This window comes from Rhinatrema bivittatum, chromosome 8, assembly GCF_901001135.1.
Source record: "Rhinatrema bivittatum chromosome 8, aRhiBiv1.1, whole genome shotgun sequence".
In the NCBI taxonomy this organism is placed as follows: Eukaryota; Metazoa; Chordata; class Amphibia; order Gymnophiona; family Rhinatrematidae; genus Rhinatrema; species Rhinatrema bivittatum.
Genome location: NC_042622.1, coordinates 128,635,205 through 128,923,562, shown reverse-complemented (window position 1 = coordinate 128,923,562; position 288,358 = coordinate 128,635,205). Strand labels below are relative to the sequence as shown.

At 43.0% G+C, this 288,358-nt stretch overlaps 1 protein-coding gene across 2 annotated transcripts; it reads right to left on the bottom strand.

Moving 5' to 3' along the window:
- Positions 1–99,683: 99,683 nt before the first annotated feature.
- Positions 99,684–263,561, bottom strand: TNC (tenascin C). 2 transcript variants are annotated; one of them, XM_029611938.1, is made up of 22 exons: positions 263,300–263,561; positions 220,506–220,802; positions 210,034–210,629; positions 204,783–208,235; positions 194,221–194,484; positions 193,652–193,767; positions 187,132–187,285; positions 174,996–175,244; positions 168,705–168,890; positions 167,322–167,411; positions 165,081–165,344; positions 143,656–143,778; positions 142,547–142,690; positions 139,013–139,132; positions 138,418–138,561; positions 130,725–130,855; positions 127,002–127,134; positions 125,562–125,713; positions 118,430–118,526; positions 116,673–116,834; positions 111,889–112,052; positions 99,684–100,121 (listed from the first exon to the last, which is right to left on the bottom strand). In XM_029611938.1, exons 3-22 carry the CDS (start codon positions 210,494–210,496, stop codon positions 100,011–100,013), a joined length of 6,720 nt encoding a protein of 2,239 aa, XP_029467798.1. In that variant the 5' UTR covers positions 210,497–210,629; positions 220,506–220,802; positions 263,300–263,561; the 3' UTR covers positions 99,684–100,010. The 2 variants fall into 2 exon arrangements, with proteins under 2 accessions (XP_029467798.1, XP_029467796.1); XM_029611936.1 differs by lacking the exon at positions 220,506–220,802.
- Positions 263,562–288,358: the final 24,797 nt, after the last annotated feature.

Genomic DNA, 288,358 nt, shown 5'->3' with positions numbered 1-288,358 from the left:
TTTATTTGTTGTGTTTTCTCAATAGGATATGCATTAGTGGTAAATTATTGTCTTTTCATCAGGAAGACTATTGTACCTAGTAGTAAAGAGAGTTTGTTTTGCTTTTACTGAGATGTCACCAGAACCAGAATATCTTTTTTGTATGGTGAGTAGTATGGGTAATATGACCTAGTTCTGTTCTGACCCATTGTTGGGGGTCAAGGGGTTCCCATGGATGCAGAGTGTATGTTTGCATTTAGCCCTGTGATGGTCACATGTTCAGTGTGTCACGCATGTGAGAACCATCTGTCAGGTGTGTCCCGGCCAAAAAAAGGTTAGGAACCAGTGCTCTAGGTATGCGTTTGTTTCTATAGTAGTTGAGCAGCGTTGAAGCTTGTAAATTACTTCTTACCAAACTCTTACTCAAATTGATGGTTTCTTCCCATTTCTTAAGAAAGACCTCCAAAACCTCATTGTCCTTGAAAAACAGTTCAGATGGAAGCAATTAATTTAGATGCCAATCATTGTAGCTTAAAATATCCTTCCATGGTGAGAAGGACATTTTCCGTTGAAGGGATGGTCCCTTTGGAGTTATGTCTTTGTACGTGTATATGTATGTTAAATTATATTTTACCTTTATATGTTTTTAATTTGATTTTATGCTTTTTTTAAATTGCCTATATTATATGTATTTATCTATGTTAATATATATGTTTTATAATCGTCGTAGCCCCTGAGGCAGTTCATTCAAAAGAGCGAAACTCGGCCAGAGTCGGGCTATCACCTTCACTAGACCACACAATAAACAAATCCTGGTTTTACCTATGGGGACTAAGTCAGGAAAAATTTCTTTATGGTGCCTGTCTTAATCTGAAGACCACATTCCCACAGTTTTTCACAGAATTTGCCAACTCTTGCTGTAGAATCTTGAAAATTGTATTGAAGGAAACCAGGGACTCTGGCTTCAATGAGCAGTTGAAGAGACAATCTCTCTTCTGCTGTTTTTCCCTCTTCTTTAGCCCAGTTCTTGAATGTATCCCTTAACTCCTGGCTTCTCTTTGCCTGAGACTGAACTAGATTAATTAATTAATTTATTTATTTAAAATTTTTATATACCGACGTTCATCCGGGATATCACATCGGTTTACAGTGTAACTGAAACAGGCGCCTGGGATGGCGGTTTACATCGAACAGATATAACGAATTTAACATAAGAACAAATGAGGAGGGGGAAAAGAGGAGGGAAATAATTAAACAAAACTTATGAGCAAAATTTACAAATATATATAGAGTATCACTATGTACAAAGTATTCATAAATACAGCAATGCCATGGAAATACAATTGTGTAGAGTTATACGGGAGGAGGGGGGATGGGGAGGGGGTGGGGGGTGTAGGAGGGGAGGAGGGGTGGATGGGGTAAAAGGAGAAGGCGAGCTGAGAAATCAGGAGAAGGTAAGAGGACTGAACAGGAAGGGGGCGAAGGAGGAATTTAGAGGTGGGAGAGAGGAATGGGGGAGAGGGAAGGAGAGTATGGGTGTGAGTGTGAAAGTGGGGGAATTAGGTGTATGCTTTGGTGAAGAGCCAGGTCTTTAGCTTACGTTTGAATGTTTTTGTGCATTCTTCTTGTCGTAGTTCGACAGGCATTGCGTTCCAAAGGGTGGGCCCGGCGATAGAGAGCGCTCGGGCTCTCGTGGAGGTAAGTTTGTAATGTTTGGGAGAAGGTGTAGGCATGGAGGCGAGGTGTTGGTGTCTGATGGGCCTGTTGGATTGGTGGAGGCGGAAGGATTCGTTGAACCAGTTCATTTCAGGGTTGTATAAAGCCTTGTGGACAAGGGAGAGAGTCTTATATTGGATGCGTGATGCAATTGGGAGCCAGTGTAGGTCTTTTAATACCGGTGTGATATGGTCATTTCTGCGTGAGTTAGTCAGGATCCGGGCTGTTGTGTTTTGTAATATTTGAATGGGTTGAATGGCATTGTTCGGTAGGCCAAGGAGAAGAGCATTACAATAGTCGGTTTTGGCAAAGATGGTGGTTTGAAGAACTGTGCGGAAGTCGGGGGGATGTAGTAGGGGTTTTAGTTTTTTTAGGGAGTGTAGTTTAAAAAAGCCCTCTTTTAGTATATTGCTGATGAATTTCTTAAGCGTGAGATGGTCGTCAAGGATGACACCCAGATCACGGACTTGCTGGGCGAATGGTGTATGAATAGGAGGGGGGTTAGAGCTAGAAGTAAAGAGCTAGAAGTAAGAGCTAGAAGGATCACATTAGCAACTTCTCTTTCTTCTATTACTTTCAAGGTGGGAGGATCCCATTGTGTGTAAAGTTGCCCCATTTCCATTAGTAAATAAATGAGTGGTAGTAGAAGATAAATTGTTTTCTCATCTCTTAGTATATCCTTCCTAACCCTGAAGTACTGTAAGTAGCTTGATATAGTAAGGCCTCACCTCTATCTTCTCCCTGTCAAGTAATTACAAAACTGTGGGGTCAAGCCTAAGTTCTTGGCTCCATGCTAGGGGCAAAGTTAGGGTCTATAATTTGGGAGTTAGCCATGACTAAGAAGTGATATGACAAGGATAGTCAATCTTACGCAAGCTACACTTAGGAGTGTGGCCTGTGTAGTGATGGAGTACTCCTCTGTGACTATACTTCTGAGGGGAGCTGTTCCTGTGAACCAACAAACACACTGAAGTCAAACAACACTGAGGCTGCCATGTTGTGGAGGTCTGCAGAGTTTTCAGAAGCATTATATCATTAGTGTCCTAGCTGCTCCTCTGTGACAGGCACAAAGAGCAAAGTAAGGGGGCACTACATGTCCACAAAGAAGTTTACTGACAAATTACATGTTGAGGAGCAATGGTTACTTATTTACAGTGCACTGTCATAGTGGCCAATTGTTGCAGTTTTCTGAGTCCAACGCTGTTGTGTATAACAGAAAAGTTACAAAAGAAAGATACACTAGAGACATAGTAACATGACAACAGGAATAGCCTGGCCCATCCAGTCTGCCCAGTTATTCTTGTCTATATTGCTAAAGATATAAACCGGTTGCCAGTCACAGAAGCTTGTCTGCTTGCAGTCCTAGTCATGCCACCAGAAGGAGGAGAGTGTTAGTGATCAGGTCTCTTTCTCTGCTACCCATATCCTATTCTCAGTGTAAACCACACAGGACACAGTAGTGCCATGCAATTCAAAACTAAAAGTCAGGCCCCAGGCAGCAGAAGACACAGCTCAATTCATGACTGTGCTTTCCTTCTCCTTCTGTTGGTCTGATCAGCTGCAGTGAGCAGTGATAGGTAACCTCTAGTCCCCGTGGACAAAAATCTGCTTGGATTTTCAGGAAATCCCTAATGGATATGTATAAGATTTGCATATAATTGCAAATATATATATATATGTATATAAATCCAAAAAAAGGCAATATATCTACCTAACTCGTGCTTATTGTATAACACAAGACTACCCCCCAAAAATTGGAGAATGAAAAAAAGCACTTTGGTTTATCTAAACTTTTGATTATATGTTAAAACAATTTATTTATTTCAAATGTATTAAAACAACATTTCTTTCAAAAAAATTTTGTTTTAAAAAACATTTATTACCAATGTCTCCCTATGGTTTGAAAGTTTCTCTATCCAGCATTGAGGTTACCTTCTAAATTACTGTCTAAGCGTGGTTTACGGCTCTATCAAAAAAACTTCCTGTGAAGTTAGAAGTTTCTTATCAGCAATTTGATACAGCTGAAGAGTGGTCGTGTCAGTGAATGCATGGATTCGGGAAATATGAACAGTGTTTACAATAGAAGTAGAAGGATTTTGCCGTGAGGCAACATTGAACCTAGTGACTTTTCTGACTCACTCCTTGTTAACAAGAATCGAGTGGTTGAGGTGATTCACTCACTGTTGATCGTTCCTTATTGAAGTATTCCCCTGAAGAAGCCGGGAAGGTGAAACAAGGGCCTTGTTGGGAAAGAATATAATGTCATCGGGAACACTACAGATGAGAACTGAATTATGAGCTACGTCTTTATTGTCCACGTGCTTCATTATAGATTGTACAATGAGGGTTAAAATGTTAAAAAAGTTTTTTTTGGATGTTAAACGTCAATAACAGTGTTGTCAGGTGGATATGATGATGAGTGTAAAATCTTACTCAGTCTAGTGTCTTTTGTCAACAGTGACCAATATTGTATGTTTAAAATATATCGTACTTAAGGGTGAGATTGAGTTTAGCAACAGTAGAGCAGTAAGGGTTATGAATAATGGTATATGTAGGTTTGCACATGATCTGATGCATGTTTGAGAGTTTCATTTGAGGGAATAAGTGGAATATATCCCCATAGGGAGACATTGGTAATAAATGCTTTTTTTTAAAAAAATGTTTTTGAAAGAAATAAGATGTTTTAATACATTCAAAATAAATACATTGTTTTAACATATAATCAAAAGTTTTGTTGTATGATGTTTGTTTAGATAAACCAAAGTGCTTTTTTCCATATATATCTATCTATCTATATATTCATTAGGAATATCCTGAAAACCTAAACGGATTGATGTCTAGACTGAGGTTGCCTACCTCTAGCAGTGAGAGAGATATTATTGGGCATAAAGCGAGGTGGGTGGAAGATCAGACATGATGGGGACAAGGAGAGAGAGAGAGAAAGTGCATTCACATATTCATCCTAGCTCCTGGTTCCCATGATTCCATGCAACTCCACAGCAAGAGCCAGATTTTGTGGCCCTTCCCATGGCTGCAGAATTGCAGGAGACTAATGGGCCTTCCTTATCTTCTCCAAGGGGTCCCTTACTAACTAAATTGCCTTAGCTTAAGCCCTAGGCTAGGATTCTAGGTAAACGTTTGCAGACCATCCCTTTGCAGGCACCTCCTGTGAGGATGCCTGGATTGGTCAGCAGCTTGCATAATAGCAGGCAGAGCATGAGGAGCAGTGTAGTAATTTTGGTTAGAGCTATGGAGAGAAAGAGAGTCACAGAACTGATTCCCCATCCCAGACACCAGAGCCGGTCCCAGGGAAGAGATATATTCCTAGTACAGTTGCTTAGGGTCTGGCAGGAGGTGGCTCTAAGAGTGGAGGAGAATTTGGGAATGTTTTTGAGCAGAGGTTTCATTTTTGGTGTGGAGCCTGGTCCTGCATTAGGAGGATTTTCACCCATGCCTTGGGAGGTCGAGATAAGGTGCTGTAATTCCCTGCTTCTCAACTAAGGAAGGACAGTAGTGACCTGTCAGAGAAGAAAAGAGACATATTTTTGCAAAATACTTTTGTTCCTGTTGTTTTGGGAGGAATGTTTGTGACCAATTCCTGCCCATGAAAAGGAGGACATTTATGTTTTGCTATTTTTGGGACTCTTTACCCCAGAGGTCCCCAGTAACATCAGAGACAGAGAAAGGAGATCCAAGCCCACACTACGAGCCCTCTTTCCACCATGTGAAGTGCCAGGCCATTTTCCTAGTTCTTGCCATCAGAAAAGGACACTGGTTCAGCAGTGCAGGTCTGAGGCCATCAGAACTTTTTGGATTTGTTTTTGTGAACATTGAAGATCTAGTTGCTGATTGGAATTGAAATCTTTTTGGTTACAGTAAATTTATTTTGGAACCCTCCACCAGAGTGTCCAGTGTCTTCATTCAGAGTTGGAAGTGCCCTAAAACAAGGAATTCACAATACTGAGTACAGAAGAGAGAGAGAGCAGCAAACGAGCAGTTGAAAGACTGTGTGATGGTACCTGCCTCCTGTGAGCCTAGGGCCGCAGAGGCTAAATCCTGCCCTGAACCTTAGAGGGTGAGGGATATAAATCCTTGTTAAATAAATAAATAAAATAAATAAATCCCCCCCCCCCCCCACCAGAAAGAACCCTTGTATCCCGGGGCAATTTGATGGTATTAGTGTTAGAATGGAAAAAGTTGGGAGAAAAATGTTCCCAGGGACAATAGTGTGCCCCTGTATTCTGGGAGGTCCCCAAAGAGAGAGGTGGGGTACACATCTTTCCAAACTCTTCTGGCAACCTGTGGCATATTGGTACCCAGATCCCTGTGCTACCACCAACTCCATCTCCTCTCTCCAACTCCTTTCAGAATTCTGCAAAATCTAAACTTAACTAACAATACCAAAATGGTAACCCACTGAGTGAATATTGTAAATACCTCACAGAAAAAATTAACCTCCAACAGCACTGAGAACACAATATTACAAATTTGTGGTTGTGACCATCATACATTCTGAGATATTAACTTATCTTCCTTTCAATATTCTCTCTACTTGCTTTTCTTCAGACTATCCCTCTCACCCATCCCTTTCTTTGCCTCTACTCCCTACACTTTCCTCATCATTTTCTTCATTTATTTAACCTTACTCTCATCCCTCTAAGATGAATATCTCAATTCCTCTGATTCTTTGATGTGCTTGTTTGTTATGTATAAATAATTTCCAATGATCATATAAGTCAAAGTTCAGACCAGAATGTTTAATCTCTTTTTACTGTTAAAATTGTTGAAACTTGTTTCACTGTATCGCTTTATGGTGAAATTGAAGTTATATATAAACCGGTATGATTTGTATCTCTACAAGAATATCGGTATAGAAAAAAAATATAAATAAATAAATAAATAAATATTGACTGCACTCATTAGTTAGAGTGACTGACATTCAAGCAATATGCGTCTTTTGTATAATCATAGGTTACCCATGATAATTTTTATAATTCTTTTTGTGTTTGCAGAAAAAACACTTATCTTAGTAGAAGAGAATGTCTTACTTTGTAGCCTCTTCACAATTTTGCTCAATTCATTCAAGCTCCTGTCAGCATTCAGGCATAGTTGTGTCATGGTCAATGGGCACCATTTTTAATGAGACAGAGGAGACAAAGGATAGCTAATCTCAAAGTCTCTTGATTGTCCGATAGTGACTGCCAGTACTTGCAATTTTGCAGTTATCTGCAAGCACAAACAAATTAATAAACATTATCATGGGTGACCTTATTGCTTATTGCTTGAATGTCAGTCACTTTGACTAATGAGTGCAGTCTGCATCTCGAAATGTATGATGGTCACAACCACAAATTTTTAATATTGTGTTTTCAGAGCCACTGGAGGTGAATCTTTTCTGACAGATATCTAAACTCACTTCAGCGCTCACTAGGATTTTCTCACAAATACCAGTACTTCCCCCAATTCTAGATAATAACAGTATCAGTCCATTTTCTGTGCTAGTTGATCTTATATTAAGGCAAAAGGGATGCTCATATGCAAGTTAAGAATGAAAGCAGTATAGTCAGCCTCTGATATGCAAATAGGTCCCTTGCATAGATTATAAAGCTGAACCTCAAATACCTCGTGATTCATCAATTAACTTCTAGATAGTACAGAGGGGAAAACAATCATGGCTCAGAGCATGACTCTCTTCAATGGAAATTCAGAGGCATATTTTTTTGTGATTGTAAAGCAGTTGTTTTGGTTCCAAAATGCAGAAGTGAAACCATTTCCTGATCATGAGGCATCTTGCCAGCACTCATCTCCCTCATGACAAACTTAATTTTTGTGGAATGACCCATTGCTATGAACTTCCCTCTGTGCTGGTCTAGTGTTTCTTCTGATGCACCGAACTTTAGGTGGGTAGGTATGGCTGCTTAGACATGGGGCCGCCAGGGGGCAAAAAAATCTCATGGATGTTTTATGGCAGCCCAACTTCATTTTATGCAAATCCATTTTCAAAAAATGAAAAAAGAAATGCAAAAAGGATAGAGCCTATAGTTATAGAAGGAGAAGGTCAATGGTAACTGAATGGCATTTAATCCAGAATAGGATGGGAGTAATTCTTGTATCCCCACCTAGGACTATTACAATTGAACCTTAGCCACTTTCCTTTCCAGTATTGTAGTTAGTTGCTTTGCAGAGTAACTGAATAATGAAATTGATTACATTTTTGCAATAGTAAATATTGTAAATGTGTAAGAAATTACTCTTTTGTACAAAAGTGAATGTTATTTTTAGATGTTTGTAAAGAAATGGACATTTCCTTAGTAAAACAATTTTTTTTTTTTGGGGGGGGGGGGTATCCAGCTAAATTTCTTTTCATGTTGGAGGGCTTTTCATTTTTAATGTGCGGAGAGCTTTTCATTTTTTATTGTGTGTGAAAATCTAAAATTCAGTGGGATATTTTTTATTTTCATTTGTAAATGAAGCTAATTAAAACAATGGTGTTTTGCTGAACTTTTCATTTCATTTGCAAACAAATGCACATCTCTGTTAAATTGTGGTCCTCTTTCTGTTAATGGCAGCAAGCATAATGGCATTCTAATAAGAGAAAATATATATATATATTTTTTACTCAATGCATAATTAAGCTCTGGAATTCATTGCCAGAAGATGTGGTGAAAGTTATTAGTGTAGCTGCATTTAAAAAAGGTTTGGACTAGTTCCTGGAGGAAAAGTCCATTAACCATTATTAAGGTAGAGTTATAGAAATCCACTGCTTACTCCTGGGATAAGCAGCTTGGAATCTGTCTACCCCTTGGGATCCTGCCAGGCACTTGTGACTTGGTTTGGCCACTGTTGGAAACAGGATTCTGGGCTTGATGGAGCCTTGGTGTGACCCAGTATGACATATCTTATGTTCTTATGTACTTTCTTAGCAGGGTATGTTGTTAAAACCTAATTTTTATGATTTCATCTGGGGGCTTGACTATGTAAACTTCAGCAGTGTCTGAACATTTATACACAGAATATTAAAGGGATGTTACAAAAAAAAAAAAAGATATTAGCATACTGGGACAAACCCAAGTTCCATCAAGCCCAGTATCCTTTCTCTGATAGTCGGCAATTCAGGTCACAAGTACCCAACAGGATCCAAGGAATAGTTAAAAAAAAAAGGCTGTAGGAGGGCTAGCCAGTCTGGGCATGGGCTGCATAACTGGGAAGGAGAGGTCAAGCATGAGGGCGGGAAGAGCAGGGAGGGGATTGAGTGGGGGGTGGGGTAAATGGAAGGATCAAGCAGGAAGAAAAAGAAAATTTAAAAAGGAATCAAAGGGGGTGGAGGGACAACAGACCTCCAGTCCCAGAATAGGAGCAGCAAAGTCTCCTAAGGGGAGATTAAAAAGAGGAAGGCAGGGATGGGGGAACACAGTGTCAGCAGCGGGGGCAGAGAATGAGCAAGCAAAGAAGGGTCATCTGCCTGTGAGCCTGCAGTGCACATGCTACCAGCAAAGCAGTGCTGTGAGCGGGAAATCTGTCGTCCTAGGAGCAACAATGCGAAGTACAAGGCAGCGGTACCTGAAGCAGCGAGCTGAAATCCAAGACAGCAGTTCCAGGAGTAGCGATCTGAGGCCCTAAGCAGCAGTTCCTTGGTGAAAGGCAATGAAAAGAGTGGCAAAGATGCAATGTGCTGAACGAATTGTGAGCCGAAGTCCAGGAATCTGGGTCGTCCCCCCCCCTACCTCGCACCTACATCTGTCCTGAGTCCTCTCTGCCTGCCCTGTGTAAGCTATAGTGCTCTCTAACCCTTCTCCTAGATTCATCCTCGAATTTAAAAAAAAACTCTTACCCTCTCCCCATCTGTTCTTTCCTTGCACGATCACGGCAGACTCCCTGCCCTCCGGATGGGGCACAACAGAGGGAACAGCACTGGCAGTGAAGTATGGCTGGGTGAGCCAAAGGGCACTCTAAATGTGTTCGCCATTCTGCACAGAGTAATGGAAAAGCTAAAGGAGTAATGGGTAGCCAGCACAAGCTTTGCCACAGGCCATTACTCAGATTGGTTCGGTAACTGCTGGGGAGGCAGAGCAGAGAACAAGGCAAGTAGGGGCAGGTATGCAAAAGGCACCATCTTCCGACACAAAGGTTTGTCATCTGGTAAAGTTGGATAAGGGGATTGGGCTAAAAGAACAGGAGATTATGGACAGAGGAAGTGGTAAGAGTTAAATCTGTCATGGCTTTGAATGAAATGGAGCATATATACTTGGTTGACTCATTGTCAGTTTTTATCTCCAAGGCACTGAAAGAGAAGATACCTAGGAAGAAATATTTGGACATTTTTACTTGTTAAGGAGGGAAGGGGAGGTGCTGAAAATGAAATGCCATGAAGTATTCAAGTTATCAGAGAAAGATAAACCAATTATAGGGAAGAACAATGCAAATTGGTCTGACACTTTTAGGAATTTTTATCCAGTATTATCGGGAAGAAACATCCCCAAAAATGTTGTGCCATGATAAAATACCAGGATGTTATTTGTAGCACATACCGCTTTTATGGGAGTACAGTGCGGTTTGAATATGATGAGCAGTACAGGTGGAACATGACTGTTAATCCTAATTTATGAACGTGGCTGTCCAAAATAACCCCTTGCAGAGGTAGTACCTTGGTTTTTGTGTAATGCAGGCCAACCTAGTGTCACTAGCACAATGCCCTAGTTAGGATCACCAGGGAGGCCATTGTTTCATTCTCCATGTGAGGTCTTCCCTGTCCCCAAAGACCCAGAGTGTGTGCGTGTGTGTGGGGGGGGAGCAAACAGGCAAGATAAGGGCTTTGTAGGCTATTCAACAATGGGTTCTGTAGAAATGGGGTCAATTGCAAATTCCGACACACCATGCACCACTTGTGGAGTGAGTCACCCACAAAGCAAGTACAGTGCAGGTTCTCAGTGACCAGTAGCAATAGGAACAGCAGCCAGTGAGAAGCGGCCGTGGATAGAACCCCTACTCCTATAAATGTAACCTAATCTAAAGCGATAACTGGAGAATTATCAGCCTGATTTGGCCCACTGGCTCTATTTTAGTTTTCTGGATGGGTTCCACATCCCTAATGATGGGTTAGAGGGCAACACTGAGGCAGATAATCTCAAATCAGTAAGGGACAATGAAGAGGTCATTGTGTATAAGATTAATATAGAATGCACCCTAGGCAGGATTGCGGGTCTGTTTGCTGAGAAACTCCTTCCTAATTTTATTTATTTTTTTTATTTATTTATTTATCAGGTTTTATATGCCATCATTAAGAAACTATTCTATCACAACGGTTACAAAATACTTAAAATTCAAAAAGAATAATAATAAAAGAATAAATAAATACAAAGAATCAATAAATAGTACTACATAAAATTCAGACATATTAGAAATTTGAATTATAAATGAATATAAAATCATAAAAATAATCAAAATACAATAATAAAACAAAAACTAAAGGAAGTAAAACAAAATAAAATAAAATTTATATCAGCTCAACTGTTCTGGTCTTATCTTACTAGATTTGTTCATGTTCATTGTATGCCTTATGAAAGAGCCACGTTTTGAGATCTTTTTTAAATTCTTTCATATTTTGTTGAAGTCTGAGCTGTTCTGGTAACTCATTCCAGATTTTAGGTCCAGCTATTGAAATTGCTCTGTTTCTAACTTGCGTTAAGTGTGCTGTTTGTACTGTGGGAATGGTAAGCACTAAGTAGGCCCTTGTTACTCAATCACAGATTTCTTTGTGGTGTATGTGGTCTAATTGTGGCATTAAGCCATTCAGTTGCTTCTCCATATAAGATTTTGTGAATGATGCGTAGAGTTTTATACTCTATGCGTTGGTTTACAGGTAACCAGTGTAAGTTGATTAATACGGGCGTAATGTGATCGTATTTTCTTGTGTTTGAAAGGACCCTTGCTGCCGCATTCTGAAAAACTTGCAGGGGGCGAATAGTGGTTTGAGGGAGCCTTAAAAGTAAGGCATTGCAATAATCGATATTAAAAAATAATAACGATTGGAGTACTGTTCTGAAATTATATTCGTCTAACAGAGGTTTTAATCACTTTAGTGTGTGCAATTTGTTGTATCTGTCTTTCAGTTTATTAGCAATATGATTCTTCAATGTCAACTCAGAGTCAATGATCACACCTAAATCTCGCATGCTATTATTTACTTGAAGCTTGGTTATGTTATCTTCCAAAATGATATTTAAAGGTTCCATCTGTCCAGTTCTCCTGTCTAGTAGTATAATCTCTGTTTTATCCACGTTTAACATTAATTTCATGTTAGTTAATAGTTTCTTGATCAAAGATAGATACATCACAGTTAATTTGAGTGTTGTTTCGATTGTCGAGTTTATCGGGATTAGAATTTGTATGTCATCAGCTCCTTTAGGAGCTGTTCCTGAAAAAGAAACTGGGGAGTTCTGGATGATCCATCATTGGTCATTCCCTGAGGGTGGATCAATTAATGATCATCTGGACCTTAAACTCTGCTCAGTCTCTTACACATTCTTTGACCAGACCCTAGACATGTGAGGAACTGGGTACAGGGCTTTAGAAGGCAAGAGCTGACATTGAATCAGACTTCTGGCTACTCCTGCTTCACCCAAGCTGCTTTTATTTATTGGGCTTTCAATTCCAAGAGAACTATTTCAATAAATGTGTGCTGATGGGCTGCTTCGTATCTTGCTCTTATTTTGAGAAATTCAACACCTTTGTGCAATGGGCAGTGGAGCAGGACATCGGCAAGAGAAAGATTATCCACTATTTGGATGATTTCCTGTTTACGAGGCTGTGGAGCACTAAAGAATTTAAAAGAACCCTAAAAATGTATCTGTTTCAGCAAACATTCAAATAGCATCTTAACATCTTAACATTCAGAGGTTCTCTTCTACCCAGTTGGTTGTGTTCCACAGCCGTGGACGTCCATAACTGCAACCCCCTACCTTGCCCGTGGTGGCGACCCGCTGCGGCAGCTCCTAGAATAACTTTTGAGCTGGTACCCGTCGCTCCGGCATGGGTCCCCGGTCTGACCGCCGGGTGGGGAGCTGTCCCTGCTCCCCCCCTCGCGGCGCCCTGCAGTCTTTCCTCCGTGGAGGAAATCCAAGATGGCAGCCACCATCTTTAGGTGCAAGGCCATTAGAATTAAAGGGACCTGATCCCTTTAACCATCTACAGCTGTTCCCTATGAGCCAGAGCAGAGGAAATATAAAAGGAGGCTTCCTCTGCTCATTCCTCAACTTGGCAACATCCCACGTAGTCAGGTCTGCTTGCTTCGGTTATACTTCGGATCCTTGTTCCTGTCTCATCTTGGTGTTCCTGGTTCCTGACTTCGGATTGGCTAGCGGAGATTCCTGGTATGTGACTTCGGACTGGCTAGCGGTGATTCCTGGTGTGTGACTTCGGACTGGCAAGCGGTGATTCCGGATGTGTGACTTCGGACTGGCAAGCGGCGATCCCTTGGTATAAGACCTCGGACTGGTAAGCGACGACACTCTGGTACTTGACCTCGGACATCTTCTGGACCACCGTCTCCAAAAGCCCACCTAAGTCCCAGCAGCCCGGGTCCCTACAGGCTCCTCCTGGGGGGACCGCGGGCTTCCAGGGGTGAAGGTCCAGTTAGCCCTTGCACCGAACTCTCGACTCCTTGACCTCTCAAACGTCCACCAGAGTCCCAGCGGTCCGGGTCCCTACGGGCTCCTCCTGGGGGGACCGCGGACTTCCAGTGGCGAAGACTCCATTCTTCTCCTTGACGTCATGACTCTTCGTCTGCTTCCACAGTCGCCTCAGTCTCCAGTGCCGAGGGTCAGCTGGTCGCATCTTCTGTTCTGCCTTGCCATCCGACGGGAGAACCTACGGATCTTCCTCCTAAGGTATACCATCCTCCCGTCGGCTCAAGGGTTCACAAGCCTGAGCATAACACAGTTAATTTAACTGTTCTTGTGCAGAATGACCTAATAATAGCAGTGTTTTCTGTTTTGTATTTGTTTTCCTTTGTGTTCTGTTATTTTAAATATATTCTTCTTATGTATCCTGCCTTGAGCATGGGAGGGTGCAGCAAACATCAACTTTTAAATAAATAAATAAATAAATAAATAGATAATGTATGCTAGCTGGCACTACAGGCATTTATCCAAAAAGCCAAAGAACAAAGCATCCCATTGGCTCACCATAAGACTGAGGGCCCAGTGCAAGTTTTGTGCTTTCTGAGGAAAGAGATTGACACCTTGCAGATGGTGACACGACTGCTGAGCAACAAGCTTGACACGTTACAAATGGCTATTAGCACAACCATGGCAGCTAAGAAAGTCATGCTTAGGCAAATGCAGTCCCTTATAGGCCACCTCAACTTTGCATCAAAATCATGCAATTAGGTCTGCCTTAAATTAGGAAATTATCACAGTCCACAGCCGGGATTCAGAAGAGTCATTATTTTATTAGGATTATTCGTGAATTAAGAAAAGATCTACAGGTATGGCAGATCCTTTTAACCAGCTATAATGGGAAAATGATGTGGAAGGACTCCCTGGTTTCTAGCCTTGAAATGCAGCTTTTCACCGATGCAGCAAGTGGAAACGTATTTGAGGCTTATTTAGCTGGCAAGTAGTACTCACTGGAATAAGTTAGGCACCACAGTGCAACGTCACTTTTCTGGAGTTATTCCCCATAGTTGCAGCCATATACATGTGGAAACCTCAATTTCAGAATATTTATTTATTTATTTAATTTATTAGCTTTTATATATTGACATTCGTGGGTACATCATGCTGGTTTACAATATAACTGAAGGAGGAAAATACAAAAAACCAGGGTGGGGGGAGAGGGAGCAGATAGGAAGAGAGAAGGGCGAGAGAAGAGAGGAAGAGGAGAAAAGGAACAGTACCTGATGAAAACAACAAGAACATAATATGTAGCTTTGCAAATTATACACTCAGTAAGGGACTGTGTATAACCTTATATAAATTATACACTCCAAAAAGTATTATATACAATAATAAGAATAAGAGTGTTAGGATTCTGAGGTATCAGATGGTGTGTGAACCCTGGGCCAAAGTGAGAGGTGTCACCGCCCATGGGGAGGAGCCCCGTGAGCCTCACTGTTGGGAGGCTAGGTCTCAGCCAAGGAAGGCACAGAATGAATGGAGTCTTTTATTAAAGAGATAGAAGCACTACCCATGGAGCGGGAGGTGCCAGAGAGAGAGATGGACACGCAGACCCTGAGACACAGGGTCAGTGGGATAGGTAGTGCCCTAAGGGAATACCTCCATAGCGCTGGTAGTAGTCCGTGAAGTGGGAACACTGGAGAGGTCTCTTGTAGAGATGGTAGTGGCCCGTGAAGTGGGGTACACCGAAGAGGCCTTGATAGAGATGATAGTGGCCCACAGGGTGGGCTACACCAATGATGTCCTCGGTAGAGATGGTAAGGTCTGCAGAGTAGGATATGTAGATGAAGTCCTCAGAAGAGGTGAGAACAACCCACAGAGCAAGGAGCACAGTCGAGGCCCAAGGTGGAAGTGGTAATGGCCCACAGCATGGGGTACACCGGTGAGGGTCCTTGGTCGGTCTAGTAGCGGTCTGCAAGGTGGAAAGCGTCTGTGTGGTCCTTGATAGCGTAGTAGAGCAGGCACTACTGACGGATTTCTCTGTAGCGATGGTAATGGCCCGCAGCGCAGACTTCACCCAATAGGCACTTGGTAAGTAGGACGTGATCCGTAAGGCGGAGTACTCACAAAAGAGCAAGTTGGTTCCAGGAAGCCCCAGGGAATGGAGCTGATGGAGTTCCAGGCATCAGGCCCTCCAAGGAGCGGATAGCCAGGATGAGAGAGAGGCCCCCAAGGAGCGGATACCTGAGATGTCCACGTCGGAACTGGAATCTGGAACGCAAGGTCCTCAGGAAGCGAGGCGGAAATAGCAAGGATGAGACTCTTTGCCAAATTGTCTTTGGAGAGGGCCAGCAGGTTTAAATATTCACAGATCCTGATGTCATCTGGAAGGGACGCCCCCGAGCTTCCCGCCATGATGTGGTTAAGACCAGGCTGTGTGCGCGCGCCTAGAGAGCCTTGATGGCAAGATGGCAGTCGGCGGCATCCGTGCCAACACAGGAGGCCTGAAAGCGATAGGCAGGTCTGCCTATCTACCCCATGAAGTCAGGGAAGTGAAGAAAGAGGTGAGCAGAAGTGGTCGCAGCCGTCTGCGACCGACGGGCGTAACAGAGAGTGGGTTTTTTTTGTAATCCAGGCTATTTACTCACTCACTACACATTCCTCTAGGGCATTGTGACTGTTGTGCGAGTTAGTGTTGATATGCTTGCACATTAACCTTGTCTTCAAAACTCAATATTTACCTGGAACAGAGAATGGCAGTGTATTATCACACTTTCAGTGGTCTTGGTTCAGGTTCCTGAAGCCAGAAGTGGAGAATCAAGCCACATGGATCCTGTCATGGATCTAGTAGTTTGGGGCCCCTGGAGTAGCTACTGAGACCATCACTGGCAGATAGCATTTAGAGAGGTTATTTGAAGGGCTGGACTCAATTCCTTGACTTTTGTCTTTTACGTGTCATCTCACACCCACTGCAAATCATCGAAATGAGAGTAACTGAGTTTTTAATCCATTTGAGGGAGATGGGAGTTGCCAAGTCACAGGTAAGCATGCAATTGTTGGGCATTGTTTTTGTTTTGTTTTATTTTTTTTTTTTGCAAAACTCCGGGGCAATGAGTGCATTTAAAATTCCTTTTTAATTAAAATTGAGTGTTGGCAAAAGCAGGAGCCCATAGTGGAGGACAAAAGAAGACCAGTCATACCTGCCGTATTAAAAAGCTGTAGTCAGATGCTCCCATATTTGCTTTGGGATGACTTTGATGTTACATTCTCTGATGTTTTTTGGTGAGTTAAGAATTTCAAAATTGGTAGCCTGGACTAAGACAACAGGCTATGGATCTGGCCTTGCAGTGGAGGATTTATAAGCAACCCAGACATGGTCCAAATTTTGCTCAGGAGGTTGAAAACTGACTGCTAAGCAAAGGCTAAGCAACTTGCCAACAGAGTTGCTATTTATCCTGTGAGGACAACTAGTGAATATGTAAAAATTAGACCCCTTAAACATCAAGATGGGTCTACATTATCCAGATTCCAGTTCTTGAGTATATTGCACAAGGGGCTTAGCAACTTCAACATTCATTCATTCTGATCAAATCAATAGATAGGTAGCAGTCAAGCAGATATAAATCTTCTGTACATGGTACTCAATGCTAGCCTTTGTTGTGAATTTGTCCTATCTTTTAGGACATGCACATGTGGATCCTGTTCTTTCACCACCGACATGGCCCTTGCTACAGCGAAATTCTTATGGATCATGGGTCATTCTTTTATGTACTGGACATACATTAGAGCTAATGAAAAGAGTCATTGAGAACAGATGGACCTACCATGGGATAAGGCCACTATCCTCTCACTGCAAATAACCACAGAAGCATTATTGAGATAAGTGGGAGGCAGGGACCAAATAAAGCATTATTTGGTAGTACTGGAGGGACCAGGCACCAGTGCAAAGGGGTGCAGGGTCTGGTGGTGCCATTAGTTGGCAGGTAATATTGGGGGAACCAGGTAGCAGTTTGAGGGGGAACCTGGATCTGGTGATGGAGGGCCGAAGTGCCAGTAAAAAGGAGTGCCTAGATCTAATTGTACCAGTGGTTGGCTGGTATCAACAGCCCTTTGAAAAGGTGGGCTAGATACGATCCCAAGACCATGGTATGGGTGGTCTTGGGAGGTCTAAATGAAGCCAGGTCATGCATTTGATGGTTATTCAGGCTCTACACCCTTCAAAATCTCTCCCCTTAGTGGCAGAAACCCCCTGATAAAAGCAAAGTCCTTATATGTGAAGTCCTCATCCATCCCCTCCCCCTGGCACCCCCACCCAACATAAAGTATCAATCCCTGGAGTCTACTGTCTCTCCTCCCACCCCTTTTCCATCCAAATTATAACCTGGTGGTCTGGGGGAGCAATCCAACCTCCACCCCGGACCCTCTCTTTAAAACGCCATTTTCTAAAATGGCACTGACCCAGTCTTTGCCCCTACCACATGGTAGGGATCATCCTCATTTTGGTGTCATTTTGGAAAAGGTTATTGATCAGGCATGGAGCCAGGGGATGCTCCAGGCATCCACTAGCCCATCAGGGATAATTTTTAAGGTACAGGGAGCTAGAGGGTGGGAGTGAGGGTCAGATTGCCACCTCAAACTACCAGGCTATATTTTGGATGGAAGGGGAGGTGGGAAGGTGACCACCAAGGATTAATATTTTCTGTTGGGTGGGAGGAACAGGAAGTTTCACATATGGGGAATTCTTTGCTTATACCAAGGGGATTCTGTTACTAAGGGGATGGTTTTGTGAAAGAGTGGAGCATTTCATATTTGAAACTCTTTTTTTTTTTTTTTTACTGTTTTGAGGCATGAGCCACCTCTACAGGCAGTGGACATCTCTAATGACCCCTGGAGGGGGGGGACATTTTCTCAGGTTTAGGGGAGGATGAGTTTCAGGCCACTTGGCCCTTTAAATTTTACAGCAGGACCATCAGGGACCCATAATAGTGTCCAAAAATAACTACAACTCCCTCAAACATGGTAAAATATTAATAATAGGGCAGTTTTTTCTAAGGCAGCCGCGTTATTTTATTAGCATAGGATTACATAGGTCGAAGTTGTTTTGCAAGGATTTGCAATATTCATGTATGCAAATACTATGCAAAACAGTTCATTATAATAGGGGTGGATTTCAGGCCCAAATATTGCTGGATATCATCGTGATATGGCTGTATCTCACAATATACCGTGTTTATTGTATGTTAAACACTGTTTAACATATATTTTAGCCCTATTGTGGCTCAGCAAATCTAGGCCTGAATGTTAGGCAACAATAGAGGAGCTATGGTAACTATATACAGCAGCCAAGGCAAATAATAAAGACAGTTACCTGCACCACACCAACTTTTCCCTTCTCCTACACTTGTATATGGAGGGCACTAATCTACTGTGACGAGTTCACGTCATCTTCACCCCCTCTCACCCTTGGTTTTACAAAGTAACATAGTAATGAGGGCAGAAAAGGACCAAATAGTCCATCCAGTCTGCCCATCAAGCTTCTCATGGTAGTATCTACTGCAACGTGTAGGTAAACCCAGGTTTCTCTTAAGGATAATCAGTGCAGTTACCCCACAATCCTTATGACGAGGGTATAAATATTTACAATCAAAACCCAAGCAACTGCCAAACCCATTAAAAACCCATAAAATTTGGAAGAGAGACTGGTGGGTTTTCATTGCTTCCATTGCTCTTCTTTTGGCTATATGGACCCTCTTCTTGTCTGCATTGCCTCATCCATGAAGGATGGCGTGCCACACAACATTTTGTGTAATATAGGTGTGCCTTGATCTTGAAAAGGTTGGGAAACATTGGATTACATTATCTCCCTTGTACAAATATTTCATCCACTCATTATCTTATGTGGGATATGTATCTCCCCCAATGACATCAGGAAAACCTGGAAGAGAGGTGGAGGAACACTACCTAGTATGCCATAATATAATTCTGTATCTGTTGGTACATGTCATTTGCAGTAAGTATTTCTGAATAAAAATAATAGTGTACTATTATTTAAAATATCATGCAGTATAGATGATCTTGACAAAGTGGTGGGATCTATTAAATACAAGGTCTTTTCTTATTTTAAAGTTATTAGCTAGCCTAGGCACTTTAGTAAAAAAAAAAATCATCTACCCAACATATTATTAAAGTTTTGGCTCTATAATGGAACATCCCTGAATGTTACAGCATGTGTGTCTTCCTCTCTCTCTCTTTGTCTTTGTCTCTGTACTGAAAGAAAAGATATGAATGTTCATTCATTTGCTTTTCTCCTACCTACTGTATATTGTTATTCTTTCCTTTCTATTAGGAAAAACCTAATTCTTAAATCTACACTTGTATAGCATATCTAAATGTGACTGAAAATGTATCCATGATAGATATCTAAATGTAGGCACTTATTTTCGCTGGATACCTACATTTGGGCATCTGCAATAATGGAGAAGGGTAGGGACAGGTTCAGGTCATGGGAAGTAAGTTAAGCAGTCAGTGCTGATTTTTTGGCACTAGGCATTTGACTTAGGTAGACAAATGAACAGCAGGACTAAACTTAGGTGCCTCAGTTTTGGGCACCCCAAAGTTAGGTGAAATGTTTTCCCAAAACTTAGGGGGCAATATTTGGCTGAAAATGAATTTAACTTTAGGCACCTATAACTGAGATGCTTATGTCAAGCTTTCTTATTCATCAGCTCATAAGTGTCTCATGCTAGCTTCCAGTTCAGATGGTATTAATGAAGTTATACAGCATATATACGGAAGAAGTGTTGCTATTTTAAAGTATGACTTGTCACATAAGGGTTTGACCATAGTTGGTCACTCTGTCTGTCATGCTGAAAATGACCACTTTCCAGGGCAGTTTGGAAGCAGCTATTGATCAATGCAGATTCCTTCAGATGCCATCTCCCTGTTGAAAGAAAGAATGGGAGCATGGGAGTGGATATTATAGGTAGAGATGTGAATCGTGTCCTCGATCGTCTTAACGATCGATTTCGGCTGGGTGGGGGAGGGAATCGTATCGTCGCCGTTTGGGTGTTTAGAGTATCGTGAAAATCGTTAAAATCGTGAACCGGCACACTAAAACCCCTTAAAACCCACCCCCAACCTTTTAAATTAAATCCCCCACCCTCCCGAACCCCCCCCCAAATGCCTTAAATTACCTGGGGGTCCAGCGGCGGTCCGTAGCTAAATCGGGGGAAGGGGGAGGGCAGGAAACCGGCACACTAAAACACCCTAAAACCCACCCCCGACCCTTTAAATTAAATCCCCCACACTCCCGAACCCCCCCAAATGCCTTAAATTACCTGGGGGTCCAGCGGCGGTCCGTAGCTAAATCAGGGGAAGGGGGAGGGCAGGAAAACCGGCACACTAAAACACCCGAAAACCCACTCCCGACCCTTTAAATTAAATCCCCCACCCTCCCGAACCCCCCCCCAAATGCCTTAAATTACCTGGGGGTCCAGCGGCGGTCCGGAACGGTCTCCTGCAATTGAATCGTGTTGTCTTTAGCCGGCGCCATTCTGTGCCGCCATTTTGCAAAATGGCGGCGCAAAATGGCGGCAGCCATAGACCAACACGATTCGACTGCAGGAGGTCGTTTCAGACCCCGGCTGAACGACCTCCTGCAGTCGATCTCCTGCCAGCGCCATTTTCCGTACGGATAACGATTCGCGGCAGGAAATCGCTCCCGGACCCCCGCTGGACCCCCAGGGACTTTTGGCCAGCTTGGGGGGCCTCCTGACCCCCACAAGACTTGCCAAAAGTCCAGCGGGGGTCCGGAACGACCTTCTGCAGTCGAATCGTGTTGGTCTATGGCCGCCGCCATTTTGCGCTGCCATTTTGCAAAATGGCGGCGCAGAATGGCGCCGGCTGAAGACAACACGATTCAATTGCAGAAGGCCGTTCCGGACCGCCGCTGGACCCCCAGGTAATTTAAGGCATTTGGGGGGGGGGGTTCGGGAGGGTGGGGGATTTAATTTAAAGGGTCGGGGTGGGTTTTAGGGGGTTTTAGTGTGCCGGTTTTCCTGCCCTCCCCTTCCCCCGATTTACGATTTTTTGACGATAAATCGGGGGAATTGGTATTGTATCGTGGCCCTAATGATTTTTGACGATTTAAAATATATCGGACGATATTTTAAATCGTCAAAAAACGATTCACATCCCTAATTATAGGAGGAATCAAATTTCAAAGATTTTATGAGGTTACACATTTGCTGAGGGAGTGGGTGGATGACAGTGCACATTCAATGCTGACAGTGCTGATTATTGGCTGATAATACACACTAATAATAACTGATAGCATGCACTAAATGCTGATAACATGCTCTCACAGCTGGACTGCACAGGCTAACAGCTTCTCAAAGCCTGATAGCATACATACAGTACTCACTGATACCATGCTTGCAAGGTAACTAATACACTCCAAATAGCAATGGCACTGAGAGAAAAGGAGACTGAATATGGGGCTAAGCATGTGTGTGTAACCAACCCGGAAAAACAGAAAAGCTCTCCTGCACATGGTGCCTGAGGGAAAATGTTATAGTTGTTAAACTGATAGGCTTTCTAAGCTGTATTTCTCTCTGGCTGCCATGAAGAGAACTCATTTTCCCTATTAGCTTCTGGAGATAAAAGAGGCCTGAAAACCCATCTGATCTAGTTTCTCAGAGGTAGGGAGGGGAAAAAAGAACCAAGTAAATATTGTTAGATATATGGCAATTAGTTATTGTAACACTTCAAAAAAAAACTTCTTTCCTTTTATTTTACGAGAAAGTAATTTTTTATAAAGCAATCTCTAACCTGTTGGCAGAATATACTTTTTAACATGTGATAAGACAGATAACACAATGAATATCAGAGCCCACACAATACAAGTCTTGCATTCCTCTACTGAATTATACTAAGCAATAAATGTGTTGCCAAAAAAACCCCCCTCTTTCTTTTTTTTCTGTTTTTAGTTCAAAACGTTCAAAGAACTCTTTAAACTAAAGGTCCTTGACATAAAAGAGAGAAGTTTCTTGTTTCCTGTCTCATCTTCTTTTAAAGCTTTACATCCTTAGAGACACATCAGTGATATAAGATTGATCCTTAAAGTCTTAACTGTTTCCAGGATTTTTTTTCTTGCAAGAATCTCCTGAAATCTCTCCCAGATAAGTATATGTTTGAAAAAAATGTTTCAGTCTATCTAATCCATGTACCTAGTCTGTATATTTAGACTGTTTATCTCCTCTGGCCAGACCTAAAATAAATAGTGTCAGGTGTGTGCATACTTAGCTCTTTTCTGTTTTCTTTCCGCAGTTTCCTTGCCTCCTTTGGATGCAATGAACTCTTGACTGTAGATTGTTGTACAGTTGAATCTTCAGTCCTCTTCTCTTCTCTTTATTTTATTTTTAAAGTTACAAAGTTAATTACATCATACAGATAACTTGCAATGAGAAAAGATACATTAAATCTAATAAGAAAACCCATGCTGGTCTCTGGGTAGCCCTCTGGTCAATCTGAAAGCACTTTCAGACTGCCGCTCGGAAGCGGTTTGAGCATGAGGACAGACAGAGACACAGGACTCAAAGAATATTCTGGAGATGTGGATAAGATGCTGAAGACTTGAACATGGCTTGAAGACTGAAGCATGGCTTGAAACAGGAACATGGCATGAAGACAGACACAAGGCTTGAGACAGGAACATGGCTGGACAGAACAAGACAAGAGCTTAGGACCAGGAACAGGCAAGTAGCTGGAACAAGAACTCCATAGACCAGGGACAGGACTCAGGAATGTGGAACTCAGAACTTTGACTTGAAACTCAGACTCAGGAACTCGGAACTCAGACTCAAGAACTTGGACAAGGAACTCTGGAATTCAGAACTAAGTTTCAGGAACTTGGACTCAGGAAGAGATTCCAAAGACTTGAACTAGCAGCGAAGACTTGGACAGGACTCCGAAGACTTGGACTGAATACTTGGACACAAGAGACCAGGAAGAAGAAACAGGAGACCTTGAAGGACTGGTAACCACAGGAAATCCTTGCAAAAGCCTGGAGCAACAGGGGAAGTGGCCTTGTAATGGCCCAAAGCAATGACATCATCAGGAGGGGCCATAGGACTTTTCCCGCCGTGGGCCCTTTAAATTGTGAGCAGAGGCAGCGCTCTGTGTGGAAGAATGTCGGTGGCGTTTCAGGCCACACAGGAAAAAGGAGTGGGATTGGTGACATCTCAATGCTGCCTGGAACAGGTGGCATCAGCAGTGACTCCAGATGCAGAGAGTATTAGCACACAGGTGCCATCACAAGGTCGCAAAAGGAGCAGAACCAGCGTCCAGCCGGCAGTGGTGAGTGAGGCCGCTTGCTGGGCCTTCCTGCGAGTGGTATCACAACAGCACACTGCTTGTAACAATCCCCTCCTCAGAGAAAACTCTGTTTACCACTACCCCCTTGTCACCTCTCAATTAGCTAGTTTCTAACCCAGTCAGTCACTCTAGGATCCATACCAAGGGCACACAATTTATTTATAAGTCTTCTGTGTGGAACCATGTCAAAGGCCTTGCTGAAATTCAAGTACACAACATCTACTCTCTCTTGATCTAGCTCTCTGGTCACCTAATCAAAGAACTTAATCAGATTCGTCTGACAAAATTTATCTCTGGTAAAACCGTGCTGCCTCGGATCTTGCAATCCATTGGATTCCAAAATTGAACTACCCTCTATTTTAGTAATTCCATTAGTTTGCTCACAGGAGTGGCTTGCAGGAAAATATAAGCCTGGGGGATTTTTTCAAAAGTGGCCCATGGGGTATCTGATGCCCTCATGCACTTTTCCTGCAGCACATTTAGTTATTTATTTATTTAAGGCTTTTATATACCGACTTTCTTGATACAAATCAAATCAACTCGGTTTACATTGAACTAAACAGACAATATAATTAACCAATCAACAAGAGAAAAAGGAGCATAAAAGTTACATTATAACAAGGATGCCTTAACTTGGAGTAAGAAATAAAGAGGGGGTGAACAAGATAAATAAATAAATACTATATACAAAAGAGGGGGGCAAGGAGCCAACCTCTTTAATAGATACTATACATGAAAAATATGGAAAAATTTGTATACATAAGTGGGTGATGGAACAATTCTTGATCAGGCAATGGGGTTTGTAGTGGGGAAGGCTTGGCTGAACAGCCATGTCTTTAGTTTCTTTTTAAAAGTTGTTAGACAGGTCTCCAGTCTGAGATCCGGAGGCATGGCGTTCCAAATGTCGATTTAAGCCAAAGGGGCTGTCCCCCGATTGGCTGTGTGGCTGAAGCAGACGATTGGTTCCGGCGAGGGAGGAGGCGGAGAAGAGGCACAGTTTCGATCGGGGCAGCCTCGTGGTCGGCGCTGGGGCTGCCGAGGGTAAGCTGGGGCTGCCGAGGGTAAGCACATGCGTCAACAGATCCCAAAAGCATGCCAAGTCAACCCTGGAACCTGGTAGAATTGAGCCAAAATATCTCCAAAATAAATTTCATCTTTCTTAAATAACTAGGAAGTTAAGGTCATTCTAGACCAGGGGTGAGCAGAGCTGCTGCCCCTGTTCCATGCATGCAAATTGGTTGGGCCCTCTACACATCTGCTTATATCTCTTAAAGAGATATATCCTGGATTCCCAGTTTGGATCTTGAACCAGTTGCAAGTAATGACACTGCCAGCCAATGTCAGACACACACACACACACACACACACACACACACACACTCAATCACAAACAGATTTTTAGATTGCAGAAACTTTATTGGCACATACACACTGACACCCAGAAAGACACATACTCTTTCTCAGACACAAAGACACACCCACACACTGAGAGAGAATGTGTGTGTGTGCGTCTATGTCAGAGAGAAAGATACCCCCATACACATTCTCTCTCACAAAGTATGTATGGCTGTGTGTCTCTCTCTGACTTTCTCTGACACACACACACACACACACACACTCTCTCTGACATATGCCCCCAGTCCAGCACTGCTGCATCATGGTATATCATGGTATATCATCACCGTCTTCTCTCCTTCTCACCCCCCAGCCACCCCTTACCCCCCTATTTTCCCCCTCCTACTTCCTCCCCCCACACCCGCCTCCCTCTCCCCCTTCCCCCCCTAACAATTAATCATGCAATTGATCTATTGTAAATGACTACCTTGCCTTAACTTATAATTTTAAAACAGTTACAATTATGTTCCTTTTATTATATTTATCAAGTTGATTGTTCCTCTCTCTCCTTCTGCCCTATCCTTTCTTGCTGCTCTTCCCCTGCCCACCTCTTACCTTTTTCTTGCCTGCTCCCCTTCTCCCCCACCCCTGTTCATTGTATTTTCTACCTGCCTCAGTTATTTGTAAACCGGCATGATATGCCCTATGAATGTCGGTATATTAAAAGTTTCATAAATAAATACATAAATAAATATAAAGTTCTTGCTTACTGCCAGCCCTTCTCCATTCTGCAGCTGCCCCCTCCCTTTCCCAATCCCATTCTCTAGGATACTCTCTGGTTCCACAGAGCTCAGTGCAGTCACCTCAGACAGAAGCCTTCCCAGCACTGCATAGGCTCTTCCTCCTGGCCTCCTTCCTTCCTGTTCCTGTAGCTTGCCTCCACTTTTCCGCAACCCTCCCATCACTCTAGTTCATTCGCGTTGTCTGCATGCTAGACACACAGTCTGCTGCTTTTATGGTTCCCAGGCCTACTCACTCCAGGGAAGGGGGGACTGGAAGAGATCCAAACTGTTTCCTGGGCTTATAAAAAGAGAAAATTAAGCCCTGGCCGAGACTTGCGTGAGCCAAATAGCTCAGCTCCAGATGGAATCCTGCTTTTTCTTGTGGAGCCAGTGCAGCCAGGGCTGGTGCAAGGGTATTAGGTATCAGGCAAACCTTATAGCCTTGGACACACTCCTAACCCCACCCTACCTGGGGGGGGGGGGGGGGTGAGAGAGAGCATGTGGGAGGAAGAGTCAGCATGTGAGAGTATGAGCCTGTGTGTTTGTATGAAAGTGGCAGCCTGCATATGAGAGTGAGAGCCTGTGTGTGTTCGAATGTATTGAAGTAAGATCAGGAGCCTGCATGTGAGAGAGAGCATGTATTTGTGTGGGAATATGAAGCTGTATGTGAGAAAGCATATAAAAGTGAGAGCCTGTGTATGTGTCTGTGAAGAAGAATGGCAAGACAGCATGTGAGAGCTATGTATATGAGCATGTGAGAGTGAGAGCCTGTGTACACGTAGGAGTGGGAGCCTGCATCTGTGAGAGCGCATGTGAGAGCCTGTATGTCTGAATGAGAGTCTGTGTATGTCAGGGGGAAATGGGATTGGGAAACTGCTTGTGTTAGAGGCAGCATGTGTGAAAGAGAGCCTGTGTGTTGTGTTTGTGGTAATAGGAGCATATGTTAGGGGTGTGCATTCGTTTGCAACGTATTGGCAATCCGCAACGTATAGGCCATATTTGTGGTATTCTTGGGGGTCACGAAACGTATGGCGAACCCCCACGAATACAATGTATCACTAATGAATAAACCCCCACCCTCCTGACTCCCCCAAGACTTGCCAAAAGTCCCTGATGGTCCAGCGGGGGTCCTGGAGTGCTCTCCTGCACTCGGGCTGTCGGCTGCCGGTATTCAAAATGGTGTCGATAACCTTTGCCCTTACTATGTCACAGGGGCTACCGATGCCATTGGTCAGCCCCTGTCACATGGTAGGAGCAATGGATGGCTGGTGCCATTTTGTGCTCCTACCATGTGAAAGGGGCTGACCAATGGCACCGGTAGCCCCTGTGACATAGTAAGGGCAAAGGCTATCAGCGCCATTTTGAATACCGGCAGCCGACGGCCCGAGTGCAGGAGATCGCTCCAGGACTCCCGTTGGACCACCAGGGACTTTTGGCAAGTCTTGGGGGGGTCAGGAGGGTGGGGGTTTGTAGTTAATTAAATTGAAAGGGTTGGGATGGGTTTTTTTTGGGAAACAAATACATATGTAACTAATGAACGGATCGGGGTCCCCCGAGAACTGATGCAATGGATTTGGGTCCCGATGAATAAGAATACTGAATGGGATGAATCCGCCCCTGCTGCACATCCCTAGCATATTTGTAAGAGCATGTAAGAATGAGAGCCTGTGTGTGTGTTTCTGGGAGCCTGTGTGTGAAGGAGATCATGTAAGCGTGAGATCCTGTATGTGTGTTTGTAGAAGTGGGAGCGTGTGTGTATGTGAGATAGAGCAAGGAAGAATGGGATCCTGTGTTAGAGAAGCCAGGTGTATGTGAGAGAACATATGAGATACAGTCTGTGTGTGTAAATGAAGGAGGAAGGAAAGAAGACAGGAGGAGAGAGAAGAAACAGATAGAATAAAAGAAAGCCTGAAAAAAGAATAAGGAAAAGACAGGCAATTGAAAAAAAGAGACTGGGACCAACTGATTAGAAAAAATAAGATTTTGACACCGTCAACCACACCATTCTAATAGAACGCCTCAAAGAAATCGGCATATCTGGCATCACACTTTGCTGGTTTCAATCATAACTCAATGACAGACAATACAGAGTAAAAATTGGGAACTGTGAATCTAAACCAACTAACCTTATGGAAGGCGTCCCGCAAGGCTCCTCGCTATCTTCCACCCTATTCAATATCTATCTACTCCCCCTCTGCCATCTCCTTTCTGATCTTGGTCTTCCGCATTTCTTATATGCAGATGACGTACAGATCCTTATTCCAATTAAGGACACTTTATGCGAAGCCCTTAAGACCTGGAACGCTGCCCTCGCAGCAATCAGCACCCTCCTCGCAAACAACTACTTGGCACTCAACACTACCAAAACCGAGCTCTTACATATCTCACCCCACAATACTAACCTTAACCTCCCCCTACCTAACAATCTACCCACTGAAATCTCCATGTCACAACATGTACGCAGCCTTGGCGTCACTCTGGATATCCATCTTACCCTAAAGAAGTTCATTAGTGATGTGCAGAGGGATGCCATACGTTGCATTCAGGATTCGTATTTGTTGGGGGGGGGGCAGATATGTTGCATTCGGCAAGGGGGCCCCCGATATGTTTATACGTCAATTCCTATTCGTTTCCCCGCTAAAATTAAATTAACTACAACCCCCCACCCTCCTGACCTCCTCAAGACTTAGCAAAACTCCCTGGTGGTCCAGCAGGGTATCCAGGAGCCATCCCTGCACTCACACCCTCGGCTGCCGGTTTCAAAATGGCGCTGATAGCCTTTGACCTACTATGTCACAGGGGCTACCGGTGCCATTGGTCAGCCCCTGTCACATGGCCATCGGCACCATCTTGTGCTCCTACCATGTGACAGGGACTGACCAATGGCACCGGTAGCCCCTGTGACATAGTGAGGGCAAAGGCTATCGGCTGCCAGTATTCAAAATGGCGCCGATAGCCTTTGCCCTCACTCGACCATCGGCCCCTGTGATATAGTGAGGGCAAAGGCTATCGGCACCATTTTGAATACTGGCAGCTGATGGACGGAATGCAGGAGGTCGCTCCAGGACCCCCGCTGGACTTTTGGCAAGTCTTGTGGGGGTCAGGAGGGTCCCCCAAGACTTGCCAAAAGTCCCTGGTGGTCCAGCGGGGGTCTGGGAGCAATCTCCTGCACTCGGGCCATCGGCTGCCAGTAATCAAAATGGTGCCGATAGCCTTTGCCCTTACTATCTCACAGGGGCTACCGGTGCCATTGGTCAGCCCCTGTCACATGGTAGGAGCACAAGATGGCGCCGATGGCCAAGTGACAGGGGCTGACCAATGGCACCGGTATTCCCTGTGACATGGTAGGTCAAAGGCTATTGGCGCCATTTTGAAACCGGCAGCTGAGGGTGTGAGTGCAGGGGATGGTTCCCGGACCCCCCGCTGGACCACCAGGGAATTTTGGTAAGTATTGGGGGGGGGGGGGGGAGGGGTCAGGAGGGTAGGGGGTTTGTTTAAATTGGCTCCTTTAGGCAGCCGAATAATTTGGCGAAGATTCGTTGTATTCGTGGGGAATTGCGATATGTTTCGATTCCTCACAAATACAACAAATATGGCCCTATACGTTGCAGATTTCCAATTCATAGGGAATGAATGCACACCCCTAAAGTTCATCAATGCCTCCCTAAAAGACGGCTTCTTCAAGCTCCACACGTTAAAAAAACGTAAACCCCTTTTACATCTCAGTGACTTTCAGACAATAGTCCAATCCTTCATACTGTCAAAAATTGATTACTGCAATGCCATCCTTCTGGCCTACCTAAAAATGCTACCCAACACCTTCAAATGCTCCAAAATGCCGCTGCCCGGATTCTCACCAACACCCACAGAAATGACCATTTTACCCCTGTCCTCAAACATTTACACTGGCTACCAATCACTCCACGGATCTTATACAAGACTCTCACACTCATCCATAAAGCACTTTACAACCAAAACATGAATTGGTTCAATGAGTTCCTCATTTTTCACACCTCGGCCAGACCCACTAGGAACCAATATCTGGCTACTTTGCACACACCTTCACCTAAACTTACCAAACTCACATCCACCAAAAACCATGCTCTCTCCATAGCCGGTCCTTCCCTATGGAACAACTTGCCCTCCACCCTCCGCCAGGAGCCTTGCCCAAAAAAATTCAAACAGAACCTCAAGACCTGGCTTTTCAAGCAGGCTTACACATGAACAATCTCTCCCCCCTCACGCACAGACCCATGTTCCCTCTTTTGGCTCCATCCTCTTGGCCTTTCTACCTTTCCCTCGCTATCCCTCCGTTGCAGTTCCCCCCTGCCTTGCCTCCCCCTGCTGCTACCCTCTTTAACCTGATCCTCCTGCTTTCTTCCTACCCACCTAGCTTCCTCTACTGCCACCCATAATGACCTGATCCTGATCCAGTTGTTTGCAATTTAGATCTTTATATGTAATACTTTTCTATGCAGTCATTTACCCAGCTTGCATTTACCCTGTATGTAAAAATATACTTAGTTTACTTAGTTCTCTTTTTATATAAAATTTCAGTTCTTCTCCATCACAGTGCCCTGTTAGCCCTAAATTTTCCACTTCATGTTCTCTGTTTTTATCACTTCAGTTCATTGTTTTGTGTAAAGCATGTTTGCTGCATTCTGTTTTCATGTAAACCGATGAGATGTTCCCAACGACCGTTGGTATATAAAATATTTAAATAAATAAATAAATAAATAAGATCAGACAACAAAGATAAGAAAAAATATTTTGCCTTTCAGAGATTGGAATATACCATCTTTGGGAATGTGCATTTCTTATATATTTATATTTTGCTTTTTCTTCAGTATTCCAGTGTTCAGAGAGTCTGGTTTCTCAGACTTTCCATTTCAGTTTGTCTGCAGGTTTATTTCTAGTTTGTAGTCCCTTATTCTTTATTAGGTAAGGGTTTGTGTTGCTCATGTGTGACAGAAATGCAGTATTTTGGCTAGCGTGTAGTTTCTCTGTAGGGATTTGTAATAGTCCGGTTTGTTCTGTTGCCTACTAGTATTCTAGGGCCTGGTATAATGTTTACCTTGCTGCCTTTTTGTAGATAAGGTTGCTGCTATTTGAATCCTGAGAGTTACTGCTGTTATGGTATGTTTAGGTTCTAGGTATTAATTTATTTATTTTACAGAGGTTTGTGGTATTTCACAAAGTGTTTGGCAGTGAAGGGAATTTGTTTTGCTGTCACTAAGGTGACACCGGAATTTGAACTTTTCTTTTGCATGTCCTAGTTCTGTTCTGTACCTGTTGAAAATCGTTTTATGATGATTATTATGAAGATTGTTGTTTTAATGTAGTTTTATGCATTTTTTGAAAAGATGATTCATAAAAGAATATATTGATGTTTGTTTTATTGTGATTGGATCTAATGTTTCTGTTAAGTGCTCTTTGTTTACTTTTCACATGATATTGTGCATTTATAAACTGCAATAGTTATCAAATAAATTAATACATATTTACAAGGCATTTGTAATGTTGGTAAGTGCTTGAAATAATAGAATTAAAATATTTTAAAGTATCACACATGATGCATGATGGCTGTTGCAGACTACTCAGAAGTGCACTGTAGGGTGCATGGAAGGCATTATTTATTGATAAGAGTACAACTAATAGGTCCTAGATCTGTACGTCTACTGCCCATCCATGCTAACTTTGGGCTGCTCCAAAACTTCAGTTCTGGCTATGCCACTGCCTGACACCCAAATCCATTGAGGACATGATGATGCAATGACCATTGCTAAAGTGAAATGATTAATAGGGATGTGAATCGTTTTTCAACGATTAAAATTATCGTCCGATAATGTTTATATCGTCTTAAATCGTTATAGAACACGATACAATAGAAATTCTAACGATTTATCGTTAAAAATCGTTAAATTGTGTTAGTGCGCACTAACTCGAGTTAGTGCGCACTAACTCCCCGTTAGTGCGCACTAACTCGATTTAGTGCGCACTAACTGAAAATGATACAAATAAACACTTTCCAGGTCACTGAAGGTCAGTTAGGAATGAATATGTGTTCCTATTGGCTGGCTGCCCTCTTATCTATTGATATTACCAAGGTTACCACTGAGGTGATGGTTGGGGGATGGGAAATGGAACTGGAAACTAACGAACACCAACAGAAAATGAAACAAAGTGTTCACACTTCCCAGGTCAGTAAAGGTCACTTAGGAATGAATATGTATGTATGTATTCCTATTGGCTGGCTGTGCTCTTATCTATTGATGTTACCAATATGGTTGGGGGGATGTGAAATGGAAACAGTTGGAAGCTTGACAAAAAAAGTAATGTAATGATCAGCACTCACGTGACTAGAACTTGTTTGTTTATTATTTTTGTTAGCAGGCACCTGAAATGCTAGTGCATGTTGAATTTGCCAATCACTGTGCATTTTAGAAAGGTGGTCCTGGCTGGAACTGTACACAGTTCAAATATATGTAATTGATTGTTGGTAAGTGTATTTTTTAAGTAGCCACACTGGCACCAGTATGTTTACTTTTCCTCCTACTTAACTCACTAGCTCAGCTTTGTAAGAAGGGCTTCTCTGCTTGTGTGTTGTTTTTGTTTGGTGTGAGGAGAGCAGAAACATCAGATCTTTATTCAATCTACTACAGTCATCTCTTACAGTGCCCTATCCCTATTAATACCAGGAGTGTTGTGATCTTCCTGCACACAGTGCCCTAACCCTGATACCAGTCTGAGACAGCTCCCTCCCTGCATTACTAGTGAGAGGCTGGCTTCACAGACAGGGGGGAGCTGCCTGACCCTCACTCCTGACTTCCCCCATGTCCCAGCTAGTGAATGGTGTGTGGGTGAGGGGGGGGGGAGGATGGTGAAGTCTGAGACAGCTCCCTCCCTGCATTACTAGTGAGAGGCTGGCTTCACAGACAGGGGGGAGCTGCCTGACCCTCACTCCTGACTTCCCCCATGTCCCAGCTAGTGAATGGTGTGTGGGTGAGGGGGGGGGGGGGGAGGATGGTGAAGTCTGAGACAGCTCCCTCCCTGCATTACTAGTGAGAGGCTGGCTTCACAGACAGGGGGGAGCTGCCTGACCCTCACTCCTGACTTCCCCCATGTCCCAGCTAGTGAATGGTGTGTGGGTGAGGGGGGGGGGGGAGGATGGTGAAGTCTGAGACAGCTCCCTCCCTGCATTACTAGTGAGAGGCTGGCTTCACAGACAGGGGGGAGCTGCCTGTCCCTCACTCCTGACTTCCCCCATGTCCCAGCTAGTGAATGGTGTGTGGGTGAGGGGGGGGGGGGTGTGGATGGTGAAGTCTGAGACAGCTCCCTCCCTGCATTACTAGTGAGAGGCTGGCTTCACAGACAGGGGGGAGCTGCCTGACCCTCACTTCTGACTTCCCCCATGTCCCAGCTAGTGAATGGTGTGTGGGTGAGGGGGGGGGGGAGGATGGTGAAGTCTGAGACAGCTCCCTCCCTGCATTACTAGTGAGAGGCTGGCTTCACAGACAGGGGGGAGCTGCCTGTCCCTCACTCCTGACTTCCCCCATGTCCCAGCTAGTGAATGGTGTGTGGGTGAGGGGGGGGGGGGGTGGATGGTGAAGTCTGAGACAGCTCCCTCCCTGCATTACTAGTGAGAGGCTGGCTTCACAGACAGGGGGGAGCTGCCTGACCCTCACTCCTGACTTCCCCCATGTCCCAGCTAGTGAATGGTGTGTGGGTGAAGGGGGGGGGGGGATGGTGAAGTCTGAGACAGCTCCCTCCCTGCATTACTAGTGAGAGGCTGGCTTCACAGACAGGGGGGAGCTGCCTGACCCTCACTCCTGACTTCCCCCATGTCCCAGCTAGTGAATGGTGTGTGGGTAAGGGGGGGGGGGGGGGGAGGATGGTGAAGTCTGAGACAGCTCCCTCCCTGCATTACTAGTGAGAGGCTGGCTTCACAGACAGGGGGGGAGCTGCCTGACCCTCACTCCTCCGGGGTATTGTGATCTTCCTGCACACAGTGCCCTATCCCTGATACCAGGGGTGTTGTGATCTTCCTGCATGCTGTGCCCTATCCCTATTAATACCAGGAGTGTTGTGATCTTCCTGCATGCAGTGCCCTATCCCTATTAATACCAGGAGTGTTGTGATCTTCCTGCATGCAGTGCCCTATCCCTGATATCGGGATGTGTGCAAGAAGATCACAATACCCCCGGTATCAGGAATAGGGCACTGTGTGCAGGAAGATCACAACACCCCCAGTATCAGGAATAGGGCACTGTGTGCAGGAAGATCACAACACCCCTGGTATTAGGGATAGGGCACTGTGTGCAGGAAGATCACAACACTCCTGGTATTAATAGGGATAGGGCACTGTGTGCAGGAAGATCACAATACCCCTGGTATCAGGGTTAGGGCACAAGTTCTAGTCACATTGACTGATCACATTACTTGTTTTGTCAAGCTACCAACTGTTTCCATTTCCCATCCCCCATATACTGTCAGTAGGAAACTTGGTAACATGAATAAATAAGAGGGCAGCCAATAGGAATACATATTCATTCCTAAACTGACCTTAACTGACCTGAAAAGTGTCAAATTGTATCATTTTCAGTTAGTGCGCACTAACTCCCAGTTAGTGCGCACTAACTCGAGTTAGTGCGCACTAATCGGAAAAAACGATTTTTAACGATTTTTTAACTAAAAAATCGTGCCTAAGACGATTTTCTTGCCCTGCCACACGATTTCTATCGTTAAGACGATATGGAAAACGATTCACATCCCTAATGATTAAGTCTTCGGTTTAAAAAAAAAAAAAAAAAAAAGAATTTTCAAGAAATCTGAGATAATGAAAGAACCTAATATGGAAGTGGTATGACAAGCAATTGACTCAGCATAAAAATGTGAACAAATGACACCCCCCTTCCCCCCAAGTTTAGAATTGCATGGGAATGTAAAAGATCAAAGTTTATAACTCCTTAACCTGCATATGTATGTTCTGCTGTTGCGTATTGGTTGTGTATTGGGAGGGGATTCTAGGGCTGGGTTTGAGAGATGATAACGTATGTGTGAGGGAGTGTGCACCTCATGTTTGTGTGTATTGGGTGGAATTGTGTGTTTGGGAGGGGTGAGTGGAAGGGGAAAAGGGTATGAGGGTATGTGGGGATAGTGTGGATGGGTGAGTTGTAGGAGATAATACCCTCTGGATTTGAATTCTAGATTTAATTGCTCACCTTTCCAAAACTGAATTCACAGTGAATTGCATTCAGGTAAAGAAGGAATTTCCCTATGTAGAGGGTGTATGTTTTCCCCATAGTATGTTATTAGGAAAATTCCAGCAGTGGGAGGCTCCCAAGGAGAGATGGTCACTTAGGAGTAAGAGGAGGCTCCATTCCCTCAAGGGTGAGTCAGTGATGAAGAGTATAAATAATGACTCCATGAGTCACGAGTAGAGTTAAGTCAGAGTGAATCAGACAGAAAAAATACGGGAATAACTAGTATACAGTTATCAAAAATATTCATTGTTGAAAAATGTAAGGAATTAATAAAGTAGAGTTAATTTTAATAGCATACAACCTTGGGATTTTCAGATTGTTTCCAGCAGCAAACACAACCATATATAACTAGTTATTTTTTGTAGTTAAATCAGAGTTAGTCTGAAAGAGTGAGAGACATCATGAAGGGACCTAGGACAAGCAATCAATGGACTGGGCTCTTCTCCGGGGGTCTCTTGGTTTGCAGGAGAGAGTGCTCACCTGTATGACTGGTAAAAGGTGAAAAGAGAGGATTCCGACTTGGAAATCAGCGAGCACTGCTTTTGACCAGCCTTCTTCCAGTGAGTAACGAGAGGCACAAAATAAGGGGATTCTGCAATTTTCCTCTTGGGGCTGAAGAGATAAAAGCCTTGTTTTGAAGACCCTGGGATCCTGTTGTTGTTTGAACCTGACTTAAGCAGCATAAGGAGCTGAGTCTGTATATGTGAGTTTCTGGCATTCAATGAATTGTTCTTTCTATTTTTAATGTTGTATTCTAGGCATACCTGCTGAACTTTGCTTTTATTCAGTTAACTTTATTTTTCTTTTTGAAAACAACTCTTGGAGTGTGGACTGTTTATTCTAAGCTTTACAGGGATATTCTATCCCCTTTACAAAATTTGTGTCTCTACCCTGTAATGAGTGGATCAGAGCTCAGCAGGGATTGGAAGCGTGACACCCCCATCCCCATGTAAATGGGGAGGGGCTTTACACCAGTGGTTCTCAACTTTTTTCCCATCGTGACAATTTGACAGACAACGCTCACAAGTGACACACTGCTCATTACAATCCAAAGCGGAAATAAAAAAAAAAGGCCCAGTATTTCTTTATTGTTAAGAATGACACAAGGGAAAGATAATTGCTCTGAACAGAAATTACATAAATAGTAAACCTCCCATACCAGAACAGCACCAACTTCTAGCACTCAAACAGTAACCACTTTATCTAAGAAAAGGCAACACTGAAAATATTAAACTAGGCCTTAAAACACCAATACACCTCCTGTTAGGAAAATGGAACAAGCCAGGCTGCTATAGAGCCTTAGACAGAAACTACATGCAAGCAGAAATACCTCATCTCAGTCACACGTGCCAGACCCTCACCTAACAAAGAATAAAGAGACCATAAAGCATAAATAGAAAAATGCAGACAAAAACTGAACTGCAAACTGCAACAAGCCAGAGACTCTGTATGCAGTGCAACAAAGGAAAAAGAGAAACAGAGAGTGCATCAAGCTAGGGCGACAGTTCATTGTAGAAATCTCATCTTTGTGTATCTTTCCTTATTCCAAATCACATAAAATCTTCCCTGATGTGTACTGTGCTGTTCGTACATCTGACTGTGTATGTAAAATGCCCCCCAAACCCTAGACCACCACCAAAACCTTACCTCAAATTACTAGATGACCCTCCTATAGTGGTATAAATAGTTTATTAATATGAGAGCCTTATAAAGAGTCTCTCTCTCTCTCAACATGGAAATGCTTGTCTAGGTACTTCTCAGCTTGTGAAGTAGAAATATTGTGAGTGTGATATATTTAACATGCATTGCATACATTGCGGTAACTCAAAAATTACCCTAACCACACCTCTTTTTTAATCTCAGTGCTATTCATGTGAAAATTATAGCAAAATGATGAATCTAGGCCTAACTTAGCTGATTTCCAGCTTTATCTGGCTAAATTAGCCAGATAAGTTTAGATCTGCTTCAAAGCAGACCTTCAAGGCAGGTCTAAAGTTATCCGGCCTTGCGTTGCTGGATAACTTGCTACATATCCGGATATGGCCCAATTCCCTCCTTCCCTGCCAAAATTTCACATTTGGCCAACTCCCAACCCCAAATGATCAAATATTGTCCCAAGGCTCGCAGTTTGCCACCTCCTTTCCCCTGTTCTTTTTAAAAAGAAAAACCGGGCAGCCCCCCGACCAAGATGATCCACCTACTCATATTTCAAATGTGCTATGCCACTTCCTCTGACAGATCAGCACTGGAAGCGCTGGTAGTGGAGAGGGTCTGGGGGGTGGTACAGCATATTTGAAATGCGGGTGGGTCATCTGGGTTGGGGCACTGCCCAATTTTGCTTTTTATAGCAGTTTCTTCTTACAACACTATATCCTCCTCTACTTTAGATACTCTTGGCCCTCTCATTACCTGTCCTTTAAGACACACCTGACCAAACCCCAGCCTTGGCTCACCTCTAGAATTCACTTCCTATGTGCCTGTGCCCATACATACATCTCTAGCTAAACTCCTGTGCCCATACATACTTCATATATTTCAAATTCATGCTGATCTCTTCCCAGTCTCTTGCATCCAGTTCTCACTGTCTCTTTGCCACATTCAATTCCCTCCTCAAACTTCCTTCTCCTTTCTCTCTCGACTCTCTGCCCAGACTGTCTGACTTCTTCCATTACAAGATTTACAAAATTAGGCCTGGATTTATCAAAATGCGGTAAGTACTGCATGTGATAGCAAAAGGGGTGTGTTTTATGCTAATATAGCATTTATCACAATTTGTGCTAATTACCTGTGTGAAGAGCTAAGTTAGTGCAAATTGTAATACCATTTTCAGATTCTGTGATGAGTGCCAGACCTGTTGTATTTCCTGCATTCAACCACTGTTAATGGAGAGAGAGAGAGAGACTGGCTGTGATGTCATCTCCCTAGATAGGTATTTGTATCCCTATAGTAGGCCCACCTAGTAACTCAAGGTGGGGTTTAGGTAAGAGTGTAGGGGGTTAGGGGCCACTTTGACATTCTACGTGACACCTACGAACAGAACAGTGGTCTCTTGTGAAGATTTGATGGCCTTCGGAGTGAGGAAACTCACTCCAAGATGAGATTTGGGCAAGGTTCTCTCAACCTAGCTTGATGTTACCCAGGTAGAGAGTCCATCAAGCTAGGTTGAGAGAACCTTGCCCAAATCTCATCTTGGAGTGAGTTTCCTCACTCCAAAGGTCATCAAATCTTCATGAGACCACTGTTCTGTTCATAGGTGTCACGTAGAATGTCAAAGTGGCCCCTAACCCCCTACACTCTTACCTAAACCCCACCTCGAGTTACTAGGGGGGCCTACCATAGGGATACAAATACCTACATATGGGCCATGATACTACGGCCATGTTCTCTCTCTCTCTTTCTCTCTCTTTCTCTCTCCCTCTCTCCCTCTCTCCCCCCCCCCTCTCCCTCTCCCTCCCCCTCAGCACTGGACCCATCAATTCACCTGAAATAGGCCTTACATGGTCACAGCAGCTATCACACAGCCTAACACAATTCAAAGAGATGTAGTTAAAATCAGCTGTGCAATAGCTCTTTGCAGACAGGCTAACCCAGCCCACTCTCTGCCCCTAACTCCTCCTAAGAACATAAGAACATAAGAAAATGCCATACTGGGTCAGACCAAGGGTCCATCAAGCCCAGCATCCTGTTTCCAACAGTGGCCAATCCAGGCCATAAGAACCTGGCAAGTACCCAAAAACTAAGTCTATTCCATGTAACCATTGCTAATGGCAGTGGCTATTCTCTAAGTGAACTTAATAGCAGGTAATGGACTTCTCCTCCAAGAACTTATCCAATCCTTTTTTAAACACAGCTATACTAACTGCACGAACCACATTCTCTGCCAACAAATTCCAGAGTTTAATTGTGCGTTGAGTAAAAAAGAACTTTCTCCGATTAGTTTTAAATGTGCCCCATGCTAACTTCATGGAGTGTCCCCTAGTCCTTCTACTATCCGAAAGAGTAAATAACCGATTCACATCTACCCGTTCTAGACCTCTCATGATTTTAAACACCTCTATCATATCCCCCCTCAGTCGTCTCTTCTCCAAGCTGAAAAGTCCTAACCTCTAGTCTTTCCTCATAGGGGAGTTGTTCCATTCCCCTTATCATTTTGGTAGCCCTTCTCTGTACCTTCTCCATCGCAATTATATCTTTTTTGAGATGCGGCGACCAGAATTGTACACAGTATTCAAGGTGTGGTCTCACCATGGAGCGATACAGAGGCATTATGACATTTTCCGTTTTATTCATCATTCCTTTTCTAATAATTCCCAACATTCTGTTTGCTTTTTTGACTGCCGCAGCACACTGAACCAACGATTTCAATGTGTTATCCACTATGACACCTAGATCTCTTTCTTGGGTTGTAGCACCTAATATGGAACCCAACATCGTGTAATTATAGCATGGGTTATTTTTCCCTATATGCATCACCTTGCACTTATCCACATTAAATTTCATCTGCCATTTGGATGCCCAATTTTCCAGTCTCACAAGGTCTTCCTGCAATTTATCACAATCTGCTTGTGATTTAACTACTCTGCACAATTTTGTGTCATCTGCAAATTTGATTATCTCACTCATCGTATTTCTTTCCAGATCATTTATAAATATATTGAACAGTAAGGGTCCCAATACAGATCCCTGAGGCACTCCACTGTCCACTCCCTTCCACTGAGAAAATTGCCCATTTAATCCTACTCTCTGTTTCCTGTCTTTTAGCCAGTTTGCAATCCATGAAAGGACATCGCCACCTATCCCATGACTTTTTACTTTTCCTAGAAGCCTCTCATGAGGAACTTTGTCAAACGCCTTCTGAAAATCCAAGTATACTCACCTTTATCCACATGTTTATTAACTCCTTCTGAAAATCCAAGTATATTCACCTTTATCCACATGTTTATTAACTCCTTCAAAAAAGTGAAGCAGATTTGTGAGGCAAGACTTGCCCTGGGTAAAGCCATGCTGACTTTGTTCCATTAAACCATGTCTTTCTATATGTTCTGTGATTTTGATGTTTAGAACACTTTCCACTATTTTTCCTGGCACTGAAGTCAGGCTAACCGGTCTGTAGTTTCCCGGATCGCCCCTGGAGCCCTTTTTAAATATTGGGGTTACATTTGCTATCCTCCAGTCTTCAGGTACAATGGATGATTTTAATGATAAGTTACAAATTTTTACTAATAGGTCTGAAATTTCATTTTTTAGTTCCTTCAGAACTCTGGGGTGTATACCATCCGGTCCAGGTGATTTACTACTCTTCAGTTTGTCAATCAGGCCTACCACATCTTCTAGGTTCACCGTGATTTGATTCAGTCCATCTGAATCATTACCCATGAAAACCTTCTCCATTACGGGTACCTCCCCAACATCCTCTTCAGTAAACACCGAAGCAAAGAAATCATTTAATCTTTCCGCGATGGCCTTACCTTCTCTAAGTGCCCCTTTAACCCCTCGATCATCTAACGGTCCAACTGACTCCCTCACAGGCTTTCTGCTTCGCATATATTTAAAAAAGTTTTTACTGTGAGTTTTTGCCTCTACAGCCAACTTCTTTTCAAATTCTCTCGTAGCCTGTCTTATCAATGTCTTACATTTAACTTGCCAATGTTTATGCTTTATCCTATTTTCTTCTGTTGGATCCTTCTTCCAATTTTTGAATGAAGAACTTTTGGCTAAAATAGCTTCTTTCACCTCCCCTTTTAACCATGCCGGTAATCGTTTTGCCTTCTTTCCACCTTTCTTAATGTGTGGAATACATCTGGACTGTGCTTCTAGAATGGTATTTTTTAACAATGACCACGCCTCTTGGACATTTTTTACTTTTGTAGCTGCTCCTTTCAGTTTTTTTCTAACAATTTTTCTCATTTTATCAAAGTTTCCCTTTCGAAAGTTTAGCACGAGAGCCTTGGATTTGCACACTGTTCCTTTTCCAGTCATTAAATCAAATTTGATCATATTATGATCACTATTGCCAAGTGGCCCCACCACCGTTACCTCTCTCACCAAGTCCTGTGCTCCACTGAGAATTAGATCTAAAATTGCTCCCTCTCTTGTCGGTTCCTGAACCAATTGCTCCATAAAGCTATCATTTATTCCATCCAGGAACGTTATCTCTCTAGCGTGACCCGATGATATGCCAATTAAGTCTATGTCATCATTTACTGCTATACATTCTAATTCTCCCATCTTACTTCTTAGACTTCTGGCATTAGCATACAAACATTTCAAAGTTTGTTTTTTGATTGTATTTTTATTCTGCTTTTTAATTGATTTTCTGAATTTGCATCGCACCATACGATATGGTGCTATCGCATGCATTAACGGGGCTTTTCGCATGCGATAAGCCCCGTTAACTCATGAGAAAATGCCTTATCGCATTTTGATAAATGACCCCCTTAGTCTTGAGTTCCCAACCAAGTCACCTCTACCTCCCTCTCCCTCACTTCTTTCTGGCCTTGCCACTCTCACAATGGAGGAAACTGCCCGTCTTCTCTCCTCCTCCTCCAAACTCACTAGTTGTTCCTTTGACCCCCATTCTCACCCAGTTTCTCAGCTCTCTTTCCACTGCGGTCACCACTTCCATCTATTCCATCTTCAATCCATCACTTTCTATTGCTACTGTTTCTACTGCCTTCAAACATACTGTGATCACACCAATCATCAAAAAATCCTCAGTGGATGTTACCTGTTCTGTCAACTATTGTCTCATTCCCCTCCTCCCTTCTGCTTCTGATGTCATGTTGAATTTCTTTCATCTCAAACCATTGTTGATCCATTTTAGTCTGGTTTTTGCCCTCTACATTCCACAGAAATAGCCCCTGCCAAAGTCTCCAATGACCTGTTTATGGCTAAAATCAAAGATCTTTACTCACTCCTTATCCTCCTTGACCTGTCTGCTGCTTTTAACACTGTTGATCACCATCTACTCCTTATTATTCTGACCTCACTTGGATTTTGGGAGTCTGTCCTGTCTTGCTTCTCATTTTTTTTCTAACCCCGCCCCTCCATAATAGTGACCCTCCTGCTGTGGTGGCAAAGGTGTTAATATGATAATGTGGTTTCAGATTTATAAGAGGAGTCAGTTGTTAAGGACAAGAAGAGGGGAGTAGAAAAGGGGAATTGGAAGAATTGGGTCTCCTTAAAATGGACAAGGGGTCTGGAAACCACTCAGTACATCTCCCAAATATAAAGAGGGAAGGCGGAAAACAAAACAAAAATGAATAAAATCAGATGGACTCACAACAGTTAATTGCAACACCTCTAAAACAGGAACATTCATTCTGTTGTAAAGAAAATTTGTATCAAACAAAACAATTGATATGCATAGCAAATTTTATCTCAAAAGAGCTCTTTCTTATCTTTCTAGTTTGAGAAAACAAGCAGAACTGCTTCTTTGTTTTATCAGAGATAGAGGTCAGATAAGTTTTACACCAGTTCTTTTGTTGAAGATAAACAATTAAGTGTGGTGTTAAAACTGGTGGTTGTAAGAATCTGAATCATTGTTTGAATGCTGTTTCAGATGTTATTACCAGAATCAGCTGTTATAATTCTGCTGCAATAATCACCAGTAGCCTCCACTGGTAAGTATATATTATGTTGTGTTTTTACATCTCTTTCATTCTGTCTCCTTTTATCTCTGCTGTTACTATCCGTTTGTTCTTCTTTATCTTTGCTCTCTGTACTGTATTGTCTCCACCTCTGTCTTTTCTGATTGTCTAAGTGTCCTTTCCTCTCTTCTCTTTTTATGCTGTAGATATAGCTGTATGTTAGTCTAGTTAGACTTTTTTTTTATTAGTGTTATGTTCAGTGGAATTTGGGACAAGCAGTTTGAGCACAAAGTACAGATGTTAGGATGCGCTGAATCTTCATCCTCTCACTGCATCTGAGGCTTGACGATAGGAAATGCGGTTTGAGTTTGCAGCTTGAATAGCTGAGAGGTACGCACAGTTCTCCCTGCTATCTTAGGATCTCTTCTTGATAGAATATCTTTTGATTTCGTCTAGGCTGTACTTTAAATAACCAAAAACAGGAAATCTAACTACACTCACACAATCAAGTCTTCCAGTAAGGAAAACTAGAGAGTACCCTAGGTGTTGTCTCGCCATCTTATTATATTGATTTACTAACTAGGGTTCCAGAAAATAAATGATAATTAAAATTGCTGTATTCTTAAGATGACAAGGAGGGATGTTATAAACTAAAGTGTTGATGACTCAGGGGCACACAAACAACTTTCTCTCTCCCCCGTGGTACCGACATTCATGTGGCAAGATACATATCATATCGGTTTACAGTGGAACACAATATTGCAACAAGCATTACATAGAACCGGGGTTACATAGAACTGGGAAAAACAATGCTTAAAACTGGGGGAAGAAATTAGCAGCTGTTAACCAAAGAGACACTTATAGAACGAAGAATCAATTAAGCAAGAAACTATACATCAAAACTAAAGAGATTTAAAATAAATATATGTAGGGGTAAAATAAGTAAAGGTACAATAAAAGCCTGTGAAGGAAGTCATAGTAAAGTTCGTAGTGTTATGTTAATGGTAATGTTCGTCAGGTTAAGGATAAGCTTGTTTGAGTAGTATGGTAATGGTAGTGTTTGTCTGGTTATGGAAAGGCTAGTTTGAATAGCCAGGTTTTGAGTTTCTTTTTGAAAGTCAGTGGGCAAGGTTCTTGCCGGAGTTCTGGAGGAAGAGCATTCCAATGAGAGGGCCCAGCGGTGGATAAGGCGCGCTTCCTTAAGGCATTCTTTACCGGGGGGCATAGAGAGTGCCTTTGTAACAGATCTAATCGGTCTAGAGGATTCATTGAGACGTAGAAGTAAGATGAGATCAAGAGGTGTTAGATTGTGCATGGCTTTATAGATTATCATAAGGACTTTGTAGAGAATTCTAAATTTGATGGGAAGCCAGTGTAAGCTGCAAAGTATGGGCGTGATGTGCTCTCTTCTATTGGAGTTGGACAGGATTCTGGCGGCGGAGTTCTGTACCATCTGGAGGGGTCTGATAGTGTTTGCTGGAAGACCTAGGAGGAGCGAATTACAGTAGTCGATTTTTGAGAAGATTATGGATTGAAGTACCGTGCGGTAGTCATGGAAATGGAGGAGGGGTTTCAACTTTTTCAAAACTTGAAGTTTGAAGAAACAGTCTTTTGTGGTTGTATCGATAAATTTTTTAAGGTTGAACTATTTATCCAGAATATCACCAAGATCTCTGACATGCGGGGAGATGTTAATTTGGGAAGAGGTAATGTAGGTATAATTGTGGGACTCAAGGTATATATTGTATCCTGTCACTTCAGGTATCTTTAAACATTTTTGCTTTTCAGAATATTAATACCCTGAGCACAACAAAGTCTAGGAATACAATACCTTTGATCCTTTGATACTGTCTCTGTAAGTATTATAAGAGTAAACACTATTCCCTTTCTAAATCTCAGAGAGTTCAAGAAGCAATGTCATTACTGCAATATTTAAAATCCTCTCACTAAACCACCTTTGCTGTGTACATTTTCACAAATTACTGAAATTAGTGTAGAACTCTGATTATTGAGTTTACAATTCTAAAAAAAACATTATGGCAAAAAGACTTATTAGTAGAGAAGGCATTCACTTCACCTGTCTACAAAATCATGAAATGACTTTAACAAGTTAATGTAAATCGGTTATTTACTCTCTCAGTTAATAGAAGAACTAGGGGGCACTCCATGAAGTTAGCAAGTAGCTCATTTAAAACAAATCGAAGAAAATTCTTTTTCACTCAGTGCATAGTTAAGCTCTGAAATTTATTCCAGAGGATGTGGTTATTGCAGTTAGTGTAACTGGGTTTAAAAAAAGTCAGGATAAGTTCCTAGAGGAAAAATCCATAAGCTGCTATTAATAAGCAACAGTAGCTTGAGATTTATTTAATGTTTGGGTACTTGTGACTTGGATTGGCCCCTGTTGGAACAGCTTGATGGACCCTTGGTCTGACCCAGTATGGCTTATCTTATGTTCTTACGCTCTTAAATATCACAAATATTATGGAACTTGGAATTTTAATGTGATATGGTTAATATCCCAGAGTATTATCAGTTTCCAATAGAGATGAGATGGTGCTCCAAATCAAAGGATGGTCATTAATTTTTATTTCAGTAAAACTTATACATTAGAGCAAGATTTTTTTCCAAAAGTAACATATCTCACTCTTTCAGGGTTATTTATCCTTTCACACCTTTTTCTAATAAAGGCCAAGAAAACCTTTAGTCTCGTCCAGAATTAATTTTTATCTGATTCTGTCCTGACTTATCTGAATAACCTTGATTAAATATAGGCTGATCAATTTTATTTACCACACACACGCGCCACGTTGAATCACTAGTGTGCCTATAACTTCCCTCAGTGTCGCTATTACAATATTTTTGGCACTTTAACAGCTTTTGTAACAGAACAGCTGTCAGAAGTTTCTGCTCTGAGCTGTGTCAACTGTTGTTCTCCTCAGTGTTGCAAACTGTCTCTGAGGAAAATAGATCCTTCCCCTTGCTGATGTCATACATAAAAATAGTTTGGAGAATAGGTTAACATGGCTTTTAAAGTGAATCATTTACTTCAATTCCAGTTTTTTTTTAATAGAAACTCTTAAAAAGTTACTTTATTGTTTTTAAGTTAATAGAAAGGGTTTTATAAGCTTAAATAAAGGAATTATCCTTTCACTGTATGGTGTTATTACTTCTGCCCTTTCATATGGTTAGGCTGCGTGAGGTGTCTATGTTTTGGTCTAATTAACATACTGTGGCAGTTTGGAACAAGAGCTGTAAACTTGTACACCAAAACTTGTCAGTGATATGGAAATCCTGGATTGGATCCAGAATTTTAACTGGATTGGAATTAAAATTGACACAAAATTTACACTTTAAAGTGATTTTTCCCTCAGTAATTTTAAGAGGGTTTACAAAGTTCTGGAGTTTGTTTTTTTTTACCCATTTTCACCCTCATTTTTAGTGACAAAATGAGTGAATCCCCTTTAATGTGAAAACCATGTTTCTCATGATTTTTCAAGGAAACAAAACCCAGTTTATCCATTTATATGTACTCTTTGTATATTCCCAACCTTTATTTGACAGTTTTTGAGCAGTTAAAATACATTTTAAGCCTGTTTTCCTTCAACTGAAAACATCACCATTTTAATTAAAATTACCCCTTTAAAAATCCTTTTTAATGCCAGATTATATGTTTACAGTGACCCCCCTCACATGATCTCAACATTTATTTTATCTGATTTATTGATATTTTGAATGTTTTAAAACTTTATATTTGTGAAATCACTGAGGTCCACCCAGAGCTCTCAGAATTTGTGGGGACCCCTTTAAGGGTTTTCCCACCTAGAATCAGGCCTTATTTTTATTTAATTTGTCTTTTTTTTTTTTTTTTAATTTTAATTGCTGCCACAGCAGTCCTGTGGGACAGAAGTGATATCAGTGGTGGGACCTGGCAATGCAGCCTTTGCTTCCTGGAGCATCACAGGCTTTCCAAGGGCCTCTGACATTGAAACGTGCATGCCACTTGTAGTGGCAGTGTTGCCCAGGCTGCTGCTGCCTATTGAAAATGACCCATGGCTGTCTTTCTCACTGCCAATGTCCTGCTGTCCCACTTTCAATTGCCCCACCTCTCAGTTTCACTCATGGGAGGAGGCATAACACTCCTGCACCTGTAATTTAGGCTCTCTACAAGCTCACTGCCTGCTGTAGGAGGAGGCCCAATGCTCCCTGCCTGCTCCCTGCTACAGCCTGTCACTGGCTGCCTTTACAGCAGCTCCAGCACAGCCCCAGGCCACTTCCAGATGCTGCCTTCTCTTTTGGAGCATGATAGCCCCTTAGCAAGCCTCCATAGCTCTCCTCCAGCATTCTGAGACCAACAAAGCCTCCTCAGTTTCTCCAGTTGTTGTAGTCAGATAATTTAAATTTGTATTTGTGTTTGTAAAAAAAAAAAAATAAAAAAAAAATAATAATAAAAAAAAAATTATATATATATATATATATATATATATATATATATATATTTATATAAAATAAGGAAGATTTTCAAAGACAAATATAAAAAAAAAAGTTACAACCCCCCCCCTCCATTTTTCTTTATTTTTAAATCCATAGGTTACATTACTTTTTCTGTTGCACTTTTAGTGTTTCCTCTGGCGGATCCTCCTCTGCTGCCATTCCGTTAATCAACTGGTGTGCTTCTGGGTTCTCTTCTAGGCCCTTTTCTCTTCTTTCTTTATACTAATTCCCTTGGTGCTCATGCTTGGATTTTGTCAAATGGCTTTCAAAAAACATCTTTATGCTGGTGATTCCCAAATTCACCTCTCTACACCAGAAATGTAACCAGTAATTCAGTCCCAGATCTCAGCCTGCTTGTCTATCATTGCTGCCTGGATGTCCCAACACCATCTTAAACTCAACATGGCCAAAATGGAGCTCCTCATCTTTCCCCCCAAGCCCACTTCCCCTTATCCTCCTTTCTATATTTCTGTGGATAGCCCTGTAATCCTCCCAGTCTCCTCAGCCCATAACCATGAAATCATCTTTGACTCCTCTTTCTCCTTCTCTACACATATCCAATACACTGCTAAAATGTGCCGTCTCTTTCTCTATAACATCATCAAAATCCATCTCTTCCTTTCTGAGCACACTACCAGAACCCTTATTCACTCTCTCATCACCTCTGCTTAGACTATTACAACCTGTTCCTTATTGAGCCATCTTTCTTTACTACAATCTATCCAAAATTCAGCTGCACGACTTACTTTTCACCAAAGTTGCTACACCCAGATAACCCCTCTTCTCATGTTACTACATTAGCACCCTATCCATTTCCACATGCAGTTCAAGCTCTTTCTACTACTAAAGCCTTCACTCTAGCTTCTCACTGCCTCTCCTGTCTTATTTCTTTCTATTCTCCTCATTCACTCTGCTCATCTGTCTAGTCTTTCCTATCTATGCCTTTCTCCTCTACCACTAATTCCCGACTCTGTGCTTTCTTGCTGGCTGCACCATGTGCTTGCAATAGACTTCCTGAGCTGATGTGTCATGCTCCCTGTCTTGCCTTATTTAAATCCAGTCTAGAAACCCACCTTTTTGAGGCTGCTATTAAATCTTAACCTTGAATGTCCCGCTACGCTACAACCTCATTTAATTTTTAACCATTGTCTTAATCAATGAAATTCTCAAAGTTGCTTTTCCCCTGTATGTTTGTCTTGATTAGACTGTAAGCTATACTGAACAGGGACTGTCTTTTATAGGTTTTTTTATACAGCACTGCATACGTCAAGTAGAAGTGTTAAGTAGTAATAGTACTTGAATATCCTATTCCTCTAGACAGAATTCAGTGGTTGATCCTTTAGAATTGGCAACTATCTCACTGATCCTAAATTTACCAAAAAACCTCAGCAAAAAGGCCATTGCCCATAATTTTAAAAAAATGTTTATTATTGTTTATTTCATAACATCACCCAAAAAAGGCCATCAGAGATACAGTAACAGTAATATTTATTTATTTTTATTTATTTATTTATTTTTATATACCGGTGTTCAATTTTACATATCACATTGGTTTACATTTAAACATTTACATTTAATAGTCTCTGAGGAATCTCCAAGATCTAAAAGGTAAACATAATCATAACATCTCCAAAAGTACCCATAGATCAAGAATGGTACAAGTGGACGCCATGGATTTACTATAGTATATCTATAAAGATATATAAACCTTCACTCATACTATAGACTCACCCTCACAATTATCTTATCTTCCTTACGGTTCAAACAACCCATATTCCATCATCCACTCACTTATTTGACGCCCCCTTCCCCCCTCCCAATCCCATTCCAGTGGGTAATGCCCATATTCAAAACACCATTCAAAACACCATTTTCTCATATAAAAAGATACATATATTACTAAACCCCAAGTATCCCAAATCAACAATCCTTTTACACGCATCATTATCTAATAATCCAAAGAATTTGCCCAGGCATTTTCCGCTTAGCAAATATCTTATCCATTCTTTCAACCTGCATGAGATCTATCATTTTTGTTCCACAAAGCAGTAATTTAACCTTAAATTCATCCCAGATCAATGATGGCAAGCCCCTAAATAACACTGTCAGGATGCTGGGTGTAATTGGTCTCCTGGTGTCAGCCTTAGGTCCTTCCTTCCTCCCCCAACATTAAGCAGCCTTTTTTTTTTTTTTTTATGAAGATGGGCTCCCTAACCCCCTATCTTCTGGTAATTTATTGAAAAAGCTAATGCTTACTACATGGGAACTCGCCAAGGATCCAGAGGCCCATTCCTCATGCATGTGGACTAAAAATTCTGCAACTCTCCTTTGAATGTTCTCGTGCCCAGGTAATATACTGTATGGCAGAATATTTGGAATTCCTCCCAGCCTTTCACATATCCCTTTTAGGTGCTGTTCAACTGCAATTTTCTCAGCAATATTATTGCTTCTGGGACCCAAGAGCCCATAATCATAACAGGATCTTCATGGTCTGCTTCTCTGCTTCAGGAGCCAGTGACCTGAAATGAGACCACTGAAAACGTGACAGTGCATCAGCAATGACATTCCTAGAGCCAGGCACATGCTTCACTTTCAAAGCTATTATTGTGCAAGCAGAATAAAACTAGCTCCCTTAGCAATTTAAGTGCTCTTCTGTTATGTGTAGAGAGTGAGTTTATGGCCTGGAGCACTGCCATATTGTCAGATCAGAAAATCACCTGTTTAAGCAATTCAAAAATATCAATGTGTTTGCCCCATAAAACCTTTATCTTTAGTGCCTCAGAAACATATTCTGCTATAAAGCCCACTGAGAAAATATATTCAGACACTTTCACCCTGTATTCCCCCTTGCTGTGAAATTGCTTATATAGCTACACCAGTATGTGGTTGAGATTCATGTGATTGTTCACTGTTCCCTTGCAGTAGCACCATCTGGACTGCCCCATTGTTGTGATGTCCCTTTTACTGCACTGTCACTCTCATTCCTTATTTATAAAACTATGATGTTCATTTGTGGCTGCAGTCCCTTGTCCCCCCTGACCAGTGTGTCTTCTCTTTAGCCTGTATCATTAGAAGTATAAACTCCAGCAGCAGACCCTGCTCTTCCTTTCGTCCCCAGCTCGGTTTCTGCATTACTGTTCTTGTTTTGATACCTTGGTATGTGCTTGGATTGTTTCTCTGATATACCTTGCTTTTTTATCTCCTAACCGTTACTCCCATCCCCTTGCCACTTTGGGACATTCTTTCAACAAACCTATTGAACGCAGACATTGCCTCCATCCAAAATTTTGCTTGGTTTTGTGAGTGACCTGCTTACATCTCACCTCCCATACCTTCCACTGTAGAAGCTTCTTTCCAGTTAAGCCCCAGTCCTGCCCGTCCCACCTGCAAGCTCATGTTCTGTCCCAATCAAAGTGCTGGACACAGCATGGGTCAGTCTGTTGTCCTCAGAAGAGAAGGCTGTACTCTCCGTTGGTTGGGTGATGGCACATGATGCAACAAAAAAAAAGAAAAAAGGAATCCATAAATAGTTATTATTCAATGACAAGCCACTCACAACTTAAAAATGAGAATGATTTCTTTCTCTTTCTTTTGCCGCATCAGCAAGCCTGACAATGTACCTCATAGATTTTTCAAACTGAGGCCATCCAAACTTTTCAATCATCTGCGGTCTAAGAAATATTATAAATGCCCAAAAAATGTGTATAGATGGTGATATTACTTCTATCTTGCACACAACTATCTTAATTCAGGCTCAAGCATACCTGAGCTCTCCACTCTATCTCGACAATGGCCGGTGTTTCCGGGTCAATGCTTCATCAGGAGCTGTTAATGTTTTTCAACGATGGCTATATCACTGCTTCTTTTTAAACTCTGTTCATATTCCTTTCATCAGGACTGATCGACCGGCCATTGTCGAGATAGAGTGGAGAGCTCAAGTACGCTTGAGCCTGAATTAAGATAGTTGTGTGCAAGATAGAAGTAATATCACCATCTATACACATTTTTTGGGCATTCATAATATTTCTTAGACAGCAGATGTTTCTAATATGGAACCTAACGATGTTAGGTTCCATATTAGAAACTACCACCCAGGAAAAAGATCTAGGCATCATAGTGGATAATACTTTAAAATTGTCGGCTCAGTGTGCTGCAGCAGTCAAAAAAGCAAACAGAATGTTAGGAATTATTAGGAAGGGAATGGGGATTAAAACGGAAAATGTCATAATGCCTTTGTATCGCTCCATGGTGAGACTGCTCCTTGAATACTGTGTACAATTCTGGTCACTGCATCTCAAAAAAGATATAGTTGCAATGGAGAAGGTACAGAGAAGGGTAACCAAAATGATAAAGGGGATGGAACAGCTCCCTTACGAGGAAAGGCTGAAGAGGTTAGGGCTGTTCCACTTGGAGAAGAGACGGCTGAGGGGGCATATGATAGAGGTCTTTAAGATCATGAGAGGTCTTGAACGAGTAGATGTGAATTGGTTATTTACACTTTCAGATAATAGAAGGACTAGGGGGCATTCTATGAAGTTAGCAAGTAGCACATTTAAGACTAATCGGAGAAAATTCTTTTTCACTCAATACACAATTAAGCTCTGGAATTTGTTGCCAGAGGATGTGCTTAGTGCAGTTAGTGTAGCTGGGTTTAAAAAAGGTTTGGAGAAGTTCTTGGAGAAGTCCAATAATTGCTATTAATCAAGTTTACTTAGGGAATAGCTACTGCAATTAATTGCATCAGTAGCATGGGATCTTCTTGGTGTTTGGGTAATTGCCAGGTTCTTGAGATGTGTATCATACCAGTAATCATTTCCGGTTTCATTTTCGTAGAACCGCGGGAAATTTAGTTTCCCGCGGTTCTGACCATTTTTATTTCGGCTGTCCGATCCAAAAACAAACAAACCACCCCGATCCTTCAGATTTAATTATTTACAATACCCCACCCTCCCGACTTCCCCCAAAACTTGCCTAAAGTCTCTGGTGGTCCAGTGGGGGTCCTGGGAGCAATCTCCCACTTTCGGGCCGTCGGCTGCCAGTAAACAAAATGGTGCCGATGGTCCTTTGCCCTTACCATGTGACAGGGGCTATCAGTGCCATTGGCTGGCCCCTGTCACATGGTAGAAGCAATGGACGACCGGCACAATCTTAAAACATGGATTGTTAATCATTAAGATGTGAATAGCTGTAGGACACTCAATACCCCTAGTAGCCCCCACCATGCATGCCTGCCCTCTCCACCCATGCCCCCACCCCCTCTAGCCCCTCCTAATAACCCCTCATACATGGCCTGACCCTCTCTACCCATGCCCATACTCCTTTTAGCCCCTCCTAGTAGCCCCCCATGCATGGTCTGACTCTCTCCTCCCCGATTACTTCCATTCTACTTACCCCATGTGGGCAGGCACTATAGTTGAAAGAAATTCTCAGCACCTGCTAGGCATTTTTATTCTTGCAGAGGTCCCAGTGGGCCCCAGGAACAAAATAGAGACTGGCTTCATTAAACACCACCAGGGATGCCAGCTATTAGACGTCCAGGGTGGTAAAATGTGGCTGTCGTGCAGGTTGCGGCATTTTTTCGGTCCAATGACACTACAGATCTGGAAGTCATGTGTTGTTGAAGTGTGCATCACTTTGCACTTATCCACATTAAATTTCATCTGCCATTTAGAAGCCCAATCTTCCAGTCTCACAATGTCCTCCTGCAATTCATCACAATCCGCTTGAGATTTAACTACTCTGTATAATTTTGTGTCATCCGCAAATTTGATCATCTCACTCATTGTACCCCTTTCCAGATCATTTATAAATATAAAAAGCACAGGTCGAAGTACAGATCTCTGAGGCTCTCCGCTGTTTACCTTTTTCCACTGCGAAAACTGACCATTTAATTTTACTCTGTTTCCTGTCTTTTAATCAACTTGCAATCACAAAAGGACATCGCCTCCTATCCCATGACTTTTTGGTTTTCTTAGAAGCCTTCATGCTGGACTTTGTCAAATGCCTTCTGGAAATACAAATATATCACATCTACCGGTTCACCTTTGTCCATATGTTTATTCACCCCTTCAAAAAAAATGTAGGAGATTTGTGAGGAAAGACTTCCCTTGGGTAAATCCATGTTGGCTGTGTCCCATCAAACCGTGTCTATCTAAATGTTTTGTGATTTTTCCTGGCACTGAAGTTGGGATCACCAGGGCTCACCAGGGGTTACACTGGCCATCTTCCAATCTTCAGGTATATCAAATGATTTGAATGACTGGTCACAAAGTTTTACTAATAGTTCTGAAATTTAATTTTTTAGTTCTTTCAGAACCTGGGGTGTATACCATCTGGTCCAGGTGATTTACTACTCCAGTTTGTCAATCAGGCCTACCACATCTTCCAGGTTCACTGTGATTTGGTTCAGTTGATCAGAATGCTACACCTTGGGTATCATGCTGCCATTCTTCCTTGCTGCTATATCCCATCCTCTACACCTTGGGGTGTTCTTGTCACTATGGGTGGAAGCTTTGCACCTCTCAATGGGCTGGATTTTAAAAGGGTTACGCGCATAAGGTACGCACGTAACCCTTTTAAAACCCCTCTGCGCGCGCCGAGCCTATTTTGCATAGGCTCGGCGACTCAACGGCGTGCGTTAGCCCCAGGACGCGCGTAAGTCCCGGGGCTTGCCTGGGGGGGGGCGTGTCGGAGGCATGTTGGAGGGCGTGTCGGGAGTGACGCTGCGTTTTGGGGCGTGTCCGGGGGCATGTTTCCGGCCCAGGGGCGTTTCAGAGGTGTGGCCAGGGCCTCCGAAACGGCTCCTGGGCTGGGGAATCGCGCACCAGCAGGCTGCTGGCGCGCGCGAGTTACACCTGCCTCTGGCAGGCGTAACTTTTAAAATAAAGGCAGGGAGAGGTTTAGATAGGGCCGGGGGTGGGTTAGGTAGGGGAAGGGAGGGGAAGGTGCGGGGGGGGGGGGTGGTGAATGGAAAGTCACCTCCGAGGTCGCTCCGATTTCGGAGCGGCCTCGGAGGGAATGAGCAGCGTGCGCAGGGCTCGGCGCATGCAAGGTGCACAAATGTGCACCATCTTGCACGCGCCGACCCCGGATTTTATAAGATACGCGCGGCTACGCACGTATCTTATAAAATCCAGCGTACTTTTGTTCTCACCTGGTGCGCGAAGAAAAGTACGTGCGCGCATAGATTTATAAAATCTACCCCAATGCGCTTTGGGGTCTTCATGCCACTCTTTGTGTTGATTTGTCCCTTTGTTAGTTCTTGGGCTTTTTTTTTCTGAAAATTTGCAGATTTTTCCCTTTACATGATGCTTTAGACTTAGAGTGTTCATGCCACTCTTGATGCCACTGTTATAGGTGCCCTCTTTTGAAACTTCTGGGTCCTTCTCTGATGGTATCTTGAAGAACTCCTGCCACTTCTGGTACCCTTTTACTCTTTTACCACTTTTGGTGCCATTTGGCACAGTCTTGGTGCCTTGGAATACTCTTCTGTCTTCTGATGTTGTCTATCTACAAATTTTATTATAATTGATTAGAAAACTCAAATTTTCAAGCTCAAAATAGGCTGCATTGCTTCCTCCTTTGACTGTAATAGTAAACAAATGAAACAAATGACACAAATAAACAATTATTTTCGTTTGAAAATAATGAAACAATTGGAGTTAATCTATGAAATGAATGAATAAAACTAAACAAACATTTTCCCTCTGTACATCCCTAATAAGTATTTAGTCCCAATGTAAATTCCTTACAATTACAAAATATGGAAATAATTTTCCAGCTAATTAAATACCTATCTTCTGAATTTTATAGTAATTTATTGGAACTCAGTTTAAAAATTTCATTTTGTTCAAATTTGTTTGACAATCCATTATTTGCAAAGTTCTCTATTAATGGGAGCATGATATTGTTTTCTGGTAACGCTCTTACATATAAAATAGTGGAGGCCCTAAGTCCCTTAAATTTAGTCTGGATCACCTATTTCCTAGTATTGATTGAATATTGATCTCAAGGTCAATGATAGGCAACTCTGGGCTTAGCCTGCAAACAAGTTTGGATTTCATGATAAACAGATATGCAAATAAACAGTTTGAAAACCAGAACTGTGTATGGTTTGGGGGAAATGGAACTGCCTACCCTTTCTCTAAGTCAACAGTCATCAATCTCCTGACACTCTCTCATGGTCATGTTTTCTTTCATATACTCACTTACACTCCTTCTCATGCACATGCTCTCTCACACAGATGCATGAATACTGTCTCATGCACATTCTCTCTGATCCACATTCTTTCTCTTAATCACACGCATACATACTCTCTCACACCACCTGCTCATACCACATACTCACACATGCTCACACAAACTGATTCTCATGGACAGACCCACATTCTCACACATGTTCTCTCCCTCTTACTCACATGCTTACCATTCTCCCTCTCCTCCACATACAAAGCAGCAGCAACCTTCTCCTTCAGCCTGCATTGCTGGTGGGATGCCTTCTCTTTCTTCTAGTTGTGCAAGCATACTGCTCGTGTCCATTTCTTCTGGGAAGAAAGGGGAGTGTGGGGAAGGTGGGGAAGGTGGGGAGGGCCAGCATTGCTTTTTTTCTGACCTTGCAGGCTACCAATGCTGATCATGTTCCTTCTGGCTGCTCGCATGGCCAAAATTATTTATTTCTTCTGTCCCACTGATGCTGTTGCTGTTCCTTCAACCCAACTGCATTGATTAAACATTTTTTTTAATGGCTGATTTTATGAAACAAAAGTCAACAAAAAAAAAAAAATCCCAGATTTTAGCAGTGTGTGTTTTCGGTTCATTTTCAAATGAAATGAACAGATACATGAGGTTTGATTTCATTTTTCATTTTATTTGAAAAAAAATACATACCCCTAATATTTATTGAGTACAGATTTCCTACCTGCTGTAATCCCTTTTTAATCTATATGAACTAACTTGAAAAAATGTTTAATTCATTTTGTGATCATCTTCATAGTTATGTTGATGTCTAGATTTAGTAGAGAGATGGGTTTGCATGAACTGGTGGATTCTGGACCTTTTTTACGGATCCCATAATCACAGCCATATAATTTTCAAAGAGAAACTACCTGATTAGTTTCTCTTTGAAAATGAGTATAAAGCACATGCACTAAGAGCAGCCATGTACTTTGCACCTGCTTTCTGGTGCAGGAAGTTGAGGACTGTGAAATAGTGTGTATACTTTTGAAAACAAAGTTTTCCTCTCACAAACTGAACATGCTTCCCAAAATACCTTTTTGCAAAGCGCAGTCACTGTGGAAGCCTGTGAGTACTTTTAGATTGGCACAGGAGGGCCATTTTTTTTAGATAGGGCCGAGGCAAATGAATCCATTTTAAAGGGGCTAGATTGCTTTCAGTAATTGTCTTCCACATGAAATATGCCCTTCCCCTGATTTCTCTCTCTTCTCTTGTATTTTTCCTCTTTCCTTTTTTTTTCTCTCCACTTTTTCTTTCTCCATTTTTTAAAAATTGATATAAGCTTTCAATACCTGATGTAATGACTGCAGAATATATTGTGTTACTTTTTCTGTTCAATAAACTTGAAAAGGTAAAAAAATAAGATAAGTGAAGCAGCTTTACCTGCTGGACACAAGATGGTACTACAGGTTTTACATTTGGGCCTGGATTCACCATTCTATTGCAGAATGGTGAATCCAGCGAAAACAGGAGGGGCGGGCCTGCGAAAGCCGGCAGCCTTCGCACCACCGCGGTGTTTTTGCTGCCGGCTTTTGCACCCAATAACGCCACCATGAAAGGTGGCGCTATTGGGCACGCTACTGGCGACGATAACGTTGCTTACCTTATCACCGCCAGTGAAGACACCGCCGAGTCCGCCTCCTTGCCGCCCCGACTCCGCCCCCAGCATGCTATCGCACGCGATAAGTGTTTAAAAATGACCCCCTTGGATGGTACGTTTCCAGAATTTATATATGCATGCATGCTATAAAATGGCTACATCCATTCGTGCGAGCCACCATATGTGCATACATGTATGCCCACACAGCTGTTTCAAAGTTACCATCTTGACCTCTTATGAGATTTATGAGACAAACTATTTCAAACGTAATGATGAAAAATCTATATTCAGTAATGCAATCAGTGGAAAGCTGAGTATGTTCTATTTTTTCTATTAGATGGTGGAGGTTATTTAAGGATGTTAGAATGGATTTTACTTAAGATGGGTAATGTTTTGTTTTATTTATTATAGGCTTTATTGCATTATTATAATTCCCCCTGAAGAAGTCTATCGTAGGTATAAGGAGAGATCCTTTGATGGAGCAGTTTTGTATATATCGTAAGGAATTGTAAGAAAAGCTCTGTTCATTCAGTTGGTAATTATAAGAAAGATTTGGAGAATACCTTACATATTGGAAGAACTATGGGGTAATTCTGTATATATTGGAAGGCATTAGAAGAAAAACTCTGTTCATTCAGGTGGCATCCACAAAAAGGATTTGGAGAAAATCTTACACACCAGAAGAATCATAGAAGAATGTAACTAATAAGTGAAATCCAAATCAGTACATCACATAGGGCCTCATTTTCCATCCGTATCGCATGCAATACCAAAATGGGGGCGGAGTCGGCCCTGGAAGAGGAGGAGTCGGGGCGTCACCGGGGCCGACTCCGCCCCCATCCGAGTTCGCGTCCAATAGCTTCACCTTCTATGGTGGTGCTATTGGGTGCGAAACTGGCAGCGATCGCACCGCGACGGTGCGATCGCTGCTGGCTAGCGCAGGGCCGCCCCCCCATTTTGGCCCCCCGCCCCTCATTCCCTAAAGTATCGCAGGTCTGCGATCCTTTAGAAAATTAGGCCCATAGGCATTAATGAGTGTGATTTTAACGGGTATTAGGAAACCTATGGATTTAGGGATCTTTTAAGTGTATGAATGTGGATATGAGTGAGTGTGTTTATGGAGGGTGTGAGCTGATTTATATGGGCTATATATTTTAATGTGGTTATTTTTAATTATATAATTAAGGAGTATGAAATATATCACCTAAATTCAGCGAATTTGGGACTTATAAATTGTATATGAGTTATAAAATGTTTCTTTGATATTAAAAAGTTAATTGAATGTAATATTGCGTTCTCTCTTTTTTTTAAAAAATTATCTCTTTATTCAAATTTTTAAACCATTACAGACAGCATTTAGCCATCCTAAATTTCCAGGAAGAGCACATATATTATCAATTTCAAAAGAAACATATTAATAAACTATTTTCCTTAAGAAATAAATGTATTCCTAAACATATTTAAGCTTATTTAATTTCTTATAGCTTTAAACCTGAATTAAAATGTAATATGGGAGAACAAAATTACAATAAGAGCAAATTTACTATCAAAGGTTAATTTTTTAAACAAGCAAGAGGGAGGTAGCGGAGTTTCAGTTTTAAATGCTGGTATTGCCAACGGAGTCTTCCCTAAATTCAATTTGTGAATTCAAAAATACTTCCAATTGTTCTGGTTCCATAAAGACATATCTTCTATTTTCTATTTTTAATACACATTTACTAGGAAATCTTATTATCTGAGCTCCTAATTGTCGAGCTCTTGGTCATAAAGACAGAAATTTTTTTCTACGTAATTGCGTAGCTCTTACAATGTCCGGTAAGTATAGCTTATTCCTTTTTCGAAGGAAAATATTTAATACCTTGTCCCTTTCTGCAGGTAACAAAAATTTAACCAGTAGAATACCTCTTCTCTCCACTTGTTCCTCTTGAGATGTTTCTAAGAAAACAGATAAGTCCTCTAGAGGAGATATTGGGCCTCATTTTCTAAAGTATCGCAGGCCTGCAATACTTTAGGGAATGAGGGGCGGGGGGCCAAAACGGGGGGGGGTGGCAGGCCTGCGCTAGCCAGCAGCGATCGCTGCCGGTTTCGCACCCAATAGCACCACCATAGAAGGTGTAGCTATTGGGCGCGAACTCAGACGCGAAAAGGGCCTTACCTTTTCATCATCTGTGGAGTCAGCCCTGGTGACACCCCGACTCCTCCTCTTCCAGGGCCGACTCTGCCCCATTTTGGTATCGCATGCGATAAGGGACATTTCGCATGCGAAACGTCCCTTATCATGTGCTATCCAGATGGAAAATGAGGCCCATTGTCTCTGGAAGTTCTGCTCGATTATCAGTGCTCACATTCACATTACCACCTCTTTGAGTTACTTCTGGGAGAAAGTAGATTTTAAGAATAGTAGGCAATTCATTACTTGGTAGAGACAAAACATCAAGCATATATTTCTTAAATTGTTCCTTGGGAGAAATTAGCTTGCACTTAGGAAAATTCACCACCCTCAGATTGGTGTACCTGAGGTTATTTCCAGGTTTTCTATTCTCTTATCCATCCTAGAGTCACCCTGAATTAGGCCTGTTTGAATCATCTGAATCTGGGTTATTTGAGAATACATTTCTTGAATTTTTGTGGAGTTAGCTAGAACCATCGGATTAACCGCATTAAGTTGCACTTGTGAATCTTTAATCGCAGATGTTAGAGAAATAATAGTGTTTTCAAACAACAAAACTGCATTCCATAGTACTTCTAGAGTCACAACAGGAGGTTTATTTAGTAACTTTTCAACAGGTATATTTACCATTGTATTATACGATAGGTTCTCTATCTCCTGGGTTGAATCCATCTAACTCCTTCCTCGAGTGGTGAGCAATGACAATGCCCCACCAACACCACTCAATACACCAATGTTTGCTTCCTTCAAAGCGGTGAGAACTTCTCCGCCTTGAGTTTGCCCCGTCGCTGTTGCAGATGGGCCTCCCTCACAAGCCTTAACCCCCTCGGATGCCTTCTGTCCTGGGCTGTCAGCTGACCAAAACATGCTGACATGGGCTGGGGGGGGGGGGGGGGGGGAAGGAGTAGCTAGCGCTCTAGGGCTCAGAGATGTCTCGTTGAGAGGCACTGAAGTTTTCTCCTCCTCCAACGCTGTTGCTGACTCTCCTGGAGTTATCCCTGCTGCGGCATAGAATTCTCAAATCGACGTTTGTGACAAGGTAGGCTTAAGGGGGGATCGAGGTTCCCTCCCTTATCTTCCCCTTCCTTTTTGTATGAGGAATAGTGATTCAAAGGAAAATAAGACTCAGAAAAGAAACGGCGAGTTGGGAGCTCTATCTCACCGCGTCTTTCCCTCATGGCACCATTTTGTTCTCTCACGCTGCTTTCTCTTTTTATATTGTATTATAGCATTATGTAATACATTTTCCAAGTCATGTGTTCAATATTTATTTATTTATTTATTTATTTATTGAAGGCTTTTATATACCGACTTTCTTGATACAAATCAAATCAACTCGGTTTACATCGAACTAAGCAATAACTATAAATAACTATACATAACCAATCAACAAGAGACAATTTAGAGAGCATAAAAGTTACATTATAACAAGGAAGCCTTAACTGGGAGTAGGAAATAAAGAGGGTGAACGAAGAAGAATAAGTACTATATACAAGGGAGGGAGGCAAGAGGCCGACCTCTTAATAGCTAGTAAACGTGATTTGATGATTGTTTAAATACATAAATGAGTGAGGAACAGTTCTAAATCAGTCTGTGGAGCTTGTAGTGGGGAAGGCTTGGCAGAACAGCCATGTCTTTAGTTTCTTTTTAAAAGTTAGTAGACAGGTTTCTTGTCTGAGGTCCGGAGGCATGGCGTTCCAGATGGATGGGCCTGCAGTAGAGAACGACCGGTCTCTGTTGTTTGAGTGGTGCACTGCTTTGATAGGAGGGACATGTAAGGATCCTTTATAGGCATCCCTTAATGGTCTGGTCGTCGAGTGTAATTTGAGGGGGTGAAGTAGATCAAGAGGGGTCTGATGGTGGATATTTTTATGGATGATTGTGAGTGATTTATGAAGAATCCTGAAGCTTACTGGGAGCCAGTGAAGGTCTTTTAGAATGGGAGAGATATGCTCTCTCTGATTGGTGTTCGTCAAAATTCTTGCAGCTGCATTTTGGAGCAACTGGAGAGGTTTTATAGTAGAGGCTGGTAGACCTAGCAAAATGGAATTGCAATAGTCGATCTTGGAGAACAGAATGGCTTGGAGGATGGGTCTGAAATCATAATGGAATAGGAGGGGTTTGAGTTTTTTGAGTACTTGTAGCTTATAGAAGCACTCCTTTGTAATGTGTTTTATAAAATGCTTTAGGTTCAAGTGACTGTCAATTAAAACTCCAAGATCTCTGGCGTGGGATATTTGTATGTTAGCTTGCGGTTGGTGAAGGAAGGGACTGCCTTCTGGAGTGATTAGCAAAAGTTCTGTCTTGGAAGTGTTGAGCACCAGATTGAGGCTTGAAAGGTAATGGTTGATCATTTGCAGATGGGAGTTCCATAATCTGAGTGTAGAGTCTAGCGACTTGGATATGGGGAGTAAGATTTGAACATCGTCTGCGTATATATAGAATTTAAGTTTGAGATTTGCGAGTAGGTGGCAGAGAGGGAATATGTAAATGTTAAACAGAGTGGGCGATAAGGATGAGCCCTGGGGGACCCCGAATGGTGCATTTGTGAGAGAGGATTCCTTATTTTTGATTTTTACCTTATAGCCTCTATTGCTGAGGAAGGAGTCGAACCATCTTAGAGCTGAACCTGCAATTCCTATGTCTGAGAGCCGGTTTAGAAGAATTTTATGATTCACAGTATCGAAAGCTGCGGAGATGTCGAGGAGAGCTAAGAGGAAAGATTGTCCTTTATCAAAGCCAATGTGAACTTGATCAAGGAGTGAGGTGAGGAGGGTTTCAGTATTGTGTTCTTTACAGAACCCATGTTGTGATGAGTGTAGAATATTGTGGTGTTCCAGGTAGTTTGAAAGTTGCTTATTTACAATTTTCTCCATGATCTTAGCTACGAAGGGGAGATTTGATATGGGGTGGTAATTGTTAAAGTCATCCGGGTCCAGGTTTGATTTTTTGAGTATAGGTTTGAGGGTGGCCAATTTGAGAGCGTCCGGGAATGTTCCTTGTGAGAGAGAACAATTGATGATATCAGTTAGATATTTGGAAATGTATTCTGGTATGATCCAATATGTTCCAAATGCAGCCCTCTTGTCCCAGAAAAGTATGTCCTCTGAATGTGCATGCAATGAAAGAGATCAGAGTGTTAGGATTTGTTTGTGGGCCCTTTGGCCGAGGTGCGAGGTGGTAACACCCAGGGGAGAAGAGGCACGAATGCAACAGAGGATTCCTCGGTGGAAGATCACGGTAGTGGTCCGCAGAGCGGGGTACACCAGCGAAGGTTCCTCCAGTGATATCACAGCACGGGTCCGCAGAGCAGGGTAGACTCAGAAGTGGCTCCTCTAATGAATCATGGCAATGGTCCGCAGAGTGGGGTACACCAGAAAGGGTTCCCACGTAAATATAACAACAGGGTTCCACAGCGTGGTATTCACAGCAACTGAAGACAAGTAGTAGCTCCGTAGAAAGCCTCGGGAAGCGAGGCAGGCAGGAATCCAGGTGAAAGGCCGTCCAAGGAGCGGATAGCCAAGAGACGAGGGAGGGCCCCCGAGGAGCAGGTACCCAATAGTCTCACACCACGGAAGCAGGAACCGGAACAACGCTGAAGTGAGAGCAGATAGATACAGCAAGTGAACTTGTTGCCAAGTCGCCGGCTGTCTGATGGGGATACCCCTGAGGTTCCTGCCATGTCGTAGTTAAAGCAGGTCGGGGAATGCGCCCGCGCGCCTAGGGAACCCCGAGGGTAAGATGCGGTCGGCAGTGTCCATGCTGCTCAGGTAGGCCCAGGAACGGAGGCCAGAAGGTAGCTGGTAGAGGCTGCGAGTTTGCTCAACAGAGCCAAAGCAGTAAAAAGAGAGGTGAGCCGTCTGTGGCCTCGGAGAGTAACACAGAGGACACTGTATTTAAGACAGAATCTGCATTACACTTCTTGTTGAGCATGTCTGGATTTTGGACAGTATCTAAAAGCAAGAAAACATGGGACAAGCCAAGGGGATCTCTGAGGGAGTAGAATCCATTGTAGACTTGTGCAACTAGTGTGAAGGGCAGACTAGACAGGCTGTATGGTCATTTTTTGCCATTATGTTTCTATGCTTTTCTGTAAGCACATATCATTGATAGATGGCACAATATGTTTTTTGAATCCTCCTGCCCTGCCCCAGTCTTTCATCTCAGACTTCTGGACATGGCCTATATCACTCTTATTTGTTCTTCCCCTGTGATGAGGTGTAACCTATATCTAGTTATTATAAATTCCAAGGTGCTCTGTTTTTCTCAATTGTAAGAAATGTGATCATCAAATAATTTTTTTAATTCCACTTTTCCTTACCACTAGTGCTTAATTTAGATTTAGATTATACCTTTTTATTGGCAGCTCAAGGTGAGTTACATTCAGGTGCTGTAGGTATTTCTCTGGCTCCAGAGGGATTGCGGTCTAGCTAGCAGATTTTAAAAGCCTTACATGTGCCAAAGATGGAAGATACCAGCGTGTCTTGGGCCAGCACTCGCCACATGATTTTAAGAAGTGCTTCTTATGCGCGTATCTCCCGGGAGGCACGCAAATAAAAAGTTCAAAAAAGGGGCGAGGCGTGGGCAAGGTCTGGGCGGGGCATGGGCGAGTCGGGGAAGACCAAGAGATGTGCACATACTTACACGCACAAGAGCATGCCGGGCGTCCCCACCACGTATCTTTACTTCTGCTATTGCTGGTGTGTAAGTCAAAAAACAGAAATATCAGGGCTAGTCAGCGGGGTTTTTAACAAGGGAGAAGGGAGCCTTTAAAACTAAGGGGTTAGGAAGTCCTATCCCTATACTGTGCGAATTGGGAATGAACTGGGAAAAGGGTAAGTAGCCTCAGCGCACACCACTTATAAAACTCTCCCCACTTATGCAGGTAGATGCAGCATTTGCACACACATGCTCGCATCTATGAATAATTGAGCGCACATGTACGCGCATACAGCCAATTTTATAACATACGTGCATATGTGCGTCTATTTGCGCATGCCGGCATATGTGGGAGCACGCGGGTCTTTAAATTTACCTTTAAGGTTGTACCAAAGGCAATAAAGAGTGAAATAACTTGACCAAGGTCACAAGGGGAGTTCAATCCTGGCTTCTTGGTTCTTAACCAAGGAAGCTGATCTACTCCACCACTCCTTTAGAAAAAGGTTAACTCTTGCTGCTCCTGTGTTTTAGAACCTCAAGGTGACCACATATATAGGGGGAACATTTTAATAAGTCATGCAGATTCTCTTTGAAAATTTACACCTAAAATTTGTGTGACTAGGGTTCAGAGAGAGAAACATTAATGCACATAGAACTGAAACTTTCTCCTGTCCCCTTACCTAAATATGCCTACTTTAAACTTGACTAATTTCAGCCACATTATGAAAGAAGATGGCTAGATTTTGCCACTCGTTTATTTATTTATTTATTTAAATCTATTTATTAGAGATGTCTTCGGGTTGCTTTATCGTGTCAGGCTTCGTTTCAGGGCCCCCGTGGGAATTTTGTTTTTCCTGCGGTACGGGTTTTTTTTTTCAGGGCCCCAATTTTTGGGTTAGTGCATGCTAACTCTGCCACTTTAGTGAGCACTATCGGGAGTTAGCACGCACTAACGGGAGTTATTGCACTAACTCCCATTAGTGCGCAATATGATTTTTTTCCAAAATTTCAGAAAAAATTCACTCGTTTCTCGGTTCTCCCAAACCATTCCAAATTCGGCAATTTCATTGAAATTGCCTAATTTGGGAAAAACAATTGTACATCCCTACTATTTATAGATCGCTTAGTCAAAGTTCAAAGTGGTTTACATAAGAGACACTTATAAAATAAGCATTATGATAATTTCAGAAGGGTATAAGAACAGGTGGATCTATCAGAGCAAACATGAAAGTTGGGGGTCATATTCTTAAGTCTAAATAGCCAGATGTAATTTTGTGTCCCAATAAAGAAGGTCAATAGAAGCCAAAAAAAGTGACCAAAGCCCCCATGGCTGCATCTGGGCTAATCAAAGACTGGAATGTAACAATAAATAAAACATAAAAATAACCTTTATTTTTTAAAATAATTCCCATACAGAAATCATTCATGTATATTTTACTGTTTTTTTTATAAAAAAATTCACTTGAGTTTTGGAGTCTCTGGAAGAGCTCAGGAGAGTGGCCATGGAACGCATTGCACCATGCCCAGTCTGTGAGGTCACAGATCTATTTTCTCTCTCATAACCATATCAGAAATTCTCCAGCAGTTCCAGGATCCCCTTCTGCTTGCTCTCCCAGAATTCCTGGCTCTTCCCATCACCAATGTTCTGTGTATATTCCTTTAGGATGTGGCAGACCTAGGGAAACTTTCCAATCCAGGGATCTAGGCACCTAATATCATAGAAAGTGCAAGAACAGTACACATTTCTATTACTCTGGTTACTTGTTTAATAAGAACCCGATTCAACACCAGATCTACCACAATACAATGGAGCCAGGGTTCCATCTGCTGGTAGAAGCAGTGAATGAATCTGCTGGCAAATTTTGAATAGACAAAAAAAGGGATTGAAACCGGTGAGTAGTAGCACCTGTCGTCAGGGAGCTTACTATCTAAAAAATTCTCTCTTTCAATATAACATTTGGAGTAACATTTGGAGAATGGGTATTTTGAAATAATAGAAGAATTTACAGAAAAGTCTTCAAAAAACAAGGTTTCAGTGAAGTACAGCAAGAAAATAATATTGAGAGAAAATAACATTGAAAGGAAGAATTCTTTAGAATAATGAAGATATAGAAAAAAGAATCTTTTAAGAGAATAGTGATTAAATATCGATTAAATACAAAATAAATGTATTAATGATGGTGCAATATTACATGTTTTTAAATGGTGTGAATGGAGTGTGTTTGAGATAGATAGTTTTTAATTGTTTAGATAGGATGTTGGATTTTTTGTTATAAATGTTTTGATATAATAAATGCATGTAAAAATTAATATACAATTGCAGTGTTTCTCTTTATGTGTAATGTAATTTGAGCAGTAGGGAAAATGAAAATAGTACCCTCTGTGTTTTTGATACAGTTTTTTTAAAAGCATTTTATAACTCATCTATGCTAACTGTTGTTTGTTTGTCTGTCCTGATTTATTGTTTTATGTTATTAGCATGCTGATCTAATATAGGCAGAATAAGAATAAATAAAAAACATCTTTTTAGGTGGAAAAAATAGACTAGTGGTAGTAGAATTTACAACTTAAAAAGATTTAATTTAAGTAGCCTCCTATGAAAAAACCCCCAAAAATTATGGGGTATTTTCGTATTTGTGGCATTAAAAATGTTGCGCTCACTGCTCGCATGCCCCAACCATGAGCAGTCTCACTCACCTCCCAACGTGGCCTGGATGCCACTGATGCTGACTCCCGGTGCAGCCTGGGGAGGCCGCTGACACTGTCTTCTGCTTAGCGGCATTGGGCCGCTGACTCCTGCTGCCACAGGGCAGGAGGCCACCACCAGTTCTTCGCAGCTGGACCACCGCCGTCACTGACTCTTCTTTGCGGCTTGAGTTCCGCTTCCACTACTGAGCCGCCGCTGTTTCCATCTTCTTGCCGCCAATGCCTCTGCCTTCTCTGTGTAGCCGGGAGGCTGTCCAATGCTGGCTCCTGCTTAGGCGTGCGTGTGCACCTCTGCATTCAATTTAAAGGGCCCATGGCAGGAAAAGCCCCGTGGCCCTTTCAGATGACATCATCACTTCATCATTCCTGCAGCCCTATATAAAGGTTTTCTGCCAGCTCCTCGGTGCCTTCGCAAAGGATCCTCATGGTCATCCATGGATCTTGACCTTCAAGGTTTTCCATGGTCATCTTCCTGTCTTGATGGTCTTCATGTTCTTAAGAACATAAGAAAACATAAGAAAATGCCATACTGAGTCAGACCAAGTGTCCATCAAGCCCAGCATCCTGTTTCCAACAGTGGCCTATCCAGGCCATAAGAACCTGGCAATTCCTGGCATTCCTGGTTTCCTTGTTCTTCATCTGAGCTCCTTCGTGTTGCCTGTTCCATGTTCCTGGTCTCTTGCCAGTTCCTTGTCGAAGTCTTTACAGTCCTTGCCTCATTCAAGTCTTCTGAATCTTCAGTCAAGTTTCTGATGTCCCTGTCTTCATTATAAGGCCTGACTTCTAGATCCTCTCTCATCCCTCCTCCTGGTGTGCCAGTGATGTGGTCTGCGACCAGCCCATGGGGGGCTGTATATGGTGCTTCCTGGCACAAGGCCCATCTCCAAGGGCATTTTTGCTGGATCAAGTCCTCGGAGTCCATCCTTGTTTTTAGAGTTCCAAATTCCAAATCAAGTTCCAAGTCAAGTTTCGAGTTCCTAGTCATGTTCCTAGTTCCAGGACTCGAGGAGCTTGTCCAGCCAGTGGATCTCCATATTCCTTGTTCCAAGCCATGTTCCTCGTTTCAACATAAGAACATAAGAAATTGCCATGCAGGGTCAGACCTAGTGTCCATCAAGCCCAGCATCCTGTTTTCAACAGAGGCCAAACCAGGCCACAAGAGCCTGGCAAGTACCCAAATACTAAGAAGATCCCCTGCTACTGATGCCAGTAATAGCAGAGGCCATTCCCTAAGTCAGTGATTCTCAACTAGTGTGTTGTGAGGTCACGAAAGGTGTGTCGCAGACCCAGCAGAAGGCTGATCTTTCTTCATCAGTCTGGATAGGAGTTGGCTGATTTCGCGGTAAGTCTCTAGCCACCAAGGAATAGCCTTGGTCAGGCGGAACGACCTAAGACAGGCGATGTGCGACACAGATAGGTGTGAAGGGTTCCTAGGAGAAACCCTTCAAAAGGGGGGAATGTATGAATAGCCAGCACAAAACAAAACCTAGTGGACTGAAGTGACATCAGACCAGAGCAAACGAAACTTAGAACAGACTGATTTCCTGGAAATTACCAGCAGGTGTAAATGGCAGAAAAAGCATTCTAGTAACAAGGCACGTATACATGCTCAAATTTAATAATTGGTCATAAAGTAAGGGGCAGGCAAACGCAGACACCTGTTGATTGGCTGAAGGTAATCCCTTATAATGCTATGCACGCATGGTAGAGCACTGAGTAGGCTTGGGTTTTGCATTCTTTGCTTGTATTACCTGCTGCTCCTAAAGAAAAGACGCCTTTCTTTATAATAAACTCCTCGCTGTATTAACTTTTAAGGCTGGTCTTTATTGGTCTTCATAGCTGGGGGTTTAAACATTAAAATATCATGAGAGGAGGCTGCTCTTCCTTCCTTCTTCTCTTCCTGACCCAGTGGGGTTATTCCCTTCTCTTTCACCCAGATTAGAGCGAGATATCACCAACTCCTCTTCATATGGGCCTGGCAGGACAACAACTTCCTCTGCCTGGCAGTGAGGCTGCTGATGCTCTCTTCTCCCCCATGGGGCCAAGTACATGAAGGCAGGAGCATGAGGAAGGGAGGTGCATGCTGTATAGATCCACTGTTGACTTCTGCTGCTGCTGCCTCATCTTCTTCCTCTCCTCAATGCTTCTTGTCCACATCTGCTGCTGGTAAAGAGGGAGGGAGACTCTGGATTGGACTGAAGGCTTTTATGCTGGCTGGGAGCCAGGAGGAGAAGGAAATGTGTTGGGCAGGAAGGCCTTGGGAGATAGGAAGTCAGGAGTCTGCTGGGTAGGAAGGGGTGGGGGAAAAGGAGGTTGAGGTTGCTGGCTAGGGAGAGGTAGAGAAAGGAGGGGCTGCTGGGCAGGGAGGAGAGATGGACGTGGACCTGCTGGGTTGGGGGAGAAAGGAGGTCAGGGAATGCTGAGCAGGAAGAGGTAGGAAAGAAGTGGTCAGAGGTATGCTGGGTAGGGAAGGGGAGAGGGAAGGCAGGGAGAGTTGAGCATGGGAGAGAGGAGGCAAAGGGAAGAGGATGCAGGGGTGGGAGGTGTCTGAATTGTTGGACAGGGATAGGATCATGTGAAGGGACAATTGAGTAGTTGGAAGAAGTGAGGGGCGATGGGGTATAAGAGCCATAATATGTCCGTTTTGAGAATAGGCATTTCTTCTATCTTTGAAATATGCTTAGTGTAGGAGGAAATATATTTCTGTTTCTAGTTCTCCAATTTTGCACTGCATGCAGGAGGTCTTCTTGGGGTTTCCATTCCAGTTTTTGTTTCTGCACTTGTAATTTGTGGTATTTTATTCTATATTATTAGATGAAGGTATGTCTGTATTCTGTATGTGTGTGACTGAAATGAGGTACTTTATAGCAAGTAGGGATTTGTATCAGTCTTATTTGTGGTGTTTTCTCAATATGATATTGCACTGATAGTGAACTGCTACCTTTTTATTTCTTAGAGTTAGTGTTGCTTCAGTATGGTAGGTTTGATAAACATGAACAGAGTAAGGTTTGCTTTTTTCCAGGTTTTCTAATATTTTACAATGCACCTGGTGGTACAGGGAGTTTGTGAAGTTATTATTGAGATAACACCAGACCCAGAATATATTTTTTGTATGGTGAGTTGTACAGGGAAATGTCTTAATTTTGATCTGCGCTCATTGTTAGGAAGTGGGAGATTCCTTTGGATGCAGAGTATATGTTTTTATTTAGTCCCATGACAGTCATGTGTTCAGTGTGTCACGCATGTGAGTGTCATCTCTCAGGTGTGTCCTAATAGAAAAAGGTTGAGAACCACAACCCTAAGTCAATTTGATTTATAGCAGTTAATGGACTTCTCCTACAAGAACTTATCCAAACCTTTTTTAAACCCAGCTACACTAACTGCACTAACCACATCCTCTGGCAACAAATTCCAGAGCTTAATTGTGCATTGAATGAAAAATAATATCTTCGATTAGTCTTAAATGTGCTACTTGATAACTTCATGGAGGCCCCCTAGTTCTTCTATTATCTGAAAGTGTAAATAACCGATTCACATCTACTCATTCAAGACCTCTCATTATTTTAAAGACCTCTCACATATACCTCCTCAGCCGTCTCTTCTCCAAGCTGACCAGCCCTAACCTCTTCAGCCTTTCCTCATAGGGGAGCTGTTCCATCCTATCATTTTTGTCACCCTTCTCTGTACCTTCTCCATCGCAACTATATCTTTTTTTAGATGCAGTGACCAGAATTATACACAGTATTCAAGGTGCGGTCTCACCATGGAGCGATACAAAGCCATTATGACATTTTCTGTTATGTTAACCATTCCCTTCTTAATAATTCTGTTTGCTTTTTTGACTGCTGCAGCACACTGAGCCAATGATTTCAAAGTATTATCTATTATGATGCCTAGATCTTTTTCTTGGGTGGTAGCTCCTAATATGGAACCTAACATAGTGTAACTACAGCAAGAGTTATTTTTCCCTATACCCAACTTGCACGTGTCCACATTAAATTTCATCTGCCATTTGGATGCCCAATCTTCCAGTCTCGCAAGGCCCTCCTGCAATGTATCACAATCCACTTGTGATTTAATTACTCTGAATAATTTTGTATCATCCGCAAATTTGATAGCCTCACTCATCATATTCCTTTCCAGATCATTTATAAATATATTGAAAAGCACCGGTCCAAGTACAGATCCCTGAGGCACTTCACTGTTTACCCTTTTCCACTGAGAAAATTGACCATTTAATCCTACTCTCTGTTTCCTGTCTTTTAACCGGTTTGTATTCCACGAAAGGATATCGCCTCCTATCCCATGCCTTTTAGTTTTCTTAGAATCCTCTCAGGAGGGACTTTGTCAAACACCTTCTGACAACAACAGATGTCCTGGCTCCCATCCTTGCCAAAGTCTCAGTTCAGAGCCTGTCTCACTCCCAGCATGGTCCGTGACCAACCTGTGGCAGGTTATGTAGGGCACTCAGCAGTACAGCGGCTGTCTTTGACCAGTCCTTGGCAGGCTGTATAGGGCACCTCACTAATCTGAACCTTTGCCTTCATCCATGTTCCTCGCCTCCAGAGTCTTTGCCCAAGTGCCAAGTCTTCATCCAAGTTCCAAGCCTTCAGTGTCTTTGTCCATGCTCCTCTTCATGCCATTACCTGTCCTCACCCTTCGTCTGTCCTGACTCACTCGCTGTTTCAAGAAGCAGGTCTGAAAGGGTTATTGAGTGGCCAGAGGGCTACCCTAGAGACCAGTATTGCATTGTTGGGTCTCACTTTGTGTGTGCAGGTTCAGTGGAGGTCTGAGAGTGATGTTCCAAGTCCAAGCTATGTTCCAAGTCCATCCCATGCCTGGATACGCTCACCTTCCACGGTGACTTTCTTGGAGCCTCGCCCTGAGGTTGTCTCTTGATCCAAGGGCTCACTCTCTCGCTTGCGACTGTACCCCGTGCTTGCAACAAAAAAAAGCAGGCCTCCAGTGTCCCTGGCTGAGCCTTCCTGGCCAAAAAAGTGCCGGGCCCTAGAGCCAGGCCAGGCTCGATGCAAAGTGTAGTTCAGGTGTGAGTCTGGGACCAAGAACTAGGCCTGGACCAGTGCTGAAGCCTAGTCCCAGGCCGGGCCCAGTGCTGCGGCCTAAATTCAAGCTGCGACTGTTGCCGAAGCCTAATCCTGGACTAGGCCCAGTGCTGAGGCTTAAGTCCAGTGCTGAAGCCTAGGCCTGGCCAGCACCGGTATCAAGGCCAAAAGCCTGGCTTGGCTCTAAAACTGAGGCCTAGGCATAGGCTGGGCCCAGCACCAAGGCCTAGGGTGGGACAGGCCATGGTGCTGAGGACCAGTGACTCTTGCCTGGAGTCTGGCATTTTAAAAATGGTGCTCTCCATCTGGAGGATAGTGTAAAAGTGACATCACTTTGGCACCTTCCATCTGTGTTGCTGGTGCTATTTTGATATATGTCCATACTTTTCTACAGTTGTACATCAAAATGACACCAACCATAGAAACATAGCAATGACAGCAGAAGAAGACCAAATGGCCCATCCAGTCTGCCCAGCAAGCTTTCACACTTGTTTTTTTTCTCATACTTATCTGTTACTCTTGGCCCTTAGTAACCTTATGGTTCTATTTCCTTTCCACCCCTGCCATTAATGTAGAGAGCAGTGCTGGAGCTGCATCTAAGTGAAGTATCTAGCTTAATTGGTTTGGGGTAATAACCACCGCAATAAGCAAGCTACTCCCACGCTTTTTTGTTTACCCAGCCTGTGCAATTCAGTCCTTGTTATTTGTTGTCTGAATATAAATCATCTTTTCTTCATTCCCCCTGCTGTTGAAGCAGAGAGCTACGTTGGATATGCATTGAAAGTGAAATATCAGGCTTAATTGATTTGGGGTAGTAACCACCGTAACAAGCAAGCTACACCCATGCTTATTTGTTTACCCAGACTATGTAATTCAGTCCTTGTTGTTGTTGTCTGAATATAAATCATCTTTTCTTCATCCCCCCTGCCATTGAAACAGAGAGCTACGCTGGATATGCATTGAAAGTGAAGTATCAGGCTTATTTGGTTTGGGGTTGTAACTGCCGTAACAAGCAAGCTACTCCCTGCTTTTTTGTGAATGCAAATCCTTTATTCCACCTTTCCTCTTGCCGTTGAAGCATAGAGCAATGTTGGTGTCGCATTTACCGTGTGTATGTTTATTGAATACAGGTATTATCTCCAGGTAGTAGCTGTCATTCCCGCAAGCTACCCTCTCTTCATTCACATCCTCTAAACTTTATGGATCCACAGTGTTTATCCCACACCCCTTTGAAATCCTTCACAGTTTTGGTCTTCACCACTTCCTCTGGAAGGGCGTTCCAGGCATCCACCACCCTCTCCATGAAGAAATACTTCCTGACATTGGTTCTGAGTCTTCCTCTCTGGAGCTTCAAATCGTGACCCCTGGTTCTGCTGATTTTTTTCGAACGGAAAAGTGTTGTCGTTGTCTTTGAATCATTAAATCTTTTCAAGTATCTGAAAGTCTGTATCATATCACCTCTGCTCCTCCTTTCCTCCAGGGTGTACATATTTAGATTCTTCAATCTCTCTTCGTAAGTCATTCGATGAAGACCCTCCACCTTTTTGGTCGCCCTTCTCTGGACTGCCTCTATCCTGTCTCTGTCCCTTCGGAGATACATTCTCCAGAACTGAGCACAGTTATCCAGGTGAGGCCTCACCAAGGACCTGTACAAGGGGATAATCACTTCCCTTTTCTTACTCGATATTCCTGACTGTATGCAGCCCAGCATTCTTCTGGCTTTATCTATCGCCTTGTCTTGATCTTTAGACACTATCACCCCAAGGTCTCTCCCTGCTCCATGCACATCAGCCCTTCACCCCCCTTCGAATACAGTTCTTTCAGATTTCCACACCCCATATGCATGACTCTGCACTTCTTGGCATTGAATCTCAGCTGCCATATCTTCGACCACACTTGCAGCTTCCTTAAATCCCGTCGTATTCTCTCCACTCCTTCCAGCAAGTTCACTCTTAGTGAACTTGCCGGAACTTAGTGTCATCCACAAAAAGACAAACCTTACCTTCTATCTCGTCTGCTATGTCGCTCACATAGATATTGAACAGGACCGGCCCCAACACCGATCCTTGCGGCACTCCTCTTAACACCACTCTCTCTTCAGAGTAAGTTCCATTTACCATCACACATTGTCTTCTGTCCATCAACCAGTTTGCAATCCAGGCCACCACCTCAGCACTCATTCCTAAGCTTCTCATTTTATTCACCAGCCTCCTGTGTGGGACCATATCAAAAGCTTTTCTGAAATCCAAGTAGATGACATTGAGCGCTCTTCCTCGATCCAATTCCCTAGTCACCCAGTCAAAAAAGTCAATAAGATTTTCTGACAGGATCTTCCCCTGGTAAGTCCATGCTTCCTCTGGTCCAGCAATTCTCCCGACTGTAGATAGTTCACTATTCTTTCTTTCAGCAGCGACTCCATTACTTTTCCCACCAGCAAGGTGAGGCTAACCGGTCTGTAGTTACCAGCCTCCTCTTTGCTCCCACTCTTGTGAAGTGGGACCACCACTGCTCTTCTCCAATCACTCAGCACCACTCCCGTTTCCAGGGATTTATTGAACAGGTCACACAACGGACCCGCCAGCACATCTCTGAGCTCTCTCAGTATCCTGGGATGAACCTCATCAGGTCCCATGGATTTTCCACTTTCAGTTTCCCCAGCTCTTCCCATACATTCTCTACTGTAAATGGAGTTATATCTACTCCACTGTCATGCTCTTCCTTTTGATTTGGAGGCCTGTAAACCACTCCAATATAAATGGATGCCCCATCATCTTTTTTTAGGTCGGCCCATAGTGCTACTTCATTGCCCCATCTTCCTTGCAGCTCAGATGCTTGGATATTGTTTCTGACATAAAAAGCCACTCCTCCCCCTTTCCTATCCTCTCTGTCCTTCCTTAACAAGTTATAGCTCGGTATTGCCATATCCCAATCATGAGATTCCATGAACCACGTCTCCGTGACAGCAACAACATCCAAATCTCCCTCCACCATTAGGGTTTGCAGATCTGGGATTTTATTGCCCAAACTACGAGCATTTGTGCTCATAGCTTTCCAGCTTTTCTCGATCAGGTTACTGCTTTTCCTGGACTCCTTTTGTGACTTTAGTTGAGTTTTGTTATCCACTTCACCCTTTCCCTTTGCATTTGTGCAAAGGAAAAGATTTGTGCCTCTGATGACAGAGTCATCCATCACAATGAGCTTTTTCCTTTGGTTACTGATCTGGAATTTCTGTATGCATTGGGTTTCTTCTTTCTTTTCAGATAACACTTTAATCTTTTTCTCAAGAACTTCTTCAGTATTTAATACAGAGAAGGCTTTTTGTACTTGTTGCACTTGATACAGTGTGTGTCTCTGCATCACAGGTCTAATTCTACCAGAGCCCACTGTAATCCTGTTTTTTTAATTCCTTAATGCCCTGTGTGAGTGTGTGTGTGTTTGTGTGTGTGTGTGTGTTTGGGGGAGGGGGGGTAGACTTGTGGGCTGCACAGCTGTCAAGAATGGATGTCTGTGGGTCACAGGTTTTATTCTACCTGAGCCCATTGTAAATCTCTTTTTCCTTTTTTGGTTTTTCTGTGATAATGGGGAATTAAACAGTTAACCCTTGGTCAAGCTAGGTAGAGCAGGACACTTTCTGGAAGTTTATCTTGTCCTTAGCTTTAAATGAACCCACAGCACTTTATGCCCCAATATTAATATCTAAACAGAGATTGTTAGTGACAGCTAAATACAAATAAGAGAGAGATTCTATTCAATTAAAAGCTAGAATGTTTTTTTTTTTTTTTGTGATTTTCTTTTTTCTTGAATTTTAAAGAAACTCAACAGCAAAGAAACCCCAACAATTTAATATACTATATCAATAACTAGAAGAGAAAGATAATGAAATGAAAGCACAGATAGCAATATATTATACACAGAAGCCTTCTACAATAAGGAGAAAGGTGCCAAAATGATGCTACAGATGAACCCTGGCGGGAGTGATTCAGCCTTGTTCCTGCTGTAAGATTGCTGAATTGCAAAAAAGTATGTTATAGGTTAAAATATATGTTAAAGGTCAGCATTAAGTTTCGTTTCTGCCTTCTGGGTTCAGTTTACAAGAAATCATGACTTACAAGAAACCAGTCTAATTAGTATATATGAGATAAAATTATCATGCCAACCAGTTGGAAAATGTTATGCAATCAGACTATCCCATTGTTGTGTAAGTTTAGAGGTAGTGAAATATTTAATTAACTGGAACGGCCAGGATCCTCCCTGCCCCCAATTATCTAGTCTGGGGGCAATCTACAGATGAGGTCTAGGCCCAGGCCCAAGCCAGGATCTTGAGTGGGGCCTAGGCTGAGGTCATGGTGATCTACCATAACTTAAGCATATGCAAAGCCAAGGTTTCAGCTGGGGCCTAGGTATCAGGGCCAGCTGGTCCTGAAGCCTTGGCTTTGCATAAGCCTAGGCCACAGTACATCACTGTGACCTCAGGCTAGGCCTATGCAAGGTCTAGGCTTTAAAGCCTGGACCAGATGCCTGGGCCTCGACCTAAGCCAAGGCCGGGTCTAGAACATATGCTGTGACTCTGCCCAAGGCCCAACACCATGGCCTGTCCCAGAGGCTGGGTCTCAATGCTGGGGCCTCGGTCCAGGGTAAGACCCAGGCCCAGAACCCAGGCCTCATCATTCCTCTTCGGTGTCTTCTTTCTTCATCTCTTCAACTGATGCCGTCCACTGGAGTCACTGCGCCAGAGTGAATTAGCTGCCATTCATTAAAATGGTGCCCTCTGCTGGAGAGGATGTGCTGGAGTTAATTAACTCTGGCACAATGACCCCAATGGATGGCATCAGTTAGTGAAGAAGAGCCAAACAAAGAAGAAGCTGAAGAAGAGCTCTGGGGCCTGATCCTGTGCCAAGGCCCAGGCATTGGGACCCAGCCTCTGGGCTGGACTGTGACTTTGGGCCTGGGTCCGGGACCTGGCCTTGGCTGAGGCCCAAGCATTGGGACCTAGCCTTCAGGCAGTCCTCTAGCGTCAGACCTGGGTCCAGGCTGAGGCCCCAGCGTTGGGACCTGGCCTCTGGGCCAGGCCCCGGCAATGGGTATGGGTCCAGGATTGGGCCCTGGCATCAGGACCCAATCTCCAGTTTTATAAACCAGGAGATAAGAAATGTCTGTAAGTGTAGTTGTTAATTTTCCTTTTGAGTAACTTTTGATGCTCTTTGAAAAATGACTCCAGATTCCAGTCTTTTGTTTTCTTTCTTGCTGACCATCAACTCTGTCAGATCCCTCTCTTCTTTTAATCTACATTGTTGCAATATGTTGATTTATTTTCTGTATTTTCTTCAAATTACAATTGTATTCTAAAAAAGTATCTATTTGGGTACTCAGTGTAAATAGCTACACAGTGTTATGGTTAAGCAGTGTTTGGGTGGATTCTTGGGTACTGTCGCAGATGACCAAGCCCACGGGGAGGAGCCCCGTGGGGCACCACAGTACTGGGCTAAACGAAGGATGCACAAACACAGAGTTAGTTCTTTATTATACAGCTTGAAGTATACCACCAGAGGTGGCAGTAGTGAGGTAGTCTGGATGTAGCCGTCTCAGGACCCTTGGCAGAGGGAACCCTTCTCACCCCATTGGTATAGGGGGATTCCGGTGTAGGTTTCTCAGTAAGGCAGTATTGTGGATGAGAATGACTGAGAGTTAGATCGGTATCGGGTTCGGGTAAAACCGGCGGGAAATCTTCGTTCCTGTGGTTTTTACCCGTTTTAATAGACTGTGTCGTGCCAAAAAACCCCCCACTCCAAACCTTTACATTTAATTCTTTCTAATCCCCCACCCTCCTGACCCCCCCCCCCAAAAAAAATGTTTTAAAGTACCTGGTGGTCCAGTGGGGGTCCCGGAAGCGATCTCCCTCTCTCGGACTGTCGGCTGCCAGTAAACAAAATGGCGCCAATGGCCCTTTGCCCGTAACATGTGATAGGGTATCTGTGCCATTGGCTGGCCCCTGTCACATGGTAGGAGCAATGGCCGGCCGGCACCATCTTTAAAAATGGCGCGGGCCATCCAGTGCTCCTACCATTTGACAGGGGCCAGCCAAATGGCACCAATAGCCCCTGTCATATGGTAAGGGCAAAGGGCCATTGGCGCCATTTTGATTAGTGGCAGCCGATGGCCTGAGAGCGGGAAATTGCTCCCGGGACCCCCGCTGGACCACTAGGTCCAGCGGCGGATTCCCGATGAAGACCGGCCCGGAGATTCGCCGCCCAGGCCGGCCCAGGAGATACCACATGGTCTGCCGAGTGCGGCTCTGTCACGGCTGTGCTCGGCAGACCACATGACTAGTGCGACCGGCCCACCGGGGGATGCCCGATCCCCCGATAGGCCAATCTGCCCCTGACCAGGTACTTTAAAAATTGGGGGGGGGTCGGGAGGGTGGGGGATTAGAAAGAATTAAATTTAAAGGGTCGGGGTGGGTTTGGGATTTATTTTTAAGTGCCCTTTCTTCCCGCTCCCCCCCCTCCCACACAAAATTATAAGCATCTCTTTGGTCTGAGTCCAGAGTTGTTGAATATCTTTGGCAGTTGATTGAGCTGCCAGGGATGACATGGACAGTGTAAATGGCAGTGGTGGCAATGGTAGTCATCTGTAAACCACTTCAAATGGTGTTGATCCAGTGAATGTTGCTGGATGAGAGTTGATGGTGAATACAGCCCAGGGCAACAGTTCTTCCCAATCATTCTGGTGAGTATTCTTGTAGGCACGAATGAACTGCTTGAGTGTCCTGTTCATCCTCTGTGTTTGTCCATTAGATTGAGGATGGTATGCTGAGGTGAAGTCGAGAGAAATGTCAAACTTCTTGCACAATGCCTTCCAGAATTTAGCTGTGAATTGGACTCCGCGATCGGAGACTATGTGCTTAGGCATGCCGTGTAGGCGAAAGATGTGCGTGATGAAGAGCTGGGCAAGCTCCATAACTGTGGGTAAGCCAGGGAGAGCCACAAAGTGAGCCATCTTTGAGAACCAATCTACAGTTACCCAAATCGTGTTGTTTCCTCTTGAGAGTGGTAAGTCCACCACAACGTCTGTACCAATGTGTGTCCATGGCTCGTCTGGTACTGGTAAGGGTTGTAGTAGACCCCAAGGATGACCAGGTGGCATCTTCTGTCTGGCACAATTTGCCCAGGAAGCAACGTAGGAGAATGTGCCTTCCTTCATGGTGGGCCACCAATAAAACTTTTGCAGTTTAGACAGAGTTCTGCATTGACCAGTGTGTCCAGCCAGTTTGGAGTCCTGAGCCCATGCTAACAGCTTTTTTCTGAGGTTCTTGGGTACAATGGTTTTACCTGCAGGTACTGAGTGAGTAGCTGCCAAAATGACTCTTTTCAGGTCGATGATGTGTTGTGGTTCCTCTGGGATATCCTCAGAGAGGAATGAGTGAGATAGGGCATCTGCTCTGATGTTTTTATCTCCAGGGCAGTATTTCAGCACAAAGTCTAATCTGTTGAAAAACAGAGACCATCTCGCTTGCCTATGGTATAGGCGCTGTGCATGGCGGAGGAGCTCCAAATTCTTATACTCTGTAAAGACTGTGACTTGATGTTATGCTCCTTTGAGCCAAGGGTGCCACTCCTCGAATGCCATCTTTATTGCCAAGAGCTCTTTATCTCCTATTCCGTAATTTTTCTCTGCTGGAGAGAAGCGATGAGAGAAGAATGAGCATGGGTGTAAGGCCTTGGAATCACCGGCCTGGCTTAGCACTGCCCCAATGCCAACATATGAGGCATCGCCCTTCACCATGATGGACTTAGTGGGGTTCAGGTGTCGGAGACACGGCTTGCTCGAGAAGACGTCTTTTAGTTTATGGAATGCAGTTATAGCCTCCATGGACCAATTAGCAACATTGGCACTTTTCTACGTCATAGCTGTAAGCGAGGAGTAGTTCTTGATGAAAATCCTGTAATAGTTGGTGAAACCTAAGAAACGTCTGAGAGTCTTCAGACCAGTGGGTTGAGCCCAATTCTTTATGCTCTCCAGCTTCTGTGGATCCATTTGGAAACCTTGGTTGGAAACAATGTAGCCCAAGAAAGGCACTGATTCCTTGTGGAATTCGCACTTAGACAACTTAGCGTATAGATGATTCTCACGGAGTCTTTGCAGCACTCTTTTGACATCCTCCAGATGAATGGTCATGTCCTATGAGACTATCAAGATGTCATCTAAGTAAATCATGACAAATTTGTAGAGGAGATCCCTGAAGATGTTGTTCATTAAATTTTGGAAAACAGCCGGGGCGTTGCACAGGCCAAAGGGCATCACTAAATATTGAAAGTGACTGTCCCGAGTGTTGAAGGCCGTCTTCCATTCATTGCCTGAGCGAATGCGAAGTAAGTTGTAGGCTCCTTTAAGATCAAGCTTGGAGAAGATCTTGGCTCCTTGTAGTCTGTCAAATAGCTCTGAGATGAGAGGTAGCGGGTAAAGATCTTTCACAGTAATCTCGTTGAGACCTCTGTAATCTATACACGGATGTAATGTTCCGTCCTTCTTCCCCACAAAGAAGAAGCCTGTGTCAGCAGGAGACTTGGAGGGTCTTATGAAGCCTTTTGGAAGGTTTTCCTGAATATATTTGGACATGGCTCTGCCATGGAGAGAGGGTACACCCGTCCCTTGGGTGGTTCAGTGTTCGGCTTCAGATTAATAGCGCAGTCATAGGATCTGTGAGGTGGTAGTATGTCTGCAACTTCTTTAGAAAAGACATCTTGGAACGATGCATATTGAGGCAGCAACCCCGGCATCACTGGGGTAGTAGGCATGCAGGATATAGGAGCGACCTCCATCAGGCATTTACCATGACAGTCAGGACCCCATCGGGGAAAGCTCCAGAGTAGCCCAATTGAATTGAGGCATATGCTGCTGCAGCCTCGGTAGCCCCAGTACTATAGGGTGCATGGCCTTCTCTAAAACAAAGAAGGTGATAGTTTCAGAATGGAGAACACCAGTCCGCAGACATACTGGTTTGGTGAGCTGGGTTACTTCGCCCGGCAAGGGCTCTCCATGAATTGAAGATAGGAGTAGTGGAGACTTCATAATGGTAGTGGGAATCCACAAGTGCTCCACTAATCATTGAAGAATGAAATTACCTCCTGCCCCTGAGTCCACAAGGGCAAGAGTCTGATACTCTAAGGGTCCGCAGATCAAGGATACAGGGAGAGAGAGCAGAGGAGAGGGGGCAGTAAGACCTAAGAAGAGTCCTCCCGCAGGACTTAGGTCTGCCAGTTTCCCGGACATATAGGGCATGTCTGAACAGCATGGCCAGCTTGTCCACAGTACATACACAACCCCAGTTTTTTCCATTTTCTTCTCTCTTTAGCTATCAGATGGCTGCGGCCTAATTGCATTGGTTCTTCTTCGCCAGCAACTGGAACCGGGGGAACAGGCCTGGGTGTGGACTTAACTCGAGTTTCACCCTGAAAGGGTCTCCTGGGAGTCTAGGTCTCTTGAACCTTGTCACGAAGTCAGCGATCAATCCTTGTTGCCAATTTCACTAGTTCAGCCAAGGTCTCAGGCATTTCACGAGCAGCGAGCTCGTTCTTCAAACGAGAGTTCAGTCCTTCAAAGGAGAGAGTCCTCAGGCATTTAGGGTCCCAGTGTAATTCAGACGCCAGTGTCTTGAATTCGATAGCGAAGTCAGCTAAAGGTTTATTACCTTGCTTCAGGTGAGCCAAAGAAGATCCTGCAGTGGTATACCGGGCAGGTTCATCAAAAACTGATTTGAACAGCTCAAGGAATCCTTCAATATCATGGAAAATAGGATCCTCACGTTCCCACAGCAAAGAGGCCCAAGTCAACGCTCTTCCGTCCAGATAAGACAAGATATAGGTGGTCTTGGCATAAGCTGTGGGGAAATGGCTAGGTTGCAGGGAAAAGTGCATGCAACACTGATTAATAAAACCTCTGTATCTCCAAACTTCCCCCGAGAAGCGTGTAGGAGTAGATAGAGGTACAATAGTCTTGACCGTCACTTCTGGCGGTGTAGCTTCTTTACCTGTGGTGGTGGGTAAATTCATCTGTGTGTGCAGTAAGTTGAATGCAGTAGTCAAACTCTCCAGCGCACTCTGCTGTTCGGAGATTTGCTGGGCCAGGCCTGGAATGGCCTGCAATGCGGTGAGCTGAGCCAAATCCATGGAGTTAGCAATCTGTTATGGTTAAGCAGTGTTTGGGTGGATTCTCGGGTACTGTGGCAGATGACCACGCCCATGGGGAGGAGCCCCGTGGGGCGCCACAGTATTGGGCTAAATGCAGGACGCACAAACACAGTTAGTTGTTTATTATACAGCTTGAAGTATACCACCAGAGGTTGCAGTAGTGAGGTAGTCTGGATGTAGCAGTCTCAGGACCCTCGGCAGAGGGAACCCTTCTCACCCCGTTGGTAAAGGGGGATTCCGGTGTAGTTTTCCCAGTAAGGCAGTACTGTGGATGAGAATGACTGAGAGTTAGATTACTCACTAGATGGTTTCTGTAGGTATGCGATTCCACCAGGTTGAAGAAGATGGTACAGGTACTGAGGCAGGGAGAGCAGGCCCTCTAGGAGTGAGTACCTGATCCCTGTAAGGCACTTGAAATAAAGCAGAGGGCCCCCGAGGAGCAGGTACCCAGGTTAGCAATTACCCCGAAGGGCAGAGAGAGAGAGAGCTTCCAGCGGCAGCACGGAAGCGGCAGAGTAGCTTAGACCAGCCGAGACCAAGTCCTTGCTAACTCAATGACCTAGCAATATAGTACAGCCTATATACCCGGATGGAGTGATGTCAGTAGAGGGGAACACCCCTGAGGTTCACGCCATGCCTGGAATAAAGACGTGGGTGGCATGCGCGCACGCACCCTAGTAAGCACTTGGGAGAAGCATGGCGGGAGGCAGCACCATAGCCGTTCTGGGGATGTCAGAGAGGTCGACTTGTAGACGCGGCGGCAGCCATTTTCCCTAGGAATGCGGGAGGAGCCGTGAACAAGGTGAGGCAAACGGGGCGAAGCCGTCTAGCATCGACGGACGCAAGACACAACACAGTGCTTTTTATTTCTTTGCCCTTGATCAGCTCTCAGCTCTGCAGTTTTTTTTTTTATAAATGCCTTATCTGTGGATTACCCTAAAATATGCTACCTTTTTTCCTTCTGTGGTAATTCTATTTCATTTAAAAGAGTTCTTCCCTTTTTTCTCTTGTAATGTCTCATGTCACCTCTATTGATTTATACTGAAGCATGTTTTCATTTAGATAAGAGAATAATGAATAATATATTTCCTGTAAATAAGAGAATAATTAAAATGTAATCTGTATAGAAACATATTTGAATATAGTTTATAAATTTCAAGATGGCACTGAAACAAGAATGCTCCACCTTCTACCCAGGAATTTGTTTCATGGACCTTGCAGAAGAGATAAAAAAAGACACTGCTAACTTATCTATCAATTTTTTTACTCATAGAAGTCTTTTGCATTATACTACAGAATGCAAATGTTATGAATAATTACATTTTAAAAAGTTGAATATTAACATCTTTAAATTATTTTAAAATGAAAGAGGGGAAAATAGAACAGGAAATAAAGTAGGAGCACGAATCTCAAACCTCTCAATTCATTGAGAGAAAATCAACTTGCTGGTGGTTGAAGAGGATTTTTAAGTAGAGATGTGAATCGGAACCTGAATTGGTTCGGTTCCGGTTCCGATTCAAATCGTGCATTTTTTTTCATCCGGCCCGATCAGTTTTTTTTTTATCGGCTAGGGATGTGAATCGTGTCCTCGATCGTCTTAACGATCGATTTCGGCTGGGAGGGGGAGGGAATCGTATTGTTGCCGTTTGGGGGGGTAAAATATCGTGAAAAAATCGTGAAAAATCGTTAAAAATCGAAAAATTGAAAAACCGGCACATTAAAACCCCCTAAAACCCACCCCCGACCCTTTAAATTAAATCCCCCACCCTCCCGAACCCCCCAAATAACTTAAATAACCTGCGGGTCCAGCGGCGGTCCGGAACGGCAGCGGTCCGGAACGGGCTCCTGCTCCTGAATCTTGTCGTCTTCAGCCGGCGCCATTTTCCAAAATGGCGCCGAAAAATGGCGGCGGCCATAGACGAAAAAGATTGGACGGCAGGAGGTCCTTCCGGACCCCCGCTGGACTTTTGGCAAGTCTCGTGGGGGTCAGGAGGCCCCCCACAAGCTGGCCAAAAGTTCCTGGAGGTCCAGCGGGGGTCAGGGAGCGATTTCCCGCCGCGAATCGTTTTCGTACGGAAAATGGCGCCGGCCATACGCGTATGGCCGGCGCCATTTTCCGTACGAAAACGATTATTATAACAATTTATTATAACAATAAATCATTAGAATCTGTATTGTATTGTGTTCCATAACGGTTTAAGACGATATTAAAATTATCGGACGATAATTTTAATCGTCCTAAAACGATTCACATCCCTATTATCGGCTGCGCCCGATCCGATAAACAAAAACCCACCCCGACCCTTTAAAACCGCTATCTTTAAAAATGACACCGGCCATCCAGTGCTCCTACCATGTGACAGGGGCCGGCCAATGGCACGGTTACCCTGTCACATGGTAAGGGCAAAGGGCCATCGGCACCATTTTTATTAGTGGCAGCTGACGGCCCGAGAGCGGGAGATCGCTCCTGGGGCCCACTGGACCACCAGGTAATTTTAAAACGATTTTGGGGGAGGGGGGGGGGGTCGGGAGAGTGGTGGAGGCTAAGGGAGCGGTTTTAAAGGGTCGGGTTGGGTTTTTTATTTATCGGCCGACAGCCTGAGTGAGAGAGAATGCTCCCAGGACCCCCGTTGGACCACCAGGTAATTTTAAAATGTTTTGGGGGGGGGGTCGGGAGGGTGGTGGAGGTTAAGGGAGTGGTTTTAAAGGGTTGGGGTGGGTTTTTAGGTTGTGTCCTAACTCCCTTTAGTGTGCACTAACCCGATTAACAATTTTTTCACGATAAATTGGTGGAATTTCTATTGTATCACACTCTTTAATGATTAATGATGATTTAAAAAATATCGGACGATATTTTAAATCGTCAAAAAACGATTCACATCCCTATTTTTAAGTATAGATTTGGGAAATCTTAGGACTTAACAAAGTTTGGAGGGGGTGAAATAGTGGGATATATTCTTTAGAGTTTGTGTGGGTCTGAGATAATAAGCAAGCCAGAGGGTGTTAATCCTAGTGTCTGTTTTTCCTTCCCACCCACCTGAAGCTCATCCCTTGATTTATTGGCAAGAGACACTTTCTTATTAAAAATCAGTCAGGCTCTTATCTAAATCATATATTGCACCAGCCTTTATTAAGAGTTTAATCATACCCTTGTAGGTTACTACTAGATTAATTATTGAATATACCTATAAACTTAAAGGACTCTAGTTCCAATTCCTTAGCAACTTAAACTTAACTAGGAACTAAAAAATATTAAGATGAAGGCAGTAGTCCAACAGCAAGAGGGGGGCTTTTTTTGCATCAAGTGTCATATCCATGATTTTTTTACCTGCCGGTGAGAGAATGAGGCTAGAGTGACAGACCTGGAGGAGCTGAGGCAGACAGAGAGGTACATTGATGAGACCTTCAGGAACATATTAGTCAAGTCCCAAATCCAGTCTGGCAGCCATGGTGCTGACTTAGATCAGAAAGGTCTCCTGGATGGAGAGCATAATCCTGATATAGCAGGAAGTGATCCTGTAGAAAAGACCTGCTCTCCAGGAGATCCCTTGTCCTCTTATACCGAGGACAAGTCTCCCAGGGCTACTGCCCAGGAGGGAGGGGTTAGGTTGGCCGTCATAATTAGTGATTTGATTATTAGAAGTATAGATAGCTGGGTAGCTGGTGGACGTGAGGACCACCTGGTAACTTGCCTGCCTGGTGCAAAGATGGTGGATCTCACGCATCACCTAGATAAGATTTTAGACAGTGCTGGGGAGGAGCCGGCTGTCATGGCACATGTGGGCACCAATGACATAGTAAAATGTGGGAGGGAGATTCTGGAAGCCAAATTTAGGATTTTAGATAGAAAGCTGAAATTCAGAGTCTTCAAAGTGGCATTCTTTGAAATGCTCCCTGTTCCAGAGGTAGGTAGAGCTATGGCGCCTCAATGCATGAATGAGACAATGGTGCAGAGAAGAGGGATTCAGTTTTGTAAGGAACTGGACAACCTTTTGGGGAAGGGGGAGACTTTTCCAAAAGGACAGGCTCCACCTTAATCAGAGTGGAACCAGGCTGCTGGCATTAACTTTTAAAAAGGAGATAGAGCAGCCTTTAAACTAGAACAAGGGGAAAGCCGACAATCACTCAGCGGTGCATAGTTCAGAGGAAGGTATCTTCAAAGGATACTAATAAAATAAGAGAGTTAGGGCATCCCAACAGAGAGGTTCCAATAAAAGCAAAAGTAGTCCATGTGCATATAAGTAAAGAATCACCTGAGCTAAAGGATTCCAAATTATCCCTATCAACTGACAAGCAGGGTGTTAATACAAACAAAATCATACTTTGGAATGGCTGTATGCCAATGCCAGAAGTCTAAGAAGTAAAATGGGAGAGTTAGAGTGTATGGCAGTGAATAATTGGCATCTTAGAGACCTGGTGGAAGGAGGATAACCAATGGGACAGTGCTATATCAGGGTACAACTTATTTAGAAATGATAGGGCGGATCAACTTGGTGAGGGTGTGGCACTTTATGTCCAGGAGGGCATAGAGTCCAACAGGATAAAGATCATAGAAGAGACTAAATGCTCAATAGAATGTATATGGGTAGAAATCCCATGGGCCAGATTTTCGAACCTATGCGCGGGCGTAGATTTGTGCGCGCAACCCTGCGCGCACAAATCTATGCCCAATTTTATTACATGCATGTGCAGCCGTGCGCATGTTATAAAATCCGGGGTTGCGCGCTCAAGGGGGTGCACACTTGTGCACCTTGCGTGCGCCGAGCCCTAGGGGAGCCCCGATAGCTTTCCCTGTTCTCTCTGAGGCCGCTTCGAAATCAGAGCGGCCTCGGAGGGAACTTTCCTTTCACCCCCTGCCTTCCCCGCCTTCCCCTCCCTTCCCCTATCTAACCCGCCCCCAAGCCGTACCTAAATCCCTTCACCTTTATTATTTAAGTTGCGCCTGCCTCTGGGCAGGCGTAGGTTGTGCGCGTTGGCCGAGTGCCTGCTCGTTATCCCCCGGCCTAGCGGACCTTCGGAGACCTCTGGCCACGCTCACGCCCCACCACGGACCGCCCCCGCCCTGCCCCTTTTTTCAAGCACTGGGACGTGCACGCGGCCCGGGACTTGCGAGCGTCACCGAACCTATGCAAAATAGGCTCTGCACACACAGGAGGGGTTTAAAAGGGTTACGCACATATATTACGTACGTAACCCTTTTAAAATCCGCCCCCATGTGTGTTGGGTAAGTGTATAGTGATAAGCAGTTCTGAATAAATATGATGGACCCCTATTGAATTGAAACGTTTATTGAAAATATCATAACATGAGTATCCAGAGATCTTTCTTAGCAGTGCCCAGTGAGTCAACCTGAGGAGCGCTGCGTCTGTTGAGTCAACCCAAAAAGTCCCTGAGGGTAGTGGCTTGCGAAACATTTTCACGTCAAACTCGGACTCTTGACTCTGGAACTTGGTCAGTTCAAGAACAAGGGAAGTACTGTTCTTTGACATTTTATGAAAAAAGTTTAAAACACAAGAAAAATTGCAAACTATATTAGTGGACCGATGATTTAAAAAGACCCATAGAGGTAAAAACACAAGTCTATGCTTGTTAAACCGTGGGTGTCAGGAGGGTCCCAAAATTACATAAAAATTGTGATGAAAATTGTGATGAAATATTACAATAATAAAAATACTAAATGTCTATAGCACCAACATAAAGTATCATGTACAAGGCCATCACCACCATTTACAAAGTCATCCATCACCACGCTCCGCTCAACTTACAAATTCCTTTCAAAAAACATACCTCCTCCAGACCCATTAGAGAGTCTTATAAAGAATCACTTCATGTTCCTCACGCCAAAACTTTTCAACACAAATCCCTCAAAGACAGAGCATTCTCAACAGCAGGACCACCATTATGGAACTCCATCCCATCCGACCTGCGACAGGAACCGTGCCTACCGACGTTCAGGAAAAGGCTGAAAACATGGCTTTTTAAAAAAGCTTATCCAGACCTCAGCTGATCCTTACCTTCCAGCCATTTATTATCAGACATTACAAACTCTTTGTTAACAATCTCCTTCACTACATCAATTCTACATCACTGTAAATAATTTTGCAACATTGTAAATAATTTGCTCTCAGTTAATCTCCTTCTTCTTCTCTCCCTTCAGCTCCCAGTTATGCACTTAGGGAAGATAAGGCCATTGCAGAAAGACTAAATGAATTCTTTGCTTCCGTGTTTACTAGTGAGGATGTTGGGGAGATACCAGTTCCGGAGTTGGTTTTCAGGGGTGATGAGTCAGACGAACTGAACGAAATCACTGTCAACCTGGAAGATGTAGTAGGCCAGATTGACAAACTAAAGAGTAGCAAGTCACCTGGACCGGATGGTATGCATCCCAGGGTACTAAAGGAACTCAAAAATGAAATTTCTGACCTATTAGTTAAAATTTGTAACCTATCATTAAAATCATCCATTGTACCTGAAGACTGGAGGGTGGCCAATGTAACCCCAATATTTAAAAAAGGCTCCAGGGGTGATCCGGGTAACTATAGACCAGTGAGCCTAACTTCAGTGCCGGGAAAAATAGTGGAAACTATCCTCAAGATCAAAATTGTAGAGCATATAGAAAGACATGATTTAATGGGACACAGTCAACATGGATTTACCCAAGGGAAGTCTTGCCTAACAAACCTGCTTCATTTTTTTGAAGGGGTTAATAAACATGTGGATAAAGGTGAACCGGTAGATGTAGTGTATTTGGATTTTCAGAAGGCGTTTGACAAAGTCCCTCATGAGAGGCTTCTACGAAAACTAAAAAGTCATGGATAGGAGGCGATGTCCTTTCGTGGATTACAAACTGGTTAAAAGACAGGAAACAGAGAGTAGGACTAAATGGTCAATTTTCTCAGTGGAAAAGGGTAAACAGTGGAGTGCCTCAGGGATCTGTACTTGGACCGGTGCTTTTCAATATATATATCAATGATCTGGAAAGGAATACAATGAGTGACGTTATCAAATTTGCAGATGATACAAAATTATTCAGAGTAGTTAAATCACAAGCAGACTGTGATACATTACAGGAGGACCTTGCAAGACTGGAAGATTGGGCATCCAAATGGCAGATGAAATTTAATGTGGACAAGTGCAAGGTGTTGCATATAGGGAAAAATAACCCTAGCTGTAGTTACACGATGTTAGGTTCTATATTAGGAGCTACCACCCAAGAAAGAGATCTAGGCGTCATAGTAGATAATACATTGAAATCGTCAGCTCAGTGTGCTGCAGCAGTCAAAAAAGCAAATAAAATGTTAGGAATTATTAGGAAGGGAATGGTTAATAAAACGGAAAGTGTCATAATGCCTCTATATCGCTCCATGGTGAGACCACACCTTGAATACTGTGTACAATTCTGGTCGCCGTATCTCAAAAAAGATATAGTTGCAATGGAGAAGGTACAGAGAAGGGCAACCAAAATGATAAAGGGGATGGAACAGCTCCCCTATGAGGAAAGGCTGAAGAGGTTAGGGCTGTTCAGCTTGGAGAAGAGACGGCTGAGGGGGGATATCATAGAGGTCTTTAAGATCATGAGAGGTCTTGAACGAGTAGATGTGACTCGGTTATTTACACTTTCGAATAATAGAAGGACTAGGGGGCATTCCATGAAGTTAGCAAGTAGCACATTTAAGACTAATCGGAGAAAATTCTTTTTCACTCAACGCACAATAAATCTCTGGAATTTGTTGCCAGAGGATGTGGTTAGTGCAGTTAGTGTAGCTGGGTTCAAAAAAGGTTTGGATAAGTTCTTGGAAGAGAAGTCCATTAACTGCTATTAATCAAGTTTACTTAGGGAATAGTCACTGCTATTAATTGCATCAGTAGCATGGGATCTTCTAGGTGTTTGGGTAATTGCCAGGTTCTTGTGGCCTGGTTTGGCCTCTGTTGGAAACAGGATGCTGGGCTTGATGGACCCTTGGTCTGACCCAGCATGGCAATTTCTTATGTTCTTATGTTCTTATGTTCTTATTGTAACTGCAATTTTTCTAACCATGCACCTGTTATAATTTTTAGTTCTCTGTATATTTCACACCCTGTTAAATGTAAACCGGCATGATGTGATACCTGTCATGAATGCCGGTATAATAAAAATACTAAATAAATAAATAAATAAATTTTTGTGATACAACGTGATTTCTATTAGTTAACTCTAATCATTGTTCATTGATAAAAAGACATATCAGATTTTGAGATTTCAATTACCCCAATATTGACTGGGTAAATATAACATCAGGTCACGCTAGAGACAAAGTTCCTAGATGGAATAAATGACTGTTTCAGGGAGCAATTGGTTCAGGAACCAACAAGAGAGGAAGCTATTTTAGATCTAATTCTTTGTGGAATATAGGATTTGGTGAGAGAGGTAATGGTGGTGAGGCCAATTGGCAATAGTGATCATTAGGGATGTGAATCGTTTTTTGACGATTTAAAAAATCATTCAATATTTTTTAAATCGTCAAAAATCGTTAGAGTGTGCGATACAATAGAAATTCCCCCGATTTATCGTGAAAAATCATAAATCGGGGATTTGGGGGGAGGGCAGGAAAACCGGCACACCAAAACAACCCCTAAACTCACCCCGACCCTTTAAAACTAAACCCTTACCTTCCCCCACCCTCCCGAACCCACCCAAAATATTTTACGAGTACCTGGTGGTCCAGTGGAAGCCCTGGGACCGATCTCCCGCTCTCGGACCATCAGCGCCATTTTGATGCCACTAATAAAAATGGCGCCAATGGCCCGATAAAAAAAACCCCACCGACCCTATAAAAATCAACCCCCTTAGCTCCCGCCACCCTCCTGACCCCCCCAAAAATGTTTTAAAATTACCTAGTAGTCCAGTGGGGGCATGGGGAGCGATCTCCCGCTCTCAGGCCATTGACTGCCACTAATAAAAATGGCGCCGATGGCCCTTTGCCCTTACCATGTGACAGGGTATCCGTGCCATTGGCCGGCCCCTGTCACATGGTAGGAGCACTGGATGGCCGGCCATGGCCCGCGCCATTTTTAAAGATGGCGCCGGCCATCCAGTGCTCCTACCATGTGACAGGGGCTGGTCAATGGCACAGATTCCCTGTCACATGGTAAGGGCAAAGGGCCATCGGCGCCATTTTTATTAGAGCAGTCGATGGCCTGAGAGTGGGAGATCGATCCCCGTGCCCCCACTGGACCACCAGGTAATTTTAAAACATTTTTGGGGGGGTCGGGAGGGTGGGGGAAGCTAATGGGTCGGTTTTTAAGGGTCGGGGTGGGTTTTTTGTTTATCGGATCGAGCGCAGCCGATAAACAAAAACCCAATTGGGCCGGATGATAAAAATTTTAAGATTTGAATCGGAACAGGAACCGATCAGATTCCGGTTCCGATTCACATCTCTAGTGAAATTTGAACTAATGACTGGAAGGGGTACGATATATAAATCTACAGCTCAAACATTACATTTTTAAAAGAAAAACTTTGATAAAATGAGGAAAATAGAAAAAAACTGAAAGGTGCAGCTGCAAAGGTTAAAAGTGTGCAACAAGCATGCACATTGTTTAAAAATACATGCTTAGAAGCTCAGTACTGATCTATTCCACGCAATAAGAAAGATGGAAGGAAGGCAAAACAATTACTGGCATAGTTAAAAGGTGACGTGAAAGAGGCTAATTTAGCCAAAAAAACATTCTTCAAAAATTGGAAGAAGGATCCATCTGAAGAAAATAAGAAAAAGCATAAGCATTGTCAAGTTAAGTGTAAACATTGATAAGACAGGCTAAGAGAGGATTTAAAATGAAGTTGGCTGTAGAAGCAAAAACTCATAATAAAAACTTTTTTAAATATATCCAAAGCAGGAAACCTGTGAGGGAGTTAGTTGCACCGTTAGATGACCGAGGGGTTAAAGGGGCTCTTAAAGAAGAAAAGGCCATTGCAGAAAGACCAAGGGGTGGATTTTAAAAGGATTACGCGCATAACCCCAAAAACCCGCTCCTGCGCGTGCCGAATCTATTTTGCATGGGTCCGGCAATGTGCGCAAGCCCCGGGACGTGCGTATGAACCGGGGCTTGAAAAAAGGGGCGGGGAGTGGGCAAGGCAGGGCGGTCCAGGGGTGGGGTGGGGGCGGGACTGAGGCCTCCGGCACAGTGGCCATGCCAGGGGATCGCGCAATCTACGCCTGCCCAGAGGCAGGCACAACTTATTTCACAAAGGTAAGGGGGGGTTTAGATAGGGCTGGGGGGCGGGTTAGTTAGGGGAAGGAAGGGGAAGGTGGGGGGGGCGGAAGGAAAGTTCCCTCTGAGGCCGCTCTGATTTCGGAGCGGCCTCGGAGGGAATGGGGAAAGCCATCGGTGCTCCCCTAGGGCTCGGCGCACGCAAGGTGCACAAGTGTGCACCCCTTGTGCGCATCAACCCCGGATTTTATAACATGCGCGCCTGCACGCGCATGTTATAAAATCGGGCATAGATTTGTGCGTGCTGGGTTGCGTGCACAAATCTACACCCGCGGGTAGCTACTAAAATCTGGCCCTTTATGAATTCTTTGCTTCTGTGTTTACTAATGAGTATGTTAGGGAGAATCTGGTTCCAGAGATGGTTTTCAAGGGTGATGAGTCAGATGAATTGAACCAAATCACTGTGAACCCAGAAGATGTAGAAGGCCAGATTGACAAGCTAAAGAGTAGCAAATCACCTGGACTGGATGGCATGCACACCAGGGTTATGAATGAACTAAAAAATGAGATTTCAGATCTATTAATTAAAATTTGTAACCTGTCATTAAAATCATCCATTGTACCTGAAGACTGGAGGAGGCCAATCTAACCCCAATATTTAAAAAGGGCTCCAGGGGTCATCCAGGAAACTATAGACCAGTGAGCCTGACTTCAGTACCAAGAAAAATAATGGAAACTATTCTAAAGTTCAAAATCACAGAGTATATAGAAAGACATGGTTTAATGGAACACATTCAGCATGGCTTGCATCACAAAACTGCTTCACTTTTTTGAAGGGGTTAATAAGCATGTAGATAAAGGAAAACTGGTAGATGTAGTGTATTTGTATTTTCAGAAGGCATTTGACAAAGTTCCTCATGAGAAGCTTCTAGAAAAAGTAAAAAGACATAGGATAGGTGGCAATGTCTTTTCGTAGATTACAAACTGGTTAAAAGACAGGAACAGAGAGTAGGATTAAATGGACAATTTTCTTGGTGTAGGGGGGTGGGCAGTGGAGTGCCTCAGGGATCTGTACTGGGACCCGTGCTTTTAAATATATTTATAAATGGTCTGGAAAGGAATACAACGAGTGAGGTAATCAAATTTGCAGATGATACAAAATTATTCAGAGTAGTTAAGTCACAAGCGGATTGTGATAAATTGCAGGAGGATCTTATGAGACTGGAAAATTGGGCATCCAAATGGCAGATGAAATTTAATGTGGATAAGTGCAAGGTGATGCATAGGGATGTGCAGCAGGGACGGATTCATCCCATTCAGTATTCATATTCGTCGGGACCCAAATCCGTTGCATCTGTTCTCGGGGGACCCCGATCCGTTCATTAGTTACATATGTATTTGTTTCCCAAAAAAACCCCCATCCCAACCCTTTAAATTTAATTAACTACAACCCCCCACCCTCCTGATCCCCCCCAAGACTTGCCAAAAGTCCCTGGTGGTCCAGTGGGGGTCCTGGAGCGATCTCCTGCACTCGGGCTGTCGGCTACCGGTATTCAAAATGGCGCCGATAGCCTTTGCCCTTAATATGTCACAGGGGCTACCGGTGCCATTGGTTGGCCCCTGTCACATGGTAGGAGCAATGGACGGCTGGCGCCATCTTGTACTCCTACTGACCAATGGCACCGGTAGCCCTTGTGACATAGTAAGGGCAAAGGCTATCGGCACCATTTTGAATACCGGCAGCCGAAAGCCCGAGTGCAGGAGATCGCTCCAGGACCCCTGCTGGACCACCAGGGACTTTTGGAAAGTCTTGGGGGGGTCAGGAGGGTGGGGGTTTATTTGTTAGTGATACATTGTATTCGTGGGGGTTTGCCATACGTTTCGCGACCCCCACGAATACAACGAATATGGCATATACCTTGCGGATTACCAATACGTTGCAAACGAATGCACACCCCTAGTGATGCATATGGGGAAAAATAATCCATGCTATAGTTATACGATGTTAGGTTCCATATTAGGAGCTATCACCCAGGAAAGAGTACTCTGCGTCATAGTGGATAGTGCATTGAAATCGTCGGCTCAGTTTGCTGCAGCAGTCAAAAAAGCAAACAGAATGTTAGGAATTATTAGGAAGGGAATGGTGAATAAAACGGAAAATATCATAATGCCTCTATATCGCTCTATGGTGAGACTGCAATTTGAATACTGTGTACAATTCTGGTCGCCGCATCTCAAAAAAGATATAATTGTGATGGAGAAGGTACAGAGAAGGGCGACCAAATTGATAAAGGGGACAGAACTGCTCCCCCAGGGGTAAAGACTAAAGAGGTTAAGACTGTTCAGCTTGGAGAAGAGACGGCTGAGGGAGGATATGATGGAGGTGTTTAAAATCATGAGAGGTCTAGAACAGATAAATGTGAATTGGTTGTTTACTCTTTCGGAGAATGGAAAGAGAAGGGAGCACTCCATGAAGTTAGCATGTGGCACATTTAAAACTAATCGGAGAAAGTTCTTTTTCACTCAACGCACAATTAAACTCTGGAATTTGTTGTCAGGGCATGTGGTTAGTGCAGTTAGTGTGACTGAGTTTAAAAAAGGTTTGATAAGTTCTTGGAGGAACTTGCTATTAATCAAGTTGAACTAGAAAATAGCCACTGCTATTACTTGCATCAGTAGCATGGGATAGACTTAGTTTTTAGGTACTTGCAGGCACTTATAGCTTGGATTGGCCACTGTTGGATGTTCTTATGTTCTTCTTTGAAGATGATTGCTAGAGCAGGCTTCTTCTTGGCACAGCTGCACGTCCCTTTGGCCTGGGTATTTGGCAAACTTCAAAATTTGGCACCCGAGATGATGATTCAGATGAAATAAACCAAAGAATGGTGAACCTGGAAGTTGTAGTAAGTCAGATTGACAAACTGAAGAGTAGCAAATTGCCCAGACCAAATGGTATAAACCTCAGGATTCTGAAAGAACTAAAAAATGAAATTTTAGATCTATTATTAGTAATTTGTATCATATCATTAAATTTGTCCATTGTATCTGAAGATTGCAGAGTGATCATTTTAACCCTGATGTTTAAAAAGGGCTCCAGTGATGATCCAAGCAACTAAAGACTGGTGAGCCAGACTTCACTGCCAGGAAAAATTATGGAAATTAATCTAAAGAACAAAATCACAGAATATATAGACATGATTTAATGGGACAAAGCCAGCATGGATTTATACAAGGGAAGCTTTGCCTCACAAATCTTCTACATGTTTTGGAAGGGGTGAATATTTATATGGATAAAGGTGAACCAGTAGATGTGGTCTATTTGGATTTTCAGAAGGCCTCATGAGAGGCTTCTGAGAAAACTAAAAAGTCATGAGATAGGAGGAGATGCCCTTTTGTGGACTGCAAACTTAAAAGACAGGAAACAGAGAGCAAGATTAAATGGTCACTTTTCTCAGTGGAGAAAGGTAAACAGTGGAGTGCCTCAGGGATCTGTACTTAGACTGGTGCTGTTTAATATATTTATAAATGATCTGGAAAGGGGAACACCGAGTGGGATGATCAAATTTGCAGATGACACAAAATTATTCTGAGCTGTTAAATCACAAGTCTCAATATTAGGTTCCATATTAACAGTTACCACCCAGGAAAAAGATCTAGATGTCATAGTGGATAATACATTGAAATTGTCCGCTCAGTGGGCTGCAGCCATCAGAAAAGGAAACAGAATATTAAGAATTATTAGGAAAGAATTGGTGAATAAACTGGGAATGTCATAATACCTTTGTATTGCTCCATGATGAAACCACACCTTTAGTACTGTGTGCAATTGTGATTGCTGCATCTCAAAAAAGATATAGTTGCACTATAAAAGGCACAAAGAAGGGAAACCAAAATGATAAAGGGGATGGAATTGCTTCCCTATGAGCAAAAGCTAAAGAAGAGACGGCTGAGGGGGATATGATAGAGGTCTATAAAATCATGAGAGGACTAGAACAGGAAAATGTGAATTGATTATTTATTCTTTCGGGCGTACATTCATGCTCGACGGGTAGCGCGCACAAATGTACCCCGCGCGTATGTTTAAAAATCCGGCACAGTCAGCGCAGCTGGATTTTAAAAAGGTTTGACAAGTTTTTGGAGGCGAAGTCCATAAACAGCTATTAATCAAGTTAAGAACATAAGAACATAAGAAATTGCCATGCTGGGTCAGACCAAGGGTCCATCAAGCCCAGCATCCTGTTTCCAACAGAGGCCAAAACCAGGCCACAAGAACCTGGCAATTACCCAAATACTAAGAAGAACCCATGCTACTGATGCAATTAATAGCAGTGGCTATTCCCTAAGTATAATTGATTAATAGCCATTAATGGACTTCTCCTCCAAGAACTTATCCAAACCTTTTTTGAACCCATCTACACTAACTGCACTAACCACCTCCTCTGGCAACAAATTCCAGAGCTTTATTGTGCATTGAGTGAAAAATAATTTTCTCTGATTAGTCTTAAATGTGTTACTTGCTAACTTCATGGAATGCCCCCTAGTCCTTCTATTATTTGAAAGTGTAAATAACCGAGTCACATCTACTCGTTCAAGACCTCTCCTGATCTTAAAGACCTCTATCATATCCCCCCTCAGCCGTCTCTTCTCCAAACTGAACAGCCCTAACCTCTTCAGCCTTTCCTCATAGGGGAGCTGTTCCATCCCCTTTATCATTTTGGTTGCCCTTCTCTGTACCTTCTCCATCGCAACTATATCTTTTTTGAGATGCGGCGACCAGAATTGTACACAGTATTCAAGGTGCGGTCTCACCATGGAGTGATACAGAGGCATTATGACATTTTCCGTTCTATTAACCATTCCCTTCCTAATAATTTCTAACATTCTATTTGCTTGACAAAGAATAGCCACTCCAGTTATTACCAGCATTAGTAGCATGGAATTTATTTTATGTTTGAGTAGTTGCCAGGTATTGTATCCTGGATTAGCCACGGTTGATGGACCCAGTATGGCAACTTCTTATGTTCTTAGGCCTGTGTTGCTGATGCCTAAATCCAGGCCTTATCCATAACAAATATGCATGAACTAGATTTGCATACCCCAGGTCTCCAATGTAGGGAAATCTATCTCATGCATATTCATTATTGATATCCTGATAACCAGACTGGTTAGGTGTATCTCCATGAGAGAAGTGAGAAAAACTGCTGTAGTGGTGATTCTATTACCTCCTCATAATTGAGATATATCTAAACAGCCTATAATTATCCGCCTCCTCCCCATTCCCACTTCTGAAATAGCTTTTAACTGAAATTTCAAAGAAGACCATTCTTCCACCAGTTGATACAGCAGATCATAAATTTACAAAACCATATGACCTTTTAAACGTTTTAACCACCCTCCTCCCCCGTCTCTCACCAGCACTCGGTTATCATTCTAAATGAATGAAATATCAGACATTATAGATGGTTTCCAGCATTTAAGAGCGCTGCATGCTACAATTATTCATATTCATTTCAAACCTTTTCTGACCCTTACAGATACTTCACCATTCTTGAGTGCCCCTAAACTTTGTAGAATACTCTAATCTTTATTAGGATATATAAGTTTTACTTTAGAGACAATTGTTTGTAAATCCTGATTCCAGTTGCCAAGTACTAGAACACCTTTATCTTTTCTCTTGAAGGTAGCATACCTCTTTGCTTGTGACAAAATGCTATGTGACAAAAATTTCCTTTGACCTGCAAGATCTGTTCTAAATACTGAAAAATATAACCTTTGAATGGTTCCTAAATGGACCATATTATGTGCCCTACATGAACTTTAGATCTTGACACACCACAGCTGGCTGCATGTTCGACTGCCAAATTTTTTGCTGTATAATATACTCTATTGATAAAGCTGAATAATATGATTTTATACCTAGGATAAACAATACCTGTCTGTATCATATCACAGATATTTCACCATTTATCATTAGCAATGTATATGCCTAAATGACTTTCCCACTTCTCTTCAATCTTATCCATGTCTTTAATACATGCAGCATTCAGATAGTTATATATTATCTTTTCTAACTTGACAAATTAAATCTATATTTTTCAATGTTGGTAGTATGTCTTTTCAATATCCTTTACGCTTTTTTTTTGTCTCTCTGACTTGTGCACACTGATGGAAGGGATCTATCAATCTCCTCAGTGCTTTCTGCTCTCACTTTTGTGGCATGGATTGACGTCTTCCTGTCTCCAATCCTCCAGAGTCACAAGGAGCTTTTACCAGCAATACTCTGTTGTCCCTAAAATCAGTCAGGAAGAGGCTCTCAGGAACTCCATCCATCCTATCAGTGGCAATGATGTTTTTTTAGTGGGAGCTAAATATATCCAGAGATGTTTTCTTAAACAGTACTAGTCTTCTGGTTTGGGAGTTAGTGTCTCCAAATGGGTCTGCTTTGCAAATACCAAGAGACGAATGAATCTTATCCTTTAACCAGGATACGCTGGGTCTGAACGCAATAGATCTTTTCTACCCCTGAAAGGACAAAGTGATGGTATCCAGCACTGTTAAGTTTTCGATTAAATTCTGCTGTTTGTTTTCAATTGCGGTGGGCCCAAGTTTCCTTCAGCTGTAGCTTATGCTAATACCAGAATTAACGCAAGTGTGAAGACCCAGGGTGAGTACTATTGAATCCAAGATTCCAGAATGTATTTATGATTTTACTTGTTATGCTATGCTGGGTGGTAGTAGTTGCCTTGCTGAGTTATGATACAGATGTTATGTATAACAAGGCCACTATGTGGAAGCAGTCATTAACAAGTGAGCAGAGAGCTTGTCTCGTTTATTTCCACACTCCCCTGAACCTTTCAACACATTTCCTTTTCCAGAGGCACATGAAACAAGAAAACCATTTTAAAACAGAAGATCTTTTATTTCCTTTGATTAAAGAATATGGTACACAGGAACTACAAAAGGCATCATTCAGGTTTTTGTTTTTTTTGTTTCTTTGTGTTTTTGTTAAAAAAAAAAAATGATCCCTTCATTTTACACAGGTAATTCATTTTCACTTTCAGTGGTCTGAGAGAAGTTCAAGATTTTGTAGCTGTGTTTTGCTTAGCTAGTGATTTTTACCTATTTCTTCAGGAATCTGTTATAGTTAGAATTCACACAATGCACCTTGGTAAAAAAAAAAAATAAAAAAATTGAAATGCGCAAATGGAAAGATCTTCACTCATCGTTACCCACCTGAAGCTTTTTTTTTTTTTCCTGTATTTTCAGAACCTGTTTCATGGAAGTCCTGGTTTTTATTTGACCATCAATCCGCCCTTCCTCATTTTTGCTTCCCTGGCCTGGGAAACAGCTACTTAGGAACATGGCTGTAGTTCTTGGTTAGATCATGCACCAATTCAGTGCAGGAAGAAAACAAGAAAATCAATTTAAAAAATAAAAATTGTGCTTTTAAAAACAAAAGTAACAATCAGCTACTGTCCTTTTGTGTTTTGGAGAGTGCAACCCTCTGTAGGACTTTTAGCTTATTATTATTATTATATTCTATTGCTGAACATTCAAGCTGCATTCCCCCATTTCTTTTTTGTTCATTGATATATAAAAAAGCTTCAGACCCAATCTTTACATTTGCCAAATAATAATAATAATACAATTTTAATTTAAAATATGGCTGGTTCTAAAACAAACTACCACTGTAAGATCTCTCTCCTCACCCCCCCCCCCCCCCCCCACACACACACTTTTCTTCCCACCCCTAGCCCACCCTCCGAGCCACTCAAGGGAAAAATGCAAGAAAGCCAGGGTCTGTAGCTGGAAGCCTTCTGAAAAGGGAGCCCCTCAGAAAGTCCGGTTGTCTTTGGTGTGAATGTGACCGCAGGCAGTAGGAGCTGCTCTGTTGAAGTTAAGACGCTGTGATATTAATAAGGCTTGTGCTTAGACTGAAGTAGGAACTTTAGCCGGGCTGCTGTTGTTGATACTTTGGTTAAGTCTCACCCCCAATAGTTCCTCAATATCTTTTCCCCCACTCCCCACTCCTTCCTCCCTTGCTGCCCATTCCTAGATTTATGCTCTCCTTCGTCTCCCTTCGAAGTTTCGGAAGCTGGCAGGTCTCAACTTCATTTCAGCAAATTGGATGGAGTATTCGTGGCCCTTCCAGTGGAACCAGTTAACACCCTGCAAGAGACAGAAGAGGCGGGATCAGTGCAAGAACTATGAACACAACCTAATTCTTAGGCTAAGCTAAGTAAGGGAGTAATAATAACACCCCATAACTAGTCTAGAAATGCATTAAATTAGTTGAATAAAAAGATATGACCTTATTTTTTTATTTTATTGTTTTGGTTAACCTTAATTTCAGTGTATAATCAGGCATTTGACATTTTGTTTCACCAGATAACCCCCTCAGGTTATCTCTGACAAGGTACTGCTATTTGAAGAACATGTTAAGTGTTGGAAAAGCCAAGTTCTTCATCATTGCCTACTGTGACTCCTGCTAGAAGTAGCTGAAACTGGAGAAAATGAGAGCTATCCCACAGTCAATGCTCCGTTAATAATGCATTTTAGTATATGAGCTCCAAATGGGAGAAAGTTATTATAAATATGTTGAATGATAGAAGAGACTATTAAATAATGCAGTGTTAGTACTCATATTGGTCTGGAGAACACTAGAGTCTTGGTAAGCTGTAATGTGTTTTAATGACAAAATTTATTAATTAATTCAATTTTTATTGTATTTCGGCCCAGCAGTTTCCTCTTGCTCCTTTGGTCTTTTCCAGATCAATCAAAAGTGGCCTCTATTTGGCTACATTGCTATTAGTCTTCATTTGCAAATACCCTGGGTTTTCTTCCCTAATTTTATAACCCCACTCACCCAGCACAGCTATTGTAGTGACAGTCCTTGGGGAGGGCCACAGATTGTGGCTCTTTCTGAAACCTGTTTATGTGATTATCCTGAATCTGACCAATAGGTGCCATTCTTAAGCAATGGCTTAAAATTCCCTCCTTTCTTTAGGGCTGTGAACTCTGCCTCTGCAGCAATTCAACCTCAGTTAGCCCAGAGGACAGAAAATCTGACCCATGAATGAAATCACTGAACCACCAGGCTCACCCAGCTTGTAATGCATTTTAAAGTCAATACCAAAATACAGTCCCAGAACACTAGAGATGTGAATCGTGTCCTCGATCATCTTAACGATCGATTTCAGCTGGGAGGGGGAGGGAATCGTATCGTTGCCGTTTGGGTGTTTAGAATATCGTGAAAATCGTTAAAATCGTGAACCGGCACACTAAAACCCCCTAAAACCCACCCCCGACCCTTTAAATTAAATCCCCCACCCCCAAATGCCTTAAATTACCCTGGGATCCAGCGGCGGTCCATAGCTAAATCGGGGGAAGGGGGAGGGCAGGAAAACCAGCACACTAAATCCCCCTAAAACCCACCCCCGACCCTTTAAATTAAATCCCCCCTCCCGAACCCCCCCCAAATGCCTTAAAGTACCCTGGGGTCCAGCGGTGGTCCGAAACGGGCTCCTGCTGTTGAAGCGTGTTGTCTTCAGCCGGCGCCATTTTGCAAAATGGCTGCCGCAAAATGGCGGTGGCCATAGACCAACACGATTCGACCGCAGGAGGTCGCTTCCGGACCCCCGCTGGACTTTTGGCAAGTCTTGTGGGGGTCAGGAGGCCCCCCCAAGCTGGCCAAAAGTCTCTGGGGGTCCAGCGGGCATCCGGGAGCGATCTCCTGCCGCGAATCGTTTTCCGTACGGATAATGGCGCCGGCCATACGCGTATGGCCGGCGCCATTTTCCGTACGGAAAATGGCGCCGGCAGGAGATCGACTGCAGGAGGTCGTTCAGCGAGGGTTCCGGACCTCCGCTGAACGTACGGAAAACGATTCGCGGCAGGAGATCGCTCCCGGACGCCCACTGGACCCCCAGAGACTTTTGGCCAGCTTGGGGGGCCTCCTGACACCCACAAGACTTGCCAAAAGTCCAGCGGGGGTCCGGAAGCGACCTCCTGCGGTCGAATCGTGTTGGTCTATGGCCGCCGCCATTTTGCGGCGGCCATTTTGCAAAATGGCGCCGGCTGAAGACAACACGCTTCAACAGCAGGAGCCCGTTTCGGACCGCCGCTGGACCCCAGGGTACTTTAAGGCATTTGGGGGGATTTAATTTAAAGGGTTGGGGGTGGGTTTTAGGGGGATTTAGCGTGCCGGTTTTCCTGCCCTCCCCCTTCCCCCGATTTAGCTATGGACCGCCGCTGGACCCCAGGGTAATTTAAGGCATTTGGGGGGGGTTTGGGAGGGTGGGGGATTTAATTTAAAGGGTCGGCGGTGGGTTTTAGGGGGTTTTAGTGTGCTGGTTTTCCTGCCCTCCCCCTTCCCCCGATTTACGATTTTTTGACGATAAATCGGGGGAATTGGTATTGTATCGTGGCCCTAACGATTTTTGACGATTTAAAATATATCGGACGATATTTTAAATCGTCAAAAAACGATTCACATCCCTACAGAACACTATCATAAAAATGTGTCATATGTACATCTTTATAGCACAAATCATTAATATATCTTTTTGACAAATTTTTTATTAGCAATACCCTTGTTACACTATGAATCCCATCATACAAAAAGTTCTTATAAAAAAACATTTAAATATATAAAAAAAACCCACATCAACAAAATTCCACACTCCAAACCAACCATCATACATACTCTCCACAACCACACACAACAATATACACACAACCCTCCGTGCTGAATGGAAATTACTAATATATAGTAATGTAAAAAGCAGACACATTTTAAAGCATTACTTTTTTTTTGTCTGAAGAGGAAAGTGGCAAGGTAATCCTAGAGTGCAGGGATGGCCCACTCCGGTCTTCGAGAGCCACACACAGGCCAGGTTTCAAGATATCCACAATGAATGTGCATGAGATAGATTTGCATGCACTGCCTCCATTGTATGTAGTACATTGGGACATTGTTTTGAGAAGAGGAAGTACCTGGTAGGGATGTACTTTCATTTAAAACAAACTGCATATTTGAACTGAAAATGGCCTGGACCAAAAATATCCCCAAATTTCTGGGTATTCTTGCTTTTTGATTTATTTTTTTTAAGGCTTTCCTGACCCCCACCAGAAACCTGGTCTACCTTACTGGGCTAAGCTAAGCCAAGCCCAGCCAAGGCCTCCTTGGGTCTTTCTGAGCCCCCCTACTGCCCTCAAGAATGCTGTTTTAAGGGCCAGGGACCTCCCGCACCCACACTTATACTTTCCATGGGATGCCTGAATACAGAAATGTGCAAGAGCAATGCCTACTCACTCCTGTTCCACTGGTATCCTTTGGAAAATGACACTGGTGCCATAGTGACATCAAAATGGGCAGCGGTGCCATTTTGTTGTACAGCTGTATGGCCGGCCCTGAGAGAGAGCAATATTTTGGTGTCACTATGGTGCCAATCTCAGGGCTAGCCAGCACCATGTTCCAAAGGACATCAGTGGCGCAGGAGCGGGTGAGCATTGCCCTGCTACGATCTCTATCAAGGACCCCATGGAAGGAGTAAGAGGCGGCTGGGGAGATTCCCAGTCCCAGCAGATTTTTGGAGGGAATGAAAGAGGGGCCTGGGGAGGCCCATTTTGGCTCTTTTTTTAAACATTTATTTCAGTTTGACAAACAAACCAAACTGAAATAAGCATTGATTTTTGAGGCCAATTTCAGTAAGACATTTAGTGGACAAGTTATCTGGCGGAATATATGTGACTAAAGTTATCCAGCTACTTAATTTAAAACCTAACTGGCTATTTTAAAACACAACCAGTTAGGTTTTTAGTTATCTGGCTGTCTGTGGCTAGATAACTTTAGTTCCATATACACCTCTCTTGGTATAAGTAGGTAGAGCAGAACTTGGGGAACCATAAAAACATCAGACTGTGTAGTGCACAGACACTGGGAATGTGCATACTTGGGAATCTTGGGATTTAGCTTGGAGACTCTGGAATTCTGAATGAATTGCTAGATCTCTAGACTAATACCTGAAAACTCCAGGTGCCCAGAATAAAGAACATCTGGAGCAACAGGCCTGAATGAGGAGGAGCACTGGGGCCACACAGAGGACAAGAGGTACACTGGCCCTCGTGTGGCATGAGGAGGAAGACCAGCAGCGTCAACCTCCCCTCGCATGAGCGCATTGGCCCCTCTGAGTGCAGGAAGGGCAGCAGCACCAGCCCATGCAGGAAAAATGAAACAGGGTTAGCGTGGGCCCATGCTGCTGAAGGAGAAAGACGAGGAATATTGGTCCCATGTGCCTAATCAGGATTGAGGTGAGGATGGAGAGAATGAGTGTGCATGTGTGTATGGATAAGGGAGAGGAGTGAGTGAGAGTGCATGTGTGTATGTGTGTGTGTGATGGATAAGGGAGAGGAGTGAGTGAGAGTACATGTGTGTGTGTGTGTGTGTGTGTGTGATGGATAAGGGAGAGGAGTGAGTGAGAGTGCATGTGTGTGTGTGTGTGTGATGGATAAGGGAGAGAAGTGAGTGAGAGTGCATGTGTGTGTGTGTGATGGATAAGGGAGAGGAGTGAGTGAGAGTACATGTGTGTGTGTGTCTGTGTGTGTGTGTATGTGTGTGTGTGTGTGTGTGTGAGAATGCATGTATGTGGGTGAATAAGGAGGGAGAGTAAACATGTTTGTGAAAATTAACATATATGTGTATGTGAGTGTGGTTAGTATGTGTGAGAAAGAAACTTGTGTACATGGTGCTACTGACTCGGTCCCCTTACCCGCTACCCTGCAACAATCTCAGGGTGACTGGAAAACAAAAGTTCCAAGGTATGGGAATGTGGTGGCGGGAACTGGCAGAGAAGTAGAAGCAAACTACAGTTGCAGAAAGGAAGGGAGTGAGCCATGAGGAAGTGCCTATGTAGTGTTGGAGACTTCTGTTTGAGATGGCTGGGCTGAGATCTGAGAGGGGCAGCTGGCTTTGGCACCAGTGAGTCTCCTGGAGAGTGGGATACTGAGAAGGCTTGGGAGTGGGAAAGAGAGGGAGATGCTGCAGGATGGGAAAGGGTTGGCAGCAAGCAAGAACTTTACATACAGGCCGATACAGTACAGTGCGCTCTGGTGGAGTGCACTGTTAGCCCGGATTTGGCTGCGCGTTTTCGACGTGCTAGCTTTACCCCTATACAGTAAGGGGTAATAGCGCGTCGAAAACGCGCAGCCAACCCCCCCAAAAACTAATAGTGCCCGAAACATGCAAATGCATGTTGATGGCCCTATTAGTTATTCCCGTGCGATCCAGAAAGCAAAATGTGCAGCGAAGCTGCACATTTTACTTTCAAAAATTAACGCCTGCCCAAAGGCTGGCATTAATTTCTGCTGGCGCCGGGGAAGTGTACAGAAAAGCAGAAAAAATTGCTTTTCTCTAGTGTCCCTAGCGCTTCTTTTTACCGTGGGCCCTCATTTGCATACTAAATCGCGCGCACAGGAGAGTGGCCTGTGCACGTGTCGGGAGAGCGGGTGCTCGCTTCGGAGTGCCGGCTCTCCCGCGGGTTTTATTGTATCGGCCTGATAGTGATACAGCAGTACTGGGATGGGGGGAATTCACTTTATGTGCCATGAACAGCGGCACAAGAGCAAAGTGTGTATGTATCTGAGAGAGTGTGTGTGTATGTGTCTGTGTCAGATAAAGAGAGACACCCCCACACACACTTTGTTTGAGAGTTTGAGTCTGGGTATTTGACACAAAGACATACACACTCTCTCTTGCTCTCAGACACAAAGACATGTCTACACACTGAGAATGAAAGCAAGTATGCTGGTATCTTTGTGTCAACGAGAAAGACATACCTTCTCCCCAATACATACACATCGCTCTCTTAGACATAAAGGGCCGGATTTTCAAAGGCCTATGCACACCGGGCCTATTTTATAAAAGCCTGGTGATGCGCATAAAGCCCCAGGATGCGTCTAAGTCCCGAGGCTTTACTAAAGGGGCAGTCCGGGGGCGAGCGGGGGTAGGGTGGTCCAGGGGCGGGGCCTGAGGCCTACTGCACAGCGGCCATTTGTTGCTGTGTTAGAGGATTGTGTGCCGGCAGGCTGCCGGGGCACACAAACAGTACCTGCCTACAGGCAGGCGCAAAAGGTATAACAAAAATTTGAGGGGGGTTAGAATAGGGCTGGGGGGGGAAAGGTTAGGGGAAGAGGTGGGAAGGTTAGTTAAGGGGGAAGGGAAGTTCCCTCACAAGCCGTTCCAATTTCAGAGTGGCCTGGGAGGGAACGGGGTAAGCCCGTGGGTATCAGCGCGTGCAAGATGCACTAGTGTGCAAGCCCTTGTGCGCACCGATCCCTGATTTTATAACATGTGTGCGCCTGCGTGCACATGTTATAAAATTAGGCGTACATGTGTGCGCGCTGGGTAGCATGCACATGTACGCCCACATGTATGTCTGAAAATCTACCCCAAAGTGTGTGTGTGGGTGTCTCTCTGATACTAGGACATACACACATGTTTTCAGTGTGCTTTGTGTCAGAGAGGGAGTCACACACACATCATCTCTTACAGTAGGTGTGTATGTCTAAGAATGTGTGCCAATATGAAAATCTGTCTGTGTTTGTGTCCAAGAGATTGTGTCTGACATAGTGTATGTCTGAGAGTGTATGTGTGCCAAACACTGTGGGCAGTGTGGTTTTCTCAATACTTGGCAACTGGTCCAAGAATTAATTGGTTGTCAAGAGACTTTACCATGCCAGGAATCCAGGATACATCTATATATGAGAGATGTAACCATACTTTTTTGGTGGGGGGTAGGCAACTGATTGCATGAATGGAAGGAGGACAGCAGCTCTGCTTGCTCATCCCTGGCATATGGTGTGTTCTACTTCTTAGTTATTCAGGAACAATGTGAAATTTATTTTGGAGATATTGTGGCTGAATTCTGTCAGGTTTCTAAAGGCCTGGTGTGTTTTGGGGAGCTGCTGAAGCACGTGCTGCAGGAAAAATGTACAAGGGAGTCAGACACAAAACCCAAGGGCTGGTTTTGAAAAAAATCTCCAAAGCTGATATTTTCCTGTAATCCACGCTGGATAGATGCCTGCTACTGACTGGCTGTTGTTCCTGCTCATTCTAGTCACTGGAGGCTTGGGTAAACAAAAATGCTTTCAACCGCTTTCTGAAACTGGTTAATGAGGTCTCGGATTTCAGCTCACTTCCGAGGGAAGTCCAAAGAAGCAGACCAGGAACACCAAACATACACTGACTAGATTCAGCTAACCTTACAAGTTTCAATGATGATACATCTAGTAAGTTTGAAAATGAAGATCGGTGTAAATAACAGGGATGATAAAACCCAAGGACTGATTTAAAGCACTTCGGGGCCAGTCCATTTATAGCTTTAAAAATAATTGTAAGGATTTTAAACGTGATTCTTCCTGATATTGGGAGCCAATGTAATCCGTGGAGTATAGGAATAATGTGTTCGTGGAGAGAAGTGCTTGCCAACAAATGGGCTGCTACATTTTTGGATCAGCTGAAGGGCTCAGGGTGGTCTGCGGAAGAGCTAGGTAGAATGAACTACAGTAGTCCATCTGTGTTATTATGTAAGCTTGAATAATGGCTCAAAAATCACTGTTAAGAATGAAAGGTTTGACATTTTGCAAGAGGTGAAGCTTAAAAAAGGAACTATATTTTAACTATATTTTTGATATAAGCATGCAAAGATAAAGGGAACTACAGCTGGATACCCAAGTTATGCTCAGAGGAGATGATAAGGATCTGTAATCCATTGAATAACAAAGCAGTTGGCACATTGAGGACAGGAAAGTGGGCTAGTAAGATAATTTCTGTCTTTTTAGATTTCTCATTAGCCTGTTATTCAACAGCTAATCACTGTTGATAGATAGAAATTTTTGTAAACACTTCTTGCATAGAGGATTCAACAGGAAAAAAAGAACTGAATGTCATCAGTATAAAGATGGTAACTCACTCCAGGACTGGCCAGTACCCAACATAATGGGGAAATGAGGAGCTTAATAAGAGTAGTGGAAAGCATAGAGATTTGTGGAATGCCAGTTCACAACTCATAAAGTGAATCTGGAGTTACCAAGTGAGAGCACTGGGAATGCTCACTTAGGAAAGAAGAAAACCATTTGTAGGCAGTAGAGCCAGTCTAAAAGGATTCAGTGGTTAAATGTGTTGAACACTGATGAAATGTTGAGAAGGATCAAAAAGAAAGTAGTACCAGAATCAAATCCATGATAAAATGTGTCAAGGCATGAAATCAGGAGAATGTCAACACTGTGTGAAGGCCTGAAACCATATTGAAAATCATCTAAAAAGCTATTTTGATTAATGAAGCGGCGCAACTGTTTAAAGAAATTCTCTTCAGTCACTTTAGCCAAGAATAGCAGTGCGGAGATAGGTGTTTTGTTATTAAGCTCTGCTGAGACAAGATTAGTCTTCTTTAGCACAGGGCATACTAATGCTCTTTTCAAAGGACCAGCAAGACGCCCTTCAGAGAGAGAGAGTTGACCAGCTTAGCAATATAATTGTTTGCATCAGATCTGCATCTTAAAACGGACAGATGAAATCAGATTCAAAGGGCAGAAATTATCTTTAAGCACTAGAATAATCTCAGCAGTTTCAGATGCTGATGTAGCCTTGAAAGTTGACCAGGATGGTTGACTATGTTCATTTACAAATAATACCAGTGATGAGACCTGGGAGGTAGAGAATTGATTTGATATCTGTTTGACCTTGTCAGAGAAGTAAAGAGCTAATTTTTCACAGAAGATCCAACTTAGGTTTAACCAGCATGGAATTCACTTTGTCACAAGGCAGTGGCTTGGATCTGCAAGGAAAATTAATTCACTTTGGCAGCATTAATGGTAAGAAGGTAGTACCAGAATCAAATCCCCGCTAAAATGTGGAATGGTCATAGGTAGACTTGGATTTATGGAAGACAAATAGAGAGTTAGATGAACCACACAAATAAATAGTAAAACAACATGAGTGGTACACAAAATAATAATAAATAAATAGATATTAAAATATATGAATAAATAGATATTTAAAAATGTGTGATAAAATATTACAAATGTAACATCAATAAAAGCATAATTACAATAAAAGCACATGTAGAATTAGCACAATGATGGATTCAATACACCTGACATAGCCACGTTTCAACAAGATGACTGCTTCAGGGGTGATTATGTAATTGGTCATCCTTATTCTCTCCTAGCTAAGAGGAGAGGAGGCTGACCATTGGACCATAAATGAGTTTTAAAATCACAAACCTAAAAACAGCTGTAAAAATTCCAAGGCACCCTAAGATGCACCAGAAATGGTAAAATGAATATTCTTCCTTACTTATTTTAAAATAGAAATCACAGCTCACAGTGGACAGTCTGCAGCACTGCACCATAGAATGAACCAATATTATTACCACTGGTTTCTATGTTTGTGATTTTAAAGCTCGTTTATTGGTTCTGTGGCCAGCCTCTTCGCCTTTTAGCTAGGAGGGAATAAGGACGATCAATGATATAATCACCCCTGAAACAGACATCTTCTCGAAACATGGCTATGTCTGGTGTATTGAATCCATCATTGTGCTAAATTTATATGTGATTTTATTGTAATTATGCTTTTATTGATATAAAATTTGTAATATTTTATCACTCATTTTTAAATATATATTTATTCATATATTTTAATATTTATTTATTCATTATTTTTTTGTGTACCTGACTTTGATTTATGCCAAAATTATTTGGTACTTCATAAATTGCACTTCAAATCTATTAAGATAGACATATACCAAGGAGCAAAGTTGCTTTTCTGACTGATTACAGTCTTTAAGGGGACCAGTACATTCAAAGAATTATTGAGAGCTGAATTCCAGTAGGCAACCGTGATATCCTAGTCCATGACTAAAAATTCTTGGAGACATGGTACCCAAATTTCATGCAACTGCTCAATTTTAAAGGGGGAATGTGTCTGTCTGAAGTGGCTGGAAATTTGAAAATATATGAATAGGGCCCAAGGGGATCCCAGCCTGGAAGCTGATCAGAAACTAATCTGACCAAGGAACCTCTGTGCACAAGTAGTGAAAGTACGTTTGGTCTGGCCAATTTTCATGCACAAAAACTAAATTCAACCTATGACTTTGTTGGTGCTTGGAGTAATCAATGGCCTGAATCCACCCCATGGCCATCATAGTGTCTAAGAAATCTTCACAAGCGGAAGAAAGTAGATCTTCATCAACATGAAAATTAAAATCATCCAGCACAATATAGCTCTTGATGATGGCTTTCAGATAAAATAAAGACTGTCAGCAATGAGTGATAGAAGCTCAATAAGCCAGGGAGGCTATGACCTAAGCAAATTCACCACCCTGCAGAGGAAAGCCACATTGGAAGTTCCAGGTGGAGAATATCATTGAAAGAGACCACTACCAGCTTAAGGTGGTTCTCAGCAACAACTAGTAACCACCCTCACCACGTCTATGTGGGTGGGGTAAAGAAAAAAAAAATCATAGTTAAAAATGCAAAACTGATGCCATAGTGTGGAGTCAGCCTGGAGAAACCATGTTTCTGTAACACTAAGCTGGTCTGGTCTGGTCTAGTTTCAGTGAGATAGTAAATAAACACTGGTAATTTCTTATAGATTGGCCATTTACCAAGGAAAAGGAGATCAGTGAGACAAATGGATCCTGAACTCCCTTGTAGCTGGGAAGAAAAACCAGGGTAGGCAAGGGTAGCTTCCTATTGTTCTATGAATGAGAAATGATAATGAGTCATTTGGCCATATCATGTTTGCCAGATAATGTAATGGCCTCTCCGTGGGCTGGCTTCAATATTGGAGTACATAGCTAGAGAAAGACACTAGCTGCAGCTGAAGACAGAGCTAATTAGTTTAACAGTTCATGCACAAGTGCACAAAAGAGCGCGCAAAGGAGCGGACTTCTTTGTTGCGCTCCTTCATGCATGCGACATGGCGTCTCCAGCATCAAGTCAGGAGGGTTTCGCTCTCCCAACCCCTGATGTCATTGAAGAGACGGGGCTGGAGAGGCACAATGGTCACATAGGATGCAGGCAGGCAGTAGGAGCTATTAGAGTGAGGGCACATCTGTAGAAAACACAGCATTGTGTCTCCGATGGGGCAAACTGGCATAAGGAAGTAAGGACACACTGGAAGAGCGGAGGTGAAGGATTTCATTTGTACAAAGGACGGATACAAGGAAAACTGAAAATGTATGACTTTATGCACAAATTAAAACCTATGGCCTGGATTCACCATTCTATCGCAGAATGGTGAATCCAGCGAAAACAGGGGGTGGGAGGGCGAAGGGGGGATGGGCCTGCGAAAGCTGGCAGCCATCGCACCGCCGCAGTGTTATCGCTGCTGGCTTTCGCACCCAATAGCGCCACCGTGAAAGGTGGCGCTATTGGGTGCGCTACTGGTGACGATAACGTGGCTTACCTTATCACCGCCAGTGAAGACATCACGGAGTTCGCTCCGATGCCGCCCCAACTGCCCCAACCTCCCCAACTCCGCCCCTAGCAAGCTACTGCATGCGAAAAGGGACTTTTCGCATGCGATAGCGGCTTATTGCATGCAATAAGGTTTACAAAATGACCCCCTTAGTTTGGCTTGAGCTGTATCCTATGATTTCCATCAATAGATTTATTGTCAGAAAATGTTGCTGGGGACATTGAGCAGCCACTTGGATATTACCATAGCTAATATTACTATAGCAGTCCTTACAATGACCATGGTAAAAGCAATCCAAAGGTGAAGTGAATGCATTCAGAACTTCTACACCATTCTCTATAAAGCCTTCTGAACTTAGGAGCAGAGTAACTTTAAGGTTTTCTGTATCTTTGCCTCCTTTCATTGATTTAAGGAGGCAAGGGAGAGCTGACTCACATACAGATTGCGGCAACTCACCTGACTGTGGCTGTTGTCGCCATATCTTCCCATCAAGTTGACTCTGTGGCAATTCTTATACCAGAAGGCTCCCTTATAAGACAGAGCGCAGTTGGTGATGGCTGAGTCATTGTCCTTGTCAAGGGTAGAAAAAGCACGCCCATTGTGGTAAGTCATGGAATCACCTACAACGGAGAAGAAACCAGTCAGCCATCATGATCTCAAAGTTTTGATTACATAAACAAGAAATAACCCATATAGGACTTCTCGATATAAGACTATAAAATGAATCTAAAACCATATTTTTCATGGTAAGAAATGCTAAATTTTTAAACGATTAATTGGAAGTTAGACATGTAAAATAGGGAGGTAAGTGTATAAACTGTCCATATGTATACAATGCAGATTTTTAACAGCTTTAAAATAAGTGCATTATTTCATTACATGAATAACTTTATATGTACAGGAAAGGAGCATTTTGAGGAAGATGGATATTGACCAAGTTTCAAAACCAGATTGTGGATTTACCTTAGTTTGAAAATTGAGGGGATTTTGTATGCATAATTGAACATACATATGTAAGCCTGTAGTTGTACACTTCCTGAAGATTTAAGCCATGAGCACCTTTTCAAATTGAATTGCTCTCTTATTTTAATGGATTTGTATTCATATTACAGTGGGAATAACCTAACAATTAGGGCACAATAATTTAAGATGTCTGTTAGACAGCCTATCTGCTGAACTGAGATTCCAGACAGCATCTTCCAGGTCTTAAAGCAATTTAAGCTGGTTGACGGAAAAAAACATGTTGAAATGTTTAGCTGAGGTTGCTAATGTGTAGCATAACTGCATGCATCCTTTGAGAGTGGAATAAACTGAAACAGATTCTATCAGGGCACATACAATGGGAATTTGCAAATCTCAGTGAGAGGATCTCTTGTGAATGCCTGGAAGGTTTTAAAAAAATCTGTAGCACATTTTCAGAGTGTATGGTATGAGGAAGCAATTGAAAAGCTGAATATTTCACTTTTCTTTAACATAGACTTTGCTTTGGTAAGAAAACCAAAAATGGTGGCAGAGGAGGCAGCCTCCTTGTGTATTCTGGGTTATTATACAACAACCAGCAGCTTGGAAGATTTTAGACAATAATTACAAAATGAATTTGCCTATATATATCTCTTGGCATCAGAACAAGATTCCTACAGGCTTTAATATTTAATACTAGGGTGCGCCTGAGAAAAACTTTGGTTTCATTTTGTTTACCATTGTTATTGCTTCTGTGTTTTAGCATGTGCTAAAATGCAAAAACAAAACAGATTTGTTTTTTGTTTTTCCGTTTTGTTTTGGATGGTAAACGATACAAAATAAATCAACAAATATCCTTAGAGTTTTCAGTGTCATTTAGATGACAGTGAAGATTGACCTTGTGAGGGAGTTTATAGGAAATGCCCTCAGACTACCTTAAGGGACTGGGCACATCTGTCTCGCCCAGTCCTCCTTAAGATCTAGAGCCACAGGAATCCTTGGTGATGGGAGGAACCTCTCACCAGAGTACAAGAACCCAGGACCTAGAAGGGTTAGCATGGCCTTGGGGAGTAGAGAAGAACCCATTCTATGCAAAGATCTTCTATGTGTAATGTCTGTGTGCTACTTGAACTTAAGGTGACTTTTCTTTCACTGTAAATAAATTACACAGTGCCAGAATCTGCCTCCTTATTCCTTCTGGCTGTTTGCCAAGCCACTATCCCCAAGTTATCACAAACCTGTTATTTTCTTTCTCATTTTAATGGTACTATTGATTATTAAACATTGCTTTGTGCTACCTGAAAAAGCAATTCACAAGTTAAGTAAAATGAAAAGAAATGGCTCCACATCTTGGGCAAGTCACTTTACCCTCCATTACCTCAGGTACAAAGTTCGCATGAATAGTGCCCACAATAATAAAAAAAAAAAAGGTCATGTTCAAGGAAATTTTTGAGTTACCTCAACACATGTTAAATTTATCACACCTGTGATGAGAGAGAGAGAGAGACTCTTTATAAGAGCATCAAATTAGTCATCTATTTATACTACTATAGGAGGGTAATCTAATAACTCAAGGTGAAGTTTTGGTGGTGGTCTAGGGTTTGGGGGACAGTTTTACATGCCCAGTCAGATGTAGTGGTATAAATAGATGACTAATATGTGCAGCACCCCAGAGGTGCTGTCTCTCTCTCCCTCTCCCTCTTCCAAAACAGGATTTGTGAAAAATCCCATTTCAGGCACAACGCATAGCTATCGCAGGCATAACACTAGGAAAAAAGGTGTAGTTATATCCCGCAATAGCATGCATAACACATGCGTTGTGCTATAGCATGCAGCGTTAGCATTTCTCGTTTTCATTTACTCCTCCCAAAATCCGCCCACTTGAATAAATTTTGGAAATTTGCATGGTCAGTGGGCAATGCAATAAATAACACCTGCATTATGGCATTATCACGGGCTTTAGGGCTCTAATGCATTTTGATGAATGACCCTGTAAGATTGTAAGCCCTCTGGGGATAGGGAAATACCTACAGTACCTGAATGTAATCTGCTTTGAAGTGCCGAAAAAGCAAGAAAGGCAGAATATAAAAATCAAAACAAATAAATAAATAAAGTTAAATACATTTTATATTTTGACAAAATACAAACCTCTACCTCTGGGGTGGATGGCTAAGAGCACAGACTTTTCTTGTACCAGGACTGCATAAAATCTTCCAAAGGGCAATAGAAATAGTTATACTATAAAAATATTAGGGGATCTGGATGATTATAGCATTGCTTCTGTGCATACATGACCTCACTTGGAGCCATAGGAGGGGCTAAAGGCTGTGAGGGAGAAGGGCCGATGTTTGCATCATAGGGGCAGTGAATGCAGCAGTCGTGTGGGCAATGGAAGGGCTGGTGGGTTTTCACAGGCCCCACTAGAATACCAAAGCGGAGAAGCTGCACAGGTAGTAAAAGAGGAGATGGGATTTTCCAGCACAAGGAAACAAAAAGATATCAAGTGAAGGCAACAGCAGCAGAATTGCTGGGGGCTGCCTGGGCACCTATAGTGCAACAAGAAAATAAAAACAAATGGAGGCATTGGCACCACCAGCACAGGAAAATCACCACGAAGTGAGAGGGACCAAGAGGAGGAAGACAGTGAGAGGAGAGGGGAGGACCAGAGTAGGTGGAAGAGGATGAAGGGAGGGAGTGGTGGGAGAGTGAAGAGGAGGGATGATGGAGGGAAGCAGTGGGAGAGAGATGGGTGTATGGGAAAGTGAGGGGGAGGGGAGCAATGGGAGGGGTGTATGGGAGAGTGAGGGGGTGAGGGGGTGAGGAGCAGTGGGAGAGAGGAGGTACAGAGTGTGAAGGAAAGGAGAGCAGTGGGAGAGAGAGGGAGAGGCAATAGAAAGGGGAGGGAGGCTGGAAGAGGGTAATGTGCAAATCCCCATCTACTACCTCATCCTTCTTCAGCACACACACACACACACACAATGCACCCCCCCTCACCCCCCTCACCCCCCCACACACACATACCACTCAACAATCCCCCACTCACATAAACCTACACTTGACCCCATTTCTTCCCCCATACCCAACTCCCTCACATACACACAAATTGCCTCAATACACACACACCAACTACCCTGCCCCCAACACACCCACACCAACTCCCATGCCCCCCTCATATAGGGGAGGGGGTGTTTGTGGACATTGTAAGGGGAAAATAGTTCATGCCTCAATACATACACCCTCATTCTCACCTTCCCACAACATAGACACATACCCATTCCCCCCTGTGTGCACTTATATGACGGGTGTAATGGGAAGTGAAATTGAGAAGTGAGTGGATATACACACTCGCACCCTCTCACTCACACAGGGGAGGTGAACGAAGAAGAGTGGATGGAAAATGGGGGGTAGGTTCCCCCAAAAAACATACATATACACACTCATACACACACACACACACACACACACACAAAACAAACACATTCCCACTCACCTCCTGAATATCACTCACATCCATAACACATACATACCATTCCCACACAGATAGGGAGGAGGATAATATGAATGGTGCAAGGAGGAAACATGCATATACGCCCATGACCCCCCCTCCCACCATTCACACCCATCAACTCAACAACACATACCACCTCACCACATACTCATACCCCGCCAATTACCATATACCCCATTACCACCACCACCTGTATCCCCCATTTCACACTCCTGCTGCAAGCCCTTACTCATGCTTTCCCCATTGAATATGCTCTCCTTTCTTCACTCCTAACAGAGCACGTCAAGACACCGATAATATTCATATCCAGCTAATGGAGTCATAAAACAAGCTTTTTGATGTTGCCATGCAATTATCACTTTCTCTTTTTGGGGTGTTCTCTTAACATCCATGCACACTCAGTCAAGGGGAAAAAGGAGGGGTTGGGTCAAGAATCCTATAGCTCTCTCTCACCCTGCCTTTCATTAAAGTCGCTTGCCCTACCCAGCCATTTCTTGCATTTTCCACCTAGGCATGGACATGGAGTCTACAGCAGAACTTTCACTGATGGAGTTGGTGAGTTAAGCGAGCAGGTGTGCAGCCCCAAGTGATTATTAAAGATTATTATCTTTAATACTAAATTCAATTGGATTAAATGAGACATAGGCACATATAGTATCTATGCAGTTTTACAAGTTTTGCTTTGGTCATGGCAAAGAAATGGTCTTTGGCAGTGCTGGAAACATAGCCTTTCTAAAGAGTTGGACTAATTATGTAACACTGTTTTTCCCACCTGCTGTGCCACTGTATCCCTCCACTTTTAGCCTGTAGCGGGTCTTGGAATCGCCAACAATAAATTTGTCATAGATTGCATAGGCAGTCTCATCTCCATCTCTAAGATCAACACGAAGCTCATACTGACCCTCGCCAGTAATCTGGTGAAGATTCTCCAGACCTGCCACACAGAAGAAAAAGTGCATGTGCACAGTCAGATTTTCCCTCTTTAGGTTACCTGTTTGGTCTTAACAGGCCTGAAGTGCCAGTGTCACATATTCACGTAAAAATAATACTACATGAAAGACAGTTTATCATCTACTGAAACCTTCTGTTAATGAATAAAACATCTCCAAAGGATTTTGAGGTCTATAAACAAGCATTAACATCAATATTAGGGTCATAATGTCCACAATTGTGCTTTTTTGATTTGTTAAACTATACTAGATTTAAATTTAAACTGCAAAGAAAAATAAAATAATAATTTCCACTATGAACGAGCAAACTAGTTCAAAGCGGTCTCAAACCAGATGGATTTCAGCTTGGCTTAATCCTACAAGCATCTGTAGATCTCGGAAAAAGCCAGCACTGTTCAGCAGAAATCCACAAGAGGTTCATGCAGATCTGCGGACATATCTTGAGTGAATACATAGTGGATTTTCCCGGAAGCTGCTGCTTCCTTTTTTTTTTTTTTTTAAATAAAGGGTTCTCATACTGATCTGACAAATTCATAGAGATTCTATGTGAGTTTGTCACATTAGTTCATGAACCTCTTTTGAAAAAGTTCACGTCTCCAATTTTCATTCAAACCATCAATGGAGGAGCTCAGAACGATCATCCTGCCTCATTTATTGCCATTTTCTATGACTCTGCTGACAGGGAAATTGAAAATCATATTATATTTGCATAATAGAATGGTCAGTTCTTTTTGAAATGGTATTAACTGTCAATCAGGGACTTGCCACTGTTAATACTGGCTAGATATGATTGAAGGTCCCAGGATCCATGGTGAGTGTTTTTCCATTTACATGTTTTAACTATCAGAGCTATTCCTAGAGCAGAAAGCAGTATCACACAGGATGTAAATTTTTACTAATGACTGGTGACTTTGGAAGGTAAAGTCAATTGCCTTCAGTCACCCATCCACTCTGACCCAGGGTGAATGTACGTGATTTAGGATATTAGTACATGTTTATAGTGGTGGGGTTCCTAGCACTCTTGATCTTATCCAAAAGTGGTTGCTCCTTCTGCTATATACTGTATACAGTATTAGAATATTCAGCAGATCATCAAACTAATCCTTTTATCTAGTTCAGTTGTTCCAAAATCCAGTCTTTAAGAACCCCCTACAAACTCTGCTTTTCAGGGTTATCAAAACATGCAGGTTAGCTTTGGTTCTTAGACTAAATGAATAAGAGTGGATCTCATGAATATTAATTGTGGCTATTCTGAAAGCAGATCTGTTCAGGCTCTTGGGTACCAAGTTAGATAAGTGCCGCTCGGGCCACTTTCTGGACAGGCAATGATAAATCCAAATATATAAGCTACTGATCTACAAAAAATACCCCTGGTTATTATAAAGATTTATATAACTTCAATTTGAGTTTTCTTAAGCTACTTTTCTCCTCTCTTTCCCACAATTTTTTTGTCTTCCTCTTTGTAGCTAGAGATCTAGACATATGGCAGAATTCTCTGAAGATCTTATGAAATGTATTCTAGTACCAAATCTACATATGACCGCAGACAGTTTGTAACAGCAAAGATCTTGTGACATACCAAGCCAGAATTCTCCTTTCAGGTTTCCAAATCCAGCAGTGTAGTTCCTCCAGTTTCTGTAGAACTCTTCTTTCCCATCAACACGTCTCAAGAACACCTGCAGAGTGACAATGAAAATTTTATATCTGATGACCTAAACAATCATGGATACTGACTTGGATGCAACAGAGTTAAGAAAACATGTGGCCTCTTCTAGCCCCTCAATATTTCCAATAGCTAATCTTAATCTGTTTTTTTTTTATGGTCATTACTTTGACACCCCTCAATGTTCCTGCAGCTCAAAGCTTTTTTTTTTGGGCTTCGTAGTTTTTCCTTTTTCTATCAGCCAATAGGAAGCAGTGCTGGAAGTATGACATCATAAGACTTAATTTACAACTACCCACAGATATGTTCTACTAATTTAATAAAGCCAATTTCTCACTGTTTCTGGTCATTTCAGCAATGGTTCTGAGACCAGGAGCCAAGCACCCATGTTCATTCTGGAACTCTATATCCTGTGCTTTAAATCTAGCTATCAGGTGTCACAACGATGACCTCCTCCTCCCAGGGTCTATGAATGCTGCCTCCACAACATGTACAATCCCAGGTAGCCTAGGGTACAGAAAACATGACTCAGGGATTGAACCAAGGACCTTTTGTATTATGGTGTACAGTACTTGCCACCTGGCTGGTCCTATATTTTTGATAGTTTTAATTATTTTAATGTTAACATAACATAAGAATTGGGTCAGACCGAGGGTCCATCAAGCCCAGTATTCTGTGGCCAATCCACATCAGATGTACCTGGCAAGATCCCAAATTGTAAATAGATCCTATGCTGCTATCACACAGTGATAAGTAGTGGCTGTTCCCTAAGTCTACTTGGTTAATAAAAGTTTATGGACTTCTCTCTCAGGAACTTGTCCAAACTGTTTTTAAACCCAGTTATGCGAACTGCCTTAACCATATCCTCTAGCAATGAATTCTGGAGCTTAATTGTGCACTGAGTGAAAAAGAATTTTCTCCAATTTGTTTGGAATATGCTACGTAAATTACTAACTTCATGGAGTGTCCACTAGTCTGCATTTTTTGAAAAAGTAAATTACACAGAAACATAAACATAGAAACAGAGAAAAGATGGCAGAAAAGGATCGATGGTCCATCCAGTCTGCCCAGCAAGCTTCCCATGGTAGTATTTGCCTCACTGTGCAGGTTACCTCTATGCATCAGTCAGTTTTGCTTGATGTGCTTTGCTTATGGACTTGGCTGGAGAAGTAGTCCTGTGTTTTTTTCTAACTGTCTGAGCATCAGTACCCAAGACTGTAAAAATGTCATGACTCATGTTGGTTTCCCTGAATCCAAATTTCTCTTTCCTTTCAGCCCCCGCCCCTCTTCTTCGAAGCAGAGAGCAATGTTGTAGTTGTTACAAAAGCATCAAGGCTTATTGGTTAAGGGTAGCAATCCCATACTTCTATTAAGGGTAGTAACCACTGCACTGTGCTGGTTACTCCCATGCTCAGCAGTTCCTCAGACCCTAAAAGTCTATCTAAATCCAATTCCTTTTTAACCCTGCTGTTAAAGCAGAGAGCAATGTTGGAGTTGCATCAAAAGTATCAAGGTTTATTTGGTTAAGGGTAGTAATCGCCGCACCAGCAAGTTACCCCATGCACACTTTTTTTCGTTTCCATTAGGACTTGGCCATAGAAGTAGTCCTATCCTTTTTTCCCTATGTCCATGTAACAGTATCCCAAACCATGGAAGTCTGGGCCCTCAGCTGTCGTCTAAATCAAATTCCTCTTATCCCTCTGCCGTTCAAGTGGGGAACAGTGTTGCAGTTGTATTAAAAGCATCAAAGCATATTGGTTAAGGATAGTAATCTCCATGTCTTCTGCTAAGGATAGTAACTGCTGAACCATCAAGTTACCCCCTGCATGCTTATCTCATTTCTGTATTCTAGTCTTTAGAGATCCACGGTGTTTATCCCTTCCCTTTTGAATTCTTTGACAGTTTTTCTTCTTCACCGCCTCCTCCAGAAGAGTATTCTCTTCGACAACCAGATTAACTTGAAAAAATTCATCAATAACACCTCCAAGGAATGATTTTACAAATTGCAAGTACTCAGAAAACTAAAACCACTCCTACACCTCCGGGACTTCCGCTTGTTGCTCCTTTCAATCATCTTGTCAAAAGTTGATTACTGCAACTCCCTTCTTCTGGATCTACCGGCTAACATCATTAAACCCTTACAGATGGTCCAGAATGCGACCACCAGGATACTTACCAACGCCAACAAAAGAGATCACATCACCCCCATCCTTCAGAACCTTCACTGGTTACCTGACAAATTCAGGATTCTCTTCAAAGCCCTCATGATGATCCATAAAGCCCTTCACAATATCGCCCCCCTCAATCTAATTTTCCAACTACGGCCTCACATCTCAAACAGACCGATCAGAAGAGCATACAAAGACACTCTTTACACCCCTCCAGCTAAAACTTCATTAAGGAAGCGTGCCCTGTCCACAGCTGGTCCCCCCCCCCCTTTGGAACTCCCTCCCTTAGGACCTCCGCCAAGAACCCTGCCCCCTGGTTTTTAAAAAGAAGCTGAAAACATGGCTATTCAGCCAGGCCTTCGTGGAGAGATAATCCTCCCACTGTTACCGCCCGTTAGCTGATTCAGCTCTACCGGTTACCCATCAGCTACTCCAGTATTTCCCATTAGCATAGCATTCCCCTAAGTTCATTTTGAGGTTTCATCCTATATAGACCTATGTTTATATTATACCTTAGTATTATTTTAAGGTCTCATCCTTTATAGCCCAATGTTTATATTATACCTCAGTATACTTCTAGTGTACCTAAATGTTCTTTGTTGCCTTTTTTGTTTTGTTCATTATACCTCATGTTCTTTGTACCCGCCTCACGGCGACTGTTCAGTTTATATGTAAACCAGTGCGCTATGTATCATATACAGGAATATCAGTATATAAAAACTAAAAATAAATAAATAAATAAATATTCTAGGCCTCCACTAACCTCTCTGTGAAGAAATATTTCCTGATGTTGGTTCTGCGTCATCTCCCCTGGAGTTTCATTTCATGACCCCTAGTTCTATTGTTTTCTTTACAATGGAAAAGGTTCAAAGTCCATACATGATTGAAACTTTTTAGGTATCTAAAGGTCTGTATCATATCTCCCCTGTACCTTCTATCTTCCAAGGTATTCATATTCTCTTCATAGGTCTTCTGATATAGACCCCACACCATTTTCATCATCCTTCTCTGGACTGCCTCCATCCTGTCTCTATCCTTTTTGAGATACAGGCTCCAGAATTGAACTCAATACTTCAGGTGGCCTTACCAAGGTCTGAACAAGGGCATCATCACTTCCTTTTTTTTTTTTTACTGGTTGTTCCTCTCTCTATGCAGCTCAGCATTCTTCTGACTTTAGCTATCACCTTGTCACATTGCTTTGCAACTTCAGATCTCCAGATACTATCACCTCAAAATCCCTCTCTTTGTCCATGCACATCAGTCTTTCATCTTCCCTTCACATACAGCTCTTTTAGATTACTGAATCCCAGATGCATGTCTCTGCACTTCTTGGCATTGAATCCCAGCTGCCAAATCTTCGACCACTCTTCCAGCCTTCTTAAATCTCTTTTCATTCTTTCTACTCCTTCAGGCATGTCCACTTTGTTTCAGATCTTAGTTTCATCCGCAAATAGACATACTTTACCTTCTATCCCTTCTGCAATGTCGCTCACAAAGATATTGAACAGAATCGTTTGCAACACCAATCCCTGTGGCACTCCACATAACATGGCTCTCTCTTCAGGATAGGTTCCATTTACCATTACACATTGTCTCTTATCGATCAACCAGTTTGTAATCCACCCCACCACCTTGGCGCTCACTCTCATGCTTCTCATTTTATTCACAAGCCTCCTATGCAGGACCGTACCAAAAGCTTTTCTGAAATCCAAGTAGATCACATCAGCGCTGTGCCTCAATCCAATTCTCAAGTCACCCAATCGAAAAAAATTAATCATATTTGTCTGACAGGACCTTCCCCTGGTGAATCCATTCTACTTCGGTCCAGCAACCCACCAGATTGTAGATATTTTATTATCCTTTCCTTCAGCAGCATCTTCATTAATTTTCCCACCACCAATGTAAGGCTAACCGGCCTGAAATTTCCAGCCTCCTCTCTGCTACCACTCTTGTGAAGCGGGACGACCACTATTCTTCTTCAATCTCGTGGCACCATTCCTGTTTCTACAGATTTTTTGAAAAGGTCCTTTAGCTGACCACCCAGCACATCTCTGAGCTCCCTCAGTATCCTGGGATGTATCTCATTCAGCTCCATGGCCTTATTTACTTTAGTTTGCCTAGCTCTTCCCATGCATTTGTTCCGTAAACAGAGTTTTGTCAACCCCACTCCCATATGCGATCTTATCTACGAGCGATGGTCCTTCTCCTGGGTCTTCTTTAGTGAACACTGAACTGTAGTATTTGCTTAATATTTCTGCCATTTCTTCATCTCTCTCCACATATTGTTTCTTTTCAATTTCACTATACCACTACGGACCACTCTATTCCACTCATGATTTTATAGACCTCTATCGTATCTCCCCTCAGCTGTCTCTTCTCCAAGCTGAGCAACCTTAACCTCTTTATCCTTTCCTCATAGAGGAGTTATTCAAGTCCCATTATCATTTTGGTCACTCTTCTCTGTTACTTTTCTAATGCAACTACATCTTTTTTGAGCTGTGGTGACCAGAACTGCATACAGTACTCCACTTGCGGCCTCTTCATGGAGTGAAATGGAAGCATTATGACATTCTCCATTTTATTCTCCATTCCTTTCTTAATAATTCTTAACATTATTTTGTGTTTTTGACTGCCACCACATACTGAGCTGAGGATTTCAAAGTATTGTCCACTATGAAGCCCACATCCTTTTCCAGAGTGGTAACGTCTAATATGGAACCTATCATTGTGTAACTACAGTGTGGGTTACTTTTCCCCATGTGCATGACTTTGTACTTTGCCACATTAAATTTCATCTGCCATTTGAATGTCCAATCTTCCAATCTCACAAAATCCTCCTGCAATTTTTCACAGTCCACTTATGATTTAAGAATTCAGAATAATTTTGTATCATCTGTAAATCTGAACACCTCACTAATCGTTCCGCTTATATAATATATATTAAAAAGGTTTACTCCTGATGCAGATTCCTGAGGCACTGAAAAAACTGACCATTTAGTTTCCCTTGTTTTAATCCACAATAGGACACTGCCTCCTATCCCATGACTTTTTAATTTTCTCAGGATTCTGTCATGGGGCACTTTCTCAAATACTTTCTGAAAATCCACTGGCTCATCATTATATACATGTTTATTAACTCCTTCAAAAAAATGAAGCAGATTGCTGAGGCAAGATGTCTCTTGTATAAATCCATGCTGGCTGTATCCCACTAGACAATTTCTTTCTATATGTTCTATGATTTTGTTCTTTAGAATAATTTCCACAATTTTTCCTGACATTGAAGCCAGACTCACCGGTCTATAGTATAGGTTCTTAGTCATCAATGTTCCTAGTTATCCTTGATCTTTCTGACATCCATATCTCTCCTTGTGTTTATCTAGCTGCATTCAGGTGTTGTGAGATCCATCCACGTCCAGCCCGCTCACCTCTCTGGCGCCTCTGCAGGTTCCAGGTCGGCCTCCCCAGCGGCAGCCACAAGCACCTCCAGGCCTCGGCGTCTCTGCGCACCAGGCTTCACGCCGGAGTTCGGCATCTCCCGTGGCATTGGCCACATCCCTAATTGAGCACGCATGGACCGCCCAGCCTCCTGTAGGGCCAGGGGTAGGTCCTAGCTCCGCGGCGCGCCCTGATTGAAGGAACTACTTAAGGAAGTCCCTGCCTGCACTTCCTTGCCTTGGCAATCGGGTCGGCATTGTGGTAAGATTGTCTCTGCGTTCTAAGTCTTGCTCCAGTCTTGTTCCAGTCTCGTTCCAGCCTTGTTCCAGGATCCTACTGTTCCAGCCTTGTTCCTGCATCCTACTGTTCCAGAGTCCTCCTGTTCCTGCATCTGTCTGTTTGTCTCCCCAGGTAGTAACCTCGGACTGTCTCTCTGGTACTGACCTCGGCCTGTTCCTCGACCTTCCTGTCTGCTGCCTGCATCATGATCTCTGCCTGCCTTGTGACCTCGTCTGACCTCTGGAACCTGACCTCTGCCTTGCTGATTACTCCTAGGACTGACCCTTGGATTCTGACCCGTGCCTGATTGACCATGTCTCTTGATTCTGGCTCTGTCCCTTCCCTTGTCATCACCTATGCTGTTCTGGTCTTCCTTGCTCCATCTGAACATCAGTCTCGAGTCCGACCACGCTCCTTTGCTGTCCATGGGCATGCCTGTCTACCACCTCTCCAGGAGACCCTGCGAGGCCCACCTAAGTCCAAGCGGCCCGGGTCCCTACGGGCTCCACCCGGGGGGACCCTGGGATTCCAGTGGTGAAGCTCATCCTAGCCTCTGTCTCCTCCAGTGCTCTGCCCCCTGGGGGCAGGTGCTTCCTGGTCTCTACCAGGGAGCCATTCTCCACTGCTCCAGGAGAAGGGTCCACCCTCGAGCGCAACATCAGGATTGTGGGCTTAAAGTTCCAAAGTTTCCAGTATTGAACAAAACAGTATAATATATCAGGACCATGGGCTCCAGTAACCCATGTTTTAAGAATTCTACTTATAACATCTTCAGAGGGATAGCCGTGTTAGTCTGGTGTAGCAAATATGACAGGAGTCGAGTGGCACCTTATAAACTAATCAATTTATTGAAGCATGAGTCCACTCTATCGTCGAAAGCTCATGCTTCAATAAATTGATTAGTCTATAAGGTGCCACCCGACTCCTACCATTCTAATTATAACAAACTTATATTTTTAAGAACATCTTTTCAAAATCCCAGTGAGCTCCATATTATTCCTATGGAATTAATTCCATTTACAATAATCTTTTCAGTTTGCCTGAAGTCAGTGTATTTTTGTAAGAGGAATCCATAATTGTGTTACAGCTAAGAAGTATTTGCCCTGAAGCAAGAGGAGAACATAGCTACCTATCTGGGTTGTTTAACAGAGAAGTGAAGTACTCACCATCCAACCCCCTCCATCGACACTCATGTCACAGTATATCTCCAAGGGTTTGGTTTTATCTCCTTTCAAATAAATGGTATAGAGACCAGAGGCAGTTTCTCCATTTAAAAGAGCCTGAGAGCAGTCCTTGGGATATGGATAGAGGAGCCCAACTGTACAGAGAAGGAGAAAACATAAAGTTTGTTCTGAAAGATGTACTATTCTTGTGAGAGTAAATACATTGTGTAATCTAGTTCCTGTTCATATGTGCTAAGAAAAGAGAGGGGTTTTTTTGCATGGTAATTCAACATTACTTGAAATTTCTAAGTATTCTTGGGTTTTCTTATCAACAATCAATTGGAAGTCTCAGGGCTCCATGCACATAAATTTAGCAAATGGATGGTTATGATTAATTGTTGCTTTAATTATTTTGTTCTTTTGTGTGTCATATCTGATTTTATTAGTAGGGATAGGATGTAACTTGTGCCATCATATTTAAATCCTATAACTCTCGCTTACATTTTTTTTTAGCTTACACACCAATAAAAATGTATGTACATGCAAACCTAGCATATAACATGCTGTGCACAAAGGTTTAGCAAATAGTTGCAAAAAAAATTGCCTCCAGAGCACGCACATGTTAGTAGCATGAAAATTAACCCCAAAAGACCCAGCATGCATGCTACCTGGCTCCGGACATTTCTAGTGTTAACCATCCCAAAGTGAAAGGGCTGATTAACATAGTAGATTTCTTCAGTCCCTGCTGATGACAAGCTTTCCCTTGGCTACCCTCCACCCCAGTAGCAACTGATCTCCCCAATACCTTGTAGTGAATTTTCAAAGGGAAACTACCAAGGTAATGCAAGTACTTGTATTCTTATTTATTTATTTGAGATTTAGCTCATACCTTTCATTGGTAGCTCAAGGAAAGTTACATTTAAGTAAAAGATGTATTTTCCTGCCCCCCCGAGAGCTAACAATGTAAGTTTCTATACTTGGAACAACAGAGGGTGAAATGACTTGCCCAAGGTCATAAGGAGCAGAAGCAGGATTTAAACACTGGCTTCCCTGCTGCTTAGCCTGCTGCTTTAACTACTAGGCCACTCCTCCAACTCTGCTTTGTGCCTTCTATTTCTGCAGGTCATGGAAGAAGGGCAAGAGGATGCCTACAGATTAGAAAATTCAATTCTATATGTCTAGTCCCTCTCCAAATCTAACTATGTTCCCAGCAACACCTCTTTTTAATCTGCCTTAAAAAAGTTTGCATATTGTGAAAGTGTGTGTGTGTGTGTGTGTGTGTGTGTGTACGTTTAGCTGTTCTGCCAGGATAGGGACAAGGATTTCCACCTTTGTGGATCTATCCAGTTAATTCCTTAGTTACCTACTTAGATCCTTCTCCCCATAACTAGAAGCTGGATTTTAAAGTTGGGGGAAGCAAAAATCACTTTGTGGTATTCTTACTTGTGGTGAAGACTGTCTGAATTGCCTTGCTCTTCATGGCTCCATTTAATGCCTGAAGTTTTACAGTGTACTGAGAGGATGGACTCAGATCTTCTAGTCTATATGAAGTGGTATCAGGCCCCAGAACAACTTCCTGTATGGACGAGAAGAAGGTGAGGAAGGATCATCATAGATTTTTGCTTACGTAGCTTGCATCATGCACTAGTAACCTCAAATCACATGAAAATGTGGCTCAAAATGTGGAAACTTCCGTAACAGGAATGCAAAGCTGACCCTGTAATAATAAGTGGTTAATGATGTATGAAGTTCACAACTCCACATTCAGTCACTGAATAGGAGATTATAAACCATGTTAAATGTTCTAATATTGAAATTCTGCATGAGTATGATTGCAGATGGCTGACAGAAGTGCCCCACTTACGGTAGCTAACAGCAAACACTAATCCCATATGGCTTGTTAGATCCTCATGAAAATCTTGAATGGCAGGAGCAAATAACCAGAAACAAGTCACAAAACCAGATGCTTCGTTGATATATAGATAGTCGGGATACGAACACAAATGTTTTTCGTCTTGTTTTGTTTTTTAGTTTTTTGGATTTCTTTTGCTCATTTTTCGTTTTCAGGGTTTTTTTTTTTTTTGGGGGGGGGGGGAAATAGTGCACCTATTTGCAAAAAGGGCACATTATTTGCTAATAGGGACCACCATCTTCCAAAAAATGAAAATTCATAAAATATTTTTTTCTTTTCCATTTTTGTGGTTCATTTGAAACTATACAAAAATGGGTCACGTTTTACACTTTTGTTTCAAACAAATTCATATCCTTAATAAAGCTTGAACAAGGAATACAGAAAATATGGTGGAAATACCACAAGGTTAAAACTTGTAAACAGAACTGTACCACCAGCCATCAAGGCTTCAACATTTTGTTACTGCCCCAATGATTCACCTCTCAGGTCTTTCAGATCCCACATGATGTGATAGTATATAGGGGTAGATTTTAAGACCTGCGCGAGGGCGTACATGTGCGCGCACTACCCAGTGCGCACATATGTACGCTTGATTTTATAACATGCGCGTGCAGCCGTGCGCATGTTATAAAATTGTGGGTCGGCGCGCACAAGGGGATGCACAATTGTGCACCTTGGGTGCAATGAGCTGCGCTGCCTTCCCCCGTTCCCTCCCAGGCCGCTCCGAAATCAGAACGGCCTCGGAGGGAACTTACCTACCCCCCACCCCACCTTCCCTTCCCTTTCCCTACCTCCCCCGCCCTTTCCCCCTACCTTTTTCTTTTGTGCTCTTTTATTTCAAAACTTACTTCAGCCCTGGGACTGAAGTAAGTTGCACGTGCCGGCCGACTGCCGGTGAGTGATCCCCAGCACAGCAGCAAATGGCTACTGTGCCAGGAGCCTCTGACCCCGCCCCGCCCCCGGATCACCCCTTTAGTAAAGCCCCGGGACTTAGACGTGTCCCGGGGCTTTACGCGCATCGCCGGGCCTTTTGAAAATAGGCCCGGCGCACGTAAACCACTCTACACGCATAAATCCAATGGATTTACGTGCATGGAGCTTTGAAAATCCGGCCCAAATATGAGTAAACTGGGACAGAAAGTTGTTTGTCCAGTATATTCTTGGAGGCTGATATTCAAAAAAGCTGAGCTCCTAAATTTAGGAATTTAAGGGGAAAATACCATGGGGGTTCACTAAACTGTGATATTTGGTAAACCCTGCAGTATCTTATCACATGAAAAAATACTGTGGCTTTGCTGCCCCAAAACATAATGCATGATGGCCCCTTTGCCTAGTGCCACCATCATGCTAAAGGATCTAAGAGGCCTGAACAAAGAGCACCCCCCCAAAAAAAAAAGTTAAAATACCCTGGGAAGTTTTGTGCGACTTCCCTGTCTCACTCCCATGTCACTTTTAGAAGCAGCTTCAAGGCAATAAAGTCACAAATAATAGAATAAAAGTTGCATGGCAATGGCCTCTTCCCCTTCTCGATCCTACCTCTTTGAAAAATCCCCCCCTGGCCTCTAAAGCTACCCTCCCTAGCCTCCAGCTAGGGTTGCCAACTGGTTCCAGATTTTCAAGATAGGTTGATCCACTGCATACAGCCACTTGTAGTTCTGACTGACTAATGCATTCCTTAGGAAAATCAGAACTACAAGTGCCTGCATGCAGTGAGATAAACCAGGAATGGATCAACCTGTCCTGAAAATCTGGAGCTAGTTGGCAAACCTATCTCCAACAGCTCCCAACTTAACGCCCCCCCCCCCTCACCCCACCGAGTATACTTAGCAAGGAGGCCTCTTGCTAAGTATACTCTGGGCCTCCTAAATTTAGGTCTGTTATTGATTTTCATAGATTTCAGATCCTAAGTGCCTAGTGTTGAAAGTCAGTTCTAAACGCCTTTTTCCCCCACTCTAACTCCATCCTTATAGCCACCAACTTTTAAGGGTTCCTAAATTTAGGAGCCTAGAGAAACTAGGATCCTAAATTAGGAATTAGCCCTAGTAAATTTTCTTAAGGGCAAATTAGGCTTCTAAACCCTTTGACAATCAGCCTTTACATTCTTTACAGACAATTTGAATAAAAATACACATAATACTTATAGGGCCAGATTTTAAAAGGGTTACACGCGCCGGGCCTATTTTAAAAAGTTCCAGCGACGCGCGTAAAGCCCCGGGACGCATGTAAGTCCCGGGGCTTTACTAAAGGGGCGGGGCGGAGGTGTGGCCAGAGGTCTCCGCACGGCCGCTGGGCCAGGGATTGCGCTGGCAGTCGGCCAGCGCGCGCAACTTACTTCAGCCCCGGGGCTGAAGTAAGTTTAGAAACAAAATAAAGAAAAAGGAAAAGGTAGGGGGGAAAGGGCGGGGGAGGGAAGGGAAAGTGGGGTGGGGGGTAGGGAACAGGGGAAGGCAGCGCATCTCGGCGCGTGCAAGGTGCCCCCGTTATAAAATCGGGCGTACATGTGTGCGCGCCAGGTAGCGCACGCACACATGTACGCCGCACGCGCTCCTTTTAAAATCTACCCACATAAAGTAAAGCAAAACAAAGAAATTGGAAAGGAAACACCAGCATAATGCCCTAACGTGTTTCAGAGAGCCTTTATGATATGTCTACTCAAATATGATTTCACTAGCTGAGCTTAAACTGGTCTGGGAATGGCAGTACACATGTGCACTTTTTAGCCTGCAGAGCCCCTGACCAATTTTCAAACACAAGGAAATTACGGACATTGTGTTTGACTATTGGTTTGCTTAAAGTTAAAAGAACATGTGTGCATGCACATGCTGATTCACAAAGGTGCGTTCTGGCTAATGCACTGCTTTGCCTACATTAAAATGCTCTTTTTGTGAGTGTAAACTTTACTGATGATGCAGCACGGAGTTTTATGCTCACAAAGAAGCGTTCTAAAGTAGGATTACTACTTAGCACCCTTGCATGGAAATCCCATGCAAATGAAGGCATTCGCCCTGTACCGAAAGCACATTATAGATGTAGCCCAGTTTATTTACTCTCAGTGCATTAACATACCATTAGCTTACTGAATCAGGCATTTAAAAATATACTAGCCTGTGCATTAGGAATCTGTGCACTGAACTGCAGTGCATAGTTTTAACGCTCAGGCTTCTGCATCGGCCTGATAGTGTGAAAGGCTGGCATAAAGCACACATTTTTGAAACAGAAATATACCGTTGTACGCTCGCCAATCCATGTCATACCTTGACAGTTCCATCAACAGACTCGTAGATGAGGAGGAATCCAGTAATGATAGAGCGTGGCGGCCTCCAAGTCAGCAGTGCTGTTTCAGACTGAATCTCACTAGCAGAGAGATCCTTGGGAGCATCAAGAGCTGTAGAAAACAAGATGACGGAAGGAGTTACATTCTCCCAGGGGATGGAGAGGGAGAAGCAGCATAGGACCTGGGACAAAGTAACACTCTGAAATGGGACTTTCACTCTTTGCTCCCAAGCCCTGTTGATCCATAGAGTAAACAGTCTGCTATTTTTTATTGGAGTCAGAGTTTGTAATGTCAAACGCATTTCAAAATGTGGAAAGCGCGTGGCATGGGTGTATTCTTTTCCCTCAAGAAACTAGGAATTCCGATCCTTGTGTTTGAGTAAAAGTATAGACCATGCACAGAGGGGTAGATTTTAAAAGGTGCACGCGCGCCGGATTTTGTAATCCGTGCGCGCAGGCGGGAATTTTACCAAATTATGGGCGGCGATGCGGTCGGCGCCTCCCCCAGTTCCCTCCCAGTCTGCTCTCTACCTCCCTCCTCATCTTCCTACCCTTTCCTCTCTCCACCCCGTCTCCTACCCCCTACCTAAGTAAAAGAAATGTTTTAATTTTTTTTACCTACTCTTCCGTTGCAGCAGAAGCAATTTGCGTGCGCCAGCCCAACTGCCGGCGCACGCTTCCCCGGGACAGTGGCCTCCACCCCGCCCCTCCCTGCCTAGACCATGCCCCCCGGCCCGGCCCTTTCTCAGGGCCCGCCACTTGTGCGCATATCGGCACTTGTGCGTGTGGCCGGGCCCTTTTGAAAATGCACGCGGCAAGCGCAGGGCCCGGTCACACACGTTAGTACCGATTTTTACAGGCGTGGCCGTGTAAAAATTTGGTCGATAGGGTCTGCATGTTTTAATTCTTATATTAATGGCTCTTGTTCATTATGGCAGCATTGGGATTCAAATTCATGTAGCAAAAAGGAGAGGCAAAAATCCAGCAACAGGAGGAGGAACTACTGGAGAAAAGTGGTGGCAACAGAAAACCCATAAATGTAGTAATTTAAAAAAGGGTAAGAAATATTGACAGTGTAAATAATATTTATAACCCATGAACATTAAAAATAAAAACATTCATAGCATCAAAAATACAGTAAATATAATAGTCAATATACAAATATAAATAAATAAGTTTTAACCCCTGAGCAGGCATATTTTGCTGAAACATGGTCGTCAGGTTTTTAGAGCTCCTTTTACCTTTTTTATTAGATATATTTTTCATGCTTTTTTTGCATTTATTAAATATTAAGACTGTTTTGATACCCTTTTCATATTATATTAATTGGTTTTCTGTCGCTGCCACTTTTCACCAATAATTCAAATTCTTGTAGCAGGGCATGACTGAGATATGTTGTAACTATAAGACCGTAAGGTCTGTCTGGGATTTTACTGTAGCAGTGAAATATTGTAATAATCTGCCTATTCCCAAGCCAAGTTTCAGAATCAGTATGAAAAGATTCTACCGCCATAGCAATTCTGTCATTAAGGAGATCATGAAATCATTCTGGATATGGGAGACTGCCTGGGATTCTTTATTTTAGTATGACTAAACTGCAGAAAAAAACCAAACTTTCAGGCCTATCCTGTAAAGTGCGGCCGCGTTTACCCTGCTCCTAAGCCGCTTCTAACTCACATTCCGGCCGCGTTAGCCCTTCCTGCGATCCCGAATCCCCTTTAACCTACTCCTACCGCGTCCTAAATTCCCCGGGCAACCCCTTCCGCCCGCGGCATGTATATTGCATGCAAACGAGCGAATTAGCTCGATATTGCATGCAAACGAGCCAATTAGCTATTCCCCTAGCATCCCGTAACCCGCGCCCCGACTATCGCTACCTTTCCCTGCCGTTTTGTCGCGCGTTTAACCTGCAAATTTACCGCCTACCCTGACCCAGGCGGTAGAGGCATGGGTAAGGGTAGGTGGCAAGCTTTCCCCCAGCCCCCGCTCACCTGCCCCGGCCGCGATCATGGGTGCCGGTCTCCGTGGCAGCCCCAGTCCTCTCCCCTACTCCCGAAGCCAAAAAAAAAGCGCAAAAAACGTTGCAGCCCCCCTCCGATGTCCGGACTGGGGCTGCCACGGAGACTGCAACGGCAAAGCGACTTTTCAGTGTCCCCCCTCCTCTCGGAGCAGGGCGCAAAAAGCCGCCTTGCTCTGGGAGGAGGGGGGACACTGACAGCGGCGAAGCTTTCCCCCAGCCCGGACACCGGCGAAGCCAGAAGACAGCGGCGGAGAAACGGCGAAACGACTTTTCAGTGTCCCCCCTCCTCTCGGAGCAGGGCGCGAAAAGCCGCCTTGCTCCGGGAGGAGGGGGGACACTGACAGCGGCGAAGCTTTCCCCCAGCCCGGACACCGGCAAAACTTGCTGTTTTGCAGCCATGAGCCATGAGCCACGAGCAGGAACGCGAAGATCTGGCTCCGATAGCTCCTCCCGACAAGATGGCCGCCTGCACGGGGAAAGAGTACAATTGGCTGCTGAAGACGTGACGTCACGACGCTGAAGACGTCACGTCTTCAGCGGCCAATTGTACTCTTTCCCCGTGCAGGCGGCCATCTTGTCGGGAGGAGCTATCGGAGCCAGATCTTCGCGTTCCTGCTCGTGGCTCATGGCTCATGGCTGCAAAACAGCAAGTTTTGCCGGTGTCCGGGCTGGGGGAAAGCTTCGCCGCTGTCAGTGTCCCCCCTCCTCCCAGAGCAAGGCGGCTTTTCGCGCCCTGCTCCGAGAGGAGGGGGGACACTGAAAAGTCGTTTCGCCGTTTCTCCGCCGCTGTCTTCTGGCTTCGCCGGTGTCCGGGCTGGGGGAAAGCTTCGCCGCTGTCAGTGTACCCCCTCCTCCCAGAGCAAGGCGGCTTTTCGCGCCCTGCTCCGAGAGGAAGGGAGACACTGAAAAGTCGTTTCGCCGTTGCTTCTGCGCTGTCGCCGCCATTGCTTCCTGGTATCTGTCATTTCAAATGACATTTGAAATGACAGATACCAGTGTGGCGTGAAGCCTTAGGCCCGCGCACCCAGGATCCTGTATAGGCGCTCTATCCAGTATCCTGGGTTGCGCGGGCCTAAGGCTTTTCGGACGCGGCTTACATTTACATATAATTAGGCTTCAGGATCGAGCGGTAGGTGAGCTGCACTGTGCGGGCGGTAACCGCGGGTGCCGTAGGCACTAACGCAGCTCTTCCTACCGCTCGGTACTGGATAGGCCTGTTTGAAACTGATGTAATAAGCAGCGTTAAAGCTGCCGTGGGTTTTTGCATGTGTTTTCCTACGGTAGGCTTGTGGGAATGTATTAACGTATTCAGAGAGGGAAATACATGCGCATAAACCCGCTTTAAAATGTGCGGCTGGTTTAGCGTGAGTGCATACAAACGAGGCCATTAACGATTCATGGTCTATGTAGGGAGCCACGCATTAGTTAGAGCAGGTTTTTTAGCACCTGGGTCAGGACTGAAGTTAAGTTAAAGCACGTCTAGAGACCAGATTACTGTGGAGTAATCATGGATTACCTTCCCTTTTTCCGGATGTTTGGAACAAATTTGTGGGTCAGCTGTAGAAATCTCTGCTGCATTCACCACCTGCTAGTATCTGCTGGTACATCTGCCACGCAGATAGAAATGGAACATGAAGGGATTAGACATTATTCTACCCACCTTCAGTTCCACTCCTGAACCACTTACGTCTTCACTGTTTTATAAAAATTACTCGCGGATCACCACATTAATGCAGGTTTCAGCATGGTTTATTGCATAGGGCCTTGACCGCATGTATTTGTGCGCATTTTTGCACGTGTTTTTTTTTTTACTTTTGCGTGCATTTTCAACATGCATCTCATTTGCATGTGCATCCTTTATTGCATTCTGCGAAGGTGTATGCTTTTGTTGCACATTCTAAAAAAAATACGCGCTGACAACTAGTGCTGATTTCACTGTGGGTCTTACTACATCGGCCCCATTGTCTTTTCTGGTTACTTGGAATTTAAGGGTGTGATATTCGTAATGAGCGTTAAATGGCAGATTTTTATGGTGAGTCTGGCTTGATGCATTTACACTGTTTCCCAGGGTAGGAAACTAGATTTATTTATTTATTTTTTTTAGAGAATTTTATATACCGACAGCCGTTTGCACATCGTATCGGTTTACATATAACTTATAACTAATTGGCAACGCCATTACATAGAACAGGAACAAAGTGTACAATAACTAACCATAACAAGATAACCTGGATAACTGAGAAACTATTTACAGGATTCAATGGCATATATACACCATAATTTGGTTAGAAACAGAGTCCATAGAATGATTGAGTATCTGGGAAGGCAAAAGAGTGCTACAGGATTTGTGAGTGAACAAAATCTTAACAGAGTAGTGTAACAGATATAGGGGCGGATTTTCAGAGCCCTGCTCGCGTAAATCCGCCCAAAACCGGGCGGATTTACGCGAGCAGGGCCCTGCGCGCCGGGAAGCCTATTTTACATAGGCCTCCCGGCGCGCGCAGAGCCCCGGGACTCGCGTAAGTCCCAGGGTTCTCGGAGGGGGGCGTGTCGGGGGCGTGTCGGGGGGCGGGCCCGGTCGTCGCGGCGTTTCGGGGGCGTGTCGGCAGCGTTTTGGGGGCGGGTACGGGGGCGTGGCTACGGCCCGGGGGCGTGGCCGCGCCCTCCGTACCCGCCCCCAGGTCGCGGCCCGGCGCGCAGGAGTCCCGCTCGCGCGCGGGGATTTACGCCTCCCTCCGGGAGGCGTAAATCCCCCGACAAAGGTAGGATGGGGGTTTAGACAGGGCCGGGCGGGTGGGTTAGGTAGGGGAAGGGAGGGGAAGGTGAGGGGAGGGCAAAGGAAAGTTCCCTTCTAGGCCGCTCCGATTTCGGAGCGGCCTAGGAGGGAACGGGGGTAGGCTGCGCGGCTCGGCGCGCGCAGGCTATACGAAATCGATAGCCTTGCGCGCGCCGATCCAGGATTTTAGCCGATACGCGCGACTACGCGCGTATCTACTAAAATCCAGCCTGGAGCGCAAACAAAAGTAGGCTATTCGCGCTCGTCTGAAAATCTACCCCATAGTTTTAGCAGGGGGGGGAGGGAGGGACAGCAAGAGAAGCTTAAATAATTGTTGACACAAGGGGAGGTGGTAGAATATTGTAATAGGTAATTCAAATTGGTGGTACTAGCTGCAGCTCTGTGGGTGGTCAGGCGGGTGGAAATCGCATGAAGGGTAGGCCTGTAGGAACAGCCAGGTTTTAGCTTTTTTTTAAATTTAGGAGTGGAAGACTCGGTGCGTAAATCTAGGGGCATGGAGTTCCATAGTGTGGGGCCGGCCAGTGAAAACGCTCTCTTCATTGTGGTAGTTAGTTTGGTGGATTTGATAGAGGGGGTACGGAGAGTTCCTTGGAGGGCAGGACGAGTTGGTCTGGTGGAGGTGCGAGGAATTAGAGGGGGGTTTATCCAGGCAGTGTTTTCATTGTTGATGCTTTTATGTATAAGGGAAAGAACTTTGAAAAGGATACGAGATTGTATTGGCAACCAGTGGAGTTTGATGAGGGTAGGGGTAATGTGGTCACGTTTTCTGGCATTAGTAAGGATGCATGCTGAGGCATTCTGCAAGAGTTGTAATGGTCTGGTGTGTGTGGCAGGTAGGTCAAGGAGGAGTGAGTTACAGTAGTCTATTTTGGAAAATATAATAGACTGTAGTACTGTACGAAAATCAGTGAAGTATAGGAGAGGTCTGAGTTTCTTGATGGTTTGTAGTTTGAAGTAGCAGTCACTTAGGATAGATTTAATGAAGGGTTTGAGAGAGAGCTGGTTGTCAATACGGATACCAAGGCTACGGGTGTGGGAGGGGAATGACGTGGTGGAGTACCCAAAGGGGATGGCGGGAGAGGGATGTTTGTTGGAAATGATAAGGAGTTCAGTTTTTTGTGGATTAAGAGCAAGGTGCATGTCAGTGAGCAGCTGGTTGATAGCAGTCAGGCATGATTCCCAGTTTTGAAGAGCGGATTGGAGGGAGTCGGTGAAGGGGAAAAGAATTTGAACGTCGTCTGCGTAGATAAAGTGTTTTACGCCAAGCTTGGTGAGGAGGGTGGTAAGGGGGAGCATGTAAATGTTAAATAGAGTGGAGGATAGGGAGGAACCTTGGGGAACACCTCAGTCAAGGTTTATTGGGTCAGATTCATTAATGCCGGTGGAAACTGTGTAGTGACGATCTTGTAAGTATGATTTGATCCAGGAGAGGGCGGTGCCGGAGATTCCGATGTTACTGAGAATGTTGATTAGTGTGTAATGGTTAACGGTATCAAATGCAGCGGAAATGTCTAACCTGGCGAGAAGAAATGAATTTCCAGAGTCAAATCCTCTGATAATGGTGTCAGTCAGGGATAGGAGCAATTTTTCAGTGCTAAGGTTTTTACGGAAGCCGTATTGTGTGGAGGGAAGAATGTTGTGTTGTTCTAGGTAATCAGAGAGTCGAGAGTTGACTAGTTTTTCCAAGATTTTAGATAGGAATGGGAGGTTAGAGATAGGTCTGAAATTGGCTAAAACAGCAGGGTCAAGGCTAGGTTTTTTAAGGATGGGTTTCACCATCTTGTAGATCTTGTAGAGGCAGTTTTGTTCCTCAGTGTAAAATGGGTTTTTTAGGATATTGGCATGGAATTAAGTCAGCTGCCATCATGAATTAGGAGGAGCTGGACAGAACCCATCTGGGGAGTGGATTCAGCTTGGGGCTGCCTCTCTTTGAGAGAGGCCCTTCAGGGGGAAAGCCCCAAGGCGGCAGGCAGTTCTCCTCACAAGGAAGGAGCGGCCCAACCTCAGCGGCCCAACCTCAGTCCTGAAGGTAAAAGTGAAATTGGGGGAGTTGTCTTTGGGGAGAGAAGAGTAGCAGCAGAGAAATTTGGAAGGGTGATAGCCTCTAGACCAGAGAAGTTCAAGAATGTTACTTATATGAGAGCTGAGAAGATGAGATTCTGGAGAATCCAGAGTTTCTTGATCTTTGGAGAAGCAATACTGTATAACAAGTACAGAGTACTGAAATATTGTGATGTATACTTGATGGTCTCTCATAGAGAATGGGAATTAGTGGATGGGGAAAGTAATGTGGATTGTGGGAATTCATTCTTTCTGATGACCATTTCAGTTGTGGAATAGAGGAAATGGTGGAAGATGTTTGTAAATGTGATTTGGTGCTTTTGTTTTGGTTTTTTTTAATAAGGGGGACTTTGTAACTAGTTGCGGAAATTTTTATGCCTGTACCATTTCTCTGTCTTTTTGCAATTGCCTCAGTTTAGCTGTTCAAGCCTATGGTCCTGATTTAATCAGTGAATCCATGCTACTCTATTTTATTCCCTGACTACTGGTTTTTCAGAACAATAAAAGTTGTGTCGTTTGGAATAAACTATGATGTGAATCCATTTTTTGGTACTTGAGAGGTGGGCAAAAACCAAATAGCAGTCAGATGGGTGTCACTGAGGGATCTTCAGGGGTTGAGAGCCCTGTTCAGCTACAGACGCTGATTTGCCCTAGTTAGCCTCTGGACCCAGGTCCACTACACCATCTGCTTGACCCAAACTCTTATTTGATCACTATCAGAACAGACTGGTTCTCATCCTGCTGACCATGCCAGACCCTCACCATTTTATGGATACAAACGGAATCCATACTGTACCTGTTGTGAATTTGGTGGATAGTGTTGCACTCCTGTGTGGTCCTCTCACTGCATAGATCCTCAATATATATTCTGTTGCAGGCTGAAGACCAATAATCTCACTCTCCACAATGTTTCCTGAAATTGTCTCACTTACTCCTGGAGCTGTAGAAAAGACACAAATGGGTAAAACGTATATTCCTTCGGTGTATTTTCTAGATCCCTAAGAGATGTATACTGTGAATCAGACTACCTGCTGTAAACACAAAAGTAGATAAAACTTTTAGAAAAAAATAACCTTCAGTATATGGATTTATTTTCAAACATCTCTTGATGAGGTTTTCTATTTCATCAAAAGGTACTTAAATTACAATATGAATCTGAAAAAAAAAAAAAGAAATTGCATATCCAGACCCATCGTCTGTAAAAGAGCCGGGCAAGCCTCAGCTCTTTGGATGCTTGTATTCCTTAGACCAGAATGCCTCATTCCTCCGAATCCCAAGGGAGGAAGCCACCCCGACCCTCTTCAGAAACGCACATGCCCACATGAAGACTAAGGATGCCCCCTCGGATGCTGTGGAGGACTGTGAGCACAATGGCCACCGCATTGTCTTACCATTTTCAGCCTCGTAGCTAAGTACATAGCTGTCCACAGAAGCGATGGCTGGATGCCAGAGGGCCAAAGCTTCAGAATCTGTGATGTTCACTACCGTTAGGCCTGATGGACTGTCCAGATCTGGAAGGAAAATGATTATTTAAAGACAGAAAATATAGAGATTTCGAGAATAGGCAGAGGTTTATTTGATCAATCATTTGTTTATAGATTTATAAAAGGAATATTAAAATAAGGAGGTGATGATAGATGAATCCTCACTTTGTTGTTGTGAATTCCTAGTATTGCTGCAACTTCCCAGTATTTTGCATTCAAATCTGGGGACTTCTAGTGACATTTTCAGGCATGTGGGCTTATGGCCACTTGGCTTGAAAGGACTAGATCCTCTACTCTCTGGAAAATTTTTTATTTTTGGTCTCTGATATTGCCTTTTCTTCTTTGGCAGAAAATTTAATGTACTTACAGCTTGTTATTTCAGGACTACAGTGAATAATAAGCATGCACGTTGCCACCAAAATGACAACGAAATCTGTATTGTTTTATCAGCATTGCCTTCATGAAGTCTCTGGAAAGCATGGGATATTTTTAGATGGGGCACTATACTACCTGCTCTCTTGGTAAAAACTGAGGCCTAGGTTTTAACCTTAGTCTATCTTTTAGGGTTGTGCTTCCCTTGTATCATGTTTATTAAACTTGTGTTGTATTTCTGTGCCAATATCTGTTCTAGACCTATGTATAACTGTACCAGTGTTTCTCTTGGGATTTAAGAAGGTTTATTGTCATGTACATGCAACACAGGCTTCCATTGTTTTTTTGTTTTTTGTTTTTTTACTTATTTACTTATTTACCTCCTTTGCTTTCTGATATAGATAATGCTTGCATTTTCAGTTAGCCTTTCTGCTTCATTAACGTTATAAGAGAGTCAAGCAAAAATTGTTTCATTTCTCTGGTTACTCATTGACCTTGTTTTTTGTGAGTAAAACATTGCATCATCATCTAAACTCACTTTGGGACAGATTTTCAAAGGGGTACGCGCGTAAGACACGCACGTACCCCCCGACAACCTGGCCGAAGTACCTCCTGTGTGCACCTGTGTGTTGAGTAGGCTTGGCGGCGCCCGCAAGCCCCGGGATGTGCGTAAGTCCCGGGGCTTTCCTGGGGGGCGTGTCGCGGCGGCGCATCATTTGGGGCAGGGCCACGGGCATGGTTTCGGCCCAGGGGCATTTCAGGGGCGTGGCCGAGGCCTCCAAAATGGCTCCTGGGCCTGGGAATTGTGCGTTGGCAGCCGGCCCGGCGTGCGCAAGTTACGCCTGCTTCGGGCAGGCGTGACGTGTACAACAAAGGTAGGGGGGGTTAGATAGGGCTGGGGGGGTGGGTTAGGTAAGTGAAGGGAGGGGAAGTTGGGGGGAGGTGGAAGGAAAGTTCCCTCTGAGGCCGCTCCGATTTCGGAGCGGCCTCAGAGGGAATGGAGGCAGGCTGCGCGGCTCGGCGCACGCAGGCTGCCAATTTTGCACAGCCTTGCGCGTGCCGATCCCAGATTTTAACAGATACGCACGTATCTATTAAAATCCTGTGTACTCTTGTTTGTGCCTGGTGCACGAACAAAAGTATGCGTGTGCGCAAATTTGTAAAATCTACCCCTTTGCTCCTCAATGTAATCACTATGATTTAGTTACTCTTCAACTATGGGCCACTGAGCAAGTCTCCAGTGTAAGCTTTCTGGCTTGCTCTTGCAAGGTTTGTTATCAAGCAGTATTATAAACAAAATATTAATCAACCAGAAAATAACCTGTGGCCGAGGGCATTCATCTGTTGTTTCCTAAGGATTGGATTTTATAAAGCTAAGGATTTTTAGATTATTGCCAAAAATGCACAGAATTTGACATTAAGAGAGCTGGTCAATACTTTTCTGAGTAAAATTATGCATGTAACTTTATTCAGATATTTAGTGGGGCTTATGTGGATAAGTCTACCACTAAAAATACTTGGGGATAACTTTAGGACAGGTATTTTTCTGACCAGACTTATGCATGTAACTTCAGCCGGATAGCGCTCACTATGGGCTTGATTTTAAAAAACATTTACTTGAGTAAAACTGGGTTTTGCATGTGTAAATGCACTTTACTTAAGTGGGCTTTTGAAAATTGCTACAATATATTCCATTTAATTGTCCATAGGATTTACTCGCATAAGTGCACTTTACGTGGGTAAATGGCTTTTGAAAATTGCTACAATAGTATGTTACTTTTACGCATGTAACTCCTTTGAAAATTACTCCATATATTCGCTCACTAGCTAAAATTTAGCCCCAGCACTGCCCCTTCTTATCTGAATAAACTTTGTGCACTCAATTTATTGTGCACACAAAAGTTATCTGCTCACCAATGGGAGGTGAGAAGAGAGAAGGAAATATTCAAATCTTGGCTTTTGTCTATCTAACTCCAAAAATTAGCTGGGCAAAGCCTTTGAATATTGATTACACAATATAGTGCAATGACAGTTAGAGGCTCATTTTCAGTAAGGGGCCTAACAGGCACTCAAGGCATCTACTTTTTAGCCCACACAAACCCAGCTCATCTTGAAAAACTAGATAGCTGCGTACTTTGTGTATGAATTTTGGCTTCTTATATTTACTCATCTGAAATGATGGTGCAAAATGCACAGACATTTCTGAAAATTAAATAAGTTTGTAATTTTGACCATATCTACAAAAACCCCTTCTCCCTCCAGCCCTCCTGGAATACTGTTTTTTAAAATTGAGGTTAAAAGTATAATCATTGTGCATATACTTTTAGCTGAAAATCTACTTAACTGGATTCAGCCATTCTACCTTTGTAAACTCCTTTTTCATCCAGATTGTTCACTAAATTATTCTAATTAGATCATTGTATTCTCTGTATATTAAGCAGATTGTCTTATATATGCAATTGCATTTTGCATGTCTAGTTATTCTTTTGTGTGTTTGACATTGTCTGAACTTGTGTTCCTATAGAGGAAGTATTTTTATAATGTATCACGCCTGGAGTATCTTTCGATCAGATGTGTAATAAATTTAATAGAGAAATTAAAAAAAAAAAAAACAACTTCTAATCTTTTATTCAGAAGAACCTCAGACAGCAAGTATTTCCATGTTTTGTGCTACCTGTCAGGACACTTTTGAAAACGAAAACATTTTCAGAAAAGCATGGTTTAAGAACAGGTGTGGTAAGCTTTTGTTTTACAGGGATACCGTCTTGAGAAAATTCTACTTTATAAATGGCAATGAAATGTGTCATTTAAAAAAAAACTGTAACTTTGATTTCCAAAGCAAGGTCCCAAGTCCCAGAATGCTCTGGAAGGAGAGGTGGGGGTTTATAAAATCATGGTTACCATATCAGACCCTAATAAACCATAGCCATTGGGTGACTTAATAAGAGTTTCTCAGAGCTGCCTCTAATTGCAGAAGCCAACATGTTCTCTGCTTTCTTCAGTTCTCAAGTGTTGGAATACTTTCCTGTCTATTTGCTTTGTGTGCAGGTTCCTTCTTCAGTCTCATACCTGTGGTCATAGTTCCTGAAATGGGTTCACTTTCATGAAGCCCTTTAACCATGACAATGCTGACAATGTACTCGACACCTGGAATCAGGTTCACCAGCCTGGTCTGTGTCTTTGTCCCATCCACTGTTACAGAAGCAGGAATGCCTTGCGTAGAAGAAAACAATGGGAAGTGAAAGGGGATTCTAGAATAGTGACCATTTGGCCACTCACTTAAGAGAACAAGTTACAGAATGCTTTCCTTACTTCCCATTGGAGTATGCATGCAGTCATTTGAAAACGAATGAAAACATTAATGATGTATGTTGTGTCCTTTCATGTCATTTTCAGATTTTAGCACATGCTAAAACCATTTAGTGCTCACGTAACCATTGAAATCATGTTTAATGTTTTAAGTGCATGCTAAAACCTGGAAATGACATGAAACAAAAATACAACGTCAAAGCCCCCCCAAAAAACCTGAAAAAAATGACACAAAATAAAAGTTCTGCCATTCACATCCCTAGTTACCACTGCCTACCTGGCTACTGGATATTTTCTGAACTGCAAGACATTCACGTGCTTTACATGTGTTTATCATACAGGAGAACATAAGTGGTCTAATCTACCATAAAAATTCATAGTTTCACAATATAGCATGGGACATACATTGTTCAACTAGGCAGGATAGGATAGGATAGGATACAGACTAAGATAGGATACAGACTTATAAAAAGCATCAGGTATCTTGGGTAATTGACATTGTTAGGCAAGTTATGAATGTCTACTAAAAATTCCATTGCTTTACATGAGAGAGGCCCAGATAATTCCAGTGTTTTTGTTGTGTAATTATTATTTTCATTCAAAGTCTACATACCGTAAAACAACAGTCATTGTTACAGAAATCAGTAAGGTAATAAACATGCATGCAGAGCTGTACCACTAACAGAAGAAGTGCAATCTCATATCAGTTCGTGACAGTGATGGTGCCCAAAACTAAGTCAGTAAGACTTGAGTTTGATAAACCCTCCACATACAGTACAACTTAAATATGGCTATTCAGTTGCAGGTCAAGGCAACCAAGTCAATGACAGTAGCATGAGAGACTAAAGCTCCTTCCCGTTAGCTCTTACCTCCAATAATAGGAATGTACTCGATTCTGAAACTATCTGCTGGGGACCCGGGGGCTGACCAGCTGACTGTGGCCGCATTGTCAGTGACATCCGAGAAGGAGATTTCTTTAGGCAATCCTAAAGCTGTTATAGAGAAATGATATCCAGTTGAGCGATTTGAAAAAACGTCTGGTTCAAATTTATCAACAATGGATGAACATGGAGATTTCAACTCTAAGGAATCCCCAGGAATGTAGAGTACAGTTCTAGTTTACCAAAAAACGCCCCCCCAATAATACAATAATATCATATGTCAATTTCATAGCTAACAATTTTATACACTGTTTTGGAACATCCATTACATTTTATCCTAATTGTGGGTTTAGAACTAATTTAAGTGAGAAAGCTTAGCATAGACATGGCTCTTCAAAGAATGAAACATATTTTCTAAGTTATTTCAAAATAAAAGAATCATGATTAATACAGTATTTTTTTCTTGGGAATTTTGACAAATGTAATTAATTTTTGAGTGGCTGAATTGATTTAACCTGATATTGATCATTGCTGTGGAGTTGCTGTGGAGCTTGTCATGTCTGAAAAGCTAAAGGTTTTCTCATCCTTCTAAGATTTTTCATAACAGAAATCTGATTTAACCTGATATTGATCATTACTGTGGAGTTGCTGTGGAGCTTGTCATGTCTGAAAAGCTAAAGGTTTTCTCATCCTTCTTTTCATAACAGAAATCTGGACACAATGGACAAATGTTTTTTCTCAGCTACAAGAACGTTTTCATTGTTCACAAACCTTAACATTTAATAGGAAGAAGGGAAAGGGAAGATATGATACATGCCTGCATTAAAAAAAATCTAGCAGGGTTTAATAAGGTACCAGAAGGAAGTATTTTCTATGGAATGAAAAGCTATGAAATGAAGGTGAAGGAAGGGAGACTCAGAAGGAATGTGAGAAAATACTTCTTCTCTGAGAAGATGCTAGTCATGGAACAGACTTGCCAGCTGAGGTTATAAGAGCCAAAAGGGCGCCAGGATTCAAGCATGCACAGGAGAGGCACAGGGATATGAGTGTTAGGACACAAGAAGGAGAGGACAAAAGATTGGACAGGATCTGTGGCAGTGCAGAAGGCAGGCACAAATAGTCAAACTGAACCAAATGGAACTTATCTGCAAACAACTCTATGTTTGTATATTCCTGTATAGAGATTATCTATTTTTCATGATGGCTCCTATTGTTCGGCTGGGTATGAAAATATTAATGGATTCAAAGGTGAACTGCTTCATTAGTCATTGCATCATCCATGAGGAGTACAGGAGTTTTCAGTTCAGCTGCCTTAATCTGCCTACCAACTGATTCCCTGCAAGGAAAACAATCCTGATGGCTGTTCAAAATAAATAGCCCACACAAGATAAATCCATTAGCAACCAGGGAGAAAACCAAACAAGCCTTATTAAAAGGGCTGGTGGACAACTGCCAGTATTTAGAAAAAGCAAGGGGTGAAATGGTTTGGAAAAAAGTTGTTTTGTAGTGCAAGAGACAAAGGGGCTTGCAGGCTCTAAATCTTTCTGGGAATGCCAGCAGTAGCAGCAGGAAGGGAGTTTGGAGGGAGCGGAGGTGAAGAGAGAGGGCCTTTAAATCAAATCAAAGTAACTGAAAAACAACCTGAACCTCCTTCGGAGACGTATACATTATTTCTGGGGCTATGCTGGAGACTTTCAGCTCAATTTTTGATTTATTTTCTCTTTAAATACAAGTGCCAAAAAAGAAAGAGTAGAAAAGCAGGCATTCAGATCTGAATAGCATGTTATCGTGTCTGGTAAGACGTCGTAGACATTCTTCAGGTTAACTATATTAATATGGAAATGTGGTCTCTAATACATATTGTGCAATAATTGATTTAATCTCTGCACCATTCTAATTAGATTTATGGTGCAGACTCTGCAACATTTTGGTAACCCTCCTCTGGATCTCTTCTACTATGTAGTCTTCTGAGGTTACAATGGACAATCTTCAAAGAGACTTCCATGGGTTAATAATACATGTTTACCCAAAGAAAAAGAAACCCCTTTGAAAATTGTCCCTTCCCCTATACAGGGAAAAGTGGCGGTGCTGGGGGCGGGGTTAGGATGGGCCCCCTTAATTAGGTATGGAGATTTCATTAAATGCAGGTAGTAAAGACTCCCCATGGCATCGACCTGCTGCCGGATTTTCAAAGGGAAACTCCACAGGGAGCTCCCCTTTAACACTGGCTTGCAACTTGCAAACACTGCAGAGTTTCGCATTGTCCGCCCCGTCTTCAGAACTGGACTCGGTACTTCATATTAGGCCTCACCAGAGATTTGCATGTAGGTGTTATCTCATTTTCTGTGCTAATTACACTTTTCCCTAGGCATCCAACTTGTCACTGGCTCACTCACTGGAAAAGGGGGTCCTGATGATGAGACCGGAATGGCTCAAAGTCAAGCTTAATATATGGAAGCAGTTTTGTTTTTCTCAGATAGGGTGGTTCAAGCATGGAACAGCCTCCCAGTAAAGGTGCTAGTGGAAGGTAAAAAAAAAAAAAAGTGAATTTAAGGAAGCATGAGACATGCACAAATGTCGTGGGGACGTAAGGGTACGACCAGAGATGAAGTGAAATCTGCAGTGTTTACTCCTGGGAGGTTTCTGTGCTATAGCAGAACAGAATTTGCTCAGAATTACCCTCCTGCACAAAATTTCTTATGTTTGCACAGAATTTGGAGAGATGTGCAGCGTGCCACAAGTAGAGCCTATCTTGCTCGCGGCAAAGATGGAGCAGGCCCCGGTGAGAAGAATACAGCCCTCAGTGCTGGGAGCTAAGCCCATCCCACTCATGGCAAAGAATGCAGGAGGCCCCGGTGTGCTACAAACAGAGCCCATCCCACTTGTGGTAAAGATGGAATAGGCCCCAGCATGCTGCGAACAGAGCCCATGCCACTCGCAGCCAAGAATGGAGCAGGCCTGGTGTATATCGCAAACAGAGCAAGCCCAGTGAGAGTGAGAAAGAGCCTTTGTGTAGAGATATGTGTGTGAGAGGGAGAGTGCGTAGGCGTAGGTGTGTGTGTGTGTGTGTGTATGTGTGTGTGTTTGTGTGTTTGTTTGAGAGGGAGCCTATATGCGAGGGTAGGTATGTGTGTGTGTGTATGAGGGTCAATCTGTTTGTATGTAAGAGAGAAAGAGAGGGAACCTATGTGAGGACATGTGTATATATCTGAGAGATTTGGAGCTGATGTATGCAAAAAAGGGATTTTGTGTGTGTATGTGTATGAGAGAGAGTATGAGGGTGCATTTTTGTGCAGACAGAGGGAGCCTGTATGAAGGTGTGTGTCTGTACAAGAGAAAGAAGGAACCTGTATAAGGAATTGTGTGCGGCAGAGAAAGAGTGGGAGCCTGTTGTAAGTGCACAAGAGAGAAGGAGCCTTGTGATGGTGCATGGGTACAAAGTACTTACAGATATCTGCACTTGTTTTTTGCATGGGTAGAATTTTGCTGGAAAAGTGCATGTGTATAGCTGAAAGTGCCACATATGCACATGATTTTCCTGTCCTGACCTAAACACCACCTTGGAAATGCCTCCTTTTAATGCAGGTAAAAATTATGCGTGTTGTGGTCATGCATACTTGTAACCACATTGAAGGAAGGCAGTTTTCAGCTGGACAATTTACATGGGTAAAATGCTTTTTATTTGAGTAAATAGATTTGAAAATTGTCCTTAATCTCTTAATTAATATCATTAGTGGGAAAAGAAATGTAATGCTGCCTCTGTGTAGGTAAGACCTCAACTCAAGTGCTAGGTTTAGTTAATGTGACTACATCTACAAAAGTACATTGACAAGGTAGAGGCAATTTAAAGGAGTGCCACCAAAAAGCTGCTTGGCCTACAAGCTATTTATAGAAAGACTGAAGGAGCTAAAGCTGGGGTCAATAAGGTACTAGAGCAAGGGTAGCCAACTCCGGTCCTCAAGAGCCACAATCAGGCTTGGTTTTCACAATATCCACAATGAAAATGCATGAGATATCATTTGCATACAAGAGGACAGTTCATGCAAATCTCTCTCATGCATATTCATTGTGGATATTGTGAAAACCTGTTTGTAGCTTTTAAGGACTGGAATTGGCCCTGTACTAGAAGGTAGCATTTCCTATATACAAGAAGTTTAAAGACAAAGAGTCATCATATGAAACTAAACAGAGGGAGAAAGGCTCACACAGATTGTGAGAAAATACTTTTTCACTAGGAGTGGTGAACACCTAGAACAGCCTTCCAGCGGTAGTGGTAATGGATTTTAAGCATGCTGGAAACAGACACAAAGGAACCTTAGTGGTACGATAAGGGAAGGAGAAGACTACAGATTGAGTAGGATCTGTGGGAGCCCACAGGATTGGTGGAAGGGTATTAGGTTCCGTAGGCGAGCCTTCTGCCTTGCGCCTGACCCCTGATCATGCACACCCCCCCGTCGCTCAGCCCCTCCACTTGTTGTGCCGCCCCCCCCCCCCCCATCCCATCCCATCTTGGCCCCAGCTCCTACCGCACTCGTGCCTGCTGAGTGTATGTTTCTCTGGGCTGCGAGCAGTATTGGCACTGCTCACGGCCCGCTGAATCTCTTCTGCCGCAAGCGGGATAGGCTTCACTCGCGGCCCCACATGGCTGCTCTTTGGCAACCCCTAAGGGTCGGCATCCAAGGCAACCATCTAGTTCACCTAATAGGATGCACCGGTCCTCTCAGCACAGAACAAGGAGACAGGGTGGACCAAGTAGTCCTTATCTGCTAACATATTTTATTATTATAAGCCTGGTTATTTTGATTTTTAGATATACTGGACATACTTGGTAGACACAATGTTTGTATTCTTTTGCTGAACTGATTTAAAATAAGGTAAACAAAATTTAAAGTTAAACAAATTAACAGTAGAAAATGCACATGTTAAAAAGGAACATGTATATTCCTGTAGATCTGCTACTATAGGCAAACATTTCTCCTCAGCCTTAGGGGACAAGCATCTGCAGTTTTCCATTGTTTGAAGAACAAATGGGATATTCAAAATATATAACTCATGAGCTAACCAATTAATTAACAATAGGTATTTTAAGACTGCATCATAAATATTAGGGAAAATGAGATATCATCCAACTGTTAATGCAGGTTTCAGATTTGTGGTCTTTAGATGTGGAGTTAGAAGGAAAAACATTATCCCGATGCCTACTACAAAGGCCAGCCAGGTGTCAATGTATGGAAAATGTCTAGACTGTCTATTCCTCTCATACAGATATCATGTATTTGATCAGGCATATATCTATTTTTCTGGTACAAGTATTCTTGCGTTTAAATTGTTAAATCCATAAATAAAGAGTAAAAAAAACCCAACAGATGGTATATTCAAAATATATAACTCATGAGCTAACCAATTAATTAATGATAGGTATTTTAAGGCTGCATCATAAATATTAGGGAAAATGAGATGTCATCCAACTGCTAAAGCAGGTTTCAGATTTCTGGTCTTTAGATGTGGAGTTAGCAGGAAAAACATTATCCCGATGCCTACTACAAAGGCCAGCCAGGTGTCAATGTATGGAAAATGTCTAGACAGTCTATTCCTCTCATATAGATATCTGAATGTGAGACTTTGTAATCTGGGTAATTATCTAATATATTTTTTTATTGCTTCCAAAAGGTAGAAAAACAAACCTCTACAGCCTATTGAATGCTAGAAATATACAGCCCTTACTGGGAGTAATTTCAGTCACTGGCTGCATTGGAAACGTAGCCAGATAAATGTATTTGGCTAACTTTGGAAGGATATTCAGTGGTGCAGCCGCACAGTTGAATATAAATGGCTTCTTATCTTAAAGATATTTAGATCAGTTTATCCAGCTACCTAGTTTGCTTAGTGCTTCCAGAGGTCCTGACAGTCCCTTACTTTCTCTTCTTATCACACCCATCCACAATTTTCTCTCAAACTCCCATTATACCTCACACTCCTGAAGAGCAGGATCTTGAACAAGCCTTAATTGTAATAAACTGCTTGTTGCGCTATTCTATTCAATAAATAATACCAAAAGTTCCCAGAAGGGTGACCAAAGATCAGAGGGGCTATTTTGAAATTGCCCGGCGAGCTTGCAGGTTCATGGATGTTTGTTCATGTAGATCCACATGCTAATTTTCAAAGGGAAACAACCCATGGGTATTACAATGAAACTACAAAATTGAAACAGGAAATCAAGCAAACATTCTCTAGTCTAAATAATTCCCCTAAATCAGCTGTACGATTACAAGGTGGAGCAAAGTGAGTTTGGATGGTGATGCAATGTTTTGTTCAGGAATAACAGTGAAGGATTTTCAGCAGACTCCCTGAACACTGAGGGCACTGTTCAGCCTTTTCTACTAAGAGTCCATATGTTTCAGAAATGTGCAGCAACCTGGTATCCAAAGAAGCACTGAAAGCTGTTAAGACAAGAATGCCACCTTTACCCCATGTGGACAGACATGTTGAGAAGTCTTTGAAGCACATCTGGTTATATTGGTGTGCACTGATGAAGGAAAGGAATGAAAATAAATGTTGTAGCTACCATAGCTGTTAGCATCTGTGCACACATAGGACAATTTTTCCATGATGTTACCTAGGTAAAACTCAACTGCTGATAATTACCCTCCCCCTCTACGGGGAGGGCAGGGGGCAGGAGCAGGAGTGCAGGAGCAACCCATGGTTAAAGCAGTGGCCTGTAAACAAGGGAAACCAGGTTAAAATCCCACTGCTGCTCCTTGTGACCTTGAGCAAGTCACTTCGCCCTCTGTTACCTTAGGTATAAACTTAGACTGAGAGCCCTCTGGGGACAGGGAAATGCATACAGTCCCTGAATAGAATCTGCTTGGAAATGTTTGAAAGGCAGAATGTAAATAAATTGGACTGGGGAAGAGATAAGCATATAGCTGGCAAATAACATGTGGGCGGTTTCCCTCTGAAAATTTGCTTGCAAATAATGAAAATAATTAAAAATGTGCTCCTTTTAAGAAGTTAGAAAAGAGGGGAAGGGGGATTTCATAAGATGGGAAGATCCGTGGGACAATTTCTGACCAATGAATTCAAGTTCAGCTAAATAATATGCCCATGCCTATTGCAATGTGGACAATAATTGGTTGTTTTAAGTTAAAATGAAAAATAATTGCCCCATAATACACAGCCCAGAAATGTATTGTAACTACAGAAATAGTTTAATTCCAAGAATGAAAACCTACATTTCCACCCACAAGTCTACTAATTTGACAAAACAGTATACTGAAACACAATCTAATAGATGTAAATTGATCCTGGTAGCCAACTATATTTATGCATTTTGTGCTTTACTTCTCCAGATGTGTAATGTATCTCACAGTGCTGCTGCTGAAAGACTGGGACAGGCCCTAGAGAAGAGTTGGACTGGGGTTAAAGTAAGCCAGCACAGTCCAAGGCTTCTTGAGGAGGGAGGGGTAGGGCAGCAGCATGGCTGAGAGAGGCTGGTGGCAAATTAAAAGTTGTTGGCTATTGCAGGCACCTTCCTGAGCATGAGCGTGGATGCCTGGAAGCAAACCTGAAGCCCCTCTGCAGAGCTGGGACTGGGGGGGGGGAGGGGGGCGGCTGCCCCAGGTATCAAGCCCAAAGGGGGTGTCATCAGCAAGGCTGCTTTTATCTATGAGCTTAGGCACACAAGGCTTTGCCCCGATGACGCTATTGGCTAGTACCCAAAATCTCAGGCAGCAGAGATGAATCCTCTGCTTCCTACTCTAGGAACAGGATGGGGGGTGGTTGTGAGCCAGGAGTAGACAGAGCACAGGGCAAAACAAAGAAGAACCCATCCTAATCCAGCCCTTTTCTTTTTTCCCCCACTCTCCTCATATCTGCAGGGAATAGAAAGGGGGAGGGATGTGGGACTGGAGAGGACGGCAGAACAAAGAAGAATTCAGTTTTAAAGGCATATTTCTGTTTCTAATTTGTGATTCCTTATTCTGTATTTGGTGAGGGCCTGGCTGTGTTCTGTTTATGTGATGCTAATAGGAAAATTCAAGAATGGTTGAATCATACCGTGTTCAGATTCTGGATAAAGAAATATAGTCCAGCGTAGGAGTAGGAGCATTCAATACCTATAAACTCAAAAGACTTAATGGACTTCAGTAAGTGAAAAGCCAGTAGTGAAGCAACTGAGTTTACATGAATATTAAAGTCCCCTAGTACTTGGAGTATTTCAAAGAAACATCTGAAATCATGTCTAGTATCAAATCCAATGTCTTATATGAATTATTACTTCTCTATTATTATTTAATAAGAAAGATTCAATCTCTATATTTGGATGTAGGATACAAAATGAATTTGTGGTCACTTTTTTAACTAACACATTTTCACTTGTTTAAAACAGCAATCCACTGAAATCTCTTTTCAAACCTGCAATGGATTGCTGTAGAAATTGGTAAACATAACTGAAACAACCACATAATACCTTCACTTGCTGGCTTTGAGGCTGATGTACTAACCCAAGAAATTTTTAACAAAAGTCCGTTTTGTGCACAAAAATGGCAAATAGTGCATATTGGGGTAGATATTGAAAGAGTGCGCGCACTACCCAGCACGCACACATGGATGCCCGATTTTATAACATGCGCGCGCAGGTGCGTGCATGTTATAAAATTGGGGGTTGGCGCGCGCAAAGGGGTGCACATTTGTGCAACTTGCGCACGCCGATGCCCGCGGCCTTCCCCAGTTCCCTCCCAGGCCGCTCCAATTTAAGAGCGTCCTGGGAGGGAAGTTCCCTACCCCCTATTCAAACCGAATCCGGGAGTATTGCGTGACTTGGCGCTGCACACCTGATATGTGCACAAAATCATTTTTGCCAAAAGGGGAGGGGCATGGTATGGGCATGAGCAGGGCATGGGCATGCTGGGGCTGAGGTATGATTTCTGCGCATACCTATTACAAGCACAAGGTTGCGCTGAGATCTCTTACTGCGTAACTTTACTTCTGCAATGGATGACGTGTTAGTCATAAAATTAAAAAACAAATAGGTTACTTAGCGAGGTTTAGGGGATCTGGCCTAACAGGGTAAAAGGTAGGCAAAGTAGCAGGGAGGTTAGGAAGACCGATAGGTTAACTGGGCGAACTGGAAGTGAACTGGGAAAATGAGTTCTAGTGTCAGTGCACATGACTTGTAAAATCCCCCCTACTTACATGAGCAAGGCAGCATTTGCACGCTCATGCGTGCGCAATATAAAATCGTGTGCACATGTATGCATGAATAGCCGATTTAAAAACCCATGTGCATATACATGTATATACGCATGTATGTTTTAAAATTGCTGTGTCTATGCGCATGTCGGCAAACACGCGACCATATGCGCCCGTGTGCAGCTCTTAAAATGTACCTCATTGGGAGATCTCTTGGGAATCTTACTTCTAATGACTTCCCTTTTAAGGGTATGTATGTATGATAGTAGATCAGAATTCAGTAGGTGACAGGATTAATATTAGGAATAAGGAAACTGTGAGAATCATGGATTCTCTTGCCTTAGTAAAAATCCCTTTCCTTATCAAAATCTAAAAGATCTGTTTATTTTTCCCTTGAACTTCTCTTTCTTAAGTGTATGAAGTCAAAAGTGGAGAGTCTGTGGTGCAAGCACCCAACAGATGTTAAGATCTTATGGTGTGAAGCAGGTAAGAAATATAAAACCTTCATTATCTCTACTCAGAAACAATATTTCTTTCTTAGTAGTGATAAAGGGTCTGCATTGAAAGACTCATGAGATGAGACTGAAGATTTTAGTCCATATCAGTCAAGAAGTTCAAAAGCTATTCATAGGGATGAGAGCATCTGAAGTCAATTGAACCCCTGTCCTGTTGGGCTCATTATGTGTGTAGGAGGAGCTTTATTAAGACGTTTTACTATTATCATTAACACTTACTATCATCTCCGAACTACTTTGAATTCCGCTGTGATTAGACCTTTTTTTGAAATAACCTAATATAGATATTACATTCTTTGGTAATTATCACTCATTTCCAACATTCCTTGTTTTCAGTAAGATCACTGAAAAGACTGTTTATTTCACTTGTCTCATTTCTTAAATGACCCAGATGTTTTTTTTATCCTTTTCAATCTGGTTTCTAGGAAATGAGACAGTTTTGGTAGCCCACTGGCCCTCTCAAAAGATCTTCTTCGTTATCTAGATCAGAGAAGTGAAATCATGTTGGTATGAGGTTGATATTCAACTCCATTTGTCCAGTTAAGTTCAGACTTAGCAGGACAAATGGCAGTGTTTTAAAATTCCCATTAGCTTACTACCTCTGAGTTATCTGACTAATGAACTAGCTAGATAAAATTTAGCCAGATAACTTGGAGGTGTTCCAAGGACATTTCTGGGTGAAGGTTTTGAATATGCTATCTAAATATCAGAGTTAGCCAGATGGTCCTAGTATCCCTATACAAGATCAAGTTTGTAATCTAGGAGTTTAATTTGATTCTGAACTATCCTGGATTCATCATAGCTGCTGTTGGTTTTCTTATTTAAGACTAATTAAGCTACTGAGGCCATTTTTACAAAAGGAGGATCTGTTAAAAGTTATATATATCCTAATGACCTTGAGGTTGGACCACTGTAATTCTCTACTGATTGGTCTTCCAATGAAATAAGGTATTTACAATGGATTCAGAATGTAGCTGCCTGAGTTGTAACAACCTCTAGTTATAGGGATAAGATATCCCTAATTTAGAAGAGTCTACATTGGCTTCTGTTGGAATATTGTCTAAAATTTAAGATCTTGTGCTCAGGTTTTAGATCTCTGCACAAAATTGGAGCTGGGTACCCTAGGGATCAGCTGCATGAGTACAACTCAATCTGACAAGTGAGATCCTCTCAGGCTGCTCTTTTAATAGATCCTTCTTTTTAGGATTACACCTTCTCTTGTATTACACCTTTTTTATGGAATCAGCTGCCATATGACATTCGTATCACTCTGAACTACTTGGATTTTAGGAAAGCAGTGAAGGCATTTCTTTGTTGCAAGCTTTTATCTGTTGTTTATATTTTTGCTATATTATGGACTTTTTAACTATGTAATTTTTAGGTTTCTGATTTTGTTTATTGTTTTAAATTTTACTGTTCAATGTGATCGTTTTAATATATGTTGTATCTCACTTAGCAATTACTTTTTATTTTTAGTGAGTAACATGAGTGTCTACATAAATAAAATGTTATGACCAGGAGGGACATGAACCCTTGGACCGACGGGGAGGTTGGGTTGGTATGACCTCAGGAGATGGCTCCTCAGGTTCCCCCGTCGAGTGGCGAGGCGGAACAGAAGTTGGGACTGGCTGGGTCTTCACCGCTGGAGACTTGGATGGACCTTTGAGAGGTCGAAGAGGCATGAAGTCAGTGTGAGGGTCAACTGGATCTTTGCCACTGGAAGCCCACGGCCCCCTCCGGGAGGACCCCGTAGGGTCCCGGGCTGCTGGGACTTAGGTGGGCCCTTGAAGATGGATGGTCCGTTAAGGAAGTCCGGGGTCGAGTACCAGAGGATCGCCGCTTGCCAGTCTGAAGTCACACACCGAAGGATCACCGTTTGCCAGTCCGAGGTCACACACCAAAGGATCATCACTTGCCAGTCTGAAGTCACACACCGAAGGACAGGGCTGGCGGAACCACTAGGCGAGTTAGGCCTGTGCCTAGGGCGCCGAGACTTAGGGGGCGCCGCGGCAGGCAGCAGAATTTTGAAAGGGCAAAAAGTGCCCTTTCAAAATTCTGGCAGCCTTCGACTCGCCTAGATGGAGACCAAGCACCGAGATTTAGGGGGCACCACAGCAGGCAGCCAGCTCCCGACTCGCCCTGCCTCCCCCCAAGTGTAACCCTCCCGACACCCCCATAGTGGTCCAGCGGCACCTGTAGTCCCTGTCACATGGTAGGGGCTGAAGGCCACCGGTGCCATTTTGCTTAGTTGCAGCCGAGGCCCCAGAAGCGGCAGATCGCTCCCGGGACCTCCGCTGGACCACTATGGGGGTGTTGGGAGGGTGACACTCGGGGGGAGGCAGGGCGAGTCGGGAGCTGGCTGCCTGCCTGCCGCGGCACCCCCTAAGTCTCGGCGCCAATCTTCTTTCTGTGAGTGTGTGTGTATGTGAGAAAGGAATCTGCCAGTTTAAAAAAATGTAATATGATAATACATTTATTTATTTATTTATTTATTAACTTTTATTACCGACATTCGTGCAGCACATCATGCCGGTTTACAAAAAACTCAGGTATACCTGAACTTTTGAAAAGTTGGATGAAAGATAAAATTACTGAATTTTAAGCATCCCTCTTCTGGAAAATAAAATTTAACTTAAAGTGGGTAGAGACAAATACTTTACTTTTTTTTGCTTTAGTATTTAAAATGTTCATCTCAGCAAAATAAAAATTTAAGATACTGATGCCAGGTTGAGTTTGGGTTTTTTTTTTGAAGCATAATTTAAGCATGAAGACTAGAATAGAATCTGAAATGGTTTTGCTTTTTTTTTTTTAAGCCTTTAGAAAATGTATATTTTTAAATGACTAAGACTGGAATCTTCCCATTTAAAAGGGAAGGCGAGTAAGGATGTCTTTCTGTTCCATATCTCCCACATGAATAATCATACGACTGATAGTTTGAAGAAAGACACTTGCTTTACTGCCTGGAAGCGTAAAACAAGAGAAGCTGTACTGTGTGGGTGGCTGTCCCTTGGGAGGACAGAACCTGAAGGAAGGGTGTCATTTCGCCTTTTGATAGGAATGTGGTTTTCTTACTTAACGGTTGGGAGCATCACTTTCCCTTATAGTAAAAGTGAAAAATGCTGCAAGTCTGAAAGCAAGGTGCTTCTGTGAGAGTGAAATATGTATGTGAGACAGGGAGGGTGCTTCTGTATGTGTGTGGTGTATATGTGAGTCAGGGAGGGTGCTTCTGTGCATCAATGTGTGTGCGCAAGAGAGATGGAGCATGTTTTTGGCTGGCTTGTGGCTGTGAGAGAGGGCATGTGTGTGATTGAGCCTGTTTGTAAGTGAGATAGAACATGTGTGTGATTGAGAGCTTGTGTGTAAGTGAAATAGAGCATGTGTGTGATTGAAAGCCTGTGTATAAGTAAGAGAGAGCAAGAGCATATGTGATTGAGAGAGACTGGCCAGAGAGGTGACATGTGTATGTGTGAGAAAGGCTGATCAGGGAGATGACTGGTGTGTGTGTGTGTGAGAGAGAGAGAGAGAGAGAGAGAGAGAGACTGGTTGGGGAGATGATTGGTATATGAGAGACAGAAACTGGCCCTGAGGGTGTGACTGGTGTGTGTGTGAGAGAGAGAAGAGACTGGTTGTAGTCCCTAAGGAAGAGGTCTGTGAGGACAGCTTCAGCAGCTACTGCTGCTTCTGGTATGGCCTGCAAGGGAAAGGAGTAGGAGAACCTCTGGAGAGGGTAAGCAAAGGTGGCTTTTTAAGTTTATTTTTCTTGATTGACTATCATTTTAATTATTGGGTAGTATGTGATGTGTCTGCTGTTTGAAATATTTTATTAGTGTTTGGTAAAGCTTTCAAAATTTGCATGAGTCTTTAATTATTGGATATTCTATTCATCAGCTGTTTTGAAATTATTTTATTTGTATGATTTTATAATTACGATTAATGATTTATATATCTTTATTTTATTGATTTGTTTCACAAGGAATGGTGAAAGTTTTGTTTTTCCATTGTTACACTGTATAGAGTATGGCGTGATGCGTTTTACAGTTCAGTTTTTGTCTGCACATTTCTATTTATACTTTATGTGGCTTTATTCTGTATTTGGTGAGGGTTTGTGTTCTGCATGCAAAGACTGAGATGAAGCATTATTTTAGTATGTGGTTTCTCTGTAGGGATCTGTAGTAGCTTGGCCTGTTCTGTTTTCCTGATAGGAGGTGTATTGATATTTTAGATTCTGGTGTAATATTTGTGGTATTCTTTTTCATAGGTGGGGTTGTTATTCTTTGAGTGTTGGCAGATAGTACTGTGTTGATATGAGAGGACCATGCCGAAATATATCATAATAGGTATGATGCCATATGAATTCCAAGATGCAAAGTTTTCTTGTTGGCATCACAACAGTGCATGAAATTATCACAACAACTTGTATATTAAATTTACCTCAGAATGTCATTTTTCATGTAAAATATGTTATAAATGCATAATTTAAAACTGTGTATGGGGAGGGGGCGCCAGACTGTAAGGTTTGCCAAGGGTGCCTAATACCCTTGCACCAGCCCTGCCAAAGGATCACCGCTTGCCAGTCCGAAGTCACACACCGAAGAGAAGTCCGAGAAGAAGCAGGAACCTGGAACCAGAGACACCAGGAGACTCACCGGAGCGAGCAGACTCGTTGCCGAGTCAAGGAGTGTGCAGAGGAAGCTTCCTTAAATACCTCCTTGAGCCTGAGCCCAATTGATGCAGCTGAATCCAATATAGAGGATGAGGCCCCTTTAAATTCTGAGAGGAGGCGAAGCCTCGCACCCAAGGGCAGGGCAGCCATCTTGGATCCGGAAGCGATGCAGAGTGGCCCGACGCCGCGAGGGGAGGCCTGGGACGCCTCCCCCACCGGCAACCACTGTGGGGGCCCGTGCTGAGGTGCGGGGGCGAACGGAGCCATGCTCCAGTGACACCCCCCCCCGACGCTGCTGCGGCGTGCCCCGATGGCGCGGATCAGGTAGGGGGTTGTGATCGTGGGCAGCTGTGGCCATGAGACACAACATAAAAATAAATAAATCCATTGGTTCAGTTTCCTAATATGCTAAATATAGCTCGTGTGTAAATAAAACACAGAGAGCATCAAGACAAGAGTGAGAAAATGTTTTGTTCTCAGGTGATGGTTATTGTATATAAATCTGAAGAGGCCTTTTTAGAGCTTTTAACATGGCTGCAGACCCTGACCTCCAGAAGCCAAGTTCCTTGTGTGGGAATTAGGGAAAGGGAATGAGCTAGAGCAGATGAGGAATAAAGATTAAGAATGCAAAATAAAGATTCAAAATTAGGCAACATATCATTAGAACAGTGGTTCTCAACCCAGTCCTCAGGAACCACTTGGTCAGTCTGGTTTTCAGGATATGCTTCATGATAGATTTTCATGCATTGGAGGAAATGCATGCAAATCTATCTCATGCATATTCATTAGGGATATACTAAAAACCAGACTGGCCAAGAGGTCCTTGAGGACTAGGTTGGGAACCACTGCAGTAGACACAAGATTTTAAGAGATTGGCAAGTGAGTAGACTGAAATGAGGGTTGACAGATTTTGAAGAAAAAGAACAAAGAGGAGTGCAGTCAGGTAGGAGACAAACGGCACATTCCAGTATTGGAGTTTAAGTGAGGATACTTTAGATACAGAAATTTTCCTGCTCTTCCTCCCTCCTGGAAATAAAAAGAGTACATTTCTGTCAAAGTTTTGGAGGACTAGAATAATATGGTATCATGAAGCAAATAGCGAGGATCACTTTATACAGAAACGTATGCTGACTGAGTTACAATTAAGCTAAGTGAGTAAGTAATGGAGGGCCTGCTGGTTTTTGGCAAGCTGGTTTGGTTCAGTTGCAGGCCACAATGAGGTAGCTTATGGCCAGTCATACCATGGGAACACAGGCAGAGTTATATGGCCAGTTCAGGTAGGAGAGTCTTTTATTCTATCTAATTTTTGCTCCTCCCACAGTTAATATGTGTGGGTTATCACTTGTAAATGTTTAAGAATATTCCTTATAAACAGGAAGAACATACCATGTCAAAGGAAACAAGTCGAACCATTCCTGATTATCTTTCTATTGCATGTAGGGAGATGTAGTTTTATTTTTTCTTAGGAAAATCAGAACTATAAGTCCAAGCATCTAATGGGTCAAAACTAGGACTGTCTCAGCTTATTGCCTGTGATACAGAGCACTATGGTCACTCTACTTATAAATTCTCATGACCAGTGAGGATTCAGAATAGCATTCTATACTACCAATCAGTGTTTTAATTTCAGTTTCCTTAGTAACGTAGGATAGCTTTCTGTTGGATTTTTTTTTTTTTTTTAACTTTAGGAGTCAGTTGGATTCTCTCTAATTGCCTGCCTCTGATTCAGAACTGTTTGTTTGAAATCTATTTACTTTGAGTGCCCTATAAAGACTGCCCCAGCCTTAATCTAAAGTTAAACATTTTGCATTGATTTTAGAGACTAGCTTTGATTAATACAAGATGAGCCTTAAATAACAGTTAAAAGAATTGTATAATTAGAAAGTTCTGCAGAAAGGATAAAGTAGCACAGGGAATTTTTTTGTTGAGTTAGTGTTTATTGGAAAGTAACTACAGCACTGAAGCTCACTTAAAGAAAAAAAATTTCAGCACAACTGTAAACAGCTGCCCAAAGTTAATTCTGATTGTTTGCAGTCAGTTTGCAGATGGCGGTGGTGGACTGGTTATAGTCTAACACTTCAGCTTTTCTGACAGAAAAACCTTCAGATAATTTGCCTTCAGATGTGATGGCACTTTTTTTTTACCTGAGTTTCAAGTTCACCAGAATTAATATTTTATACCTGCACTCTCTGAAACCTCCTGCCAATTTGAATGTTAACATGAGAAGCATTTTCCATGAGGCCTCCTCAGTCTATGAGACTGAGCTAGTCAATGTTCATGGACAATGGCATAATACAGGCAAAACTGAAAGACTTAGGACCTGGTTCTGTGCCTCTGGGTAGACACTGATAAGTGGGGGTTTTAGTAGATGCCTGAGAATGAGGAATCAAGGGGATAAAAATGATGGTCTGCTATATAATCATTGAGATATTCTGATAGTATACTCTGGATATAAAACATAAAATTTAGTATATGTATCAGGGGACAGCTGTGCTAAAGGTTTTTTCCCATTTTGTATTTATGGAAAAAATGCTAAATACATCTGGCCTTAAATGCTTCTTAATGCTTTAGAATACTGATATTTAATATGTTTTGAACTGGAATAAGATTATAAGTTTCATGTATTTTTTAAAATTCGGTGCCATCCTGCATCAAGTTTTACATACACCAACCGTTATAAAAATACTTTGTTAGGGTCCCCGCCCAGTGGAGAGCATGGCTGGGGCCCCTCACCTCGACGGGCAGGAAGCCTGCGCCGACCTCTCCTGCCGCCTCTCCTCTTCAGAGGCTGCGACCGCGGCCTAATCTTGCGGCAATCCCACGCCACCGACACACTACATGTGGCATGACTCCCTAGGTAAGCATGTGGGCTATGTCGCCGGATTTAAAGGCCCAGCGGCAGGACTGGTTCCACCGCCTTCCTCGACTTCTGGTTCCACTGCCTGCCTCGACTTCTGCCTGCCCGACGCCGCCTCAGCCTCTTCCTCTGGTTCCACGCCTTGAGAGACCCCCGCCTAAGTCCTGCCGGCCCCGGTACCCAAGGACTCAACCTGCAGGGAACGAGGGCTGGTATAGGGGAAGTTCCTGTGGGGTCATCTCTGCCTGTTCCACCTCCCGACGATGAGGACCACCAGGGGCCCCTCTCCTGGTGGTAGCATCAACCTCGTCTCGGCTCAAGGGTCCACCTTCCTTACACACTGGTTCTTTATCCATAGACAAAGAGTATGAGAAAGGTATCAGAGTTCTGTTTACAAAGCACTTTTCCTATACACAAATTATAAGTAGGCTACTTAGTCAGTCAGCCCCTAAATGTGGCCTGGGAGGGAACGGAGGAAGGCAGAGTAGCTCAGTGCATGTTATAAAACCGGGCGTGCCGGGAGACGTCGGCCCGTATGACATAGTGAGGGCAAAGGTAGCGCCGGCGCCATTTTGAATATTGGCAATACGGCCCGCGTGCAGGAGGTCGTTCCCGGACCCCGCTGGACTTTTGGCAAGTCTTGTGGGGGTCAGGAGGCCCCCCCAAGCAGCCAAAAGTCCCTGGGGGTCCAGCGGGGGTCCGGGAGCGATCTCCTGCACTCGTGACGTCGGGAGCCAGGAACCAAAATGGCGCCGGCGCTACCTTTGCCCTGTTACATGATAAGGGCAAAGGGCTACCGGCGCCATTTCTATTAATGCAGCCGTGGCCAGAGAGCGGGAGATCGCGCCGGGACCCCCCCACTGGACCCCAGGTAATTTAAAACATTTTGGGGGGGTTCGGGAGGGTGGGGGATTTGTTTTAAAGGGTCGGGGTGGGTTTTAGGGTTGTTTTGGTGTGCCGGTTTTCCCGCCCTCCCCCCTCCCCCGATAAAACGATTTTTTAACCAAAAAAACTAAGACGATCAGCCCCTCAGCCAAAATTGATCGTTAAGACGATCGATCACATGATTCACATCCCTATCACCCATTCCATGAAAACATTGCCAAGAGCAAACAGATGATGTACTTGAAGAGGGGTGTATGCCCAATCTAATGAAGACATGCTTGCTTCTTGCTATTTAGTCTATAAATAGCAATCACATTGCCTCCCATGCTTTCATGCACATAGAAGGGGAGAAGCAATGCCACATCAACTTAAAAAGGCAGGAAGGAAATGTGAATGTTTCATAGTAAAATATCATAGGTGCTAAATCACAGGAAGTACTTTCTATGCAAAGAAAAGCCATCCACAACATCATGGAACCTAGAGCTGCTTCACAAAAGATGATCTCCAGGGGTTAAAATCCTGAAACTTTCTGTAATGATTGAAAACATCTATCAAAAACCATGAAAAATACCTGTAGCACCCAGAGCTTCCAGTGCCTGCATGGGATGACCCGGCACACTTCCACACAGATTAATCTAGTACTGTGTATCAGCTACGAGACTAGCAATTTGTGTTTCACACTGGTTTTCTGGCACAGAGGCTTTTTTGGTTTTGTTCAACCTGGCCAAATTTTTCAGTTACAAAAACGGAATCAGGTAGCCCATTTTGAGCTGAATTTGAAGGTCACAGAGCTGCACAATGCTTAATCCAGTGGCTGCTGAGATAGGAAAGTTGGTAGCAGGTAATGAAGGCATTGAATGAAATTCAGCGCATGGAACTGCTACATAATTAGAAGGTGATAGACTTGTTGAACTAATTGAGATATCACTGTATACCTCTCCTGAAATGTTGACCATGGCAGCTGAACAAAAAGTAAATTGAAAGTTACAATTTCCCACATAAAAAAACAAATCTATTTATCTGCAGAAGAAGATTTTCAATAGCACAGACTATATGAGATAATAGACATACATACATACATACACCACTGTAAATGCTAATCTAGGAAGTATAAATAAAAGAATATGTTAAAAGTATTTGTATCTTAAATTAGTATGTGTACTTTGCTCTGCAGTGCTTTTTAATCAAAATATGCTTGGCATATGTCATAAAATTGATATGTGGCTAAGGAGAATTCTAGTGCTATAAGAGACATTGAGGGCAGTTTCTACCTCTGTGCTCCTTTTCATGGTCAACTCATACTCAAATCCTATGGGCAGAGAAAAGGATAGGAGTCTATATAAATGGCAGCTCCAACTTAATGGCAAATGAAATCTCAGCCCTATGAATAATGTGCTATAGTGAAGTGTTACACAGAAACTTTTCAAGTTGTGAACATTTGGACAAAAGCTAGGTTAACAAATCAAAATGCTAAAATTAGAAGATTCAGGCAGAAGGGTAAATAATGATACAGAACTTAACACGATCTAAAGCCATCTGTTTGTCTGTCTGTCTTATTTCCTTCACTCTGTGTGTGTGTGTATACAGAATACGTGTCTTTTAATTAGGGATTGAACTATACAGTCCAATATAGACTGCCTACTTAAAATACATATGAAAGCACTGTATTCAAGCTGTATAGCTTGGGCTTTTATACTTGGCAAAAGAGAATGTCTAATAGTGAAACAAAGGGTTATTTCAGTCCCAGCTCTGCTTGTGTTTCCAATCCACCTTAATCAGTTCCTCCACTTCACCATACTGACCAGCAGCTCCTTTCCACAGCAGTGAAATAAAACCAATGCCATTTGAGCAGGCAGGCAGGAGGCTGAAATAACAAGCTCTGTTTAACTTGGCCTGCTGACTCCAGGCCTCTCGGCCCATGCAGCACTCATTAAAAGAAAAGAATGAAGGAAACAGCTTCCTTGCATTTTCTTCTGAGCCCTGATTCAAATCTTTCAAAGTTTCAGATCTTTCTGTCACCACTCAGCGGAAGAGACTGGAGCCATGCAATGTGCTAACTATTGATGCTGTTTCTCTAGTTTCATTGTCAATGACTGAAAACTCAAGATACAGGGCTGGAAAAGAATATTGGACTGTTAGGCAGAGGTGCGAAAAAATTCAAACTTGAACCAGGTGGATTTCAGCCCAGTTCTAGATCAACAGAATGTTCAGATCTTCCCCAGATCAACTGGAGAAATCTGCAGCATAAAATAGGGAAAGAAGCGTGGGTAGTGGCGAGTGAAGAGACTCTCTTGGCACTGCAGCCCAGAAGAGGCTGTTTCATACTAAGTTGGAAGCCCAAAGCAGCAGGAAGAAACTGCCAGAACAAAAATACAATTAAAAATAAAATAAAATAAGAAATAGGTTTGCTAATAGAAACAAAAATCCACATCAAGGAACACTTTGCTAAACTATTTGGAAGAGGTCTGAACCTCTCTAATACCAAGGCCAGAATGGTCTGGTTTTTGACACCGAAACGGGGCTTGTTTCTTGCTTAAATGCAGCCACCATATCTTCTGCATATGTCATATAACACAGCATGTATGTGCCTTGTCTTGTGATTTATCCATCCTTAATAATGAGGCATCCAGTTACAAAGCAATACCTATCTGGGCATAACTAAAAATTACTTATGACTTCCCAAAGTATTAGTGGTGGTGATGGAAACTTGAGTCTGATCACATCTCTGGGCTGGGGTAAGAATTGACCCTTGTGATGTACATCGTGCGAGTGATCCCCAGTGTACTTATTGGCATGGCTCATCGTTCATGGAAAAAAAAAAAGCAAGAAAGACCAGAATGCCGTTCATCATTAATGTGCCCTGGGAAACAAGGCTGCAAGGAAAAGTAATTCATTTAAAAGGGAGGTGAGCTCCGGGTTTCTGTAAATGCAAAGGTTATGATTAGGTTTTGAAGTTATACTGCCATTAAACACAACCATACTATAATCACAGATTAGTAGCAGAGGTTTCTAAATAAATTCTCTGATTGAGAAAAGTTGCATCATGTTGGTTAACACTGGTATTTAAGAAATAGAGAGTCAATGGGAAAAGGTGAAAGCAGATAAGGTAGAAATAATGATTGGTTATCTAACCAAAAGTATCAATACAGATAAAAGCATGTCTTGCAGATCCAGACCCGAGTTTTCCATTTTAAGCCATTCCTATCCTGTCTGGTTTAGAAAGTTGAGGAAAGACCTATTAGTCTGGACCACAGAGTTGCTGAAAGATCCGACCTAGCGTGCTCATGCCAATGTCATTACTCACCAGTTCTCCCGCTTACTGGAACTGGCTTGCTTTTATGCCTTCCCTTCTCAGCCACGAGGGTAATAGTGTAATCTGTGCTGTCGTCTAGACCTGTCAGGACATACGAGGTGGCAGATGCAGGTATCTCAATTTCATTCTTCTTGCCAGTAGAAGAAACGTAAGTGATTCGGTAGCGATCAAATTTGGCCAGGGGTCTTATCCAGCGCAGCGACAGTGTATTTTCAGTGGATTCAATGACCTCCAGATCCTTGGGGGCATCCAAGTCTATGATTAAAATCAACAGTTTATGGTAAGGCATATGCCTCGGTTTCCTCTTTCTTATCGTAACCCTGGCCTTGGTGAGAGGGTTACAATCCCCTCCCTGGTTACTAGGTTCTTTAGAAAATGGTTGAATAGCTCTTGTAGTAGGCCAAACCCAAGTAGAATCCTCCACAGGGCAAGGAGGCTCTGCAGCTCGACACTTTACCTTGCTGAGCGGCAGCAGTGTGCAGATCCAAACATTTCGTTTTGTTTCTGGAATTTCCTTTTCTCAATTACTGTCTATTTTGTTTCAGTTCCTTTACCGAAACAAATTAAACATTAAAAAAAAAAAAAAAAAAAAAGAAGAAGAAGAAGTAAAACAGGGGCACCTGAAAAAGGTGCCAGGTCTGGGGCCTGGAAGCACCCTAGCCTCGACGTGCCACTTTTTCGGGGGTCCCGGGCAGTTAAAGGGGCAGAAGGGACGGCCACTTCCCGCCTGTCCCCTCCCCCCCCCTCTCACTCATCTCTGTAAAAATGGTGCCGATCGGCCCTGGCACTCACACCACAGTGACTTTAAAATGGTGTCGGTCTCAGGGCTGGCCTGCACCACTTTCTCGTCCGACCATACAAGAAAATAACACATGTTGGCCATGACACCAGTGCCATTTTAAAGTCACTATGGTGCTAGTAGCAGGGCCAGTCGGCACACTTTAAAGAGACACGTGAAGGGGTAGGGGATGAGCGGGCATCTTTCCCGCCCAGGACCCCCATGGTAGGGGTAAATGGGGCACCGGGATTGTTCCTGGCCTCGGTAGCTTTCTGGTAGGGGTGGGGGGGAGTCAGAGGGGCCTCGGGGCTGACTCCAGGACAGGCCACGGGCCTGCAGCGGATTTTTTTTTTTTAGTGTTTTTCTCAAAATGAAACCAAGAAAACGAATGAAATTTTGTTGGTTTCTCTTTAATTCCATTTTGAAAACATAATGAAGCAAAATAAAAAAATGTCATTGAGATTTCCCTTTTCATTTCAAACAAATGCACATGCTTACTAAACAGATGGTTTCTTCTAACAGAAAATGCCCTTTAAAAAAAATTGCATGAACTTTTCCTCGTATAGCAGAGGGGGATGGAGTCTGGGCAGAGTTGGGTCTTAAGCGCATACTTTTTGACTTGAAAAAGTTTGTATAAATTCTCTGGGCAAAACTACGCACACCAAAGACCAGGTGGAACTGTGTGCATGCACATTTTGCAGAGAGAATTTTCCATGCGGACATATGGGCGCCAGACCACTTTGAAAACTGGCATAAATTATGAGCATATTTACCAGCTAACTTATGTGTGACATTAAAGAATTACCCCTAAGTGGCTGGAAATCTTCATCTCAGTGGAACCCACAGCTTGGAAATGAGTTCAGTCGAAACATGGAGTGGAGGTTTCAATGTTGCCAATTTGTTCAAAACACAGATAAGGGGCACTTAAGTCACAGGCTCCACAGTGCCAGGTAACAGCAAATTACAGGAACCACTTTCTTTCTTTCTCCTTATAATTCATCTGTTAAGTAGATGCTGTGACCTCTTACTTATTTCTGAGACTGCAGTTAAATGCTGAGGCTTCCAACGAGCAGAATATTATGTCCTTTGATCACCATTATCCTCCCAGGGCTCTCTTGTGGCAGCTGAGCCAATATTGTGTGTATTCCCTCCATGAGAATACGTTGCACAGGCCTGCTTTTGCTCTTCCAGTTACTACAAACCCCTTCTCAACTGCACTCTCAACAGAACCTCTTCAAAATGAGGTCTTGATCCAATTCCCCCCCTTCCTTCTGGAAATCTCACCATTTATATACCCCCTTCTCCTCTGATGGCATCACCTCTGCATAAAGGCATGGGAACCACCTGTACTCCCTGCAGCCATAATACAGGGGCTTAAGGGACACAGCTTTAGGAGCAGGGTCACATTAGGAAACCAGATAAACCAAAACTGCAAGAATAAAAGACTCACGCACCAGTGGCAGCATTAATGGTAGCTGGGCCACTTTCTCTGTCTTGCTTTACTGCAGTGACTCCAATGCCGTACTCCGTGGCAGGTCTCAGACCTAAGGAAGAAGAAGAGACTAGAGATGAAACAGATGCTCTAAATTTATGGAGAAAACAGCATCTTGTGTCTAAGAGCCTGACTGGGTATTCCTTCACATGGCTAGGATTCCAAAGAAACCAAATTGATAGCATTAGCAACTGAATTGTTTCATTTATGTGCATAACAGAGTTGCAATGGTTTTTGGAACCAGAGCAGAGAACATATATGTAAGCCAGTAAAACTCTGTCCGATGGTAATGAATTTCAGTGAATACTATTCACCTACACATCGTGGTAACACACTCTACAGATTTTGATGTAATGATGAATAATAATGCAAGGGATGATTATTTAGGGAATGATTACATCTATCATTTTAAACTAAGTTTTGGTCTTGTAAGAAGTGGAAAATACTGTATGAAATCAGGTTGGTTAACAATGTCTCCATTTGTGTCATTAGCCTCTAGCTTTACCTGTAAGAATATTTTTATTTCTGTACTAGATGGATTCATCTCATAAAGATGAATCAAATTGTCATTACCTGCTCCTTAAAAATTTCTCTTTCCAAATGACTTCACCTGGTTCACACCATTAATTGGTAAATTTATTCTCACTGTTATATTCCTTTCACCTTTTCACTGCCCAAGTTTTGTAATTCCCTTCTTTTATTGTAACTGCAATCTTTTTGAGCACCTGTTAAAGTTTCTTACTATTTGTTATCTTCCTTCACCTCTTGTTAATTGTAAACCGGCATGATGTGATTCTCATCGCGAATGCCGGTATAGAAAAACTCTAAATAAATAAAATAAATAAATAAACACATCATTATCAGTTCTTGTTGGATTCTATCTGAAGGAAATGTTTTGGATCCACCATTCGACACTGTGAGCTGGATTTTAAAAGGGTTACACGCTGTGCTTGGGATTGTGCGCCGGCCGACTGCCTGGAGGCAGGCGCAAAAGGTAAATTAAACATTTTTTTGGGGGGGGGGAGTTAGAATAGGGCTAGGGGGAGGAAAGGTTAGGGGAAGGGGTGGGAAGTTCCCTTCCAGGCTGCTCCGATTTTGGAGCAGCTGGGAGGCAACGGGGAAAGGCAACGCAGCTCGGCATGCGCAAGGTGCACAATTGTACACCCCCTTGCGTGTGCCGACCCCTGATTTTATAACTTGCGTGTGCCTGCTCGCGCAAGTTATAGAATCGGGAATACATGCGAGCGCGCCGGGTAGCGCGCGCACATGTAGGCCACGTGCGCTTCTTTTAAAATCTATCCCTGTGATTTTAGATTTACCACCAGAAGTACCTGTTAAATCTTACCTGTAAGGATGACACTAGTTGTGGTTTGATCACTCCTTGGTACAGAGATCTCAAGGTGATCTCCTCCTGAGATGGGAGCAAATTTGACCCGATATATTTCATTTTTTGCTAGGCTGTTCTCCCATTCCAAAGTGATGCTGTTATCTGTCTGGGACACATGCCTCAGGTTTGCAGGGGCATCCAGATCTGTGGACAAGAAGATGTACCATGGGTCATTATATCGCTATGTCCATGTTCTCTTTTTGTTATTTAATATGTTGCACACTACCCTTGGATGAGATTCTTTCAAAAACTCCCCAATAATTAGGGAGCACGGGCAGCCCGAAAAGGTTTGCTGCCGCTCAGGCCGACTGAGACGCCAAGAGAGACGGCTACACAACTGAATGTTTGAAAAGCTATGAGTGCTAGTTCCTGTTTACTTTCATTTAAGATCAGAACAAGCGCAGGATTCTTGAGATCTGATGGAGCTATGAATGATGTGAGGAAATTATACTTTTTCTTATTTAGTGGCATCCTGGGCTTTCTCACATTGTTCCACCAGAAAACCCCAGTCTTTACCTTGAGGATTCAGTATCTCCTAATGTGACAGCGGAATCGTTCTGTAGCCTCAGCTCTCTTTATTCTGTCCTGGATTTTATCCAGAAGTGTATAAAGTACCCTTCTGCTCTGAAGTGCGCTCACACTTGAACCTTAATAAGAAAAGGTAAAGGAGAAGGAGTGGAGGGGCAGGGGACATGGGAAGGACAGAACTGAAATTTGCAGTTCTTTTCTGATATTTTTGACCTGGCTCTGTTTCCCTTCTCTTGCCAGCAGAATTGGTTCCACTCTCTATGCTGATAAGATTTCCCTGCATGACATGGGGTTAACTGTTCCATGTACCACTTTCCTTCCATGCCATTTGTAAAAGAGAAGGAGGGTGTGTCTAGGTGAACAAGAGAAGGTCTGGGTGAACTTGTAGAGGTATTGGAGAACTGATGATTTCAAGTACGCATGCAAGTAAACATTTTCAAAATGTATACATATTACGTATATACATATACATCAGGCAGCAGGGACTAGGACTTTAAAAAAAATTAAGAAAGCATTTTTTTTTCTATGTGCCTTTTGGACTCATGTAGCTTTTTTTTTTTCTCTGAAAGGCAAAAGAGGTGTCAGTTTAGAGCAGAAGAGCACTACAAGGGCAATTTTTTTAAATTTGTGCAAGGAATCTACAAGTGGAATTTCCCTTTGAAAATTCAGGGACCAGTGGAGAATGCAGGTGCAAAATACACGTGGTAAAATCCGTATGGGGATTCCTTGCGGATACTTTATTCTCCCACCCCCTTTTTGGCATGACTAAAAGCATGTGCCCTGCCGTGCAGCACATGTATGTTTAACTGCAAGCATGGGGGACTTTTCAAAAGCAGTTTGTATGCAGGTAGCAGAACCAGGTGACAGAATCATCTCAAAACTGAAAATACAAGTGCAAAAAGAATCTGTATCCCACACCTGGCAAGCGCCAGCCTATATAGTTGATCATTTTGGGTAACACTGGGTACTTAATATATATTTTCTTTTCCAGAAACTAGGAAGTCAAACATGCATAATGCAGAGTAACAAAGAAGAGCTGATAGTCACGGTACAATGAGCTAGTGCAAAGTTACAGTGCAGCCTTTCTCTATGGTAATATGTTCATGTATAATGCATGAAAATTGCCTTGTGTTGTATACAGGAAGGCCTGCATGTAATTTGAATGAGAGGAGAGGAAACTGAAGCCAGCTGACAACCACAAACAAAATGAGAATGCAGAAAATACAGCAACACAAAAAAATGATTACAGATAAAGACAACATTGGCCCATCAAGTCTAGCAAGTTTAGAATCTTCCAGTTTGGGTAGATGAGCATATAAATTCCCACAGGTACCCCAATACCCTACTCCCCTCCTTACGTCCAATCTTGACTTTTACAAGAAAAATCTCGCTCCATTATAATTCAGTCATCTGTCTCAGATTCCCACATCTGATACATTTTTGTAAGTATACGGATACTACACACAATGAAAATGGGGGGGGGGGAGGATGAGAAGTGCCTCTCTGGTTTAACAATTTAGAAGGCTATTTTATAACAGCCTGCATAAGGCTGAAGCCCTCATTTTCAAAGCAAACTTATGTGTGTTAAGTCCGCTTTGAAAATTAGTGGAACCATGTGACCCTTAAGCCCAGCGCTGGCAGGTATATTAAGCCCTGCTAGAGAGGATTGGAACTACGTGAGTAAATGATTTCCACGCCACAGCTCTGCTTCTGGGAACACCTCTTTGCAGTACAAGTACTTGCAAAATATCTTCCACACGTACTTTTACCCGTAAAATCCCTGGGGTCAGTTTCAAAATGCCCACTTAACATGCTTTTGAAAATTGCTCCCAAAATCGCAAACATAAATTCCAGTATTCACTTTACCTGCTCACCTGTTTTGTCATGCATCAATAGATTCATACAAGGTAATATTATCATTAACAATTTTTTTTATAACTTGCATACAAGTTTTGCTGTACAGTTTTTCTATATTTGGTCTATGAATTATGGTAATTTTCTATATAGAGTATGCATTTTTTCAAAATAAAAGATAAGCATGGAAGATGCCTACTATAAATAGTAACAGAAGAAAAATATTTTTTTCTGTAGCTGTAAAAGACAATAATTTGTAAACATTTGGTGAATATTAATGAATATATGAAAGAAATGTTGCATATCTATATAATTAATGTATAGATGTACAGGGTCACAAAATTTGTTTTAGTTTGTTCATTTGATTCATAGGTCACAATTATTCATCATGTTTGTTTGAAAAGAAAAAATATTTTGTTTCTTAGTTTCATTTTTTTTGTTTTACATTGAAGTCAATAGAGGAAGGCCGTATTGACTTCATTGTAAAAAAAAAATGGCCAGGGCCCAGGCCTAAAGCCGGGTCCCATTGCCAAGGCCCAGGCCTATGTCTAGGCCCAACACCAGGGACTGGCCTAAGGCCAGGTCCTGTCTCCAAAGACTGGGCTTGGGCCTAGGCCGGATACCAAGGACTGACCCATGGCCTGGGCCTAGATCTAGGCTAGATGCTGGGGCCTGACCCATGACTGGGTCTAGTTATCAAGGCCTGTGCCTTTGCTTAGGCATGATGCTGGGGCCTGGCTGAGGCTGGATCTCGATACTGAGGCCCAGGCTTAGGTCTGAAATCTACGCCTGGATTTGACACCAGGGCTCAGGCCTAGGCCTATGCCCAGGCCAATTGCCTAGGCCCGAGCTTGATGCTGATTCCCACCACTGAAGCACATGCCTAGGCCCACTGAGGCCCAAACCTACGCCTGGGCATGATGTCGGAGCCTGGCCAAGGCTGGGTCTCATTGCTGAGGCCAAGGCCTTGGCCTAGGTCCAGGTCCAAGGTCTTAGGACTGGAGGACCAGGAAAAGGTCTTCAGACTGGTGTATGATATCACTTCACCAGTATGTTTCTCCCCTATATTGTTTATGGTTTGTAACTACCATATGTGAAAATAGATGTTTTGATTTTATAATTTTTTATGTATGTTTTATTGTACCTCGCCCTGAACCATGGAAGGGTGGGTAATAAATATTTTAAATAAATAAAAAAATATATTCCACATTAGAGATGTGTATCGTGTGATCGATCGTCTTAACGATCGATTTCGGCTGGGGGGGGAGAGAATCGAATCGTCGCGGTTTTGTGTTTTTAAATATCATGTAAATCGTAAATCGGGGGAGGGCGGGAAAACCGGCACACTAAAACATCCCTAAAACCCACCCCGACCCTTTAAAATAAATCCACCACCCTCCCGAACCCCCCACCCCAAAATGTCTTAAATTATCTGGGGTCCAGTGGGGGGGGTCCCGTTGTGATCTTCCACTCTCGGGCGTCGGGCGCGTTGATAGAAAATGGCACAGGGCAAAGGTAGCGCCGGCGCTATTTTGGTTCCTGTTCCCCGACGTCACGAGCGTAGGAGATCGCTCCCGGACCCCCGCTGGACCCCCAGGGACTTTTGGCCAGCTTGGGGGGGGCCTCCTGACCCCCACAAGACTTGCCAAAAGTCCAGCGGGGGTCCGGGAACGACCTCCTGCACTCGAATCGTGTTGCCGTACGGCCGGCGCCATTTTGCTGTACGACAATATGGCCGGCGCCATTTTGCCCTGTCATATGGCGCTGGCCATATTGCCGTATAGCAAAATGGCGCCGGCCGTACGGCAACACGATTCGAGTGCAGGAGGTCGTTCCCGGACCCCCGCTGGACTTTTGGCAAGTCTTGTGGGGGTCAGGAGGCCCCCCAAGCTGGCCAAAAGTCCCTGGGGGTCCAGCGGGGGTCCGGGAGCGATCTCCTACGCTTGGGAACAGGAACCAAAATGGCGCCGGCGCTACCTTTGCCCTGTCATATGGCGCCCGACGCCCGAGAGTGGAAGATCACAACGGGACCCCCCCCACTGGACCCCAGGTAATTTAAGACATTTTGGGGGGGGGTTCGGGAGGGTGGGGGATTTATTTTAAAGGGTCGGGGTGGGTTTTAGGGATGTTTTAGTGTGCCGGTTTTCCCGCCCTCCCCCTTCCCCCGATTTACGATTTTTGACGATAAATCGGGGGAATTCCTATTAAATATCGCCTCTAACGATTTTTGACGATTTAAAATATATCGGACGATATTTTAAATCATCAAAAAATGATTCACATCCCTGTTCCACATGTTGTTGTTTGACCTGCAGGTGCTGAGCCTTTCTCCCATGTCTGGGAGTCTCAGCTTATTTACCTGGAGACTTTAGCCAGTCTCTTGTTTCTCCAAAAGCCTCATTAATTTGAAATTCACATGCCACCATTCTGTTACCATTATTTTCAGCAACTTCTATCACCTTAAGTTGGAAAGCTGCCATATAACTTGCTTGTTTCACTGCCTGCTTCACTGTTTGTGCTCATCCAGGGTCTAGCTTTTCTGAGTTGGTCCCATATCTGACTTGAGTTTCCACACTGACAGCTCCCCAGTAAGTATCTCTGCTGATACCAGTGCAGAACTCACACCCATGCAGCGTCCTTCTCCTCCACCCTCAGTGGTAGTTGAAGTTTGAGGTCGTGGAGTCATCATGGTGGCCCTATGCATTCAGAAATGTAAACACTTGGGACCACCATAGTTTTCAGCTGCACAATGCTGGCTGCTATGGGTGAAAGTAAAGGATTCCTAGCAGGTGGGGATTCATGGCAGGAAGAGCAGATGCGTACCAGAGTGCTAACAGTGCGGGGACTAAAAGCAGCTATAGAAACAGGGACCCTAAAACAGGGGTGCATATTATACATGATGCTAGTGTATTTTGAGGTATATATTACACATAAGGGCAAACTAAGGGGGTCATTTATCAAAATGCGCTAAGGTGTTTTTGCATGTGTTAAGGGCTTATCGCATGTGGATAGGCCCTTAACGCATGTGATAGCACTATATCGTATGGTGCGATGCAAATCTGAAAAAGTGGAGGAGTTAGGGGCAGGCTGGCTTTGCCAGTCTGCAAAGTGCTATTGCACAGACTTACCACTGATTTTAACTACACTTATGGGGTGGTAAGGTGTTAGTGCATTTTGTGATGTTCTCTCCACCTAGCTTGATGTTACAGTGCCCATCAAGCTAGGTTGAGAGAACCTTGCACAAATCTCATCTTTGGTGAGATTCCTCACTCCGAAGGTCATCAAATCTTCAAAAGAGACAATTGTTCTGTTCGTACTTCTCACGTTGAATGTCAAAGTGGCCCCTAACCCCCTTCACTAATACCTAAACCTCACCTCGAGTTACTAGGTGGGCCTCCCATAGGGATGCAAATACCTATCTAGGGCAAGGACATTATGGCTAGTCTCTCTCTCTCTCTCTCTCTCTCTCTCTCTCTCATCACAATTTGTGCTAACAGAGGTAATTAGTGCAAATTGTGATAAACTGTCTATTAGCCTAAACCATGCCCTTTTGCTATCACATGCGATACTTGTCGCATTTTGATAAATCCAGGCCTAAATTTGGAAAATGATGGTAATCCAGTTTTGAAAGAAATAACTGTTCTACTCATGAAGATTGTTTTCTAAAATTTAAAATACAGAACCAGGAAGATTTTATTTTCTTTATATAAAGCAAAGTTTAGTGATATCTTGTAGCCCTTTACACCAAACAGTAGTTATATCACAGATATACGAAAACAGGTGTTGTTTGATTCATTCCATTCCGCTCTGCAATAGGTGATATACACTCGCTGAATTCAAATGAACGTTGCACACAACTGCCCCTACCTGTTGTAATGGTCTTAGTTACATTGTCACTTGTCATGTCCCCACGTTGAGAGAAGAGGGTCATCTCATATGTGGTGTCTGGCCTTAATCCTGCCAGAGGGTACTGGTTCTCGTCTGTATAAAATGTCACAGTGTGATTTCCATAGACTAGAGAAATGGTGTCAATTTCAGCCAAGGGTTTAATCCACGATAACAAGGCTCCCGTGTCAGTGACATCTCTCACTTCAAACTGGCTGGGGGGGTCGATCCCTGTTATAAAAACCAAACATGATTTATTAGGCGAAATGCACATTTAGAGATGTTCAGTGTAGGGATGTGCTACTTTTTTAAAATGACCAGGAAATAATCACAGGATTTATGCCGTTTCCCGTCCAAAACGATACAAGAACAAAATGTCTTGTTTTTGTTTTAGAGTGTGCTAAAATGACAGCAACAAAACAAAATGAAAAGTAAGAAAGAAATGAAATAAATATAAAAACAAAATGAAACTACAAGTTTTTTCTCAGTACATTGTAGGCATGCAAAGAGTTAAAATCAACAAAGACACCAGTGGTCACCATACTATTTCAGAATTATTCTGCCTCATCTAAAGCCATGTGCTGAAAAAAGGCAGAAGAGCTCCATAAATTGTAATTATTAAATCTATGCATGATTTTATTTGGCAAGAAAAAGTTAAAAAGTAAAAGTAAAAGCTAGATAAAGCATGTGTAATGATTTTGGTGTACTTTATTTTCTCTGTAATTGGAGGCTTGGTGTGCAAGATTCGAATGACCCAACCATTGCTTGTGGCCCTCCGCCATGGCGAAATCTTATCTGGGACTTGCCAGTAGAAACATTGCTGTACTTAAGACTCCTGGCATTCCTAGGTGAACCTTAAGTATCAGGCCCCTCAGTGCCAGAGATGATTACAATAATAATGAGACAATAGATAAACTAATTGTTACCATTTTTAACCCTTTAACTGCTATGTTTTCATTCTCTCAAATGATATTATGTCTTCTAAGATCATAATCACAAGACAGGGATTAGCATTCTAAAACTCCATCTAGTTTCACTAGAATGCACAAGTCATACTTCTATAAATACAGTATAGGGATGTGAATCGTTTTTCAACGATTAAAATTATCGTCCGATAATGTTTATATCGTCTTAAATCGTTATAGAACACGATACAATAGAAATTCTAACGATTTATCGTTAAAAATCGTTAAATCGTGTTAGTGCGCACTAACTCGAGTTAGTGCGCACTAACTCCCCGTTAGTGCGCACTAACTCCCCGTTAGTGCGCACTAACTCGATTTAGTGCGCACTAACTGAAAATGATACAAATAAACACTTTCCAGGTCACTGAAGGTCAGTTAGGAATGAATATGTGTTCCTATTGGCTGGCTGCCCTCTTATCTATTGATGTTACCAAGGTTACCACTGAGGTGATGGTTGGGGGGATGGGAAATGGAACTGGAAACTAACGAACACCAACAGAAAATGAAACAAAGTGTTCACACTTCCCAGGTCAGTAAAGGTCACTTAGGAATGAATATGTATGTATGTATTCCTATTGGCTGGCTGTGCTCTTATCTATTGATGTTACCAATATGGTTGGGGGGATGTGAAATGGAAACAGTTGGAAGCTTGACAAAAAAAGTAATGTAATGATCAGCACTCACGTGACTAGAACTTGTTTGTTTATTATTTTTGTTAGCAGGCACCTGAAATGCTAGTGCATGTTGAATTTGCCAATCACTGTGCATTTTAGAAAGGTGGTCCTGGCTGGAACTGTACACAGTTCAAATATATGTAATTGATTGTTGGTAAGTGTATTTTTTAAGTAGCCACACTGGCACCAGTATGTTTACTTTTCCTCCTACTTAACTCACTAGCTCAGCTTTGTAAGAAGGGCTTCTCTGCTTGTGTGTTGTTTTTGTTTGGTGTGAGGAGAGCAGAAACATCAGATCTTTATTCAATCTACTACAGTCATCTCTTACAGTGCCCTATCCCTATTAATACCAGGAGTGTTGTGATCTTCCTGCACACAGTGCCCTAACCCTGATACCAGTCTGAGACAGCTCCCTCCCTGCATTACTAGTGAGAGGCTGGCTTCACAGACAGGGGGGAGCTGCCTGACCCTCACTCCTGACTTCCCCCATGTCCCAGCTAGTGAATGGTGTGTGGGTGAGGGGGGGGGGGGAGGATGGTGAAGTCTGAGACAGCTCCCTCCCTGCATTACTAGTGAGAGGCTGGCTTCACAGACAGGGGGGAGCTGCCTGACCCTCACTCCTGACTTCCCCCATGTCCCAGCTAGTGAATGGTGTGTGGGTGAGGGGGGGGGGGAGGATGGTGAAGTCTGAGACAGCTCCCTCCCTGCATTACTAGTGAGAGGCTGGCTTCACAGACAGGTGGGAGCTGCCTGACCCTCACTCCTGACTTCCCCCATGTCCCAGCTAGTGAATGGTGTGTGGGTGAGGGGGGGGGGGGAGGATGGTGAAGTCTGAGACAGCTCCCTCCCTGCATTACTAGTGAGAGGCTGGCTTCACAGACAGGGGGGAGCTGCCTGACCCTCACTCCTGACTTCCCCCATGTCCCAGCTAGTGAATGGTGTGTGGGTGAGGGGGGGGGGAGGATGGTGAAGTCTGAGACAGCTCCCTCCCTGCATTACTAGTGAGAGGCTGGCTTCACAGACAGGGGGGAGCTGCCTGACCCTCACTCCTGACTTCCCCCATGTCCCAGCTAGTGAATGGTGTGTGGGTGAGGGGGGGGGGGGAGGATGGTGAAGTCTGAGACAGCTCCCTCCCTGCATTACTAGTGAGAGGCTGGCTTCACAGACAGGGGGGAGCTGCCTGACCCTCACTCCTGACTTCCCCCATGTCCCAGCTAGTGAATGGTGTGTGGGTGAGGGGGGGGGGGGGGAGGATGGTGAAGTCTGAGACAGCGCCCTCCCTGCATTACTAGTGAGAGGCTGGCTTCACAGACAGGGGGGAGCTGCCTGACCCTCACTCCTGACTTCCCCCATGTCCCAGCTAGTGAATGGTGTGTGGGTGAGGGAGGGGGGGTGGATGGTGAAGTCTGAGACAGCTCCCTCCCTGCATTACTAGTGAGAGGCTGGCTTCACAGACAGGGGGGAGCTGCCTGACCCTCACTCCTGACTTCCCCCATGTCCCAGCTAGTGAATGGTGTGTGGGTGAGGGGGGGGGGGGAGGATGGTGAAGTCTGAGACAGCTCCCTCCCTGCATTACTAGTGAGAGGCTGGCTTCACAGACAGGGGGGAGCTGCCTGACCCTCACTCCTGACTTCCCCCATGTCCCAGCTAGTGAATGGTGTGTGGGTGAGGGGGGGGGGGAGGATGGTGAAGTCTGAGACAGCTCCCTCCCTGCATTACTAGTGAGAGGCTGGCTTCACAGACAGGGGGGAGCTGCCTGACCCTCACTCCTGACTTCCCCCATGTCCCAGCTAGTGAATGGTGTGTGGGTGAGGGGGGGGGGGGAGGATGGTGAAGTCTGAGACAGCTCCCTCCCTGCATTACTAGTGAGAGGCTGGCTTCGCAGACAGGGGGGAGCTGCCTGACCCTCACTCCTGACTTCCCCCATGTCCCAGCTAGTGAATGGTGTGTGGGTGAGGGGGGGGGGGGGAGGATGGTGAAGTCTGAGACAGCTCCCTCCCTGCATTACTAGTGAGAGGCTGGCTTCACAGACAGGGGGGAGCTGCCTGTCCCTCACTCCTGACTTCCCCCATGTCCCAGCTAGTGAATGGTGTGTGGGTGAGGGGGGGGGGGGGTGGATGGTGAAGTCTGAGACAGCTCCCTCCCTGCATTACTAGTGAGAGGCTGGCTTCACAGACAGGGGGGAGCTGCCTGACCCTCACTCCTGACTTCCCCCATGTCCCAGCTAGTGAATGGTGTGTGGGTAAGGGGGGGGGGGGGGAGGATGGTGAAGTCTGAGACAGCTCCCTCCCTGCATTACTAGTGAGAGGCTGGCTTCACAGACAGGGGGGAGCTGCCTGACCCTCACTCCTCCGGGGTATTGTGATCTTCCTGCACACAGTGCCCTATCCCTGATACCAGGGGTGTTGTGATCTTCCTGCATGCAGTGCCCTATCCCTATTAATACCAGGAGTGTTGTGATCTTCCTGCATGCAGTGCCCTATCCCTATTAATACCAGGAGTGTTGTGATCTTCCTGCATGCAGTGCCCTATCCCTGATATCGGGATGTGTGCAAGAAGATCACAACACCCCCGGTATCAGGAATAGGGCACTGTGTGCAGGAAGATCACAACACCCCCAGTATCAGGAATAGGGCACTGTGTGCAGGAAGATCACAACACCCCTGGTATTAGGGATAGGGCACTGTGTGCAGGAAGATCACAACACTCCTGGTATTAATAGGGATAGGGCACTGTGTGCAGGAAGATCACAATACCCCTGGTATCAGGGTTAGGGCACAAGTTCTAGTCACATTGACTGATCACATTACTTGTTTTGTCAAGCTACCAACTGTTTCCATTTCCCATCCCCCATATACTGTCAGTAGGAAACTTGGTAACATGAATAAATAAGAGGGCAGCCAATAGGAATACATATTCATTCCTAAACTGACCTTAACTGACCTGAAAAGTGTCAAATTGTATCATTTTCAGTTAGTGCGCACTAACTCGAGTTAGTGCGCACTAATCGGAAAAAACGATTTTTAACGATTTTTTAACTAAAAAATCGTGCCTAAGACGATTTTCTTGCCCTGCCACACGATTTCTATCGTTAAGACGATATGGAAAACGATTCACATCCCTAATACAGTAGCTTATTTCTTCTGCTGTAAAAGTAACACCACTGGAGCTAGCTTCAGCTGGAACTAACCTCAGCTTCCATCATACTGTTACCCATCCATTTGAAAGAAACATTTTGGCATCTCCAGAAAGATGCCTCGTATGACGGTCTATCTCATCAGCATGTGCCCAGATTCCCATCCATATTCATTTGAACCAGTCAGAGATCAAGAGGTGATGTGTATTACCCTGGTGAGATATATCCCAGCAAGCCTCATTAGAATTTGTTTCTGCATCCTATGAGTTCAGTTCTATTCATATTCCATCTCAGATTTTGGGATAGCTGCCAGGGTTCACTGGGGAAACTCCTGCTTCCCAGTGAGTTCCCCAATGGTGATAGGCATTTGTGCTTTTGAACACCAACATGGCAAGCAACCTAAACTCCTCTCTCTCCCGGTGCTCTGTTCTGCCCAGAGCATTGCACCCAGCTAAGAGGGGGAGGGGTTTCATTGTACAAAGAGGGAACTTTTTTTTCTCATTTTCAGGTCACCTTTCTGTCTGGACTCTGGTGGATTGCCCAGTTCAGCCATGCCTTTGTACAGCACTGCATAGAAACCCAGATTATGATGGCTGTTAAGACATGTAAGGCCCATCTAGGCTGCTCAGTTTGTTTCTTGGTGTAATGCCATAGAGTGAACCCAGGTCGATTTCTGGCTTTTCCCTCAGATCTTCACAACTAGGGATCCTCTGTGCTTATTCTAGCTTTCCTGAATTCCATTACTGTTTTGTTTTTCACCACCTTAACTGGGAGGCCATTCCATGTCAGTGAAAAAATATTTCCTGGTGTTGCTTTTGAATCTGCCCCCTTAGAGCAACATAGAAATTCTTGTTCTAGAGCCTTCTTTCCTTTGAAAAACGTTTGCTTCTAATGTGAATACAATGGATTAGATGACATCAAAGTATGCGGAAGATAGAAACAGGCACCAAAATAACAGAGAAAATAGTTTTTAAATGAAAAAACTACATTCTCCTTTTGAGAATACATAGAATTTTATGTTATCATCAGTATATAGCCTGAGGGAGCTTTAGCTTCAATATTTCTCTACAATATATATTGTAGAGAAATATTGTACAGCATTTTATTCTGAGTGACAGAAATATTGTACAGTAGGGATGTGCAGAGCAAAATTTTATGTTCATATTTTTATGTCCGAAAGGGGGTCCCACTTGCGGCCAATATGGACATAAAAAAAATCCAATGAGTTGGGTATATGTACATATGTGCAAAAAAAAAAATTAAACCCCCTCACCCTCCTTAATCCCCCCCCCAGACTTACCACAACTCCCTGGTGATCGAGCAAGGAGTGAGGACGTCATTTCTGCAATCCTTGGCGAGAAGCATGTGACGTCGGTGGCACGTCGAGTGACGCGGCGTCACGTGATTCCCGGCTCGTTCATGCCGGACGGCTCGTTCGGCCCAAAAAGAACTTTTGGCCAGCTTGGAGGGGCCTCCTGACCCCCCCAAGCTGGCCAAAAGTTCTTTTTGGGCCGAACGAGCCGTCCGGCGCGAACGAGCCGGGAATCACGTGGCGCCGCGTCACTCAGACGCGACGTCACGTGATTCCTGGCAAGTTCGCGCCGGACGGCTCGTTCGGCCCAAAAAGAACTTTTGGCCAGCTTGGGGGGGCCTCCTGACCCCCTCAAGCTGGCCAAAAGTTCTTTTGGGCCGAACGAGCCGTCCGGCGCGAACTTGCCGGGAATCACGTGACGTCGGCGTCACGTGATTCCCGGCTTGTTCGCGCCGAACGAGCCGTCCGGCGCGAACTTGCCAGGAATCACGTGACGTCGCGTCTGAGTGACGCGGCGCCACGTGATTCCCGGCTTGTTCGCGCCGGACGGCTCGTTCGGCCCAAAAAGAACTTTTGGCCAGCTTGAGGGGGTCAGGAGGCCCCCCCAAGCTGGCCAAAAGTTCTTTATGGGCCGAACGAGCCGTCCGGCGCGAACGAGCCGGGAATCACGTGACGCCGGCGTCACTCGACGTGCCGCCCACGTCACATGCTTCTCGCCAAGGATTGCAGAAATGGCGTCCTCACTCCTCGCTCCATCACCAGGGAGTTGTGGTAAGTCGGGGGGGGGAGGGATTAAGGAGGGTGAGGGGGTTTATATTTTTATTTTGGCTCAACAATCGCGATTTCCCACATATCGAACATATCTATGTTCGATATGTGGGAAATCCGATCGTTTATGTCGAATCAATTTTTTAAGTAAAAAAAAAATATGAGTTGCGTTTTACTAATGCGGTCAATCCGAATGCACACCCCTATTGTACAGCATTTTATTCTGAGTGACAGAAAAGATGCTTAGGGCCCTATTTATGTTTTGGGCCAAAAGTTAATCTGCTTAGTACGTCATTGGATATGAGTGGATTAGAAATATTTGAAAGAAAGAAAGAAAGAAAGAAAGAAAGAAAGAAAGAAAGAAAGAAAGAAAGAAACATGCAAAAGTCAGTTTGCAAGCACAAATTTTGAAAAAGCACATAATTTTGCCCAAGGGTTCAGTTTTCTGGAAGGGAAAATATCAGCAGAAAAGTTGTGTAAGCTAGAATCTTGCGACTTGAATGTCATGTGGAGGGCCAGAGGAAGGGGAGGGGGGGGGGGGGGGGGGAATAGGGGATTTTCAGTACAGCTCCATAAACAATATACGGAAATAAATCCTCAATCTCCAAGTCATCATCCTTGCTACCATAACAGAAATGTGCTTCTCTCCTGGTCCCCATCCTGGGCAGGGAAATAATGACCTGGACAAGTACATTACCCTACAAATTTGAGTTCTTCATGGATATTTAATTTTGCTAAGGAAATTCCTTAAGAGTTTGCAGCCAATGTACCCAACTCTTTCTGATCTGTACATGAGGTGAGTGAATGTGAAATGTACTCTCACTTTAGATAGATATTTTTTGTATTTTTTTTCAAGATGATTGAATTACGACTGGAACAACTGGAACAACTTACCAAATTATCTCCGAGAAATCTCAAATACCAAGGAATTTAAGAAAACTCTAAAAACTTACCTTTTTCAAACAGCATTTAATATTCACTTAGCAGAACACGCCTAACATTTACTCGTCCTTAAATACTCTCATTCAGTTTCTCGCTCTTTGAATTGATGCAGGTCTAGTTGTTGTTTTAGTTTTACTTGTATTTTTACTGTTCTTTTAGAAATGTTTATTTATCAAGTCTTTGATTGCTATGTTATTTTATGTATGTTTTTTTTTATCTGATTTCATGAATTTGGTTATTTTATGTTTATATTATGTATGTGATCAAATGTAAACTGTTTTGATCAATTTTTAATTGAAAAGGAGGTATATAAACAATTTTAAATAAATAAATAAATAAATAAATAAATAAATAAATGTTATAGATGGTTATTAGAGCTGCCAAGTTATCCAGCTCCAGAAAGGAGATTTTAGGCCAGTTCTGGATTTCTAACAACCTCATCCGGATGCATTATGTGACCTGTAGCACTGATTTCAATGGGTAGAATTAGGGACTACAAATACCACACTGCAGTGTGATGTAAGTTTTGGCCAAAGACTCCTTCTTGGCACTGGGTAACTTGGCAGCTTTGAGTTATGTACTGATTATTTTTCGCGTAACTATACCCCATCATAGATAGACGTGACCACACAGCTTGAACAGGGGCTTCCTTATTATTTCTCAGAGCATCCTCTGGTGCCCTACATAACCTTTGCTGACAACGTTATTAATACAGCCTCTGACTGAGCAGTATACATGTTGAATGACTAAACATTATACTCTATATCCCAATATGAAAGTTGCACCAATGGACAGTAGCCAGGCTTGAAGCCTCGGTGTTTGGATTTACCCACTCTCTCTGACTCTCTGTCTCTCTCTCTCTCTCTCTGTGGCAATGTTCTAGACCTAATTTACAACTACACAGCACTGCATGCTTCAGAAATGGAAAGAAAATCAGATATTCCACTGTTTAGTCTATTGAAACCAAAACACCACAGAGTAATTTAATACTTTTTCAATGTATAATGAAGCAGCTAACAGAGCTGAACTATTTATCTCTATACCATTTAGAGCATAAAAAGACGTGCTTTCCAGTCACTGCTTCCCTTTTAACAAGGAACACTTTGCAACCAAATTCCAAGATGCAGTGATATAGTGAAGGGGGTCATAGTGGTTATGAGAAATTTAGGTATATATGGTACATGTCCCAGGCCCATCATCAGAAGGTGTAAACATGTGACAGGTATTCCATCAGGGAGTCCTTTTCTGTCACTTGAGAAATCCTGGAGGAATTCTGGGTAGGGGAGAATACGTAGTTTACACTTGGATGCTGCCATGGATTTGTGAAAGTATGGTAGAATATTCAAAGTTGTTGTCCTTCTAATTGTAAGAGGAGAATATGGTGCTAAGGACAACCATTAAATGACTTAATTCTGGTAAAATTTCCAAAATTTTTTTATTTTCTGGCTTCCAGGTGGGGGGAGGAGGTGGGTATGGACAGGTGGGGCCGGGACACTCTCTTTAACTTGGGAGTGGGAAGGGGGGGGGACACTATTGTTGACTTGGGGGTGGGGTGGGGGTGGAAATCAGAAAGAGTCAAGACCCTATTTTTATGTTTTAAGCTTGGGGTGGGAGAGTCCGAGGTCATGATGGTGTTTGCAGGAAGGAGGGGGGGGGGGGGGGGGGCATCGCTGCATGCCTACATGTTAATTTTTTTTACATTTTGAGGGTGTTAAGGCCATTTCAACTGGAGACCCCAGGATGAGTTAGGGTTTATCATTGACTCCTGCTGTACCTCCCCATGGCAGTCCTGTGAGATTGGGGCTGCCATCGTGTTAAAGGGCCGAGCATCGCGTTAAAGGGCTGAGCATCGCGTTCTTTTGTCCCACGATGTTTGCCTCCCATAATAGTGGGACCCCCTCCTGGGATAAAACATCAGGGGCTTAGTGCCTCTAGGCCTTAGACAGTTAGTGCTGGTAATCATGCTCTAACTGGCTAAGTCATCTTTAAAAAAAAAAAAAAAAAGGGTGCCCTTTTCTCCCTCTGTCCAACAATTAAAATATTTAGAAAAATAGACTCCAGGGCTTCCCAACTACCTCCCTACCTACCATCACCCTTCGATTAAGAAATGTGTCTCCATGTAGCGATGGCCCCCTTCCCCTTCCCTTCCCTCCTGCTACTCTTCAAATGAAGAACGTGTATCCTGCATCTGCTCTTTCCCTGCCCTCCTCCCACCCTTCAGATAAAGGAATGTGCTCCCTTCCCTTCTCTTCACTTCCCTTCCCTTCTCTCCACTCCTTTAAAAATGAAAGAAAATACACTGAAGGCAGCAAGAACACTCTTTTTTTCCCCCCTCCTGCCCTCCCTGTCCACTGTTAAAAATGCCTTTGACGGGGAATCCAGCTCCCTCTGAAAAAGGCAGTGACATCAGAGGATTCCCTCCCTTCCTGACTAAAAAAAGGGATCTAGAAAGACAGTATGTATGTCAGACTGGAGCTGGATTTCCTTGTGCGAAATAGTGTGCATGTGTTCAGCCGCACTGAATGGAGCTGAGAAACAGAGTCTACAGGAAATATGGCAGATCGGGTTGGAACCACAGCTTCTTCAGTGGTCTGCCATTTTTTCAGGTCACTGAATGCCTTTCATCCACTAAACAAATTGATCAACCGCCAAATTAAATAAACCCCCAAGATCATGCAAGATCTTCTCCCTGAGTGCTGGCTACAAATATCTCTATCATATCACCACCCACTTCTGTCTCTTCTCTCTTTTGGATATCCTTTTTATAGATTCTTAAGTCTCATCTTCTAAAGCTTTTGGAACAGGTCTTGCACCATTTTATTAGTGTTTCTCTACACTTCCTAAATCTTATTGGAGGTATGGTCACAGGAATGGAAACAATATTCTAGGTGAGGTCTCACCAATGACTTGTACAGATTCAATATTGCATTCTTTTTTTCTACCAAGTATGCCTCTCACTATGCATCCTAGATTACTTCTGGCTCTGCCATCAGTTTGCTGCACTATTTTGCTGCTTGGGGGGGTCAGGAGGCCCCCCCAAGCTGGCCAAAAGTTCCGGTTGGGTCCAACGGGGGTCCCGGAGCGGAGGCGCGGAGAAGCACGTGACGTACACGTCACTCCGACGTGACGCCGACGTCACGTGCTCCTCGCAAAGGAATACAGGGATGGCTTCCTGACTCCCCGCTGGACCACCAGCGAGTTTTGGTAAGTCTTGGGGGGGGGGGATTAAGGAGGGTGAGGGGTTTAAATTTTTATTTAGGGAACCGGTGAACATATGGACAGACCCTCAACTTATGGAATTCTCCATATGTCCATATTGACCGAAATCGACCTTCACCTTCAACTTATCGACTTATTAACATAAACTTTTTGTCTGCACATCCCTAGGAAATAGTGCTCCTATATTGCATTTTTAAATGAACGCAATGCTATTTTCCAGCCAAATTTTGCATGCGCAAAAACAGGTACAAAGTCCATCGGTCAGTTGAACCCATGATCAATTTCCAAAGGGAAAGCATGCATGTATTTTCCCTTTGAAAGTTTTGAGTATTTTTTTTTTTGTTAAAAACTATGGGGAGGATTTTAAGAGCCCTGCTCGCCTAAATCCGCCCAAAACCGGGCGGATTTAGGTGAGCAGGGCCCTGCGCGCCGGTGAGCCTATTTTACATAGGCTCACCGGCGCACGCAGACCCCGGGACTCGCGTAAGTCCCGGGGTTCTCCGAGGGGGGCGTGTCGGGGGCGTGTCGGGGGCGGGCCCGGCCGTCGCGGCATTTAGGGGGCGTGCCGGGAGCGTTTCGGGGGCAGGCCCGGGAGCGTGGTTACGGCCCGGGGCGGCCCGGGGGCGTGGCCGCGCCCTCCAGACCCGCCCCCAGGTCGTGTCCCGGCGCGCTAGCGGCCCGCTGGCGTGCGGGGATTTACGCCTCCCTCTGGGAGGCGTAAATCCCTCCGAGGCCGCTCCGATTTCGGAGCGGCCTCGGAGGGAACGGGGGTAGGCTGCGCGGCTCGGCGCGCGCCGGCTATACAGAATTCATAGCCTTGCGTGCGCCGATCCAGGATTTTAGCGGATACGCACGGCTCCGCACGTATCTACTAAAATCCAGCGTACTTTTGCTGGCGCCTGATGCGCCAGCAAAAGTACGCCTATTCGCGTTTTTTGAAAATCTACCCCTATGTTTTTGAGTGTGAGGAGAGAAAGGGACATTGTCCCTGTGCTCCCTACAGTTCTATTGTTGCTGTATCTATATATCATGAATATTACTTTTTTTTGCTAGGAGACTAAAAATGCTGGCCTCAGCAATTGGCTCTCTGCGTAATACTCACTTGTGGTTGTCACCTTGGTGAGTCTGGGTCCTTGAGTGTTGTTTTTCACTACTTGGATGGAGACTTCATAGTTCTCTCCTGGTGCTAGACCAGTTTGCACATAAGATGTCACAGGTCTGTTTAGAGTGTTCGTTATTTCTCCATTCTCTTCTTTCTAAAATGCAGAGATATCTTTAGTGATAATGGTAAAACTTTCTATAAGGTCTGGTTACAATGTAGCACTGGGCCGTGGGCAACCTCTTTTGAGCGACAATTGCAGATCAGGGCAGAAATCATATGGCTGCCGCATTGTGCTTCCTGCTTCCTACACAAAGCAGCACTTGCAGCCCTAAAGGGGACACAATGGGAATTTGATCTACTTTGGATAGATGCACATAATATCGCTGCTGGGCAGCCTAGACGAGCCTTTTGGTTTGTAGCTATGTACCATGTTTAAGAATGTATATACACTGGTAAAGGAAAAAAATCCTAAAATCTGGTGATGTTTACTTTTGGATGAAATCAAAACAAGTGAAAGGCATTATTAGTTTTGAAATGAACACTGGTTGGCTGGGTAACCTGTTTTGCTGGAGCACATACACGTGAAAAAATAGCAGTTTGGATTCAAATCCTGCCTCCACCATTCACCATTAAACCCTGGTCAAGTCACTCCACATTCCTGCATCTATACTTGCAAGCTTTTCGGGAAGGCCCTTCTGAATATTTAGAGTAAATTCCCCCCCCCCCCAAGAAAAAAGAGTCAATCTAAAATATAATTTGAGAAAAATAAATTGTTAATAAAAATAAATGTAAAACAGAGACGTGTGTTCATAGATAAGCTGATTACAGGCTTTCCATTTTACAACCAGATAAGCAGCTAACAAATCAAGTGCTATATCTCTGTTTCTTTCTGCTTTTTTTGTGAGCTTGAAGTTGTGAATATTTGAAATAAGTGCATTCAAACTAATAATCACGTAGGTACTTTCAAAGCCTTGCTGTTTATGTTAGAAGTTCTTGTCTTGACACTGGCTGTGTATCGTCTCACTGGCTGCTTTCCGGGGGTGGTATATCCACATCAGTCACTAAGGCCACATTTGCATAAATCACAAAATGAAACCTCCAAACCGATGATCAAAAACAGGGATGTAACTTAAGAACATTTCCTCTATATAAGAGCAATAAAACTCCTCTATACTGGGGAGAAAAAATCTATCAGGATAGGACAGGAACTTTTAATGTAAACCATAAGTCCTTGAAAAGAAAGCACCCTCGTATAGCCAACTTTTTTATGTTTGGGGGAAAATCCACATTTGCAGCAAATCCTGCTTTGCCTCTGTGCATGAGAATATGCATGAGATATATTTGCATGCAAATATACCTCATACATATTCATCGTGGATATCATGAAAAACCAGACCTATTTGTGGTACTCCAGGACCGGAGTTGCCTACCCTTGTACTATGTTCTCTCAAATTCATAGTAACGCTCTTGTTGTTAGATAAGGACCATTTGGCCCATCCAGTTTGCCTAGTTTCATCTTCTAACAACCCGCCATATAAACTTGACTGCCTTCACTGTTCTAGCTATAGCCATTACCCTTCAAATAAGTCCAGTTGAGTAAATTAGCATCTAGAGAAAGCCTATCCTGGATGTTGTTTATAATGTTTCACAATGGCATAGACAGAAACTTTCAAATCGGCACGTGTATGCACATTTGCACACATATGTCAGCTTGCACCCAGAGACACTGCTCTTTTATAACTTGCGCGTGTATATGCATGCATATTATAAAATAGCCTGGTCATGCGCACATGTACGCCAACTTTTAAGTGAGTACACAAATCCCGCTTCTACCGCATAATTTGGGGAATTATAAAAGAGGAGCATGCCAATGCCATTGCCAGTTTTACCCGTTCGACTCGAGTTTGCCCAGTTAAGAGCAAAGTCCTCCAAACACCCATAGTTTAATAGCCTTCACTCCCCCCAGGTAGCCCAACCCTTAAAACGCCACAGATCTGCCTATTTTTCTTTAAATTTTAATTTATACGCCATCCATAGCAAAAATAAAGTTATGTGGCAGGGGGCCTTGGCGCATGCCAGATCGTGTCAATATTTGCGTGCACATTTTAGCTTCATGCCCTGAAATGCCCATTCCTTGCCAAGACCACGCCACACCCACATCCCGCCCCTTTTTGAAAACGTTCTAGGTGTGCGCGGTGCGGGAGATATGCACATATCCCAGCAGCTTTTAAAATCCTCTTGGTGCACCTAAGCCCTACTTTTTCACACATCTCCTAATTAATGTGCATGTCGGGATTTTAAAATTCACCTTATGGTGTGTCAAGTAAAATAGGCATGGCAGTGAAGCAACAAATATTAAAACAGCAGTTAATAATTTTCAAGTATTAGTCTACATTAGGGATGTACAGCAGGGACGGATTTGTCCCATTCGGTATTCGTATTCATCGAGACCCAAATCTGTTGCATCTGTTCTCGGGGGACCCTGATCCGTTCATTAGTTATATATGTATTCGTTTCCCAAAAAAACCCCCCCATCCTAACCCTTTAAATTTAATTTACTACAACCCCCCACCCTCCTGACCCCCCCCCCCCCAAGACTTGCCAAAAGTCCCTGGTGGTCCAGCGGGAGTCCTGGAGTGATCATAGAAACATAGAAACATAGAAATGACGGCAGAAGAAGACCGAATGGCCCATCCAGTCTGCCCAGCAAGCTTCACACATTTTTTCTCTCATACTTATCTGTTTCTCTAGCTCTTTGTTCTATTCCCCTTCCACCCCCACCATTAATGCAGAGAGCAGTGATGGAGCTGCATCCAAGTGAAATATCTAGCTTGATTAGTTAGGGGTAGTAGGGGTAGTAACCGCTGCGACAAGCAAGCTACACCCATGCTTATCTGTTTTACCTAGACTATGTTGTACAGCCCTTGTTGGTTGTTTTTTTTTTTTTTCTTCTCCCCTGCCGTTGAAGCAGGGAGCTATGCTGGATATGCGTGGCGTATCAGTTTTTTTCTCCCCTGTCGTTGAAGCAGAGAGCCATGTTGGATATGCATTGAAAGTGAAGTGAAGTATCAGGCACATTTGGTCTGGGGTAGCAACCGCCGTAACAAGCCAGCTACTCCTCACTTTGTGATTGCGAATCCTTTTTTTCTTCACCCCTGTCGTTGAAGCTATGCAGGATATGCGTGAAGCATCAGTTTTTTTTTTGTTTTTTGTTTTTTCCCCTTCTGTTGAAGCAGAGAACTATGCTGGAAATGCGTGATGTATCAGTCATTCTCCCATGCCGTTGAAGCAGAGAGCCATGCTGGATATGCATGGAAAGTGAAGTATCAGGCCCATTTGGTTTGGGGTAGTAACCGCCGTAACAAGCCAGCTACTCCCCGCTTTGTGAGTGCGAACCCTTTTACTTCTCCCTTGCTGTAGAAGCAGAGAGCTCTGCTGGATGTGTGAAGTATCAGTTATTCTTCTCCCCTGTCGTTGAAGCAGAGAGCTATGCTGTATATGCATTGAAAGTGAAGTATCAGGCATATTTGGTTTGGGGTAGTAACCGCCGTAACAAGCCAGCTACTCCCCTCTTTGTGAGTGTAAATCCTTTTTTCCATTTCCTCTTGCTGTTGAAGCTTAGAGCGATGTTGGAGTCACAGTAAGCATGTGTATGTTTATTGAATAAGGGTATTGTGTCCAGGCAGTAGCCATCTTCTGGCGAGTCACCCACTCTTCATTGGCGGCCTCTTGACTTTATGGATCCACAGTGTTTATCCCACGCCCCTTTGAAGTCTCCCACAGTTCTGGTCTTCACCACTTCCTCCGGAAGGGCATTCCAGGCATCCACCACCCTGTCCGTGAAGAAATACTTCCTGATATTGGTTCTGAATCTTCCTCCCTGGAGCCTCAAATCGTGACCCCTGGTTCTGCTGATTTTTTTCCTACGGAAAAGGTTTGTCGTTGTTTTTGGATCATTAAAACCTTTCAAGTATCTGAAAGTCTGTATCATATCACCTCTGCTCCTCCTTTCCTCCAGGGTGTACATATTTAGATTCTTCAATCTCTCCTCGTACGTCATCCGATGAAGATCCTCCACCTTCCTGGTCGCCCTTCTCTGTACCGCTTCTATCTTGTCTTTGTCTTTTTGTAGATACGGTCTCCAGAACTGAACACAGTACTCCAGGTGAGGCCTCACCAAGGACCTGTACAAGGGAATAATCACTTCCCTTTTCTTACTCGATATTCCTCTCTCTATGCAGCCCAGCATTCTTCTGGCTTTTGCTATCGCCTTGTCGCATTGTTTCGCTGTCTTCACATCATTAGACACTAGCACCCCAAGGTCCCTCTCCTGCTCCGTGCACATCAGCCTTTCCCCCCCCATCGAATACAGTTCATTCGAATTTCCACTCCCCATATGCATGACTTTGCACTTCTTGGCATTGAATCTCAGCTGCCATATCTTCGACCACTCTTCCAGTTTCCTTAGATCCCGTCTCATTCTCTCCACTCCTTCCGGCGTGTCCACTCTGTTGCAGATCTTAGTGTCGTCCGCAAAAAGACAAACCTTACCTTCTAGCCCGTCCGCAATGTCGCTCACAAAGATATTGAACAGGACCGGTCCCAACACCGATCCTTGCGGTACACCACTTAAAACCGCTCTCTCTTCAGAGAAGGTTCCATTTACCATCACACATTGTCTTCTGTCCGTCAACCAATTTGCAATCCAGGTCACCACCTCGGCACTCACTCCCAAGCTTCTCGTTTTATTCACCAGTCTCCTGTGCGGAACCGTATCAAAAGCTTTGCTGAAATCCAAGTATATGATATCGAGTGCTCTTCCTTGATCCAATTCCTTGGTTACCCAGTCAAAAAAGTCAATCAGATTAGTCTGACAGGACCTTCCCCTGGTGAATCTATGCTGCCTCTGGTCCATCAATTCTCCAGACTGTAGATATTTCACTATTCTCTCTTTCAGCAGTGACTCCATTACTTTTCCCACCACCGAAGTGAGGCTAACCGGTCTGTAGTTGCCTGCCTCCTCCCTGTTCCCACTCTTGTGAAGCGGGACCACCACCGCTCTTCTCCAATCACTCGGCACCACTCCCGTTTCTAGGGATCTATTGAACAGGTCACACAGCGGACCCGCCAGAACATCTCTGAGCTCCCTCAATATCCTTGGATGAATCCCATCAGGCCCCATGGCTTTGTCCACTTTGAGGTTCTTTAGTTCTTCCCACACATTTTCTACTGTAAAAGGATTTTCATTTATTCCACTTCCCTCCAGTTTCTTGTTGTGTAGAGATGGTCCTTCTCCAGGGTCTTCTTTAGTGAACACAGAGCTGAAGTATTCGTTTAATATTTCTGCCATTTCATCGTCTCGCTCCACACTTTGATCATTACCACCTTTCAATTTCACTATACCACTTTGGACCTTTCTCTTTTCGCTGATGTATCTGAAAAATGTTTTGTCACCATTTTTTATCTCCTTGGCAATCCTCTCTTCTGCTTGACTCTTTGCCAACTTGATTAATTTCTTTGTCTCCCTCAGTTGATACAAATATTCTTCTTTGTGCTCCTCCCTTTGGGATGCTTTATATTTCTTGAATGCTGTTCTTTTAGCTTTAATTTTGTCAGCCACCTCCTTTGAGAACCAGATAGGTTTCAGTTTTCTTTTGCTTTTCTTTACATTTCTAACATATAGAGCAGTTGCCTTGGTGATTGCTCCTTTTAGATTGGTCCACTGCTGATCCACATCTCTCTCATTCTCCCATCCTTTAAGTTCTTCCTCCAGGTAGTTCCCCATTTCCTCAAAGTCTGTGTTTTTGAACTGTAAAACTCGGGTCTTTGTGGTTCTTTTCCCTATTCTTTTATTGATATTAAACCATACCGTTTGATGATCACTGCTGCTGAGGTGGGCGCCCACCTGGACATCTGAGACATTATCTGCATTAGTGAGCACTAAGTCGAGTATAGCTCCTTCTCTCGTGGGTTCCAACACCATTTGTTTGAACAAAGATACTTGCATGGCATCCACTATCGCTCTGCTATTTTTAGTTTCTGCAGATGGGATTTTCCAGTCTCCTGCACTCGGGCTGTCGGCTGCTAGTATTCAAAATGGCGATCACTTTAGGAACCCCGCTGGACCACCAGGGACTTTTGGCAAGTCTTGGAGGGGGGTCAAAAGGGTGGGGGTTTATTCATTCGTGATACGTTGTATTCGTGGGGGTTCATCATATATTTCGTGACCCCCACGAATACAACAAATATGGCATATACATTGCAGATTGCCAATACGTTGCAAACTAATGCACACCCCTAGCCTATATTCTGATGTACAAAATCTTTGTTGCTTTGGATGAAAAAAGGGTCATAGGTGACATTTTTAAGGACACTTTCCAGAATCTTTAGATTTAGGATGGTAGATTGACTGAGTCTATGTTAATTAAAAATTATTTGTCAGAATAATAATAATGCCTTACACCCAACAAGAAATGGGTGAAACTTCTGTTTTAGTGTTCTGGGTTTTCCTCTTCCTTACCGTATTTCGGAAGATGAGATTCCAAGCATCAAAGGAGATGTCCAAAGGCTCCCACTCCACCTCAACAAAAGTCTCCTTAACAGATTTGAACCTCAAGTCATCTGTGGTGGGCAGGTCTGCAGGGGACAAGAATATGAGCTCAGTAAATCAGGAAAGGTACACAGATGTACAGTATATTCTATATTCACCTTGGAATATCACTGTTAGCAACCACCTTGCATCTCAACATTTTTATAAGATGAATGCTTCCTTGTTTCAGGAACATTTGGATAGAAATATTTTGGACAACTACCACCAAGAGGTAGATCTAACATTTAATTACTTACATTTTTTCAATATGCTTCTGGTCCATTAGGGACACAGTTGAGAAAATGATCTCTTTAATAATGCTCAAGACTCTTGTAATCAATCGTAAAGATTCCTTGCTATGCTTCATTACAATAAAGCTAGAGAATGAACTGGTGCCCATGAAAATCAGCATAAGAGATAAAAAATGGCAAAGGATAGACACAAGACAGCATTTAGTAGGAAGCAGCAAAACAAGCATACAATGAGATGTTTATACTCACAAGTTGCCACTCTAGCACTGACAGGAATACTTTTCCGATTCTTTAGGATAGCAAAAACACGAATAAGATACTCCACACCAGGCTCAAGCTCCTTGATTGTGGCAGCTGTCTGGTCTCCTGGAACCCTGAAATCCAGTTCCAGGCCACCTGGGGCAGTGGGCACATAGGTGATGAGGTATTCTGTAACTTGCATTTCATTAGCCCATTCCAGATTCACTGTCTTTGTTGTCACATCAGTCACCTTTAAGTCCTTTGGAGGGGATACTGCGAGAAGGAACAAAGTTGTAACAAGCAAGAAGAAGGGATTAATGTGATGAAAATCCAGTCCTCATGACAGTGACATCATTGTCATTGCTGTACTGCACTTAACAGATTTTTTTATACAGACATCTCACAGTGGACATTTCAAAAAGAGATCAAAGGCAATCCCAGTGAAGTCAGAAATGGCCATCCCAGTTTATAATGGGGCACTCAGGATTATAAGTGAGAATCTGCCAAAGCTGGAAATAGGACACAGTGGCTGGGCAAAAACTGCTAACAAGAGAGAAGTTCTAGAATGAGACTTGAACTTCATTGTCATTATGAAATGAACTGGAGTTTGCTAGCCATCAGGCCTGGCTGGTCTTGAAACCTTCAGATCTGCTGATGAAGCTCCTGCTTGCTTAGTTACAATTTCAGCTCTTTAGGGGTTCTTCCAGCAGGCTCATCATACTTCATTGTTTGTTCTGGCTTTGTCCAGCTTCTACCCTATTGGACCAGTTGAGGCCAGCCATAATGGCCTGCACCATACAAACTCCTTGGTGTAATGGATGTTTTGGATCTTGTTCTGTAACTCTGTTCCTGGCCTAGTTCCTACTTTCTTGGATCTATCACTGGTCCTGCATTCTTGCCTGCCAGGACCCTCTCCTGTTTCTCCTCCTTTCTGACTTGTTTCTTCTGCTTTACATAGAAACATAGAAATGATGGCAGAAAAGGATCAAAAGGTCAATCCAGTCTGCCCAGCAAGCTTATGGTAGTATCTGCTGTGCCTTACAGGTCATCCCCATATCAGTTTCCCAGACTGTAAAAGTCAGGGATTTTGTTTATTGCTGTCTGAGTCCAATTCCCTGGCACCTCTTGCCTTTGAAGTAGAGAGCAATGTTAGAGTTGCATCAAAAGTATCAGGCTTATTGGTTAAGGGTAGTAACAGCCATATCAGCAAGTTACCCCCATGCTTATTTGTTTCCCCATACCGTAAAATTCAGGGTCCTTGTTGGTTGCTGTCTGAATCCAATTCCCCATTTCCTCTTCCCCCTCCCCCCCCCGCCTCTGAAGCAGAGAGCAATGATAGAGTTGCATCAACAGCAAATTACCCCCATGCACTCCTTTCTTCATTTCCATCCTCTAGCCTTTAGGGATCCACAGTGTTTATCCCATGCCCCTTTGAATTCTTTCACTGTTTTTGTCTACATCACCTCAGGTAATGACCTTGACTTGGAGCTGACTCTCCTATCACCTGCTGGACTGAACCTGTTGTGAAGGCTCTTCTGCTTGCATGTTCCTTCAGTAGTCACCTACGGTTCTACCTATCCCCACAAGAAAATGAAGAACATGAGCTAAGAGAAACAGATAAGTATGAGAAAAAAATGTGTGAAGCTTGCTGGGCAGACTGGATGGGCCGTTTGGTCTTCTTCTGCTGTCATTTCTATGTCTCTATGTTTCTATGATCAAAATTTAAAGTATAGCAACTTCACCTTTTAAATTCCATTTAGTTTACTGAACATATTGGGGCAGATTTTCAAAGGGTTACGCGCATAACTTACGTGCATAACCCCAAGAAAGTGCCCCTGCGCGTGCCGAACCTATTTTGTCCCAGGGCTTTCAAAAAGGGGCAGGAAGGGGGTGGGGTGCCGATCCGGGGGCATTCCGGGGGTGGTCCGGGGGCGGGACCGAGGCCTCTGGCAGGCGTAAAAAGGACAACAAAGGTAGAGGGGGGATTTAGGTAGGTCTGAGGGGCGGGTTAGATAGGGGAAGGGAGGGGAAGGTGGGGAGGAGCGGAAGGAAAGTTCCTTCCGAGGCCGCTCCGATTTCGGATTTTGGAGTGGCCTCGGAGGGAACGGGGAAAGCCATCGGGATTTCGGAGCGGCCTCAGAGGGAACGGGGAAAGCCATCGGGGCTCCCCTAGGGCTCGGCGTGCGCAAGGTACACAAGTGTACACCCCCTTGCGCGCACCGACCCCGGATTTTATAACATGCATGTGGCTGTGCGCACAAATCTATGCCCGCGCGCATGTTATGAAATCTGGCCCATTATTTGGTGAAAAACCCACATTAGTTTTGCATATTTCTACTAAGCAGAACTGTAGAGGAAATACAAAGATCCAGCGTGAACTGCTAAAATGTGTTGTTTCTTTCTCTATAACATCATAAAAATCTATTCCTTTCTTTCTGAACACACTACCAGAATGCTTATCCCCTCTCTCATCACCTCCCTTTAGGTTACTGCAACCTGCACCTTACAGGTCTCCCAGTGAACCATCTCTCTATTTCAATCCATCCAAAATTCAGCTGCATGACATCTTCTATCAATACTGCTATGTCACTACATTGGTTCCCTGTCCATTTCTGCATACAGTTCAAGCTCCTTTTACTCACCTGCAGTTCCTCACGTACTCTCCCCTCTTATCTCTCTCTACACCCCTTCTCGTGAATGCTGCTCATCAGGCAAGCCACTCTTATCTATGTCCTTTTCCCACCAACTCCTGACTTGGTGCTTTCCACCTTGCTTGGAATAGACTTCCTGAGCTGGTGCATCATGTTCCCTCTCTGACCTTATTCAATTCGAGTCTATAAACCCACTTTTTTGAGCCTGTTTTTAAATTTTAACCCATGATTACCTGCTTAAAGCCTTATTGAGTTTAACCATTTTCTTAATAAATGAAATTTCCAGGTTTTCAGTGTATATTTGTCTTGATTAGATTGTTAAGTTTTATGAACAGGAACTGTCTCTTATGAGTTTTTGTGTAGTGCTATATATGTCAAGTAGTGCTATACAAGTGTTAAGTAGTAGTAGAATAATGAATTCCATATGGCACAGAGTTAACTTTTGTGTCAGCATCTTGCATAAACCTTGTAACATATACCCGGTGGAAGAAGCAGTTATCAGTCACATATTTATGACAACTTCAAATTCAAGGTGTGGATTTTTGTCAGGGAAATTAGCATCACAGATGGGGTTAACACTCAGTTTTTCTGCCAGTTAAGCCTTTAGTCATCACAAATGCAGATGATGTTTATCAAGGAGTAGTTGTTTGGCATTGCACTTGGAAAACTTCACCTATTTACAAATTGCAGCTTTCCAGTTTATCATGACCTGCAATTCCTAAACAAAGAAATCCATGATCTGTAATCTAATTAATAAAAGTATATATTGTGAGTATTCTGAGTTACAGCAAATCCAGGTATCACAAAAAAGGATCTCAAACTATTTTGAAAATGCAAAAGTAATCTTTGAGAATGAGTACTGGAGAATGCAGTAGATATTAACTACCTTTAACTATGCCAAAACTAAGGCCAACTGAAAAAACATGAGGCATATAAGGTTTCTCTATATGACGTTTCCATGCTGTCTGGCACTTATTACTCAGATTACTGGTTAAGTTAGTTAGAATCACATTGTTAGAGATGTTCAATTCTTGCACAATAAAAATAAACTTGGATGCTTAGGATGCATTCTTTTCTTTAATGATGGCAGATAATGGCCAGGGTAAAGGCCACTTGTGAGAAAAATTAACATGAGCTTTTAGTTGTTTCCCATGATAGTTATCAAATAACAACTTTTAGTACTGGAAAGTGGAAACCCATGTTCAACTCAACTCGTATTTTCCCTTGGAAGAATTTCATTATGTATGAAGGAGGTTGAATGTATAGTACATGTGATTAAAATCTATCCTAGTGATGTAGAACACAGAATTATGAATTAGGGGAATGGATGTATCTTCATACTACCATTAACAAAGGATGAAGGAAGGCAAAATGATACTGGCATGGTTAAAAGGTGGGGTGAAAGAGGCTATTTTAGCCAAAAAAAAAATCCTTCAAAAATTGGAAGAAGGAACCATCTGAAGAAAATAGGAAAAAGCATAAGCATTGTCAAGTTAAGTATAAAACATTGATAAGGCAGGCTAAGAAAGAATTTGAAAAGAAGTTGGCAGTAGAGGCAAAAACTCATAATAAAAACTTTTAAAATTATTTCCAAAGCAAGAAACCTGTGAGGAAGTTGGTTGGACCATTAGATGACCAACGGGTTAAAGGGACTCTTAGGGAAGATAAGGCCATTGCAGAAAGACTAAATGAATTCTTTGCTTCTGTGTTTACTAATGACAATGTTGGAGAGATACTGGTTCTGGAGATGATTTTCAAGGGTGAACTGAACCAAATCACTATCAACCTGGAAGATGTAGTAGACCAGATTGACAAACTAAAGAGTAGCAAATCACCTGGAGTGGATGGTATGCACCCCAGGGTTCTGAAGGAACTAAAAAATGAAATTTCAGATCTATTAGTTAAAATTTGTAAGCTATCATTAAAATCATCTATTGTACCTGAAGACTGGAGGGTGGCCAAAGTAACCCCAATATTTAAAAAGGGCTCCAGGGTTGATCCAAGAAACTATAGACCAGTGAGGCTGATTTAAGTGCTGGGAAAAATAGTGGAAACTATTCTAAAGATCAAAATCACAGACCAAATAGAAAGACATGGTTTAATGGAGCACAGTCAGCATGGATTTACCCAAGGGAAGTCTTGCCTCACAAATCTGTTTCATTTTTTTTTGGAGAGGTTAATAAACATGTGGATAAAGGTGAATCAGTAGATATAGTGTATTTGGATTTTCAGAAGGCGTTTGACAAAGTTCCTCATAAGAGGCTTCTAAGAAAACTAAAAAGTCATGGGATAGGAGGTGATTTCCTTTCTTGGATTACAAACTGGTTAAAAAACAGGAAACAGAGAGTAGGAGTAAATGGTCAATTTTCTCAGTGGAAATGGGTAAACAATGGAGTGCCTCAGGGATCTGTACTTGGGCCAGTGCTTTTCAATATAGTTATAAATTATCTAGAAAGGAATACGAAATTTGCAGATGATACAAAATTATTCCGAGTAGTTAAATCACAAGCAGATCGTGATAAATTGCAGGAGAACCTTGCGGGACTGGAAGATTGGGCATCCAAATGGCAGATGAAATTTAATGTGGACAAGTGCAAGGTGATGCATATAGGTAAAAATAACCCATGCTGGCTGTGGATCCAAGATGGTGATGGTACGAAAGCAGTGAACACCGTGGAGATATTATCTCAGAGGTTTTTCCTGGAATTAATTGTTGAAAATACCCCATTCGGCTAGGAAAAGGCTAGCGAGGGAGAAAGCTCACCCTGGGGCTGCTCTGGGGACATCTTTGACCAGCCCACATCTTTCAAGGGGTCTTGACATCAGGAGTGGAGTCACAAGGGCAGGGAACCATGGAAGAGGAGCGGAGTTCCCCGCCAGACTCAGAAATATCTCTGTCCCCGATGGTGAGAGAGGCGCCGGTGAACCCTGCCATGCTCAGAGACCCGGATGTGAACCTGGTGGAGTCACCTGCCTAAGTTGCAGATGGATGGAGGCACCATGTAGGGAGTTTGTCCCCAGAGGAGAGAGCATGGACGCCGTGCCGTTGGAGCACGATGAGTTGACCGGGAGCCCTGACATGGGAGAGTTCAGTCTGAAAACATTTGGCGGTTCTTCAACACCTTCAAAGCTAAGTCTAAGATTTTCCCTTGTAAAACCGACTCAAGTAATGCTTGAATCGCTTTGGGAGGCAATAGAGGGTCTGGGAAATATGATCATTAATCAACTTAAGCCTTTAACAGAAAGGCTGGAGGATCACGATAGCCATATAAAAGTTTTGGAAAATAGAGTTAAAGTATCCAGTCAGCAAATAACTGAGATTAAGACTGTTGTGAGCTCCAGCAAAATTATGCAGGACTCTTATGTTAAAGATAATACAATTTTGCTGAGTAAAATGGAAAATATTGAAAACACCCTGAAAGGAAGGAATCTCCGTTTTGTGAACGTTCCAAGAATAATACATATATCACCTAAAGAAATGTTTAATAAATATTTAACGGAGATACTGAAAGTAAGGGGAGAAATTATACTACCATTAATACGGGCGTTTTATTACCTGTTGGAAAAAAGTCACAAAGAGAAAATCTAGATGGGGTAGAAAAGAGTAATATCCCAGACCTCCAGAAGATCTAGGGGGAAAAATGGCCACGCCTGGTTTGAATATTACCGAATTCCTAGAAACTTCAGATGCAGCGCAAGCAATGCCAGCAACTATGATAGTGACTTTTGCACTGGAACCGGATAAAGAATGTGTATTAAAACGTTTTTTAAACATCGGTTAGAATCCTTTATGAATATGCAGGTTAGGATTTTTCCGGACGTATCTAAGATAACACAAAATAAAAGGAAGCAATTCCTGTTGCTTAGACCCTTAGGTTTTACAAACTGGGGCTTACTTTTTGTTAAAATTTCCTTGCAAATGCTATATTATATATAGCATTTAATAGCTATTCTATTCTCCTTCTCAATTGATGCAATTTTTGTGTGATAAAAGTAAAAGTTAAGAGAAGTATGGCTTAGTGTAATCTTTCTGAATCTCCCAATATGTCTGGGATTGTTCTCTCTCCTTTATGGTATGACCCCATAGGATGCTACTGACGAATTTCCTATTCTTTTTTATTCTTTACTTATGCTAGTAATTCACAACTTGGATCCTCTATATTTTGGACTTAATATGTAGAAGTGTATTTAATTATTTTGCCTGATTTTCTTTTTTGTAAGAGGTTTGTACTTTTCTATATCACTTTATACAATATTCTGTATTGTAAATTCAAAAATGAATAAATAAAAAATAAAAAAAAACCCCAAAACAAAACAAAACCCATGCTGTAGTTACACGATGTTAGGTTCCAAGTTAGGAGCTACCACCCAGGAAAAGCTACCACCCAGGATAATACTTTAAAATCGTCGGCTCAGTGTGCTGCAGCAGTCAAAAAAGCAAACAGAATGTTAGGAATTATTAGGAAGGGAATGGTTAATAAAACGGAAAATGTCATAATACCTCTGTATCACTCCATGGTGAGACTGCATCTTGAGTACTGTGTACTATTCTGGTCGCCGCATCTCAAAAAAGATATAGTTGCAGTGCAGAAGGTACTGAGAAGGGTGTCCAAAATGATAAAGGGGATGGAACAGCTCCCTATCAGGAAGGTCAAAAGAGGTTAGGGCTGCTCAGCTTGGAAAAGAGATGATTGAGGGGGTATATGATAGAGGTCTTTAAAATCATCAGAGGTCTAAAACAGGTAAATGTGAATTGGTTATTTACTGTTTTGGATAATAGAAGGACTAGAGGGCACTCCATGAATTTAGCAAGGACCACATTTAAGACTAATCGGAGAAAATTCTTTTTCACTCAACGTACAATTAAGCTCTGGGATTTGCTGACAGAGGATGTGGTTAGTGCAGTTAGTGTAGCTGGGTTTAAAAAAGGTTTGGATAAGTTCTTGGAGAAGTCCATTAACTACTATTATTAATCAAGTTGTCTTAGGGAATAGCCACTGCTATTACTGGCATCAGTAGCATGGGATCTACTTAGTGTTTGGGTACTTGCCAGGTACTTGTAGCCTGGATTGGCCACTGTTGGAAACAGGATGCTCGGCTTGAGGGACCCTTGCTCTGACCCAGTATGGCAATTTCTTATGTTATTTTGTTCTTACCCACTGTATGATCTTGAGCAATCCATTTAAACCCATTGTTCTCATGCATGGATTGCATTGCAAGCTATATACAGCAGGGTCAGTATGTGAATTATCTTGTGCACTGTATAAAGCAATGTCTTCAAGGCTTTGCACCAACAAAACTACCAAACAGGTCTTGTACCTTTGCTTAAGAAGGTCTAATTTGTTGTGGGCGAGGACCCTTGGACCGAGATGGAGTTGGAACAACCTGCAGGGAGGAGCCCTGCAGGTCCCCACCGTCAGCTGGCAGAGCGGGCATAAGCAGAGGCCTTACTAGAGCTTCACCAATACAGCCCATGTTCCCTTTAGATTGAACCCTTGGGTGCCGGGGCCAGCTGGCCTTAGGCACAGGCCTCTGTGGAAGAGAAGATCTGAGGAATCCTAAGAGTTGCAGGCCAGTGTCTGGAGAAGCACATGTGGAGTCAGAGTACAGGCAGAGGTCAGAGGCAGGCAGAGAACAATCAAGTCGGTATCCAGGCAGTGGTCAGTAGCAGGTGGAGTTCAAGATCAGTGTCAGAGTTCAGGTCAAGTCATACTAGAAGATCCGTCCACAGGGCAACGAGGGATGGAGAGAAGGTATAGAGGTGAGGAACAGGACAAGCCGGAGTGAAGACCCTGAAGACACAGAGGAAAGCTGACCATGAGGAAAACAAGAGCCCGAAGACTGTCCATGAAGAAATCAAGAACTCAGGAGATGGACCAGACTGCGAACACAGGAACCAGGAACAACTCAGGAACACAGAGCAGGAACAAGAAACCAGGCATAGGAACATGCTGAGGCAAAGCACTACTTCAAAGAAATTGAGCTATTGCCAAGTCGTAGAATGCAGGAAAGGAGAACCTTAAATAATGGAAGGGATGTGATGTCATCCAAGGGCACTGTGGGGAATTTCCCACTGCGGGCCCTCTAAATCTCAGACATTCGGGCATGCTCATGCCTAGGGGCAGCCCGGACAGTTTTGGTGTCTCTTAACGTGTCGGGCTTTCATGACACAGCGGTTTTGCCATATGAGCTTGGGGGCTACCCCATGATGGAGGTGTTTGCCATGGGCACAGGGCTGGAGGTAAGAGCAGCGGTCCAAGGGGTTTGGCCATGAGCTGATGAGTGCAACATAATTTAGATGCTGTTTGGATAGATTTGAGTTCAGGAAGTATTAAAGGACTCTCTGGAACAGATAAAACAGCACAAATAAAAAGTAGGTATGAACCTAAGCTGGAACATGCTACTGCAAAAATTATAAACTAGCAATCAGAGATGGCCCATTCCTAGATTGTTATTACTGTGACAGCTGGTTCTTCACCAAATCGATAAAAACTATTAGTTATGAAACAATGAGTAGACTTGGTGATAATGTCTACTGTTGAAGAGAACATTCAGTTGGGTACAACTTATATATCATAGGTGAATTATAAGGAAAAGGTTTCAGTGATCTTGGGCAAACCCTTCCATACTGTCTCCATTCACTCTACATGCTTCATTAATTACCAATGCAGTAGTAGGTGTAAAGAGCTATATAAAACAATGAACTAGTGACAAATACAAGGATGCCCCAATTAGACACTCCTGAAGGAGTGACCAAAAGGGGTTGCCCCTCGTGGAGGAGTGATGAGGATGAGAGTGCAAGCTGTTATTTTGGAAAATGGTGGATTATTTTTGTGCTAGGTTTTGGATAATTTATGTTGGATAGTTTTTCTTATAAGAACATAAGAACATAAGAAATTGCCATGCTGGGTCAGATCAAGGATCCATCAAGCCCAGCATCCTGTTTCCAACAGACGCCAAACCAGGCCACAAGAACCTGGCAATTACCCAAACACTAAGAAGATCCTATGCTAATGATGCAATTAATAGCAGTGGCTATTCCCTAAGTAAACTTAATTAATAACCGTTAATGGACTTCTCCTCCAAGAACCTATCCAAATCTTTTTTGAAACCAACTACACTAACTGCACTAACCACATCCTCTGACAACAAATTCCAGATCTTTATTGTGCGTTGAGTGAAAAAGAATTTTCTCTGATTAGTCTTAAATGTGCTACTTGCTAACTTCATGGAATGCACCCTAGTCCTTCTATTATTCGAAAGTGTAAATAACCGATTCACATCTACTCATTCAAGACATTTCATGATCTTAAAGATCTCTATCATATCCCCTCTCAGCCGTCTCTTCTCCAAGCTGAACAGCCCTAACCTCTTCAGCTTTCCTCATAGGGGAGCTGTTCCATCCCCTTTATCATTTTGGTTGCCCTTCTCTGTACCATCTCCATTGCAACTATATCTTTTTTGAAATGCGGCAACCAGAATTGTATACAGTATTCAAGGTGCGGTCTCACCATGGAGCGATATAGAGGCATTATGATATTTTCCGTTTTATTAACCATTCCCTTCCTAATAATTCCTAACATTCTGTTTGCTTTTTTGACTGCTGCAGCACACTGATAAATTTGTCCTGGTGGGGTTGGCTGGTTTGCATTTATGATATTAAATTGATACTATATATGTATGCTATGTGATTAAGCTCTTAGTGACATGCATTGGGTGTGAGCTTTGCCTGCAGAAAGGTGTAAATAAATCAAAATTACATTGCATACAATTACTATACATTACACAATTGCATTTTATACTAAACATACTGATAAAGAAATTTAGAAAACCTTGTTAAATCTCTTAGAAACTTTTCAATCATAAGATAGACAAGGTTTAGATACAGATGGCTTGTTAATGTGAAAATTAAGAACCTACCTTCAGAACAGTCTTCACCAAGGAATCCTTCCTCACAGATACATTGTCCATTGATACACCGGCCTTGGTCATTGCAGTTGTTTAGACAGTCCAGTTCACCACAATTCTCGCCTGTGAAGCCCTTATCACACACGCATTGCCCGTTGACACAGCGTCCACGATCATTGCAGTCATCAGGGCATCTCAGGTCACTGCAATCATCACCCATGAAACCCTCATCACACACACACTGCCCATTAACACAACGACCTTTGTCATTACAATTGTTGGGACAACTTAATTCACTGCAGTCATCACCCATGAATCCCTCATCACATACACACTGCCCATTGACACAACGACCTTTGTCATTACAATTGTTGAGGCATCTCAATTCACTGCAGTCATCACCCATGAATCCGTCATCACACACACACTGCCCGTTGACACACCGACCTTTGTCATTACAATTGTTGGGGCATCTCAATTCACTGCAGTCATCACCCATGAATCCCTCATCACACACACACTGCCCATTGACACACCGACCTTTGTCATTACAATTGTTGGGGCACCTTATTTCACTGCAGTCTTCACCCATGAATCCCTCATCACACACACACTGCCCATTGACACACCGACCTTTGTCATTACAATTGTTGGGGCATTTCAATTCACTGCAGTCATCACCCATGAATTCCTCATCACACACACACTGCCCATTGACACACCGACCTTTGTCATTACAATTGTTGGGGCATCTTAATTCACTGCAGTCATCACCCATGAATCCCTCATCACACACACACTGCCCGTTGACACACCGACCTTTGTCATTACAATTGCTGGGGCACCTTATTTCACTGCAGTCTTCACCCATGAATCCCTCATCACACACACACTGCCCATTGACACACCGACCTTTGTCATTACAATTGTTGGGGCACCTTACTTCACTGCAGTCTTCACCCATGAATCCCTCATCACACACACATTGCCCATTGACACATCGACCTTTGTCATTACAATTGTTGGGGCACCTTATTTCACTGCAGTCTTCACCCATGAATCCCTCATCACATACACACTGCCCATTGACACACCGACCTTTGTCATTACAATTGTTGGGGCAACTCAGTTCACTGCAGTCATCACCCATGAATCCCTCATCACACACACACTGCCCATTGACACATCGACCTTTGTCATTACAATTGTTGGGGCAACTCAATTCACTGCAGTCATCACCCATGAATCCCTCATCACACACACACTGCCCATTGACACACCGACCTTTGTCATTACAATTGTTGGGGCAACTCAATTCACTGCAGTCATCACCCTTGAATCCCTCATCACACACACACTTCCCATTGACACACCGACCTTTGTCATTACAATTGTTGGGGCAACTCAATTCACTGCAGTCATCACCCATGAATCCCTCATCACACACACACTGCCCATTGACACAACGACCTTTGTCATTACAATTGTTGGGGCATCTCAATTCACTGCAGTCATCACCCATGAATCCCTCATCACACACACACTGCCCATTGACACACCGACCTTTGTCATTACAATTGTTGGGGCAACTCAATTCACTGCAGTCATCACCCATGAATCCCTCATCACACACACACTGCCCATTGACACACCGACCTTTGTCATTACAGTTGTTGGGGCATCTCAATTCACTGCAGTCATCACCCATGAATTCAGAATCACAAACACACTGCCCATTGATGCACTGACCTCTCTTATTACAGTCATTAGGGCACCTCTTCTCTCCACAGTCCTCACCCGTAAATCCCTCATCACACACACACTGTCCATTGACACACCGACCTTTGTCATTACAATTGTTGGGGCAACTCAGTTCACTGCAGTCATCACCCATGAATCCCTCATCACACACACACTGCCCATTGACACATCGACCTTTGTCATTACAATTGTTGGGGCAACTCAATTCACTGCAGTCATCACCCATGAATCCCTCATCACACACACACTGCCCATTGACACACCGACCTTTGTCATTACAATTGTTGGGGCAACTCAATTCACTGCAGTCATCACCCTTGAATCCCTCATCACACACACACTTCCCATTGACACACCGACCTTTGTCATTACAATTGTTGGGGCAACTCAATTCACTGCAGTCATCACCCATGAATCCCTCATCACACACACACTGCCCATTGACACAACGACCTTTGTCATTACAATTGTTGGGGCATCTCAATTCACTGCAGTCATCACCCATGAATCCCTCATCACACACACACTGCCCATTGACACACCGACCTTTGTCATTACAGTTGTTGGGGCATCTCAATTCACTGCAGTCATCACCCATGAATTCAGAATCACAAACACACTGCCCATTGATGCACTGACCTCTCTTATTACAGTCATTAGGGCACCTCTTCTCTCCACAGTCCTCACCCGTAAATCCCTCATCACACACACACTGTCCATTGACACAACGACCACGATTGTTACAGTTATTTGGACACTTCAGCTCGCCACAGTCCTCACCCATGAATGCATCATCACAAACACACTTTCCATTGACACAGCGACCTTTGTTGTTACAATCATTGGGACACCGCAACCCACCACAATTTTCACCCATGAATCCCTCATCACACACACATTGTCCATTGACACAATGTCCTCTGTTGTTACAGTTATTTGGGCATCTCAGTTCACTGCAGTCATCACCCAAAAACTCTTCTTTGCACACACATTTTCCATTCACACAGCGGCCACGATCATTGCAGTCATTGGGGCACCGTACATCACTGCAGTCATCACCCAGAAATCCCTCATCACACACACAAAGTCCGTTAACACAGCGCCCTTGCTTGTTGCAATTGTTGGGACATGCCAGATCACCACAGTCCTCTCCAGTAAAGCCTTCATCACAATAGCAAACTCCATTGACACAGCGACCTCGATCAAAGCAGTCATTGGGACAGATAAGTTCACTGCAATCATCGCCAGTGAAGCCCTCATCACAGATGCATTCATCTTCCACACAACGCCCGCGATTGTTGCAGTTGTTGGGGCATCGTGACTCGCTGCAGTCTTCTCCTATGAAGCCCTCGTTACATACACACTGCCCATTTACACATTTTCCATGTTCACTGCATGGCACTGGGCAGCGCTCCTCACTGCAGTCTTCTCCAGTGTACTCATCAAAGCAGACACAGATGCCATTGACACACTTGCCCTGGTCGTTGCAGTCATTTGGACATGCAGTTTCACTGCAGTCTTCACCGGTGAAGCCTTCATCACAAACACATTTACCATTAATACATTGACCCCTGTGGTTACAGTTTTCTGGGCACTCAGCTTCACTGCAGTTGGGGCCTTTCCAACCAGGTTCACAAGTACAGCCACAAATCTCTGTACTGTAGTTCCCTCGTCCATTGCAATAGGGCCTTGTGTCAAGTAGACCTGTGGCCAACAAAAAGACTGCATTATACCTCAAGGAGCAGAGGCTGCTCTGTCAATAGCATGCTCTAGGTCATGGACAAAATTGTTCTTTATATACAGGCCAGCTGAAGGACATTGTTGTTACTTTTTCTATGCATAATGAAACTAGAAACAACTTTCATATTTACAAGTATTGTGTCACATTATAAAAGGGAAACTTCCTTGGGAGTTTTCTTTTGCAAATGAACTTGCAGATCTGTGGATACAAAATACCCATGGATCTTCAACTCTCCCAGGCAGTTTGCCTATAACCCTGTAAATGATTACTGATGACTTTCTAGTATTTTATTTATTTAACATTTTTATTTATTTATTTATAACATTTAATATAACATAACATTTATTATAACATTAACATTCCCAGCTAAAATAAAAACTGAAAATGAAGGTCCCTAATTTAAGCCTATGAATCAGGACAAAGCAAATCTGTTATTAGGTCCTATGATGAACCCATTCATGGCTCCATCAAGCAGTTCTTCCAAGGTGACTTTTTCTGAATACCTTTACTTATTTAAATGTGAAAAGGGGCATGTCTCTGTGTTGCCTGTAGGAACACCAAGAGATATGAGCATAACTCCTGGATGCTATAAACTGAATAATTATTACGGTGTTCCATTGCAGGCCTGGATAGCCAAGCTAGCATCAGAAAATTGAAAATTCAGGTCGCCTGCATGACCATACTTAACTGGCCTGTTAACCATCAGCCTGACCCCTCTTTAGTTTTTCCATTATTGTAAGGACAGAAATGGTAAGAAGAGCCTTTAATGCTGCAAGTATCCATACATTTTAAAAAGAAATGTATCTCACCACGAAGTGTCTCTTTCAAAGTTTTTATATTGTATTGCAATAATTTACTCCTTCCTTATAAGACTTCTAGCATAATTACCAAGTATGAATTTGACATTGCCCTCACTTTGCTGGCTAGCAATATTGCCACATCTAACTGAAAATCCAACCCATATGTCCTTCTTGGCAGCCCAGAGTGCTAACCATTGGGCCAGCCTCCAAACCACATAAAATATTTTTTGAATAGCCTCTAAGGTTTTGAATGCCTGCCTGTCAGCCTCTGCATTTCTAAATCCATCCATCTGAAATAGATTCTGCTCTCTGTGAATTAACTGAACTACAAAAGTTTTAAAAGTATTACTGTAGATTAGCAGGTGAGTAAAGCATTGTTTGTTTGTTTTTTGCTATCATGCTGCTTCAATGGACTGAATACCCCATTCAATTGCATCAGCTGGCTGATATTATTTCTATAATGGGAGCTTATGCATGAGGTAGACATGAGCATAACAAACACTGAAACAGTGAAAGCAAATTGTCTTCTGAAATAATCAGATCCCATTTGTCACTGTCAAAATAAGCTTTGACGTCCTACATTGAGGATACATGTTGGTGACTGTGAGGATTCATCACTCACTAAGGCACCCAGCAGTACCATGGCCTATATTGCAAATGGGGACCTCATGATTTGAGTTTACAACCTTCTGACTCTACCACTGAGCCAGTAGGAACCTCCTTACATTTTTGGTTCCTAGTATTCTTCTCCTTATTCTTCCCTTTCAAAGTGATATTAGATGGTTCCCTTATGTGTTTCTCTGGGGTTTGGGAGCTTTATCATTTATTCAAATATATCTAACTATCTATTTTGATGTTTGAGAAAAGTAAAAAAGTTAATGACATAGACTTGGCACAGTAGTTTGATCTTCATATAGTATTACTATGAAAATATTTTAACAAATAATCAGGTATGTTTTACCTTGAGCAGGTTGACCTCCAGTGCAGCAGCCAGCACCAGTAGTACATTGATCCCGTAAAGAGGACACCAGCCCCTCAAGCTCTTCTAGTCTGCTCAACAGATCCTTGATATCAGAACCAGATGCACAGCCACATGCTCGACGAGGAATGTTGATTCGGTGTGTGAAAACAATCTGGTTCTCCCCATCTAATGTGTGCTCCTCATAGTGGTTGGTTTCTTTCACCTGGGGTTTCAGGTCTGTAATCCTACTGGTTGGATCAAGGTCCACAGAACAAAGAGACCCCATGGGTAAGTTAATATTGTAGACATGATTGAATACCACAGGTTGGTTATCCTCTGGCAATGTAACATTTAATCCAGTCTCTCGTTTCTGACGGATAATTTTCTTGATGAGTCCACTGTCAGCTTGATGACATAATAGTGCTACCATGAGCCAGGACAAAACCTGCATTGCAAGGCCCATGGTGGTGATCAATTCTTTTAGGATGCTTGAATGTCAATATTGTTTTTTTAAATCACTGTCTAAAGTAGAAACTGGAAGGACAGTTAAAACAAAATCTACTTTCTCCAGTAGATCTTCTTATTACACTTTATTCCTGCAAAACATAACAAATATAAAGATTACAGTCACCAAAGACATTCCATTCCACCAAACATGACTATACAGTGGAATTTTCTTATAGTGATTGACTGTTTTCATTAAAGTAAATAATTTCTAGTAGGAGAATAGTTTTTTTGCAGTAATGTATAAAAAGAGCATGCTGTATGCAACAGATGCCATACAAATGCAGCTGTGCCACTTTCTTATGGTATTGTAGTGAAATTGCATTCCTCGAACCTCAGTATCTAAAAATAGGACACACTGAGACATGCTGTTAGTACATCATTGCTTATTGTACTGCATGAAAACAATGCTTAAAAGCAAACCAATGTAATCAGCTATAGGACAGATTGTTGAATTTATGAATTATGATAAAATAATAATTTACTTTTCATTACTCTGTGGCACAAGTCAAAATGTTTGAAGAAATGCACCCATTAAAGTGATCTGTGCTGGGGGACAAGAGAATACTTAAAATAAGGCAGGCCTCAGATTAGACCATTACATCAAAAAAGCACATGGTTTCCTCACCCTTGACCCATGTCCTGTTCCTACTGTGTTCCCTGCCTCTGACAGCTGCTACAATCAACTCACTGCAGAACAGGTCAAGAGAGAAGCTTACCCTTGCATAGCTTTACTTCTGCATATTCTGGTATTTGTAATTTAATTCTGAATCTAGGGATGTGAATCGTTTTTTGACGATTTAAAATATCATCCGATATATTTTAAATCGTCAAAAATCGTTAGGGCCATGATACAATACCAATTCCCCCGATTTATCGTTAAAAAATCGGGGGAAGGGGGAGGGCAGGAACTTACTTACTTGCCCTAAACCAATGGCAGGAAAACCGGCACACTAAAACCCCCTAAAACCCACCCCCGACCCTTTAAATTAAATCCCCCACCCTCCCGAACCCCCCCAAATGCCTTAAATTACCTGGGGGTCCAGCGGCGGTCCGGAACGGGCTCCTGCAATTGAATTGTGTTGTCTTCAGCCGGTGCCATTTTGCAAAATGGCGGCCGCAAAATGGCGGCGGCCATAGACCAACATGATTCGACTGCAGGAGGTCGTTCCGGACCCCCGCTGGACTTTTGGCAAGTCTTGTGGGGGTCAGGAGGCCCCCCCAAGCTGGCCAAAAGTCCCTGGGGGTCCAGCGGGGGTCCGGGAGCGATCTCCTGCCGCGAATCGTTTTCCGTACGGAAAATGGCGCCGGCAGGAGATTGACTGCAGGAGGTCGTTCAGCGGCGGTCCGGAACCCAAAGTATTAAGGCATTTGGGGTGGGGGATTTAATTTAAAGGGTCGGGGTGGGTTTTAGGGGGTTTTAGTGTGCCGGCTCACGATTTTAACGATTTTCACGATATTTTAAACACCCAAACGGCAACAATACGATTCCCTCCCCCTCCCAGCCGAAATCGATCGTTAAGACGATCGAGGACACGATTCACATCTCTATCTGAATCTTAATTTCAAGAGTAGGTTCCAAGTCAGGAATGGATGTATCAATAGGGAGAGTAAGAAAGTGGTTATGGACACTTGCGGAAGTCACTTGCTTTACATCATCAACTGCATGGAGTGGGAGAGAAGGGAGGGCAACCAGAGGTATAAATCCAAAGTGAACCAGCATTTGGGATTTCAAATTAATATTTAGGGATTTATTTTTCATTTTAGGGAAGGTGTTACTTAAATTGATTATTTTGTTTGCATTTATTTGATGAAATCCGGCATGCGCACATGGACACATGCACATTACTTTGAATGTTACCGCTAATGGGTCTTTCCATACAAATGAATGGAGAGAGAATTGCACTGAAACAGGTGTAAACAGACTTTGATATCAACAGGTGAATCCTTTCATCAGCTGAGAACACAGAGTTTCTGTGATGGCTAATCATTAAGCAGTTATTGGATATACAATGCTTGCTTTTAGGTATAAGCTTGTAACCAAATGGTTGACCAGTATGAAATCTTTTCTTTTCCCCCTTGACTCTGCACATTTTCTGATACAGAGTTCTCCTCAAGTACAATGGCATTCTTCTAGTCCTGTGGTTATACCCTAGAAGCTTCAGGCTTTTAACTCTTACCTCCCAGAAAAATGTTACTATAGGAAAACTGGCAGCTCTAAACCCAGATTAGCTCTGGAGTTATTTCCCTTTATTTAGGTACTGACCTAAAATGTAAAAAAGGTGTTTCACTAGAAAGTGAATTTTGAAACACTAGCCAGGATTATTGTCAAAATGACATACGCTTGTAGGTCCTGCTCTGTTATCTCTCAGCAAGGTGTTGAGATCAATATGTTCTTCTATAGTTCCAGCAGATTTCATAGTAGGAAGATAATAAGAAACCAGTTTCTTTTACCCAAAGCCACGTTCTTTTGCACACAATGGGGAGAGCTCTCTGTGCTGAACTTTACCCTATTTCAGATGGAAGAATACGAGGATAATGGAAAACAGTAGAAGCATTTTTTTTCTTGTAAATTAATCAGACCTTAACCTTTCCTTGGCTCTTTTCCCATTTGTTCAAATTTATTGAAGCTAGCTTTAATAGCCAAGCAATTGCCCATGGCAAACTGAACTCTGCTCCAGAGAATTTCCTACAATACATGCTTCTCGAGCACAGCTGAGGACATAGATTCTAGTAGGCCTGTATTTGAGAGAGCATTATCCACACTATTGACAATTTTCATGATGTTCCTTGTCTATATCAATCTTATTTCATAAAATATCTTTGGTAGATGTTTTCCATCTGTTTCCAGATTTTGTCAGTGCAGGACCCCATTGATTAAATGCAGATTAAGCCCTGATAACATGGATAATTCAAAAGATAACGTAGCTAGTCATCTGATGGACTCCTTTATCTCTGTGATGTGTTTTTGACACAGAGAACAGAACCTGTCGTGAATAATCTGGGATCATTCAGTACATGTTGGACCACTGTGGATAGGCATGGGTTGTGATTATAACCCAATATAACAAACTCACAATTACATGTCAAAATATTATTTCAAAATTAAAACAAGATGTTTATAGTTTTACCCCAGCTTAATTGTCCTTGGAAAGGTGGTCTATAAGTGAATTAAATGAAATCTTCTCACTACTTCATCAATGCTACAGCCACATGTAACCCAGTCATTGTCTCCTGTAGCTTGTTGATGGCTGGAGTGGATTATTTTATCCTGTTACATAATTATTTATTAAGAGGATCTTGGAGTGCAACCCTAAGCTGTACATTTACTGTCTCCTCCACTTTCTAGTGTAACCCCTGGGCTGAGGTCCTCATTGAGGATTCTAACAGCCAACTTCAACTTCAATTAGCCGAATAAGTTAGGACATATCCAGCCAAGTACCGGTGGCTGAATATTTGGCCCCACTGAAAGGCTGCCACTTAGCCAGATAGCTACAGTAGTTATCTGGCTAAATAGTTATCTGGCTACATGGTGGGCAGGGTAAGGGTGTTCCAGGGAGGAGTCGATTTAGCTGGATAAGTTATCTGGCTAACTCAGATATTATTCAGAGTTAGCCAGAAAACTTATCTGGCTAAATCTGGTGGGCCCATAAGGCTTTCCTAAAATTAGCCAGATAAACTTATTCATTAACTTTAAGATAGCTGGATATATTCAGTGGTGGCCACGCTTCTGAATATATGGGCTAAATTAGCTGGAAAGGTTTATCTGGCTAACTAGTGAGCCACACAGTGGTTGAGTATGGACCTCAAGTTGTCCAACCTTCCTATAACTACCATAAGCCCACTACTCTCCCTGTTGGGGATGGGGTGGAGGGGAACTTCTGTTCAAGGCCCTGAGCATTGTTTTAACAGTTTTTATGGCTTATAGTAATATGCTAGACTATGAATGTGGTTCCAACATAATTTACTGATAAATGATTTTAAACTGACGTGAATGACAATGGATAAGTCCTTGTGCAATACAGTTTACTACATAACTTAATTCCAATAAATCTGTGACACTGTAGAACTGACATAATTTAATCTATTGTTCCACATCCTTGTAATTTTGGAGCTCCCTGCCAGAAATGGTAACTCTTATATTCTGGCCCTTCTGGATACTCTTGATACTGGTAACTCTTATATTCTGGCCCTTCTGGATATCTCCTCAGCATTTGACACGGTGAACCACAATACACTCCTCTCTCTCCTTTCACAAATTGGCATCACCAGCACTGCCTTATCCTGGATACAATCATTCCTGAAAGATAGGACTTACAGTGTCAAAGTGGGACACCATACGTCAAAACCTAGAAATCTGTCACAAGGTGTCCCTCAAGGATCCTCACTTTCCTCAACTCTTTTCAATGTATATCTATCTCCACTCTGTAAACTACTGAAGAAATTGGATCTCCGGCATTTCATATACGCCGACGACGTCCAGATCATTATTCCAATCAAGGATTCACTTGCTAAGGCCATGGAAACCTGGGAATCAGCACTTACTGAAATAAAAAATCTACTCATGGAAAACTTTCTTGCAATCAACACCAACAAGACTGAACTACTCATTATAACACCACACAAGAACACCTCAACCAACACGCAACATGATCCTTCCTCAACAACAGACCATACCAAGCTAAAGCAGGTCCGCAGCCTTGGGGTCATTATTGATAATCACCTTACTTTGAACAATTTCATCTCAACCACAATCAAGAGTGGCTTCTTCAAGTTACATACATTGAAAAGAATTAAACCGTTATTACATCCTCAGGACTTCCGGACTGTGTTACAAGCCACAATTCTACCAAAGATTGACTATTGTAATGCACTACTACTGGGTCTCCCTAAAAGCACAATTCAACCTCTTCAGATGTTGCAGAATGCCGCTGCTCGTTTAATTAATAATACTCGACGGCATGAACATATTACTCCAGCATTCATGTTCCTACATTGGCTACCCGTATCCTTCAGAATTACTTTTAAAGTTCTCTCACTCATCCACAAATCAATTCACAACCAAGAGATGCAATGGTTCTCTGATCAGCTCATTTTTCGCACCTTCAACAGACCAATTAGAAATATTCACCAAGCGAAATTAGCTGTCCATCCACTAAAACACATCAAACACGTTTCCACCATAGACCGATCATTCTCCATAGCGGGTATCAAAATCTGGAACAACATGCCGTTGGACCTGCGTCTTGAATCCTGTCACAAAACCTTCAAACAAAACCTTAAAACATGGTTGTTTGAACAAGCATTCACTCTATGAATCTCATATAACCTAAAAATTCAGCTATCCCTTACTATTCCTCACTGACTCCAAGTTCTTTTCCTCGCATTTTGTATTTTCATTCTGCTATTCCATACCCCCCCACTGTTACTTAATTTAGGCTATTGTATTCAATGTGACATTGGTCTCGCTGCTGACAGTTAATTTGCTCCTGCGAATATATGGTTATTTATATTTTATTGTTTGATATTTAATGATGTATGCATATTATCTTTAAAACCCTTGTTTCTGTAAAGCCTGTTGCTGTTAAATGTTTTACTGTTTTTTAAACTGTTACATGTAAAGCCTGTTGCTAATTTATTGTTTCACTGTAAACCGAGGTGATGTATGTCTATACGTACCGTGGTATAAAATAATCTATAAATAAATAAATAAAATAAATAAATGGTGCAAAGAATATTTGCACTGAGTATAGATGACACAAGTCAAAGTTCCAGTTTTTATACCTCAATCCAGATATCATGACTAGACTTCTTACTTCCTCTCCAATCTCCTCAAGTTTCTTGATGGTACCTGGAGGGAACCTTCCAACTCCTTTCCTGAATATCCTGATGGTATGTTAGTGGTTAACACTGAATGGGTGCCATTGCTCTTCTTTCTTCCCAGTCTTCTCCTTCTTCCAGGAATGAATGAAGATCCATTCCATGCATGACCTCTGAAGCATCACTGGATCTCATTGGATGAGAGCTTCCTTTAGAAAACCTCCTCTCCTGATGATGGAAGGTAAATTTCTCTGGAAAGAGGAATTTAGGAACCAACCAAAATAAAATCAGATTTCAAAAATCCAACAAAAAGAAGAAAGGGTGGCTGCAAACTTCCTTCAACAAAATGACACACAAAAACCAGAATGAAATAATATTCCTTAAAATCTGGACAAAAGGCACCCCTTCTATATGTTCATACACAGGCCTTAATCCATAAGGTCCAAAGGTTCCTTTCACAAAAACAAAAAGCAACAAAACAGGAAGAGGAAACAACGCTATCCTGCCTCTTGAGAAGTCTTTAGATTTTTCCCCTTTTCTATAATAAGAAATAATCAACACAGCAACCCACATGGGGGAGCTGTAATCCACTTGGAATGCTTTGCATCTACCTTTCCTATGTTAGGATTTATGAGTATGTGGGCCCTGGGCCGAGGTGAGAGATGGCACCGCCCATGGGGAGGAGCCCCATGAGCCTCATCATCAGGAGGCGAGGTCTCAGCTGTGATGGCACAGGACACAGGTGGTGGAGAGAGAGAGTAGAGATGAAGGGCTGAGGTAGCCAGAGAGAGAGTGACCCCAGGTGGTGGAGCCAGGGAATGTCAGCTCAGGCGCTGACGTGAGGTCAGGCTAGGAAGTCCTTAATCTTTATTAAAAGGAGTAGAGTGCCACGGCCCGCGGAGCAGGGAGCATGGCAGAGAGACACACAGATGCTGAGGTGAATCAAGTCTGTGAAGTGGGGTATTCCCACGAAGGAGCCCTCTTGTATTGAAAAGTCGGCAGTGGTCTGCAGAGCAGGGTACACCGATGAGGGTCCTTGGTAGTGAAGGCACGGCACTGGTCTGCAAGCGGGGTACACCGAGGAGGATACTTCTGTAGTAGTAGTAGTATGGCAATGGTCCACAGACCGGGGTACACCGAAGAGGGTTCCTCTTGTAGCTGTAGGATGGCAATGGTCCACAGAGCGGGGTACACCGAAAAGGGTTCCTCTTGTAGCAGTAGTATGAGAATGGTCTGCAGAGCGGAGCACTCACAGGAGAAAAGTGATAGTTCCAGAGAAAGCTCCAGGGAATGGAGCAGGCAGCGGTCCTAGGAAGAAGGCCCTCTGTGGAGTAGATAGCCAGAGACAAGATGGGCCCCCAAGGGTCTCACACCAGGAAGCAGGAACTGGAACCAGAGTCATAGCGAAGTGGATTCAGCAATGAGGGAACTCGTTGCCAAGTCGTAGGTAGGCAGGGCCAGGCGGCTTAAGAGTCCTCGAGAATTGACGTCATCCGAGGGGGACGCCCCCGAGGTTCCCGCCATGACGTGCATAAAGTATGGGCTGGCAGCCCGCGCGCGCACGCGTCTAAGGAACTCCAGGGTCAAAATGGCAGTCGGCAGCATCCATGCTGTCCTGGGAGGCCCAGGAACCAGACCGTGCAGGCTGGCAATAGCTGGCTGAGGCCGCAAGTCGGCCCAACAGAGACAGAATAGTCAAGCAAGAGGTGAGCAACAGCAGTCGCAGCTGTCTGCGACCGATGGGTGTAACATCCTAATGGTATGCTTTTCTTAGTAGAGACCCAGTAGAGTTGTCTACACTAGTGTATGTGTGAAACTCAAATAAAGATATGATGCTCTTTCCTTATTATTTTAATATAAAATTCAGAAGTCTACAGACACCTAGAGGGTGAATGGATCTCTATTCATTTCTTCTGAACACTGAAATATATTTCTGCAATGGTACTTAATCCCTTCGTACTCATGGTCATGCTGACTACTTTACTTTCCCAAATTATTTAGACATTAACCAATTAACATAGAAAATTAGAACATGACAGCAGATAAACACCATACAGCCCTTCCAGTCTGTCCATCCCATGCAGAGGAGTCCTTCAACAAGGAAGTTTCAATGATGGTTTCTACAATGATCCTCCTTAGAAGCATTGCAGTGCTCACCTGAAGAGTTGGTACAGGTAGCATAATTATCAACACTTTGATGATATTAAACAGAAGAACTTTCCTAATTAACCTTTGAGGCTTGGCAAAACTCAGTCAGATCCCAGTTTTTCAGCTTTCACTTTCTCTGCCAGCAGCTCACACACACCACTCAGTGACTCAACATAGGAGCATGCTCTGATTACCCAGGTACTACTACTAAATAAAAATTGAGAGCCGAGGGACCAGAATATGCCCTGGATACACATGGCAATTTTATTTATGGGAGATAAGAAGGATATTGTCATGGCTACATTTCTTTCTTTGGGGGGAACTCTGGAAGCCAACTCTCTCTCAAGTAAATTAAATAATGTATGGCTTTCTCCCCATACTGGATTTTACTTCCTTGGCCTGGACTCATTTATGTTGTATTCAGATACAATAGGTATTTTCCTGTCTACAGGGAGCTTACAATCTAAATTTGTACTGAGGCAATGGAAGTTAAAGTAGTTTGTCCAAGTTCACAAAGAATGTCAGCAGGATTTGAACTGTTGTTTCATTGATACTCAGCCTGTTGCTTGAACCACTAAGCCACTCCTCCATGCCACTTAGATCAAATGTTATGTTTTCCTTCCAACTGGAAACCATTCCAAACAGATAACTTAAGCAACTCACTGTCCCAAAAGGAAAAGAAAAACAAATTGCCTTTTCCCTTCCAGGAGCCTGGATAGCCACAGTGCTTGCTGCCTCTTCCTAGCTCCTTTGACTGACATCTCCCCCTAGTGGCTCGTGGAGTCACTCTATAGAAATCAGAACTACTCTGTAGGGTAGTGCTTCTCAACCCAGTCGTTGGTGTTGTGAGTGACGTTAGCGTGAGATCCTCTTGACGAGGCACAACCTCATGGGCAGAGCCCTACGGTTTGTGCCAACGGCAGGTTAGCGAGTCTTGGCATGGGCCAGGCTATGACAGAGTCCAAGAGGCTATGGCTACGGTCAGATCCGATGAGCAGGCAAGGACTGGAAATCAGACGAGTTTGAAGTTGAAAATGGATGTGCAGCAAGGTTGAGGCTGAAGCTGAAGACAACAGGCCTGAAAACTGGGAGAAGGCTGACAGGCGACTTTGCTGAGGCAATCTGTATTACATGGCCAGGGTTTAAATAACACTTGGCCATGTGACATCATTGGAAAGCACTGAAAGTGTAGTTTGCCACTGTGGGGACTTTGTAGCTTGGCATGCGCCATGCTTGCACGCCTAGGAGAGGGACAGAAGTGGCGGCATGTCCCCGCCACATGGAGCGGCAGTCTTCGGCTGGCAATGTCGTGGTGAGTAAAGCCGCTCACGGGGCCAACCCGTGAGTGGTAAACGTAACAATTGGCACACACCTGTTCAGTCAGGTATTAAGGATGTCCACAATAAATATGCATGAGATAGATTTGCATGCATTGCTTCCACTGTATGCAAATCTATCTCATGCATATTAATTGTAGAAATTCTGAAAACCTGATCTGGGAGGTATGCTCTGAGGACTGGGTTGAGAAGCTCATGGACCCTCCCAATGCTGGAAGTTTCCACATTATAAACACTCTGTGGGGCCTAGTTAGCCTTACACAAGGAAAACATAATTTGTTTATTTATTAATCTGCAACTGATCCAGGGCTTTACTTGTTGTAAACCTCTGGGAGGGGAACATTTTCACAGTAAGGATTAAGTGAGCAAAAGCTTGTGTGCAAAGCACTGCCAATCTTCTGCCTGACAAATTTTGCCCTTTCGGACCAAAGACCTGCAATCCTTTTGGGAGAAGATTTTGCTTGCACAAGCTTTTTCTGTAGATTTTTATTTCCCCCTTTTAGAAGTTTCAGGAAATTGATGCCTTGGGCAAGATAATACTCGTTTAAATCTGGGCAAGAAATGTGACTTGTGGGCTTTATCCATTTTCTTTACCCTATTTTTCTGGCCCTAGATGAGGGACCTGAGGCAGCAGCACACAGAGACTGGCTGATGTGATCTTACTTAGCTGGCTGGAAATTGCAATTCCTTTTTGTCCAGGCAGCGGGAATCCTCCAAACAAATCAGACTAAATGAAATCACTCTGGGGAGATGAAATGATAGTTTAGAATAACATCCTTGATGGCTGCTACTGCTGTCTCCCACAATCAAAGGAAATAATTGCAACTTTTTTCCTTGGCCATAGTTTGACTTTTCTGTTCCAAAATGCCTTCAAGGAGTCTCTGTGGATTCTGAGACACCGATGGTGTGCTATTACTCTTACACAATCCTCCTGTCCTATGGAAATATCCTCCAAAGGCTCTGTATGGGAAAAGAAGGGGGAAGAGTCAGAGAGGATGAATCTCTTCTAAGTCAGATGATATTGCACTAAGTTAAAAAAAATAAAATCTGAATATTAATATGCCGATGCATCCACCAAAACGTTTAAGTAAGCTGCTCTTTCTGATCCTTGACTTCTCGGATAACTACTTATTTCTTTTTCTGAAAACTGTTGCCTGGTTCCTTTTTCTTAAAACGTACCAGGCTTATTAGTTTGCTTAGCTGTGATGATCTAACATGTCTACACTTTTTCGGAACTTTCACTATAATCTTTCGTGATATTGGGGTAAATTTTCAGTAGAGTGCTTAATGGACACCCTAGGTGCCTACTTTTTTAGCCACCCAAACCCAGTCAGTTTTGAAACACAAGGTCATCCGCTTGTGTTTGAATATTCACTTTGTGTACGAATATCAACTTTCACGGCTAAAAGTAAGTGTGAAACAATGATGTCAAGTACCCACGAGAGCATTTACACACATAGGGGTCGATTTTAAAAGCAGCGTGCAGCTGTCCATGAGCATGCGGTTCCCAGTGTACGCACATGGATGCGCCGATTATATAACATGTGCGCGCACAAGTGCAGCAGATTTCAAAAGCCACACATGCATGTGCGAGCAGTGCGCCCAGGGGGTGAATTTTCGCTAAAAACACGCGGCGACACAATCGGGCCTCCCCCAGTTCCCTTCCAGTCCGCTCCAATTAAGGAGCGGACTGGAAGGGAATTTCCCTATCCCCCTACCTAACCTTCCTTCCTCGTCCCCTCTCCTCCCTGCCCCCTAAACCTAACCTAACTAACCCCAAGTTCTTTATTTCAGTACTTACTGCACCTCTGGAGCAGAAGTAATCTGCGTGCTCCAGCCGGCTGCCGGCATGCGCTCCCCTGGGACAGCATCGAATGGCGCTGTTCCAGCCCACTCCCCATCCCACCCCTCCCCGCCCAGACCCTGCCCCCTGGTCAGCCCCTTCCGAGAGGCCGGATCTTGTGCGCGTACCGGGGTATATGTGTGCGGCCGGGCCCGTGATAAAGTGCATGTGGCTCGTGCAAGGCCTGGCCACGTGCGTAAACCCCAGTATTTGCGCGGGCCTTTGAAAATGTACTTGATATTTTCCAAGCACGCTTGTAAAGTGTCCTCCGAAATGCCATTTTTCTATTCGGCTCAAAGTATGCACGTTTCAGCTAGCTAAAAATCTACATAGCAAGATAAGGCTGATTTAGATGGTACGCCCTGCTTTTACCTACATAAAAGGCACATAAGCCTTAGAAAATGTACTGTTATGTGTAAGGTTCAATGTCAGCACTATTCTTTACTTGTATCCTGATATTCCTTCATAAAGAGATACCAGTCCACAATCTGTCTTTGTCTAACTGAGTCTGCCGGGGCCGGTGCTAGGTTTTTTGCTGCCCTGTGTGAAAATTACTGTGTTGCCCCCCCCCCCCCCACACACACACAGACACAGACACAGACACAGACACACATGATTCATTCAGTCTCTGTCCCGGCCCATCAAATAAAGCCCAGCTCCCTCCTGCAATCTATATTTTTAAAAACTGACATGCTCCCACCCCCTCACCTCAGTCGCATATGCAGAACACAGACAGACCCTCGCCAAATACAGAATGAAGAGATCAGAAAGTGTAAACAGAAACGTGCTGAGAACTGAACTGGAACCCACAAAAGGCATTACCATTCTTCATAAAACATTAAATAATAAAATCAAGACATATAAAACATCAGTCATAAAAGTAAAATCATATTCATAAAAAGAATAAATATTTTAAACCAGTTAATGAATAAAAATATCCAAAATTTCCCAAACACCAATACAATATTTCAAAACATCTGATGAATACAAAAATCCAACAATTAAAAAATGTTTTATTTCCCCTGTCAAAATTAAATTTTATTCATTCATGCGTTTTATGTAATTCATGCATTTTATTCATTCATGAGCTTTTATTCATTCATGCATTTTATGTAATCCCAGTTACTTTGTTCCTAGTTATTTCACCCTTGTTTTATGTAACACATTCTTACATGCCTGTTATTGTTACACTGTAAACCGAATTGATTTGTAGTCCTCTACTTGAATTTCGGTATATAAAAATGCTAAATAAATAAATAAAAAATATTTCAAAAGAGTAGAAACATCAAATTACACACACTAATTAAAACTAATAAGGATTTTAAAATCTCCTGATTTCCATACCTGGGATCTTTTGATTTTTAGTCACCCCAAGATCATCGAGGATTGGGGGAGGTAGGACTGTACAAATTTTGCCTTCCTCTCACCCACAGCTTAATAACACATTCATTCTCTCTCACATACACAGTCTCCTTCTCCCTCACAAATTCATTATGTATGTGTGTGTGAGAGAGCCTATATGTGGCACATAGGCTCTCACAGGTACACAAACATTCACAAACATACACACAAGCACACAGGCTCTCACAGACACATTCACATAGGCACATAGGTTCTCACATAGACACAAAGGCTGTCACACAGACACACACACACATAGGATCTCACACAAACATACAGAAACAGACACATAAGCTCTCAAACAGACACAAACACATAGGCTCTCATACAGACAGAGAAACACACATATATATATATATGTATGTTTATTATTGTAATTACAACATGTTATGATATCTCAAAACCCATTTGTTAAAATGTATTCACTTTGTAAACCGTTATGATGGCTTCCCGAATAACGGTATATAAAACTCTTCAAATAAATAAATAAATAAATAAATAAATAAATAAATAAATAAATATGCTCATTCAGTCACATAGGCTCTCATACAGACACACAGAAACACACCTAGGCTATCTCACACACATATATATGTGCTCAAACAGACACATATGCTGTCACACAGGCACACACACCCATATAGGCTCTCACATAGACACAAACACATAGGCTCTCATACAGACACATAGAGATGCTCTTACACAGACACATACACATGCTCTCACAGACACACAGACTCTCACTCACACTCACATATAAGGTTACACATATACATACAGGGCCTCCTGTTGTCATCTGGCCATGGTGAAATGAGCTCCACCACACCCCAATGGCCATCCTCCTTGGGGGGGAGAGTGGAAGTTGTGCGTGGATGCACACACACACAAACAAAAACATGTGTCTCTCCTTCCCAGCAGGTTGAGCTCTGCTGGTGGTCTGTGGTCTCTCTCCTTCTTCAACTGCCAGCAGGTTAAGCTCTACTGGTGGCCCCATGGCCTCTCCTGCTGCCACCGGCCCACTAGCCCCTGGGTGTGCCACCCCATGCAAATGCCTAGTATGCATAACCGGTCACGCCAGGCCTGATTGTCTGGTTGGTCTTGGGGGGGGGGGGGTGGCGCCATGATTGTATGGTTGGTCTTGGGGGGTGAGGGTCAGAGCCATGATTGTATGGTTGATCTTGGGGAGAGGGGGGGGGGGCATTGCAGTATGACTACATTTTTACTTTTTTTTAATTTGAGGGAGTTGGAGCCGTCTTGACTGGCAGCCCCGGGTTGAGATGGGGGTCACTACTGACCTCTGCTCAACCTCCCCTCTTTGCCAGGATGTTTTTTCTAGGCCAGCAGCCCTTTAAGGTGATGGTGGTCCCATGAGGTTAGGGACATTATCACATTATACAGCCGCTCTCCACATTCTTTTGTCCCACAATGTTTGGCCGTGAGACAAAAGAATGCGCCCTACAGCCACGATGTTTCTTCAGGGAAGGGGGCCCCACTATTGCAGTGATACCCCCTACGACAATGGGACCCTTCCCATGAAAATAGATCACGGTTTAGTGGCTCTAGGCCTTAGATTATGAGCTCTCTGTAGATAGGGAAATTCCTACAGTACCTAAGTGTAATGTTAAAAGGTTATAATCCAATTCCACAATTAAAAACCTCTCAACAAAGTCTACTGGATGTATTCTCTTTAAAATATGCTCATTTGGGAAAGACACAGGAACATTCTTTTTAAATTGCTGACCAGAATTGTGCAATACCTTTTCTCAAAACATGCAGCTAACAGTGTTCATAAACTTTTAAGGCCTTATTGAACACATTCTTATTTCAGCAGGCTTTACTGATTTTTTATCTTAACTTTTATGTATGACAGCACCGGTAATAGTTATATGTTTTGGGTTTGTTTTTTTTAATTTATACTTTATAATAGTTCTATTTATATCTGACTTTATTTTGATTTTAGATTATTTTATCAGTTTTTATTAATAATTTTCAGATATCATTAAGAAAATGATGCAAAGAAGGCCAGGATTATAACTCTTATATTTAAAATGTTATGTGAATGTCACTATAATTTGTATGTTCATGTCTATTTCTGTATTATTTGATGATGAATACTGGAAATGTAAATCGCCTACATGGGTACTGAAGGAACAGAAAAGCAGCTGATCACAATACCTGGCTTGAGATGGCGACTAACTACTGAAGCCAATGAGCTTTGCTGTGTGTGGATGGAGGAACAATAAGGAGCCAGGCAAAAGATTCAGGCTCTTCTGATGGCCTGGGGCCTGGGGCCTCGGTGGTTAGGAGATTGATTAATAAATAGAAATAAATAATCCACTTTAAAGTGCTGAAAAGCAGAATATAAAATAAATAAATGTATCCCCTTTTGCAAATCTCTTCTGCCCTTTAAATCTCCATTCCAAAGATTTTAAGATTTTTAAACAACATTTCAAGTGCCTTAACTATTTGAAAATGAATCACAGATGTAGCATCAACCTCCATTGTTAGAGATACAATGTGCAGTGGACGCATCCTGTTTTCCTCTGCTGGCCTGGATCTGTGCACTTTCTAAGATCAGCAAAGACATTCTTTGGTGAGCTCAACTTGGCAAACATCTAACTGTATACAGTAGCCAGATTTTTAAATAGTATCAAGTGTATATAATAAAATCAAACATACACATATAAAAGTGCAGCACTGTGATTTCTTTCATTGGTAGAAAACGTTCAGTAACATCAGTTTGTAATATTGACAGGATCCCTTTATCTCTCCCCTATTATTAGCTGCATCTAAAAGATTGCAGTCTTGGAAATCTTCACCTTCTGTTAAGCTGTTCATTTCACACACTTTTCGGGGCTCCTTTTTCTCTAGGGTTTTTTTTTTTTTAATAGGAAATCTTTGTTTCCTCGATGACTTTTCAAGCAGTGAGATGTACTGTGGTCTAGTAGTCTCTGGCTGATGAAAGGATCTAGTTATCAATAGTCTTGAGCTGTGTTAAATGTCTGGTGACAGGGTCAGCTGGGTGTGGCTCAGTGGCAGGGCTAAAGAGGACCTAGATTCAATTCTTACCTCAGGTGTTCCTCTTTTCAAATTAACCGGGGCTGGTGTTTGGCTCCCAGCCGAGAACTGTGGCTGCAATGACTGGACTAAGTTATCTGCGAGAGGATATAAAATAGGGGGGGAAATCCCCGGGTTGTTACCAATGGCACCAGATCCCAGGCCCAATTCCAGTTGAACTAGAAGCCCAAAGAAATTGTAGGAAACTGCCAGGCCAAAAAAAAAAAAAAAAAAATTAGCTTAAACATTTATTCTTGCAGAGGTGATTGTATTAGGCTTCTGCTGTTAAAGTTAATGTTCAGGTTGAAGGGGTCTTTTTTCTCAAATTTCCATGTAAATGTATGTTGAAATATGTGAATAATAGGTATATTTTCTTTGACCCACTCCAACTGACACGATTTCTAATAGGAAAAACTCCTGCGACGTTCGCAGGAACCAGTTTAGGTGACTTTAGTTCCTCATAAAGTAATTAGTTCTCTGTTAACTACTGTGGATTTCTTTGAGTTAAAATATTTCTTTTACGTTGTGCTTTCTCCCCCCCCCCCCCCCAAGGTTTGTGGACTTTATTCAGAGAAAAAAGATGTGTCATTTTATTTCTTTGAAACTCTAAGTAATGACAATGATATTGGATTTATTCTCTGTTTTCCTCCAAGAGGGTTATCTTGTATTTTTTTGAAAATTGCATAAAGATAAAATAAAGTCAATTTTCTGTATATAAGAGGAGTGAAGGAGGAGATGGAGGTACTGTACTGTATGTGCTTACAGAGAATGAAACTAAGAATTCCAATTATAATGTTTATGCAAAAACACAGTTCATCTCTATCCCAGTAACTATATACCCAGGAGGAGGAATCACCCACTGTCTAGAAGGTGAAAGCAGAATCCATGCCCCAGGGAAGGAAAACAGAGGTGCCAATAAAGTTGTGCAAAAGAAAAAAAAAGGGGGAATTCCCAGAGCAGGATCTTGAAGAAAAGGAGGAACCTAGCTTTTTGTAAGTTAATCATATGCTACCAGGGCAGGCCTACCAAAGCAGAGGTGGGCAACTCCACTCCTTGAGGACAATCAAACAAATGGATTTTCAGGATATCCTTCATGAATATGCATGTGCATGCAAATCTCTTGAAAGCATATTCATAAGAGATTTCCTGAAAACTGCAGCATTGGCTGGCCTTCGAGGACCAGTGCTATCTACATCTGTACTGAAGGAACAGAAAAGCAGCTGATCACAATACCTGGCTTGAGATGGCAGTTAACTACTGAAACCAATAAAGCTTTGCTATGTGTGGCTGGAGGAAGAGCAAGGAGCCAAGCAGAAGATTCAGGCTCTTCTGATGGCCTGGGGCCTCAACCTGTCAAAGGGAGGAGGCAGCAGATGCTTTGGGAAGCTGAGACTGGGAGAGCTGAAGATGGTACTTGGAGAAGCAGGGCTGGGGAGAGGCAGGGCCAGATTTAAGATGATGGCACCCACAGGCAGAGGACCAGGGGTGGGAGACGCCTTCAGAATGTGGTGCCCTAGGCACATGCCTGTGTTTCCTATGCCTAAACCCAGCCCTGGGGAGAGGATTGGAGGACGCTCTCAGCCACAGAACAGAAGAGGATGATCACAAACTGTTTATGGAGCAATTTTCCCTTGAAGTTAAATGAAAAGAAATACTGTGGAACAGGAGTGGGCATAAAAAAAAAAGAAATCACAAGAGCTGTGGAAGACCTCTGAATATTTATCAGGATCAGGAAATATTTTTGCACAAAACAATTGGTGGATGCCTAGAATTCCCTCCCAGAAGAATTGGTGAAGACAAAATCAGTAAAAGAATTTAAAAGGGCCTGGAATAAAGATGTGTCTAGAGAATGAGAGTGGAGAATTGGGGTAAAGTAGTAACTTTTAGTGTAACATTTCTGCTTGAGGGTAACCTGCACAGAGCGGCAGTTACAAATCTAGACAGAAGGCATTGGAGTAACCTGCAAGGAGCAGTAGTTACAACCCTAAATACCATGTTGGATAGACTGGATTGACCATTTTGGTCTTTACTGTCATTTATTATGGTACTAAGCTACATGCACATGAATTCTGTGTTTGCTCCAGATTTAAAGCTCACTCTAAATCTCACAATTTTCCACCATCATGTAATCAAATGTGCTGTATTTAAACAAAACACTCCAAAAATGCTAAACACCATTTAGCCTGAATAATCTTGGAAAAAGGTTTTGCCCAAGGCATAAATTTGACACAGGGCAGAAAGCATGCACTATACCTTCGCTCACAAGAAAAGATGCATATGAGGGTAATTTTATAACATCGCAGATGACTTACATGGCAGCTACGTACATGAGTCACATCAATTTTCAGTGCAAACATGCACACATAAGTTTGCTTTGAAAATTGTGTGAAATCATGCACACAACCTCACCTGCACAAAGTTGTGCCTGTTCTTTACAGGGCATTTATCTGTGCATATGAATTTCCATGCAGACTTTTTAAAATAAAAAGTGTGCTCGTAAATTCCAGAGCTAACCCCCCTGCTCCCCTAACAGAACACCTATGTGTGTGTACAAAGGTATACACAAAAATCAGACTATGTACGCACTTTTATGCACACAAACACCAGGCAATTTTATAACAAGTCATTTATGTGCATAAACCTGTGTTTTAAGAGGTGAATCTTAAGACCTGTGCGTGAGCGCACATGTGCACGCTTTGGCTGGCGCATGCGCATGGACGTAGCAATTTTATAACATACGCACGTATGTGCGTGTGTACGCTCGTGTGTTATAAAATCGGCTATATGCGTGCATGTGTGTGCAAATGCTGGCTCATGCGCGTAAATGGAGGGGAGGGAATTTTAGTAGCTACGCGCGCCGATGCAATAGCCCTTTTTCCCAGTTCACTCCCAGTTTGTCCCAGTAAAGGACTTCCTAATCCCCCTAGCTAATTTGCCTCCTTTTACCCTATTGGCCCCGTACCCTTAAAACCCTGCTGACTAGCCTATATTTTCTTGTTACATGATTTACACGCCATCCCTAGCAGAAGTAAAGTTACGCAGTAGGGGACCCCCGGCGAGTACTCGTGTGCGTAGATACTTACACGCTGACTTCATTTTACAGTCTCGGCCTGCCCAGACCCCGCCCCCATCCTTTTTTCGATTTTTATGATTTGTGCGCTTCGTGGGAGATACGCACGTACCCGCTTGGGTTTTAAAATCCACAGTGAGTGCTGCGCCGAGTCACGCGCAGGTCTCCCGGTTTTGGCGCATGTAGGGGGTTTTAAAATCAACCGGTATGCGCATAAATGGCTTTGAAAATTCACCACATGGCATTGTGCAGGACTACACATAGTCATGCTTGAGGGCTGCAAGTGAAAATGAAAGGGTTAAGGTGCATATGTTGTTGTTGTTTGAACTATGCTTTACCTACCATTTGGAGCTGAGTGACTGGGTAAATTTGTGGGAATGTCTTTAGATGCTAGAAGGAGCGTTTATGATAACTCCCTATCCCTTCTTCTGGGCCATGACAGATAACTGTATAGCTTGGGAATATCTTCAAGGCAGTTGCTACTCATGCAAAGTTTCCTGCAATTACAGCCTCCAGAGGCTAAAATGATATTGATTGACTTAAGCCCTAAGAGAAAGAAACACCCAAAACAATGGATCGAAAAGTTAATACGTTTTAAAAATTAATATAAGATAAGAAGAGGAAATCCCCTTATGTAGGGAGCGGACAGATTATCCCAACATGTGTTTCATGTACGCTTTCTTTAAAAGGTTTCTTCATGTTTAAAGAGAGACTCTAGCGTCATGCAGGCTCGGGATTAACCCAAACCATTTATGAACACTTGAATAAACCATGAAACAGAAACACTGCCACTGAAATTAAAGCAGTTTGTTTAGCTTTTGTAAATATAGATAGCTCGTTGAATGATCCCCTCCAATAATTCATTCTGGTCTGCTCCTTGAAGTCAACGACAAGCAAAGTGCAAATTATGCAGAGTTAAAAGTGAAACATGACTACTTTATTATTATTCTATAGGGTGCTGATGACATGTTGAAAGGTGAATAATCCATGCATTTATTTCAGTGGGTTGCCATTATAAACATGTGCTGGCAGATGCCTAGTATTTTTCTTGTTTACTGAGCTAGCCATAAGAGGGAGGCATAATACTTCCTTGGCAAAAAGGCAAATTTGAACTCTCTTCCACTGCATTGCAGGAAGACATGTCAATCACCTTTCCAAGCTGAACAAAAAAGCAACAGTGTGTCAGATGTTATATTAAGGGAATAAGAATTAGAAAGGGAAATTAGTCATTGAAATGCAAATATGGGAGAGGTAAATTCCCAATGAATAGTGTGAATGGTCCACTATTTTTTTTTTTTTTTGGGGGGGGGGGGGGAGGAGGAACTGAAAATTATAACCAGATGGGAATTTTATTAGCAGCCATAATATTGAAAACCTACCTACTTTTTTCTTCTTCCTCATGTTGTTGTGTTGAAAGAGTTCTTCAAATCCAGACCAAATGTAAGATCCAAAATGAATGAAAGTGGGTGGTAATCCCTTCAAAAACATATAGGGGTAGATTTTTAAAGAAGCGCGTGCACGTCCATGTGTGTGCGCTTCCTGGAGCACACACATGGATGTGCTGATTTTATAACGTGCGCGGCCAGCACGCACGTTATAAAATCCAAGGGCTGGGCGCACATGCGTGACAGATTTTATAATTCGCGTGCGCATGTGTGGGTGACACGCGCAAGGGGAGGGGACCTATGCAATTTCCTACGCCCCCTACTTAACCTCCCTTCCCCTTCCCCTTCCCCTTCACCTCTCCTCCAATCCCCTAAACCCTACCTATTCCTTTTTTTTATTTTTTGTTTCAGTACTTACTTCAGGGCCCGACCTGAAGTAAGCTTTGTGCACAAGTCTCCAGGGCAGCGAACAATGGCGCTGCCCCGGGCCGTCCCCCGCCCTGCCCCTTCCTACCCCTTTCCACCGCCGGGCCCGCCCCTTGCAGGAAGGCTGGCACTTGTGCAGGTACCAGCCTGTACGCGCATGGCCGGGGCCTTGTTGAAAATTGGCTTGGCAAGCACAAGAGCCCGGCCACGCGCATAAAGGCCGGAATTTACGCGTGTGGCCGAATAAAAACCTACCCGAATAAACTGAGATTACTGGAAACCCATGTGCTGTAATATGATACAATACTCTGGGAAATAGTTTGGATACTAAAAGAAGAGCTTTGATGAGCCTTGACAAGATAACTTTTGTAAGCATGCACAGTAAACCTAGGGAGAATAACTTATAACACTGCTCCCGTGTGCCCATTCACACGTGCATAAAGGCACACACAAAGTTGCTGTTGTATTTTATAACCTGTGCGGAAACAATATGTGCAGACTATGCAATGTGAGAACATATGGACACACAAATGCTTGTGCATGTAAAAAACTATGAGCCATGCAAATTTGGACTTATCTGGATAAGTGCCGATTTATCCGGCTAAGTATTTATTTATTTATTCAAAAAGACTTATATTCTGTGACTTGCCATATGCTTTCAGCTTGGATTACAGGGTAAAAACATACATAATCATATCATATAAAAAACAATTAAAATACAGACATAAGAACATAAGAACATGCCATACTGGGTCAGACCAAGGGTCCATCAAGCTCAGTATCCTGTTTCCAACAATGGCCAATTCAGGCCATAAGAACCTGGCAAGTACCCAAAAACTAAGTCGATTCCATGTTACCATTGCTAGTAATAGCAGTGGCTATTTACTAAGTCAACTTAATTAATAGCAGGTAATGGACTTCTCCTCCAAGAACTTATTCAATCCTTTTTTAAACACAGCTATACTAATTGCACTAACCACATCCTCTGGCAACAAATTCCAGAGTTTAATTGTGCGTTGAGTAAAAAAGAACTTTCTCCATTTAGTTTTAAATGTGCCACATGCTAACTTCATAGTACCCCCTAGTCTTTCTATTATCCGAAAGAGTAAATAACTGATTCACATCTACCCATTCTAGGCCTCTCATGATTTTAAAACACCTCTATCATACGTACCCGTTCTAGACCTCTCATGATTTTAAACACCTCTATCATACGTATAATAAACCTCTATCATACGTATAATAAACCTTATTGACAGGCCTCTTATGGATCCAAATAAAATAATGCCTTCACCTGTTTTCTAAAAGCTGTAATATCTCTCTCATTATATAAAACCAGTGGCAGTGAGTTCCAAAATACAGGTGCACATGAGAAAAAGCAAGCATACGAGCTACTTGTAGTCTACAATTTCTTACTGAGGGACTCACCAACATATTTGTTCCTGAAGAGTGGAGCATGCGCTGTGGATTATATCTCTGTAATTTCCCAGCTAAAGAACAAGGAAATTCCTCATACAACAGTTTATGCAGCTGGACCAGTATCTTAAACTGGATCCTCTTTTGGATAAGTAACCAATGAAGAGCCTTTATTACAGGAGTTCTGTGCTCTCTACGAGAGGCTGAATGTTGGATGAATTGCAAAGAACATAAGTACATAAGCCATGCCATACTGGGTTAGACCAAGGGTCCATCAAGCCCAGCACCCTGTGGCTAAAAGTGGCCAATTCAAGTCACAAGTACCTGGCAAGTACCCAAGCATTAAATAGATCCCAAGCTATTAATGCTGGTAACAAGCAATGGCTATTCCTTGACGATTAATAGCAGTTTTTGGGCTTTTCCTTTAGGAACTTATCCAAACCTTTTTTAAACCTGGTTACACTAACTGCCATAACTGCATCCTCTGGCAATAATTTCCAGATCCTAATTATTAGTTGAGTGAGAAAGAATTTTCTCTGATTTGTTTTAAATGTGCTACTTGTCAACTTCATGGACTGCCCCCTAGTCCTTCTGTTATCTGAGAGAGTAAATAACTGATTTACAAAGCTCTAACATATTTCACAGGATGGCCAATTTATAACTTGTTGCAATAACCAATACAATTGTCCATTAAATAAAGCTTGGAACAAGGTTCTAAATAGGTCTACTGAATCTGCTTAAAAGGCTTTAATAGCTTGTAAAAAGAGAACTTATGCTTTTCACTGGCATAAGTTACATTGAAAACTGATCTCTTGGGAACAATTTTCTAAGGGTCCAGGTACTTAGCTTTGGGAGTTAGGATCATAAATTGGTCCCTTTGAAAGATGACTAGGGTTGATCACCTAAGATTAGCAGCCTAGTTTCACTAGGAACTTAAATCCAGGTGCCTAAAACATGAGTGGCTATAGATGTGGTTAGGATAGGGAAAAACATAAGAGGGCTAATTTTTAAAACCCAGCGCATGCCAATACCAGAAGATGTGTGCATCGCCAGGTTGTGCATATGCCTCACGCATTTTCCAAGCGGCCCGGCCCTGCGCGTATCTCCCAGTATGCGAGGAAGAGCTAGGTTTGTAAAAAGGGGCAGGATAGATAGGGGGTTAAGGAAGTTCCCTCCCATTCCGCTCCTTTATTAGAGAGGACTGGGAAGATACTGGGGAAGGCCTGATCACATTGCTGCATGCTTCTAAATAAAATCCTCTCCCTTGTGTGCGTGTTATACAATTGTTGCATCCATGGGCGTGCGCCTGTTCTTTGAAAATGTACCCTTAAGCGCTGAGCACTGATTGGTTGCACTAAGTACCTGTTAGACTTGTAGACTTAGGGGTAGATTTTAAAAGAAGCGCGCGTAGGGTACTTCCCTCCGAGGGAACAGGGGAAGGCAGCGCCTTCAAACTTACTTCAGCAAATATGGCCGCTGGGCCGGGAGCCTGACCCCGCCCACGCCCCCGGATCTCCGGGCCCACAGACCGCACCCTTTTGCAAGCCTCGGGACTTACATGAGTCCCGAGGCTTTACGTGCATCGCTGGGCCTTTTAAAAATAGGCCCAGTGTGCGTAGACCCGGTTACGTGCGTAAATCCTCTGGATTTATGCACATACCCCTTTTAAAATCCGGCCCTTAGGGAAAAAATCTTAGTCCTAAACTTAGTTAAAACTAAAACTGCTAGTTTTAGATAACTAACTTCAGGAGAAATTTAAAGTTGAAAACACAGGTGCCTAAATTGACCTCTATGTATATGAATCCCTCAGATAGTTGTTGAATGCTCAGCATCCAGAACAAATTCTATGTATCGCCCAATGACGCTGTATCAAATAATACATCCTCAGGCTCTATTAGGTTCGTAGAGCAAAGGTGTCTAAGTAACATGCTGAGAAATTAGTTACAGTTTAGAAAATTGTAGAACATTACCCATTAGCAGAATTGTAGGACTATGGGGCTGATTCAGAAAGTCTTTTTTCCCATAGACACAGAATGGAAGAAAAGCCGTAAAGGTTGATTTTAAAAGTCCTACGCGTGCTACATCCAGGAGATAAACGTATGTCTCGGGCCAGCACGCACCGCATGAATTTTAAAAAGCGCACGAGTACGCGCTTATATCCCAGTACGCACACAAATAAAAAAGATTTAAAGGGGGCAGGGCATGGGCATGTTCTGGACGGAGCATGGATGGGACATGGGCATTCCAGGAAGTTGCCTTGAAATGTGCATATAATAATGTACACGCACAAGCGCTCGCTGGGGTCCCCTACTGTGTAACATCACTTCTGCAATGGATGGCAAGTAAGTATTAAAATAAAAAAAAAAACTAGCAAGTCAGCAGGGTTTTAAGAGGCAGGGTTAAAAAGGTAAAAGGGAGTTTATATAATAGGGGAGGGGGTAGATCCGTTAACTGGGTGAACTGGGAATGAACTGGGGGAAAGGGCTATTGCATCAGCGCATGTGTGTAATAAAGTGTCCTCCACTTACGTGGTAGAGCTGGCATATGCGCGCGTCCATATAAAATTGTGTGCACACGTAAGCGTGTATAGCCGATTTCATAACTTGTGCAAATATATGCGCATATGTAATAAATTGGCCGCGTCCATTCGTGCGAGCTGGCATATGTGCCTACACGTATGCTTGCACAGCTGCTGCGTCCAGTGAATTGGGCCCATGATATATGTTTTTACATTCTTTATCTGAAATTTTCCAAAGGCAGTCAATAAAGGATAATCTTCCAGCCCACCGAAGGCTCCATTTTCGAAATACATACATATATATGTATATATATATGTAGCCAATGTCCTTCATTTGAAAAAATGCCCATGCACTGAGTTGCATTCTAACCATAATTGCCAAAATTCTTCTCAGACATCTTAGTATTAGTAATGGACCATCTTAACCATGTTTAGACTGCTTTGTCTTTTGAAAGTCAGTGATGTCAACATAAAAGTATCTTAAAACTAGAAAAAAATAGTCCAATTTAAAACATCGCCTGTAGATGTAGAAAATATTAATCTTATGGGTTGGTTTCTTTTTTTGTTGTTATTCAAAGCTAACTGGTAATTCCACTCAATTTCAATTTATACTAGTGTGTGATGTGTATTCCACACTCCTAGATTTGTCCATATGGTCTCCATTTATCTGGTCTGACTTAGAATAGACAGAGTTGGCCACAGCTCACTTCGGTTCTACAGAAGCTTCTTTGCTTTCTGCTCTGTGATACCTTAACAGTCCTCTTCTGTTCCACTCTGCAAGCAGGTTATATAAAGGCCTCAATCAATCACAGTTGGGGCAAGGAAGAAAATTCCGTTAGTAATAAACTGTGAGGATAAGTGTTGGATTAACTTGTGACTCACAGACACTGAAAACAAAGAAAGAATGTTACTGTTTTTATAAGCATGGAGCATTCAGGGTGGAAAAAAATACAGAGTCTTTTGCATGGTCCTCCTTGAAAATTAGGCACTGGATGTACCAACCAGTAGAACAAATATCTTGGCCTGAAATTTTCTGTTGGACAAGTCCTTAAATAACACAACACTAATAATCCACTACACTGGACCTTAGCAGTAGTAAACGTTTGGGGCGGGGGAGGGGCACAGGTGATGGCCAGGTGACTCAGTGAAGGTGCGGAATATGGCCCTGCCATGCAAAGGGACTTGGGCTCAGTTCTCGGGTCAGGTCTTCCATTCTCTTGGCTGACTGGGGATAGGAATGAGGATGTCGCAGAGACAATACCCACAATATCCAGGGCAAAGGAGCCCCAGCCATAACACAATACATAGTAAAGGGGCAAACCAACTTTCTCCTGGATGGAGATAGTTCATTCTTTTTGCATCTGAGAGAAAATTGGTTTGCACCTTTATTACAAAGTTTTTAAAAGCCTTTTTTTTGCATTTGTTTAGATTTTTAGACCTCTCCCCCCCCCCCCCAAAAAAAAAAAATGCAGGCACAGGAGTGCCAAAATACCACTGCTGTTTAATCTGTTTCCCAGCAGATGAAGGGATAGGGAAGGTAATGTTCATAGTGACTTCTGTGGTAAAACAGGTCATGGAAAGACTAAAGAGGTTAGGACTTTTCAGCTTGGAGAAGAGACGGCTGAGGGGGGATATGATAGAGATGTTTAAAATTATGAGAGGTCTAGAACGGGTAGATGTGACTCGGTTATTTACTCTTTCGGATGGTAGAAAGACTAGGGGGCACTCCATGAAGTTAGCATGGGGCACATTTAAAACTAATCGGAGAAAGTTCTTTTTTACTCAACGCAAAATTAAACTCTAGAATTTGTTGCCAGAGGATGTGGTTAGTGCAGTTAGTATAGCTGTATTTGGGTCAGCAAAGTGGAAAAAAGGTTTGTGTGGGGTGTGTATGTGTTTGTGGGTGTGTGTGTGTGTGTGGGGGGGGGGGTGTGTGTGTGTGAGGCGTGTGTGTGTGTGTGAGTGGGGGGAAGGAGAATGAGGTAAAAATCTATCACAAGTTCAAGGTCCTGCTGCGAGCTTCCATCATGTAATCTTAACATTTGCAAACAGGAACCTGTAAGCGTTCTTAGCCAGGTCAGTGAGATACCTGAGCGCTTTGTAGAGAATCCCCCATCAGTGTGTAACACCCAGCCGAGTGGAACAACTTATTGCAGAAAAATGAAAGCCAGGACTTCCTCTTCTAAATGTTGGGTTTTTTTTTCCCCATCTGCAAAGTAATTACTGTCCTGACTGTGGTTTTCTAGGTTGGAACTAAAATATAGCTTTTCCGGTAGAGGCTAGGCAAAGAATTTTTGGATTAAAAACAACTGTTAGTAATGAAATTTGGAAGAGGAATAGCTCAAGAGACTAAAATTGTCTGGAAAAAAAAAAGCTAAAATGCAAGGAGGAAAGACTATGAGAGAATCTATTGGTAGAAATGGCTAGATGACTTCTATTTCCCCTTTATGTTTATGCATTTTAAAATGTATTCTGCTTTTTATGGCAAGCCAAGAAGGTGCTTCTCTTCTCTGGATAGCAGGTAATGAATACAACACAATCTCTCAAGGTGCTCCTTCATAGCCATTAGAGGAGGAGCACAACTTGGAAAATCACAGGGTAATGAAATTAGAGATTAGACTGGGAGCTGTCTAAATAGAAAAAAGAAAAGGAAAATCTCAAAGCAGCAGCTGGGTTTAATATCTTGAGCTGTTTGTGTGTCACAGTTGCTATGGAAGCCATAGATCTGAGCATTCTCCATAGCTTGCTTGCAGGATAAAATTTGTTTGGAATTTTAAATTTTTGTTTGAATTTCTAATGGAATTCTTCTGGGCATAATTAGTTCTTGGTTGATCAGAAGGTCATATATTATTTTGGAGCAGGTTTCATAATCTTGTAAGTTTTCTTGAACATACTGTCCTTTCTATATGCCTCCTTATCTAAATAATTATGCAAATATCATAAAATAAGGGCATGTTCGCTATCCTAAATATACTTTAAGTTTTCATAATCTTAGCCCTTTCCATGAATTTTAATATTTTTCACATAAGCAGCCCGTGATGTTTCCCCAAATTTGCCATGCATTTATTTATTTAATTTAGACTCCACCTTTCATCCACTTCAAAGTGGATTGCATTCTAAATTATAGTCTCAGTAATAATAATATCCCATAAAGATGCATTCTTCTAGATAAAAATCTGTAGCCTTAGTCACTTGTTTTCTAACTTGGTAGCCTAAATCATATGGGCCTGATTTTCAAAATAATTTACATGCTTAAAACTAGGTTTTACATGTGTAAATGGACTTTACCCATACAAGTAGGCGTTTGAAAATTACTACAATATATGCCATTGAATTGTCCATAGGTTTTACCTGCATTATGTGCACTTAGGGGCGGATTTTAAAAGCCCTGCTCGCGTAAATCCGGGCGGATTTACGCGAGCAGGGCCTTGCGCGCCAGCGTGCCTATTTTCCATAGGCCTGCCGGCACGCACAGAGGCCCGGCACTCGCGTAAGTCCCGGGGTTTTTTGTCGGGGGCGTGTCGGGGGCAGGGCCGATTGACGCGGCGTTTGGGGGGCGGGCCCGGGGGCGTGGTTTCGGCCCGGGGCAGTCCGGGGGCGTGGCCGCACCCTCCGGAACCGCCCCCGGGTCCCGTCTCGGCGCGCCAGCAGCCCGCTGGCGCGTGTGGATTTACTTCTCCCTCTGGGAGGCGTAAATCCGTGGACAAAGGTAGGGTTTTTTTTTAGATAGGGCCAGGGGGGTGGGTTAGGTAGAGGAAGGGAGGGGAAGGTGAGGGGAGGGCGAAAGAGAGTTCCCTCCGAGGCCGCTCCGATTTTGGAGCGGCCTCGGAGGGAACGGAGGCAGGCTGTGCGGCTCGGCGTGCGCCAGCTGCCCAAAATCGTCAGCCTTGCGCGCGCCGATCCAGGATTTTATAAGATACGCGCGGCTACGCGCGTATCTTATAAAATCTAGCATACTTTTGTTTGCGCCTGGTGTGCCAACAAAAGTATGCGAACGCGCATTTTTTTAAAATCTACCCCTTAATGTGGGCAAATGGCTTTTGAAAATTGCTACGATAGTATGTTACATTTATATGCATAACGCCTTTGAAAACTCAGCTGTTACTGAATTTGAAATCTACACTCATGAATACAGATGAAAAAAAATCCAACTAAACGTTCATTTTCAGTTTGTGCCTGTCTGAATTTTTCATTTAAACTTTTTGTATATCTTAGCAAACAACATTTTTCTGGTTTTATATCTAGTACATATTTGCATCATTATATTTCCCCTTGTACTGTTTGCGCTTGGAAAGGCTCATTAGGGTCATGGCTTCTCATCATTCATTGTTGCCTCTGATTCTGTGATTGTATGAAATCATTCCCCACTGTGTGTTCAAATTGTTTTCTTTGCCTCAGTTATCTTCAGGGTCTCACATTGCAGTGGAGCCCATCACAGGCTTTAATTTACACCTTGAATGCAATTCCACGATATTATTTCATGAAATGATGAGTGTTGTTGCAGAAATGGTTCATGAAAGAGAAGAAGCCTTGCATCCATCTGAAAATCTGTTGCAAAAGACAGAGTGAAGGGCACCTTGTGGTCTGAACTACAGAGATGTCTACTGCAAAGGTATCTACTGAATTACCATCTCATCCCAGGTCAACCAAACAGGCTTATCCAGTCCAGTTCTGGTTTTACACCATATCATGCAGGGATTTATAAATCTGATGTTTCCCCATAGATTTCCCTAAGAAAATCAGATCTGTAAACCTCTGCATGCCATTTGGCAAAATCAGGACTAGATCAACCTTTTTAGCTGACCTGAGGTGAGGTGTCCGCTAAAGGTCCCCAAACACAACCCAGTGAGGTTTTCAGGTTTTCATGCATAATCATTGTAGAAATTAGTAGCCTAACCACGGGTGGTTCTTGGGGGCCTGTACCCTCTCCCTTTTGGTTCAGGCCCTCCAAACTTAGCAGCAGGGTCATGTCCCATCTGAGTCAGCCCTTTAAAGGTAGAGCAATTAGAGGACATGAAGGCACTGGAATCACTGACAGTCCATGGTCCTAACTTGAATGGGAACCACCACGGTAAAGGTTTGAGGCCATCAAAGTCTTTCTGTTTAGTTTTGGCCCCTTAAAAATGTCAAAAATGCCTGGGCTGGGTGGAAGTTTATTTACATAATTTCTCTTTAGCAGCAAGTATTAATCGTGATATAAAGTAGCTGCTTTAACCACAGAAGGCCAGCCATGCACTAAAACTGTGCGCTGAAATGGTATGCGAATGTTTCTGGATTTTAAAGAGTGCTAACTTGAAAATGTGCATCCAAACCTGAGTTAAAATGTGTATGCAGCCTTCTGCATTATAATATGGAAAAGAGTCGTGCCTTTTGCTTCTTCTGGCCCAAGATTCAACAGGCAATGATCCGCTCCAGACCCGCTGTACTCCCGGGGCTGGCTCTGAGAGACAATGAGAAAGAAGAAAACTCCTGCTGCTATCTGGCTGTCAGAAGCATGGGGGGAGGGGAAGCAGCCCAGGGAGCACACTGACAGCTCACACTGCATTGCTGAGGCTAGTGAAGAGCACTGATATCTGTAGGATGCACTAGACAGGCTTGGGTTTTGTGTGCATAAATCATGTTCCATGCACATAAAAAGGTGGTAAGAACATAAGAAATGCCATGTTAAGTCAGACCAAGGTCCATCAAGCCTAGCACCCTGTCACCAACTGGTCAGTCTGAGTCATAAATACCTGGCAGATCCCAAAAAGTAGATATATTTCTTGTTACTTTCAGAAATAGAAATGGCTTTCCCAACCTGGCTAATATGTTATGAACTTTTCCTTCGGGACTTTTCCTTCATCCATCTTATAAACCCCGCTGTGCTAGTCGCCTTGACCACGCCCTCTGGTAACAGATTCCAATGCTTGATTGTGTATTGAGTGAAAATATCTGTTTTCTAAATCTGCTGGTTGTTTAGTTTCATGGAGTGGCCCCTTATAACAATATTCCTTGAAAGGACAGATCACCCGTTCTGTCCTGCTGATGATTTTATAAACTCCTATCATGTTTCTTCGTGACTGTCCCTTTTCTAAGATGAAGTGTCGCATCTCATTGTAAGGGAGCTATTCCATCCCCTTTATCATTATTTTGCCCTCCTCGTCACCGTTTCTACTTCCGCTATGTCTTTTTTTGAGATGGGGCAACCAGACCTGTACACATTACTGAAGGTGCACTCGCACCACGGATCAATACAGAGGCAGTGTGATCGTTTCCATTTTGTTCTCTTTCCTATCATTCTAATTGCTGTTTTGAATGCTGCAGCACACTGAGTGGAGGATTTCAATGTATTGTCTGAGAGGTTTCCAAAGCCCTTTTCCTGGTTGTTGGCTCAGCATTGTGTACCTAGAGTTGGGATTTTTCCCTATGTGCATCACCTTGCGCTTTTCCACATTTAATTTCTTCTGCCATTCAGATGCAAGATCTTTTTACAGTTCCTCACAATCCACTGCTGTTAACAACTTTGAATGATTTTTTTTGTCATCTGCAAAACTGCTCACCTCCCTTGTTGTTACCTTTTCCAGATCATTTATGAATATATTAAACAGCACAAGTTCTCTGTGGTACTCCGCTATTGAACACACAGCATAATTTACAAATTAGGATTCATGGTTGGGAAATTTAACTCCTGGGTCAGAGATGGAGTGACCTAATTTACTCCACCTCCACCTCAAATCAGGAGTTACATTTTCAGCATAAAATAACCTGTGTTAAGCCTTCAGGGGTTTTATGGATGTCTCTGCACTGGGAAATCATAGCTAATGTCTTCATTAGCACTGGATTTGCATGGAAGGGCACTAACCTGTATACACCTTGCTGTGCACACATTGTTTTTGTGTTTTTTGTGTTACACTGAAACTAAAGTTTGCGCACAAAAATTGTGCTCACAACTACTCGCTAATATGTGCACACAACATAGTGCACCTTGTGACACTGGTCTCAGAAGGAGAGTGAGAAATAGCAGAGATAGGGCAGGGAGGGAGTAAAGAGACAGGAGATAGAGAGTGTTGCCAGAAATGAAAAGGGTTTTGTAGCCCTTGCTGGGAAGACCTGCATAGGATGTGATAAGGGATGGGGGAGGGGTTGGGCAGAGGGCTGACCACCATGACCACCCATGTTAACCTTGGGCTCCCTCCAATAAAATATTTCTGTTGCTACTACACCCCTGGAGGAAATTCTGAAAACCAGACCGGGATGCAGCCCTCAAAGATCGAGTTTGGGGACTCTGATCTATATATAAGCCCTTCAGTATTATTTCCTAAGCAATTTTCATTGTGCAGCAAAATCACTTTTAAAAAGTAGCTTTGAGAATCTAACGAACAAAACAATTGAAATTCATGAAGCAGAGGGACAAATGGAACCTTCAATTGAAAAGTTCCTTTGTGAATTTTAATAGATGCCATAATTAGTTTGCATGCTATTTAATATAGCTCAAATGCATGTCTGAACTGCAACTCCATTACGCTTAGCTGAATTATAGTGAGGTGACTGGGAACATGAATATAAATATATGAATGCCACGCCTTACATTTCTCCATCACCAACTTAGCAAAACAGCATTCAGAGGAAAGGATATTATGTAACAAGGATCTTATTTTATTTTATTTATTTATAAGCATTAAGTATTCCGCCTTTCCTAAAGGTAGACCCAAGGCAGATTCTGCAAGCTTCCTTGGGATTCATTTAGCACAGAGGTGAGATGCATATACATTGATACATAATTTAGTATGTACACAGAAAGGTCATATGTTTTCATTGCTAATTAGAAATTCAAATCTTCCAAATTTTTCTCCAAACAACATGCCAGACTATCAGAGGAAGAAACCATTATCATGTTCTTGTTCAGTCTTGCTACCAAAAGAACGATGAATGAGATACTATAAAGACAGTTGTTTTATTTGTATTTATTTTAAAACATGTATTAATCATCTATTCAATGCAAATAGGATGACAAAAATAATGTACAAAACATAAAATATTTACAATGCATAAAAAAATTCAGACAAAATAATCAAATAACCTAAAAAAGCATAATAAAATACTGGTTGGGCCATGCTTTGATGTATTTAACCTTAACCTAATAGACCCGATAATAACTCAGTCACCTGGATGTCAACCTGCTTCTTCTAATAGTTGCATTTCCCTGACCATATAATTACTGTGCAACCTACCAAATAATTTAAAAACAGGGGAAATTATTTTACTACCCTTAGCTGAGTGAAAAAGCAAGTTTTCACCCCCTTTCAAAATTTACAATAATTGTGTTCCAATCTAAGATCTATTGGGTTTATAAATATCAGAGAGGTTAGCAAGGTTAACTAATCTCACTCTGGCTGAATAAGGCATTCACATTGTTCACCTTATTCCTGTCATTTCTGTTTCCTTAGGTTGGATTTTATTAAAGACATTGGAAGTATACGGTTTTTTGCATGTCTTTTCTGTTTTTTTGACCGGGCAGTTTCTTCCTGCTCTTTTTAACTTCCAGCTCAGTTAGAGCCAGGCCTGAGCTCTTGGTGCCATGAGCCTTCATTAGCAACTACCCAGGGATATTTTCCCATATTTTATATCTCCCCCATGTACCCAGTCTGGTCATTGTGCCAATGGGACCCATGCACCAGGGCTCCTTCTAGTACCTTGCAATTATTTGCCCTGAATCAATCACTAGTTATCTTCCTTGAGCATTGCTGTTGCTATTGGACCAGCAAAAGAATTCCAGAGGATAGACAGACAGGTGTATTAAGACTTACCAATAGAGCTGATGAACTAGGAAGAATCATGCAGAAACATTGGTCACTCTTAACTCTGCAAACTGTTTTTTGGGAACCCCTTTGTGTAGCTTATGCTCAGGCTAGAAACACCAAAGATACATTCAGCAGTATCTCCAATTGCATTAAACTGTAATGGTTTCAGAGAAATGAAGAATAGAGGTCATTAACCAAGTGTCAAGTATACATTTTGTAGTAAATTTTCAAAAGGGTTTCATGCATAAAAATAGCAAATAAATGTTCAAGTAGTATGTACCTGTGGATATGCTATTTTACAGATGTCAGAAGTATGGGCATATTTTCCATTTTATGCATAGATTTTATTGGTGGAAAAAGAAGGGGGCTAGGGTTGTTCTGAGACAGAGTTCAGAAGTATGCATGTAATTGCTACTTTATAAGACAGGTACATTTATACATTAACAAATATATTTGTACACCTGCTAATTGACTGGCATAAGTGAAATCAGACTCATCTGTTTTCTTCAGTTTTTGGGTGGGAAGTTTGGGTGTCTTGGTGAGGAGTTTAGGATGAAGTGCTAGAGGATCTAGGTGGAGATGGACTGGATGAAGTGCAGAGGATTGGCAAACTGGTGATTTCAAGTACACGCACAAGTATTTTCAAAAAGGCATATGCGAATGCTTTATAAAATACCTGCCTGCTGGTATAAATCAGGATTGTCCTTATACATACATTATAATTTTTTACACACCTAGAATATACAGGTGTATGTTTATAAAAGGGATAGATAAGGTATGCGTTTTCAGATATTGGAAATATTTCTATGTACTGAAACATATGCACATAGGGGTAATTTTCAAAAGGAGTTACATGCGTAAATGTAGCTACTATTGTAGCAATTTTCAAAAGCCATTTACTCAAGTAAAGTGCACTTATGTGAGTAAATCCTATAGACAAGTCAATGGCATATATTGTAGCAATTTTCAAAAACCCACTTACTCAAGTAAAGTGAATTTACTCCAGTAAATTTACTCCAGTAAATCTGGTTTTTACTCGAGTAAATGCTTTTAAAATCAGGCCCTATGAAAATGACTCCCATACTGTTGGAGCTGAATGATGCAGTATTTATATACTGTGCAGGTCCAGCCGCACAGCTTATAAAATACTAGCATTAATCTCCATGTGTCCACTTACACACGTAAAAGCTGTACCAGGGCTAGACTGAAAGTTAGGCTCCCTATCAACACACTACACAAGGAGACACCTGGCAACATTTGATTTCTTTACAAGAATATCTGTTGGATTACTTCACAATCTGCACATCCAATAATGTCATGTACGTGAATATCTGTCCATGTCCTTTGATATATGTGGGAAACACTAAAAGAATGACAAAAGCTTGTCTTACCAAGCATTACACTTGTTTTAACAAACAGTTTTGCAGCACCCATAGCTGAGAATTGTATGGAATACAGTCATTGTACAAATTAGAAGCCACTGGTGAAGAGGTAATATTCAAAAACAATTAAACACTTTGGATTTTCAGATTGAATCCATTGGGACCATTTGGTTTGAATGAGGAGCTGGGATGGAATACTCTTTTGTAACCCCCACTATGGCAGTGCTCCAGTATTGTTCTTGGGTGAGATATTAGGATATCCGCATGTTCACTGTCTCTGCAATTAGGAAGGCGGACAGTATATCAAGTGCAGAGCATCCTTTGTTGGGATTGGTCGAAGAGCTTCCTGGAATTCATTTCATTCATTGGATTGTGCTGCACATTACCAAATAGTTTAAAATGTGTGTCTCCTTTATTGCTTTTAGAAATGCGAAGAGAAGTGCATGCCAGTGTCTGAATAGGACAGCGTTTGGCACATTTTACACCCCCAGGCAGGTAGTGAAACATGGCAATGTCTCAGGTGTGATGCATGTGGCAACATCAAGGGGAGTAAATCTTGGATTTCAATAAGTAGAAAGGGCTCTTTATTTATATGAGAGACAAGTATGAGATATCACACTAAATGTGGCTATTATTATACTTTCAAACTGCTATACAATTGAGTAGTTCATGTTATAATTATCCTTTATGCTTAAAAGAAATTGAAAAATAATGATTTTGTATTAGACAGAGCATTAATATTATTTTCACCTAGCTGAGGATTGTTTATTATATGTGCCCTTGAACAATGTCCATGACTCCATCATATCCCCATGGGGATATGGGCACTGCCTCTCCTGCCCCAGCAGATCTGGAGAGCAGAAGAGCTAACTCAGAGATTTAATCGGGGTCATTCTGCATGGCATAGCACTGCCACTGACCCACTGGACAAACCAAGTTTGTGCATTTCTATATATGTGCAGGGCCAGATTTAGCCATAGGCAACATAGGCATGTGCCTAGGGTGCCAAATTCTGAAGGTGCCCAAACCCTGGGACTCCCTTTTCTGCTCTTTGATTTCTGGGGGCAAAAATCCTCAACCCTAGTCTTCTGCCATTGGGCGCCATAATCTTAAATCTGGCCCTGTATATGTGACTTTCTTTTCTTAACTATTTGCCAGCAACTTCAAGGGACTCTATGTGTATCGAGTCCAGTCAGTAAAAGTTACCCGATGATGCATCCAAGAATTTACTATTTAACCATTTATTTACACTTTATTATATGCTTCATCAGAGGTATATACCCAATCCTATATAAAAACATAGGCAAAGGCAAAAACATTATCAGCATTAATTGTAACCTCTTCTCCAAAAAAACAATCAACAATCAAAGGTTGGCCAACCTAGTGGCCTCAACACAAGGAGAAAATAACTAACAATGGAAACTATAATCTATTCACTGTTATGAAAAGACCTCAGTCCCAATTATTTCTGAAAAACTTGAACAAAGAACCATGTTTTGAGGTTTTTTTTTTTTTTTAAGTCAAATAATTCAGTTCAAACCCAACTTAATCAGGATCACCTTCTATAATGATGGCCCAGGAAAAGTAAAAACTTTATGCCTCATGGAGAGCAGTTTACCTCTGATAATCAAGGGTCTTAAGCAAAACAAACTAAGTAGACCAAAGTGATTTGGGCTACCAGCAACTATGAAGGATCTTCCTTGATGTACATCTTTGAACATCAAACAAAGGACTTTAGACAAAATCCAGGGCCAGTGCATTCCAATAGGTGAATTAGGTGATCGCCGAGGGTGCCAGCCATTAGGGGGTGTCAAAGAGCAGTCATGTGGGGCCTCGAGTGGAACCCATCCCACTTACGACCGAGAGGCATAGAGACTCATTGGGCTGCAAGCAACACCTCTGTGTGTGTGTGAGAGAGTGAGTGGGATTGTGTGTCTATGAGAGAGCAATGGAGGTATGAGAGAGAGGGAGGGAGCCAGCCTGTGTAAGGGTTCATGGGTGAATAAGACAAGAAACTCTTGTTTGTCTGAGTGAATGAGGTGGAGGCTGGAGCTGGGATCTGGACCGGGGGAGGGGGTGTGGATGTAAGGCAGAAGTTTTGCCTAGGGCACTTAATACCCCTGCACCAGCCCTGACAAAACCCCTCTATTTCAGGGTATCCAATGCAAATTTATTGAAACTATGCCATAAGCATAGTTCCAATAAATTTGCTCTGGGTATTTTTTGGGACAGTAATAGTTCAGTAATTTCACATTGCTCTAGCCACATATTTCTTTCCTTTCTACTACTATCATACTAGGGATGTGAATTTTAATAGTTATTTATTTAGCCTTATTCCAGTAAAACAATTCCTACTTCCCTACTGAGACCCCCCATAGATATTTGGAATGATGTCAGATGCCAGGGCAGCCATTAGGGCTCAAGTTAAAAATAAAAAAAATACCGACTTCTCTGAACACCGCCTGCCATCCAAGCCTGGAGCTCCTCTGTCCTTGGTACTAAATCCTGGAAACTTGCAGAGATGTACACCTTATTAATATGTAAAGCTATCTCATAAAAAGAAATATGACCAAGCAGTCTGACTTGTACAAAAAAACAAAACAAACTAGATCCTTCATGCATAAACTCCAGAATGCTATAAAAACTCTTTTTCTCTTTTGAGCGTAGAAGGAGAAATAGCCATCTCCTTATTTTAGGAAGACTAAGCAGCTTTGGGGGGAATTTTAGGACTGCTCTCATTGGTGAGAAGTCTGCAGGTAATTTTGGAGGGTAATTTTCAAAGCCATTTCCATCACGTGCATTGTGCACTCAGATTTACTGTTCTGTTTGACAATTTCCTTCTCTACATCCAGACTTTACCCTCATTTTCAAAGTGAAAGTGTGTGAATCCTTTCACTGAAAATTATTCCAGAAAACCCACCTGCAGAAATTTACATTTGCTAGCTTGTGTGGGAAGTTTTTTTCAGCAAAACGTATGTGCATACTTTAAAAAATCAAAAGTGAGCAGTTATGTATAACCCTCTCCCCATCCCTGCCCCCAGTAATGTCTCTTTACACTGCACTCATTCTTATAAGCATTCATGTCCTACGTGCATATGTTTACTTACATATAGGGAGGGCAGTTTTCTAAAAACCTATTCCCATGGGTAAAGCACTGTTTTAAAATAGCTTTCAAAATTGCCTTCCCCATGAAGAAATGCAAGGGAATGTGAAATAAGCTAATAATATTTAGAAAGCTCGGTTACTTGTTTCGATAAACAGCAACAATGGGGCTTTTTCATCCTGGGATGTTTGGGTCTTTTGGTGAACGGAGCCAAATACAGGGATTCCTGAATGCCTACTGTCATAAATAAAGGGGGATATTCATTTACTGTTCAGAGTGTTTTGGCAGAGGTAATAACATCTAGGGATGTGAATCGTGTCCTCGATCGTCTTAACGATCGATTTCGGCTGGGAGGGGGAGGGAATCGTATTGTTGCCGTTTGGGGGGGTAAAATATCGTGAAAAATCGAAAAATCGAAAAACCGGCACATTAAAACCCCCTAAAACCCACCCCCGACTCTTTAAATTAAATCCCCCACCCTCCCGAACCCCCCCCAAATAACTTAAATAACCTGCGGGTCCAGCGGCGGTCCGGAACGGCAGCGGTCCGGAACGGGCTCCTGCTCTGAATCTTGTCGTCTTCAGCCGGCGCCATTTTCCAAAATGGCGCCGAAAAATGGCGGCGGCCATAGACGAAAAAGATTGGACGGCAGGAGGTCCTTCCGGACCCCCGCTGGACTTTTGGCAAGTCTCGTGGGGGTCAGGAGGCCCCCCACAAGCTGGCCAAAAGTTCCTGGAGGTCCAGCGGGGGTCAGGGAGCGATTTCCCGCCGCGAATCGTTTTCGTACGGAAAATGGCGCCAGCAGGAGATCGACTGCAGGAGGTCGTTCAGCGAGGCGCCGGAACCCTCGCTGAACGACCTCCTGCAGTCGATCTCCTGCCGGCGCCATTTTCCGTACGAAAACGATTCGTGGCGGGAAATCGCTCCCTGACCCCGCTGGACCTCCAGGAACTTTTGGCCAGCTTGTGGGGGGCCTCCTGACCCCCACGAGACTTGCCAAAAGTCCAGCGGGGGTCCGGAAGGACCTCCTGCCATCCAATCTTTTTCGTCTATGGCCGCCGCCATTTTCGGCGCCATTTTGGAAAATGGCGCCGGCTGAAGACGACAAGATTCAGAGCAGGAGCCCGTTCCGGACCGCTGCCGTTCCGGACCGCCGCTGGACCCGCAGGTTATTTAAGTTATTTGGGGGGGGTTCGGGAGGGTGGGGGATTTAATTTAAAGGGTCGGGGGTGGGTTTTAGGGGGTTTTAGTGTGCCGGCTCACGATTCTAACGATTTATAACGATAAATCGTTAGAATCTGTATTGTATTGTGTTCCATAACGGTTTAAGACGATATTAAAATTATCGGACGATAATTTTAATCGTCCTAAAACGATTCACATCCCTAATAACATCATTTAGATGGACCAGTGGAAAGTTATTGTGCAGGATGTACATCCATCATATACTCTACATGTCTAGTCTCAAGCCTGGCCTACATAAAGTCACTCATGCATATCTTTATGTAGACGTTTATTTTTCTCTCCAAAGACCTCTACTACCAGTGGATTTCCTCCTGCTAAAATGATCTCTCTTGCAATTACTTGGCTCCCAATGTTCTCTCTGGGAGGAAAACTGTCATTTAAATTGTATTATCCTCCCAAGAAAAATCATGGCAGCCATTCCATGCCACCCTCTTTATTTCTACTGTATCCTGTCTTTTTCATTGAAGAGGAACAGAAGAGCAAGTGTCAGGAAAGAATTCTGAAATGGTTCTGTGTTTCAGAAATCTTTCTAACTACAGCACATTCCAGCACTTGGCTATAAAAAGCAACTTTGCCAGACCCTACCTTCTGCACAAGCCTCTCAACACATTAAGCATACATCTTCCCTGGCTCCCCAGCTCCTTCCCTTCCCCCTTTCTTACCTCATGCTCCAAATCACTCTCACAAATGCATGCCATCTGGACCTACCCTGTACACATGCATGTACACTCCTACACTTAGACCCACCATGTGCATACACAGCACTAAGCATAAGCCCTTCTCCCCTCCCCCCTCCCTCACCACCCGAAAAGACACGAAATGTAACAGAAAAGTCAATTATCTATTATGCTCAAAACAAAAGGAACTATTTTTCTATGTATTTTCCCCCTTCCCTTTGGGGCTGGGATAGGGGAGGATGACAGAGTTCCAGTGCCTCTTGGGGGCTTTGAGGATACCCCACCCTCCTCCAGGGGACCTTCTCCTACACCTGCTCTTCCCAGAGATTAGGCAAGGCTGAAAGAGAGGGAAAAGGACAGTCAGGATGTCTCACAAACAACACAGAAAGGAGCAGGTGCAAAGCAGGAAAGAAGCAGCCAATGCAACTACATCTCCCCTCCAGAGAAATCTCCAGAGAATGTATACATATATTCACTGGTGGTGGCAAACCTGAACTGGAAGACATACGCCCTTTGCTGAGGCTGTTCCATTCATTGGGTAGTCAGGGGCAAAGCGAAGAAGTTAGAAAAGCGGATAAAGAGTGAAAGGGGGTAACAGTTACATTTATGAGCATGAGCAAAGAATGGAAAAACAGGAAGCACAGAATAAGAGCAGATATACCATGTAACTAACAAAGCCAAAGCTCAGAGACATGTCAGATGCTACTCAGAAAGCAAAGAAAATGAACATGTCTTTCTATTGCATGTAGCATGGAACTAAGCCTACAGCACAGAAAGGAAGCAACACTACTGCACTCACGCCTACACATCCAAAGGTACAACAGAAAAGGACCGAGAGAAGGAGGATGCAATGCGTTCAGGTTGAGTCAAATGGCAGACACACAAACAAGGTAGAAGAACACAAGTACCATATCAGCAAGCAAGACAGACACCACAATAGAAGATACATTACCAGCACCTCTTTATACTGCAGAATGCATCCCGTGATCTTTTGTGATAATACACAGCAGCTTTTAGAGAAAGAAGAGTGAGTTCCAGCAGTCGCTCTTTGACCTTCACATGGGTCCATTTGTGTACACATGGCACAGTTACATATGAACTTACATTCCTGTTCAGAGCAGTAAAAGCCGGGGGAGTGCAGGTCATCCTATCATAGAGGGCCCTATTCCAATATGTGAGATGGATGAAGTGTGAAAGGAGGCAGGATGCTGGGATGTGTGGGATGTATGAAGTCTGAAACCCTCCACCCTACCTCTAATTATGACATGACTCCTGGGGATGCAGCATAGTTGATGCAGTGATTATATGGCAGATGAGGCTCCAGTACCCATTTTTTCCTGACCTTGATGCCTTTTGTTCATGTGCGGAAAGGGGTTGTGAGGTGGTGAGGCCATGACGGTAATGCAGGGTTTGAGGATTGCATGGTACGTATAAGATCCTGTAAATATTGTCCCTTCATGGGCAAGGCCAGCTGTCAGTGAAGGTTGGAAACTAAAGAATGTGCAGATAGTAAAGGGTGCTTTTACCATTTTGTCAGATGTGGCCTTGCATGCCACATATATTGCAACTTACTAAGCTCTTTGTAGGATTTTTTTTTCTCACAGTAATAAGCAGTTTTGAATGTACTGTATGTAAGAGTGCTAGTTAAATAATCAGGCAGATTTGTCATTGACAGGTAGGCAGTCATTTTAGCCTTCTTGCCCTTAGTTTGCACCAGTGTCATGACCTGCACCAGTTCACTGCCATTTCTCCACCTTTTCCTATGGAAGGCCAATCCAATGTCTATGGAAGAGCTACTTTACTGTCCAAAAAGGCATGATGAAGATAAAGGAAATTGTAATGAACCTGATAATGTAGTCCATGCCCTGAAGCCTGCCTGGCTCCAAATCCCTTGTTCTATATTCTTTACTACTCAAATTGCTGTTATTTGGCTTCTCAGATGCCTCTACACAAACTCTAAACCCTATATTTTTTTTAATTCACCCAACCTTCTTGAATGGCTATTTGCCACGGCCTCTTTTCTGACCTCTAAGTGCATGATGCAACTGTCCTATCAGATTTATGCACCGTTTTGCAAAATGCATCCTATAACAGGAATCTTTCCATGGTAGCCTAGTATCTAATGGAATGTCAAAGGAAAGAGAAACATCTGGTTTTGATGTGCACCATACAATTTTATTTTGTGCTTCAGTGAATAAAATAAACACAGAGGCAAATCTGTACCTGCAGCAGCAGGGTTTCTGAATCTGATGAGAACTGCATATGTTTTATAGAACTATGAAGCTTTCTAATTTTTCATCTGAATGCATGAACCATCACCCTTTTTTTGTTCATTTTCTTTCCAATTTCCTTTAAAAGCCATGCAGCTATTAAACAGTTCATAGGAGGTCCAAGTGAAATTGTTGATTCTAAATATAACGGAGTTTCATATACTTTGTTGAATGGACATTGGGTGGTACATCACTTCTTAGGATGTTTGTCACAGTGGCTGCTCAACAGGTCCAATTAAATGCTACTACATATGGGAATTGCTGAATGAAAAATTCACATTCCTTGGAGAAACTAACACTGGGAAAAGATTACTCTGTATCTCATCTACCTTTCCACTGTTCCTGCAGTAATAACTAGGAAAAACTATTATCTTCTGTCTACCCAGCGTTTCTTTAGAAGTATTTACACCATATTCTTCTGGTTCTAGTGCCACATATGTTACCTGGTATCTTGCATGAATAGCCTAACCCATGCTTGTACTTCCTTCCCTACAGTACTTACACTCCCTGGTTTGCACTTCTTTTTGATCAGTTGCACTATGCCAAAGATGGCCAACTCTAGTCCTCAAGTGCAACAAATAGATCTGGTTTTTAGGGATATCCACAATGATTATGTACGACATAGATGTGCATGCACTGTCTTCTTTGTGTGCAAATATATCTCATGCATATTCATTATGGATATCCTGAAAACCAGGCCTGTTTGTGGGTCTTGAGGAACAGAGTTTACCACCCCATACTGACAAATGGATGCATAAGCCTGATTGTTCTTGTGGACTGTGCTCGTTTTTAATGTCTGGGAAGTCAGTTTCCATTTGACTTCCCGCTCTCACTAATATTAGTCTCCAGATCTTTGAATCTCTCCCTCTTCCCCAGGAATTTTTTCTACCTGTCCAAATTAAAGACAGATTGGAAAAGGCATAGAAAAGAACAAGGATTAAAGGACAGGGCCACAATTCAAAAAAGATATAGTGGAATTAGAAAAGGTACAGAAAAGAGTGACCAAAATAATAAATAATAAAGGGGATGGAATACTTCCTCTATGAAGAAAGGCTAAAGAGCTCTTCAGCTTGGAGAAGAGTTGGCTGAGGGGGAGATAAGATAGAGGTCTATAGAGGATGTGCTAGAGGATGTGCTAAAAACTGTTAGTGTAGCTGGGTTTAAAAAAGGTTTGGAGAAATTTGTGGAAGAATAATCCATAATCCATTATTAAAGTGGATCTGGGAAAATCCACTGCTTATCCCTGGGATAAGAAGCATGGACTCTATCAACCTTTTGGCGTCCTGCCAGATACTTGTGACCTGGAATGGCCATTGGCCAATGTTGAAAACAGGATATTGGGCTTGATGGATCTTTATTCTGACCTAGTATGGCAAATTTTATGCTCTTACATTCTTATGTTACTGTTATTGTCTTTCTCATAATTTTTCCAAATGAGTAGCAGAGGAAGTAATTTTTTTGGTCATGACACTCATACATTGCCTATCAACTGTAACGCTGAGAAAATGAATGCTTGCTCTTTCCCTTTTAAAAGACAGGCTTCGGACCTCAGTGCAACTGGCGGAAAGCAGAGACATCCTTCTTATTCCCTTTCTGATGCTGTGGTAAGATTTATGGCATAATATGAGATATTTAATATGGATCATTTTGTTTTTATAATTTGAATTTTAGTCTACATCCTGAAACCCACTTCTTTTTCTAACACTTTTAAACTTTCTATTTTAACAAGAAAAGAAATGAGGTTTCCAACCAATGGGGAAAAAAGCAATATCATCATCATTAATCAGATCTGCTGTATAGAATTTCATTGTGAATAAGACTAGAGCGCAAATGAAGGTGAATGTAAAAGTCACAGGTGATAAACTGATCCAACGTTGGCTTCTGGTTCTCTTCCTAAAGCTGCATGGGGTGTACTACCAAAATACTGCTGTTTTTTCAAAACATAAAAGAAATACTAATCTCAGAATGTTTTGAGATGGAGAGAAGGATAAGAAAACAGTATAGAAGGAGGATGACCAAGTTGTCCCCAACTGGAGGAATATCCATAACTTATTTTTGAGATATTTAGCCAATGAAAGTTCTATGTTGGAAAGTTGGCATGTAAGGATAGCATAGCATGTAAGAATAATATACATATTTCTATTTGGAGTGTCTGGAATTGTTGCATTCTTGGTCTCGGGGAAAGTCACATGATGTAATAAGACCTGTTAATGAAATGAATTCATTCAGAAACACTAATTCTTAAAAATGAGAATAGCAAAACAAAAAATGTTGAACATACACCTGGCAAAACGGCCTCTTGTCCTCGAAAACCTATACCCCAATAAATCTGTTGGCCCATAAGGTGCCATCAACTTTTCTCCCATTCTTGGGTTATGATTAAATTCACAAGTTTCTTTTCCATGTATGAAAACATATTTCCATCTAGTTCAACCTGGTTGACTTCCTCTTTAGAATTAAGTGTTACCATGAGTTATTTTCATTTCCTTATAGTATTCTGAAAAGCAACCAGAGAGGGAAGAGAGCCTGCTTTCTTTCTTATCCTTCTAAGTGAGGGGGGGATTGTCTTTCTAATCAAGCAGTGCTCCTTACTGCTGAAATAGAATGGGCCTCCAGAAGACTAATATGTGATGGATGGTTGAACTGAGACTTGGCAATACTAACCTCCGCTTCCCAGGAATAAGATGGAAAAAAAAAAAAAGTTGCAGCCTATTCACACACACTGGGATGATCTGGAAGGGATGTTTAGAAACTTGGCAGCATCTGAGATTAGCAGGACGGAAAGCTGAGCGGCAGCACAATTACAGATCTGTGGACCAGAGGGAAATTCTCAACGCCTCCATTAAAATTGAAATGAATTGATCTTTTCATTGTAGCAAACAAATAAACCAAAAATGATGCATATTGTTGCCTCATAACAGAATATAATTTACGTTTGGTGCACAGTGTATTCTGCTGTGTTATGGGTGCTTCGGAGGGAAAGAATTATTGCTGAGATGCGGAATGGCTGTCAATAAGGCCTTTCAAAAAGAAGCACAGAAAGCAAGCCCTCTTTACAAAAATCTTTATTGACTGTATATGCAAATACCGTTAAATGTGACCTTTGTCATAGCAAGGCTAGGAAAAGGTTGCTTTCTCAGCTAACTCAAGTTAGTAGAATATAAAATAAAAAGCAATCTCTTCAGTTTAACAGTAGTCATAGTTGATTTAATGAGGGTAATTTTCAAAGGGAATGCTGTGGGTAAGGCAGTCCTTTACACACAGAAATGGCCCTTTTGAATACTGCCCAGCTGATATGCAGATACAATGATGTGCATACATCCTGTATGCATCTAATTTTAAGTGCATTGATGGAAGAGTCTAGATGGGATTTGCATTTACTTGCATACCATTCGGTTTGGAAAAGCGTGCATGGAAATTTCCCTGTGTACTTTCACTGAACAAAGTAGCAGGTGTAACTTTCTGTGGATAGTCTTCATGAGATCATTTTCAAAGCAAGCTTACATGTGTATGGTGTAATTTAGGTGTATAACAGACTACAAATTTATGCAAGTTGCTATATAATTAGACCATCATAATGTCAAGTGAAAATAAGCTCCCTCAAACCTCAGAAAGCCCACCTTATCAGTTTAGGGCCTTCATTTTCTGGAATAATGCTTACGTTTTACTTGTTTCATATGTGGAAGGTGTGTCATTGATTGAACTTAGCCACATAAGTTGGGAGTGTTCCGGGAGTGGGCGGGAGGTATTTCTGAGCAAAGCAGAGTTAGCATAAGTTATGCGGCTAACTCCAATATTCTGAATTAGCTTAACCTATATGGCTAACTCTGGTCGGGCTGTAGGTCTGTCTAAAGTTATCCGGTTAGACATAACTGGCTAATTTTTAAATAACCGGGCATATTCAGTGGCTTGACTGTGCTGCTAAATATACCTTGCTAGTTAGCTGAATATTTTGTCCAGCTAACTAGCCGAGCCACATAGTGACTGAAAATGGTCCTCCCACCTTCTATTTTAATCTAGTGTCTTTCTAACCAAAAAAACAAAAATGTTCCCATCTTTTTTTTTTTAGAAATAGATTATATCCTTTTAACATTTATTTCCCAGTAGTCCAGAGGCCTCCCAGCAAGATGTGGGCCATAGCTGAATGTGATTTCACTGGTGCTGAACAATATAATTATTCTAGTTGCTGGCCTAACTTTGATTAATTTGAAAAGTCAGAAACTACATAGCTGAGACCATTATAAAACTGACAATGGACAGATGCAAGCAGAAATAGGTTTTATATTTCAAAACATTTTTAAAATTCAAAAAGATTCTTAGGGGTTGATTTTCAAAGTGCTTAGGGGTGGATTTTCAAAGGGTTATGCGCGTAACCCCGAGAATCCACTCCTGCGCTCGCGAAGCCTATTTTTCATAGGCCCAGCAACGCACGCAAGCCCCAGGACGCGCGTATGTCCCAGGGCTTGAAAAAAGGGGAGGGGCGGGGGCAGGACTGGAGCCTATAGGCAAAGCGGCCATTTGTCGCTGTGCCCGGGATCGCGGGCTGGACGTCGGCCAGTGTGTGCAACCTACACCTGCCCGGAGGCAGGTGCAACTTAGATGTTAAAGGTACGGGGGGGTTTAGGTAGGGCTGGGGGCTGAGTTAGGTAGGGGAAGGAAGGGGAAGGTGGGGGCGGAGGGAAGAGCGAAGGCTGTGCGGCTTGGCGCACGCAAGTTGCACAATTGTGTACCCCCCTGCGCGTGCCGATACGGCTGCCCGCGTATGTTATAAAATCGGGCATAGATTTCTGAGCACCGGGTTTTGTGCACAAATCTACGCCCATGCACAAATCTTAAAATCCGGCCCTTAATGTATATAAAACTCTGTTTTACGTACATAAGTTGTGCTTTGAAAATCAACTAGTGGGTATTGTGGGTCAACATATGTATGAAACCTGATTTCATGTGTATTTTTTCCCACAGTAGTAAGACACAGATATTCCCAGAGGCACAGGTGAGGCAAGGAAAGGATTTGCATGCATATTTCTGATTTTTGAAGGTATGCACATAAATCTACACAAAGTTACATTTGCCTGGGAGTAAGTATAACTCTGTGTGACGTGAATGTTAGTGCATTCATTTTGAAAATATGGTCTAAAATTCTTTTAAAGTGCTTAATAATTTATTTACTTTAATATCATACTTGATATTCTGCTTCATATAAGCATCCCAAAATGGATTGCAATAAACATTAAAATATCAGACAATAATACAAATATAGTGCACAAAAAAAACCCAACACAAAACAAACTAGTACAATAATACAAACATAGTGTAATAAAAATGTTAAAAGCAGCAAGTTTATTTAATATGCTAATTCATAAATTATTTGCTCTGGAAAGGCCTGCATGAATAGCCAGGCCTTTAATGTTTTTCTAAAGGCTGGGTAATAAAGGTCTGAGTTGATATTCAGAAGAAGACCATTCCATATTTGAGGGGCAAAATACGCAAATACAGAGCAACAAGTAGACTCATGCTTAATCACAAGTGATGGTGGGACCTATAGCAATCCTTGTTGTTACCTCAAAGACATGTATTCAACCATGTGGAGTGTGGGTGACCTTGCAATGTATTGTGGGCAACTAGACTGCATGAATTATTTTAAATAGAAGAACAAAAATCAACATATCTCTATCCAGTATGTGAAACAAGTTGCAAGAAGATTGAGTGACTTGTCCAAGACTGTTATGGGAGTCTGTGAGAGAAAACAGCTACCAGCTCATGACCCAGGATTTCTTTTGGCCTTAAGTTGAAAACACTGACCACAAAAATACATTGGGCCTATTTTGAAATGATTTTTCCTCTGTTCTGTGCTTAAGAAAAAATGATGTATTGAATCATGCCCATTTGTCTCCAAATTAGCATAGTGAGGTGCATCTTGCATATTTCCAGGCTTGCAATGCTATGCTTTGTTTGAGTTCAGCTCTTATAACACATACTAGTCATCAAGAGTAACGTGTAAATTCACCATAGATCTCCTGTTCATTTTATTATAATATTTCAAGGACATTAGTATAGCTGGGTTTCAAAGAAGTTTGAACGAGTTTCTGGAGAACAGATTCATAAACAAGGTGAATAGATGGGAAATGCCACTTCTTGCTATCAGGAGCTGGAAGTGAACAACAGTGAATGGATCTCCCCATTAGTATCTGTTGGGTGCTGCTTTGAGTGACCCAGATTTGCTGACTCTGTATGGCATTTCTTCTATTCATATGTATTATCTATTGTTAAAATCATCTCCATGATAGTTCCTTGTTATTTTTCCTCTCCCTGATATGATACAATCTATGGAAGTACATGGAGCATGGTCATCCATAACGTGAAGTCAAACTAAGGACAAGAAATCAAAAACATTTTGATCCCCACACTACTTAATTTCAATATATTTAAAACCATGTACACAGCTCAGCTTTATTGGAAATAATTAGGGAAATATTTATGAAACTGAAGCATCAGTCTCTTTTTTGTCCCTCCTAGAATAGGTTGCCTTTTCAACCATCTGAGAGCTGAGTATGGAGAATAGCCTAGCGTAGGAAGGATAGGAAGATAAAGAAAATTACATTTATCTGCCTCACTCACCAAAGTCATCCTCTGACTTCAAAAGTCCACAACCTGAAGAACTCAACAACACAGAAGAGACATATTACAAATTGGACAACTACAATACAAACATACACACACACACACACCCACACACAACTCTGAAGAGAAGCTTGCAGCTAGGTAGCCAAGGGATGTTGTTTAAATGTTATTTTTTCTATAAAAAAAATCTTCTTTTTGCATATTTCTTGTTTGCAGTAACTTCCTGTATGTCATGGGTTCTTTCACCTTTGAAATGATATGACCTGTTAGTTGTGGTATAATGTGTGTGGTATGAAGTGGTGTGACTGAACTGTATGGAGTGGATTTTAAAAGGGTTACACGCATAAGTTACGCGTGTAACCCTTAAAAAAAAAACCCTGCGCGCGCCGAGCCTATTTTGCATACACTCGGCGGCGCGCGTAAGTCCCAGGGATTTGCTAGGGGGGCGTGTTAGGGGGGCATGTTGGGGGCATGTTTGGGGCAGCATGACGTTCGGGGCGTTCTGGGGGGCGTTCCGGGGGGCATGGTGCCGGCCCAGGGGCATTCTGGGGGGCATGGATGAGGCCTCCGGACCAGCCCCCGGGTCAGGTGATGGCGCGCCAGCAGGCCACTGGCGCACACGAATTATGCCTGCTTCAGGCAGGCGTAACTTTTGCGATAAAGGTAGGGGGGGTTTAGATAGGGCTGGAAGGTTGGGTTAGGTAGGGGAAGGGAGGGGAAGGTGGGGGGAGGCAGAAGGAAAGTTCCCTCTGAGGCCGTTCCAATTTTGGAGCGGCCTCGGAGTGTTATGAATTGTTGTTGATGGTATATCATGTGTGATAATGCACATTTGTTATATGAAAGTACTGCATGTATTTGATATTCCCATGGTCCCAGAGATACCTTGTGCCATATGCTTCAATTGATGACATTTTGAAAGGTAAAAAAAAAATATGTTAATTATTTTCTGCATGTGTGAGTTTTGACAAAATGGGTGAGTGTGAGAGATAAAATGGAGTAAGTGAAATGAAAATTCATCTTAGATGTCAATAAGTGAGATGGTATGTATGTTGTAAAGATTCAAATCATTAGGGCAAGTCAAACTGGGTTTTAAAAGGCTAAAGCTGTGATCCTCAGTGGGGAAAATTGGCATTGACTCTTTAAAAGCAGCTTTTGTATGGAAAACTGTATTTGATATTTAGAAATAGGGGAAATATCTTAGATTTTTTTCCTGTTGTTTTCTGACAGAATAAATGGAAAGGCTTTATTCCAGTTGTCTTGCCTGGATTTCTGCAAGCATTACATTTTAAAAATGTTGAAATTGTTCCCCTAAGAAATAATAGGAGCTGCATGGCTCTGACAGTGATCTGGCTCCAGTTATGCTAACTTGGAGTAGGAATATATATATATATTCAGGTCTGGTGGCAGCTGGGAGCAAGTAAAAAGGATGCATGCATTTGGGTAAATCAGTGTTTATGGGTATATCTGTGGGTGGTGAGGAGGTAATTAATAGAGTGTCTCTGTGGCTCAGCCATCTGTGCACTCTGAAAATCTGAATATGAATATTTGATGGACAATTTTATTTTTCAACTATTTTCTATCTGCTTTTATGACAGTTATTTTTCCCCATTAATCTCCAAAAGACAAAAGAAAAATTGTTTGAATTGATTCTATACTCTTTTAGTAGCATCAGATGGCAGTTTTGATGCAGTTCACAAATTTGAATTTAATCAAAGTTACAGAGCTAGGAAACCAGCTCAATTTGTGGAAATTATGTTTTGCTCACTATTCTCTGATCTCTTTATATAATTTGCTCAAGATAGTTAACTGGCTGCTAATTTCTTGGTCTGAAGTACCTGCTATATACCAGCCAGTTATCCAATTAGACATGCCACAGGACTTGCTTTGTTGGGCACTCACTCATCCAGTAGAACAGGCATGCACTGGGCAGAAAACATGCAAATAGCCAGATAACCTTGTGGATACAGGATTAGAAACCAAAACTTCTAAAGCCTGTTTTCCAGGACTCAAGGGGGAGATAGAGGCTGAAATTAATGAATAGAGAAGCTGGAGAATGAATAGCAGGTTGCTATGGATCATGAATCTAATTGGAGGGGGAGGGGAACATCCTCATAGGATGTGCTAAGTGTGCGCACACACACATACACACACACACACACACACACACACACTTACACTTACACTTTCTTTGAGTTCATAGCTAGCTTAATGATTTCAAGGGTAAGTGCAGGTGCAAAGGAGTATGTTGAGGGGAGAGAGCTGCAAGAGAGACTGGACTTCAAAAGTTGGCTCTTTGCCTCAAATTCCTATCCATTCAAAATAAGCTAATGACCATCAGAGATACAGATCCAGAAGGTAGACATTGACCCTGTTTCTTTTTCTTACAGAAAATTTAAAAAAATATGTTTCATAGATGCAGTTTTATTTCATTTAAAAGGTGAAAATCAATTCAAAATAGGTTACCCTCCATCTAGAATGCTGCATATCTGTGTAAAGTGTATGACTCTCTGTGTTTGACTACAGGTGATAACACTCTGTTGCAAGACAAAGCTGCAATATGCAAATTACCATGAGAAAGTATATTTAAAAACTCTCTGAACACTCAAATTATTTTCTCTGAGTTTTTCCGCTGATTTCTGCCTGAAACTTTGACATTTTGATGACATTCAATTAACTCAGCACATCCCGGTAAGCTTTTAATACACATATGATACTACTGCAAGGATTAAAAAAAAAATACATTTATTTCATGGAACTCTTTCATTAGGTGCCACTATCTGCATAGACTATGTGCTCCAGAAACTTAGTTTAAAGAAACTGTATAGGATCTCGATTTGATACTTGGAAAGTTGCTCTTTTACCTGTTCAGAAGTACACTGTTTCTGCTTATTGGGGTTCGCTTTCTCTCTCTCTCTTTATTACTGCCATCCAAGCTACCAGTTTTACAAGGCTACCACTCAGCAATGGGACCTGGCAAAAGCAAGCAACCTGCTGAAAGAATCAGATTACCCTGCAGCAATTTTCCACTGCGGTCATTAACACCACGAGCCTTGTAAAAGTATATTCAAGAATGGGGGGGAAAAGAAGAACCTGAGCTAGCACAAATGAAAGGAAGCAGCTGATAGCTGTCGGCTGTGCTCGACGCGGGCATGTCCTGAAACTCGGGCAAGAATACCTGCTAAAGAAAACCCAGTTAAATGATCTGGAGGGCTACAGCTTCAGCTTCCACGCTCCGCCGGCACAGCAGAAAATATCAAATTACGGTTGGGCATCCCCTTTTGTCTCTGCAAACCTAAAGCTCAGTAGTGGGCTGCAGTTCTGGATTAGGCTGTTTGACATTTTCAAAGAATCTATGCATAGAAGGAAGCTACCAAACCATACTGATCAGCTCTGAAGTGGAAACCAGTTGCTTAGAAAGAGGTACTAAGCAAGCAGTGAGTCTATTGCACAGAGCAGATGGTGAGAATGTAACTTACCTCCTATCCCCGCCACAAATAAAAGAAATAATAACCATGCATAACTGGCCTTTATATGGAAAAGGGTTTGTTTCTACTGCTGCAAACAGCAAGATGACCACATTTTGATTACAAAACATATATATATACTAATATTCCAGAAAGGAGGAGGCAGATGAGTCGTCACTCAACACATCTTGCCCCACTCACAAGGGCACAAGCTTCTGCCCCTTTGTCTTTCACGCTCAAAGGAAAAAAAAAGAAGAAAAAGAAAAAAAAGCTGCTGCAGCAGAGTCACAAACTCCCTCCTCTCCCAGAAAACCAATGGCAGAGACGTGTCATAAACTTTTCGGCAAGTGGCAGTATCAGCGTCAAACCCTTTGATACCTAAAAACCGATTCCACTACATATAGACGGAAACATTTTATGTAGGCGCTAAGCGTTCCCCAAGCAGAGTCATAACTGTAGTCCCCACTGGCGATCAATAATATCCAAGGGAGCCCAGAGAAGTCCTAGTCCAATGAATAGAATACATTTCTTCGACTGCTGTTATACTGCTGGAGTATATATATATTTTTTTGCAAACGAAATAATTTGCTCTGCCAATTGATTTGTTTTTCATCATCAGTAACATTCAGAAGTCAGGGTCATACTTGACTAAAATAATACAGCAGTTCAAGAAATGCCATTGATCATGCAGATTGAATGAAACAAAGAGTGTCATAGAATGAATCTCTATCACAAATGATCTAACAATTTCTGTCCTTTTCCCCCCTTTCAAGCCAATGAATAAATACGTCAATCTTACCTTACAGATCTGAAATGGATAAGATCCAGTGATGGTTACCCTCCATTGAATGAATATTTAAAAGAGAGATGTCCAAATGCACTCCCACTTTCTTCCTGACGTCTTTTTTTTCTTTCTGTCAAAACTTAGAAAAGTTGGCGTGGCGTGCAGCAGTGCATGTGTGTGAGAGACAGTGATGCTTGACATCAAGGCAAACTGTGGTCAAGCCGGCCAGCTTCTGCAGGGTTTATATACCGTGGCTGTGCTTTGGAGTGCTGAATCTTGGCTTGTTCTCCTGTAATGGAATGCCTGCAAGCAGCCTATCCACTTTTAATTAAAGGAACAGCCCCCTCTCTCTAGAGATGCTGTAGCTTGAGAGAAAGCCGCCCATACGCAGGCTCAGGCACAAAAAGGTATTTGCATACCATGTATGGCTGCAGAGAGGGAGAGAGAGAAAGAGAAAAACCCCTGTTCCTTTCAAAAGAACCAAATGAGTCACAAGAAAGTGACACAGTCTGTAGAAGTGGAATTCCTTCTTGGCAAACTCTTTTTATTTAAATGTATGGAGCAGAGACCTATGACAGAGAAGGTGAAGAGTTACTTAAGGAATATTAAAAGATTCTACTGTTGTTATTCCTAAAAATAAGTTGATAAATTAAACCACTGCCATTGGCAACTGAAACTTCCAAAAGAAAATGGTACAGTAATATTTTTTTTTGGGGGGGGGGGGGGGGGGGTGAAAGGAACAATTGTGACTAAGTTTTCCCATCCTAAGTTGGTTCACACTTTGCCTTCTGATCCACTTGAAATTATTGTAGGGCAATGGGAGTTAAGGCAAGAAACAAGAAGAACAAGCAGGGGAGGGAGGAATAAAACGGGTGCATTACTGAGCAGATTGGATGAGTCAATTGGTCTTTATTAGTTGTCATCTGCTATGTTACTATGTAACTAAACGAGACACATGACTCCATTTCTGCCCTGCTCTCACTAAAAGGGGTCTAGGCACCTTTTCACACCATTCCCTCCCTCATCCCTCATTATCATTTATTCCATCACTCAGGGCAAGCAATGTAGATGCCAGGCTGGGGGGCGCATTGTTGCCACTGTTACTATAGCAGTGGTGAAATTAAGCTCCTGCAAGGCTGCTTTTACACAGCCCTGTCATTGTAAGGAGACCCACTGTCTATGTTAGCACATCATCAGAGGGTCCCTCCCCACACCACAGGCTAGCCGTGACATTGGAGGGGGACCCTCCTCCCACACCATTTGCATTGGCTGCCAAGTAGCCCCGCAATGATCCAGCCATCACTTTTTTTTTTGTGGGCGAAATAACATTTTGCTTGTGGTCATACAGAAAGAGTGATCAAAGGTTCTATAAATACCATCTGCTTTTCTACAGGGGAACTGGCATTATAAAATCATTAGGGATGTGAATCGTTTTAGGACGATTAAAATTATCGTCCGATAATTTTAATATCGTCTTAAACCGTTATGGAACACAATACAATACAGATTCTAACGATTTATCGTTATAAATCGTTAGAATCGTGAGCCGGCACACTAAAACCCCCTAAAACCCACCCCCGACCCTTTAAATTAAATCCCCCACCCTCCCGAACCCCCCCCCAATAACTTAAATAACCTGCGGGTCCAGCGGCGGTCCGGAACGGCAGCGGTCCGGAACGGGCTCCTGCTCCTGAATCTTGTCGTCTTCAGCCGTCGCCATTTTCCAAAATGGCGCCGAAAAATGGCGGCGGCCATAGACGAAAAAGATTGGACGGCAGGAGGTCCTTCCGGACCCCCGCTGGACTTTTGGCAAGTCTCGTGGGGGTCAGGAGGCCCCCCACAAGCTGGCCAAAAGTTCCTGGAGGTCCAGCGGGGGTCAGGGAGCGATTTCCCGCCGCGAATCGTTTTCGTACGGAAAATGGCGCCGGCAGGAGATCGACTGCAGGAGGTCGTTCAGCGAGGGTTCCGGCGCCTCGCTGAACGACCTCCTGCAGTCGATCTCCTGCCGGCGCCATTTTCCGTACGAAAACGATTCGCGGCGGGAAATCGCTCCCTGACCCCCGCTGGACCTCCAGGAACTTTTCGTCTATGGCCGCCGCCATTTTTCGGCGCCATTTTGGAAAATGGCGCCGGCTGAAGACGACAAGATTCAGGAGCAGGAGCCCGTTCCGGACCGCTGCCGTTCCAGACCGCCGCTGGACCCGCAGGTTATTTAAGTTATTTGGGGGGGGGGGGATTTAATTTAAAGGGTCGGGGGTGGGTTTTAGGGGGTTTTAATGTGCCGGTTTTTTGATTTTTCGATTTTTAACGATTTTTCACGATATTTTACCCCCCCAAACGGCAACAATACGATTCCCTCCCCCTCCCAGCCGAAATCGATCGTTAAGACGATCGAGGACACGATTCACATCCCTAAAAATCATCAGGCTGAATAGAATGAAAATTTTCATTGTACTTGTTTTTGACAATTTGTGCACTACCAATATGCATGCAAGCTACTGACTGGTGCAGACAAATAGCTGAAAACAAAAGATATAACCCCCCCCCCCCCCTCTCCACCACACACACACATATAGAAAAGAACTAAAATGAAAATCCCCACCAAAATGAACAAAACAAAAATTTTGGACATATACATACCTACCAAAACAAACAAACCCCAAAACAACTTAGGCTTGAGAGCTTTTTTTAAACTCATTACCAGAAATAATTAATCTCTCTCACTTTATCACACTTACACAACATATCACTCTAGCTCTTCCTTCCCCTTTATACTACCATTGTCATGTAATTTGTAAAAGTATTTCTCAACTTTCTCCTTCAGGCACACCTAGCCAGTTGGGTTTTCAGGATTGCCAAAATGAATATGCATGAGATAGCTTTACATATCCTGGGTCTCCAATGTATGCATATATATCACATGCAGATTCATTATGAATATCCTGAAAACCCAACTGGTTAAGTGTGCTTGGACTATGCAATTAGAAAAAGAGTTTCAACTTCCCCTTTTCTATTATATAATTATATAAGGCAGAAACTGCTTAAAGCTGGACAGGTGACAGTGGGCCACTTAGAAAGCCAATAGATATTAGGAAGAATAAAACCAGTTATAAGTTACCAGTAGTTGTTTACTTCTTAAAGGCCATTAGGATTACATAAGTATAGTATAATTTGTGATTAATGAATATTAATGAGCCAAATGCTGCAGTTCTACTTTTGGTAACCAATCAGTGAAATGACACATTTCTGATTTTTCTTGAGATATATAAAGAGAAAATAATTCAATAATAAGAAAGGATACGAGCTGACAAATAATTGGTTAAATCTCAATATCTTGCTTTATATGAAAGAAAGCAGAAGTGAAAAAGTCTATTTAGGGAGATTTTGTAAGTGCGCAGGCAGGTATTGTTTTCTGATTCTTTTGTGGTGGCAAATCTCTGTGCACACATATCCCAATTAAAGGGATCTTGTTCACTGTAGCAAGATGGGCTGTGTGATTTGATGCTTTTTTTTAGTCTAATAGGAGGAAATGGGGACCTGAAAACCCTCCAGGAGAGGGCTGGGAAACACTGATCTATGATTCACTGGCATTTTCCCTGCAGTTGCCATCTCTTGTTCTGACTTGTTCATTCTGTTTGGATCTGAGGGAGGGAGTCTTAATTCCCAACAGCTAGTCAAAAAATGTATGAAGTTAGTCCAATAAACCTTATTTTTTTTTTTTGATTGTTGACCTTTATTTTGGAACACTTCAGTTATCATGAACATATGCAAATTTCTTTACCAAATAAGGAAACCAGACATCTTGAAATACACCTCTTATCCTGTAAACTATTTAGCATCAGTACTAGGTATGTACTCCTTCATGAAGATCAGCTAGTTTTAGAGTTGAGCGTTAAAAGCAGAAATCTGTCCTAGCTGAAAAATATTTCACCAAGGTAAAAGTCTCATGATTTAGTTGCCTTGTTTTGAAGAAGAAAAAGAAGAAGAAAACCCTCAAGAATATCTGTGACTAAACTGTGCTAGCAAAGGTTGTTCCTTCTGTTGTCAGCTCTAAAAGGTAAAGTACTAACCAAGCAATCAGAAACTAGCTATGGCTAAGGACTACCAATCAATCAAAACACAAGTCTTTTCCAGTTGGTCACTACTATTGCTGAATGATGAGTAGGGAAGAGGAAGAGATGGTATAAAAAAGTTGTGTATCTTTTTGAATTGCATAGCTTACCACCAGCAGGAAAGAACTTTTGTTTTCTATTCAATAGGTTTTAGATTTATTAGGTGCATTCTGGGGAAGGGGAAGTCTATTCTGAAGAGATGGGTTCCACCTTAACCAAGCTGCTGGGGCTTGTAAACTAGACTATGGGGAAAACCCAACAGTCTCTCAGAAGTGTAAGGTTTGGAGGGATGTAACTTCCAAAAATACTTGAAAAACATGAAAGTTTGAATTTTGCAGGTTATATTTAAGGGTGAAGTAGATCAGAGGGATGTAAACATAGGGCTGGATTTTCGTGCCTAGAGTGGCTATTTTCAAAAGGCCCGACGATGCGCATAAAGCCCCGGGATGCATCTAAGTCCCAGGGCTTTACTAAAGGGGCGGTCGGGGGGTAGGGCATGGGCGGGGTGGGGTGGTCCGGGACAGGGTGGGAGTGGGGTCAGAGGCCATTTGCCACTGTTCCGGGGATCATGCACCAGCAGTTGGCCGGCACGCGCAACTTACTTCAGCCCCAGGGCTGAAGTACATTTTAGAACAAACAAAAAACAAAGAAAAAGGTAGGGGGGAAAGGCCGGGGGAGGTAGGGGAAAGGAAGGAAAGGTGGGGTGGGGGGTAGGGAATGGGGGAAGGTAGCGCGGCTCGGTGCATGCAAGGTGCACAATTGTGCACCCACTTGCACGTGGTGATCCCCGATTTTATAACATGTGCGCCGGGTAGCAGTGTGGGATCCTTATGGGTAGAAATTCCATGTGTGATGGGTAAGAGTATAACAGTGGGAGTATACTATCAGACAAAATGAAGAAACAGACTGTGAAATGCTAGTTGAATTAAAAAAAATACATTTAGTAACACAATAAGAATGTATGATTTCAATTAACCTGGTACTGACTGGATCAATGTCTCATCGAGACATGCTAGAGAGGTTAAGGTTCTACATGCCATGAATGCTTAATGAAGCAGCTGGTCTTAGAACTGATCAGAGAGACAGCTACTTTAGATCTAATTCTCAGTGGAACACATAACCTGGTACAAGGGTTACCTTGTTGGGATCGCTAATCAGTAGTAATTATGTAATCAAATCTGACATAATCACTGGAGAGAGGGCATTAAGTTAAACTACTATAGTAACTTAATTAAGGATAAAGAATATTCTCATCATAGACAAGCAAATTATGAGAATTATCTTAGAAGAATGTATTTGAGATTTATTACTTTTCCTAGATCCTCCTTGATCTCCCCTTTGGAATTACTTAGGAAATACTATTCAGATTTTTTACAAAATCTTCCTGAGTCTTTTCCTCCCTTAATTAAATTGTATTACCTTCCAATGGTAACTGATTCTCACAGGGAAAATTCAGGTAGGGAGGAAGACTAGACAGGAGATTTAAATCTGTCAAATTATTTGCAAGATTTAAAAACGGATTCCCGTGGTATCTTGTTGGTTGTTTATGCTTTAGAATCAGACAGAGAATGGATTTTGAAACATTTTTTCCATACACAGAACTCGTTCTTTTTGGGTCACAGAGTTGCCATATTCCCAGATGTTTCAAGAGTAACCCACAAAAAAGTTTTTTTTTAACTTATAGAGAAAGAGGGATTGCTTTAGGTTATATATTTTTGTTCAGATTTTCTTGTAAATGTTTACTTAAGTCTGGGAATGAATGGTTTCTGTTCTTTGACCCTAAACAATTTGAATCTCACTAGAGTTTCTTCTTTAACTCCTGTCCTTGTTTCCAGGGAACTTCAATAGTTTAATTAAGTACAGAATTGACAATTCTTGTAATAATCATTATTTAATATCAAGCTTCCTCCCTCAGTTGAGGACTAATTTATGTTACATATTTTCCCTAGGTACTATATATTAGTTAAGATATTTGCTTTTCTTGTATCAAGTTTTCTTGATGTTATTTGAAAATTAACAAAGAGATATTTAAAATGGAAAAAAAACTACTACAGTCATATATACATTTAAAAAGGGAGACTATGATATAATGAGGAAATTTGAAAAAATACTAAAAGGAGTGGTTGTAAGGGTTAAAAGTTGCATGAGGCATGTACATTGTTTAAAAATACCATTTTGGAAGCCTAGATAAAATGTGTTACATGCATTAAAGGTCAAAGGAAGACCAAATGGTTGCCAGCATAACTAATGGTGAGATAAAGGAGGCAGTTAAGAAAAAAAGGAAAGCAGACTTAAATAATGAAAATAGGTAAGAGCATAAGCACTGGCAAGTTAGATGTAGTTAGATAGGCCAAAAGAGACTTTGAAAAAAAGTCTGCCAGTGAGGCAAAAGTTAATAATAAAACCTTTTTCAAGTACATCCAAAGGAAAAAGCCTGTGAGAGAGTCAGTTGGGTCACTAGATGACCAAAGGGCAAGATAGGTGCTCAGGCAGGACAAGGAAATAGCAACAAAACTGAATTAATTATTTGCTTCAGTTTTTACAAAGGAGGATATTGGGAACATACCCACTCCTGAAATATTCTTTAATGATGGAGATTCTGAGCAACTAAGACGAATATATATGCAATGAAGGATATAATAGATCAGACTGACAAACTAAAGAGTAACAAACCACCTGGACCAGATGGTATCCATCCTAGCATTCTAAAAGAAATTGCTAATATATTATTAGCAAAACTATAGACTGGTGAGCTTGATGTCAGTGCCAGGCAAAATGGTAGAAGCTATTCTTAAAAATAAAATCACTGTTCATTTAACTAGAAGGGCTTAATGGGAAAGACTCAACATAGTTTTAGACGAAAGAGTCTTATCTTACCAATCTTTTAGAATTTTTTGAAGAGGTAAATAAACATGTAGGTAAAGGTGAGCCAGTTGATATAGTATATTTGGATTTTCAGAAGGCGTTTAATAAAGTCCGTCATGAGAGACTCATTACAAAATTACAAAGTCATGGCATAGGAGGCAGTGTTCTATTTTGGATTGGTAACTGGTTAAAATGCTGGAAACAGAGAGTAGGACTAAATTGTAAGTTTTTCAAATAGAGAAAGTTCATTAGTGGAGTACCACAGGGATCAATAAGGGGACATATACAGTTTAATATATTCATAAATGATCTGGAAAAGAGAATGATAAGTGAGGTAATCAAATCTGCAGATGACACAAACAGGCCCATAAAGTAAACCGCGCGGGAGAGCCGGCATTCCGAGGTGAGTGCCTGCTCTCCCAATGCGTTCCCAGGCACCTCTCCTGGCCACGCGATTCAGTATTTAAATTAGGGCCCACGCTAATAAGGAGGCGCTAGGGACACTAGTGCATCCCTAACACCTCCTTATTGGCGGAAGTGGCGGCTGTCAGCGGGTTTGACAGCCAACGCTGTCAGCCGGGTTTGACAACCGACACCGGGTTCGACAACCGGTGTCGGTTGTCGAACCCGCTGACAGCCATGGGTTCGGAACACGCCGAGCGTAGCGCGTATCTTATAAAATCCGGTTGCACATTTGTGCAACCTGCGCGCGCTGAGCCCGGCATGCACTGCCTGTTCCCTCCGAGGCCGCTCCGAAATTGGAGCGGCCTCGGAGGGAACTTTCCTTCTGCCTCCTCTCACCTTCCCCTCCCTTCCCCTATCTAACCCACCCCCCCGGCCCTATCTAAACTCCCCCTACCTTTGTCGGCAGATTTACGCCTGCCCGAGGCAGGGTAAATCTGCACGCGCCAGCGGGCTGCTGGCGCGCCATCACCCGACCCAGGGGCTGGTCCGGAGGCCTCGGCCACGCTCCTGGGCCAGCGCCACGCCCCGGGCCTGCCCCGAACCGCCCCTGACCCCGGACACACCCGGACACGCCCCTCCCGCCCCTTTTACGAAGCCCCGGCACTTACGCGCGTCCGAGGGCTATGCGCGTGCCGGCGGCCTGTAGGCCGGATTTATGCGCACAGGGCTTTTAAAATCCGGCCCACAGGCTTCATTATAATATTTAAGGAAGTGCATACATTTTGGTTTGTACCGTTACTTTCTGCTCCAAAATTTTATACAAACATAAAATTGTACTTACCCATATAAAATTAATTTTATGCACACAAGTATGTTTTTATGCATGTTAGTTTCAAAACAAAACAATAAAATGGGATGAAAAGAAAGGGAACAAAACAAAATGACCCACATTTTTATATGTACATCCCTAGTAATAATACAAATAATTTTGTATCCTTATTTTTCTCCTTTTACATATACTTTCACCCCAGACTGGATCTGCAAACTTTGAACCCTAGATTTCAGGCTGCTGTTCTTACCTCCTGGCTCTCCGCCGCTCAAAAAACCAGAAAGGGCTGGAAGAAGGGTTCTCCGAGAATACCCTTGTGCCACTCCTTTGGTTGTCAGGGACTGTTACAGTATCAGCAGCTGTCTTCCCTCCCTTCCCAGGACTGATCGCATGGTCTGGGAGGCACATCCAACCCCAATTGGCTGTGTTATTTTCATTTTGTGTTGTCTTTTGTTTGGACTTAGTGTGAGGTAATGGAACTTAATGCACACTAAAACAAAACTAAAAAGAAAAATGAAATTTTGGTGTTTTTTTCCTTTCTTTTTGTGGTTCCAACAACATTCCATGAAATAGACAATGTGGGCTGGATTTTCAAAGGGTTACGCGCATAACCGGTCATACGCGCGCCGGGCCTATTTTCAAGAGTCCCGGCAATGCACGTAAAGCCCAGGACGTGTGTAATTCCCAGGGCTTGCAAAGAAGGGGTGGGGAGGGGGCGGGATGGGGCGGTCCGGGGGTGAGGCGGGGGCATGGCCAGAGGCCTCCGCATGGCCGCTGTGCCAGGGATCGAGCGACGGCAGGGCTGAAGTAAGTTTGAAAATAAAAGCAAAACAAAGAAAAGGGTAGGGGGGAAAGGGCGGGGGAGGTAGAGGAAGGGAAGGGAAGGTGGGGTGGGGGGTAGGGAAGTTCCCTCCGAGGCTGCTTCGATTTCAGAGCAGCCTAGGAGGGAACGGGGGAAAGCAGTGCAGCTTGGCGCGGGCTCGGCGTGCGCAAGGTGCACAATTGTGCACCCCCTTGTGTGCGCCGACCCCTGATTTTATAACATGCGTGTGCCTGCGCGCACATGTTATAAAATCGGGCGTGCATGTGTGCGCGCGCTGGGTAGCGTGCACACATGTACACCCGTGCGCAGGTTTGAAAATCTACCCCTGTTGTTGTCTATTTTGTTTTAAATGAATGCATATCCCTAACTTACTATCAGACAAAACCCTGTGTCACCTTACTCTAAAATAGAGGTAGGCGACTCCAGTCCTTGAGAGCCACAAAAAGACCAAGGTTTCAAGATATTCATAATGAATATATGTGAGCTAAATTTGTATGCACTGCCTCCATTTTATATTCACATATCTTATTTATATTCATTGTGGATTTCCTGAAAACCAGACCTGTTTGTGGCACTCAGGGGCCAGAGTTTCCCACCCTTGTTCCAAAGCATGAAACCCCTCATCCCCCCTTTCCCTTGACTCTACCACTGTAATGTATTCTATGAGACACTTGTATTTTCTGGCTGCTCATTCTATTTTGACCCAAGGAAGGGAGTGTAGCTCCCGAAATCCAGTCAAGAAATGTATTTAATGAGTCCAATGATTGTTGACATTGGTTTACACATATATTAAAAGCACAATCAAGGCTCAATGAAGAAATCTTCCACATATAAGGCAGTATTCAGACAACTACTCTAAGCCATACCAGCACTACGCAAGCTAAAAATAATGCTGCTTGCTTTATTTTAAGTCTGTAGGGGCACGGACAACTACAGAGAACTCTTGGGAGGGGAGAAGAGAACATAAGAAAACGAAATAGGGGTCTACAAAAACAAAATCAAAGAAACAGATACAAAACAATTAAAGGTGAATTTTAAAAGCCAGAAGTATGCCGAAATTAGGGGATGCACAAATATGTTGGGCTCGTGCATGCCAAGTAGATTTTAAAAGCCACTCAGATATGCACATAAATGCCACTGTGCACATATATCGGAACTTCTCAAAAAAGGGTGGGGTGTGGGCTGGTCTGGGCGGGGCATGGGCAGGGCATGGGCGGGACATGAGAGATTCAGGATTTTTACCTGAAATTTGCATGCAATTACTTAAGTGCGTACCAGGTTCTCCTGCCATGAAACATTACTTCTGCAATGGATGATGTGTAAGTAATAAAACATAAAAATCTAAGCAGATCAGCGGGGTTTTAGTCATTGGGGTGAATAGGGCGGTAAGAAGGCTATTAAACCAGGAGGGGTTGGAAGACCTATTCCTTAACTGGGTGAACTGGGAATGAACTAGGAAAACTGGCAATGGCATCAGCACGCATCTCTATTAAAATCTCCCCACTTACGCGGTAGAAGCGGGATTTGCGTTCACAGGTGTACGCCCACTTAAAATTGAGCGCACACGTGCAAGCAACCAGGCTATTTTATAACATGCGCGCACATATATGCGCATATGTTATAAAATAGCTGCGTCCCTGGGCGCTGGCTGAAGAATGTGCGCACATGTGTGTCTGTGTGCCGATATGAAAGTTACTGTACCTGACATTAAAATCTTGGAGGGGTAAATGATCCCCTTGCCCCCCACCCCCTCATGGATGTCCATGTGTAGGAGTCTAAATATTAAAGGCAATTTTCAAATCTCCTATATAGCTGCAAAGTACACTCTCGCCCTGCAAGGGTAAGAGTATATTGTACAAATCATATCTTTGTGTACCTTTCTTTACTCCAAATCACATCAAATCTTCACTGATGTGTACTGTGCTGTTCGTACATCTGACAGTGCAAGTAAAACTGCCCCCCAAACCTAGAACACCACCAAATCTCACCACGAGTTACTAGCTGACCCTCCTACAGTGGTATAGTTTACTTATATGAGCACGTTATAAGGAGTCTCTCTCTCTCTCTCTCCCCCTCTCCCCTAACCCCATTTCAGGCATAACACCAAGAAAAAGGGTATAGTTATTTCCAGCATGATAACATGCAATGTTAAACACCCCTCATTTTTATAATCTCCTCCCTTTTGACAAAAATTTGCATACACATCTTGCGATGTGATAAAAAAAACACATGCATTATGGCATTATCACAGGCATTAGGGCACTAATCCCGTGATAAGGCCCTAATGTGATTTGATAAATGACCCTGCTGGTTTTGCAGTGCTGGTGCCATATGTATGCATCATTCCACTGAGTCTCGTTTCTCTTTTAGGCCCTCGTAAAATTAGACTTTTTGAAATCTCAATTACAAGTATTGAAAGAAACAAACTGTTAGACTGCAACCCATTCAGAATATATCTACATACAGAGCCGATTTAGGAAAGCAGGTCAGCAAAGTCATTTTGGCAGCTGGGGATACATATAGTGCATAGTCATTATTTAAACTTTATAACTGAGCCTCATCTCTTATTTCATTTCTAGTTAATCTTGAGTAAAATAAAGGGCTTGATTAATTACATGCACATTATTTGGTAGTAGGCCTCTCTTTCTTGGATTTAAAGGGAAAAAGTGGCTGTACGCTATAAACTGAAAAACTGCAGATTGAACGCAGTGATAGCCTGTATCAGGAAAAACATTTCCAAAGTAAGAGATTTTATTCCTTTTCGACTAGGATCGCAAGAGCTATAGCAGTGATTCAGTCCATCCGTCTTTCCATCTAGGAGCAGAGTAACTTCCATAAAATATCAGGTACAAACCTGGAGGGGAAGATGGGGCAGAAGTGGAAGATAGGCTTGGCCCCGTCCCTAACGAGTGCGTGTGTGTGTGTGTGTGCGAGCCATGTGTGTGTGTGTGTGTGCGTGTGTGTGTGATCCATGTGTGTGTGTGTGTGTGAGCCATGTGTGTATGTGTGTGTGTGCGTGTGTATGTGGGTGGGTGGGGGGAGGGGGGTTCACTTCCTTCCTTTTCAGAAATTCTCTAACCTAGACTCCTGTACCCCTGGGAGAAGACGTTAGGCACATTTTAACACGCCACCGTGCATGGAATGCAAGGCCGGTTTAAGCATTAGACTGACAAAAATGATTGCCCAGGCCACCGGTTTCTGGGGTGCTGCATTGAATAGCAGCAGTCAGAGCAAAACATAACAACCATGCAAACTCACAGAGCCATTAGCACTTTTAATCACTTTGTCTTCACATCTTTCATTTGCAGAAATATAGAGATATGTCAAGTACTGCTTTTTAGTATGACTTTATTTTTGTGTTTTATGACTTTATTTGTGTTTTAGGTTGTAAGGTCCTGCTGGCTTTCAGCCTCCCTTCAGCAAAACTAGCCAAGACGACCAAACTGCTAATCCTAGCTTGGAAAGTATTTTTTTTTTTTTAACAATTTGGAAAACTCTAGTGCTAACGCTGCACATGTGAGTATTTTTAAACTTCTTGGGACAGTTATGCAGATCTCATGCATCATGAGATCAATGTTGCTGTCTCACAAATTTGTAAGTGTTCGCAGTCGGTACTAGTGATTCAGCAGTCAGCCGACCAGCATACTCCCCAAATTCCAGTGTCTGCAGCCCATTGCGTTTACTCCATTGCTATACAAGTATGTTTGCATATTCATGTCCCACATAAACACATGGAGCTGTGAAATGGTGTATAGCTCTAAATCTCTTTTCAATATCCAATGTCTGCATTTTCCTTCAGTTCCTGAAAGCCATTCAAAAACCTTTAAAAGCCTTATAAAGAGTAGATAAAAGCCCTGATTTCAAGTAACAAGGACCTTGGAGATATATGATTAGGTAGCCATGAGCTCTGTTGTGACGACCAGCCACGGATTCTGTGGTCGGCTCCGCTCACCTTCTTTCTGCAGCCCTGCTGGTTTCCCTCAGCCGCCGCCCACCTTCAGGGCTTATATTGTGGCCGATTCGCCGCCACCGAGCTCCCCTCTCTTCAGGGTTTCCCCTAGCTTGTGCGCGCCTCTCCGCGGGATTTAAAGGGGCCGTGGCGTGCTAGGGCTGCCAGGCCTCCCCGGATGATGTCACTCTTCTAGCCCTATATAAGGCAAGCTCTGACTGTCAGAGCTTGCCTTTGCAACAGGTTTCCTCCCTAGTTGCCTCTGGCTCCTTTCAAGCTTTGGTTCCGGTATCATTTGGACTGACTCCAAGCCTGACCTTCGCCTGCTTGACCACGCTGTCATCTCCAGACCTGACCTCCACCTGCCTGACCAATCTGACCTCTCCAAGCCTGACTTCCGCCTGTCCTACTATGTTGTCTTTTCCAAGCCTGACCTCTGCCTGCCTGACCATGCTGACCTCTCCAGACCTGACCTCTGCCTACCTGACCAAGCTGACCTCTCCAGACCTGACCTCCGCCTGTCCGACTATGCTGTCTTCTTCAAGCTTGACCTCCACCTGCCTGACTACGCTGGCCTCTCCAAGCCTGACTTTCACCTGTCCAACTACTCCGTCATCTCTCTGGGAGACCTCCAGAAGCCCACTTAAGTCCAGGCGGTCTGGGTACCCAAGGGCTCAACCTGCGGAAACCCCGGACTGTTAGTGGCGAAGCTCTAGCTTGCCTCTGTCTCCTCGTGAACTCCACCTCCTGGTTGATGGACCTAACAGGAAAATTGGACCAATGACTACAGGAATGGGCCCGAGAAACCCGGCCTATTTTGAGGAACCGCTTGAGGGCCTCATTTCCCGCTGTTGAGAACCACCTCCTGCTCTTGGAGAACCCCGAGGAACCTATGCAAATAAGCCATGCCCATATATCGGAGGAAGAGAAATCCCATCTCCACCAGCTCGGTCTATGTGCCTGTATTGCGGGAACCAGGGTCACCATGGTCTTCTCTGCCCTGAGAAAAAAGAACCTTCTCCATGTCAAGGGATCACGGGTTCAATACCCCTCGGCCTCACCATGGCCTCACCATGACCTCACCATTGCTCCTGTTGCTGGCCTCAGTGGAGACGTCCTCCACCAACTTTACTACTCAGGCCCTAGTGGACTCCGGCGCAGGGGCCAACTTTATTCAACAGAATCTGGTAGACCAGTATCAGATTCCCACTAATGCCTTACCTCCACCCCTGGCCCTCTCATCGGTCCATGGGGACTTCCTTCCTGGAATAGGGACTCGGGCTACCCAACCTCTTACACTGAGGGTCGGTCAGGGCAACTCGGTGTTTTGCTCTCCTCCTCCAGAGGGGAGGAGTTAGCAATCTGTTATCGCTCACCCCGCCAGGAGGGTGGAGTTAGCAATCTGTTCTGCTTTTCTCCTGAAAGGGGGAGGAGTAGCAATCTGTCATGATCTGCTCCTCCAGAGGGAGGAGTTAGCTATCTGTAGTGCTTACCCCGCCAGGAGGGTGGAGTTAGTAATCTGTTAGCGAACTGCTGTTAGATGCTCCTGTAAGGGAAGGAGGTAGCAATCTGTTATGGATCAACTCCCCAGGGAAGAGGAGTTGGCAATCTGTTCAATGATACTCTTCTGAGGAGAGGAGCTAACAATAGATATATTGTACTTCGCTACTGAGATAGCAATCGATCATGCCTCTGCTACGGAGTAGCAATCTGTAATATATAGGCTGCTGGCAAGTCCCATAGAAAGAGAAGTTAGCTATCTATATAATACTTCCCTAAGCGGTGTTAGTGGTCGGTAGTGGTTGGCTCCCACAGAGTGACAGAAGTGTAAGGAATGACCACTTGGAGGAAATGGTGAATCCCTGGGCCGATGACAGATAACAGCGCCCCCAGGAGGAGATCCTGAGAGGAACCACTGGCTAGGCTAAAATATGAAATAAACACAAATGGTTCTTTAATAGACTGGAAGCTGAGCCACCAGTGGTGGCAGTAGTGAGTCGATGTGTCCGGCAGGGCTGAAGTCCTTCTGATACTGGAATAATATCTCTGGGTTGCTGAGCTGAAGAGAGAGACTAGAATTAGTGAGTTGACAGGGTATGCTGGATACAAGATGGTACACTCACAATAGTAGATGTCTGCAATGGTCTCTATGCCACAGAGAGTCTTCAGTACATTCAGGAACAGGAGCCGTAGGCGGGCACTGGTTCCTATAAACAGTCTGTAATAAGAACTCACAACAATAGCTGTATATGATATGGCTTCTAGAGTAGAAGAGAGTCTGTAAAGGATTCTAGGAACATGGGCTCTCGTGGAGCGAGTACCGGTTCCTATCTGCAATCTTGCCAGTATAACTCTCGATCTCTGTACCTGCAATAATGTCTTGGATGGAAGGGAATCTTCAGAGCTATAGGAATGTAGGCCCTCGTGGAGTGAGTACCGATTCCTATCTACAATAGAACTCACTGTGTTCACATCTGCGATTGCTTCCAGGCAATGAGGAGTCTACTGAGTATTCAGGAACGTAGGCCCTCGAGGAGCGAGTACCGGATCCTGTCTTGGCAAGCTGAAATCAAGAAGAGAGAGCGGAGCCCCCGTGGAGCGGGTACTCCTGGTAAGTTTGAAAAGGCTGAGCAGTGGAGAAGGATTCCCCTCGCTGACTCGGATTGTTGTTGCAAGTATCGTGGACTGCCGAAGCAAGTCCTGTTGGAGTTCCTTGCTAACTCGTTAGAGGTTAGCAAACAAAGACCTTTTAAAGTGGAAATGGATGACGTCACTACGGGGGGACGCCCCCGAGGTTCGCACCCTTGCTGGTACAAAATCTGGAGCGCACATGCACGTGCACCCTTACGTCATCAGGAACATGGCGGATCCATAGCGTGAAACCAGCCCGGGGACACTGGGATCAAGAGGCAGGGAGAAGCCGTGGCTGCATCTGTCTGTCAGAGCCAAAGGGACTCGCTCCCAAGATAGAAAGGGTGGAGCGAGGGCGAGAAGAGGCACGAATGCAACACTTGGAGCTCATCTCCTTTTATGTTCTTCCTACAGCGGTTAACCCGGTCATTCTGGGTCTTCCATGGCTGCAAAAGCATCAACATCAGTTCGACTGGGCCACAGCCGATCTCATCCAGTGGGGACCGCACTGTTCAGAGTCCTGCCTGGACCCGATTGAATGTCCCCGGTGCTTAACCGTGGCTACCATCCTTCCTAAACCTCTTCCTTGCCAAAGGACTCAGGAGACCCAGACCAGTTCCAGTTCACCTCGGAGAGATGTCCTGAGGGCAGTCTTTGCCCAATGGGAGGACCAACTAGCATGTCAGATGGCCGAACATGAAACCCTCATCAGGAAACATAACCAAGCCATGAAAGGATTTTTATCCCTCTTGTCCTTCAAGGAAGATGAGGCCCGGAGTCTTCATACCTTCTGCAACAAGAGGAGAAGCATTGCCTCTCTCCGGCTGCAGCTGATACTCCAAGTGACCTTGGAACACCTTTTATTCCATACCCTGTGGGTCCTGAGGCTGCAGACTCACACGACCTTGAGGGACTTCAGTACCCCAGCCAACGGAACCCCCTGCTGGGGGGGCCTTGAGGAGGGGGAACTGTTGCGATGCTCGGCCATGGGTTCCGTGGCTGGCTCTGCTCACCTTCTTTCCGCAGCTCTGCCGGATTCCCTGGACCGCCACCGCCGCCCACCTTCAGGGTCTATCTCGCAGCCGATTCACTGCCGCTGAGTTCCTCTCTTTTTGGGGTTTCCCCTAACATGCGCACACACCTCGCCGCGGGATTTAAAGGGGCCACAGCGCGCTAGGGCTGCCGTGCCTCCCCGAATGATGTCACTCTTCCAGCCCTATATAAGGCAAGCTGTGACTGTCAGAGCTTGCCTTTGCAACAGGTTTCCTCCCTAGTTGCCTCTGGTTTCTGGTTCTGGTTTCCTTTGGACTGACTCCAAGCCTGACCTTCACCTGCTTGACCAAGCTGACCTCTCCAGACCTGACCTTCACCTGCCTGACCACGCTGACCTCTCCAAGCCTGACCTCCACATGCCTGACTACATTGTCTTCTCCAAGCCTGACCTCCACCTGCCTGACCAAGCTGACCTCTCCAGACCTGACCTCCACCTGCCTGACCACGCTGACTCTCCAGACCTGACCTCTGCCTGTCAGACTACGTCGTCTTCTTCAAGCCTGACCTCCGCCTGCCTAACTACGTTGCCTTCTCCAAGCCTCACCTTCACCTGTGTGACTCCTCCATCATCTCTCTGGGAGACCTCCAGAGGCCTACCTAAGTTCAGGTGGTCCAGATACCCAAGGGCTCAACCTGCGGAAACCCCGGATGTTATTGGCGAAGCTTCAGCTTTCCTCTGTCTCCTCGTGAACTCCACCTCCTGGTAACATGCTCTCTGGGTCCAACCAGAGGGCCATACCAACTCTGCGCCAGGCCAAGGGTCCACCTTCAGCGCAACAAGCTCCTTTGCTCCTAAGAAGAGAAGGGTACCTGGAGGTCTTACATTGTTGCTTGTCAAACAAGACCTAAACAGAGGCGATAGTGAAAAATCAGTGGTAAGATTTACCAGACTCAACCTTTTATCCCCTCTGCTCCCTCAAGAATATTTTAAAAAATCTAGCAGCTGTTTGTAACAATTTTACAATCCATCTGTTATGCACGGCCGACTTTGGGCTATCCCCGCAGCCGGCCGGCCATTCCTCTGATGCTGGGAACTGCCGGCAAGACGCACTCCCGGTTACTGTGTAACTCTGGCTGCACCACGCTGGGGCTGCCGCTCAGCTGAGCGGGTGTCCCTAGGTGTGCACGCGTGTTGCTTCCCAGCACTTAAAGGGCCTGCGGCGGGAAATCCTCCACAGTGCTGTCCCACTGACAACATCTGGGCTTCATTTATAAGCCCAGCCTGAACCTGTTTCAGACTCCTCAGCTACAAGTCCCACTCCTTTGTGAGTAGCTGGTTGCTTCATCTGTGTTCCTGACTCCTGCATTCCTGTTCCAGTCCTGTCCTGGAGTTCCTGCTCCCTCGTCTTCTGCACCCTTCTCCTTGGATTGATTCTCTGGTTTGGATCTCGGCTTGCCTTGACTATCTTCTTCTCGGACTGACTTCTGGCTGACCTTGGACCTCCTCTCGACATTGCTTGTACTGCTGCCTGCCCTGACCACGGTTCATCTTCACATTTGCTGTTCTGCTGCCTGCCCCGGCGTCAGCCTGCTTGGATCTCCTCTTAATCTGCTCCCTTCTTTGGATACCATGCTTTCCACTAGAGGCCTGCACCTAAGTCCAGCCGGCCCCAGCACACAAGGGCTCAACCTGCGGGGAACGTGGGCTGGATGTGGTGAAGTTCCTCATAGGCCTCTGCACCTGCCAAGTTCTGCCTGCCGACAGCGGGGACCTACAGGGTTCCTCTCTATAGGTGGTGCCAACCTCGCTTCTGTGCAAGGGTCCACTGTGTAAAACCATCTATGCTTTTCTGGGAGTGTTGGGGGAAATGACAATCTTTCAAGTTACTAATGTTTTTCTTGTGACAAAATCTTCATTTAGACGGTGGGGAGTAAGAGATCATGAGTGATTTTTTTTTTTTAAAACACACTTATTATGGGAAAAGGAATTGTAGAGGCAGGGGATTTCCTAGGTTCTGAATTAGAAATAGCTTATAAATACTAGACTGTCTCAAACAATTTACAATAGTATAAAATCTACATCATGATTTGTATACAGCGTATATCAGATGTATGCAGTGCTATGCAAAGACACGTGTGGGTAATTTTGTAACAGTAGGAGGGACAACTAGTAACTCGGGATGAGGTTTTGGTGGTGGTCTAAGTTTTGGGGGGCAGTTTTACATGCACAGTCATAGGTATGGACAGCACAGTACACATCAGTGAAGATCTGATGTGATTTGGAGCGATGAAAGGTACACCAAGATGAGATTTGTACAATGTACTCTCGATCTAGCTTGATGCAGTCACTACCTAGCTACTATCAAGCTAGGGCAAGAGTACAATGTACAAATCTCATCTTTGTGTACCTTTCCTCATTCCAAATCACATCAAATCTTCACTGATGTGTACTGTGCTGTTTGTACCTCTGTGCATGTAAAACTGTCCCCCAAAACCTAGACCACCACCAAAACCTCACCCCGAGATACTAGTTACCCCTCCTACAATGGTATAAATAGTTTACTTATATGAAATACGTTAGCTGGCAAATATGCATGTAAGTTTAAGTTACACCAATTTTCAAAGGGAAACTATGTGTGTCATTTCCCTTTAGAAATTGTCCTGCTAAAACAATCACATAGAAATTTCTCATAAAAATGTACACACATAGTTTTGAAAATCCAAAGGTGTGAACGTAGGTGCAAACCCCTCCTTAATGCCACCCCCTGGAAAGCCTCTACTCAGTTGGGGGGTAAAGTTTTGCTCGTACATGATACATGCAGGTAAGTTTACCTGCCTATCAGGTGAACAGTTTTTTTAAAGGCCATTTCTGGGGGTAAAGCACTGCTTTACTCACAGAAATAGCTTTGAAAATTACCTTTAAAATGGACAGACCCTACGCCTTGGAACTTACAGTGTAGCCAAGACAGACAAACAAGGCACACGACAAAAAAAACTTGACGGTAACTTTCAAACAGCCACACAGGCGTACATGTATGTGTGTATGCCGGCTCATGCCCAGAAACGCGGACATTTTATAACAGAAGCACGTATATGCGCATATAAATTCAGCTGTGCACACAATTTTTAATGAATGCGCACGTGCGTGCAAATGATAGACCTACCACGTAAGGGGGGGGGATTTTATTAGATGCGCGTGCCGACACAATAGCCCTTTCCCCCAATTCGATCCCAGTTCGCTCAGTTAATGGATCGGATTTTCTAAACCCCCCCCCCCCCCCGTTAATTAGCCTCCCTTTTACCCATTTAACCCCGACCCTTACAACCCTGCTCCTGAGCCTAGTTTTTGCATTTTAATACTTACATGCTATCCATAGCAGATGTAAAGATATGCAGTATGGCATCCCAGTGCGTGCTTATGCGCTTAAATAGTTACGCGCACAGTTCAAGGTAACTTCCTGGAACGCCCATATCTGCCCGTGCTCCACCCAGATCACACCCATTCACCACCCCTTTTTTAACTTTTTGATTTGAGTGCATACTGGGAGATATGCGCATACCCATGCGCTTTTTAAAATCCGTGCGGTGAGTGCCGGCCCGAGACACGTGCATATCTCCCTGCTTTTAAAATCAACCTTTAAGAGTCTTTGAGCTGGTTTTGCTTTTACTTTCAATTTGTCTAAGTATTCTTGAATCAGTACTTTGTGAATGTTTAAATTTGGTAGCCATCTAGAACAACAGATGTTGTACAGGGAGGGTATATGTTTTTTTTTTTTAAACAAACAAATAAATAAATAAATAGATAAATACATGGAAATAAAACAGCAAAACTATGTTTGATTTTAATATCAGCAATTTTTGGATAACTGTACCATATTTTGAGCACTGGGTGGCGGTGAAGTGTGAAACAAAAGTAAATTTATTATTATGACTGAGAAAAATGTACGTAGGTAGTTATGTACAATTGGGGACTTTCGTTTTCAGTTTTTCTTGGGGATGTATCAGTGTTTATCAGAACCAACAAAAGCAGCAGAAAATCAGTGGAAAAAATGAATCCTTTTTTTCCCCATTGATTTTCTCCTGTTTTTGTTGGTTCTAATAAACACTGATCAATTCCTGGGAAAAATAAAATAGCTGAAATCGAAGGTCCGTATGTGTAATGGCTGGTGACTGAAAGAAAAGTGACATTGTGCACAGTGACCTTCTTGAAAGCTGTCCTGTGGGGCTGAATGGAACTGAAAGAGTGAGCCCTCCTAATACCATATTGCTAATATGTATAGGGATATGGGATCTTGACTGCCATGTCTTCAGAACCTGCCTTGTAGTCTATTTCCTCTCCTCCACACCAGTACCTAATCATAATATTCAAGCTCTATAGCAGCTAAAAAAGGACCTTGTAGAGAGAGTCCAGTGAGTTTAGCACTGCTTTTTAAATGATAATAACATAAGATTTGCCATACTGGGTCAGAACAAATAAGTCCAGTATCCTGTTTCCAACAGTGGCATTCCAGGTCACAAGTATCTGGCAGGATCCCAGAAAGTCAATAGATTGCATGCTGCTTATCCCAGGGATAAGCAGTGGATTTCCCCACCTTATTAATGGTTTATGATAAGAAAGTAATAGTAGTAGTAGTAGTGTAGTTGTAATAGTAGGGAAAAGTAAATGGAGATTCACAAGTAATACCAAATACACATGTATTTCAAAATTTTAGTCCATTTATAATAGGGTCATACTTGATAAGCACCAGAAAATCCATGCCAAAGTGAGGGCATTATTTTCATATCCTACATGGTTCAAAATTGAATTCAAGAAACTATGTTCCTGTAGACCTAGGAGCAGCCGTTTGGCGCACCGTAACACATCACTGCATATGGATTGGCATTTTGATTTGTAGAGTGCATGCGTGCTCACATGTGCTGAGGTTTGGAATATTGTAGCCCATCACTGTGAGGCTAGATTAAAATTTCTTGCGAGTATGAGGGGCTGGGAAACTGCGGGGGAGCAGTTTACACAATTTTGGAAAATAATAACAGTGGCAATTGTAAGATGTAAATGGTTTCTATTACTGTTTGCAAAATGCACATTTGAAATAGTATATAGAACATGTGCTATATCTTTTGTTTTTTTCAAAAACATCTTTTCAAATAAAGCAGCAAAAGCTTCTGTGGTTATTTTTCAGTGAAGTGCCAAATAATTGATTTCATTCTCAGCTGAAATAAACTGGTGGCCTAACATATAAGGAATGCTTTAATTAGCAATTTAGCAAGTATTAACAATGGAGTGAGTTTCCCCTTTTCATCCTATATGATTTTTTTTAGTGCAGGTCCTAACCTGCTCCTCTGATTTTGCTATGAGTCAATAAAAGACAGGGGGCAACTCGAGTTTTCAGTGCAAGAAACAGTAACAAGCGAAGGCAACCCTAAACCTAGAGACAGGGAACTGTTCACAGAAGGGAATCACAATCTCTTCCTTAGAAAGATACAAAAAAAAAAAAAGAACACAGAAGAGGGGAGAAAATTGAACAGCTGTCGAATTCTTTAGAATGAGGATTCCTAGTGGCATTCAGCCTGGTGAAGTAATCTACACATTGTTGGATGGGCCCAGGCGAGATCTGACGATAAAGTTTAAAAGCAGGCCCTGGGGCAGTACTTTGATTGAGGATTTTATAAAGACATGGAAGGGGATTAATGAGCTGCTGGTGGATCCTGTATTGTAGGTGGTGTGTAAAGCATGCATTCACCAGAGACTTTTTTTTTTTTTTTAACACAGTGGGACTGAGTGAGAAGAGCAGATGGGAAAGCAGACATCAGCTTCAAAGAATGTCTCAGAAAAACATAAAGAAGCAGGTGATTCTGCTTTTGATACACGCAATGCAAGACTGACAGGTTTCTTTGGAATGATGTGCACAAGAGCATGCACTTTTCATAGCAAGATACATTAGTAACCTGTTTGACCGATAGTCTGAGATATAAGTGTTATGTGCACAGCGTGGGCACTAAAGCATTTGGATACACACATCAAATGTACAGTTAGAGTTTCCACCTGGCTAGTATTTAGCTGTTCTGGCTGTTTTTTTTTCTCTGGCCAGGGTGGCTGTGAGCACACAGGTAAGCTGTCAGTAATTGGTGCATCTGCATGGGTTGGACTGGGTGGATGGCATGTTACATTCTCTTTGAACCGAAAGCACTGGCAGTTAGCTGTCAGCTATTAAGACCCTCCTCCATCATGGGGTGGGTTTCTGTTTTAAACAAAAGACCACTGCCAAGGAAGAGGCCAGAGAAGCACGAGTAACTGGGCAGCCCGGACACCCATGGCTCTATCCTGCCTCCATCCATCCTGGATGGACACCGCAACATTACACACAAGGAAAACGTGACACATCACTGGGATGCAATTGGCCTAACAGTGGAGTCTAATTTAGGTGCCGAGTTCTTCCACCACTGTCTCTTCTCATCCACTGAGTAGATGCCACCCAAGTGGAACTGGGGAGGGGGGGGATGTCTCACTCCCTGTGAGCCCCCGGACTGGCGTCGTGACCACCTTCGCTGGAGGGGCCCCAAGGCAGGCTGCCATGCAGCAGGCCCCATTGGAGCCCCTCTCAAATGTGCCTGGCCGTAGATCCATCAAAGCCTAATCCCCGGGCCTGACATTCATCATCTGTGGCCAACCGCCGAGTGGCGGCCCTAAGGCCCTGCGCATCCTTACCGGCATCTCCCTGCTTCATTTTAATACCTCCACTGCTACAATAGCCTTTCCTGGACTCAGTCGCTGCTGCCACAGGGATCCTGACATGCGCAGGCCAGGAAGACCCCTTGCGCCTACGCAGGACGGGCTCCCCCATAGCAAACAGCTTGGCTCTTGCATCAAACCAATAAATAACCTCTGTGTAACCTGCAAAAACAAATCATTTCTCATATTTGACAATATAGTAAACTAAATTACCTCTTAATAGCCACACATAAAGGTGAATAAAGTGACTGTCATTATAGGCGTCATTGATAAATGTTATTCACATTAATGCATTCTCCGCCTTATATATAACCGTAGCTCTTTCACCAATAAACATATTTTTCTTATCTTTTTTCAATGCAAATAAAATAGCATAGTATTATCAATGTCTTAATAAATGTTCCAAAAGTGAACTTCTCTGTTGCTCTTTATGTAGCTTTGTAAATGCCATAAACATTCTCAGTTATACAGAGAGCCTGACAGAGAACCGTGTTTCAGACTATATTGCAATATTGCTAATACTGTGCTATTCTATTTGCACTGAAAAAGATAAGAAAAACATGTTTATTGGTGTGAGATTTATGGTTATATATGAGGTGGAGAATGCATTAATGTGAATAATATTTATCAATGATGTCTATTTTGATGGTCACTTTATTCACCTTTATGTGTAGCTATTAAGAGGTAATTTACCCCCTCATTTATCAAAATGCACTAAGGCATTTTCACATGCATTAAGGGCTTATCGCATGCGATAGCACCATATCGTATGGTGGGATGCAAATCTGAAAAAGAGGAGGAGTGGGCTGGCACCTGTTGTGGTGGCTGGTTTTTGTAGTTCCCACCTAGCTATGAGAGAGTGAGAGGGAGAGAGAGAGAGATATTAGCCATGATATTCTTACCTTAGATAGGTATTTATATCTCTATGGGAGGCCCACCTAGTCACTCGAGGTGAGGTTTAGGTATTAGTGTAGGGGGTTAGGGACCACTTTGACATTCAATGTGAGATGTACAAACAGAACAGTGCTCTCTTGTGAACATTTGATGACCTTCGGAGTGAGGAAACTCACCCAAAGATGAGATTTGTGCAATGTTCTCTCAACCTAGCTTGATGTTACCCCGTTAGAGAGTCCATCAACCTAGGTACAAAATGAAACATCATGTAGGCAAAAGAAAAACTTCATAAATTAAGTCCACAATTGAATTTAGCGGGATCCAATATCACAATTTCAAGAATATAAAAGAAAAGAAGAAATAAGTCAGCACCTCAGAGAGGGGGATTTAAACATAATAAGGAGAGATAACCCAGCCATCTTGGGAGACATAATAATAAAATTTACACAGGAGTATCTTGAAAGATTGTAATTTTGTCACTAAGGAATTGTGTTAACTATGAGGGAAGAAAAAATGCATATGAAACTTCCCTGTACTTGATACAGCACTTACAGGGTAATTTCAATAAGAAAAAAGCCCCTATTTGCAGGACCTTTGGTCTGAGCAGCAAAAATTGCTTTTTTTTCTTCTGTGTCTGTTTGGACACATCGGGAAAAATTCTAACCTGAAGTTGCAAAAAAGATTCTAATCTGTGCCTAAAGAAAAGCTTCAATATCCAGTATCTATCAGGTTCTAGTACAAAAGTTACAATAAGCATTGCTGGAGTAACCTGAGCAGAATGGGAGGCCGAGCAGGCTCAGCAGAAGTAATATGGTGCCAGGCTCATGAGGAAGCAGGCCGCTG

Bases quoted from the DNA above. Each gene is read 5' to 3' on its own strand.
- TNC (XM_029611938.1), bottom strand. From the start codon at position 210,496: ATGGGCCTTGCAATGCAGGTTTTGTCCTGGCTCATGGTAGCACTATTA. The intron at 168,891-174,995 runs GTAGGGGCAGTT...TCTTGTCCACAG, and splicing joins AACTAAGACCATTACAACAG to ATCTGGATGCCCCTGCAAAC. The intron at 165,345-167,321 runs GTGCGTGAGTCT...TTTTAATCATAG, and splicing joins TACCATTAATGCTGCCACTG to ACTTGGATGCCCCCAAGGAT.